Genomic DNA, 280,347 nt, shown 5'->3' with positions numbered 1-280,347 from the left:
ATATACATGGCAGATGAAATTTAACACAGAGAAGTGTAAAATGATACAGTTTGGTAGGAAGAATGAGGAGAGGCAACATAAACTAAATGGTACAATATAAAGGGAGTGCAGGAACAGAGAGATCTGGGGATGTATGTACACAAATCTTTGAAGATAGCAGGACAAGTTGAGAAGGCAGTTATAAAAGCATATGAGATCCTTGGCTTTATTATTAGAGGCATAGAGTACAAAAGCAAGGAAGTTACGCTAAACATTTATAAGACACTGCTTAGGCCTCAGCTGGAGTATTGTGTTCAATTCTGGGCACCACACTTTAGGAAGGTTGTCAAGATCTCAGAGAGGGTGCAGAAGAGAATTATTAGAATGGTACCAGGGACGAGGGACTTCAGTTATGTGGAGAGACTGGAGAATCTGGGGTTGTTCTTCTTAGAGCAGAGGAGGTTAAGAGGAGATGTGATAGAGGTGTTCAAAATCATGAACGGCTTTGATAGAGTAATTAAGGAGAAACTGTTTCTAGTGGCAGAAGGGTCGGTAACCAGAGGACACAGATTTAAGGTAATCGGCAAAAGAGCCGGATGCGACATGAGGAAACATTTTTTTTACACTGCGAGTTGTAATGATCTGGAATGCACTGCCAGAAAGGATGGGTGGAAGCAGATTCAATAGTAACTTTCAAAATGGAATTGGACAAATACTTGAAGGGAACAAATTTTCAGGGCTGTGGAGAAAGAGCAGGGCAATGGAACTAATTGGATAGCTCTTTCAAAGAGCCGGCACAGGCATGATGGGCTGAATGGTCTTCTCCCGTGCTGCACCTACTATGATTCTACGATATTGCTGCTTTAATTTCTGTCTTCTGATAATACTCATGAGATGTCACTCATCTTTCATTTTTGGTGCATTGAAATTGCATTTAAGACCTATCAGTCACTGTACACACTAATTAGATACTAGTCAACCGAGCATTTGTCGATGGTTTCTGATACTGCAAAATGAAATTTTACTGACAGCATAATGTTCTGAAACTACAGTAGTCAGTATCTAGCTTTTTGCAGCTGTTATAATAATCATGCATATTTTAGCAACATGATGCCATTTTTCAGCATTATGGAACAGAAGGAAAATGTAAAATCCCTTTTGTACATGTATTCTGCATCGTAGACACGCTGGGGGAGAAATTGGACACCAACGTATCCATTTCTTGGGCGTAAAATATATGAAACGGGGTCCAAAATCGGGTCATGATCACCCATACCTGATTGACCCTGGAAGTGCATCTCACACAAAATTGAATTGGATGACTTTTAATCGCCCAAATCCCCCGCCTGAAAAACACGGTAAACTGATTTAGTTATTCAAATCGGGGTTCTACGCTGGTTGAAAGATCCTGATATGAATTGGACAGCGGTTAGGTGGGGCGTGCGGCTGTGCAAGCTCGAACTAGTTCTTCCAGCTCTAGAGTGGCGTGACCAACAGTCCTTAAAAGATCCATTGGAGGCCGCTGAAATACAAAGTTTTTTTGTATTTTGTGGAGTTGGAAAGAGCAGGAGTGCTGCTCCTGGCTCCACAAAACAACTGCGGGCCATTACCAGCCAGGGCTCGCTCCCTCTCAGTATCACCTCGCCCTCTTCACAGGACATAGCTGAGAGCTGTTGCGTGTGGTCCAAATTGCTACCATTGGTACCGACAGCCATTTGGTGCCTGCTGCTTGCTGGTTAAATGCAGATGAGGTCCCGTGCCAAATTTGACACGCACCCAGTGCTGGCACAGACTGGCACACGGAGTAATTGCTCTGCTGACTTGCCACCTGTTTCAGGTGCAAGTCCAACGTCTACCACCCTGGTACTGGAACTGTTTCATACTACACATCCATCCACAATATAAAAGACAGCACAATTTCCCTTCTGGATGTCATCAGATGTTCTTAATCTGGGGAATACGGAAGGTGTGGATTTGTTTAATACTTGTTCTTCTTAATGCAACTTGAACAGTGAGGACAAATGTAGTATAATGTTAACATTGGTAATTATTAGTAATTCTGGAAAAATCAAACACAGGTTTCATGGGCTTATTGGATTTAATAAATATTTTCATGTAATGTATTACAATAATACTATAATTGCAATCTCTGTCAGACCCGTCCACTTTAAAATGACTCATGAAACCTTTATTGTTGTACTGTGGGTAGTATCTTTGCTGCTTTGCAAATTCTATTATGTTATGGTGGGCTGAGAGGCAATAAAACAGATCATCAGCTTTGTGACATTGTAAAATGAAAAAAATTGAACAACTGTGTCTGTTTATATTTTAATGTCAGGTATTGTTCAAATTTAAGATATATATAAATTTGACCTACCTGGCAGAATTAAATTATTTCCTGTTTTTCAGTAATGATGGTAGCAATAAAATTAATTTTAACTTCTGTATTTTTATCACATTTACAAAGAACTGTGCACAGTCAGTCTATATTTCAGGCTACACCTATAGCCACACAAGGGTAGGAATTCCTCTGATTGCTGCACGTAGTGGTATTGTAAATACATTTGTGAAGTTTTGCTCTGTTTTGGCATTTCTAGTTCTTTGAGAAAGTTTGTATGACTTTGCTAGAAAAACCAAGCGGAGAAAATTTTCATGAATGCATTTACAATGTTACTTGCATGGAATTCTTAACCATACACTTATGGTGTCACAAGCACCCACTCACGGTCTTTTCAAACATAGACTTGTAAGTACAAATATAGACATTCACACTGAAAATGTAAAAAAGTGCAGAATTAAAAGAAACCTTTTTAGAGATCTATTCAGCTTCATACACAACTCAACTTACACAGATAACATGCTTATGAAAGTGTTCAACTGGCTCTGTTGGTAGCACTTTAACCTCTGAAGTAAAAGACTTGGGTTCAAGCTCCACTCCAGGAATTAGGCTGACAGTCATAGGAACATAGGAACAGGAGTAGGTACTTCCTGATTTTACTCCTAAATGGCCTAGCTCTAATTTTAAGACCATGCCCTCTTGTTCTGGATTACCTCACTAGAGGAAATAGTTTCTCTGTATCTACCCTATCGAATCCCTTAATCATTTACAATATCTCAATTAGATCACCCCTCAACATTCTAAACTCAAGGGAGTGCAAGCCAAGTTTATGCAAATTGTCCTCATAATTTAACCCTGTAATCCCTGGGATGATTCTGGTGAATTTGCACTTTACCTCTTCCAAGGCCAATATATCTTTCCTGAGGTGTGGTGCCCAAAACTGAATGCAGTACTCCAGATGGGGTCTGACCAAGGCTCTGTACATAACTTCCCCTCCTTTGTTTTCCAACCTCCCTGAGATAAAGGCCAACACTCCATTCGCTTTTTTGATTACTTTTTGTACCGTGCACTAGCTTGTAGCAATTTGTGTACATGGACATCTAAATCCCTTTCCTCCTCCACAGTTCGTAGTCCCTCACCATTGTTGGATCTAGGATAATGCTTATCCTTCACTTTAATACAGACTCGTGGATTCAAGAGATAGACGTCTGATTAATAATCGTTATTTATTGATACAATAATACATACGAGCACATGCAGTACTTTTGAGATTGACGGCTATTATATGCACAAGCAATGAACTCATTGGGTCTCGTGAACCCTGTCCACCCACTGCTCACGGTAGTCTCATCAAAACTACTTAAGAGTTCCTAAAGATGTGCTGTACCTTTATATGGTTAATTACGTAAGGTAAATATGGTGTTAGCACATAAGCGTATTCATAGTACGTGTGGTTAGTGCGTAAGCATGTAGGGTTAATATGTAAGTGTGTTAGCGTTCACGCAGACCACTTCCCCTCCCCCCCCCACCCCTTGCGCATACTCATTAGTGATATTATCTGTTTATTGTTCTCTGGACATAAGACCATGTTACTCTGTGTCTAACAGTATTGCACACCCTTAATGCTAGAATATCGACACATAAAACCTATGCAAATATCAGCAAAATAATTTTCCACTGTCGGTGTTTGTCATTGTAATGGGTGGGGCACAAAATCATATGATCTCATGTTGATATACAAAGTGATGCAATACTTACAGCCCTGAATGGTTTTATTACCTTGTGTTTGGGGAATATAAATCACATCCTGCTGTACTTGGGTTTTCTTTACGATCTCATTATCATCTCTCATGGTCCCCTGAAGCTTTGTTTTTTAAAATGTTTCCATCATCAGGTGGTTTTGATTTCTCTTCCAACTTATGTGATGGAAATAAATATGTGCTTTTAACAACTGTCTTTATAGCTGAAATACACAATAAAGCCATAAATACATGCTGGGTGTATAGGTTTTATTACTTCCCACCATGACATTAACCATTTTCTTATGTTTTTATTTCAAGTAGAGCCATAATAGTAAAGAAAACCTAGGGGCCCGATTTTAGCACCCACTATCGGGTGCGTTCCCGGCGGGGGGGCCCCGAAAATCGCGAAAGCCCGGAGCGGGACCGGATCCCGCCTTGATCCCGCCCACTTTCGGGTTCTGCGCTGACGTGCGGGGGTGCGTGCGAAGCCCCCGCTGGTGGGAATCCCGCAGGCAATTAAAGCCAGCGGGATGCCACTTGACAGTATTTATCTAGCTATTTCAGGTCATTAAATGACCTGATTGAGCTGTTTCATTAGGAAGTGTGGGATTTTACCTTCACCTGAGACTGTTTCCCAGACTGGGGGAAACACTCTCACTCCAAACGGACATGTTGCAGCCAGCAGCCTGTGGCAGCTGCCAAGGTGCATTTCACAGGTGGGGGGGGGGGGAGAGACCCTTCACCAACGCAGGAGGACACTCCGTCACATAGGGTAACGACTGCCCTCCACCACCCCCTCCAAGCCAGAAGATTCACCGACGTGGAACCGCAACCCCGGTGCGAGGAAACACCGTCCTACCGTGCAAAACCCCTCAGACCTACACCTGCCAGATGGGGGCCGCCTCGACATCCTCGGAGGACGAACAGCATCACCAGCCCCAGCAGCCTCGCACTCCACGCCGTCCGCCTCAGAGACGTGGAGCCCCACAACACGGTGCTGTGGCACATCCACCTGCACAGCAGGAGGGAGGGCAACCGCAGAGAGAGATGCGTCGCAGGAGGCACTACCCTCCGCACAGGGTCTACAGACCGAGGCTCAGCTTCATGGACCTCTCCGAGGAGCAGTGCATACGGAGGCTCAGAGTCACTCGCCAGGTAGTCGCCGACATCTGCAGCCTCCTTAATGATGAGCTGCTCCCGGATGGACCAAGCAGCATCTTCTTACCCGTCGCCGTCAAAGTCACCACTGCCCTCAACTTCTTCGCCTCCGGATCCTTCCAGGGTGCCAGCGGGGACATCACCGGGGTCTGTCAGTCCTCTGCACACAAGTGCATAAGGCAGGTCATCGATGGGTTGTTCCACAGGGCCTCGCACTACATCAACTTCGCCATGGACGAGCGCAGCCAGATGGAGAGGGCGGTTGGTTTCCATGCCGTGGCTGGCTTCCCACGGGTGCAGGGTGTAATCGACTGCACCCACATAGCAATACGGGCACCTCCACATGAGCCAGGGCTGTTCATCAACAGGAAGGGGTATCACTCCATGAACGCCCAGCTCATCTGTGACCACCGCCAGAGATTCCTACACGTGTGCGCCAGATACTCCGGCAGCTGCCATGATGCCTTCGTCCTCAGGGAGTCCACCGTCCCGCTCCTCTTCCACGCACCCAACACCGGCAACGGCTGGCTCCTCGGCGACAAGGGGTATCCCCTGCACACGTGGCTCATGACACCTCTGAGGAACCCCATCACCGAGCCACAGCGTCGATACAATGATAGCCACATTGCTACCAGGTCTACAATTGAGCAGGCCATAGGGCTGCTCAAGATGCGCTTCACATGCCTTGATCGTTCTGGGGGAGCACTCCAATACACGCCATTCAGAGTGGGACGAATCATAGTTGTCTGCTGTGCCCTGCACAACATGGCCCAACAGAGAGGGGTGCCGCTGGAGGAGGTCGCATCCACACCCGCCACCCACATTGAGGACGACGATGAGGAGGAGGAGGACGTGCGCGAGGATGAGGAACGACCCATGGGCCGAACACCGGCTCACCGGGATGCTCGCCAGGCCAGGGAGGCACTCATATGTCAACGGTTCTCCTAACATCAGACAGTCTGAGGCGTTCACACCTCATCACGTGCACAGACGAGGGGCCATACCAGCCCCCTCCACAGAAGAGTGGTGCCAGTACTCCTGCACCCACTGTAGTGTGCCCAATGGACGGGACCAGGTGTTCGTCGTCATGATGGCCCGCACGGAAGGGACCTATTGCACAAGCCGCAGAAGAATGGACAAGAGGTGGCAGGAGTGTTGAGAATGATTGTGTTTACTATGTACTTAGTGAACAACTATAAACAAAAACATTACAAATTGACAGACACCCTGGTGCATTCCCTTTGTGCTTATAAGACCGTTGGCTTACGTTTACGGGAACCCCTACGTGGTGCTACCCCTGTGGCTCCAGCAGAGGTAGTGGCAGGTTGCTCCTGTTCGTGCCCTGACCGGGTGGACGCTTTGGGCCGACGCCCCCTGGGTTTCGGTGCCCGTGAGGGCCCCTCCACGGACTGCTCCTCCTGCACCTGTGCAGGGACAGACTCGGCCACCTGGAGAGGAGGCACCATTGCGGGTACTGGTTGAGAGGGGGGCAACGGGTGAGACGTGGGGGCACCTTGAGTAGCGTCCCCGCTTCCATGTCCCCGTTCACCATCATCCCTCTCATGGCCTCGGCCCACATCACCCCTTCCACCCTGCTGGACGACAGTTTGGATGGCATGTGTGAGGCCTTGCAAGGCCACCCCTAGTGTATCCGTCCGCCTGTTTATGGCGGCGGAATGTTGCTCACCCTGAATCCGTACAGCCGTTGTCAGGGCATGCATGGTCTCGATGTTGAGCTGTGCGTGACGCTCGAGGGAGGCCAGCCTGTCCTCCACCGCAGACGTTCCCGCATCTACCCGCGACACTATGTCGCCGATACCCTCCTGTACCTGTGCCACCAATGCCCGCATGCAGGAGTTGGACTCCTCCATCACCTGCGCGATTGTGGACAATGCGCGTGACACCTCTCCCAGTACCTCGGCAATGTGCTGGTGCCCCTCGACGACTCTCCTTTTGACTGGTGGCCCCCTGGGTTCAGCATCTGGGTCCGGCTGAGCAGAGCCTGGAGAAGAGTGCTCCCACCGACGCGGACCCTCCGCGGCTGCCCCTGCCACCAGGGTCTGCTCATGCTCACTCGTGCGCAGTGACTCACCATGTGCAACCCCAACTAGTTGGCGAGGGGGACCCACCGAGGTGTGTGTCTCTGCGCTGGTGGATGGTTGGCTCATATGTGACGATGGACCCTCAGAGACCGGCATGTCCTCTGAGGAATCGCCCTCCTCACACACGGCGCTCGCAGACGGCCCTGCAAGAGAACAGAGGGCAATATCAGGCATGTGCACAAACGTTGCGGTGCGGCAGATGCCAGGTGATGCTAAGGTCATTCGCGATCATGAGTGCTGAGTGTCAGCTTTCCCTTACCGGCCGTTTCTGCAGCCCCAGCCTCGCCATCCGCCACGGAGAGGCAATGTTGCGTGCGGCTGATATCCAGCGCCTCCACCTCTGCATCCGTCAGTACCAGCAGGTGTGGCGGGCCCCCTCCGGTGCGTGCCCTTTCCCGAGCGTTCTTGCATCTCTTCTCCTGTCAAGGCAAAACACAGATGCGTGAGTGAGTGCAGATTGCATTGTGAGACGCCTCAAGCATCGGTGTGGGTGGGTTGAGCGTGGGGCAGATGGATGGGAGGATGCGTGTGCCACATGCCCATCCCATTGCATGGGGATTGGGGTGTGTGGTAGTGTTCGAGTGGGGACAGGGACGGTGGGTACGTGCAGGCACGGTGAGGATGGTAGTTGAGTGGCTGTGAGGATTGCTGCGGGAGCGCTGTGGTGGCAGTGCAGAAGGGGTTGTGAGGTGTTTGGCGTGATGTTGGAGACGGGTTGTGGGAGGGTGCGTTAGTGTACTCACTTTGCCGGACCTAGTGAGGTCATTGAATCGCTTTCTACACTGCACCCATGTCCTGGTGGTGTTGGCCCTGCTGCTGACCTCCGCCGCCACCTCCGCCCATGCCTTCCTGGTGGCGGAGCCAGGGCACTTCCGTCCGTCAGTCGGGAACAGCGTGTCCCTCCTCCTCCTCACACCGTCCAGCAGCAGCTGGAGCGCGAGGTCCGAAAACCGTGGTGCAGCCTTACCCCTGGGGTGCTCCATGGTGTGCTGCCTCTTGTTTGAAGCTGGAGGGGCTTTGGTGGACTGCCCCTTTAAATAGAGCTCCACCATCGCGCGAACGTAAATGCGCATGCGCAGGCCGCCGGCACGCAGCTGGGGAGCGGAGAACCCGTAACCACAGCTTAATGGCATCAATTATCCCGCGATTGCGTGGGGGGCGCACTCATTTAGCCGTCCGCGTTTTCCACGCTCCCGATGGACCACCCGCCGGGAACCCGCACGCCTGCTAAAATCGGGCCCTAGCTTTCATATAGTGCTTTATTACATCTCTTACAAACAACCCAGAACGCTTCACATAAAATGAGTTACTTTTTGAAGTGCAGTTAGTGTTATGTAGGCAAAAAAGGCAGCCATTTTGCACATAGCAAGATCCTACAAACACCAATGAGATTTTTGGTGGTGATAGTTGAGGAAAAAATGTTGGCTAATATATTAGGAGAACTCCCCGTTCTTTTTCAAATAGTACTAAGGGATTTTTGATGTCCACCTAAACCACGGGAACAGGCAGCCAAGCCCTTGGTTTAACACCCTCATACAAAGAACAGCACCTTCTATAATTTAGCACTGTCTCATTATTGCAGTTAAGTGTCAGGCTACACTATGCCATTAAGTGCTGGAGTACATACGAACATACAAAATTGATGGGCAGGAAAAGACCAGCTGGTCCATCAAGCCTGTCCCACACCATGATGGCCAGAGCATCATGACTAAACACTTCTTTCCTCCCCCCCATCCCTCTCCCCTTTTTGAACTTGCAAACATCTGACACAGAAGGAAGATTGCAACAATCTGAGGCAGTTCTGGCAAAAAAAATTGTTGCCATAAATTACTTGGAAAATTTTTCTACTTTTGGTGTTAAATAGGTAATCATAATGTTTTCCGACTTCCCACCAGGCCAAACTCCTGGAATGTTTTGGGTTCAGCCCTATCTACCTGTTCATGGCGAACTCTCAGACCTATAATGGACTGCAGCTGGGAGCTTGGCAAAGGGAGGGGGTCAATGGTAAATTATGCACGTCAGTAGCCCTTAAAGGGCTGCCTTTTGGTTTTGGGTCTTTTTACCTTCTTTAGTCCAGATATATTTTTTGTGGCTGGATTTTGGATTATTCCCCTAAATGAATCCTTGCTCCTTACATGCTCAAGAATATTTGCGCTTGCCCTGATACCTAGGTAAGTTTGATAGCACACACAAGCTAACAAACAGATAACTCTTCTTTACATTGCTATAGCTACTGGTCCTATCCAGTGCCTCTACAGATCCACTTTGTCTTCAAGGAGTAACTGAATGACATTGCGGTAAACATTGTTTTAAGCTTTAAGCACCAAATAAATTTAGTGAATTATAAATGCACAAATGTTTTATATATTTATAATTACAGTGGATGTTAGGCTATGTTAACTCCAAGTATTGCCCAAACAGGCTGAGGTTGGCGGAGTGACCGCTTCACTCACCTATTAGTGCCACCATGAGGTCCAAGCCATTTTGAGCCAAGGGCCTAATATGCCGACAGCAAGCTCCTGCTCCTCCCAAGCTATTTTTTGAGCATTCTCGATGGGTCCATTTAAGGACCGCTAATTAGGCCACTCAGTGCCTGGTACAAATGAGTAAAGCTTGTGCTGTGCATGCTCTGCCCATTTGTACCTGAAAATTGCAATCGGGATCCTATAACCAGCATTGGACAGCAATTTGCATATTTAAGCAGCCTCATGCAATGGGCAAGCCCTGAGCATTAATGAGCGACTGAGGTGCCCCTCCCCCAATTTTTAATTGCTGGCTGCCTGTTTTTTAGGTGAGGAACGGTTGGCTGGCCTCCCTATATATCTATAGTATATTAAAATTCTTAATTGGGTAAAGTACTCCATTGAAAACTTCTATGTAAACATTTCCTATAAGAACTTTCAATGTAAAAACATGCATACTTACCTGATACACTCACCTGTTTCATTTCCTGATAACCTCTGCATGTGGTGCTGTAATAGAATTTCCATTGTTAATTTAATCTCTAACCCCATAAATGAGTCAAAATGCTTTCTGCCATTTTTTTCTCAGTAACTGAAGTTTCTAATGTAAAAAATAAGGGTTTGGACAAAATTTTAAAAATAACATAATTAACCTGATTCATAATAATGTAATTAAATTGATCCGATGGAATTGTCTTTTGTGCCTTATAATTGAAGTTTTTAAGCATAAAGCCATCACAAAATAAACTACCTGCATGATGTATGGTAACTTACTGACAGGATAGGCCACAAGATGACCACCTTCAATAACCCCTCAACTTTGGAAATGTAGCCATGGAGTGACATTGAGCAGCCATGTTAAGCTTCTGTTGCTATTCAGTGGGTAAGAAGACAAAAGTGCTGACTGCACTGGCCTCTGCATTAGTTACCTGTCTGATACATGTGTAATTGCTGCACATTAGCTGATACTACAGATGGTCCATATGTTAGTCTGGAGGTGGAGATACAAATGCTGATGGAGGAGATAACCTTGACTGCCACTGGCAGTGATGTCCCTATGGTGCTGTTTGGCTGCAGGTGTCCTTGCAACTGACAGGACAGATCTGCAACTGACTGGTTACTCGAAAGCCAGTTCCCCTCGGTCATTGCCAGATGGATGTGCTAGGGCCTGGAGATGTGGTTGGTGACTTTATGGTGGGTACAGGCAGTCCAACTCTGGTGCTTGCTGCTTTTCCTGGCGTACATTTTTTCTTTCAAAGCAAAATACTGTGGAAACTGGAAATCTGAAATAAAAACAGGAAATGCTGGAAATACTCAGCAAGTCAGGCAGCATCTGTGGAGAAAGAAACAGAGTTAACGTTTCAGGTCGATGACCTTTTGTCAAAACTGGAAGAAGTTGAAGATTTAACAGTTTTATGCAAGTACAGAGCCAGGGAAAAGAGGGGTCTGGGAGGAGGAGTAAGGGGAGGGGAGGAAAGAACAAAAGGGAAGGTCTCTGATTGGGTGGAGGGCAGGAGTGATTAAGTGACAAAAGGGATGATGGCGCAAGGCAAGAAGGGTGGTAATGGGACAAGTAAAGAAACAAAAGACGGGTCCAGAGGAGCTGTGAATGGCAACAGCAGAACCATTATCAGCACCTGCACCTGATGTCTGAAAAAATGGGAGCAGTGGTTATGATCTGAAGTTATTGAAATCAATGTTGAATCCAGAAGGTCAGAGTCACGCTAATCTGCGTTTGGTCTCCCCAGTGTAGAGGAGACCGCATTGTGAGCAGCGAATACAGTATACTAAATTGAAGGAAGTACAATTAAATTGTTGTTGCACCTGGAAGGAGTGTTTGGGGTCCTGGACGGTCGGAAGGAAGAGGTGAAAGGGGCAGGTGTTGCATCTCCTGCATTCGCATGGGAAGGTGCCATGGGGAGGAGAGCGGATGTTGGGGGTGATGGAAGAGTGGACCAGGGCATCACAGAGGGAGCGGTCCCTTCGGAATGCTGAAAGGGGAGGGGAGGGGAAGATGTATTTGGTGGTGGGATCGCGCTGGAGGTGGCGGAAATGGCAAAGGATGATGCGTTGAATGTGGAGGCTGGTGGGGTGGAAGGTGATGATGAGGGGGACCCTATCGTGGTTCTGGGGGGGAGGAGAAGGGTGAGGGCAGAAATGCGGGAAATGGGACGGACAAGATGGACGACCCTGTCAACTACAGTGGAGGGGAGTCCTCGGTTGACAAAAAAGGAAAACATACCTTTTTTCTTCTTGTCCCACTTTAGCCTTGAACTCTGACTGCTACAAAAATCTGCTGGAAGGTTCTTTGCCCCGTGTTCTGCAGCCCTGTCGAGCGTCCGTTTCTTTTTGTCCCTGTATTGAAGTCCACATGAGCTGTTGGGTCCCCGTGATGTTTAGAGGGAACAGACAAATAGCCCTCCATTAAAAAGTTGTCTCACCCTCAAAAATGACTTTACTGCCCAGTGCTTTGCACTTTTCTGGAAAGTTCATTTTGCCCTGCTTGGACTTGTGTTGCTGATTGCCTGACATCATCTTAAATTGAGAAATAAATTAATGATGGCATTCGCACTCATGGGTCCTCGATATTTTCACAAAATAAATTAAAATTATACTTTACCTCCTCCAAATCCACCTAACGATTCATTCCTCCCTGTTCCACCCAAACAACCTGACCATAGACCCATTCTTGTTCCATCCGCAGAAGATTGTTCATCCTGCATCTGGCTCAAATCCCCAGCCCAGAGCGAGGAGAGGCCTGCAGTTTCCCTTTCAGTGAAGTTGCTTACACTGTCATAGTGGCCAGGAAATTCCTTAGTTCTGCTCCTACTTCATTAGCCTTACTTCACCAGAAGTGCAGTGGAAACCCCGTTTTACATACGTAAGCGGGGTCCTGTTGCACTCTCGGCAAAGTAACACCAGCGAAGCGGAAGCAGATCCAAGGAACTTCCCAGCCAATGAGTTCTAAGGATATGGTTGGACTTTACATTGAAACCCAAAAGTGTATTCAGTTAGCACCTTTAACGTAAAAACATCCCAAGGTGATTCGCAGATAAGCATATAGAAAACAGATGTGGAGTCATGAATCTCCAATGGGGAATTCAGCAAAAAGCATTTGGGAACTTCTGCTCTAGTACATTAACTTTTCATCTTGGCATCTAATTGTGTTTTGAATATATTTTCCGCACTGTATCATTGCATCATATGATAAAACAAATTACAGGTACACGGCACACCAAAACTTCAAAATAAATAGACAAAAGGAAACTTCAAAGAAACAAATTCCTTTTTAAGAACAGCAAATGACATTGCTTTTAGTGCCCTCTGCTGGAATCAAAGGGAGCTTTTTCAAAGAGGGAACCCATTGATTAAAATAAATGTTCAATGATTTTTATTCTTAAAAATTCTTTTGTAGATTCTTAGGCTTAGAATATACATCCTCAGGTGTACAATAAAATTAATTGAAATTTCTCAAATATATCTTTCTAAAAATTTGTAATTGTTTTCTCTTTTCTTTGAAGGGTGTGCGGTCTGTTTTTTATGTGGATTGAAATAAGAGAGTAGGCTTAGTTTCTACTAAAGGAGAGGTAGGAGTATCTCTTTGGTGCTGGTCCAGGTTATTGGATGTGCACAGCCACCCTAGACAGATGAAGTTACAAAAGAGCTCAAGAAAGTAAGGAATGAGAAAAGGTTATTCAGCAGATCGAGCCTTCTCTTTCTGTGTGAAAATAGTAAACAATTTTACAACACCAAGTTATAGTCCAACAAATTTATTTTAAATTCCACAAGCTTTCGGAGGCTTCCTCCTTCCTCAGGTGAATCGTGTCGAAATGACATTTTCGAATCCTTCGCATTTGAAAATCACAGAACAATGCCTGGTGATTACTGCCAAGGCAATCACAGTGAGCAGACAGAAAGGTGTCACCTAAAAGGCCACCGAATATACAAACCCCCCAAAAAAAAGAGAGAGAGAGAAGGAAGACAGTCAATGACCCGTTATATTAAAAACAGATAACATTTGTTCGCTGGTGGGGTTACGTGTAGTGTGACATGAACCCAAGATCCCGGTTGAGGCCGTCCTCATGGGTGCGGAACTTGGCTATCAATTTCTGCTCGACGATTTTGCGTTGTCGTGTGTCTCGAAGGCCGCCTTGGAGTATGCTTATCCGAAGGTCGGTGGCTGAATGTCCTTGACTACTGAAGTGTTCCCCGACAGGGAGAGAACCCTCCTGTTTGGCAATTGTTGCGTGGTGTCCGTTCATCTGTTGTCGCAGCGTCTGCATGGTCTCGCCAATGTACCATGCTCTGGGGCATCCTTTCCTGCAACGTATGAGGTAGACAACGTTGGCCGAGTCACAGGAGTATGAACCGTGCACCTGGTGGGTGGTGTCCTCTCGTGTGATGGTGGTATCTGTGTCGATGATCTGGCATGTCTTGCAGAGGTTACCGTGGCAGGGTTGTGTGGTGTCGTGGACGCTGTTCTCCTGAAAGCTGGGTAATTTGCTGCGAACGATGGTTTGTTTGAGGTTGGGTGGCTGTTTAAAGGCGAGTAGTGGAGGTGTGGGGATGGCCATAGCGAGGTGTTCGTCATCATTGATGACATGTTGAAGGCTGCGGAGAACATGGCGTAGTTTCTCCGCTCCGGGGAAGTACTGGACGACGAAGGGTACTCTGTTGGTTGCGTCCCATGTTAGTCTTCTGAGGAGGTCTATGCGATTTTTCGCTGTGGCCCGTCGGAACTGTCGATCGATGAGTCGAGCATCATATCCTGTTCTTACTAGGGCGTCTTTCAGCGTCTGTAGGTGTCCATCGCGTTCCTCCTCGTCTGAGCAGACCCTGTGTATTCGCAGGGCCTGTCCATAGGGGATGGCCTCTTTGACGTGGTTAGGGTGGAAGCTGGAAAAGTGGAGCATCGTGAGGTTGTCCGTGGGCTTGCGGTAGAGTGAGGTGCTGAGGTGCCCGTCTTTGATGGAGATTCGTGTGTCCAAGAAAGAAACTGATTCTCAGGAGTAGTCCATGGTGAGCTTGACTGTCTTCCTTCTCACTTTCTCTCTTTTTGTGGGGGGGTTTGTATATTCGGTGGCCTTTTAGGTGACACCTTTCTGTCTGCTCACTGTGATTGCCTTGGCAACGGGCAGTAATCACCAGGCATTGTTCTGTGATTTTCAAATGCGAAGGATTCGAAAATGTCATTTCGACACGATTCACCTGAGGAAGGAGGAAGCCTCCGAAAGCTTGTGGAATTTAAAATAAATTTGTTGGACTATAACTTGGTGTTGTAAAATTGTTTACAATTGTCAACCCCAGTCCATCACCGGCATCTCCACATCATGTGTGAAAATATGTACTACTACTACTACTACTACTACTACTACAACTACTACTACTACTACAACAACAACAACAACAACAACAGCTTGTATTTAGTTAGCACCTTTAATGTAAAAACATCCCAAGGTGATTTGCAGATAGGCATATAGAAAGCAGATGTAGAGTCAGGAAGTAGAGATTAAGAGGGGTGACTACAAGCTTGGTGGAAAAGATGGCTTTTGAGAAGGGTTTTTAAAAAGAGAGAATAGAGGTGCAGAGGCAAAGAGGTTTAGGGAGGGAAATCTAGAGAGTAGAACACATGTGGCTAAAGAATTTGTCACCAATGGTGGGGCATATGGAGTGGGGACATAAAAGGCCGAAGTCAGAGGACAGAGTATTTGTAGGAGGGGGAATATAGGACTGGAGGAGCTTTTGAAGATGGGATGGGGCAAGACTATGGGAAGGATTTAAAAAGGATGAGAATTTCAAATTGAAGGTGTTTGGGGATGGAGAATCATTGTAGGTCAGTGAGGACAATGGTAATGGGAGAATAGCACTTAGTGTGGGATAGGATACTTGCAGCGGAGTTTTGGACAATTTGGCATTAATGGAGGGGGTTGGGGGAGGGGCATGAAGCCAGCAAGAAGATCACTAGGATAGTCAAATCTGGAAGTCGCAAGGGCATATATAAGAGTTTCAGCAGTGATGGGGCACGACTGAGAGCATGAAGAGAGACCACGCATAGCAGGTCAAGCTGCAAGGAGATGGAGGACGATGAGGCACAGGGCACTGAGCAGGAGGCAGGAGGCCCTACCCAATGAGGGCCTTCCGGGACCAATTCCCTTACCTCAACATGACCAAGGAGGATTGCATCCGACGCCTGAGGTTCACCAAGGAATCCGTGACCGAGATCTGTCAACCGGTGTGGCCACAACTGCAGCCTCAGAGCAGGACGAGGACAGCATTGCCTGTGGCTGTGAAGGTCACCGTGACGCTGAATTTCTACGGCTCAGGAGCATTTCAGGCCTCTGCTAGCGACATGTGCAACATCTCACAGTATGCAGTGCACTGCTGCATAAAGGAGGTCACAGACGCACTGTATGAGCTGAGGAACAGGTTCATCACCTTCCCTCTCCACAGAGACAAGCAGAACGAGCGAGCACGGGGGTTCGCCCGCATTGCTGGCTTCCCCTTGGTGCAGGGTGCCATTGACTGCACACATATTGCCCTGCGTGCCCCGCACATCAACTCTGCTGTCTTCGTCAACTGAAAGGTCTTCCACTCCCTCAACGTGCAGCTGGTGTGCGTCCATTGTTGTACAGTGTGTGTCCTATTATGGAGGTTGATGCCCGCTATCCTGGGAGCAATCACGACACCTTCGTCATGCAGCAGTCCAACTTGCCAGTTATCTTTCATCTGACTCGGCAAGTCAAAGACTGCCTACTGGGCGACAAGGGCTATCCCCTCACGCCGTGGCTCATGATACCGGTCAGGAACCCACGCACACGTGCACAGCAGGCCTATAACGAGAGCCATGCTGCCACACGCAACATTGTGGTGCGTACCATAGGCCTCCTCAAGCAACGCTTCCGCTGCCTGGACTGGTCTGGAGGAGCCCTGCAGTACTCCCCTGAGTGGGTGGGCAGATTCGTGGTGGTCTGCTGCATGCTGCACAACCTCGCCATCATGAGGGACCAGCCTTTGCCACCAATGATTGGAGAAGACCCTGAGCCAGAGGTGGAGGAGGAGGAAGCTGAGGAGGAAGAGGTTGAGGAGCAGGAGGAGGAAGAGGCTGAGGAGGAGGAGGAGGAGGAGGAGGGGATGGAGCCGGAAGAGGAAGAGGAGGAAGACGCAAGGGTGCAACAGGAACCACACGCCTTGTCTGCAAGGGCTCTGCGTGCTCGCCTGCTATCAATAATGTCAACTATATCCCCCGACTCACCAACGGTCCTACACTCCCCACCTTTCCGCTCTCCCACAGGACAATCAAATCACCCTCCATCTCATTACACATTGGTGTCCCTCACAGCTTATTGCATAAATAAAAACCACTACCAAATGCAAAATCAAAATCTCATTTATCAATGAATAAATGAAATTATGCAAACATAACAAAACTATTCACCCTGGTGCATTCCCTTAGTGCCTTTTGTTTGTGTGCCTTTACCTATCCTAGTGCTCCTACGAGTTGCTTCATCAGTGGCTGGAGCATGGGTGGTGGATGGCTGCTGGCCTTCAATGGAGGAGCGTGCAGATGGCTTTGGAGGACGACCTCGAGCAGCTCTGGGCCAGGAGAGACCAGCTTCAGACTGCACCATCTCAGCATGGGCTGCAGCGGTCTGGCCTGGCTGGCCGACAGGCAACAACAGGGGCACTGGCAGAGTGACAGGGGTGGGAGCAGGAAGGCTGTCGTCCTGAGAGAGGACAGCAGGTCCGACTGCCATGGCGCCACTGCCACTCGCACAGGACGGCGCCTCAGCAATCCTGGTGATCAGCTGGAGAACGGATTGCTGGAATGCTGTGACATCCTGGAAGCCCCGTTCCACAGTGATCCCCAGACCTATGATAGCAGCAGTCTGAGCTTCCAAGACAGCAGTCAGACCATTCATCAGACGCTGCATCATGGTGGGTTCCACAGGTGCGCTGATGGAGGTGACCACCCGTTCCATGTTGGAAAGGATGGGCTCCAAGCTCTGCGCAAAGCCCTGTGCCAAGTTGGAGCTGGTCTCCTCCATGCCCCTTCTCATTGTGCGAAGGCTTTCTGGCAGTGCCCCAAGCATGTGGTGGTGTACACCCATCAGCCATCCTCTGTAGCCTGGCATTGAAGTCCTCATCTGACTCCTCTGCAGCAGAACTAGTGAGCGACCTCGCCCTCCGGCGAGCTGGCACCTGTTGTATCCATTCCCCCCGCCCCGGCCCCTGCGCACTTGGGCTCGTTGTCTGACCACGTGCAGATCCGTCCTCTAACCTAGCATCTAAAGGACAGTGTCAGTCTCTGAGCTGGGGTAGCAAGTGTCAGATCAAGTGACGATGTGGCTTCAGTGTCCTCCTCCTCCTCGGACGGTGCCACTACATGTTCTTGGAGTGGGGAGAGGAGCAAGTAAGACATGAGTGCTGACAGCATCTGCAGCATGTGAGTCAGGAGAGATTATGGGAGGAGGGAGATGTGGGAAAGGAAAGGGAGCATTAGATATGCAGAGACCTCCTTCATCGGGACTTCCAGCGTGGCATGTTGTCACGGCTGCAGCAACGGCACTGTCTCCTCTAGGAGGGTGAGGATGTGTAAGCGGGCCGTCCACGCTCAGGTCCTTCCTGCTGCCGACTGTTATGCGTCACCTTCTCCTGCAAGACAGAGGACAGTGAGTATCCTGCAAAGTGTGTGGGTGATGTGCCTGTCATGGTTGAATAGCTGCCAGTTTGTGTGACCTGTGAGTGGAGATTGTGTAACTTGCAAGTGTTTTTTCTATGTGCGGGTGAGATGCAGCATTGCATATGGATGGGCAGTGTTTATTGGTAGGTGGGTGACGGGGACTGTGATGCGTGGAGCAGTGGTGCAGTTGGTCGGATGTGCAACTTGACACTTGAATTCACTCACCTTGACCACTCGTGTCAAATCATTGAACTTCTTTCGGCACTGCACCCACATGCGTGGTGCAATGCTCCTGGCATTGACTTCCTGCGCCACAGCCTGCCAATGCCTGCAGAGCTGCAGTCTGGAGGGTCTCCTGCCACCCTGCGGGTACATGTTGGCCCTCCTTTCATCTATCTCTTCCACCAGGGCCTCGAGTGCATCATCAGAGAAGCGTGGAGCCCTCTCTCATGCCTTTCCTTCTATCCTCGTGGCCTTCTTTCCCTTCTCCTAGTAAGCTGTGTTCCTGCCATTTGAAATGTGCCTGCACCTTTAAGTAGTGCAGGCTGCTGATGACGTGCGCTGTCCACGCCCCATTTCCAACTTCCTCATTCTCCGTGCAGCCTCTCAGCAGCGCGGGTTGTGCTGGCTGCACAAAGATTTCATGGTAAGAAGCAGGCAGCACGAAGTTCACGTGCTGCCGCGTAGGGGCCATTGGGCGTGGGGTACTAGCACATCACGCTACCCCCGCCCGAAAAAAGCCCTTCTCAAATTTATCCTCTCATTAACCTATGTAAGTGGCCTAACGCATGTTTTAGGCAGCTGCCAGGGATGCCTGAAAAATAGACCAACCCAATATCGGGTCGGACGTCTTTCAGGTATCCTTGGGTCGCAGGACGTTGGTCCCCGCAAAACGGGCACAATTTTTACCTCAGCATTTTTAAGAAAATGCAATTATGGAAGGTTTCCAATTTTTAATGTAACCCATACTAATAACAAAAAATTAACAGGAAATACAGTGCAGGTCTCAGTGAGGAGAAATAAAACAAATAAATTGCTTTAAAAATCGCCACTAAACACCAGAAAAATCACTTTGTTTCCTGCCATGCCCAAAATTCTGAGCATAATTTTATACCCATTTTGAACCAGCCTAATCACACGAAATTTGTGTGTCCCACTCTCATGGGGACGGAATCATGATAATAGCTACGATGCATCCTGGCTCAGGACTCAATGAACAGGGGTAACAGATTGAGGAAATTCGGGCCTAGTGCAAGTATGTGTATAACACATTTACACCCAAATTTCCTCGGTCTTTTACGGTGGAAATTGGATTTACACCCCGATTCTTTGAGCGTAAATTTACAGGAAAATCTGGCCCTATTAATCATCTGTATTATACAGAAATACCTTGTTTCTCCACATAGGATTTCATAAGGATTTCCTTATTTGTGCTTGCTCTTAAATGGCATTTTTTAATCTATAAACGTACCTGTAATTAAGTCCAGGTTTGATGCAGAAGAAAACTAGTGACTTAGTAAATCCATTCCTTTGAGGAATTATCTTCCACACAGAGACTGAATTGCGCATTTCCCTTCTTTGCTCGTTGAAATACTTTGCCATTTCTTCTAGTTTGCCAGCTCTTCGAACTGACAATGTCGCACTGACCGTGGTCAGGTTTACATAGGGAAAGTGCTAAGCACACAGGAGGCAGCTATTGACCCATTTGTAAGATTTTGAATCCTCTGGTCCACATTAGGTGCAGGAACTATGGGCTCGATTTTAGGGTCGGGTTACCTGCGGGTTTCCAGCGGGGGGGCCCCGAAAATCCCGATCTCCGGTCACGTGACCGGATCGCGACGAAATCCCGGCCACTTCCGGGTACCGCGCTGACGTGCGGGGCTGCGCGCGCAAGCCCCGCTGGTGGGAATCCCGCAGGCAATTAAAGCCAGCGGGGTTCCACTTGAGAGTACTTACCTTGCTCGTTGTGGTCAGTTAATGAGCTGAAGCAGCTGTCAAAAGAGGAAGTGTGGGATTTTCGGTTCAAGGCAGTGAGTTTCCCACACTGGGGGAAACAGTCTCCATCCAACCAGGCGTGTTGCAGCCAGCAGCCTGTGGCAGGTGCCAAGGTGCGCTCCACGGGGGAGAGCCCTCACTCACGCAGGAGGCCACCGCGTCACATAGGGCAACCCCTGCCCTCCACCAACCCCCGCCAAGCCAGAGGACAGACCGACACGAGACCGCAGCCCCAGTCCGAGGAACCACACACCTACCCTGCACAACCCCTCAGACCAACACCTGCCAGTTGGGTGGTGTGTGGACACCCTCGGAGGACGAAGAGCATGACCAGCACCAGCAGCCTCGCAGTCCACGCCGTCCGCCGCAGAGACGTGGATCCCCCCAACACGGTGTTGTTGCACGCCCACCTGCACAGCAGGAGGGAGGGCTACCGCAGAGAGAGACGCGTCGCAGAGGGCACTACCCTCGCCACAGGGTCCACAGACCGAGGCGCAGCTCCCAGGACCTCTCCGAGCAGCAGTGCACAGGGAGGCGCAGATTCGCTCGACCTGTAGTCGTGGAGATCTGCAGCCTCTTTCATGCCGAGCTGCTCCTGGCTGGCCCCAGCACCAACTGCTTACCTGTCGCTGGCAAAGTCACCACTGCCCTCCACACCTTCTCCTCCGCATCCTTCCAGGGTGCAGCCGGGTACACCGCCGATGTCTCTCAGTCGTCTGCGCGGACGAGCCCTGCAAATACACCTGCACCTACTCTGCAGTAACACGATGGGTGGCATCAGTGGTGGGTCCTCATAGTGATACCCAGGAGCGGGCATTATTGTACACAACGGACAGGATTCGCGGAGACATGGCAGTGGTGGTGTCAATATAATGTGTGCTGTTTGTTGCTCTGAAATTCAATATGGGTAACACCCATGACAAACCCTCAGACACCCTTGTGCACCCCCTTCATGCTGACGAGACGTTTGCCTTACGCTGCCTACTGCACATATGTGATGCATGCCCTGTGGCTGCAGCACAGGTGGTGGCAGGTTGAGTGAGGCTGGCCGTGAGGGAGATGCACGAGAGGGTGAGTATGGGATGGAGCAATGAGATTGTATGAGGAGTGGGTTGCGTGTTAGTGGCAGGGTGAGTACTGGCGAGGTGAGTAGGTGGAGGTAAGATGAGAACGGGGTGTGAGTGGGTATGAAGGGTGATGTGACAGAATAGTGTTGGCGGTGCCGAATGAGATTTGGGGTGGGGGCAGTGTTGTGGCAGACGGAGTGTAGGGGAAAGACTTCGTGTTCTCACTGTGGCGGACCTACTGCGGTCATTGCAGCGTCTCCTGCACTGTATGCAGGTGGGCGATATGTTGGTGGCGCAGGTGACCCCCTCTGCCACCTCGAGCCAGGCCTTCTTGGTGGCAGAGGCAGGCCGCTTCCTCCCGCCCGCCGGGGGGAAGATCTGTGTCCTCCCCCTCCTCCTCACCCCATCTGATGATACCTGGGGTGAGGCATCATTAAACTGGGAGCAGCCTTCCCCCTGGGCTGCTCCATGCTGCAATTTGTCCCATTGGTTGCAGCATCTGTCAGTGGAGGACTGCCCCTTTAACTAGAGAGCCTCCAGCTGACAGATCGTACTGCGCATGCGCAGCCCGACCGACGCGCAGGCCAGCGCCGTGGACCTCGGAGGAGCAGGTAATTGATTCCTATTAGTGGGTTGCCTGCTACGATCGCGCGGGCAACCCACTAATTTCACCGAGCGTGTTGACCACGCTCCCGGAGGACCACCCGCTGGGAACCCGCAGGCCTGCTAAATTCGAGCCCTATGAGTTTCTATGAAAGATCCTCCTTCAGAAAAACAAGATTAACTATATTAAACAACAGTTGCTGGAGTATCCACTAGCAATAATTATAAATTGGCCATCGTTTAAAAATATGAGTATGATCTCAGCATAATATTCATTAACCGGCAAGTGTTTTCTAAAAATGTAATTAAGTTTATGCTCATTCAATTTTTCTGTTTTGCTTTTCCTGTGTCCTCATTTGTTCCTGTTGGTTTACCTAATTTTGTAGTCCATTTGGTCTTTTTCATTTATTGTTTGCATTCAGCTCATTATCTTTTTATTTAAATCTTGCATTAATAATAATGTTTTGATAATTAAAAAAAATAAACCATCCAACCTGGGTGGGAGGAGGCTCGTGTGGAGAATAAACACTGGCATGGACCTGTTGGGCCAAATGGCCTGTTTCTGGGCTGTACATTCTATGTAATTAGATCATTGGAAGCTTTAGCTGATAGTGGCTAAGGTCCATAAAAGGCAGTTGTTTTTGCTTCTTCATCAAACACATAGAGATTGAAATTCCTGTCTGTTAACACTTGGTACGGTTACTATCACTGAGACAGAAGGTTGCAGGTTCAAGTCCCATTCTAGCAGTATTGAAGTAGTGCTGAGTTGTGTGAGGTGCCATCCTGCAGGTAACATGCTAAACCAAAGCCCCATCAGCATGTTCCAGTAGACATTAAAAATCCTATGGCACTATTTGAAGAGCCAAAAGTTCTCCTGGTATCCTGGCCAAAATTCTTCCCTCAGTCAACACCACCAAGAACAAATTAACTGGTAAATCATCTCATTCCTGTTGGTTTGATCTTGCTATTTGCAATTTGGCTGTCACATTTACCCACATCTCAGCACCTGTACAATGTAATTAATTGTATGTGATGCACTTTATGACTTTTCTAAGAGACATAATATGGTGCTATATTAATTCATGTTTCTTTGTTTGTAATACATGTTAACCAGTACACAAAATACAGAACAAAGAATTTTAGCACTATCACATTCACCACAAAAATTTCTTATAATTTGCTGCATGTAAATTGACTGCCACATTTCCCTACATTATAGTAGTGACCACACTTCAAAAATACTTCATTGGCTGTAAAGCGCTTTCGAACTTCCATGGTCATGAAAGGAGCTATATAAATGCTCTTTCTTAAAATCGGCCTTTATATAACTAAACAATATAATATTTGCATACTATTTGCATAAAGGCTGCGATGGTGGTAGAGAACCTATTGTTTTATTAGTCACAGGACAGTATATATGTGTAGACGTTTCTTCTAGTCTCTGTACTTAATCCCGGAGAAAGGTGAATATGCATGGTTTTCAGCTGACCAATTGCCTTTTTTTAGCAGGATACCTACAAACTATTATTGCTGAACCACCATTCAAGGTGATAGTAAAAAAGACTGTACTGCTTCTGTCCTAATGACATTTCTAACATAAGCTTGTATCATTTCTCTGAAAAATACAAGCGAAATAACAGAAGTGTCTCTCTTCCATAGCAGGCAGTTTGTATGTGGGAAAAAAAGATTAAATTCCATTTTATCAGCTATTAGTTATCAAAAAGTCTTCTAGAATTTTAGAAGAATATGTTACTTTCAGACTTAAAGAAAATTGTTTCTTTATGATTGGAAGCCGATGCTAATGAAAGGAGGTTTGATATTCAAATTATTGTTAATCAAACAATCAATTTAAAAATCTGGTGTAAAACTGCAGCAACCAACAGCCAAATCAGAGCATAACCATTGTATAAAATCCTAGAAGTTTCTTTAACAAGAAACAAACATTATTTTCTTGTTTTTTAACATCAGGCCATGTAATTCGGTGAATGCTTTTACAGTTAGAACTTATTTGTATTTTTGCTCCATTATATAACCACTTGGTGGCATGAGAGAGCTCGATATCAGCCTGTACACAATTGATTCTTTTGTTAGAGAGGAGATTGTCAAACACATCTATGATTATGTTTTCAATGTAATTATTCATTTCAGTCACAAACAATTGTTTTATTGCAAATTATTCTGCAAAACATTCTTACGATTTTAATATATAACTTCAGCATAATGCTCCTCTTTAGGTAGTTGGCTCATTATAAATCCTAAACATTAACATTATTGAAATATCTTTTCTGATTTTCATAGAATTGAATGGATAAAAACTTTATGCTATACCTTTATAAATCACTGGTTAGGTCTTATAATGTCCAATTCTGGGCACCACACTTTAGGAAGGATGTCAAGGCCTTGGAGAGGATGCAGTGGAGATTTACTAGAATGATACCAGGGATGAGGGACTTCAGTTATATGGAGAGACTGGAGAAGCTGGGGTTGTTCTCCTTAGAGCAGAGAAGGTTAAGAGGAGATTTAATAGAGGTGTTCAAAATTCTGAAGGATTTTGATAGAGTAAATACCTAGAAATCATTTCCACTGACAAGAGGGCCAAAGATAATTCTGAAAAATATCTCTAGCTCCAGTACTTTTAGGAAATTGCTTTCATGTCTGCCCTCTGGTGGTGCAGCGAGAAATTATGTTTGTCCTTGAGAAACTATGGCTGTTTCCAGTGCAGCCACAGTGTGATGAATATAAATTTGGACTGTCCATTGTTGTACAGTGTGTGTCCTATTATCATTTTTCAAAGAACACAGATTTAAGATAATTGGCAAAAGAACCAGAGGGGAGATGAGGAGACATTTTTTTACGCAGCGAGTTGTTATGATCTGGAATGCGCTGCCTGAAAGGGTGGTGGAATCAGATTCAATCATATCGTTCAAAAGGGAATTAGATAAATACTTGAAAAGAAAAGAATTGCAGGGCTATGGGGAAAGAGCAGGGGAGTGGGATTAATTGGATAGTTCTTTTAAAGAGCGGGCACAGGCACATTGGGCTGAATGGCCTCCTTCTGTGCTGTATGGAAAACATTATCAAAAAGGGCTAAAGATAATTCTGAAAAATATCACTAGCTCCAGTACTTTTAGGAAACTGCTTTCATGTCTGCCCTCTGGTGGTGCAGCGAGAAATGATGTTTGTCCTTGAGAAACTATGGCTGTTTCCAGTGCAGCCACAGTGTGATGAATATAAATTTGAACTGTCCATTGTTGTATAGTGTGTGTCCTATTATCATTTTTCAAAATATTTCATCATCTAACAACGTAGACTGACGATCTGAGTGTGATGCCAATCTGGTTTAAAGTTATGTATAATTTAAGAGTGTCGTCGAGTACCTTGTCGGGTAGAGTCAAGGAAGCAGTGACCTGCATCAAAACCATGCTCAGAGTCCCTAGCATTCTGCGTCACCTCAAAGCAAATTTCTGCACCAAGCTCAACTGAATTCTGTAGCAAGAGAATATAGATTCTGTGGCAGGTCTATCTGGGTTGGGGACATCAAATTTGTTTGTTGTAGTGTTTATTATACTGAGTGGAATATATATAATGCCACGTAGCATAGCAGTGCATTTGGCTTAAGCGCATACTCAACTACAAGCACATAGTATTGTGACGTGTTACACTGCAGTACCACAGAATTATCACAATTAACCTTGAACTAAAAGATGTTTGGTACAAGGTTGAGTTGCATTGTAGCCAACTAAACACTAGTGGCATTACTAGGCTAGAAAGTGACTGGTACCTAAAATGGGAGTAAAGTTGGTGGAGCCATTGCTCCATATGCCAGTCTGTGCTGGCCTTGAAGCCCGAGACAAATCCAGCATCAGGCCTCATTTAAATGCTGCTGGCGAGCTGTGGGTGCTAAACGGGTGCCCTGCTGCAGCTCGCCAGTTGGGGATGACGGAAAATCAGCTGGTTTTCACGCGGAGCCATCCGACAGGTCAGGCCTGGGAGGGGAGGAGACGATCTTGGGGTTTTTTTGTAGGCCCAGGAGGAGCACTCCTCCCTCTCCTGGGCCCATAAAAATAAAAAATAAAAATTTCTTGGGCCTTTTCTAAGTGGCCTCTAGTGGTCATTTAGGGACTGCTAATTGGGCTGCTTAAGACCTAGTAGTAACCAGGCGAAGCATGCATGGCACTAATTCCGCCCAGTTATAATTGAATTTCTTATTCAGGGTCCTAAAACTGGTGTAGGACTCTGGTTTGCATATTTAGGGAGCTGGAAGCAGTCCAAAGGGTGGAGAAGCAGAATAGAAAGGTTGTAGTCATAGGGGATTCGATAATTAGGGGGATAGATAGCGTCCTCTGCAGTTGAAACTGAGGGGTCGATTTTCGGATGGCCGAGCGGGTGAGTTCATGGCGGGGGGCTGCTAAAATTGGGGATTGCCGGGGCGAGTCCGGAGCCTGGCTCCAACCCGCCCACTTCCGGTTTCCCCAATGACGGCAATTAAAGCCGGCGGGATCCCACTTAAGGCAATTAATGTGATAGTTCAGGTCATTAGCAGACCTGATTTGTAAGATATTTTAGGAGGGGTGGGATTTTCATCTCAACTGAGCGTGTTCCCCCTACTGGGGGAAACACTCCCAGTTGAAATGGATGTGTTGCAGCCACCAGCCTGTGGCAGCTGCAAAGGTCCATTTGACAGGTGGGGGGGGGGGGAGACCCTCACTCATTGCAGGAGGCCACTCTGTCACTTTGGACAAAGTTTGCCTCCACCACCCTCCTCTTAACAATAAAATGCACCAACTTGGAACCTCAACCCCGGTGCACAGACACATTTACCTACCTTGCGGACCCCCTCAAACGTACATCTTCTGGATGGGGGCCGCCATAGCTGCAGTCATGACCTCATCGGAGGACGAACAGCATCACCAGCCTCACCGGCCACCTCTGACACATGGAGCTCCACAACACAGTGCTGTGACACATCCACCTGCACAGCAGGAGGGAGGACAACCGCAGAGAGAGATGCATCGCAGAGGGCACTACCCTCACCACAGGGTCTACAGACCGAGGCTCAGCTTCCTGGACCTCTCTGAGGAGCAGTGCACACAGAGGCTCAGAATCACTCAACATGTAGTCGTGGACATCTGCAGCCTCCTTGATGCCAAGCTGCTCCCGGCTGGCCCGAGCACCATCTTCTTACCTGTCGCTGTCAAAGTCACCACTGCCCTCAACAACTTCTCCTCCGCATCCTTCCAGTGTGCCACTGGGGACATCACCGGCATCTCTCAGTCGTCTGCACAAAAGAGCCCTGCAAATACACCTACATCCACTCTGCAGTGACACAATGGGTGGCATCAGGTGTGGGTCTTCATGGTGATCCTCAGGAAAGGGAATTATTGCACAAACCAGATAAGATTTGCAAAGGCGTGGCAGTAGTGGTGATAACAAATTTTAATGTGTTTGGCAAAACAAACAGAACTAAATGAGAAACATGACATTCTGTCATACACCCTTGTACATCCACTTTGTGCATCCACTTTGTGCCTTACGTTTACGGGAATCCCTACGTGGTGCTACCCGTGGCTTCAGCAGAGGTAGTGGCAGGTTGCTCTTGTTCATGCCCTGACCGATGAGATGCTTTGCGCGGACGCCCTCTGGGTTTCAGTGACCGTGAGGGCCCCAACTGTGCAGAGGCAGACTCGGCCACCTGGAGAGGAGGCAGCATTGCGGGTACTGGTTGAGAGGGGGGCAATGGGTGAGACATGGGAGTGCTTTCACCATCATCCCTCTCCTGGGCCAGGCCCACATCACTCCTTCTGCCCTGCTGGATGACAGTTTGGAGGACTTGTGTGAAGCCTTGGAAGGCCAATTGTAATGTATCTGTCAGCCTGTTTAAGGCGGCAGAATGTTGCTCACCCTGAATCCGAATATCCGTTGTCAGGGCCTGAATGGACTCATTGTTGAGCTGTGCTTGAAGCTCGATGGAGGCCAGCCTTTCCTCCATCGCAGACATTCCCAGCTGACCTGTGACACTATCTCAGAGATGCCTTCACGTCCCTGTGATAGTATTTCACTCATGCAGGAGTTGGACTCCTCCATCCTCTGCGCGATTGTGGAGAGTCCGCGTGGCAACTGTTCCAGTACCTCGGCAATGTGCTGCTGGCCCTCGATGACTCTCCTTTTCATGGCTGGCCCCCAGGGTTCAGCATATGGCTCCAGCTGAGCAGAGCCCGGAGAAGAGTGCTCCCACCGACGCGGACTCTCCATGGCTGCCCCTGCCACCAGGGTCTGCTCATGCTCACATGCACGTGGTGACTCACCATGTGCAAACCCAACAAACTGAGGACGGGGACCCACCGAGGTGTGTGTATCTGTACTGGTGGATGGCTGGCTCAGATGTTATGATGCCCCCTCAGAGGCCGGCAGGTCCTCTGGGGATTCACCCTCCACAGTCACAGCGGTCGTAGATGGCCATGCAAGAGAACAGAAAGCAATATTAAGCATGTGGACAGAAGTTGAGGTGCTGCAGATGCCAAGTGATGTTAAGATCATTCGCTATCATGAGTGCTGAGTGTTAGATTTCTGTCACCAGCCGCTTGTGCACTCCCAGTCTCGGCGTCCGCCACAGATAGGCATACCAGCGTGCGGCTTACTTCCAATGCCTGCTGCTCCGCGTCCATTAGGACCATCTGGTGTGGCGGGCCCCCTCTGGTCCGTGCCCTCTCCCGGGCATTCTAGCATCTCTTCTCCTATCAAGGCAAAACACAGAGAGGCATGATTGAGTGATGGTTGCATAGTGACCAGCTGCATGCATTGGTGTGGGTGGGGATGACCGTGAGGGAGATGCATGAGAGGGTGGGTGTGAAACATATCCATGAGATTGTATGAGGATTGGGTTGCGTGGTAGTGTTTGAATGGGAACTGGGGCGGTGAGTAAGTGCAGGCAAGTGAGGATGATGGTTGAGTGGATGTGAGGAGTGATGCGAGAGCCTTGTGATGGCAGTGCAGAAGGAGTTGTGTGGTGGTGGAGGTGATGTGGAAGATGGAGTGTGGGAGAATGCGTAAGTATACTCACTTTGGCTGACCTGGTTAGATCATTAAAGCGCTTCGTGCACTGGACCCAGGTTCGGCCGACATTGCTGCTGCTGCTGACCTCCTCTGCCACCTCGAGCCAGGCCTTCTTGGTGGCAGAGGCAAGCCACCTTCTCCCATCTGATGGGAAAAACGTTTCCCTCCACCTCTTCACCACATCGAGCAGCACCTGGAGTGAGCAGCCTTGCCTCTGGCCTGCTCCATTCTATTATTTTGGTTCTTTGCTGCAGGAGGAGCATTGGAGGACTGCCCCTTTAAATAGGGCTCCTCCTGCTGACAACCTGTGATGCGGGTGAGCAGTGCGCCCGCTGCGCAGGTCTGGAACGGGAAGCCCGGAAGCACGCATAAGTACCTTCAATTAGGCTGCAATCACGTGCTGAGCACCCCGATTTCACTGGGCGCGTTACCCACAACAAAAAATAGCAGGGAATAAGTTCCTTTGTGGTTTCCATGGTTGCAAAATTGCAGAGAACTAATGGCCCTGCCTATGCTGGACATAACCTGGGAGTTCTTCATTTTGACACTGGGTGTCCAAAATGATAAAGTGTTCCTTTCCAATGCTAATATTAGTTACCTTGATAAGCATAAAAGCTTAACAAAAAGAAAAAAATCGTTACCTTAGGCTTTAAACTAATTTGGCAGGGGGATGGACACCAGGATGAAATATTAGAGAGGAGAAACAAGGTGCACAGAGGATGAGGAGCGACAAATAGCACTACAGTAAAGAATAGTTCAGAAATAGGAGGGATCAGGCAGGTGGAAAACGTGAGACAGATTTTGGAGTGCATGTGTGTAAATTCACGTAGCGTGGTAAATAAAGTTGATGAGCTGCAGGCGCAAGACACCACGTGGGTGGAGTCATACCTAGCACAAAGTAAGATGGTAGTGGTTGTTGGAGGCCAATCATCTCAGCCCCAGGACATTGCTGCAAGAGTTCCTCAGGGCAGTGTCCTAGGCCCAACCATCTTCAGCTGCTTCATCAATGACCTTCCCTCCATCATAAGGTCAGAAATGAGGATGTTCGTTGATGATTGTACAGTGTTCAGTTCCATTCGCAACCCCTCAGATAATGAAGCAGTCCGTGCCCGTATGCAGCAAGACCTGGACAACATCCAGGCTTGGGCTGATTAGTGGCAATTAACATTCGCGCCAGACAAGTGCCAGGCAACAACCATCTCCAACAAGAGAGAGTCTAACCACCTCCCCTTAACATTCAACAGCATTAGCATCGCCGAATCCCCCACCATCAACATCCTGGGTGTCACCATTGACCAGAAACTTAACTGGACCAGCCACATAAATACTGTGGCTACAAGAACAGGTCAGAGGTTGGGTATTCTGCAGAGAGTGACTCATCTCCTGACTCCCCAAAGCCTTTCCACCATCTACAAGGCACAAGTCAGGAGTGTGATGGAATACTCTCCACTTGCCTGGATGAGTGTAGCTCCAACAACACTCAAGAAGTTCGACACCATCCAGGGCAAAGCAGCCCGCTTGATTGGTACCCCATCCACCACCCTAAACATTCACTCCCTTCACCACGGGTGCACCATGGCTGCAGTTTGTACCATCTACAGGATGCACTGCAGCAACTCGCCAATGCTTCTGCGACAGCACCTCCCAAACCCGCGACCTCTACCACCTAGAAGGATAAGGGCAGCAGGCACATGGGAACAACACCACCTGCACGTTCCCCTCCAAGTCACACACCATCCCAACTTGGAAATATATCTCCGTTCCTTCATTGTCGCTGGGTCCAAACCATGGAACTCCCTACCTAACACCACTGTGATATAACCTTCACCACACGGACTGCAGTGGTTCAAGAAGGAGGCTCACCAGCACCTTCTCAAGGGCCATTAGGGATGGGCAATAAATGCTGGCGTTGTCAGCGATGCCCACATCCCATGAACAAATAAAAGAAAATGGGACCCTGATGTATGGCAATAACAAAGACATGGCTCAATGAAGGGGAGGATTGGGAACTTAATATTGCTGGTTACAAGATATTCAGGAAAGATAGGGAAGGAAAGAATGGAGGGGGTGGCAGTATTGATCAGGGAAAGGGATGATGTAGTTGAGGGGTCAAAGACAGAATCTATTTGTTTAGAATTAAGGAATAATAGAGGAGCTATTACGCTACTGGATGTACAATATAGGCCACCAAAGAGTGAGAAGGAGATAGAGGAGCAAATTTGCAGGCAAGTTAGAGAAAGATGCAAGAACTATAGTGTACTGATAATGGGAGACTGCAATTATCCCAATGTAGACTGGGATAGTAACAGCGTAATTGGCAAATAGCGGGAGAAATTTTTGAAATGCGTATAAGAGAACTTTCTGGAACAGTGTGTTTCCAGCCCAACAAGGAAGGAAGTTCTAGTTCTGGGGAATGAAATGGGGCAGGTGGAGCATGTTTCAATGGGGGAGCATTTGGGGAACAGTGATCATAATATCGTTAGGTTTAGAATAGTTCTGGAAAAGGACAAGAAACAATCAAATGTGAAAATATTTAACTGGAGGAGGGCTAATTTTAGTGTGTTAAAAAGGGATCTTGCCCAGGTGGATTGGAATGAACAATTGGCAGGTAAAACAGTAATTGAACAATGAGAGGCCTTCAAGGAAGAGTTGGTTCAGGTACAGAGTAGTCACATTCCTAAGAGGGGGAAAGGAAGGGCATTGAAAGCTACAGCTTCATGGATGACTAAAGGTGTAGAGATGAAAAACAGAAAAAGGGAGGCTTATGATGAATGTAAGGTTCATAATACAGTAGAGGACCAGGCTGAATACAGAAAGTACAGTGAAAATCTAAAATAGGAATAAGAGGGGTAAAGAGAGAGTGTGAGAATAGATTAGCGGCTAATATAAAAGGGAACCCTAAAGTCTTTTATAAAGATATTAATAATAAAAGGGTAGTCAAAGGAAGAGTGGGACTGATTAGGGTCAAAAAAGATCTTCTTGTGGAGGCAGAGGGTATGGCTGAGGAACTAAATGAATACTTCGTATCGGTCTTCCCTAGAGAAGAAGATGCTGCCAATGTAGCAGTAAAGGAGGAGGAAATAGCGATATTGAATAGATAAAAATAGATAAAGAGGAGGTACTTAAAAGGTTGGCAGTACTCAAAGTAGAAAAGTCACCCGGTCCAGATGGGATGCATCCTAGGTAACTGAGGGAAGTAAGGGAGAAAATTGTGAAGGCTCTGACCACAATCTTCTAATCCTCCTTAGATATGGGGATGTGCCTGAGGACTGGAGGATTGCAAATGTTATACCCCTGTTGAAAAAAGAGGAGAGGGATAAACCCAAGAATTACATGCCAGACAGCCTAACGTCAGTGGTGGGGAAACCTTTAGAGGCAATAATCTGGGGTAAAATTAATTGGCACATGGAAAAGTATGGGCTAATAAATGAAAGTCAGCATGAATTTGTTAAAGGAAAATTGTGTTTGACTAACTTGATTGAGTTCTTTGATGAAGTAATGGAGAGGGTTGATGAGGGTAGTGCGATTGATGTTGTGTATATGGACTTTCAAAAGGCATTTGATAAAGTACCACATAATAGACTTGTTAGCAAAATTAAAGTCCATGGGATTAAAGGGACAGCAGCAGTGTTGGTACAAAATTAGGAGACAGAAAGCAGAGAGTAATGGTGAAGGTTGTTTCTCAGACTGGAGGGAAGTGTGCAGTGGTGTTCCCCATGGGTCCATATTAGGACCACAGCTCTTTTGATATATATTAATGACCTGGATTTGATTATAGAGGGTATCATTTCAAAGTTTGCAGATGACATGAAACTTGGAAATGTAGTAAACAATGTGAAGGATAGTAACAGACTTCAGGAGGACATAGACAGACTGGTGAAATGGGCAGACACATGGCAGATGAAATTTAACAGAGATGTGTGAAGTGATGCATTTTGGTAGGAAGAATGAGGAGAGGCAATATAAACTAAATGGTACAATTTTAAAGGGGGTGCAGGAACACATCTTTGAAGGCGGCAGGACAAGTTGAGAAGGCTGTTAAAAAAGTATACGGGATCCTGGGCTTTATTAATAGAGGCATAGAGTAAAAAAGCAAGGAAGTTATGCTTAACCTTTATAAAACACTGGTTAGGCCTCCGCTGGAGTATTGTGTTCAATTCTGGGCACCACACTTTAGGAAGGATGCCAAGGCCTTAGCGAGCATGCAGAAGAGATTTACTAGAATGGTACCAGGGATGAGGGACTTCAGTTATATGGAGAGATTGGAGAAGCTGGGGTTGTTCTCCTTAGAACAGAGATGGTTAAGAGGAGATTAGATAGAAGTGTTCAAAATCATGAACGATTTTGATAGAGTAAATAAGGAGAAACTGTTTCCAGTGGCAGAGGGGTTCGTAACCAGAGGACACAGATTTAAGGTGATTGGCAAAAGAGCCAGAGGCGACATGAGGAAACAATTTTTTACGCACCACATTGTAATGATTTGGAATGCACTGCCTGAAAGGGGGGTGGAAGCAGATTCAATAGTAACTTTCAAAAGGGCATTGATAAATACTTGAAGGGAAAAAAATTACAGGTCTGTGGGGAAAGAGCATGGGAATGGGACTAATTGGATAGCTCTTTCAAAGAGCCAGCACAAGCACAATGGGCCGAATGGTCTCCTCCTGTGCTGTACTTACTATGACACTTTCAAATTAAAATAAAATCCAGTTATTAGCTGATTTAAATCCACTGAAAGCTTAGTAACCATCTATTAACATCTTGGGTCAAGGTCTGTCTTTGATGTACTAAAAAAATTGAAGCTTTTATTTTTCCATCAATACTATTCTTTAGTCTTTTATAGTTCAGTTGCTGTATGTTGGATGTCACTTCAAAGACATACTCCAGGATAAGTCTGTATAATTGTCCTATCTTAGAGTTGGCGCAGTGTGGCATTTCTGATTGATCAGAACATATACCGGTAATTAAAGGGGATTTTGTAATAGATGAAAGTCACTTTTTTTTAGTGCATAGCTACAGATTGGATCTGCAACATAAGGATTTCTTAGAAATTATGGGCCTGTTAGGAGCCCTAAGTGAACTGGTTTGTATGTCCTCTCATTGGCTAAAGGATGTTGAGCCCACAGGCAGAGCAACAAGGGGAAGGGCTGGTATTGTTTGGCTAGGCACTGAGATGTCAAACCCCAGCCTGCATAGGATGGCACACAGGAAAAAGGTGGCTCTGAACAGATTGCAAGCCCCAACACGGCTGCATTTCCATTTCAAAGGAAATGTTGAAGTAATTTCTCAAAATCATTTCTAAAATATTGGCAAGATAAAGCAGAGCCTACAATTGTGACTTCAGTTAGTTCAAAGAACTTTCTCCTCAGACAAAATATTCATTAATGAAGTATAACTAGCTGAGTTAGACCTTTCATGAAGGATGTCATCTGTAATAAGTATTTTCAAGAGCAAGGCAAGCTGGTTCTGTCAGCATTTGCCTGAAAAGTTTAGCATCTTTTTCCAATTAAACTTTAGGTCTTGATATTTAGAAAATATACCTGATGCACATAAGACCAAAAGATGTAAAGTGCCATAGAAATTCAGAGAAGAGAGACAATTTTTTGCAGCTGAATTTCCTGGCTTTGACAGACACCCAGGTGACTTTATGGATTTCTTTCTGTAATAACCTCAAAGAGCAATCCTGACTTCAGAGCTCACAGAAGTCATGCGAAGTCTGCATACGTAAAGGTTATAGCAGCATTATACTTTATTGCCCCAGGCTCCTTTCAGATATCTGGGAGGCACATCTGGTATCGGTTAAGCATCCACGTTGTATTGCATGTCTCAGGCAACGACTGCTATTGTTAAGTGAACAAGTAATTATACTGGTTTCCAGTGGTCAGCCCAGCAGAGACAGCAGGTCAAAAAGAAGTTCTAGCAGATGGCAGCCTTTGAGAATTGCCTGTCACCAAATGATGGCATGTTGCTTTGAGACTATCTATCTATATTGATGTCTTTTCAGGACATAGGTCTGTCTTATGAATATGCAGCCTCCACAATATCATCTAATGAAATTCACTAGAATAGAGCCCGTGGCAACTTTACTTTTGCTGTAACATTGCATTCCAGCAATTTGACACAGACCCTCCTGAACATCAAATGGCAGGACAAAGTACCCAATGCTGAGATTCTGGCACAGGCAACTACCATCAGCATTGAGATGACACTAATGAAAGCACAGCTGCACTGGATCGACCTTGCAGTGAGAATGGTTGAGCAACAGCTCCCAAAACAAGTCCTTTGTGGCAGACTCAAGGAGAGTCGGCCAGCATAAATGGTTTAGCAACACGCACAAGCAAAACTTTATTAATTGCGCAGTGAAAGCAAAGGACTGGGTATGTGTTGCCATGAACCAGTCAGGCTGGCATGCTGCAGTTAAAAAACTGCAAAAATCAACGGGTGGTGGCTGTAAAACAGAAAAGAGAAAGGAAGACTTATCTGGAAGTTTAATCTGCCAGTGATGATTACCTGTGCTACAAATGCATCCAAATTTTCCATATAATGAGTCAATCTCACTAGCCATCTACGTGCACACATATGACAGAAGGCAAATATGAACAGGATCTGAAATGTCTATTTAACAATTTTATCAAAATTAACATGAAACTATCATTTCAACAATCTGCTAATTTTTTCAGTACAAAACTGTGTGTCCACATAGCATGATGCAGTCATTCCTTCTAAGCAGCCATGTTGGCCTAGAAGTTACACACAGTGGAGTAGATTTTCATCGTCTTTGCCTGGTGTTAACTGGGTGGTAATGGCTTCAAAATGGGGTCGGTGGCCTTACCGCTCCATTAATACCAGCGCTGTAGCTGGCTCTATTTTGAAAGCAGCCTACCGCTGGATGTCCAAAGTACCCACCTATTTCAAGTAATAGGCCCCTTTTAATATGGTAATAGGGGTTCTATGACATAAATAGGACCCCGATTGCCATTTTGGTCACTATGCAGGCTTCAACCAGTTCCACAGGCAATGGAACTGAAGATACCCGCCAAAGTGTTGAATTATTTTTGCGGGCCCCAGAGGAGCACTCCTGTTCCTCCGGGGCCCACAAAAATAATCCGGGACCCCCACCTTCCGTCATCGCAACCCTGCCGCAACTTAATTTACTGGCGGCCGTCCTGGCCCGATCTTAAGGCCTCAATTCAGCGAGCTGCATCGGGACACCTGTTTGGCGCCCTGCAGCTCGCCTGCCAAATTTAAATGAGGCTGGGGCCTCAAAATCACGGGGGCTTCTTTGCCGCAGAAACAGGCGGCCGTCCAGAGCGCTCCGTCAATCGGTCGCCCAAAAGTCAAAATGGACTGCAGTGAGTTGCACTGCTTTTACGCCAAAGGAGAAAGAATTGCACTGATGGGGCAGCTCATTTGCACATCCATTGGAGTAGTGACTGACATAAAACCTGTGTAAAATGGGAGTAATCGGCTGGGGTGCATGGAAATTAGAGTGCAGCATTTAAAAAGCCCATTTCGGCTGAAGATTGCAGCGGCAGACTGGGGGAGCAGCAGCTAAGTAAGGAGAGGTACTAGTCTCTGGAGGTAGTGTAAAACAGACAATTTCAAATCGGCTGCGCATTGTACACCCAGCCCGATTTTCCTTTACATTGAAGTCGACGTAAAGGAAAATTGGGGGGTTGTATATTGACCTGCTGGTCCAATATTGCTGGTTTTACACCACCATTGAAAGTTAATATTACCCCCTCTCACTTGACTTGTCAGCTAGTTTGACTGGATGTCTCATGACTGTGCCACTTTTCAAGACTATCTAATACAGGACAATTTGGCTGAGGCAGCCAAAGAAGGGACACAGGCATGAAACAGAGGCTGAAAAGATGCCACAATTTCACAGAGTCTGACCTGCAAACCCTTCTGATGAAACAGAGCAGAGGAGGGACAAAGTGCTGGATGTCCATGGCAGGAGGCCTGCCAAAAATGTCATTGTGGAGGGAGTTGGCTCTGGCACTGAGTGCCAACTCCCTCATCCCCAGGACTGCAGACCAGCACCACAATAAGTTCAATGACCTAACCAGGGCAAACAAGGTAACACACTGGTCACCATCACTTTTCTTTCCTGGGCACTCTGGGTAGCAACACACTCTTTACCCTCTAAAACTAACAACTAAGCAACTAACCCTTCACAATGCACTCTGGTTAAGTGGGGGGAGGCACAAATTCAGGATCTTAAAATATGGCTACCCATCTCACCTAACAACAATTACTTGCATGCACATCATAAAACCCCTTCCTCCACTTTAACAGATTGGTACTACCACATCTCTTACTTCAGCTCTCCTTTGCCATTTGGCACACACTCAACTTCTAGCCTTCATCTAGCTTACTCAATCTTGTTGCAGAAGAAAATGATCACAATGCCCACGAGAGGCATCAACCAATCTGAAAAACCTTATGCCCTCGGAGGAGGAAGGCCATAGTGCTCATGGGGAGACATTCTGCTCTTGCCATAGGAGATGGCGAGGTCGGGGCATATTGCCAGGGCCAGGTTAGTGACTGAGCAGCAACACTGTCACTGTGGAATCCCTGTGAAGTGCCACACAGGCAGAAGCTTCCACCTCCTTCTCTGTCTCCTACTTCCCAAGGAGGTAATGCCCACTCAGTTTTACTTTGTATCCTCCCTTCCTGCACATCCACCAAAGCAAGGGGGACACAGGAGAAAGATGATGATGATGATGAGTAGGAGGGGGAACAGAGGCAAAACTACCTCCTTGTGAACTATGATGACAAGGAAGATGAGGAGGAAGATGACAGAGATAAATTTGGACTTAAGCTCACCCATGAGTTCTTGCAGAAACCTCCTACCGTGTAGTCCTCACCCCCTGCATCATTTGCTTCTTCACTCCCATGCCCAAGCTCAGATACTTTCACCCGGGGGAATTAGATAGTGTTAGTGAGGATGTGGCACTAGGTGATTCACAGAGCACAAGGGAACTGGAGGAATGGGAAGTTTATGTGCCATCTTTCCCTTGGAGGCTGAGAAGGCGTTGACATATGACTTTGGGCCATGGGACCCAGAACTCGTGATTACCTGCCTAAAAAGAATGAGGTTGCAGGAATATCGTACATTCATAGTCTCACATTGTCAGAAGCAAGTTCAGAATGAAAAGAAAAAGTAATTGTTTTTCACTCCAGAAATCACTGTTGAACTCTTCACAATCTTCAGGCTCAGAAACTCATCAGATGGGAGGAAATCTAGAAAAAAATAAGTTGAATCTCCTTGATACAACTGTCTTGCTTGTCGGTATTTACCACTGCTGGGTTGTAGAAATAATGCTATTGCAAGTCAAGTAGATGCCAGTATTCGCTGTTTTCTCTCTCGTATGAAAACATCTCTCAAAGAAACTTCAATCACATAAACACACTACAAAGAATCTGTCAAATCAATGCATTTTATCACAGAAAGGTTTACGTCAGTGACATGATCTGGAAATGTATGTTAGAAATTTTGCAAGAAGAAACTGTCCTAATGCAGGACGACTCCAGGTCCCCGTGGGCCTTTTTCAGATGCTTACACACCATTGATTAAATTCTTCTCAGTACATGCTGGAGGAAATTTGTCAGCTCCTATGTTTTTGAACCTCCCAGGCAATGGCTCCTTCTCTTCCACAGTATGTAAGATTGCCGCATTTAATGTGACACCTGTGACGTACAGTTCACAGAAAGACTCTTCCTTTCAGCAATATCTCCTGCTCTGCTGTTCACTAGAACTGCCGGCTCCCTCCATTGCTTTAACATCAGCTTTAAATGGGAGAAATTAGCATAGTGTGGGAATTAAGTAAATTTATGTGTTTCACATTAATTACTGCTTAGTAAACAAAAATAGCATTAACACTGAGTCTGTGCATTAATGTACAATAGAAATATTTACTCCCAGTAGCAAGTCTACCAGTGTGGGAAAGGTTTATGCCCTTTAATTAACAGCAAATCACAAAATTGCAACCCCTTAATGTACAATTAGTGTGTGCAGTAGCTCTACCTCAAGAGCAAATTATCCCCCTAGGAGAAAGCTAACCTTTCTGGCTAATTTCTCTACTTCAACTTGAATCTTGATGAGCATGGTAAAGAATTGTTCTCCATTTTCCATTCTGTTCAACCATTATGACCAACATCAAGTTTTACGCACGCCAGGGGGGTAACTTTAACTTTTGCTGATCGTGTAAAATGGGCGATATCGAATCAGCCGCCCGATTGGAAGAGGTGTATAACGGGCGGTCAATCTGATATCGCTAGTGACAAAAGTTAAAATTACTCCCCAGGTCTGTAGGAGCCCACACTCTTTACACTCCAATAAGACCTCTGGTCCAGATGATGTCCCTCCTATCATCCTTAAGATGTGTACCTCTGAGCTTACCCCTGATCTATCCTGTCATTTCAATTCTTCTTATTTGCAGGCCACCATTCCTTTTCCTTCAACACCTGCTTATTTTCACTCTATCCCTTTCTATCACCTTAATGTTCTTATAATGGTACTTCCTAATATTAACTCTCAAGTTATTCCAATCCATCCAAGATCATCACTGTGGTTTTTAGCTCTGGAACTCTGCTCTTGAACAGTTTGTGAATCATCTGCCATTACCTTGGACATCTCAAGTCTTTGACATGATTTGGCATCATGCACCTCTATATAAGTTAACAATGCACCAAAACTAGGTCCATGAGCATCTAGTTTCCTCTGAACTCACTCTATTGAGTTGTAGTTGAATTAATCACCGACTCAGTTTGTTCTTCGTATCAATGATTTCATCTACTCATCAACCAACTCTATTTATTCTTTTACTGAAGATTCCACTCTACATTCATCAACCTTTTTCAGATCACACACCCTCAATGTTCACAACCTCCAGCTCTCTCTCAGGGCAGTGGTTGAATCACGAGACTTTAATCTACCCCATACCTTTCAATGGGGCAGTGAAAATCTTGTTTCTTTTCATTCTTTACTGACACAGGGGTGGTTTCTCTGCCGCCAGAGCGTTAAACATCAGCTAGGCAGAGTGCAGAAAGGAAAATCTGGTGAGGAGAATAGCACGTCCTTTACAGAACCCACCAGATTTTTCCTTCCATTAATTTTGATCAAAGAAAAAAATCAGGGTATGATCCTCCCCGACAGATTTTCTTTTCGCTGTTTACCCAGGCGTGCTTAAACCCAGACAGTTAATATGAAAATCTATCGCACAGATTGTTCCTGTCTCACAAATCTAACCAATAGTTTTCACCTTTAATTTTTAACGGCTCCACTCTTAATCCTTTTTCATTCATTAACATTCTTAGCCTACTTCTTCCTCTGATCTCAAATGGAATGCCCACATCTACTCCATCACTACAACTGCTTCTACGAAGCTTGGTTTCCTCTTTCATGCCACATCTTTTCCCTTCCATAACTCCTAAAACACTCAATACCATATAAAGCCTAAGTCCATCCAGTCTCTCAGTCTTTCTTTCTGCCTACAATCTTCTGGCTTTTAAACCCCAAGCTTGATGTCACCTAAACACTACTCATCTCTTTTCAAACTTTGTGGTGCCCTGCAGTATGGGCATTGGCCTTTCCCTTTGGTTTCTCAGTTTTTTAAAAAATCCATCAGTTGCTCATATGGCATTGCTTTGCTCTTTTAAAACTGGTTTCAGCTTTTGATTGAAAATTTAATCTTGCATATTTTTCCCCAAAATAAAAAAAGAAAGACATCCAGGAACAGGAGGATTGAGTAAAATTCGATGTACAATTTATTTCACTTGTTTCTACTATATGTCCTTTAGACATATCTACTGATCCCTCCATATTCAACATTTTCTGTGAGCAGAACATGGGTATTTTTAATATTAGAAACGTCTTCATAGTCAAAACAGTTAACAAAGTATGGTTTCATGTGATGCACTTTGACATAAATGCCCTGCATTTATTAAAGAACTTTAAAAGCAAAAGTGCAACAGATAATAAAGTAATAGGAAAAAATCTTGAGGTGAGTTAATACTTGGCTAACAGCCATGACGGAAGTGCCAACAACGCTGTATTTCATAGAAACAAACCAACTGATCAGTCAGTTTCTTTCACCAGTGCTGGTTGCTGAAAGTTTGGAATGCCCAAAGGCTTCCTTGAAATCCAAAGGAATTTTCAGCTATTCCAGGTTGTGACCCAGGTTGTCTTGTGTGTAAGTCATGTTCTCAAATAGAGCCTCAACCTGATATTTCACCTTTTGTAAATCCAGAATCAATTTAGCAATAGGAAGTGATTGTTGTAACCAAACTTTGGTGAGAAACTAGGTAAGAATAAAAATATAATTCAAACATTTTTTCAGTGAACATTTTTATATGAGTGCAGGTCTATTCCTTGGATTACTAGGGATCAAAGGAATATTCCCACTCTTCCAAAAAGCTACGAATTGGATGCATACCTGCTATTGACTGCCTCCTCCACTCTCTGATACATAAGTTAGTGTCAATGCCACCAGTTGTAAAAAGAAATAAGAAGTCCCATTTCTTTGTTGTTATCAGTCTGATAGGAATGTCTGAGCTACCATGACTAAATGGACCATTGTGGATAGATACTGAAATTGTTGTGTAATATATGATCTTGTCAGTCTAAGAATGCATGCTTATAAAAAGGGTAACTTCATCTGAGCACAAAGTGGTTCAGATTGAACCAATTCGATGTGATAGTCAATGGGATAATTCAATTGAGGATTCACAGATGAACCCAAAATGACCCAATTCAAGTTACTTCAGTTTTGCATTTTGGGTCACTACTTACCTGTTTCCTGCTCCAGTGTACGTAATGTCCTAGGTCAATTCAACATAAGTCCAGATAGCAATTTTCCACTTGTGTACCGATGTTTACTACATTTATCAAATGTAACTCTGGCAGCAAATTTTAACTCGATGCTCTGTCCACAAAAGAATGATAACATTTCAATAACATCAATTGGTGGAGCGAACCTTTGGCTTAGTAGTAGCATTGCCTCCTCTGAGTCAGAAGGTACAGAGTTCAAACCCCGTTCTGGACACCCCCAGGGCATGGAGACTGGAATTCCAGCTCTGAATTCTGGGTTGACATCCAGTGGGTAACTGTGTCAAATGGGTGTGGGTGGCTACCCCCAGACCCCCCCCCCCAATCATATGGGTTGTGGGAGCCCAGAAATCACTTCCGCCATACAGGACTATTGCTGCCCTTTGTCCTTCCATCACACAATTAAGATGCAAAGGCATGATGGATATACATACAAATAGACTCACTAATAGTCATTTGCTGGCACAAAATTCTGCTATGCGCTGCTGCATTAAATTGACTAGAATTATCTTTCTCTATTGCTTCAGTAATCTGTAGATTGAACTATGCCAAAGATTCAGTAAAAAAAACTTCATTTGTACACTTGGTGAAATAAGAAAACCTTCATTATTTACAAAATCTCCATTTGAACCACATAAATTTTTTAAAATCCACTTCTAAGCAATCTTGACACTTAAAATACATTACGATGTGCACATAAAAGTATAAATTATATACACAGATAAGTTAACCACAATATTGTGACTGCTCTTATTTAAAAAAAAATCACAAAAAGATAATGGCAGGACAAAATGCCTGCAAAATGTCAGCCTTCATTCAAATGCCTTACAAAGACATGTACAGTATCTTGTCAGCTCCATTAGTGAATCACTGGCATTTCAGCTTTTCTGAACCAGGTTCATTACCTTTTTATAGTCCTGTGATGTCTTTCATGACACATCTGGGTTGAATATTTCTAAGTGCTTACAGCTACAGAAAGCAAGTCAAAGGCGTCTAACAGAGCAAGGTATTGCACAATCCTAATGCTGATGTGACTCACAGAACCGTAAATTTTGTAGGGTGATTGACTACTTACAATTTCGTCAATGAATCCACAAGTGTCCCTGCAGAGCAAGTCCCTGCATTACTGCTGCTGATAAGGTAACTTGTTTTTGAGTCAGTGTTTTAGTGTAAGTGTTTGTAAACTACCAAGCATCTTCTAAAAGCATCAAAAATGCTTTTTAATTCTTACTTACGCCAAAAAAATGCATTCTACCATTTCCATTCTTTAGTGTTACTTTAAATCTCAGTGTGCCAAAACCTATACGGATGCGACTCACACTGCAACATGGAATATTTACAAAGTGTTTTCTGTAAACAATTTGGTCATGGATATAACTAGCTTGCCATATCACACAAATCTATTGTGTTCCAGTACTATAATTGTGTGACCATTGTCATGAACTTCATTATATTAGCAATCTTTTTTCCATAATACTGAGTTGGCTAACCAGCAGCAAACTCAGGATTTAGTTTTAATTTCAATAATCAGTAGACCAGGTGGAGACCAGCACCCAGTTTTGAGGTACTGTCTGAAATAGCAGAGAATTGCCAGTTGCAAATTCTGGGGTTCGGTCCACAACTTGAGAGCTAATACTTAGGTACGCAGCCATAAGCGCACTCTCAAAGCTCAATTCATAATGAATTAGCTAACATCAAGCTGAAAAAAAAATCACACACTCAGATCTGATCTGTGTCTGATGAAATATGGGCATCCAATGTCTGTTTTGCTCTCATTGAGATTCATCCTCCTTAGTGCTGAAACAGGAGTGTTCTAGACCACTGTATGTCCAAGTCCCTTGCTCTCAAAGGCCAGTTATTGTAAAACATCTTACATTTGGGGCCAATTATAGACTGGTTTATGTTCATGCTAATCCCTGGTTAGAAGTGTTGATCTGAAAGAAAAAAAGAGATACATTGTTTTAAGTGCACAATCAAATAGTCAACTAATGAAATAGGCACATGGAGGAGCAATTCCAATTTTAAGTTCTGTAACAAAAAATAATTGTACAGTAATCATGTCACCAGAAGGTTAGTACTGAATATCCATCAGATTTAGAATAAAATATTTCTAATGAGCAGCAAACAAGCCAGGCTAATTTGTGTATTTTCAGACAGTAGATAAATATTGTAATCTTAAAACTTCTGGATGGTATGTCTTAAACCTATGTTTGTAACACTGTTTTAATATAAAAACCACTGCGAAAGGTGAATTTTGGAGTAGGGCTAGGTATAAGGTATGATGTTTACATACCCCTGTTTAAATCTTGGATTTTTCCTCCACCCACTTCTTTTCATTAGTCATTTCATTAATCATAGTTACAGGGTTCCTGACAAAGCTCTGTGTTCACCCATTTTAGAGGAGGACATGCACTGGAATTACATTGGGCAGGCAGAGCCCCTTGCAGAATGTCTGCTCCATCCCACTGCTGATAAAGGGATTAGTGTGCGTACAACCCATTTACAAACCAATTGCTGGATTTCCTTTTGCTTTAGTTTTTTCAATCTCAAGTATTTGCTATGTTTTGGCAAACATTCAGTGGAGATTTAAAATAAAGGCACACAATCACAAAGTAAACAGATCAAAAATATACATCCCATTGATCCTCAAACAAAAATAAGTAAAGGGATTTATATAGGGGTTTAAGTATATGCTTTTCTTTGCATTTACCCAGTACTAAAATTGCTAAAATTGTTTAATAAAATTTGATATCTACCTTAGCATCTTCCACCTCTCCTTTTCAATGTGGTTCTCAGGGCTTTCACTCTCGTAGGAGGCCAAGTAAAGTGCTGAGGAGAAACAGTGCAAAAAATAATATATTATTACTAATGGCATCATTTTAATCTACAACAAAACCTGTTTTATAAAGCTGTTTTAGAAACATAGAAATTACAGTGCAGAAGGAGGCCATTTGGCCCCAGTGCTAGCTCTTCAACTGCAATTCTCTCTTCAATACTGTTTTCCTGCCCCTTCCCTGTATCCTTTTGCCACAGAATCATATGGATGATTTTTTGTGCTCCTTTCAGAATAGCACTTGTAGGGATAGCTTGTCAGGAAATCCCAGGTGCACAGTACCTAATTTTCCAGCCATTCATGGTGGCGTGGGTCGACGGTTGCCTGGCCAGCGCACCCCATGAGCTCCATTCTGCGCCGGGAGCTCATATCATAACAGCCTAAATTGGTCTCAGCAATAAACAAATGCTTCAGATTTGAACGTTCATTAAAAGAGTACAGCCTATGGGTGCAGTTATATTACACTTCCTGTTTAACGCTGGTAAAATTTTTTGTAGACTAGTTCCATTAGCCATACTACCTCCTCATACCTCACTCTCTGTTCAGGCAAAGTAGTAAGCTATGCCATAAATTTCAACACTGCTTTGCTCTCCAGTGTCTTACTGCCAATGACACGTCTAACCTTAGAAAAAAGCCAATGCAAAAGTAGGCTCTTTTTTCAATATTAAAATATGCTTAAGTGCAACGTGGTCAGACCACCTGAGTGCTTGTTAAACTGCAACCAGTGAAAAGCTATGAGACTACCTCCTCCAGGTCCAATGCAAAATATTGGACTGACACCAGCTTAGCTGCAGTTACACTGGCACATGGAAGCTGCTTTGCAGTGACATAAGATATGTAGTAAAACTGCATAATCTAAATATCTCCTGTATTACCAAAGATAATCATTGTGTCAGATCAAAAATTTGTCTCATTTACTGTCATAGAACTTTACATTTTTAAAGATCTTTGGGCCACAGTCATGTGCTTATTCTAAACAGAATTCACATTTAATCCTTCCCGGAATGTAACACTCCTACAAATTGCATGGAGACAGGCTGCTTGCTTTGTTCTGGAATTAATCAATTAAAGTAAATTGCCAGAAAATGAGGGGAAAAAAAATCTTACTGTCCATCCAGGTGTGAGAAAAAAGTTAAATTTGATCATGAATCGGAAACAAAGCGGGTGACATACCAAAGATTTATGGTCATGGCAACAATCATTTCAGGGTAAAGGTGAACTTTAGTTTTGATTCACTGGTCCTGGTTGCTGAAGATTAGCAGAAACCTGTGCTTTAAATCCTATGGATGATTGACAGTTTTATATAACTCGGAAAGATACCTTTTTGATTTCCTTTGCCCCAGTTTGAATTTCAAAGACAGCAGGAGATATGGCTCACCTCAGCCTACAGCAGTTCTTTGGTTTTTCCTGCTCGATAACCCATGTGAAGGTGAGGTTACATTAAACCTAATGTTTGTGGTACAGGTGCCAGTCTAGGTTTTGTATTATTAGGAGAGATAGCAAAGTGTTGTGTCTTATTATTTTTATATCTGAGGAGGTGTAAATTAAATGTTCCGTAATCAAGTGAAATCTGCTGTGTTAATCTTTAGCTACTGTTTCATTTTTATGTTAAACAAAATAGTTTAAGCCTCAGTTGCACAGTCTGTTAAAGTGTTTATTCTTCGGTTATCCAAAGGCTAGAAGAATATTAGAAGGCTTATGTCATCTCCAATGAGAAAATTGCAATAACAAGGGTGGTCTGTTCAACCCTGGGCTACCTTACAAAAGCAGATATTGTGTGTAAGGTCACGTGTAGATTCACAGGGATCAAGGGCTCCCTAATGGGAGCATTGAGTATGAGAGAGATATCTGGTAGGAGCCTGAAAATTGTAACAATCAATACATACAGATATCAGTGTAAGCCAGTTTAAAAGTTTGTTTTTAGATCTTTTGTTCCAAACTGAGGTCAGGATATAACATTTTAAGAGTGGGATAGCATTTGTAAACTAAAATCAAACTACATGTTATACATGAGCATGCAGAGAAATGTGAATATGATTATAAATTGGAAATCCATCGCTGTAAAATGTGCCTCAAGTTCTGTTTTTGTGAATTTTAAGAATGTTTCTCAGCAAGTTTCTGCTGATCCTCAGCAACCAAGATAGTGAATAAAAACAAAAGTTCACCTTTTCCCTGGTTTTGAGATTTTCTGAAGTATCTCAGGGGTCAAGTTAAATTGCTTAAAAATCAAAGTCAGCCTGATCTCTAATATGATTTTGTAAATGATTAGACATCTGTATGGTCACAGTTATAAATCAAGTTACTTTCTCCAGCTACTAAGCAATAGTAACTCCATACCCTTGAAATTACTGATGGAAATATTAGCAGGCAAATGCTTAACATGTTCATATGACATTTCTTTGTTTGCTATTTTAACAATCATGTTAACCCATTTAAAAGGGTTAACAAAGTTGCTGGTATTGCCAGCAGTAATTTTGAGGTTCATATATTCAGCAGACACCAATTTACTGTAGGTGGTGATACATATTTCTGCTTCAGCTTTTCTACTGTATTTTGTACTTTTAAAAGAAAACTTTAATGTTAGGATAAGTACGAGATGTAGTTTGACTTATTCTTTCGTTAATCCTAGGTAATCAGTTTTATCTTCCCCACCATGTAGATTATTTAATAGTTGTAGATACTGGGTTCCAGTGGGAGAAATGCATTCATCCATTTTAAAAGGAGTAATATGTTCATTCTATTTCACCAATGGCAATGGGATTAGTGTGTTTGTTGTGGGTTTAATTTTTAGAAACTGAAAATAATATGGTTAGCCCATTAGCAAAGAGTACACACATTGATCCCATTCCAAAATCATACACTCCAATGAAATTCCCTTAGTTTATATCACTCCGGCAGAATTCTAAAATGCTCCTCTAAAATGTCCCGATGGAGTCCTGCATCTATAATTATTGAATTAATCAATAGAGAGTAAAATAGAAATAACTGCTTAGGATATATAGAGGGATATGTTTATCCCAACACCAAGCCTTGTGTTAAGATTTACACATGGACAACTATACTTGGAAGGTTTTCTTTTAAAACAAGACTAAATCCTGATAATAGAAACTAAAGAAAGAAAGAACTTGCATTTATATAGCACCTTTCATGTCCTCAGTACATCCGGAAGTGCTTCACAGACAATGAATTACTTATGAAATGCAGCCAATGTTATTTTGTTAGCAAACATGGCACCCAATTTTCACACAGCAAGGTCCCACAAAAACAATGAGAGAAATGGCTAGTTAATCTGTCTTTGGTGGTGTTGATTGAGGAAGCAATGTTGGCCAGGGCACCAGCAGAACATCCCAACTGTCCTCAAATATCCCTGCTATGGGATTTTTTACATCCTCCTGAACAGACACACAGATGAACAACGGCATCTCCGACAATGCAGCACTCTCTCAGTACGGCCCTGAAGTGTTTGCCTAGATTATTTGCTCAAGTCTCAGGACTGTAGCTTTAACCTACGACCTTCTGACTCAAAGCAGAGAATGCTGTCACTGAGCTAGATTAACTACTCACCAAGTTGGTGAAAACATGACCAAATATTTTTGAGGAAAAACACATAACAGATGTTCCTCTGAAATTTAAACACTAACAATGATTTGATTTAATCATTGTTCCTGTGCAGATAAAATACAATTAGATTTCAATCAACCTCACATCATAGCCTTGAACAGTGTCTCAGACAATACAGTTAATGACCTGTGCCTGAAACTGATGGTAAGTTCAAAACTTGTGTGGAGATCTAGTGATTTAAAAGAAAAGTAAAAATGAATACAACTAATCAGTATTCTAAAAGGAAGTTTTCTGCATTAAGCAACTATGCTTTTGAGTCTGGAGTTTTCAGTTGGTTTATATTGAAGAGACTATTCAGTAGTCATTATTGTTTTAAGAATTCAAGATCAACGCATGAACAATTCACATCCATTCTTAAAAAAAATCCATTATCTAACTCTGCTGAGAAACACTTGATCAAATTTGATGAAAGTACAATAATCCATTTAAGTCATTATATGCCATTTCATTTTATCACAACCATACTATAGAAATAAGTAAATGTGCAGTTTAGTACAAGTGCCTTGACAAGTCTGATAAATTAGTGTTAACAGATGACTTGCATTTACAGAAGCACTGATGGATACCACACACTTATTTTCAAAAGAAAGCCACAAACTAATGAAAGGAAGTTTGTTATCAAGTCTGGTAACATTCCAATAGAGTTTTTAAGTTCCTGAGAGACACAGCAGTGTTAACAGACACAGAGAAATCCCAGTTGGTCTGTTTTAAGTTTACTGGAAGGGGAAGTCGCTTATGAAATTTGTTCAAAATCTACCTTGTTATTAAAATGGCAAGCTAACACTCTGACATAAGGTAAATAGGAGTGCAATGCCACAATTATATCTTTCATCTATTGAAAGGCTGCTACTATAAAAAGATACTCTGTGAATTCATACATAGATCCAATTTATATTTAACATCAAAAACTACAAGTTATAATATTAATGTGTGCAGATAAATTTACCCTGTTACAAGAAAAAATTCTTCGATTGGACTAGACATTGCAGAAAATTAATTATAATTGATGTCTTGAAGAATCATTGTTTGCTGGAGGTTCTTTTAGCTTCAGTGCGTTCATTAAAATGGATGCATTGCATAATTTTGATAGCACAATTCATTTTCAAATGTATCTAATGACTTACTATCTTCCGAGAAGACGGGAGCTGTGAGAAGATACTGAAGGATTTTACGATCACGCTCGAAGGGGCACTCTACTTGTTTCCAGGTCATAAACTCGCTGACTTGCTTTGCCAGCTCCCAGAATTTCTAAAAGAAGCAGAAGTAATAAATTAAATGGTTTTAAATAATGGTTCAGACTATAATCTTAGAGGGTATTAAATTACATATATTGTTTTCTTAATACACTTGGACCAAGAAGGTCCCAGTCGTCTAAGCAGCAACTAAAAGGAGATTGTGAAAAAGTAACATATAACTGGACATTCAAATTAAGTATTTGAAAAATGTCAGGTTGACAGAAGGAGATTGTAATTTCCAAGCACGTACACCTGTGAGGCAAAATGTGTTTCCTGTAGGAAATGTGGTGGGTTGGGGCATTAGAGAACCAATGCATGATGTCACAACATGGTGGAATTCAGATTCAATTCTCTGTTCTGCTGTGTTTCCAATCTCAGCAATGCTGCTACAGCATGATGCAAAGTGGAGGCCAGATTAGCTGGAGAGTCATTACCCAGGCTGGTCTCATGCGTCCTATATCTGTAATCCAAAACTGGCATTGTCAGTGGCTTGGGGCATTCTTGCAAACAGGGGGGATTAGTAAAAATAAAACTTCAGGCTGCCTTTGAATATAGATCTCAGAGCTTAAAGGGCAGTGTGTTAACCCACTGCATTACCCAATCCCTCAACTTTGTTTATTTTTGGCATTCTTATTGTGTCGTACATTGAGATATTGCATACTGCATCCAGAGAGTTGTTAATGAGCTCAGGATGAACAGAACAGAATTTTGTTCATGATATACACCAAACAAAACACTACTGGGTAGAAACTATTGTTGGCAATGTTATTGTATAAGTTCTTAACACACTTGTACTAAAATGCTTCTTTCCACAATTTTAATGGAGGCAATAACATATTTATTTTGAACCAGTTTAAAATCTTTGCTAAAATGCTGAAGGCAGGAATTTGATCCAAGCATGTTAAGCATTTATATGATAGTATCATTGATAATACTTTCAACCCTTAAATTATTTCTTTAAGAAGTTCAATTCCTACTCGTGAAATACTGTTTGGACCCTTTTATTAGAAAATGCAATTAAAGAGTAGCATGGTGGTGTAGCTCCTTGGAACACACGCACTCAGCACTGCGTGGGAGTGGAACGTGCTGAGTTGCCAAACACGGCCACAATACTGTAAGGATCCACGGAGTGTGGATCACAAGGATAAAAAGGAACAAATCACAGCTAGTATCTTCTTGGAGGCTCTTGCACACCTTTGAGCAGCCAGTTCAGGAGCAGCATTGGCAACATGTTTCTCGCCCAATGGTGCATTATGCAGGAAGACAAAGAGATGAGAAGTGTATTTTAGAAGGAATGACTCTCACCCACAAAAACAAAGTTGACACACAGGGCATGATTTTGACCTTGAGCCAGGAAGGGGGGGATGGGGGGGGGGATGGGGGGGGGATGGTGGGGGCAGATTTTCGGGTACGAAACCCGGAAGGTAAGTTGGCCGAAATTAGGTCAACAAATTTTACTTCTGGGCTTTGCGCCCAGCAGCCAGCCTGATTTACAGGCTAGCTGGCTGTGGGACAGGAAGGCTGGGGATCGGAGAAGAGGGAAGATGGGATTGTGGGCCATGGAGGAAGTTGGGGGGGGGCGGGGTGCGGGGGCTGATGCCAGGCAGAGATCGGGGCGGGGGGGGTGGTGGTGTGCTGATGTTGGACACAAATCGGGGGCCTGATGCCGGGCAGAGATCCGGGGGGGGGGGGGGAGGTGTGGGGGGGTGGGCTGATGCTGGACACAGATCGGGGGCCTGATGCCGGGCAGAGATCCGGGGGGGCGGGGGAGGCTGATGCTGGGCAGAGATCGGGGGGGGGGGGGCCTGGGGGGAGGTGTGGGGGGGGTGCTGATGCTGGACACAGATCGGGGGCCTGATGCCGGGCAGAGATCGGAGATCACTTGAAGAGAGATTGAAAGACGAGATCGGAGGTCGGATGAAGAGTTGGAGGTAGGTGGTGGTGGGGGGGGGGGGCGGCCACCATTGGGAGAAGGGGTGCTTGGATGATTGCCGAGGTCCTGTCGGCCAGGTGAGCTGGTTGGCCCTGGATGAAGCACTCCTGCTCCTCTGGGCCCACAAGCAGTGCAATAAAGGCACTCACCTCATGGATCCAGCACTTCACACCTGCTTTCACCTGATGTGAATCAGAAGTGATGGGAAACCCGAACAGGTACGGTTAAATTCATTTTACTTTTGTAATACACAAAATATAAAGTACCTCAACTATTTCAATAAGTTACACTGCCCCTTTAAGTATCGGCCCGCCAGTTTTAAGTATGGGCGGGACTTCCGGGTGTCTGTTGAGCACAAGCATACAAATCTGCCTGGGTTAAACCCAGAAGTGGGCGTGTTGGAGCTGGGATGCGGTCCCGCTCCAAAATGCTGTTATTTTAACCTCCCACCCACCCCCAACCCCACTTGTTCTGGGGGGTTGAAATTACCCCCACAGTAATTCCTTTTAACTTGTACCTATTGGGAGCCGCGTGAAATTTGCAAATTAAAAGAGGTCTAATAAAACAGGGCTCAACCCAAAATTGTAACAAATGAGGAATTGTGAGCTAGCAATTTGTGTCTTAAACCTCCCCTTTAATTCTTTTAGTGATTAGCTTAAATTTTTGCCTTTTTGTTGCTATCTCACTGACCAGTGGAAATGATGTATCATTATTTATCTTATCATAACCCTTCACCTATTATATATTAAATGTGGTGGATGACACATCTATTTCACTGAAAACTCTCATGTCAACCTTACTCCTATGGGAAAACCCATTGTAATACCTGTTATGCCTGTAGGTGGAGTTTTCAATATTAAGTGTATCACATATGTCACAGATTCACCCATGTATAATGTCACACACAGTATGTGCTATTGTACAGGCTTGCTTTTACTTTTAAAATATTCATTTAAACACATCTTAAAGTTTTGCACCTTCTCTAATATCATTTTAAAATATTTAATGAATTCAACTTTTCATTTTTTAGCCTCCCCACGCTCCCCCCCCCGCCCACAACACCCGAGTGCCACTTCTGGGGAGATTCAATGTTAAAGTTCTAGGGCTCTCTCTAACTACTTTTTAGGTTCAGGACAAGGGATTTCAGTGTTTATTCCATGTTGAAAATGCTGCTGATAACTTCTAATTGCTCTAGTGTGGCACTCTAAGTTTTTCCAAGCACTGATTAGGCCTCTGGACTGTTCCCACCCCAGTCCCAATTGTCACCTCCCATGAGGTCCAAAGTTGGACCTCCAGTGCCCCCTCTTATGTTGAAATACATCGAAGTTACAAGACAGAAATAAGCCATTTGGGCCAACCAGTGTTTGTGTCAACATTTACCCATCCTATTTCTATATCCCTTCAACCCCTTTTCCTTCATCCAACTATCCAATTTAATCTTGAATTTTGACATTGTTTCGGCCTCAACCACTAACCCTGAAAGTGAATTCCACAGCCTCACAACTCTCTTTGTGAAGAACTTTCTGTTTTAAATCTCCTACCTTTAATCTATGCCCCACATTCTTGACCCCTCAACTATTGGAAAAAGTCTGCTTCTATCTACCCTAGGCCTTCATAATTTAAAAAACTTCTAATATATTGCCCATAATCTGAGTTCCTCTAACAAAAAAGATACAACTTTTCAAGCCTTTTCAAGTTCAATGCCTCTTGAGATAAAACCTAGAATTCTCTTAGCTTTTTTACAGCCTTTTCAACTTGAGTTCCTGTCTTTAAAGTTCTGTGAACCTGTATCCCCAAATCCCTCCGTTTTTCCACAGCACCAAACCTACTTCCATTCAGAGTATAATTACTGTTGTTTTTTGTCTACCAAAATGCATCACCTCACACCTACTGCCATTGAATTCTATCTGTTTTGCTTCTGTTTAATTTTTCCGCATTTAGGATGGGTAAATGTTGACACAAACACTGGTTGGCCCAAATGGCTTATTTCTGTATTGTAACTTTGATGTATTTCTATGTAAGAGGGGGCACTGGAGGTCCAACTTTGGACCTCATGGGAGATGACAAGTGGGACTGGGGTGGGAACAGTCCAGGTTTTTGCCCCCTAATAGGTTTCCTATAACTCCAACACCCCCATTTTGCTACTTTAGGCCTTGAGTTCACTCATTTCTCTCCCTCCTCAACATTGCATTTTCAGGCTCCTCTGTCTTAAAATATCTTACAACTTGCAAGTTTTCATTCCTCTATTGTCTTTCTCCCTCTTCCCGTGGACTCCTTTTTAGCTGCATATTTTGAAATATTAACTTTTCATTCCTTGGACTGTTCAAATTCGCCTCTGAGGTTGTTTTTCTTCCTGCCCCTGCCTTTTGGATTCCTGCTCCCAGCAACATAGGAACATAGGAACAGCAGTAGGCCAATTAGCCCCTCGAGCCTGTTCCACCATTCAATGAGATCATGGATGATCTGTGACCTAATTCCATACACCCACCTCAGCCCCATATCCCTTAATACCTATAGTTAACAAAAATCTATCAATCTCAGATTTAAAATTAACAATTGAGCTAGCATCAACTGCCGTTTGAGGAAGAGAGTTCCAAACTTTTACCGCCCTTTGCGTGGAAACGTGTTTCCTATCTTCACTCCTGAAAGTTCTGGCTCTAAATTTTAGGTTATGTCCCCTAGTCCTAGACTCCCCAACCAGCAAAAAGTTTCTTTCTATCCTATCAGTTCCCCTTAATATCTTGAAAACTTTGATCAAATCGCTCCCTAATCTTCTAAATTCCAGGGATTACAACCCTAGTTTATATAATCTCTCCTCGTATTTTAATCCTTGGAGTCCAGGTATCATTCTAGTAAATCTACGCTGCGCTCCCTCCAAGGCCAATACATCCTTCCTAAGGTGCGGTGCCCAGAACTGAACACAGTACCCCAGGTGTGGTCTAACCAGTGCTTTGTATAACTGTAGCATAACTTCTACCCCCTTGTATTCTAATCCTATAGATATAAAGGCCAGCATTCCACTAGCCTTTTTGATTATTTTCTGTACTTGTCCATGACATTTTAATAATCTATGGACCACTAAGTCTCTTTGGACCTCCACTGTTCGGTTTTTCACCATTTAGAAAGTACTCTGATCTTTCCTTTTATGTCCAAAGTGGATGACCTCACACTTTCCTACATTGAAATCCATTTGCCACAGTTTTGCCCATTCACTTAATCTATTAATATCTCCCTGTAATTTTATGCTTCCATCTACACTGCTTACAATACTGCCTATCTTTGTGTTGTTGGCAAACTTGGATATGTGACTTTCTATCCCATCATCTAAATCATTAATAAATAAGTGAATAGTTGATGCACCAACACAGATCCATGTAGGACACCACTAGTCACATCCTGCCAATTTGAGTACCTGCCCATTATCCCTACTCTCTGTCCCCTGCCACTCAGCCAATTTCCTAATCAGGTCAATAATTTGTCCTCAATTCCATGAGCTCCAACTTTAGCTAATAGTCTCTTATGTGGGACTTTATCGAATGCCTTCTGGAAGTCCGTATAAACAACATCCATAAACATTCCCCTGTCCACTACTTTAGTCACCTCTTCCAAAAATTCAATCAGGTTTTTCAGGCATGAGCTACCCTTTACAAATCCATGCTGGCTCTCTCTGATCAGCTGAAAATTTTCAAGGTGTCCAGTCACTCAACCCTTAATTATAGACTCTAATAGGGATCAATTTTAGGATGGCCGAGCGGGTGCGTTTGTGGTGGGGGGTTCCTAAAATTGGGGAATCCCAGAGCGGGTCCAGAGCCCAGCTCCAACCCGCCCACTTCCGGGTTCCCCAATGACACGAATCGGTGCCGTGCAGCCCCCGCATGCGGGACTCCCACCGGCAATTAAAGCCGGAGGGAAGGCAGTTTAGATAGTTAGGGAGGTACTTGAGGTCATTGACAGACCTCATTGGTAAGAGATTTTAGCAGGGATGTGATTTTGGACTCACCTCAGTGTGTTTCCCATGCTGTGGGAAACACTCCCTGTTGTTGCAGACGTGTTTCAGTCAGCAGCTATTGGGAGATGCAGAGGATTCCTTAACAGTTGGAGGGAATACCTCATTCATTGCTGCAGGGCACTCTGTCACCTCAGATAAAGTTTTGCCTGCCACACCGTTGTCTCCACACTCCAAATTATTAAATCATAACCTAAACTCTGCTGTCCAAACACATTTACCTACTTTGTGGACCCCCTCACACTCACGCCGTCAGTATTGGTGGGCGGGTTCCACAGCTGCATTCATCACTCCATTGGAGGACGACCAACATCACCAGCCTCGCCAGGCACGCCGTCCACCTCTGCCACGTGGAGCTACACAACACAGTGCTGCACAACAGGCACCTGCACAAAGTAGTCGTGCAACTACAAATACACCCACTGTAGGGTGACCCAATGGGTGGTATCAAGGGTGTTCATGGAGAACCTCATGAAAGGGCATTATTGCACAAACCGGTCAAGAATGGCCAAGACGTGGCAGTAGCGGTGACAATATAATATGTAATGTGAGTTGATCAGAAATCAAATATAAGTAAAAACCATGACAAACCCTCAAACACCCTTGTGCATCCCCTTCATGCTCACGACACGTTTGCCTTACGCTTCGTACTACACATACATGATGCATGCCCTGTGGCTGCAGCACATGTAGTGGCAGGTTGGGTGAGGCTGACCGTGAAAGAGATGCATGAGAGGGTGAGTATGAGATAGAGTCGTGAGATTGTATGAGGATTGGGTTGAGTGGTAGTGGTGGGATGAGTACTGTGGAGGTGAGGAAGTGCAGGTAAGATGAGGATGAGGGTTCAGTGGGTGTGAGGAGTGATGTGATAGAGTAGTGTTGGCAGTGCAGAAGGAGATGTGAGGTGGGGGCGGTGATGTGGCAGACGGAGTGTAGGGGAATGAGTAAAAGTACTCACTTCAGCTGACCTGGTTAGGTCACTGAAGCGCCTCCTGCACTGTATGCAGGTGCATGATATGTTGGCGGTGCTGGTGACCTCCTCTGCCATCTCGAGCCAGGCCTTCGTGGTGGCAGAGGCAGGCCACTTCCTCCCGTCCACCGGTTGGAATATCTCCCTCCTCCTCCTCCTCCTCCTCCTCCTCCTCACCCCATCCAGTAAGACCTGGAGTGAGGCATCATGAAACCTGGGAGCAGCCTTCCCCCAGGGCTGCTCCATGCTGTAATTTTGCCTATTTTCTGCAGCATCAGTCAGTGGAGGACTGCCCCTTTAAATAGGGCTCCTCCAGCTGACAGCCTATGATGCGGGTGCGCAGTCCGCCCGCAGCGCAGCTTTCCAGCGGGAAACCCAGAAGCCAAGGTAAGTGGCTTCAATTTACTTGCGATCGTGTGGGGAACCCACCGATTTCACTGGGTGCGTCACCCACGCACCCAGTCGACCCCCCGCTGCCAACCCGCCTCCCTCCTAATATCGGACCCTAGTAATTTCCCAACAACAGATGTTAGGCTAACTGATCTATAATTCCCTAGTTTCCCCCTCTCACCTTTCTTAAATAGCAAAGTGATATATACAATTTTCCAAACTAAAGGAAGGGTTCCTGAATCGAGAGAACTTTGTAAGATTATAGTTAGGGCATCTGCAATATTCTCACCTACTTCCTTTAAAGCCCTGTGATCTGGTCCTGGGGATTTGTCACTCTTTAGTGCCATTATTTTCTTCATTACTGTTAATTTGCTTACGTTAATTATGGTGAGTCCCTGTCCCTGATTCAAAATTAGTTTCCTTGGAGAGATCGGCATGTTATCCTCTTCCTCTACTGTAAATACTGACGCAAAGTAATTATTTAACATGTCCACTATTTCCTTATTTTCATCTACAATATCACCATTATCAGTTTTTAATGGGGCCCACATTGCTCTTGACCACCCTCTTTTTCTTAATATAATTCCTAATAGTGGTGTCAACCTACAAAATTCATTGAGGCACTCTCATTGCCGACGATGAGCTGATATTTCAAGTGAGGCTCAAGGTGCATCAAAGGGTTGGAAGTTATGTTGCAGCTGTACAGAGCTCTGGTTAGACTCCATCTGGAGTTCTGCATTCAGTTCAGGGCACTGCATCTCAGGAAGGATATATTCGCCTTGGAGGGGGTGCAACGCAGATTTACCAGAATGATACCGGGGCTAAAAGGATTAAGTTATGAGGATGGGTTGCATAAACTAGGCTTGCATTCCCTTGAATATAGAAGATTAAGGGGTGATCTGATTGAAGTGTTTAAGATGATTAAAGGATTTGATAGGGTAGATAGAGAGAAATTATTTCCTCTGACGGAAGAGTCCCGAACAAGGAGGCCTAACCTTAAAATTAAAGCTAGGCCATTCAGGGATGATGTCAGAAAGCACTTCTTCATGCAAAGGGTAGTGGAAATCTGGAACTCTCTCACCCAAAAAGTTGTTGAGGATAGGTCAATTGAAAATTTCAAAACTGAGATTGATAGGTTTTTGTTAGGCAATGGTATTAAGGGTTACGGAACCAAGGCGGGTAGATGGAGTTAAGATACACATCAGCCATGATCTAATTGAAGGGCAGAACAGGCTTGAGGGGCTGAATGGCCTACTCCTGATCCTATGAATGCACGGGATTAGCAGGCTGTAGGGAAATGGAAGGCAACAGGCGGCATTTAACTGATTCCAGTGCTCCCATTCCCAACATTTCAGTTCAGCTGAAGAAAAAAGGATCTTCGTCAGCAGACCTGCCAAAATAATCAGAGACAAGGAGAGAGATGTGGCCAAAGAGACACAGATAGGGAACAGATCACCAGAGACAGAAGAGGAGAGGTTCAGTAGGAGCAAACAGAGGGGAGACAAGACAGATAAAAAGATGTCAAAAGAGAGAAAGCCACACATGCGGCTAAAAGATCCGGGGAAAGATACATTAAAGAAAGAATTAGATCAGCAGAAGATTTCACAAAGACAGAAATAATGCTAGACAAACAAATGCAGGAATGAAGACAGAAAGAGATACAACACGCACACACCAATATCAGCAATGCAGCAGACAGTAGCAGAGGACCAAAGATTAAAGTAAGAGATCAGGTGGGAAACAAATGGACACAATACATCTCAGAGAGAGCTAAGGAAACAGAGAGTTACAGAGTAATTGTGGTAAATACAAAAAGTGATCAATGAAAAAGAGAGACAGATTGGAGAGGGGAAAGATCAGGATTCACATCAAGGCAGCTGGATGGATTGAAAAATAGTCTTCATAATGCTAACATTGTTATATAGTAGCTGAATTATGTGATTTCTTAATATTAAACTATTTCTTCCTTCAGAAAGTTTGAACTTTTCTACTTTTTACAATGTTTTGCCTCTTACCTCTTTTCAGCAGTATTTCTTTAAAAATGGAGAAAATAACATCAGATTTACTCACCTCAAAATTGACATGTCCATTCAACAAACGATTGGCACAACCCTCGTTTAAAAAGTAAATATCCTTGATCAATAGACTGCAGAAAGGAATTACAATCTGTCAAAAAATACAAATATACACCTTTAATTAAAAACTGGTTATAAGCTGCAGTTAAAGATTACATATTGATGAACCTTACAGGAGTATGTTTTTGGACTGAAGATGCAGCAGGTCACAAAGTGAATGGCTAATAATGTGTTGTTCTAACACTACGTGAATATTAGCTGAAGAGCGCTTAACACATTTGTATGAAATTTCTTTGCCTGCCACATTAATGGAGGCATTATGCTGCTTATTTTAAATGGGTTAACACCTTCACTAAATTCTCAGATAAGGAATTTCGCATGTGTTACATACCTGTACCTTAATATTCACGTAGCCTAATTCCAAGGCCATAGATTTTTAAGGCTTCAATGTTTTTGCATTACATTCCCTTAATGGCCCAGATTTTCATGTCAAAATAACGATGAGGCTAATGGCGCTCACCATTATTTATGCACAAATGCTACAGCAACTTTAGGTGAGCGGCTGATGTGCGGCTAAACTCAAAAATCCAAAAGTTGCTGTCCGAGTTGCATCACTCCGCCATTAGCTTCGCATAAAGGACATCTCACTGTGTGCCTCACCATTGAAATGCATTGAACTGCATGAAGTTGCTGTATTTGCGCAGTAGATACGAACTAAACTAGCCACAGAAAGTTAAGTCTTGTCCATTCCAGTCTAAGTACCCTTTTAATGAAGTGATAACTGTTAATTACTGCCAATCAACCTTTCTGGCACTGAAAATTAATTATTACAAGTGTGCAGTCTCATTTCTTCAGGTTTTAATTGTTGTTGGGGATTTTAAAAATGTCAAATTTAAAATTAAAAATGTTTTTTTTACTTTTCCTTTCTGTCCCTTTTTTCTCTCTCTTAATCCAAGCTTTCTTTCCCTCACTTTGGGCGTGGGTAACGCGCCCAGTGAATTCGGGATGCTTTGCACGCGATCACAACCTAATTGAAGGTACTTACGTGTGCTTCCGGGTTTCCCATTCCAGACCTGCGGAGTGGATGCACTGCACACCCGCATCACAGGCTGTCAGCAGGAGGAGCCCTATTTAAAGGGGCAGTCCTCCAATGCTCCTCCTGCAGCAAAGAACCATTTTAGGAGCATGGAGCAAGCCAGAGGCAAGGCTGCTCCAAGGTTCTCTGACTCCTCGCTCCAGGTGCTACTCAATGGGGTGAGGAGTAGGAGGGAAATTTTTTTCCCATCTCATGGGAGGAGGTGGCCTCCCTCTGCCACCATGAAGGTTTGGCTCGAGATTGCAGAGGAGGTCACCAGCAGCAGCAATGTGTGCCGAACCTGGGTCCAGTGCAGAGAGCGCTTTAATGACCTAACCAGGTCAGCCAAAGTGAGTATACTTACGCATTCTCCCACACTCTGTCTTCCACATCACCTCCACCACCACACAACTTCTTCTGCACTGCCACCACAAGGCTCTCGCATCACTCCTCACATCCACTCAACTATCATCCTCACCTTGCCTGCACTTACTCACCGCCCCAGTTCCCATTTGAACACTACCACGCAACCCAATCCTCATACAATCTCATGGCTATGTCTCAAACGCACCCTCCCATGCATCTGCCTCATGGTCACCCCCACCCACACCAATGCATGCAACGGGTCACTAGGCAACCATCACTCAATCACGCCTCTCTGTGTTTTGCCTTGATAGGAGAAAAGATGCCAGAAGGCCCAGGAGAGGGCAATAGGGGACATGGAAGTGGAGACGCCACTCAAAGCGCTTCCACGTCTGACCCATTGCCCCCCTCCCAACCAGTACCCGCAGTGCTGCCTCCTCTCCAGGTGGCCGAGCCTGCCCCTGCACAGGTGCAGGTGGGGCAGTCTTTGGAGGGGCCCTCACGGGCACCGAAACCCAGAGGGCGTCCGCGCAAAGCATCTCATCGGTCAGGGCATGGACAAGAGCAACCTGCCACTACCTCTGCTGAAGCCACAGGGGTAGCACCACGTAGGGGTTCCGGTAAACGTAAGGCTAAGGTTTTGTGAGCACAAAGGGGGTGCACAAGGGTGTATGACAGAATGTCATGTTTTTGATTTTGTTTTCTTTGCTTTGCAAAGCACATTAAAATTTGTTATCACCGCTACTGCCACATCTTTGCAAACATTGTCTGGTTTGTGCAATAATTCCCTTTCCTGAGGATCACCATGAAGACCCACACCTGATGCCACCCATTGTGTCACTGCAGAGTGGGCGTAGGTGTATTTGCAGGGCTCTTTTGTACAGACGACTGAGAGACGCCAGCCATGTCCCCGGTGGCACCCTGGAAGGATGCGGAGGAGAAGTTGTTGAGGGCAGTGGTGACTTTGACAGCGACAGGTAAGAAGATGGTGCTCGGGCCAGCTGGGAGCAGCTCAGTATCAAGGAGGCTGCAGATGTCCACGACTACATGTCGAGTGACTCTGAGCCTCCGTGTGCAATGCTCCTCATAGAGGTCCAGGAAGCTGAACCTCGGTCTGTAGACCCTGTGGTGAGGGTAGTGCCTTCTGCAACGCATATGTCTCTCTGGTTGCCCTCCCTCCTGCTGTGCAGGTGGATGTGTCACAGCACTGTGTTGTGGAGCTCCATGTGTCAGAGGTGGATGGCGTGGCCGGCGAGGCTGTTCATCCTCTGAGGTCATGACTGCAGTTATGGCGGCCCCCATCTGGAAGATGTACGTTTGAGGGGGTTCGCAAGGTAGGTAAATGTGTCTGGACACCGGGATTGAGGTTGCAAGTTGGTGAATTTTTGTGTTAGGAGGAGGGTGGTGGAGGCAAACTTTGTCCGAAGTGACAGAGTGGCCTCCAACCTGTCAAATGGACCTTTCAGCTCCCACAGGCTGGTGGCTGCAACACATCTATTTCAACTGGGAGTATTTCCCCCAGTACGGGAAACACGCTCTGTTTCGATGAAAATCCCACCCCTCTTAAAATATCCTCCCAATCAGGTCTGCTAACGACCTAGAGTATCAAAATAATTGGGATCCCACCGGCTTTAATTGCCGGTTGGAGTCCCGCACGCGGGGGCTGCGCGCGCATGTCAGCACGTCACTGGGGAACCCGGAAGTGGGCGAGTTGGAGCCGGGCTCTGGACCCGCCCCGGGAATCCCGAATTTTTGGACCCCCCCACCATGAACGCACCCACTCGGCCATCCTAAAATCGACCCCTTTATTTCTCTTTCTATATCTGATTTGACATTGAATTCACCCACTCTAATTTACACTTCCTTCTCAGTCCTTGTGCTGTTCATTTCACAATTCTTTAATCTGATTGGTTAAGGAGATATACAGTTGCTTGCCCTGTTCACTCAGGTCCCAGATGCCCTGTTTCCCTCACTGCGACATTACCAGCTCGCACTTTCAGCAACTTGCCACGCAAAAAATTTAAAAACCTAAACGTGCAAGGGCAAGTCTAGCAAACGCTGTTAGATTCACTCCTACAGCAAAATCTAGCTCATTATCTTTATACCCTGCGAGAGTTTGTTTAGAAGTCTGACAAGCAATACCAGCAATCAAGCTCAAGCTGAGTTGTTTGGCAATTATCTTGCAAAATATATAGCTTAGCATATCATTGTTGACCAGGGCTCCTGCAAGCAACAGCAAAACCATTCTGACTTCAAAACACTAAAGTAAATTAACAGAAGTTACAAATAAAAAATGTGAAGTATCTTACCGGCCTACATTGGAATACAACTATCAAAATCTAAGCTACTTCAGAGGAAGCCTGACTGCAGATTCCTAAGTTGCTTTTACATTACAAGATTGCAATTGATGGCAGCTGTGGGTTTCTACTGTCATCGCTGCATTTATAAATATAAACAGTTAACTGACTCCCCAGTAGCTCAGTGATTTATTTGGCAAACAGCTGAGATGCCAGAAAGCCCCAGATTCCACCCGCAGTCTGTGCTGAGTTATTTCATCTCCCTTATGCATTATCTCCCTATGATTGGCTTCAATACTCTTGGGTTATGGAGGGGAAAATCAACCATTATGTCCACTTCTGATTGCTCTTCAGCAACCCTACTGGAAGTGTGCATAGACAACAGGTAAGAACAAGAATGGATTCAGATGTGGTGCCTTCTAAGGTTGAATAGGCTTCCAAAACTTATTGTCATGGCTCACATTTGAATAATAGCCACTTTGTCAAAGTACTGGAGAGTGGCGAGCGCCAGTGAAAACATAACTCAGTAAGGAGTCAACATATTCAGGAGGGGAACGAAGGGACACAATTGGCAGAGAAAAAAACGACAATAGGTAAAACTTAATTTATACACTATTGTATTTTTAGAGGGTGAAATTCGTATTGGTGGTAGAGCAAAGATAGCGCCTTGGCCACCCGTTTTACACTCTCTCTGATTTTCTTTTCCATTGATTTCAAATTGCAGAGTTTTTGCTGATCTGTTAAAATGTGATGATCTGGAAGTAGAATTTTCTCCATAGATGAACAAAAGCTTTGTGAATAGCTGGTTTCATTGGTACTACAACTACAACAACTTGTCTTTCTAGCGCCTTTAATGTAGAAAAACATTGCAAGGCTTCACAGAGGTGTAATCTGACTTGTTTTCTTCAAGTCCAGGTGTATGCAAATCATCCTAAACTATTGCATTCCACTCTATTTTGCCGAAGGGCCCGAGTCGCCATCTTCCCAGCTGTTTGGCATATGAACACACTTGTTCCAGTCCAGAACCTATTGTCATGGCAACCGAATTCACAAACAGACAGCTCATACAGAAAGTTAAGATCTGATAGGTCATCTGAAAGATTGGGGAATGCATTGTCTGAAATACTCTTCAGTGTTCAGTAATATAAGTACTGGAGTCAATGTTTTATTCAGTGTGCACAGAGCATCAGAAATAATCGCACTGCCCACAATGCAGGCAATTGTATGGGATGGGGTGGCAAGTTTATCAGCTCAACTCATTTGCAAGCTTGAAAACATATCACATGAGCCCATTCAAAATGAGTCTAAACACAGTAAAATTCGACTGCCTTGTGAGAAAATATTTGAAAATGAAAAGCTACACATACAGAGACAGTGCCCGTTGATTCTAATCATACTTTATCTTTAAACTGAATTTGACAGAGAAACCAGAATTAAAATAGAAACCATTAGTATGAATGGGATAAGACCTTGACCATACAATTTGCATCTCAATTGCATAAAAATAATTTTGGTCGGGAATATCCTCGGAGCTGCTGACCACCCCACCGCTGTTACTTTACCGGAAGTGCCACGGAAAACGGGAGCAGCACCAAGGAAATTCACAGCCTTTGACTATTTTGAGACTTGGAAAAAATGATAAACTATTTCTCCAATTGTACTCCAGTGATGATTTTATTTGTTGCAGACACCTTGCAAGACATGGAAGAAACAGGGCCTGTATTTTTTGCAGACAGAATAATGCATCAGTTTAAACAAACGATTGCAAGAATGCTGAGCTGCAAGAAGAAAGTATACAATCAGACATTCAGATTAAAAAATGGGACAGGTCAGAGAGAATAAAAAGTACCCAGTATCTGCTGCTATATGTTCCTAATAAATAAATGATTTAAGAAGCAAGACACTTTGAGCTGAATATGATTACTCTAGACAGCTTTTTCGTTCATCCGCCACTAATGTCCAATTGTAAAGATCCCAGATAAATAATACATTTAAGAAGCCTGTTCTTTTTTTAAACTCTTTTAGTGTTGAGGCTTATCAGAAGCCGCAAGACCCAACACTACAATTACATGTAATAACCTTTTTATTATGTGTATCTGTCTTACCTTTTCCCTGTTACTATGCGCTGTCACTGATCTCTGGGCTGCTCCTCGCAAAGCCGTCCTGTAGTTGTAGAAATTACTAGAAGGATCCATTTGATGCTGAGGATTAAAAACGTGCATTCAGTGATTTTTTAAAGAATGAAAAATTTGTATATCAGAATTAATATTTACAAAGTGGATTCTAATTGATCAACCTGAAAGTAAAATGATCATTGTTCTTACTAATAACCCTCTTATAAAATTTATTTGAATAAAAATTGGATCCTACAGACAACAGAAGAACATTTATTTGAGTTGGGTCAATCTTTAGTGTATAAACGTAGTACAGTGCAGAGTTGCTTTACACAAGTTTATAATCATGATTTTCTGATCTCGATTGGACCATTTGGTGAAGATAAGGTGCATCCCCACAGAGCAGGAGATAAAAATTGGCAAATGAGACAGCACCGCCTGGCAACAAGCTTAAAGAGCAATTTTGGCAAAGGTTGATGGACATGTCCCTGTCCCTGTCCCATTCTCAAACAGGGAATGATGTATGGAACCTAATGATTTAAGAAAATAATGATTGATTTTGTTTTTCAAAAACTAGAATTTATGTGATGTTTTAGCTTGTTCAATGAATGCAGAAAGTTGACCTCCAAAGTTTATAAAACATATGTGGGTCTGGCATGTACTAGTGAGTATTTTTCTACATATGGAATAATTTTGATACTGTTGTGAAATATCAAAATGAGAGCAAAGATTTGTAAAACAGCAGTCCCAGAAGTTTAATCTATTGGTGCCATTTATGAATATTATGCATATTATTTCTATTTTGCACTGAATCTCCCATGGTGTTGCCATGGTGAGTCGGGCGGCCATGGTAGACGTTTATTGGACACGTGATGAGAGACAGGCAAGTAAATGGATAGTGTTAACTTGTTTTGTGATTGGCTCATATTCCCCAGGGACCAATCAGGATTTTTTTGGATGGCCTTTGAGCCAATCAGGGTGTTTTGTTCTGCCTCCCACACCCTATGGATAAGTGCCTCTATTACTTTTACCTTTATAGATGTCTTTTTTTTTGTAATTTATTATTCTCAATGCTCTGGTAGTACTGCACATACCTCTTATTTTTACACTATAAAATTGATATTCTTTGCACCACTATTTTTTTTAAAAGGAACAGAAAACCACATGAAATAAATCAGCTACATCAATTAACAATATATTTTAACCGGAAAAGCAGTATTAGAGCCACTGGAAACATATTTTACAAAATAAAACTCACTATCAAGGATAGATCATATATATTACCTGATGCATCTCCGTGAATTTGAGACAGCAGATGATGGACATAAATTGTAGTGGTGTCTAGTATCTTTATATAACTGAGTTTCCCTAATTATCTTTGTTGTACCATAGTACACAGACTTTTCAAATGATAAATATATGTGGTTAAAGTAACCTGCAGCTACATATTATACTAGTGGTACTTACCTCAAGGATGTCAAACTTGGCTGTTTTGATTTTTGCCCAGGTTTTCTTTAGTCTGGAAACAGGGCTCATGTTCATGCCAGCTGAAAAGCGATAAATTGATGCACTAGTTAATGCGCTGCAGAAGGACAAGCTCCCTCAGTCAGTAATATGTAGCCAAGCTTCTTGCGAGGAGAGAGAGAGATTACAACATGATTCTAGGAATAATTGAGGTATACTTCTCTGATAATGTCTAGTTCAGTGGTGTGAACTAGAATATTGTTGTGTCTACTCACGTTGTGTTTCAATCAAATGTTAGTTACAGATTACCATGTGGCTTTTGATAGGATATACAACTTGATAGCAAGGGATATCAAGTAATTATGCAGGTTTCACACACAGCATGCATCAGGAGTCACTCATGCCTGTCCCTCCAGCTTGTGGCTACTGTGTTACAAATAATTCTTGGTTGGCTAGAGTTATGTGATGATACAATGAACCATCTGAACCATATTGGAGGTTTTAAGGTAATAAATGATCGCAGTTCAGCTACAAATTCACATTCACTCAATAAATGGTACTTTATAATTGACTCCAATCACAGTTCAGGAGAAACGTTCTCCCATATCTACCTAATGAGACTAAGGTTTTCACCAGGCTGGTATTAATCACCTATCATTCTCAATAAACAATAAAAACATAGTATATGCATTGTGCCAATATTTAATATTACCTGACGTATCAAGCCACCCACTGAGTTCAGGTGATCCTGATCCAAATCTATTTTTTTTCTGTGTATCTCCTGTGGCATCGTTCATGGCAAGTCGGATGATCTGACATTTTATAATAACAAGTGGGCTACACCATGTAATGTACAATGTATTATTATGCTGCTAAAATACACCTGTATTTATACTAGCCTGTTCCCCCTTTATGGCCACAAATTCTAATTGCTGCAAATACAATTATTTTGAGATCAGTGAGAAAAGTTGTAGATTTGCAGGAATCTGTAACATGACTGTCTACCTTTCTCTTTTTGTTCATACATTTGATATTTTGAAGTGTGAAACCACAAGTGCTATTTTTATACATGTACTACTGGATCATCCATGGTATTACCCATAAGTACCCTAGGGTCTGTGATTTTTTGGCTACTATCCTTAATTGTCTCTTTAAGGCCATTGCTTAAGTACGCTCTGTCATGAAATGGTATAAACAAGCTCGTGGGGTCAATGACAGGGCAACTGCATGTAAATTTACTGGCTTCAGGTTGGAAGAACATGTTATGAAATGCCTGGTTTTATTTATAATATTTAACCTGGCATAACAACTGGACAACAGTAACAAGGACAGTTATCACACAAATTCCACTCAAATCTTTGGTGGGACTACAGAAACATTTAATATAAGAAATCATGGAACAAGAAAAAGCCATGTGGTTCATCAAAGTCTTTCTTTCCACAGATCTTACAGAAACTGCACATCTAACCCAATCCATTTAATGTCCTGAAGAAAAGTTCTGCAACTTTTCTGCCTGCTACGCTCAGGTAAAATGTAAAAACCTCAAAATATTTATTCACCCCTGACGTTCCTTGGCTTAGCATTTCCACGGTCCCAAAAGTTCAGGAACTATTATGTTCCATAACTTTGTACTTGTAACCATCAATTGCACTTCTAACCAAATATGTCTTTATCCAGCCTTTTTAAAATGATCAAAAATAGAGTTATTTGCTTTAGCTGGTGGTCTAATCGACACACCTTTTATTCTGTTGAAGGAAGAAATTTCTTCTTATTTCAAGTGTTGCTTGAAGCTTGTTAATTTTATATTTATATCCTACAGCTGTGCCTACAATCCAAATTAAATAGGCCACCTGCACCTACATAACCTTTTATTTTCAGTGCTTTGAAACTTAGATTGTGTTTGATCTCAATATTTTTTTCTAATGAAAATATCAGTTCATTGAGTCTGCCTTCATAACTGAGGGCTGTAAGGCTTCCAATCAACCTTGTCACTCATCTCTTGGACCGTTTCCAATGCATCAATGTCATTTTGAAGGTAAGGTACTCACACTTTACAAGTGTTATTTCATATGTGGCCCAACCAATGATCTATAAAATGTTAGAATAATTTGTTTTGACTGATACTCAAATGCCCTTGAGATACAACCCAGTACATGATTAGCTTTGTTGATAACATTGCATTAACTTAGCTCAAAAGACATAAATTGTATGGCAGCATTTTGTTAAAAGTCCCCAGTGTCAAAGTCACTGACAATTTAAATCTAATAAGCTTACATGATGCATCCTTCTGGATTTAATAGGTTGTTGTTTTTTTTCCTTTTGTTTTTTGAATATTAAACCCATAATCAATAGCTTATCTATATCTGGGTGCTCTGATTGTTTGGCATCTTTCTAGATACCAATGCTGCTGACAGTTTAAAATTTAGAAAGAGTATCATGGAGACGTTTTACAAATAATACAGTTGGAATGTAATGAGAATCTACCAACTTGATTGATCTGTCCTGGATGCATTAAACTTCAGTTTATGAGCAATACTCACAAATAATTGCCATCAAGGAATTGAAGTTGCCGATGTTAAAGCACTCCCGAGCTACATCTATGAAATATTCTATTACTCGTGCCCTGTGCTTCTTCTTCACAGGCTGTGAATGACAGGTGAGAAAATTGGACTTCAGATGAAACAATACCTTTCACTAAAGGGAACTGACAGTTGAAATGCATAATAATGAGATAATTATCGTGACAGGCACAAAGAATGGACTGCAATGTCCGAATATGGTAACAGCCAACTCACCATGCAGATCTCTGTTGCTACGAGATAGCTCAGTCTGTTAAACCACTCTACGTATGCTTCCAGGTTGCTTGTTTTTTTAAGATTATTAAAACAGGTCTGAAAAGTAAAAAGTAAAAACAAATAATGGAAAACATAGCATCAGAATACTCCATTACATTTCAAGACTTGTGCTCCAGAACTAGCCACGCCTCTAGCTAAGCTGTTCCAGTACAGCGACAACAATGACATCTACCCTACAATGTGGAAAATTGCCCAGGTATGTCCTGCCCACAAAAAGCAGGACAAATCCAATCGGGCCAATTACCGCCCCATCAGTCTACTCTCAAAAATCAGCAAAGTGGTGGAAGGTGTCATCGACAGTGCTATCAAGCAGCACTTACTCACCAATAACCTGCTCACCGATGTTCAGTTTGGGTTCTGCCAGGACCACTCGGCTCCAGACCTCATTACAGCCTTAGTCCAAACATGGACAACACAGCTGAATTCCAGAGGTGAGATGAGAGTGACTGCCCTTGATATCAAGGCAGCATTTGACCGAGTGTGGCACCAAGGAGCCCTAGTAAAATTGAAGTCAAAGGGAATCAGGGGGAAAACTCTCCAGTGGCTGGAATCATACCTAGCACAAAGGAAGATGGTAGTGATTGTTGGAGGCCAATCATCTCAGCCCCAGGACATTGCTGCAGGAGTTCCTCAGGGCAGTGTCCTAGGCCCAACCATCTTCAGCTGTTTCATCAATGACCTTCCCTCCATCAGAAGGTCAGAAATGGGGATGTTCGCTGATGATTGCACAAAGTTCAGTTGCATTCGCAACCCCTCAGATAATGAAGCAGTCCGTGCCCACGTGCAGCAAGACCTGGACAACATCCAGGCTTGGGCTGATAAGTGGCGAGTAACATTCGTGCCAGGCAATGCCTATCTCCAACAAGAGAGAGTCTAACCACCTCCCCTTAACATTCAATGGCATTACCATCACCGTATCCCCCACCATCAACATCCTGGGGGTCAACAGTGACCAGAAACTTAACTGGACCAGCTACATAAATACTGTGGCTATAAGAGCAGGTCAGAGGCTGGGTATTCTGTGGCGAGTGACTCACCTCCTGACTCCCAAAGCCCTTCCACCATCTACAAGGCACATCAGGAGTGTGTTGGAATATTCTCCACTTGCCTGGATGAGTGCAGCTCCAACATCATTCAAGAAACTCGACACCATCCAGGACAAAGCAGCCCGCTTGATTGGCACCCCATCCACCACCCTAAACATTCACTCCCTTCACCAGTGGCGCACCATGGCTGCAGTGTGTACCATCTACAGGATGCACTGTAGCAACTCGCCAAGGCATCTTCGACAGCACCTTCCAAACCCATGACCTCTACCACCTAGAAGGACAAGGACAGCAGGTACATGGGAACAACACCACCTGCATGTTCCCCTCCAAGTCACACACCATCCCGACTTGGAAATATATTGCCATTCTTTCATCATCGCTGGGTCAAAATCCTGGAACTCCCTACCTAACAGCACTGTGGGAGAACCGTCACCACACGGACTGCAGCGGTTCAAGAAGGCGGCTCACCACCACTTTCTCAAGGGCAATTAGGGATGGGCAATGAATGCTGGCCTTGCCAGTGACGCCCATATCCTATGAACGATTAAAAAAAAACATACCGCGCCAATAGTGTTGCCAGATGAAGGGCATGTCATACACATGTGATATAAGATTGACAATTCACAAGTGGGTTATGGTCTTTTCAGAAATGGAGATGTTTATATCACACTTTGATATGGCATATTTCATTTTAACCTTTGATGTTTATTTTCAATTAAAGGTAAAGACATTCATACACACACACACACACACACACACATTTATTTTTATTATATATATAAAAGAATATATTAAATTTGATTTCATAGCACCAAAATTCATGTGATGGTGCTTTCTGAAAGCACTTTACCATTGAAATATTATGCATGTGTAAATATGACATATGTCCTCTACCATTTCTGCAAAGAACTGTTATGATGAAACATTTTCAAAAAACAGTTGAAATTTGCTGAGATGTACAAATGCAAATAGGGCAGATTAAAAATGTATTTGCTCAAGATTTGCTGATTTGATTTTTTTCTTACTTTGATCTTCAGAATATATAATTTATTTTATATTTTATAACAATGAGTGGTCTTAACATTCTGTTAGAAGGGCATCTGTAGGTGAGCTGGTAGCATAACATTACGTAACCTAATGTTACACGACAGGCCTACAGTATTCAGGAGAAATCAATTAACATGGTACTTGAAAATCCAAAGACCAAAAACTGAAGCAGAAATCCAAAAAATGTTAGAGAACACCTCAATAAAGAAGCCTGTTACTGGAAAGAAATCAGTAACTGTGAACAATAAAAGAATGAAGAACCTTAAAAGACCATTTTGGCACATCCATGAAAAGCACAAATAAAGGAACAAATTCAACAGGACGAGAACAGTAAACCAAGAAGCAGAAGCACCCCAAAAGCACTTGCAGAGGTGCAAACATCCTCTGAAATGCCGTTCACAAGTGCGGCCTTTGAGAAACTCTCAAGATAGCAGGAAAACCCCGAAAGCACAATAGCAGCCAAAGAGAAATGCAAAAATCAGAGGAGTGAAACTGAACAAAAGACTGACACAGAACCCAAACACACACTAAGACCACTGTAACCCTCCCAGATTAGCAAGCTTTTGGCTTCCCCACATCATGGAGCAGGATTTCAGCCGTGACCCCCCTCCCTCACTGAGCAGGATTACAACTCCAACCCACTGCCTCACTAATCAGTAATTTAGACATCCCCCCTCCCAAAAAGCACAGGATTTTAGATCCGGCAACCTCCCCCTTCCCTCGCTGAGTAGGATTTCACACATTCCCATCCATCTCCAACTGAGCAGGATTTAAACCCCCGTGAGCTGGAGTTTGCCCATATTCCCGCGTCCCCCATCTAAGCAACATTTCAACACCCAAGCAGCGTATCCCTACACTGAGCAGGATTTCCCCCCTGCTACCCCCCGCAATTTCGGCCCTGACTCCACCCCCCCCCCCCACCTCACTGAGTTGGATTTCAGCCCTCAATCCCCACCACCACCACCACCACCCCCGCCCCCCCCAACCCAAGCAGGCAAAATCAACCACCAGCACCCCCCCTCCCCTCCCTACTCCTCCCCCTCTCCTCACCACTTCATCCTGACTCCAGTCCGACTTTCCGATTCTCACCCTCATCCCTCCCTCTCGTCTACCCTTCCTTATCGCATTCCACAGCTCCTCTCACCCTCTCCCTCTGTCCTCCCTCCTTCTCTTCCTATTCTCCTCTCCTCCTTCTCCCTCCTTTCCCCCTCCCATTCTCTCCTTTTCCCCCCTCTTCTCCTTCCTCCTCTCCCCTCCTTTCCTCCCCTCTACACCCCTTTTCTCATCTTCCCCTCCCCTCCTCTCCTCTGCTCTGCGTTCCTCTCTGCTCTTCTCCTCCCGCCCGCTGACAGTGACATCATTCACGCCAGCTTTGGGAGTCAGTATTGGAGCATGCTAGTGAGGCCTGGGAGTTTAAATCTCCAGGGCCTCGTGTTCCAGACAAATCACCGCCCACTTCAGCCCACGTGCCCCCAATTCCCAGCCCAAGTTAAAATCGGGGCTTTAATGTTCACAAGCACAGTTCCCAGGATATTGATCTTCAAAAGTGTCCAATGAAAAAAAGTTACCAATGAAGTCTGATTTAATTCCATCTTTATACTACAACTACTGGTATATAGCCGACATTATTTGTGTAGCCACACCAACAGAGAATTCAAATGCACTTTGTGCTAAGGGCTCTATTGAATAGGGCGAAAGACCCTGTGTATGTTTATTGAAACAGAGCAATCAGTTTCACTCAGAAGATATAAAATTGCGGTAATGGAGGATGCTCAAGTTTTAAGTAAACCATGAGCTTTGTGTCACCTGCAGTTATGCTGCAGCCTGTGTATAAACAAAGCAATGCAAGACCTCCTGTTGGAGGTAGCCTCAAGCAGGCACTGCCAACAGTTTTTACACTGGCACAATAAAAATATTGTCCCGATGGCTAAGTTGGTTAAGGCAATGAGTAGCTAAACAATACAGACCAGAGAGGTCACAGGTTTGATTCCCAGACCATGTGAGGTTGGCTGATCTTAGGCAGGGCAGCAGTCGTGGTACTGGAATTGGCCTCAGACCCGGTGGGTGCAAAGTTGGCCAAGGTTCCCGTCCTTGATCATTATCCAGTGATCCATGCTGGAAGTGCGCATGTGGACATCAGATGAGAACAGGATTTAGTTTAGCTATTATAGTTCCCGCTGTTAAATAGCCTACTCTTGTACTGTCCAGGCTCACATAGATCAGGTGGTGGAGCCTCACTGGTGCTCCTGAAACTTTACCACAGCAACGAATGAGTCGATGCCCTCATGAGAGGAGAAAGTTGGTAGAAAAAAGAAGTATTTCTTTAAAAGTACTAGCACCAAAAGTGCAGCTTAACTTTATTGCCTTCACTGCCTTAAAACATAGGAATATTTTGAAGTTAAGAAAGAGGGTTTTTAAAATGGTATTGCACAAGTGTTCAGAAACATGGCTGAAATGCAAGGCAAAGCTCTCTCAGCTCTACCCCAACAATGCCCTTTAACCCCAGTTTCAAAGACACAGCCCTTACTTTTCTTCATTAGGAAAACTGGGCAAAGAATAAGACCCAGTGCAACAAGGTCAAAAAGAGTTGGAGAGAAGATGAAATAAGTCAAAAATAAATGATTAGGTGGTGCCAAACTGGGGTTTTAAAAGCCTGCAGAATGTAGAAGGAATGGAAGATTGAAGCAGGTAAGGAGTTACATAATTTTGAGGTCCTGGAAAAGATTGAGTTTGAGCAGAAAATCGTCCAACGGATCTTGATTTCAGCACTGTTTTTACAGTAACCGACAAAAGCTGGACCACCCACTGATTCCATTCTTACTATCGTAAACAAGGCATAAAACATAATGGGCTCGATTTTCCCAGGAAATTCCGGGTGCATTGGAGGCGGGGGGGAGCTCCGAAAATCAGGGAAATCCCATTCGGGTTCAGAGCCCGGCTCCAGCCTGCCGACTTCCGAGTTCCCCATGGACGCACCTGTGTGTGCGCGGGCGTCCCGAATCCGGAAGTCCCGTCGGCTTTAATGATAGTTGAAGAGCCTAATGTACCTCATTGAGGTACTTAAGGCACTTTACTTGTGTCAGATAAAGTGATTAGAACGATTTTTAACTTGCCTGGGTGGCTTTCTCATGGCTTCTGATTCACGCCTGGTGAAACTAGGCGTGAAGGGCCGGATCAGGCAAAAGGAAACAAAATAAATTAAATAAAAAACCACTGCATGAAATTAAAACACAAAATCAATCTACCTTTCCACCCCGCTCCAATGTCCGATATCTCCCTCTCCGATCTCCCCTTCTTCACCCCCCACCCCCCGCTTTCCCCATCTTCAGCCCCCGATGCCCCCCCGATCTCCCCTTCTCCACCCACCCCAATCTCCCCCCCAATTTCCCCTTCTTCACCCCCCCGATCTCCCCTTCTTCACCCCCCCCCGATCTTCCGTTCCAGGATGACGTCTCGCTCTCTCTTTTTCTCGCCCTCGCCCCCGCCCCCCCCCCCCCCCAATTGCAGCTCCTGACGGCAGCCAATCTGTCAGTCAGTCAGTCTGCCGGGCCAAAACCCGGAGAGCACATTAATCACCATCAATTACGATGTGATCGTGTTGGAAATGGTAAGTTTTGTTTATTCAAATTTGCCATGTGCACTTTCACTCCCCCACTGCCAACCCACCACCATTTCAAAATTGAGCCCAATTTGTTGCATTAGCAGTACAGCTTCCTCCATAATTCCTGTAATGTAAGTTCAAGCAGATTTTGAATGATGTCCAGAAATTTCTAAAATGAATGAATGTCGTACATCACCAGTCACATCCACTGAAACTGTTATTGCGCTCTGACTAGTTTTGCGCTTGACAAAAGATGACAACCTTAGTTGCGATACAAAGTTCACCAGAGCTGTCCATTAGATATCACATTCCCTCTGTAAAAGAGGCTGACAGTAGCTTCATTGTTTTCATTTTGTCAGATACAGCTAGAAATACTGCTATCATACTGCATTGGTGGAACCACTTACTGACCTGGATTTAACTCATTCTATAAATTGCATTTGACTTGTTCTGCATTTTTTTTTACAATGGCCAGACTAATGCTATTTTTAAGTGCACTACAGCTCACCAAACAATTTTCATTCTCTTTAATCATAGCCAAGGAGCAGTGGAGTGAACAGTAAGGTTTGGCACAGCACATAATGTGAGGTATCTTCAGGCCGAGCCTACGTAATCTGTAATTTTCTGCTGCTAACCACAATTAGAATAAACACAGCTATTTACTATAATACAGTGTGCTGTGATGCCTACTTTTTCTGATTCAGGTGCACCTATTAAAATTCACCCAGAAGAATTCAATAAAATGATTTGTGTTGCGGTGTGTGGTTCCACAGGTGGTCAGCTCACCAAAGTGGCCATTCTTGAGGTTTGAGCCTCAGTAGTGAGTGCCTCCGACTGTTTATCCACAGGAGGCCTACAGCCTGGCCGGATCTATCCGCACCCGTATTCCACCCGCATGCACCTTCAGGAACGGTCACTGGATAACAAGCAGGAGCAGGAATCGGGGCTGATTTCTTTTGCTCCATACCTTAAGGATACTTAGAAAAATTGTATCCCCTCATTACCACTGCCCCAGCCGAGATCAAGTAACAACACTCATTGGGCCCTTTCTGGTCTCCTTGGCTGAATGTCACACTGAGCTCTGCCTTTATCTAAGCCTTTGTGGGAGCTTGTGTCGTTTTTTTTAATCCGTATAGGTGTGATCTATCAGAATGATAGAAAATATAGCAAAAAAGATCATTTGGCACTTTGGGCTTGCCTGACGCTCGATCTTTAAGAGGAGTCATTTACCCTAATCCTATTTCATAGAATCATAGAATGGTTACGGCACAGAAGGAAGCCTCTTGAAGTCTATCACTATCCTCCTCACTGTTCACTACGCTTCCAAGTTTTGTATCATCTGCAAATTTTGAAATTGTGCCCTGTACACCCAAGTCCAAGTCACTAATGTATATTAAGAAAAGCAGTGGTCCCAGTACCAACCCCTGAGCAACACCGCTGTACACCTTCCTCCAGTCTGAAAAAACAGCCATTCACCACTACCTTCTGTTTCCTATTACTTAGCCAATTTCATATCAATGTTGCCACTGCCCCTTTTATTCCGTGGGCTTCAATTTTATTGACAAGCCTATTTTGTTGCACTTTATTAAATGCCTTTTGGAAGTCCATATACACAACATCAACCACATTGCCCTCACTGACCCTCTCTGTTACCTCATCAAAAAACTCAATCAAGTTAGTCAAACACGATTTTCCTTTAACAAATACGTGCTGGCTTTTCTTTATTAATCCACACTTGTCCAAGTGACTATTAATTTTGTCCCGGATTATTGTTTCTAAAAGTTTTCCCATCACTGAGGTTAAACCGACTAGCTAGTAGTTGCTGGGTTTATCCTTACACCCTTTTTCGAACAAGGGTGTAACATTTGCAATTCTCCAGTCCTCCGGCACCACCCCTGTGTCTAAGGAGGATGTGTCTGGGTGGATTTCCCTGCTCTTTCCCCAAATCTTTTTCTAATCTTTCTTTTCAAATCCTGATTCAATTCCCTTTTAAGGCAGTTTATAATCTTTCTGCCTCTACTTTATTCCAAAATAGAAACAAACTCTTATTTTCTCTTTATTACTCTTTTTTGTTTGTAATGTAAAAAAACTTACAATATACTAGAACGCTTTTTGTGGCATTGTCTGACAAAAAGGGGGATTTTAGCATTATAGCTCATGTAATTTAGGATACACGGGGTAAATGTGATTAAAAAGTTGGCTTCAGATAGCTGTGTCACTGAGAAAAGCTCATCATTTGTGTGGCAGTGATGATCAACATTTCTGACCTAATGGACAATCAGACTGTAATAATGGGAGATGTCTGTCCTGGGTGGATTTTCCTTGTTTTTGTCAACACCGCTGTTCAGAGATTAATAAGATCAAAAGTTGCTTGGCTAGGACTGGCTGTTTGAAATGTTAATGTATGTAGATCAAAAAAATTGCAGAAATATTCAGATTAAAAAGAAACATTAAAAACAGACTGTAAGTACAGCTGGAAAGTAAGTACGTGAGCTGAATAGGACAGTGAGGACAGTATTCATTTGTAACTGTATAGACAAATTGTACCTTGTTATTGTCTAAAGGGTCTTTGTGTGCAAAGGCTTGGACAAATTCCTCAGGTCCGATATGACTGAGTCGTTCCTACAGAAATAAACAAAGCATCAATGACAAGCCAAACTTAATTTATTAACAGGTTCATATTTTATGCACCATACATACAAAGGCTTTCTCATTTTCAGGGTTTATTTTTTCCTGAATTTGAGTCAAAAAATTGGGTGAAATCACCTATGAGCAAATACGTGCTTTTTTGAGTCAAAAATAACAATCTTCAAAATCAGAAAAATTTAGATTTAATCAGTAAATAACTGTAGAAGGAACAATTAAAATACTTTAAATGATAAACATTTGTCACTGTCTTCACAAAGTATAATGCTAAAAGCCGTTCAACCGCATCCTCAGTGTCTCTTTCCCCATTTAACTTTTATCAGCTATCTCCATATAATGCAACCAACTGAAGATTGCTATTGGTACAAGAGAGAAGATTAAATGCTCTCTGTATAATAGGAAAGGTGGCTTCATACATCATGCCAGGCTTGCAGGATGTTGATGTCGATGTTGCCAGGTCCAAGTTTTGAAATTCATCTCTTAAGGAGTTATCAGGTTTAATTAGGCTTAACCCTAACTTCAGACCATACACATGAACATGGTGTCCATAGTATCATGATGTCCTCACTCAACTTATTTAGTATACTAGCACTGAATTATGTTTAATGTTGTGTCTCTGTGTGACATACCTCCAACTGGTACCACCACCAGTGACAGTTCTAAAGGCATCAGTACTTCACCTTAAGGTTACACAGTTGTAAATACCCTCTTCAGACACAATCCAATTTTGGAAGGACAGCTTCTATAATAGTACTGAAGGTTTTTTTTTAATAATTCAGTGGACTTATTACCTGAAATTGTGAGACTGCTCCTGATGTGGAGACTCATTTGACCAGTGTGCAGTTTGGAGAAGTTTGGGTGCAGAGATAAACTCACCCAATTTATGATGCTCATGACTTTTAAGTCATTGCTTTTAATGGTGCATGGACGTCGATACCCAATTCTCCAATCTGCACTCCTGTCAAGCAAGATTCCTTGCTGGGATTGTAGTTTTGCAATTTCTGAGCTAATATGAAACCAACAAGGAGGAAGTCAGAGCGAGAGAAAAAATTAAATCCAAGGGAGATGGGAGCGATCAAGGGAGAAAGTGGTAGGTTTCATGAACAAGGTGAGTGTTGAGCGGTAAGATAAGAAAGAACATGAATTTATACAGTGCCTTTCACGACCTCAGGACATCCCAAAATGCTTTACAGTCAATGACGTACTTTTGAAGTGTAGTCACTGCTGTAATGTAAGAAAACATAGCAGCCAATTTGCGCACAGCAAGATCCTACAAACATCAATGAGATAATGACCAAATAATCTGTTTTAGTAATGTTGGTTGAGGGATACATTTTGGCCAGGATACCAGGAAGAACTCCTGTTCTTTTCAAACAGTGCCATGGGATCTTTTATGTGCATCTGAGAGGGCAGATGGTTTAACGTCTCATCTGAAAGATGGCACCTCTGACAGTGCAACACTCCTTCAGTACTGCACTGAGGTGTCACTGGATTATGTGGTCAAATCTCTGGAGTTGGTCTTGAACCCACAACTTTCTGGCTCAGAGGTGAGATTGCTACCACTAAGCCAAGACTGACACAAGAAGGTGATGAGGAAAAATGGCAGAGAACAGGATACATGAGGTTCTCAGTTGGGAGAAAGTATTAGGGAGAACTGAGAGTTATATCAAATGGGTCCAGGAAAATAGTATATAAAGCAGCTTAATCAGAGCATCTTAAGCATTTATATGCTAGCATAATTTCAAGGTCTTGGTGTCTACAAGGGAAGCATGATGGTAATCTGGGAACACTGTAATCTATAACACAAGCTCTTGCTCAGCACTGTCAGAAGTTATGTTCTTCCTGTTCATGACTTGCTTTATCCTTGATTCATGTAGGACCACAGGGAAAATGAAATGGATTTATTCAGATATCCATATCACATTGGGTATCCCAAGAGATGCTAGACTCTCTCGTCAAGTTGGTATGTCTAATTTTGTGCGGCAGGACACTAATAACAGCCTTCACTTGATTAATAGTTGTGTGCAGTGACTGCTCATTCATTTTTGAAATTAATCATTAATTTTTAATTCATACCTAGTAATGGTTCCCATGCTGGATGAAGGACAAGATTTTGGAGTAAATCCAGCCACCACCTGCCATGCTATTTCCAAAGCCAATTCCTAATCATTAGATGCTCAAAACTAAACTTTCTAAAAGTTGTCAGCTACCAGTGACTGCCATCTCAGCCAATCAGTACAGAGTGCTACAGAGTGCCAAGGTGTATATAAAAATGGATAAATGAACCAGTTCAACTCTACAACAGCCAACAGAAGCCTTAGTGAGCTTGTTGCTGGTTAATTCAAGTTCATTCGGAGAGGCACTGTTGCTACTGTATTCAACACCACATGCAGGAGGAAGTAGCCGCTGGTACTAATTTTGCCTGGGGTAAAAATGTAGTGCTGCCCAATTTATGGTTTGAGCACTCTCCACATAATTTTTTGTTTGTGCTCAATACAAGTATCAGCTTCCGTGGGTAAGCACACACTTCGTACAAACTGAAACTTAACCTTGTACATAAAGTATCTAGACTAATGTGTCACCAGGTGAGAAATGAACCCTTTTACAGTTGGGGAATGTACTGGAACTAGTATAGGATTCCACTGTATACACCTGATCTCCCTGACTAATGGAAAATACCACAAAGACAGACCCTTAGTCCTGACTAAAACTGATTTGTGTTTATTAAGAAGATAAAGTCACCAGATTAGATAGGTTACAATACTTCACACAAGGATCAGATGGCTTAATGGAAGCACTTTCTCCTCTGATTCAGAACTTTGTGGATTCTAGGATTTAAGCACGTAGATTAGGCAGACGTTTCAGTACTGTACTGAGGGAGTGCTACATTGTCAGAGGTGCTGTCTTTCAGGTGAGACATTAAACCAAAAGTCTGCCAGTTCAGCATGAAAAAGATCCCATGGCACTATTCAAAGACAAGCAAGGGAGCTCTCCTGAGGTCCTGGCAACATTCAACCCTCAACCAACACCATGGGGTGGAGTTTTGTCTTCAACACCTGGGTGGTAATCTGGTGGAGCGCATCTCGGCCTGTTCTAGAAGCCACTTATTTTAGAATGGGCTCGGCTGGCAGGTCGCGAGCAGAACTGCTCCCCATCCGATTTTCCTCCACCACTAACTCAGTCTATGATGAAATTTGAAGCTGGTAAATAAACAGGAGGATACTGAGCTCCGAATGACAAAATTTGGGTTTACTATTTCAGAAATTGGCAATATACCAGGCAATTGCACCACAGTCGGAGCCATTCTATTAAATAAGATTTTCCCACCTTACTATGGATCCACAAACTTTTCCACAAAACCTCAGTAAACATAAACCTCCAAAGCTTAGGGAATAGAAGCTTACGTGCTAGAAAGAATGAGTCAGAAATACCTCCATCATAACAAAATAGAAAAAAGAACAAAACAAAAAAGCCTTGATGCACTATAAAATATAACCCAGTGATATTATTATAATATATAAATGACTAACCAGTTCTATGTGTGTTAGCTGTTGAGCTAAGGTGTACGGGTCACTGCAGATGGCCACTATGTCTTTCTGAATGGATTGTGGTTTGGTCTTTAGCACAGTCAATCTGTCTGTGACAGATGCATTTAATTTTGAGAGAACTTCTTCGTACTGGTTAAGGGTAGCAAGTTTTCGGATCAAATTCTGAGTCATCTGGTGCATGGTTTTCCGATGTAACTGCCAGAAGAAAGAAAAACACATAAGTAAAAATAAGTATCCAGATAAATCTGGTCCAGTGTCTCATTGATTGATGTAAACTAAATATTTCCTTCATCATTTATTACTGAAAGACATCAGATTAATGCAAAGAACTCCTGGTGACTATTTGGCGACCCTTAGTCGAAAATGGACAGACTTGAGTTAGTGAGGTTTTCAACCCCAGCCACCCTACCCATATTTGAATAGCCTGCCAATGGTCATTGTATATGCCTACATATGAGGATGGCTTCTTGATACTGGAAAGCTGCCAGGAACCATGAAATCACACCATAGCATGAATCAATACCTACCAGATAGGAGGGGTTAAAAGGGGAGACACTCGGCGGAAAAAAATTTAAGGTCATAAAAAGAACTGAGATCAGTGGAGCTGGAGCTCCCCGGATGACTAAAGATACAGAGATTAAAATGAAACAGAAAGAGGAAGCTTATGATAAATGTCAGATTCATAATTCAGTAGGGAACCAAGCGGAATACAAAAAGTACAAAAGAAAACTGAAAAAGGAACTAAGAGAAGCAAAGAGAGCATATGAGAATAGATTAGCGGGTAATGCAAAAGGGAATCCAAAAGTCTTTTATGAACATATAAATAGTAAATGGGTAGTCAAAGGAAGGGTGGGACTGATTGGGAACCAAAAAGGAGATCTTCTTGTGGAGGCAGAGGGCATGGCTGAGGTATTAAATTAGTACTTTGCATCTGCCTTCACAAAAGAAGAGGATGCTGCCAGAGGTCTGAGGATGTAGAATCAGTATGAGTGGAGCTAAGAAATAACAAAGGGAAGAAAACACTGGTGGGAGTAGTTTATAGGCCCCCTAACAATAGTTATAGTGTTGGACAGAATATAAATCAGGAAAGTAGAGGAGCATATAACAAGGGTGAGGCAATAATCGTGGGGGACTTTAATCTTTATATATACTGGGCAAATCAAATTGGCAAAAGTAGTTTGGTGGACGAGTCCATGGAATGCATTCGAGACAGTTTTCTGAACAATATGTCGAGGAACCAACTAGGGAACAGGCTATTTTAGATCTAGTATTGTGTAATGAGGCAGGGTTAATTAGTAATCTTATAGTTAAGGATCCTCTGGGGGAGAGTGATCAAGATATGATAGAATTTCATATTGCGTTTGAGAGTGATTGTAGTTAAGTCCGAAACTAGGGTCTTAAATTTAAACAAAACCAATTACATAGGTATGAGGGGCGAGTTGGCTAAGGTAGATTGGGAAATGAGATTAAAAGATATGATGGTAGATAAGCAATGGTGAACATTTAAAGAAATAATTCATAATTCTCAACGAATATACATTCCCTTGAGGAATAAAAACTCCATGGGAAATGCAATCCAACTGTGGCTAACTAGAGAAGTTAAGGTTAGTATTAGATTAAAAGAAGAGGCTTACAATGTTGCCAAAAAGAGTAGAAAACCTGAGGATTGGGAGGGTTTTAGAAATCAGCAAAGGGTGACCAAAAAATTGGTAAAGAGGGAGAAAATTGAACATGAGAGCAAACTAGCAAGAAATAAAAAAAGATTGTAAGAGCTTCTACAAGTATGTAAAAAGGAAGAGATTAGCGATAGTAAACGTGGATCCCTTAGAAGCAGAGACAGGAGAAACTATAATGGGGAATAAGGAAATGGCAGAGACATTAAACAAATATTTTGTATCTGACTTCACAGTAGAAGACACAAAAAACATATTGGAAATAGTGGGGAACCAAGGGTCTATTGAGAGTGAGGAACTTAAAGCAATTAAGATTAATAAAGAAAAAGTACTGGAGAAATTAATGGGGCTAAAAGCCAACAAGTCCCCTGGACCAGATGGCCTACATCCTAGGGTTTTAAAAGAGGTGGCTGCAGAGATAATGGATGCATTGGTTTTGAACTTCCAGAAATCCCTAGATTCTAGAACAGTCCCCGTAAATGCGATTCAAGAAAGGCGGGGGAGAGAAAACACAAAACTATAGGCAAGTTAGCCTGACATCAATAGTAGAGAAAATGCTAGAATCTATTATTAAGGATGTAGTAACAAGGCACTTAGAAAATCATAATATGATTACGCAGAGTCAACACTGTTTTATGAAAGGGAAATCGTGTTTGACAAATCTATTAGAGTTTTTTGAGGGTGTAACTAGCAAGGTAGATAAAGGGAAACCAGTGGAGGTAGTATATTTGGATTTTCAAAAGGTATTCGATAAGGCGCCACACAAAAGGTTGTTACATAAGATTAGGGCTCATGGGATTGGGGGTAATATATTAGCATGGATTGAGGATTGGTTAACAGACAGAAAACAAAGAGTAGGAATAAACGGGCAATTTTCAGGTTGGCAGGTTGTAACTAGTGGGGTGCCGCAAGGATCAGTGCTTGGGCCTCCGCTGTTTACAATATATATCAATGACAGAGATGAGGGGACCGAGTGTAATGTATCCAAGTTTGCTGACGATACAAAGCTAGGTGGGAAATTAAGCTGTGACGAGGACGCAAAGAGGCTGCAAAGGGATATAGATAGGTTAAGTGAGTGGGCGAGAAGGTGGCAGATGGAGTATAATGTGGGGAAATGTGAAATAATCCACTTTGGTAGGAAGAATAGAAAAGTAGAATATTTTTTAAAAGGTGAGAGATTAAGAAATGTTAGTAGTCAGAGAGATTTGGGTGTCCTTGTACACAGAAAGTTAACATGCAGCTACAGCAAGCAATTAGGAAGGCAAATGGTATGTTCGTCTTTATTGCAAGGGGTTAGAATATAAGAATAAGGAGGTCTTGCTGCAATTATATAGGGCTCTGGTGAGATCACACATGGAGTACTGTCTAATAAGTTTTGGTCCCCTCACCTAAGGAAGGATATATTTGCCATAGAGGGGGTACAACAAAGGTTCACTAGATTGATTCCTGGGATGAGAGGGTTGTCCTATGAGGAGAGATTGAGTAGAATCAGCCTATATTCTCTGGAGTTTAGAAGAATGAGTGGTGATCTCATTGAAATGTATAAAATTCTTACAGGGCATGACAGCGTAAATGCTGAAATGCTGTTTCCCCTGGCTGGAGAATCTAGAACTAGGGGTCATAGTCTCAAGATAAGGGGTCGGTCATTTAGGACTGAGATGAGGAAAAACTTCTTCAGTCAGAGAGTTGTGAATCTTTGAAATTCTCTATCCCATAGGGCTGTGGATGCTCAGACATTGAGTATATTCAAGATTGAGATCGAATGACTTTTGGACACTAAGGGAATCAAGGGATATGGGGATTGGGCGGGAAAGTGAAGTTGAGGTAGAAAATCAGCCATGATCTTATTGAATGGCAGAACAGGCTCGAGGGGCCGTATGGCCTACTCCTGCTCCTATTTCTTATGTTCTTATGTTTATGTGCACTTGGACAAAGCATCCTCTTTTCCAGGGCACATTCAAACATTTTAAATGAGATAGGTGAGACCAAAAGAATGAAGTGGGGGGGAACTCAGTCACAAGTCCATCGGCGCATTATATAGGCATTTACCTAACTTAGCAATGACGTGAACCCTACTGAAAGTTAGGTCTCACATACGCTGCCAATGACATTGCAGGGGCTAATTTTAACTTTTGCCGATAGAGTAAATGGGTGATATCAGATCGGCTGCCCATTATACACCTCGTCCAATTTTCGTTTCCATTGGAGTCAAGTTTGAGATAGGTGGCCATTGGGTCAGATTACTGATTTTGCCCCAAGCTTAAAAACGGAGCATAACTAAAATGTACTTAGTATACTATATCCTAAAAATCTGGGGTAAGAATTCCACTGCCCCTACATTTAGCAACATTTGCGGATATTTCCTATGTTTGGTGCTTCTAGTGAAATTGTAAACACATTCAAAAAGAACATATTTACATTGGAAATAAGTAACAGCAAATCTTCACAAACTCATGTGATGTCACTAAACACAGTAACCAAAGGAATTCCTGCCCCTGTTGATTTTCCAACAAGTTTCAGTTCCATCAGGAAGAAGAAATGGTTAGCGTTATTAAAATTGTAACAAAGCTGATATTCTTAGAGAAATACAGAGATGCCACCGGTCAATCACCATTCATTAACACACTCTTGGCTTGTTTTCCCTATCTTTCCCTTCATTACTTTGTCTAATGCCCAGCTATCTGCTTGCTCTCACCAGTGGGCCAGCTGACAACTAGTAAAGCTTATCATAGCCTACAGTGAGCAGGTTGGACTGCTGACCTCTACCAGGTTCAAACATTTACAACTGCAAGTGATCTAAAGTTATAATGCTGGTATACTTGAGGAAATCACTGGTCTTGCACTACAAATTAAATACCCAGGGGATGAAATTGGGCCAAATAGCGCCCGTTTTTTTAGGCGCTGCGCAGACACTTAAGTCCCGAAAATGGGGTTCGAGATGTGCGTGCACACTTTCGATGGGAAGTGCGTAGGACACCATCTTGGTAAAGGGATTTGCGCGCGCACCTAGTGGTCACCATGCAGAGTAGGGAGATTATGACAATGATCAGTGTGCAACGCTGATTTGAAGGCAATGTGGTATTTTGGAATTCCACACTCCAGCCAACACCATGTCTTAACCTTGTACAGATGAACAGGATTTAAAGGTTATGAAGGACCCCCCCCTCACCCCCCCACAACGAGTGCTATTTAAAGGGATCATGAAATACTTACAGGTTAGTTGCTGGATTATTTCTTCTGGCTGCTGGTGCAATTGTACATGTTTTTGGATGTTTCCTCTACTGGGATTAAGTTTCAATATTCTACAGGGAGTGTGGTCTGGCTGGTTTTGCTGTACTCTTTGTATCATTTAAAATATTGTGCCAAATAAGTTGCTCCCAGACATGAATGGCCTAGTAGGGCTTCCTCTGGGAATTGAACATGACTGGGCGATTAAGAGAAGCTACGCAGAGCAGGACAAGCTGCTGGAAGAGGGAGGAGGAGGAGAAGCAGAGCACTCAGCAGGAGGCCATATCCACGGAGGGTCTTCAGGGACAATTCTCTTACCTCAACTTCAGCGATGACCAGTGCATTAGACGTCTTCGGTTCACAAAGGAGGTTGTGACTGAAATTTGTCAACTGCTGCAGCCACAACTGCAGCCTCAAAGCAAAGCAAGGACAGCATTGCCTGTGGCTGTCAAGGTTAACAGTGGCTCTTAACTTTTATGGCTCTGGCTCCTTTCAGGCTGCTGCTGGAGATATAAGCAACATCTCGCAGTTTGCAATGCACTATAAGGGAATCTGAGGCTCTCTATACAATGAGAAACACATTCATCTCATTCCGTCTTGCCAGAGACCAGCAGGAAGAGCGAGCACAAGGGTTTGCTTGCATTTCAAGCTTCCCCATGGTCAGGATGCCACTGACTGCACACATATCGCCATGCATGCTCCACATCTGAACTCGGCCATATTCATAAATAAAAAGGGATTCCACTCCCTCAAATTGCAGCTGGTGTGCGACCACACGCAACGCATCATGCAGGTCAGTGCCCGCTATCCCGGCAGCAGTCATGATTTGTTCATTCTGCGGCAGTCCTCTGTTCTAACTGTATTTGAACCAGCACGCAAGTCAAAGGCTGGCTATTGGGCAAAAAGGGTTATTCCCTAATGAAATGGCTCATGACTCCGATCAGGAACCCACACACACGTGCACAGCAAGCATACAATGAGAGCCATGCTGCCACAAGGAGCATCATAGGGCACACCATAGGCATCCTTAAGCAATGCTTCCGCTGCTTGGACCACTCTGGAGAAGCCCTGCAGTATTTAGCTGAGCAGGTATCAAGATTTGTTGTTGTATGCTGCATACTGCACAACCTCGCCATTATGAGGGAACAGCCCTTGCCACTGCCTATCAGGAGAGAACCTGAGGAGCAAGAAGAGGAGGAGGAAGTGAAGGAGGAAGTGCAAAGGAAGTGGAGGAAGAGGAAGGAAGGCTACAACGTAGACAGGCTCTTTCTCCCAGGCCTCTACATGATCAGATTATTAATGAACGATACCAGTAACCTCAATGACACCGCCCCATTCACCAATTGTCCCACACTCCTTACCTTTCCTGTCTCACATGATCATCAAATTGTCCTCCTTATGATTACACATTGCTTCCTCCCTCAGCTCACCACAGAAATAAAAACTACCAAATGCAAAATTCAATCCACATTTATAAATTAGCACATGAAATTATGCAAACAGTGAGACTATTCACCTTTGTGTATGCCGTTAGTGCCTTCTTTCGTGTGCCGTTACCTTTCCTAGTTTTGCTACGAGGTGCTTCCCCAATGGCTGGAGCATGGGAGGTAGAAGGCTGCTGACCTTCGATTGAGGAGTGTGCAGATGGACGACCTCGAGCAGCTCTGGGCCTAAAGGGCCCGGCTTCAGACTGCACCATCTTAGCCTGGACTGCAGCAATCTGGGCCTGCTGGCTGACCGGCAACAGCATGGGCACTGGCGGAGTGGCAGGTGTGGGAACAAGAATACTGACATCCTGAGCGAGGACAGCAGGTTCATCTTCCATAGACTCACTGCCACTTTCCCAGGACAGCGCCTCGGCAATTCCGGTGAACTGTTGGAGAACAGATTGCTGGACAGCTGTGACACCCTGGAAGCCTGTTCAATAGCAGTACCCAGAGCCATGATAGCAGTCAGACCTTTGATGAAAGCTGTCACATCGTTCATCAGTCGCTGCATCATGGTGGATTCCACAGGTGTGCTGATGGAGTTGACCACCCATTCCATGCGGGAAAGGATGGGCTCCAAGTTCTGCACAAAGCCCCGTGCCAAGTTGGAGCTGGACTCCTCCATGATCCTTGATATTGTGAGCAGACTTTTTGGCAGGCTTTCCAGTGCCCCAAGCATTTGTTTGTGTACGCCCATCAGCCTTCTTCTGTAGCCTGGCCCATCGAAGTCTTCATCTGAATCCTCTGCAGCAGAACTAGTGTGTGGCCTCACCCTCCGGCGAGCTGGCACCTATGGTATCCTTTCCCCCTGCCCTGGCTCCTGTGCACTTGTGCCAGTGTCTCACCACATGCAGATCCTTCCTCTAGTCTAGTCTCTAAACTACGTGCAGTGTTAGTCTATGAGCTGGCGGCTGTGAATATAAGATCGAGTGATGGTGTGTCTTCATCATCACTGCCTTCTTCCTCTGCCTCCTCCGACTGGGAAGGTTCCATTTCTTGGGTATCTGAAATGACAAAGGGACATGGGTTGGTTTGTGGTGAGGGGAGAGGAGAAAGTAAGACGTGCGTGCTTGCACCATCTGCAGCACGTGAATCAGAAAAGTTTGTGGGATGAGGGAGAAGCGGGAAGAGAGAAGGAGGATTAGGTATGCAGAGACCCTCATCATCAATCCCTCCAGCGCCGCCAATGCCCCACAGCCTCAGCGATGCCCCTTCCCATCACGGCCAGCACTGTCTCCTCCAGGGGGGTTAGGACGTGTAGGTGCACTTGTCCTCCTCCAGTTGTTTCTTGCTGCCTCCTGTTATGTGCCACCTTCTCCTGCAAGAAAGAGGTAATTGTGTCAGTGAGTGTCCTGCAAGATGTTTGGGTGATGTGGCTATCATGGTTGAATAGCTGCCAGAGTGTGTGAACTGTGAGTTGTGGGTTTGAGGCTTGCAACAGTGCTAAGTGTGTGAGGTTGAGATAAAGCATATGATTTGAACGGTTGAGTACTGATTGAAAGAGATTGTTGGTAGGTGGGTGATGGGGGTGCAGCGTATTGAGCAGAAGTTGATGCTAGTCGTGCAGTTGGTATGATATGCCACTTGAAACTTGAACTCACTCACCTTGACAACTCGTGTTAAATCATTGACCTTCTCTTGCACTGCATCCATATTCTTGGAGCTATGCTCTTGACATTTACCTCCTCCGCTACTTCCTCCCACTGCTTCTTGAGCATATGTCTGGAGGGCCTACTGCCCCCCCCACCCCCTGCAGATACAGAATGTCTCTCCTTCTCTCCACCTCTTGCACCAAGGCCTCCACTGCATTATCAGAGAACCTTGGTGCATGTTCTCTTGCAGGCACAGCCATTCTTCAAAGTATTCCAGTACTAAATCACTTCACAAACAATTCCCACCACTTCTTGCAGCCACAATGCACCTCCCCTTTAAGACAGTAGACATTACTAAGGTAATGTGCTGCCTGCATCATTGTGAACGGTCATGGGTTAATTGCGTACCACACTCCCCTTGCCCATTTTCAGGGGTTATGCAATTTAACCCCCTCAGTATCACAGACTTACTTGCACTGGAGCCAATATAAAATTCCATATGATTTCAAGAGTTTTCTCATTCATGCAAGCCTTTCAAGCTATCTAAGTCTTGATGTTGATACTTATAGGCATTGCAGCAATGGCTATATAAACAGCTCATTTAAATGATCCATAGACCCTGTATACTTTTGCTTAATGGCAAGCATAAGCTTTAAATGTGTTGCTTTCATAATGACAGCGTAATAAAATAACAGGGCTGTAAGCAACTCTGTAGAAATACGAACTGGGTAAACAGATGTGAACTTCTATTTCTGGTTTATTTTCCATGCTCACCACTTGCAGCTTAAAAGAGGTCAACACAGATAATCTTGTGCTGCACAAGATGTAGTGAGATAAATCTCCCTGGGAAACAAAGGCCAATGTTACAATCTGCAGGGTACACATCAAACAGCTAATGAGAGTTGCTTTTGTTGACAGTTAAGTGCAAGGACCAGGATGCAACCAGTCAGTCACCATTCATTAACATACTTTGCAGCGCGAAAGAAAATATTTGGAGGAATATAATTCAGTTAACCACTAGATAAAATGACAAGATAACAACCAAAAATCTCAAACTTGTGGAAAGATAATAATATTGCTAGTCAAGAGATCAAAATGAATATTAAACAACATAACTCCTAAGGTTCAAGTACTACCATTTCGTAAATAGCTTTTCTATCATATGTCTTCTGTAGAAATGGTGCAGTTTATTTTTAAAGCTGAATATTTTAAAGAAGAATTAGAGAAAACCATGCAGTGTGATTGAGCATTGGAGGACTAAGCATCAATGCCATAGCTTTGGAAGTTTGGTTCCCCCACTCTGTTCAATTACTGATCTAAGCCGTGCTGAGCGTAGGAACATGGGAACAGGAATAGGTCATTCAGCACATCAAGCCTGTTCCGCCATTCAATTAGATCATGGCTGATTTATCCCGCAACTCCATTTACCTGTCTTTGTTCCTTTGATATCCTTCACTAACAAAAATCTATCGATCTCAGCCTTGAAAATTTCAATTGACCCAGCATCCATATCCTTTCAGGGGAGAGACTTGCAGATTTCCACTACCCTTTGTGTGAAAAAGTGCTTCCTGATTTCACACCTAAATAGTTTCTCTGTATCTACCCTATCGAATCCTTTATCATTTTTTAAACACCTCGACTAGAACACCCCTCAACCTTCTAAACTGAAAAGAATACAAGCTAAGTTTATGCAACCTGTCCTCATAATTTAATCCTTTATGTCCTGCTTTCATTCTGATGATACTCCTTCTCTTAAATAATGGAATGACATTTGCAATTTTCCACTCCAAGGGCACAATTCCTGAATCTAAAGAGCTTTGGAAAATTATGACTAATACACCTGCAATCTCCTCACCTATTTCTTTTAATGCCTTGGGGTGGAAACCATCTGGTCTTGGAGATTTGTCTACCTTAAGTCCCATTACTTTCTCCATTACCATTTTTTAAACTTATATTATATCCACAGAGTTACTCCCCTTGATTTATTTTGAGATTCCCTTGTACCACAAAAATTTTGTCCTCTTCCTCCACTTGAAAACAAATACAAAGTACTTATTTAACAAGTTTGCCATTTCCTTATTATCCATTTCCTTATTATCCAGTATAGTCTCATCTGCATCTGTCTTTAATGGCCCCCATTTTCCCTTTTACCACTCTTCTTCTTTTAATATATTTATAAAAACTTTTGCTGTTAGCTTTGATAACCCTTGCAAGTTTTTTTCATATTCCCTTTTTGCCCCTCATTAATTTCTTTGTATCCCTTTATTGCTTTTTAGAGCTCTCCCAGTCTGTTGGGTTTCCATTGCATTTGTGTAAGCCTTTTCTTTAGCTTGATACTGTCTTTTACCTCATTTGTTGACCAAGGTTGCTAACTACACAAGCGGAGCCTTTACCTTTTAGAGGTATGTACTGGTTTTGTATCATACCAAAATACTTATTTGAATACTCCTCACTGTCTGTCTATAGGTTTACCCGTTGACAGTTCAGCCCAGTCTACTATGGTCAATTTATCTCTCATTCCTTCAAAATATGCCATACTTAAATTTAAAACCTTGGTTTATAAGCAGGGAAAGAATGAATGGAGGCTGCCAGGGCAAGGGAAAAATCAGACAGGCAATCCAGTTTAGATGATAATTCTTGTGTGCTGCTAGCTGGCTAAGAGGGGCATTGGTGAATATCTGCAAGCAGACCATCCATCTTCAAGACAAGAGGCATAAATCTCAGTTAACCTAATTATTTTGAAAAATTATACTCATAAAATCATAAATTAATTAGAGCCGTGAAAAGATCAACACGATTATTTAGAATGTGTAGTCTTCCCCAAACAAACAAATAATTAAAGCTTTGTTTTCTATTTGTCCTGATTCAATATGTTGCACAGTCATTGAATGATATAAGTTTCTTAAAACTCGACTTCACCTTTGCTGCAAATTCTACCTCAAGTTCGTCACTCCCCCTGCTTTAATCAGAAGGCTGTGATGATTCAGCTTCATATTTTGTTTGGTACTGTCCAATTCTTTTCCTGGCTACATTTGAATGAATTAGGAAGGGACCCTGACGGCTTGCCCAACTCTGCCAGAAAACACGTAGAAACCATGGAAGTCACTTGGGACTGGAATCAAAGTCAAACCTCCACTTGGCAGTTCGGCATTCTAGATGAGTGCTGTAGTCATTTATCTAATAGTTTGGGGCTACTATGGGATCTGAATTGGTCAACATAGAGATTTGATTGTCAGTCTGTGATGAATTAGTTAACCTTATCTAGGGTGGCAGTAGTGGTGGTACAATTGAGAGATGAAATCAGCCAGAGTTCTTGTTTCTGATCAGATATCCAGTGACACTTGCTGGAAAATGTGTGGACGTGTGAAGGATCAGACTTAGGTGTGTTGTCTACCACAGTCAAATTGCCTACCACCACTCATTGAAGAACAGTTAGTTTGGAGTCTAACTCTTGCTCCACCGAACTGTTCCCCAACAAGAGTCAATGCATTAGGAGAAGAGGAGGGAAGAAGCCTTGTCAGAAAAATGCTGGTCCAGTGCTGGATTCACTCATGAAGTTGCACACCATTGATGAATGCCCGTCCTAAATAACCTCATAATCCACAATGAATGAACTGAGAATGAAGCAATAAATTCTCAGCATGCTATGTGCATAAAACAAAAATATAAAATAAACTACATAAACTAAAATATATGAAGATCGATCGGCAATTGCTTCCTCAAAGGACACCTTTTTGTGGTTTAATTTAGTAAGAATTGAACATTACCAGAAATCACCAATGGTTAATTTATAATATAAACACAACTGATTGTTGACCACAAGAAACCGAATCCTGAGAGCATTCCAACTCTTGCCAGTGAGGATGGCCCTCTAGTGGCAGCACAAGCAACTGGAATATACAATCGGCGGAACTGTCAACTTTGGCAGGGTCCCCTTATGCACCCTTCTCGATTTTCCTTCATATTGATGGAAAGGAAAATCGGGTGGAGTGTTAAATGGGCAGCCGATCCAATATCATCCATTTTAAGACCCCATCGAAGTTAAATGTTCCACCCAATAAGTGAATTTAAAAACACAGATAGAAAATTGCATAATAATGATGAGTGAGAGATTTTGTAGCAACATTACTGTTAATACCTAGGAATATAGTAGTACAGCAGCTACAACACTATATCACTGGGCCTCCCTACTAAGGAATCAGTTTTGACTGAATCTACATTTTGGCCTCCTCTACAGGTTGCATTTAACATTTGAGCCTAGCAATTTGGGAACAAGAAGGAAAATAGACCAAGCGGATACAATGGATAAGGGAATTTATTTGGTGCGAGGAAGAGAATTTCAGTGGATGGTAAGGTTACCGATTTTATGTTTACTACCAGTCTATTTTCTTTCGAGTATTTTTAATAGTCTGATTTTTGGAAATGGCTGTTTGAAAAAATATATGATGTGGAGATGCCGGTGATGGACTGGGGTTGACAATTGTAAACAATTTTACAACACCAAGTTATAGTCCAGCAATTTTATTTTAAATTCACAAGCTTTCGGAGGCTTCCTCCTTGACGAAGGAGGAAGCCTCCGAAAGCTTGTGAATTTAAAATAAAATTGCTGGACTATAACTTGGTGTTGTAAAATTGTTTACAATTGAAAAAATATATTACAGGGTAGATTTCACGAATTTGTGCTCCTGGCACAGAATTTTGCACAGTGGGAGTGCATATTGGGAATTCAGGCACAGAGAACAGTACAACCCCATAAGATTTTCTATCCAATAAAATTAATAAAAATTTCTGGGGTTTTAGCCCCGAAGCCTTTTTAACCCATTTATTTGAAACTGGTAAACAACTTTGTTGCAACACTGCACACAGGAAAATAACATAAATAAGCCTGAAAAACATTGCATGGAGGAGTTTCAAACCCCAGAATTGAATCCTTATCCTGCCTTCTATTCAGTTTGGACTTAGCAATTGTGGCATTGTGTCAGCAGACTACAAAGCCTGAGGATTCTCAACCATGTCTGCTTTATGCCGGTCCACATAGCATCACAGTAGTCAGCTGAGAAAGAGCTAAAAACAACATTTGTAAACACTTAAGGGCCGAGGGGGGGGGAAATAGTTTGTGGAGCCATTCCCCCATCCAGTGCCACGTCCATGATTCCCCGCTGGAAATGATGTCAAGTGCACCATGGGCTAAATTTTCAAATTAAAAAATGGATGGGTTGGGGGCGGGGGGGCATTGAAAATTGCCACCATTTCAGACCTGCCCCCAACCCACCCATTTCCGGTTTCCACCAGAGTGCAATGGTAACTCACCTCCTGACTCCCCAAAGCCTTTCCACCATCTACAAGGCACAAGTTAGGAATGTGATGGAATACCCTCAGATAATGATGCAGTCCATGTCCGCATGCAGCAAGACCTGGACGACATCCAGCCTTGCACTGATAAGTGGCAAGTAACATTTGTGCATCCTGTGGATGGTACACACTGCAGCAGTTTTAATAAGCCATAGTCAGAATTAAGAAAAACATGGTTCCAAATCTAGATTACGATTCAATCAATCGTCCTCATCTCTAGTATAAATCACACCAATCCATAAGCATCAGTTTTTAATACTAATCTTCCACTGCAAAATATGTGAAGTGTCATGTTTCTCAGAAGTGTTCCTTTGTTTAATTCAATGGCAGTTAATTTCTGAGAGATAATGGCTCAATGTACACTTTAAACTAATCCACATGTATCTAAATAAATTAATGACTAAAGCTATACAGCAAAAAGAGATTATGTAAACCTGAGCCCAGGCTTACTTCAGAAGTAAGGTAAGAACATTATTCCTGGAAAAAATTATTATCTGGGCAAATTTGTTTTGTTTGGTTTAATCATGAGGCACCCAATGCTCCTTGCACAACACAGCTCATGGAGAGTGCAATGGTAACTCACCTCCTGACTCCCCAAAGCCTTTCCACCATCTACAAGGCACAAGTTAGGAATGTGATGGAATACCCTCAGATAATGATGCAGTCCATGTCCGCATGCAGCAAGACCTGGACGACATCCAGCCTTGCACTGATAAGTGGCAAGTAACATTTGTGCCAGACAAGTGCTAGGCAATGACCATCTCCAACAAGAGGGAGTCTAACCACCTCCCCTTGACATTCAACAGCGTTACCATCGCCAAATTCCCCACCATCAAAATCCTGGGGGTGAACATTGACCAGAAACTTAACTGGACCAGCCACATAAATAATGTGGCTACAAGAGCAGGTCAGAGGCTGGGTATTCTGTGGCGAGTGACTCACCTCCTGACTCCCCAAAGCCTTTCCACCATCTACAAGGCACAACTCAGGAGTGTGATGGAATACTTTCCACTTGCCTGGATGAGTGCAGCTCCAACAAGCTCGACCCCATCCAGGACAAGGCGGCCCGCTTGATTGGCACCTCATCCACCACCCTAAACATTCACTCCCTTCACCACCGGTGCACTGTGGCTGCAGTGTGTACCATCCACAGGATGCACTGCAGCAACTCGCCAAGGCTTCTTCGACAGCACCTCCCAAACCCGCGACCTCTACCACCTAAAAGGACAAGAGCAGCAGGCACATGGGAACAACACCACCTGCACGTTCCCCTCCAAGTCACATATCATCCCGACTTGGAAATATATCACCGTTCCTTCATCGTCGCTGGGTCAAAATTTCGGAACTCCCTTCCTAACAGCACTGTGGGAGAACCTTCACCACACGGACTGCAGCGGTTCAAGAAGGCGGCTCACCACCACCTTCTCAAGGGCAATTAGGGATGGGCAATAAATGCTGGCCTTGCCAGAGACGCCCACATCCCATGAACGAATAAAATAAAATCTGGGCTGGTAATAGAATTAGTTCTGCATTATATGAGCTTCTGAGAAATGGTATTGCATCAATACATATTTGTGAAGAATGAGCCCTCAAAGGGTCTATGATAATAATAAAAAAGTAATGCTTTACACGTTGTACACTTTTGTTCTTTGTAAGAGTCAACATCATAAGTATTAAAATTGCAAAAAGATGGCTATGCATAACTGACAGAATTAGCAATAAACTATGTGGATATGAGTTACAAATCGCTGCCCTTTCTGGATTCAATTTCCATTTCTTTCAGTTGTTTTTTTTATTTGCTCAGGTGGGTGCTTTTTTTTTACTCCTCACTGGAAACATTATGCAATCTCCATTAACCAGTCCTAATAATTCAAACATAAATAAGTTGCTGTTTTCAAATAACGAACCTCATCCAAAGTAGCTATCTTGTGTGTCATGTCCTTTAGGTTTCTCATCATCCTCTCATCTCGAAAATCATAGGGAAATGTTTCAGTCCATTCAGCCAACAGCTGCACTATTTTTGGTGCAAATTTTCTTATTTTGGCCTAGAATCAGTCAGAAAATTGTATTTAATTATAGTACTTACAGTGATGATAGATTTAAATACAAGATGTAATAATATTTATTTAATCTCGAGGACAACATTGGCACAGTCTAATTGTGAGGCTTGACACATTCGGTAGACATTTAACACCCCTTCTTTCATTAAAAATTAACAGAAAAAAGCACATAAATGGAACTCTTGTTGCATTAATCATGAGAGGAAAGAGTCACAAAAAATTGTTCTTTTATTGACACTTGCAAAATCAGCAGTCTCTGTCAAACAGAAAGTCTCCCTTGACAATCTCACCTTATCTAAAATGGCCTCATTCAGTCTCTGTTGTTCAACGCACATGAGGCAAACCTTTGCTAGGAGCTCATAAGGCCGAATGAAAAGACGTGAGCTGAGCAGAAAGGTAAATATGTATGTTCTCTAAGAGAAAGGCGAGAAAAATCACAAAGAATTAGTCTGATTTGCTTTTAACTATTCTCATCTATAACTGGTCTCATTTGGAAACAATGGGGTCAATATTAACCACTCCACGAAAAGGTGGGAGAGGGTCGGGGGGGGTTTGAAAATTAAAGATCATGGGAACTCGCCCCCATCCCGCCGCGTACGGGCCTGTCGCCATTTTTACGGTGGCCGGGTTGTGTGGCGTTTGTGTGTCCCGTCTTGGAGAGGCTGGACATTTGATTGTAATATTTAATCCAGGCTCCCACAGTGCTTGATTTAAATTTAACTGCTGCCGCATGGGTTTCCCAGGGCTCAGGAAACTCAGCAGCGAAATGGAGGCCGGAGTAGCCGGCTCCGGAGGCAAGTGCTTTTTAGAACATTCCTTGTGAGGCAGGAGGAGCAGGAATGCTCCCCCCGGGCCCTCAAGCAAACCTTCAGCCTCTCTCTGCCAATCACGGCCTCTCCTCGCTGCCGCGAATAGCGACATCCCCCCCTCACCACCCCCCCCCCCACAAACCCCTGATCTTTCCCTCCTTCCGTCGCCATTGCCAGGCTCTGACACCCCCCACCAAGCCCCCCCACCAACCATGTCCCGATGCTGAGCCCCAATCTTTCCCTCCCTCCCTCCCGATTCCTGGGCTCTGCCATCCTCCCACACCAAGCCCCAATCTCTCCCGATTGCCGGGGACCATTTCCAACGGTCCCCGGCTGCACCCTCCTGCCGCTGGTTTTCCCGCCTGGCAGACGGTCAGCCTTCAATAATAATGAGGTCCTGCCGTTAAATTCAGTAAGACTTCCACGTCCCCGGCCTTGCTGGGGTTTAGACGCACTATCGTACTCCCCCGCACCCTCCCCGTAAATATCGAGGCCAATGATACACAAAGGGTGCTGCACTCAATATTCTTTAACAGAAATGATACTAAGTGTTAAGCCAAAATATTAAAAACATACCTTTGAAGCAGTTAGAATATCCTGCATTTTTTTTTAAGGCTGCGTTTCCTTTTAAAGTGTTTTATCACCATCTCCTTCCTTGGTCTATTCACCATACCCAACCAAGAGGGTGGGGGTGCCTGCTCCCAGGGCTTCCCCCATTCTTACCCTCTTTATAATTTTCTGTCATTCTCTGTTGGGAAGCATCTAGCATCAGCTTGTCACAATGGCATGGTAGAGTTTGGTAACTCATTGCACGTAGAATAGCGGGTGCAAACCTGTTGTCCAGTGCTCAGTGGCACAGAGCATTGGGGCTCCAGAATGTGCAATACCACTGAATCACCTCTAGAATCTCAGATTTAACAATAACAACATAAACCACAAAGTCAAATAAAAGACTTTTAGAGTGCAATGAATCAAATCAACAACAAAAATCAGAAATGATCAAGATCTTAAATTGTAATAATTCTTCACAGTTTCTCAGTAGCTATTTCTCATCTCTCTCCTCATTATATCTATCCTTGTACTGTATAATACTACCGTGTAACATTATATGATCTTATGATTTCTGAAAATTTAATTTTGTGAGATTTGTTGTTGAACAATGCAGTTAAAGTCTCCCTTTAAGATTAGTAACAACAAAATCTGAATCACAAATCTAACACAGAAATTTGCATTTGCAAAGCTGGCATTAAACATTTATGTTTAATGGGCTGGAATTTGGTGGAGTGGGCATCTCACGGTATGCCCAGTCAGTTAGACTCTTTCCTTCACCCTTCAGCTCAATATTTTTTTTGCCCTGTAAGTTGCTGGAAGTGCGAGCTGATAGCAGGGGGACAATGAGGCATCTGGGACCTTAACCAATGAGATTTAAGGATTGAGAAATAAACAGGGGAAGGACTGAGAAGGAGGGGAATTAGAGGGGGTGAATTCAATGTCAAATCGGGTACAGAAAGAGAAATAAAGAGAGAGAAAGAAAGATTGGAGAAAAAAAAGATAGAAAGGAAAAATAAGAAAAAAAATTACAAATTTAAAATTTGACATTTTTAAAATCTCCAACAACAATGCAGAACCTGAAGGAATGAGACTCCATACTTTTAATTGTTCACTTTCTGGGCCAGAGAGGTTGATTGGCAGTCATCAACAATTATCATGTCATTAAAAGGGTACTGACACTGTTAATTACTAGATTTAACTTTCTGTGGTGAGTTTAATGGGCAATTAATGTGCAAATCGTCCAGCAACTTGTGGCGATTCGCAATTCATGGGGTATCTCTTCCTCATCACAAGTTTCTGGCCGATTTGCACATAATGGTGTGCGTCGTTCATACGCCGCTATTTTTTCAGCAAATTATGGCCCATAATGTACTAATAATACAGCCATGCTGATTCAAGACCTTTGCTCTGTGCCAGTGACCATTTTGGCCTCTGCAAAACAATAGATAACTCCCGAATTACCTTTAGCCGATTGTAAATTTGGAGGATAAAAACAAAAGGGAAGTTTTGACAGAACACAAAGCTCTCCTGCCTCTCTACAGTTTCAACCAGATTTTTTAATCATCTTGTTCGGGTTTTCTACACCATCCTATTATTTTTTTTCCCAGCATAGCCCAAGTGTTCCAAATGCATGAAAAACAGTGGGCTCAATTTTAAAATCAAATTGCGGGTGCGTTGGGGGTAGGGGGGCTGCGAAAATGGTGAAAATCCCGAGCGGGTTCGGAAGCCGGCTCCAACACACCGACCTCCATGTTCCCCACAGACACGCCTGTTTACGTACATGCTTCACGAATCCGGAAGTCCCGCTGGCAATTAAAGCTGAGGGTGGGGGGGGGATAATAGTTAAAGAACCAAAATGTACCTCATTGAGATACTTAAGGTACTTTATTTCTGACGTAGTAGATAGTTAAAACAATTTTAAACTTACCTGGGCAGCTTTCCCACGGCTTCTGATTCACGCCTGGTAAAACCAGGCATGTAGGGCCGGATCAGGCAAAAATAAACAAAATAAATTGAATAAAAAACCATTGCATGAAGTTAAAAAACAAAATAAACCTACCTTTCCACCCTGCTCCAATATCTGATATCTCCCTCTCCAATGTTCCTCTCAGCCCCAGATGTCTCCCTCTCCCCCCACCGCGATGTCCCTCTCCAATCTCCCCCCTCCCCCCCACCAATGTCCCTCTCCAATGTCCCTCTCTACCCCACTTGCTCTCTGTGTGTCTCCTCCCCCCCTCGGTGTTGCAGCTCCTGTCGGCAGCCAGTCTGTCAATCAGGCTGGCTGCAGGGTGCGAAACCCGGAAACAACTTTAATCACCATCAATTATATTGCGATCGCGTCGGAAAAGGTAAGTATTTAAAATTTGGGTTTGCCAAGCGCACCTTCACCTCCCCCCCCTACCCCGCCCACCATCCCGCCACCACTTCAAAATTGAGCCCAGTGTCTTCTTAAAAAGTGCTGAGTAAATAATGCTCAGAAAACAAAACTGCTTCTCATTTCCAAATGACATATGTGCACAGCTGGCCAGAAATAGCAACCAACAGGTAGAAAAGTCTAATATTTGCCCTGAAGCGATATTCATAATTTTCCATCACAATAAGCCTTTCTGCATTGTAGGAAGGTTTAAAAATGTACAACGGCACAGTGTTGGATTCCCTGAGCTGGTGACAGGAGGAGATTTTACTTCTTCTATCCATTTTTACTTTAAGCTACAATATGCTAGTATGCTTTACACTGAGGCCTGGGCTTGAAATCAGAGCATTTTTTTTGGACAGGAAAACCAGAGTCTCCATCACTAAGGGAGTTACGTGCCATTTTCTCTAATGCTGCTAGCAGGGAGAGCAAAACAATCTGGACACATTAGCTGTTGCACATCTTCTGCTTTGATCAATGCTAGGGGCCAAATTACTTCTGCGTCATTGTGTCATCGTGAAGATTTAGCACAATCAATTTTTCTGTAATTTATAATAGACGTACTTTCTTTATGCAAAACAATTCTGATATGAAACATATTCAGGCACAGTTGACAGTTGAATTGTACATACATCAGGATAGTAGTCCGCTGTAGGCACAAGGTGCTGGATTAGTGCCTCCAGAGACCCCGACACAAGGTTGTTGTCATGGTAAAATAGGCCTCCACAATTCTCCTCTCTGGATGAGTATAGATGTCGGCTGTAACCGCTGCTGTTAAACATTGCTGCAAAGGTTGGTGTTTGCGGCATACTTTCCTGCATTTAAAAAACAATAAAACAGAGAGAGACAATGTTTATTACGTGTCTATAAAATTAGAGCAACAAGAGGTTATATTCTTTATTAGTGATTTTGCAGTCAGTCTGGACTGCCTGTGAAAATGAAGCCTGGTTCACATTTCCAGGCAGTTAACATCATGGCCGGGATTCTCCTTCGCAGTCCCACTTACAGCTGCCTCACCTCTCCAAACGGGACTTACTTCTTCTGCCCCAGTCAGGACCACCACTGGTTGCCCCATTCCCGACCACCACATGCAAACTGTAGGGGTGGGGGGGGGGGGGGTAGTGCTGGGCCCAAAGCGGATCTTCCTCTTATTCACCCCTGTTACCATTGCTTCCTGGGGCTGCAATGGAGGAGGAGGCAGTAGGCCCAGAAAGTGACAGTAACAACCCTGAGGACCGCGCCCCCCCGCCCCGGATGGATAGGGCCTTGTAGCATCCTTCTCTCGCTCCAATCTTAGCCCCACTTACCTTCCTGTATAGGCCTCAGTCTCTGCCGATGCCCACCAGGGTGCCAAGCTGTATAGCTTTTGGGCTCGTCTACTCTTTTACTGCCTGACAACCACTGCAGCACCGCCGGGATTGTAGGCCTGGACAATGACAGGTTCTGTCTTGGCAGCAGGAATCCTGCTGGGAAACCGTAGCACATGCGGTATGAACCCTGAACCAGGAAGCTGGATCAGAGTTCCAGTAGTGATGGAGGGTCAGGCAGAAGTCCCACCCTGCGAGAACACCACCACTAGGAGAGCAATCCCGTCCATTGACTCAGGCTTCTCTCTGAGTGAAACAGCTTTGAAATAGCAGAAACTTTCCACCTGTACTTAATTTCATTCAAGTCCAGTATGTACAGTGTGAGGATTAGGAACAAGTAGGCAGTCTCCAACCCAACAACACTCCCGCCTCAATTTTTACTCCTTTCTTTGCTTAACGCTCCCATCCTCTGCCTTTCCCCCCATAAAAAAAATCAGGCCTTCTGTAAGTAAAACTCTGAGAATACCTTAACATGGTTAAATATAAAGAAATAACACTGTTTGGCCTTTCACAGTAGAAATCTGAATGACTGATTACCAATAATAAATACTAGCTGATCATCACTTGCCAAATGCATGTATAATATATTTGCATATTGTGGTCAGGCTACAATCTAACTACCGTTTTTATGACTAATTTGAATTCTGTACAGTGTGAAATTCCCACCCTCAGGTTAGGTGTGTTCATCTTTCACTATGAGATTTAGTATAGTTAGAATGTGATATATTTCTATGAAATCCACTTTTATTAAACATCAAGCCTTATATGATGCATTGTAAACCCTGTAGGCTTTTTAAATGTCATTTCAGACCTGTCAACAAAAGTCAAATGATAATGGGTGAGTTGAGCAAGCTATTGGAAATCTTGCAATGGAAAATGGTCTTAAACGCTGTGTTCCTATTGTATTCCAATTACAGTTTTAAATTTAGCTTTATTCTGAACTTATCCCTATAATTTCTTCTCTTCCAGTGCATTGTCACACCAACAGATCACCATAGAGTAATTATATACAGGTAAAATCCCCGGCTCCAATGAGTTTCTGATCTCAGCTATGTCACTGAAGAGTGGAAACAAGCAGAAGCCAGATGTTTCTTCATAAGGGGGAGTCAGAGTTATGAGGAAAGACCAGGGAAACTTGCAATTTTTAGCCTTGAAAGGAAAGCTGATCTTATAGAGCTTGTTAAGATAGTAAACAATATAAAAAAGCAAATCTGGAAAATTGCTTTAAAGTAAATCGTAAGAGTAGAGAAACAGAACACAGGTTCAAACTGGTGAAAGGCAAATTTAGGACTGTTATCAGGAGGTTCTTTTTCACACAAAGGGGATCAATACATGGAATAGACTCTACGGGCTCAATTTTCAAAGTAAAAAACGGGTGGGTTGGGGGCGGGACTCTATGGTGATCTAATATATTGCTTCCTAATCTGCATTGTTCTAATGAAAAATGTCTCAATTCTTCAAGTCTTTCTTCATATTTGTATTTCCTGATACCGCACAGAATCCTAGCGAACCTGTATTAGAAAGATGAGGAGCTCCTTTCTAATGCCTCAATATCCTTCCCATAATGTGGAGCCCAAAGCTGCATACAGTACTCCAACTGAGATTTTATTAAGGTTTTATATAGGTCCATCATTACCTCTTGGCTTTTATATTCTATACTGCTTGTGATAAAACCTAGAATTCCATTAGCTTATTTTATGGTCTTATCAACCTGAGGTGCTGCCTTTAATGTCCTGTCAACCTATACCCTCAAATCTCTCTGCTCTTCCACACCACTGATCCCTTCCATTTAGAGCATAATTACTGTTTTTTTTCAACAAATACATTACCTCACATTTACTGACACTCAATTCCATCTGCCAATTTTTAGCTAATTGCCCCATCTTATCAATATCCCTTTTCAGCTTCCTTTGGTCTTCTGAAGAATTAACTATACCTCCTTTTTTAGTGTCATCTGAATACTTCAACATCACTTGTTCTAGACCTATATCCAAATCATTGATATACAGTAAGCAACAATGGTCCCGAACTGAACTCTGTGGGACAACACTGCTCACTTCCAACCATTCTGAAAAACTGCCCTTAACTCCTACTCTCTGTTTTCTCCCTTCTAAGCAATTTTTAACCCAGTTTACTATTCTCACCCCAATTCTTTACCTGTTAATCTTCTCTAGTAATCTCCCATGTGGTACCTTGTCAATGGCTTTCCTAAAGTCCATGCACACTACATCCACTGCACTTCCCCCATCTATCACATCAGTTACATCCTCAAAAAATGATATGAGATTTGTCAAGCATGATCATCGATTTTGAAATCCACGCTGGCTCCTCCTAACTTTTCTCTTTATCTAAAGTGATAATTTCATCCTTATTAAGAGACTCTATTTTCCCAAACACAGATGTTAAACTAACTGGACTATAATTACCCGGATTAGCCATGCCTCATTTTTTTAAATGGGTACTACATTGGCCACTCTCTCGTCCTCTGGGACACGTACACACTCAATAGAGCCCGACATATAATTTCTAGGGCCTCAGCAATTTCCTCCCTCATCTCCCTCAGGATCCGAGGATGTATCCTGTCGTGCTTTGTCTTTCTTAAGCCTAACTATTTTATTTAAAATGTTCCTTTTATCCATCATAATATCGGCCATTTGATCTCAACCACTTCAGAATTCACCTCCTCTCCAACATTCTTTATCTTTAGTGAAGATCGATATGAAGTGCTTACTAAATACCTCTGCCATTTTTTGATCATCATCTACAAATTGACAATCCTCTCCTCTCGGGGTCCTACCTTGCTTTTAACAATTCTTTTTTTAATTGACATACTTGTAAAATACTTTGCAATTTCTTTTGATGTTTTTTGAAGTGTTTTCCTCTTACTCCCTCTTGGCTTTCCTTATTCCGCTCTTAACCTCTTTTCTTATTTTCTCATATTCTCCTTTATTTTTTTTCAATAATATTATGATCCTTATAATCCTCTTAAGCTCTCTTCTTCAATTTTAATTGTTTTTTAACCTCTATTTATCCATGGCATCATAAACTACTAACAGTTTCCTTCTTTTTTAGTGGAATATACTTATTCTGTACCTTTGCAATCTCTTTATTAAAAACATCCCACTGTTTTCTCTGCAGTCCTGTGTTTCAATTTCTCCTTTGATCTCATGTCAGCCAGCTCGCTCTTTATCTTTCTAAAATCTGCCCTAATCCAAACTAGTGTTCTAGTTTTTGTACTTTTTCCCTTTCTAGTTGGATCTTAAACCTTATCATATTGTGGTCACTACTCCCAAGCTGTTCATCCACAATCAACTCATCTACCTCATTGCTCATAGCTAGATCTAGCAATGCAAGTCCCTGTCCATGTCAGCCTACTAACATACTGTTTGAGGAAGGGGACCTGTATACATTTTAGGAATTCCATTTCCTTTTCTCCATTTACTCCCTCTCAGTAAGTGGATTGCTATCGACTCCTGTCAGCTTCCTGCCAGGAGTTAAAATCATCCCTTATATTCCTCTTGATAAATTGTTTTCTGCATGACTAGCATCCTCATCTAATTCTCCCTTCACTATTGGCTAATCCTGGTTGTTTTTATTTTCCCAGAGCTCTCCCCCACTTCCTAGTTTAAATACTTCATCACTTCTCTATTTCACCGTTTTGCCTCCTTGTGAAATAGCTCCCGTCTGGCCGAGAACTAATGCCAATGCCCAACAAAGTGGAATACGCCTTCCTGGCACTACACATTTAGTCACTTTTGATTTCTCTAATCTTCCTGTCTTTCCCTATTCTGGTGCATGGCTGGAGAAATATTCCTGAGATTACCAGCTGCGAAATTCTGCTTGATTCCTAATCTCCTTTATTCATTTTGTAGGACTTCAGACTTTCTTTATCTATATCATTGGATCCCACATGGACCACGATGACTGGTTGATCTCTCTCCTTGTAAAATCTATTTAAGTCTATGCAATATCTCCTTTGTCCAGCACCTGGGAGACAACAAAGCATCAGGGATTCTTGGTCCAGACTGCAAAGATCATGTCAGCCACTGTAATTATTAATTTCCCTATCACTAATGCATTTCTGGCTGTGTTGCTAATCTCTACCACCCCCCAACCCCACCCACCCCGATATTTGTGATGGTCCTGCCCAATGCGAGAGTAAAATTGGTCTGGGCATTCCTGTTCTAATCTTTTCTTCACATATTTCCCCATCCCTCCCATAGTCACCCATCGTTTTTCCTCCACTGCATACTCCCTATCGCTCATCGGTGTGACTACCCTCCCAAACTCTCGCTCCAAAAACTGCTGCTCCTCCTGATGCATTGGATTGTCATCATCTCCGCCTCAAGTTCTGAAATTTTGACCTTGAGCAATGTGAGTCAATGACACTTCCCACGGACGTGTTTCACCAAGAGTGCTTGAAACTCCCACATCTTGCAGGAATTACACATCACTGTCCGTTTTTAAAAAGCCATTTTTAGGTTTAGTTAGTTTGTTCTACTTTAAAGTTTCGATTATTCACGTATATTATCAGCTACTCTACTTAGCACCTCCTTCCTCCTTGCACCTAATTCCCACTCTTGCCAAATTCCCATTTTAGAAGTCCTTACTCTCAGTCTGTTCCCACCTCGGCTTATTACCAGATCATTCCATCATGTGCTCTTGGCTTGAGCTGGAACTCTCTATGGATAGCTTTCAAACAAAAAAAACTGTTTCAATCAGCTCCCAACGACCATTTGGTTTTGAAATCTAATTAACACTACCCTACCAATTGAGCCAAGCTAACACAAATCTTACTGTAAATGGGGTCCTGCATTTCCATGGGATTTCTCCATAACTTTTATGGAAGATCTGTTTACAATGTTTCTCTGAGGGTGGCACAAGTTACAGCAGGAGTTCTGGAGAAGCCCTGCAGAATTCAAGGCCAGTGTTTGGTTATGCTACTAACGTGATTCTGATTGAAAAAAGAAAGTTATGAATATATCTGATATTCTCTTTTTTCTTTCAGGATATCATTACTTCTAAATTACCAAAACAAGGCATGGATTGCTGGGATAAGAATTGTTTCAATACAGTAGTGTACATAGAAATGCATAATCAAATCTTATCTACATGGTTATAAATAGAAGCTAGCTCTGATTAATTGTACAGTCAATGATGGTACTGTCATGCACACAGTACATGGCACAAACCTACACAGATAATGCTGAGAGTTCAACTATTCGTTGTTTCTAACTTTGGTTCATCCCAGTATCAGCAACGGTGCACAACCTAAGCTATGCTTTTACAGTAGTTCATTGAAAAGAAATCTTTCAACTGGCACTTGAACCACATGACTTAAATAATGACTACCAGTGTATTAGTGTCAATATCATCAATAGTAACTGGCTCCTAAAAGGGGCTTTTATAGTCTCCGTTCAGTTTATAAGCTTTTAGATGGATTCTTCAGGAGACTGTGCTCTGATACATCTTGCAATCTGCCCACACAACGATTGTATTCGGGACAGTACAAGGCAGAGAGATATAGAAATAAATGATAATAGCAGAAAATTACATCTCTACTGTGAGACAGAAATAGAGAGGTAAAAGAGAGTGCATTTCAATCTCCTGCAGACCCAATTAATCTCTCTTTCATAATGCCATTAAAATTTACATCAAAGTGAAGGATGTGTCTGCTGATGTAAAGTCACACTGCCACCATTCACATCTGTTCCACCTAGTGTTGAACTCCATCTATCAAATAGACCCAGAGTACAAAAATAATAACTGTCATAATAAAATAACATCATGTAGCATAAAAACAAATTGGTGGTCCAAAATAATATTCAAATACACAGGGATTTCAAAAGCATATTGGATTTTGCAATACAAGTTTGGCAGGGAGCTTAAAACAAATGACTTTGTGTCTTAAAAGGGCTAAAAGATTATTGCATGCAAATATATAAAAGTATTACAAGCGCGCACAAATCAAAAGGTAGTCTGTTGGACCTTACTATTCCACCCATGCTTGTTTAGGATAACGGTTATGGTATTCCTTGATTTATTACCCCAAGAAATCTCTTTCAGCTCATTACATATGAGTAACTCATGTCCATATTGTTACCTCCCTTTATTCCCTTTGTGTAAGTTTTGCGTCTGAGCTGTTATGGTCTTCCAGAGAGGAGAACGCTTAAGTTAAACAAGAAGTCTGAGGATAATACAGTTCCACAAATCAACAGGCAGTTGTTTCTCATCTTTCAGATGAACTGGACTCCCAAAAATATCCAGTTTCATTTTTGAGGCATTTCTATACCACATGTGAAGCTTGGGCAACAGCAAACTCAACAGACCTGCACAAAGGTACATGTCAAAACCATCCTCAGCTCCATGAAACAGTTTTTGTGCCTCTTCTTCCTAGTTTAGAATCCTAAGGCACTTTTATATTCAGGGTCCTGAGGTAGAAGTGCACAAATAAAGATCGTGACCTTCATACATTTCTCTTCCCTTCTTTACCTGTGTTACTGCTGCCACTCCTAATTAAGGTCCACTCACTTGCAGATAAATGGAAAGCAAGCAGCAATTGGTGGAACCCCTGTAAATGTGGGTCTCCAAAGCTACCCAATGTATGCGTACACTGAGTATGGTCAATAGCAGGTGAACCACATGTCTGTCAACTATGGTACTTTATCAACATAAATGTACCTCTAGATTGAGTTAGAACTAAAGAGTTTGGAATCTATGCTAACTTTGCCCCATAATGAAGTATTCAACATAAATGAGACATAAATTTTTAAACAAATCTATGAAAAATAGTAAAAGTATCAAAAGTAGCTTATCCATTTTTTGTTCAATTTGTATTCCAGCATCGTAAAGCAGGAGGTAAGTCTTATTTAATTAACAACGTCTAACCTCGTTTGCAGCAAAACATGACTACATAGAGCTAATTAACACTCCTTTTGGAAACCAAAGAAATCTATTACAAAAATGAGCTCACCCATCTGTAATCATGAAAGATGATCAATTGGGATTCAATCATTCATGTCATCCTTACAGAAGGCATTAGTGGGTAGCAAAATGAAACTGAAAACACACAAATATAATTAGAAATCTCAAATAAAACAGAGTAGCTATATAGGACTGCCTTGAAGATGAAGAGTGTGATGTTTTAAATTATTGGTATGAGGATGGGAGGGACCACAACAAATATTTTTTTACTGCACAGTTTTCTTCAGAAAAACGTGGTGTCCCATCTGTGTTATTTTTAAGTATTACTCTCGTTAGGTCTATAAGCCGCTTGCCAGGATCTAGCAATTTGGGTGCAGCCAAGAGCATTTTATGTCTGTGTAGCCCAGTAAACCAACAGCTTGTTATTTGTTCTGTTCCCATGAACGCATTATTTTGGGGTAAGCAGGAGTCTGTGATGTATCTGTAGCCAAGATGCTGTTACCTGGGATTTGTTTTTTGTTTGGATTTATACTGATTGCAAACAATATTGAATGAAAAAAAATCTCACACCATTTATGCACAGACTTGGTAATCCTATTTTATTAGTTTCTTAGACATAATTTTAAGACTGAGCATTGTATCTGTCTCTTGGACGAGTACCAGCATCAGCACACTCCATTGGTTGAGCCAGAATCCTGCTTCCAAGTTTTGTCTCTGAATGCAAGCAGCACGTGAAAAACAATAGATCAGGTCACCAGTCAAAGTCTGACAAAGTGACCATGGACCATCCTAAATTAACAGCTGTGCAATAAAGTTGCCATCACTCTGCTATAAGGCAGCAGCTCTCGTGGCCCATTACCATAAGATAAGGGTGCTTATCCATTCATGCAGAGAAACAAGAATGCACCAAAAAGAGTAGAGCTACTGGCCTACCACCATCTTTAATTATCAACTTCTACAAGTGCTGTACGTCTTGAATTAATGAGAAAATCATGTTTTGTAAAATGTAGACACCTCCCACTAGCCAAACTAAATATACATCAAGAACAGCAGGTTAAGTATGGCTAAACATCATGTTGACTAAACATTATGAATATTAAAAGATAAAAATCTTTGAGATCAATAGCAAATTTTGTGATTGGATCTTACAGTTAATCCCTAGTACATTCACTGAGAATGTTGAGCTTGTTAATCACATGTCCTGTACCTTGCTGCATAAAGATTCTATCTACAGCTGGTGTGGCCGACTATCATTCTCAGTTTAAATTCAGTTTTGAATTGGTCATTGTAATTGATTCTGACCAAAATACAATTGTCATAATAATAATTAAAAAGGTTTATGTATATTTGAGTTTTATTCTGTATTGGTGGTTCTTTTAATACTAAAGTTTGCCTTGTAGCAAAATAATTACTGGAATGGTAACCTTTCCTTAACAACTCCCCTTCTATATACAAGTGCCATCCTGTTCATTATTGCCGAATTATACGTTAACAGAACTACAGCTGAGGTCCCATTTCACAATGCAAAACTACCTATTGTATAATGAAACGGAAACCTATGCATTGCGTCAGGCGATATTACTCACTAACTTTTTGTCAAGGGCTAAAATTCCATGTTGGGTGTGAGCTTGCAATTTCCCCACAGAGTGAGCTCCTGACTTCAGTCATGTCGCTGTGGTCAGTGGACAAGAGGAGGCAAGTTTTTCAAGAACAAAAAGAAAGGAAAAACTATAGGGCCAACAGTATCAGTAATTAGTTTTATTTTGATAGGGCCCTTTGATTTGCTCTGGGGAAGTTAGGATAGCCTTGCCTCCAATAGCACTTCCTTGCATTCTTTGGCAGGAGAACAAGAAAGGGTTCGGATCACATACTGAATGCCAGCTTGATTATGGAAGTGTAGGACATGTGCTTTTGCCCTTCATTCCCAACAAAGTAACTTCACCAGTCTCGGCCATGTTATTACTGAGCTTTTTGTCATGGAGAGAGGGAACATTGGAGTCATCCAGGCTATTCTAACACACTTTTGAGCAGCAAATTACACAATGGCATTAGCTAAGATCTGATATAGGTTGAAGCTTTCGGTTATCCAAGGAAGGGTGCATACACGAGGAAATTTTTTTTTAATAAATGGGAGGCAAACCAACGAGAAATCAAAAGTAATATGTGTAACAACAACATCAACTACTTGCACTTGTATAGTGCCTTTAACGTAGTCAAACGTCCCAAGGTGCTTCACAGGAGCTATCTCCAAACAAAATTTGGCACTGAGCCACATATGGAGATATTAGGACAGGTGACCAAAAACTTGGTCAAAGAGGTAGGTTTTAAGGAGCGTCTTAAAGGAGAAGAGAGAGGTAGAGAGGCGGAGAGGTTTAGGGAGGGAATTCCAGAGCTTAGGGCCTAGGCAGCTAAAGGCATGGCTGCCAATGATGCACAAGAGGCAAGAATTGGAGGAGCGCAGAGCTCTCTGAGGGTTGTAGGGCTGGAGGAGGTTACAGAGATAGGGAGGGGCGAGGCCATAGAGGGATTTGAAAACAAGGATGAGAATTTTAAAATCGAGGCATTCTCAGACCGAGAGCCAATGAAGGTCAGCGAGCACAGGGGTGGTGAGTGATTGGGACTTGGTGCGAGTTAGGAGACAGGCAGCAGAGTTTTGGATGAGCTCAAATTTATGGAGGCGCAAGGTGCAAGGCTGGTTAGGAGAGCATTGGAATAGTCAAGTCTAGAGATAATAAAGGCATGGATGAGGGTTTCAGCAGCAGAAGAGCTGAGGCAGAGGCGGCCACGAGTGATATTATGGAGGTGGAAGTAGGCGGTCTTGGTGATGGAGCAGATATGTGGTCGGAAGTTCAGCTCAGGGCCAAATAGGACGGCAAGGTTGCGAACAGTCTGGTTCAACCTCAGTCAGTGGCCAGGGAGAGGGATGGAGTTGGTGGCTGAGGAATGGAGTTTGTGGTGGGGACCGAAGACAGTGGCTTTGGTCTATCCAATATTTAGTTGGAGGAAATTTCTGCTCATTCAGCACTGGATGCCGGTCAAGCAGCATGACAAATCAGAGCAGGTGGAGGGGTTGAGAGAAGTGGTGATGAGGTAGAGCTGTATAAGTCCATAAGAGATAGGAGCAGGAGTAGGCCATTCGGCCCCTCGAGTCTGTTCCGCCATTTAATGAGATCAGGGCTGATCTGATTTTTTACCTCAACTCCACTTTCCCGCTCTTTCCCCGCATCCTTCAACTCCCCTGCTGATCAAAAATTTGTCCAACTCAGCCTTAAATGTATTCAATGACTCAGCCTCCACAGCTTTTTGAGGGAAATAATTCCAAAGATTCTCGACCCTCTGGGAGAAGAAATTCCTCCTCATTTCCGTCTTAAACGGGCGACCCCTTATTCTGAGACTATGCCCCCGAGTTTTACATTCCCCCATGAGGGGCAACATCCTCTCAGCATCTACCCTATCGAGTCCCCTCAGAATCTTGTATGTTTCAATAAGATCTCCTCTCATTCTTTTAAACTCCAATGAGTATAGACCCAACCTGTTCAATCTTTCCTCATAAGACAACCCTTCCCTACCCGGAATCAACCTAATGAACTGAACTGAACAGCCTCCAATGCAAGTATGTCCTTCCTTAAATAAGGGCACCAGAACTGTACGCAGTACTCCAGGTGTGGTCTCACCAGCACCCTGTACAGTTGTAGCATGACTTCCCTGCTTTTATACTCCATCCCCCTAGAAATAAAGGCCAATATTCTGTTTGCCTTCCAGATTACCTGCTGCACCTGTATGTTGACTTTTTGTGTTTCAGGTACGAGGACACCCAGATCCCTCTGTACCGCAGCATTTTGTTGTATTTCTCCATTCAAATAATATTTTGCTTTTTTATTTTTCCTCCCAACGTGGATGACTTCACATTTTCCCACATTATATTCCATCTGCCAAATTTTTGCCCATTCGCTTAACCTGTCAGTATCCCTTTGCAGACACTTTGGGGTAAATTTTCGCACCCGCGATCAGGTGTGTTCCTGGCGGGGGGCCACGAAAATCGGCGATTTCCGGGGTGGGTCAGGAGCCTGGCTCCAACCCGCCCACTTCCAGGTTTCCCACAGACGCGCTGACGTGTGCGCGCAGCCCCCGCATGTGGGACACCCGCCGGCAATTAAAACTGGCGGGGTGCCACTTAAAGTATTTATTTTGGTATTTCAGGTCATTTACAGACCTGATTAACGACATATTTTAGGAGGGTTGGGATTTTACAAACAACTGGGACTGTTTCCCGTACTGGGGGAAACACTCCCAGTTCAAATGGACGTGTTGCAGCCATCAGCCTGTGGCAGCTGCAAAGGTCCATTTGACAGGTGGTGGGGGGGGAGACCCTCACTCATTACAGGAGGCCACTCTGTCACTTTGGACAAAGTTTGACCTCCACCACCCTCCTCCTAACAATAAAATTCCCCAACTTGCACACTTACCCCGGGGTCCAGACACATGTACCTACCTTTCGGACCCCCTCAGATGTACATCTTCCCGATGGGGGCCGCCGTAGCTGCAGTTATGACCTCCTCGGAGGGCGAACAGCATCACCAGCCTCGCCGGCCACGCCGGCCACCTCTGACACGTGGAGCTCCACAACACAGTGCTGTGACACATCCACCTGCACAGCAGGAGGGAGGGCAACTGCAGAGAGAGATGCGTCGCAGAGGGCACTACCCTCGCCACAGGGTCCACAGACCGAGGCTCAGCTTCCTGGACCTCTCTGAGCAGCAGTGCACACGGAGACTCAGAGTCACTCGACATGTAGTCGTGGACATCTGCAGCCTCCTTCATGCCAAGCTGCTCCTGGCTGGCCCGAGCACCATCTTCTTACCTGTCGCTGTCAAAGTCACCACTGCCCTCAACAACTTCTCCTCCGCATCCTTCCAGGGTGCAACCGGGGACATCGCCGACGTCTCTCAGTCGTCTGCACAAAAGAGCCCTGCAAATACACCTACACTCACTCTGCAGTGACACAATGGGTGGCATCAGTTGTGGGTCTTCATTGTGATCCTCAGGAAAGGACATTATTGCACAAACCAGACAAGATTCGCAAAGACGTGACAGTAGTGATGCCAATATAATATGTAATGTGAGTTGGTCAGAAATTCAATATAAGTAAAAATCATGACAAACCCTCAAACACCCTTGTGCATCCCTTTCATGCTCACGACACGTTTGCCTTACGCTGCCTACTGCACATATGTGATGCATGCCCTGTGGATGCAGCACAGGTAGTGGCAGGTTGAGTGAGGCTGATTGTGAAAGAGATGCATGAGAGGGTGAGTATGAGATAGAGCCATGAGATTGTATGAGGATTGGGTTGAGTGGTAGTGGCGGGATGAGTACTGGCGAGGTGAGTAAGTGCAGGTAAGATGAGGATGAGGTTTGAGTGGGTGTGAGGGGTGATGTGACAGAGTAGTGTTGGCAGTGCAGAAGGAGATGTGGGGTGGGGGCAGTGATGTGGCAGACGGAGTGTAGGGGAATGAGTAAGTGTACTCACTTTGGCTGATCTACTTAGGTCATTGGAGCGCCTCCTGCACTGTATGCAGGTGGACGATATGTTGGTGGTGCAGGTGACCTCCTCTGCCACCTCGAGCCAGGCCTTCTTGGCGGCAGAGGCTGGCCGCTTCCTCCCGCCCGCCGGGGGGAAGATATCTGTCCTCCCCCTCCTCCTCACCCCATCCAATGATACCTGGAGTGAGGCATCATTAAACTGGGAGCAGCCTTCCCCCTGGGCTGCTCCATGCTGTAATTTTTCCTATTTCTTGCAGCATCAGTCAGTGGAGGACTGCCCCTTTAAATAGAGCTCCTCCAGCTGACAGACCTTACTGCGCATACGCAGTCCGCCCGACACGCAGCTCAGCAGCGGGGAACCCGGAACAAGAGGTCAGTCGATCCAATTAGCCTGCAATTGCGTTCGAGGCACGCTGATTTCACCGGGCGCATTACCCACACGTCCAATCGACCCCCGCCGCGAACCCTTCGCCCTGGTAATATCGGGCCCTTTGTGTCGTCATCGCAACTTGCTTTTTCACCTATCTTTGTATCATCAGCAACTTTGGCCACAAGACACTCTGTTCCTTCATCCAAGTCATTGATATATATTGTAAATAATTGAGGCCCCAGCACTGATCGCTGCGGCACCCCACTACTTACAGATTGCCATTTTGAAGATGACCCTTTTATCCCGAATCTTTGTTTTCTGTTCGTTAGCCAATCCTCCATCCATGCCAGTATATTACCCCCAACACCATGAGCTCTTATCTTGTGCAGTAATCTTTTAAATGGCACCTTATCGAATGCCTTTTGGAAATCCAAACATACTGCACCCATTGGTTCCCCTTTATCCACCCTGCCCGTTACTTCCTCAAAGAACTCTAATAAATTTGTCAGACATGATTTCCCCTCCATAAAACCATGTTAACTCTCCTTGATTGTATTATGAGTCTCCAAATGTCCTGCTACTACTTCCTTAATAATGGATTCTAGCGTATTCCCAATTGCAGATGTTAGGCTAACTGGTCTATACTTAACTGCTTTCTGTCTCACTCCCTTCTTGAATAGAGGTGTTACGTTTGCGGTTTTCCAATCTGCTGGGACCTTTCCAGAATCTAGTGAATTCTGGAAGATTACAACCAATGCATCCACTATCTCTGTAGCCACTTCCTTTAAGACCTTTGGATGCAAGCCATCAGGACCAGGGGACTTGTCAGCCTTTAGACCCATTAGTTTACCTAGTACTTTTTCTCTAGTGATAGTGATTGTTTTTAGTTCCTCCCTCCCCTTTGCCCTTTGATGTTGTCAGCATACATGTGGAACCTGACGTGTTTTCAGACGATGTTGCCAAGGGGCAGCATGTAGATGAGAAATAGGAGGGGGCGCAAGGATAGATCCTTGGGGGACTCCAGAGGTAACGGTGCTGGAATGGGAAGAGAAGCCATTGCAGGTGATTCTCTGGCTATGACTAGATAGATTAGAATGGAACCAGGCGAGCGCAGTCCCACTCAGCTGGGCAACGGAGGAGAGGCGTTGGAGGAGGATGGTGTGGTTAACTGTGTCAAAGGCTGCAGGCAGGTCGAGAAGGATGAGGAAGGATGGTTCACCATAGTCACAGTCACATAGGATGTCATTTGTGACTTTGAGAAGGGCTGTTTCAGTACTGTGGCAGGGACGGAAACTTGATTGGAGGAATTCAAACGTGAAGTTGCAGGAAATGTGGACACAGATTTGGGAGGCGACAACACGTTCAAGGACTTTGGAGAGGAAAGGGAGGTTCAAGATGAGGCGGTAGTTTGCGAGGACGGAGGGGTCAAGGGTGGTTTTTTTGAGGAGGGAGGTGATGACAGCAGATTTGTTGGGGAGGGGGTCAATACCGGTGGAGAGGGAATCGTTAACAATATCAGCTAACATAGGGGCCAGGAAGGAAGTTGGGTGGTCAGCAGTTTGGTGGAATTAAGATCAAGGGAGCAGGAGGTGGGTCTCATGGTCAAGATGAGCTCAGAGAGGGCATGATGGGAGATAGGAGAGAAACTAGAGAAAATGCGAATTCAGGGCTAGGGGAGGGGGGAGCCTTAGGTGAAGTTTGGCTTGGTGGCCTAGGGGAAGGGAGGGAAGTAGCAGAGGCAGCTGAATGAATGGTCTCAATCTTAGTGACAAAGAAATCCATGAGCTCCTCGCACTTGTTGGAGGTGAGGGTGGAGGAGGCAGGGGAGAAGGGTTTAAGAAGACGGTTTGTAGTGGAAAAGAGAAGCCAGGGGTTATCTTTGCATTCCAGAATGATCCTGGAATAGTGAGCAGTTTTGACGGAGGAGAGCAGGTCCCGATAGGGCTTTATATAGTCCAGCCAAATTTGGCGATGAATGGGTAAACCAGTTGTCCGCCATAAATTTTCAAGTCTGCATCCCTTGGACTTAAGGGAGTGGAGATGAGGGCCGTACTGGGGGGATGACCAGGGTGAGAGAGAATAATGGTTTTATTGGGGACAAGGTCATCAAAGGTGGAAATTAGGGTGTGATTGAGCAGATCGGTAGCTGCAGAAATGTTATGGTGAGTGGAGGGCCAAAGGCTAGACAGTTGGGAATTTGAAACTGCTGTTGTAAGTGACTTGGGGGAGAATTTTTTCCAGGTGCAAACACAGAAGGAAGTGGGGTTGGGAGGACAAAGGGGGATGTGTTTGGAGATGGATACAAGGAAGTGATCAGAGATAGCCTTATCCATGATGAGTTGAGATGAAGGTTGAAATGTCAATAGCCTGGTAACTCACTGTAAAAATAACTGGCTCCTGATATCATCTGCAATGGATCTCTCTACAAGAACCTGTATTCTCTGTGCATACCAAAGGAATCTGGATAGGTTGGGAAGGTAGGTCGATGAAGGGCAAATAGCATTTAATGCATACAAAGCTAGTTAATGAGACTAGGGGATGGAAGTAAACAGTGGGAATATAAACTAAATGGTTTTAACCTACAGGACCCAAGGAATTAGGTGTTGGGGAGGTACTGGTAAGATAACTCATTGAAATCAACAGTGCAGTGTGCAGCATCAGTGAAGGAAGCTAATCTGTTCTTGGTATGTATAGCCAAAGGGATATAACGCAAATCCCAGAGGTGACAATGAGTCTGTACAAGGTACTGGTATGGTTGCAGCTGGAATACTGTGTACAGTCCTGGACACTGTACTACAGCAAGGATATTCATATATTGCTGGCAGTACAGAAAAGTGCAACCCCATTAATAACTAGTCTAAGGCATCTGATCTATGATGAGAGGTTGAAGAGGCTGGGATTGTTTACTACGGAGAAAAGAAAGCTCTGGGGAGATATTATTCAAGTAGCCAAGGCACTTAAAGGAGTAGATAAATTGAACCCGTATTCAAGATTGCCACAAACTCTAGAACCAGGATCAAACTTAGCAGAAGGAAGACGCACAGACAGTTTAGATTTAACTACTTTCCACAAAGGATGGTGAACGTGCTGAATAGACTGCCCAAGGAGGCAGTAACGGCCATTTATAGGAAAATTGGATAGATACTTGAGGTATTTTTCTTAGACCAGCGAGATGGACTGCAGAGTATTTTCCAATGCTGTACTTTCCTGTGTGATCGATTAGTTTTACCTGTCTCTGTGATTGATTAGTTTTCCTTGGAATAAAACCAGGATTTTTTTTAACCCTGTGGTCTGCCACCAGAAACCTGTGTGCAGAGTGAATCAGAAAACCTTCCACCTTCCACTAGCCTTGGGATCTGCAATCAGCATTTTTTTAAAATCCCTTTTAATATGCATTCACTGATGTCATATATTATAGCATACACATCAAAATTTATTTGATTCACGGTCTCTGAGACTATTAACAACAAGTTGCATTTATATAGCTCCTTTAACTTAGGAAAACATCCCAAGGTGCTTCATATTATTAAATCATAAGGATCTTTATATTATCACAAATATAAATGACAGTCATTTGGTTTAAATATATGCAAAAGAGAGTTAAAGGAAGGAACATCATGGAAAGATACAGATGACTTACAACTTCTTACAATTTATAATATTATTCAAATCTCAAATATGTTATTGCATTTCACTCTTTTCCAGTTGTCTATTACATAATGCTTAAATATAATTGAATTCAATGATATTGGTAAACAGAAAATAAAAAGGTGCATGGGAGTACCAGAAACTACAGATACAAAACTCAAGCAGTCTATACAATTAGTAGAACCCTGGAGTATGTAACAGCCCATGGCATGCTCCCAGCCTTCTTTAATTATATGTCAAATATACACAGACTTTAACTTCCACTCGTAACCTTTAGTATTCAAATTTACAGTTTAAATGAAGTTTTTATTACCAATAAGAAATTTTGTTGTTCCAGTTCATATCTTGAGTTAATTTCCGCTATGCGTGGTTTACATTGTATCTCCTGGGTTAGGCCATACATATTTGTAATGGCAAGAAGGATGGGTATTATTGACAAACTAATGCACAAGACGTAATATACCTGTTGATTGTAATACACCAGAGTGGTGGGAAATTCCTGCCACATTGCTTTACCACTGTATTCATTACTCATAATGTTTATTAACTCTTAAAATACTGGCCTCAGCATTTGTTGTATTTTGTTCATTCAACAGAAGGAATATTTGCATTTATTTAGCATCTTATCATATTACTCAGTCACATTCCAAAATGCTTCACATACAATGAATTACTTTGAAAGAGTACAGTTGCTGTTGTTATGTGGCCAAATGTGGCAAATATTTTACACACAGCAAGATCCTAGAAAGAAATGAGATGAATGAACAGTTAATTTGTTTTTGGGTGGTGGTTAAGTAAGAAATGTTGGGCAGTACACCAGGAAAACTTCCTGCTCTTCTTCAAATAGTGCAGTAGGTTCTTTAATATCCACCAAACAGGCAGGGTTTCAGTTTCACGCCTGATCCAAAGGATAGCACCTCTGACAATGCAACACTCCCTTAGTACTGCATTGGAGCGGCAGCCTAGAATAAGTGCTCATTTGAACCCACAGCCCTCTGAATTAGAGGCAAAAGTGCTATCAACTGAACCAAGCTGACGCAGAAGAGCAGAGAAATAAATATGTTATGCAGAAAATCATAAACCACACCTGCAATTTGTACTATAGTGTTTGCAATCCATAATTAATCAAGACCTGGCATCTGTTGTGTTTTTGAATTGATTTTGATTATTTTCTGTTACGATATTTATGTTAAGTGCATGCAGTTTAGATTTTTTTCCCCCTACGATATTTATGTTAAGTGCATGCAGTTTAGATTTTTTTCTCCCACTACTTGTCCTGAACTCATTCTGCTGCCTTTTAAACAAACACATATCTTGAAGTTGTATAACTTGTTATTATGTCACTCCAAAACAAAACAGTAAATATTACACATCGGGAGGAGACACATATTGACTCTTTTCTGGTCTGCGCATTAAAAGATACAACTGTTGCTGGGCAATCTGTCTTGGCGAGTGCCCTTGTGTCTGATCTGCTATAATGCAAGCATCGGACAAGAAGCTCCCGGTAAGCTTGTAATCAATTTTATGTGCATCCTGCCCTTGTTGCTAAGCTTTCCTTTCAATACACACTAATTGCACACAGCTAAGTGATCATTTTAATCATCAACCAGGTCCACTCCTCAGCTTTACTGCACACAAAATAAAACAGAAAAATCAGCCTAACAGAGATTACTTGGAACCTATTTCATTGAGTCCTAGAAAGAAAAAGAAACATACCTTCAGGAAATGTACAACTATGATCAACGAAGAATGTCACAGAAAGCAAATTTCAAGACTCCAAGTAAAGGGGGCAGGAAACCAATGTTTTATTTCGTGCAGGCAGAGCCCGTTCCACTACTGTCATTGATTATCTCCCGACTTCTTGTAATTCAGAGCACCAGTTCACAGCAGAACTTTCACTTTCAGCTTCACAAATAGCCACAACCAGCCTTCACTGAGCACAGCACACTGCGACTCCTGTTGTTTTTGTTCAATGCACATATGCCTGCTCCAGGCTTCCACCCACTTGAATGACACACAAGCGTTCAAATGAAGTGAGTGGCCCTGGAGTATGCAGAAGCCAGCCTCCTAAAGGATGTAAGCATTTTTGCAAAGTAGGAGCACAACTGCTCCTGCACTCAATGGTTCCCGAAGGTTATTATATTTATACAGCTGTAATCCTTTTGAGGGCTGCTGTAGCTTGTTTGTACTAAAATAATCTTTTTTTAAAAATTAGTCCAAAGAATATTGAGAATTAAGCATTGTTCAGTGACTGTATTTTTCTTGATGTGGAGATGCCGGTGATGGACTGGGGTTGACAATTGTAAACAATTTTACAACACCAAGTTATAGTCCAGCAATTTTATTTTAAATTCACAAGCTTTCGGAGGCTTCCTCCTTCGTCAGGTGAACGATGTGATTTTTTCACATCGTTCACCCGACGAAGGAGGAAGCCTCCGAAAGCTTGTGAATTTAAAATAAAATTGCTGGACTATAACTTGGTGTTGTAAAATTGTTTACAATTGTATTTTTCTTACTTTGCACAGAATGGGTTTTCTATATAGAACTTGGCATTTCTATAGCACCTTAAATGTAGAAAACACCCCAAGGCGGTTCACAGAGGGAGGACAAAAATATAAATAAAATAGATAAAGGGAGTGGACATTTAGTAAAAGGAGAGTTAGGAGAGGTGGTCAAAAAGGTAGGATTTGACAAGGTTTATAAAGATGGAGAGAAATGCCTAGAGATAGAGGGGTTTAGGGAGAGAGTTCCAGAGAGTAGAACTGAGGCAGCTGAGGGCTTTGCCACCAATAATGGGGTGAAGTGAGGGGGGTGTACAAAAGTCAGGTGATCAAAGGGTCTGGAATGAGATACAAGGCTGGAGGAGTTTGCAGAGATATGGTGGGGTGAGGCCATGGAGGGGTTTGAAGATAAGGGCGAGAATTTTTAGGGATCCAGTGTAGCTCAGTGAGGGCAGGGATAATGAGTCAGACTGCAGGACAGCATTAAGGCAGCTGAGTTTTGGGCGAATTGCAGTTTATCGGAGCAGGAGGATGGGATGCCAGCAAGAAAGATCAGGCCTAATTTTCATGAAGGGATATATTTTCATCTTCATTTCATTTCAGGCCAGGAGAGCAATATTGATTACTATGTGTAATGCAACCTATAAACACTATACATAGTAATTCTTAATTACTATGTATAATTTCTACAGGTGCCTTTACACCATAGGAGTGCAACTGACTGCAGACGTTCAAGACTCCCTCCGTAGGCTGCCCTCCATAGTGTAAACATGTCCAGGTCTGAGGAATCAGTGGCATCGTGCACCCACCAAAACATGGATACAAAAGCTGAGCTCAGAGCCCCTATAGAGACCGACTCCCCCAAAGCAGGAGAGTGGCTCATGAGCATTGCTGTACTGAAACTGTTTGAAGTATAAACGCAAATCCAAAAACACTTTATGATTGTGAGCTCAGAGGAGAAGATCTCCACAGTTTCTCCCCCTCCAGCACTGGCCCTGCTTTTACTGATGTAATATGGCCCCTCAAACGCTACATTGTAATAATACTATATTCCTTGAGAATAATGCTCAGCTAATCTGCCCAGCATGAATTTGAAATAAAGCAACAACAGTACTTTTTCAAGAAACCTAAGTAAACTGCAAATAAGCAATAACATTTCTGTGTGACTACAAAGTTTTTTGTGCTGGAGTTGCTGTTCCCCCCTTTTTGTTAGGCAAACTGCGTGACATGCGTACAAATCCCACCTGACAGACCGTGAAAATCACCCTGTGAAAGGCAGTAATTTAGCTATTGACAGACTCCCATTTACTCTGACATCTGCCAGTTCTCTTCAACACTTGAATAAGCATTAAGACATTAAGCTGCACGTACACATGCTCACTTTCAAGTTAGACAGTGACTTTCCTTGACAAACCTTCAAAGTTCAGTCCATAAACCATGTTTTACTAGTATCGCCATCTAAAGCATCCATCTTTTTTCTAATGTATATCATTTCTGAAGTCTCCAGGAATTATTTTATTGTTTGCAACAAAACTCAAAACTATTTCAGGCCATTAACATTCCCCTTTCAAATAAACAGCTGGGAACTCAGGATTTCAGCATGGTTATAACAAAAGAAATGCAAATATGGGATTTTAAAGCACTGTTCCCTCACAAAGAAACAGCATAGGATTTTGGACCTTTCCTGCAGGATTCTATTCGAGACATAAGGGACCAGCCAATCATTATTAACCTGGCAGGTGGGGGTTGGCATTTTGATGGGGCGAGTAGAAAAAGTAGAGATGGTGGGGTAAGGGTTCAAAAGAGTTTTAAAGGAAAGTTGGGGTGAAAGAAAGTTTAAGTGGGTGATTTTTTGCTTAGTGAAAGGTCCAAAATTCCCTCTAGGTTAATAATGACTGCTGTCTATTAAAGATCTTAAAGGATCCTAAAGCAGGAAATACCTTGTAAAAGGCTTTCAAATGTGTTTCTGGATGTTTCATTCAAAATATAGCATTAAACAAAAACTGACTAAAGGGCATTCAGACAAGACATATTACCTCAATACAATACCCTAGGAGCCCTGATCTCAGTTTACTGAGTATTAGATCCAAGTTAGCTTCAAGAAAATTTATGATTGTACACACATAGATACTACTTTAAGTTTCTCTTATGTTTTAGTAGTTCAATTGCTTGTATCACATTACCCGTTACATCCCTCCCCACCCCCACCACCACAACCTAGTGAGGTCCAGAGTTCTGTGTGAAAGAAACTCTTCCTCATATTTCAGGCAGAGAAGTCGAAGGTTGACCTTGTATCTTGCTGACCTACTCAGCATGGGTTTGATGCCTAGCACTTCAGAAGGAGTCAGTTCATAACTGATTTATGTCAGCATTTCAGTACACCAGAGCAAGCTTTGCTAGGTAACTTGAAGCCACCATGAAAGTCCAAAGTCAAAACATTCAAAGAGATTTCAAAGCTTGCAGGGAAATCAGATGCCAGTTAACTCCGGACTTCACTCATCTCTTTTGTTACTTTTATGGTGTTGCAAAACAGACTCGTCCTCAATTTTAAACACACGGCAGTATGGGGGGTAAGATCATCCTGAGGTTTTCCCGCTCGTCCTCCATAACTTGGGCGGAAGAACCGCAAAAATCCTATTAAAAACAGTTATGGTGGACATGTGGGAGAACCCCTAACTAAATTAAAAAAGGAAAAAATAAGCAAGAACAAATTAATGAAAAAGCTTGTATTTGAAATGTAGTCACTGTTGTTTTGTAGGTAACCGCAGCAGTTAATTTGCACACAGCAAGGTCCCACATACAGCAAATGAGATAAATGGCCAGTTAATCTGTTTTTTGGTGGCATTTGTTGAGGGAGGAATGTTGGTCAGGACACCGGGAGATAGCCCTGTTCTTCTTCAAATAGTGCCATGGGATTTCTTGCATATACCTAAACAGGTAGACTAAGCCTCAGATTAGCATCTCATCAAAAAGACTGCGCCTCTGCCAATGCAGCACTCCCTCAGTACTGCAACGTCAGCCTGGATTATGTGTTCAAGTCCAGGAGCGCAGCTTGAAGCCATGACCTTCTGGCTACTCGTGTTATGGATATTAGACTTAAATTATTTTTGAAAAATGGAACTCTGCTTTCCTCCATGAATATGCAAGTACTCTCTCAAATGTCTTATATGTAAGTTCATAATTAAATGGTGGTTCATTGTCCATCTGTGCCAACCATCAGCATTTGATAATGACTGGTGGCTCTGTTTGTGTGTCAGTGTGTGATGGCAAATATTACCCCAGACTAGTCCACTCTTTCTGCACCGTTACTCCTGCCAAAATCCCGTTGCTAATTGAAGTGATCTTGACTGCTGTACGAGCGAATTCTTATGAGAACAGGAAACAGCACCCACGATGTGCAGCAGCCAGAACCATTTGCATTAGCAACAGCAATCAAATGGAAGTGGCGATGAGAGAGAGGGAAGGGGGGAAATGAATGGCAATGAATAGAGGCATAGGATTGTAGTGAAGGTGAGGGTGAAGGGAGAAATTAAGGGGCCAAGGAGGGCCTTCGACTTCTCTGCCTGAAATATGACGAAGAGTTTCTTTCACACAGAACTCTGGACCTCACTAGATTGTGGCGGTGGGGAGGGGAGGGATATAATGGGTAATGTGATGGAACAGAAGAGGGAAAAGAGTAAATGAAGAGAAGAGAGAAGATAGCTAAAACTTGGAGTGGCACTTTGGCATGAGGAGAAATAAGAGTGCCAGCATTCACTAACAGGGAGTAGAGAGGAAGACTGCCATCTGGAACTGAAGGGTGGGAGGAGCATCAGTTTGAACTGAGTGTCACCTTGGAAGCTGGGATTGTTCTTTGAGCAGAAAAGGTTAAGGGGAGATTTAATAGAAATGTTCAAAATTATGAAGGGTTTTGATAGAGTAAATAAGGAGAAACTGTTTCCATTGGCTGGAGGGTCAGTAACCAGAAGACACAAATTTAAGATAATTGGCAAAAGAACCAGTGGGGAGATGAGGAGAATTATGTTTGCATAGCGAGTTGTTATGATCTGGAATTCAGTGCCTGAAAGGACGGTGGAAACTGATTCAAAAGTAACTTTCAAAAGGGAATTGGATATATACTTGAAAAGGAGGCATTTGTAGGGCTATGGGGAAAGAGCAGGGAATTGAGACTAAAAGGATAGCTCTTTCAAAGAACTAGCATGGACACGAAGGGGCAAATGGCCTCCTTCTGTGATGTACAATTGTATGAATCTATGACCTGAGTTGGAAGAGGAGAAGAAATCCAGTTTGAATTGAAGAGGGAAGGGGAGAAGCATGCTAGAATAAACAGGAAGGATTGGAGGAGCAGAAATTGGCTCTGTAAAAGGGTGTGGAGTTTGATGGGGTACAGTTGTCTCTTTGAATTGGGTCTGGAGAAGATAGTCACCAGATAGCCTTTGTGAACTGGATATGGGAGAGTGACTGTTGAGGTAACTCTTGGGAAGTGATGATTTAGTTCGTCTGTTGAAAATCCAAACAACACTTTTTTTCCCCCCTTTTTTTAGATTAAGACTCTATCAACTGTGATAGACCTCCCCCCAACCCTCCGAGAAGCACCACCAATTTTATGCCTTCAACATTTGTATGTTTTTGTAATTTTTTTCCTCCATTACAAGTGATGGAATTTTGTTATATGCACAGCAATGCCCATGTAAAATATTTGCTTTAACTGCCAAAGGCTTATAATCAGGACTGTTCTTGAGTTGTCAGTGTTTTGGGGGTTGTGTCAGCTTTTGTGAAGCTGTTGGTCAACTTTTGTTAGTTTTCTAGGTTGTCTTGTAGCCACTTTATATCACATCGCTTTTGCTGAGAACGGCCTTGACTTGAATGCGAAGAGTAAGGAAGAGCAGCACTGGATGTTGACATTAAGGAAAGTCCATTGGAAGAAACTTAAAGGTCCATGCAATTTATAAGTAAAAATACATTATAAAATCTTGCCACAAGGTGGCTGGCGAACCTGATTGGGCCTATCATCATCACCGCATTTGCAAGGCTGGGTGCACAACCATTAAATTTGTCCATTTATATCACCTGTTAATCATTACCTCCAGTTAAGGAGTAAGGGGTACTGAGAACACAGCTGGAGCATAGAAACATGCCTCCATTCTCACCTTTAGAATTGCAAAAAGAATGGCAGGTCTAATCAGAAGGCCAGCGAGGATTTAAAAGAATACATTGGAAATACACTTTTGATTTTAAGTTATGCAACAATGTATATAATCAGACAAATGCTTGAGAGCAAGACCATTGGAGAGCCTTATCCTGGAGTATTTCTTTAATTTGACTCTGTCTGCTTGCAATGGAGGAAAATGATCAAACTAACTCAGTACCAATAGACCAAATTAACTCTGAGACTGTGTTCAGATGGAGTCTTACAGAAACATGCCTATAGGCAGTTTAATAGAATTACTTGATGGAAATAAAATCACAAAGATTTACATCCTCATCTCGTAACAGCACAGCACAACAGGCACATTGATTAAGAAATACAGAATATTCAACGTGATAATGGGGGGCAGCAAAATAAACTTATTAAAATAAACAAAAAATGTTACAGTTTGAGTTAGGCCACATTATAAAATGGTGCAGAATAAGTTAGACAAGTACAAAGCACACAGATTGGCATCTGTACATAGCCGCTATTTAGCGTGTGCAAAATAATTCTACAATGGTGCGACTAGAGCCAAAAATTCTAAACATTGATCAAAAACTCCCATTCTCGGAAAGGATAGGATGTGAGAAATGAGTAGAAGCTGAGACTGTCCTTTGTCATTCCTTTGGGTGTTGAATATACTGCATTACCCTTTCAACTGAATTAGGTCACTGATGGGTCAGTGCAAAGCTAAGGTACTTTCTAACATTTCTCAATAGCCTACTTCCCTGAGGAGCCCTATAAAGTCATTAGTATGTGTTAGTCTCCATTGTGAATATACTTCTCACCCACCCCAGTAGAAGAAATATGGGGAACTACTGCAAAATGTGGCATACAGGCACAAAACATCTGCACAGGAAAAAAGAAATAAAGAAACACAGTATTGTATCTCCTGTGCAGAATAAAGATGATTCTGTCTACCTTGCCTGCTGGCACTCTCGAACCTAGCTTGTTTCTGGAGCACCAATAGCAATGGACAAACTATTGTGTCCATGTGATCTTGTCACCCACAATCTTTAGGATTACAATTTTTGTTTTCTAATGACCTCCCCAGAGAGAGGATATAAAGACCTATAGAAATAAGATAAGTACAACTCGCATACAATATTATATATTGTATGTGAGTATATGGAGTAAATGCCATTTGTACAGGAATCAGTAACAGGAAACATCCCCCACCCATCCAATCATCTTCGTCTTCGTTGCTGTTGAGGAATTTGAACTTCAACAAGTAGGCATTTATAAATTCAAATTTATTGATTGATTCACTGATTATTGAATGTTAAGTCATGGTACATACAAAATTGATGGGCCATCAAGCCTGCCCCACACCACAGTGGCCGGACCATCACAGCTAAACACTTCTTCCCACCTCCACACCCCCCATCTCCCATCCACCCATGCAGCCATGTAATCTCCTGGGAGAGGCAAACAAAACAGATTGGGACATACATGGCTTCATTCTGGTGGCCATCTTACTTATATTTCTTACAGGTCTTCTAAGTGAACCAAAAAGGCACATTAATGTCTTACTAACCAAACATTACACATGTGCATGAGGGAGAAATAGGCCCGAAAAATGTGTAGGCTACGTTCCTGGCAGTTACGCCGGTATCATACCCACTGGTGCCCTCTAGCAGTGGCCCCGCTAGAGGGCATCAGTGGGAGGACATTCATTTGCATTAGGCTGGTGGCACCTGCAGCACCATGGGTGCATCACAGCCACCCACCTATTTATCCCATGCTGCCGGCCACCATCGAGGACCAAAGGAAGATGGAAGAGATATTGCTAAGATGGTGGAATGGGCAGAAAAGTGGTATCTGTCATTCCCTTGGTATAACTCCAATTTTCACTTCATCCAGTCAAGCAGTGTATATTTCAGTATATCTGGCTCCCAACTCAATTGGCCAACCATCACCAGATCTGGATGGACCATATCAACCTCTCCTCTGCCAAAACTGTCCACTATTCTAGGATTGTCCTAGAGAACAGAGATAGTCTACAACTTCTTTCCTCCACTACCATCCATCTCCTTAAAGCCGTCTCACCTGTCTCCTCCACCCTCACCTCCAACAAGTGCAAGAAGCTCACAGACGTCTTTGTCACCAAGATAAAGACCATCTGCACAGCTGCCTCTACTGCTTTCTCCCTAGTTCCCTAATCCACCAGGCCCAACTTCTACTCAGACCACCTCTGATCTAGCCCTGAACACCTGTCTCTCACTTGTTTTTCTCCCAACTCCCCCATGCTGTTTTCAAGCTCATCTTGTCCGTGAAACCCACCTTCTGCTCCATTGACCCCATGTCCACTAAACTGCTGACCACCCAATTCCCTTCCTGACCCCCATGCTGGCTGACATTGTAAATGGTTCCCTCCCTCAGGCAATGTCCCTCTCCCTTTCAAAACCACTAACCTCCTCAAATAATCACCTTCAACCCCTCTATAATTGCAAACTACTGTACTATTTCCAACCTCCCTTTCCCCACCAAAGTTATTGAACATTTTGTTGTCTCCCAGATCTGTGCCCATCTCTCTCGCAGCTCCCTGACTGACCCTCTCTAATCTGGTTTCCGCCCCTCCCACAGAATCATAATGGCCCTAACCAAAGTCACTGTGATCATGGTGCATTAGCCCACCTCAACTTTTATGCAGCATTTGAAACACTCAACCACATCATGCTGCACCAATGCCTTTCTCCACTGTCCAGCTCAGTGAGGCTGGCCTCACATGGTTACATTCTTTCTTATCTAATCATAGCCAAAGCATCTCCAGCAATGGCCTCTCTTCCTGCCCCCACACCCGTACCTCCCAAGTCCCCTGAGGATTGATCCTTGGCCACCTCCTTTTTCTCATCTATATGGTGACATCATCCTCAAACATGGGGTCAACTACTACATGGATGCTGATGACATCTAGCTCTACCTCTCCATCACTTCTCTCGGTTCCTCCACTGACCAATTTTTCCTTCCTTAATCCAGATGTACTGAGGACAATAATAGAGCCCATTCTGCCGCCCCAGCTGAGATCAGCGGACTCAGCACAGACCGAGAAACAAACCTGGGATGTTGCTGGTCTGTACAGCAAAGCTAATCACTGCCTTGAGCTGTGGAGCTATCAGGGTAGTTTATTTTTATTTAGTAAAAACAGTGTAAGTACCAACACAAGAAACAAAATTAAAGTATGAATTTGTTTGGATATTATTTTCAATCCAACTTGCCATGTTCCTGAGCTCTGGGCAAATGAATTTTCTTCCAACACTGTTGAAAGACAGCCAAGGATTCCTAGGGAATGCATTCCACTGAATCATAAATTTATCTGGCACTGCAAAGATTTCACAGAACAGCTATGTTCCCACAATATATAATATGGTGGAATGAAGTGCCCTAATTTAGCATGGAAGGCACTCAGAAGCAAGAGGAAAGTAACCTGTTGTTTCATTAAGCATTTAATTTTCCAAGTGACTATCTGTCACTTGGTTCAAACTGCATCACTCATCCAGTTAAACCTGTCAAAAGGCCACACCAGTTCATGCAGTGATTAACCCTTTAAGTACTAAAGAAGAGCATTCAAATGATCCCAAATCAAGATCCTCTGAATTTAAAATCCAATGTAAAGACGCTGAGGGGTACGGAGGGCAGAGAGACTTAGCAGTTGAAATACAATCTCCCTTGGCAACAACAACAACTTGCATTTGTATAGCGCCTTTATTGTAGTAAAACGTCCCAAGTTGCTTCACAGGAGCATTATTAAACAAAATTTGACACTGAGCCACATAAGAGGTTAGAAGGACAGGTGACCAAAAGCTTGGTCAAAGAGGTAGGTTTAATGGAGCGTCTTAAAGGAGAAGAGAGAGTTGGAGAGGTGAAGAGGTTTAGGGAGGGAATTCCAGAGCTTAGGGCCTAGGTTGCTGAAGGCACAGCCGCCAATAGTGGAGCAATTAAAATTGGCGATGCGCAAGAGGCAAGAATTGGAGGAGCGCAGAGATCTCGGAGGGTTGTAGGACTGGAGGAGGTTACAGAGATAGGGAGGGGCAAGGCCTTTGAGAAATTTGGAAACAAGGATGAGAATTTTAAAATCGAGGCGTTCCTGGACTGGGAGCCAATGTAGCTCAGAGAGCACAGGAGTGATGGGAGAAAGGGACTTGGTGCGAGTTAGGATACAGGCAGCAGGGTTTTGGATGATTTCAAGTTTATGGAGGGTGGTGATGAGAGGCCGGCCAGGAGAGCAGTGGAATAGTTGAGTCTAGAGGTAACAAAGGCATGGATGAGGGTTTCAGAAGCAGTTGAGCTGAGGCGGGCCGAGATGGGTGATGCTACGAAGTAAAAGTAGGTGGTTTTGGTGATGGAGCGGATATGTGGCTGGAAGTTAACAGTATCAGCTAACATGGGGGCCAGTGAGGGAAATTGGGTGGTCAGCAGTTTGGTGGGAATAGGGTCAAGGGATCAGGAGGTGGGACTCATGGTCAAGATGAGCTTGGAGAGAGCATGAGGGGAGAAAGGAGAGAACCTAGAGAAAAATGCAAGTTCAGGGCTAGGGCAGGGGGGAACCTTAGGGGAAGTTTGACTTGGTGGGCAAGGGGAAGGGAGGGAAGCAGCAGAGGCAGTGGTCTCAATCTTAGTGACAAAGAAGTCCATGAGCTCCTCGCACTTTTCGTTGGAGCTGAGGTTGGAGGGGGCAGGGAGAGGGGTTTAAGACGACGATTTTTGGTGGAGAAGAGAAACCAGGAGTTATCTTTTGCATTCCAGGATTATTTAGGAATAGTGAGCAGTTTTAGCAGAGGAGAGCACAACCTGATAGTGCTTTATATGATCCAGCCAGATTTGGCGATGAATGGATAAACCAGTTGTCCGCCATGAATGTTGAAGTCTGCGTCCCTTGGACTTAAGGAAGCAGACATGAGGGCCATACCAGGGAGAATGACCAGGGTGAGAGTCTAATGGTTTTAATAGGGACAAGGGCACCAAAGGTGGAGGTGAGGATATGATTGAGCAGATCGGTAGCTGCAGAAATGTCGTGGTGAATGGAGGGCCAAAGGTTAGACAGTTGAGAATTTGAAAGTGCCATTGTAAGTAACTTGGGGGAAAAATTCTTTCCAGGGATGGACACAGAAGGAATTGGTATTGGGAGGTGGAAGGGGGCTGTGGGTGGAGAGGGATAGAGGGAAATGACCAGAAATGGCCTTATCCGTGATTGACATAATGGGAGTAGAGAGGCCACGTGAGATAGCAAGGTCGAGGGAATGGCCATGAATATGGGTAGGGCAGTTTATATGGAGGGACAGATTAAGGGAGGATAGGAGGGCAGTGAACTCAGAGGAGAAAGAGCACGATGAGTTGAGATGGAGGTTGAAATTACCAAGGATAAGAAGTCGCTCGGCGCAGAGGCTGAGGGAGGAAAGCAGTGAAGATATCTCGGTGAGAAACTTGGTGTGGTACTTGGGTGGGCAGTAGAGGACGAGGATGTTAAAGGAGAGGTGAGAGGGTGAAATATGATGAGATGCTCAAAGGAAGAGAGGTTGCCAGAGGAGTAGGGGGACAGACCAAAGTCTGATTTGGTGATAAGGGCCACACCGCCATCGCGGCGGTCTGGGCGGGGCAAGTGGTGGAAGATATTGCCAGGTGGGGGGGCTTCATTAAGGGGGAAGGTGTCATCACCCGTCAGCCATGTTTCCGTCAAGGCCATGATGTCAATGCAATCATCCACAATAAGCTCATGGATGGCAAGGGCTTTGTTCACAAGTGATCGGACATTCTGGAGGGAGATGCGGAGAGGGGCAGTGATGGCTGATCCGCTGGCAGTGTCCTCGGAGTCAGCACTAGAAGGAGTGAGTGGGACAGGATGGAGATTGGCAAGATTAGTCCCTAGCGGGCTTGCTGGGTGTGGAAGTCGGTGAGAGAGTAGGATGGGGCAGTTGGGGTTGCTGCTCGTAAAGGAGGCAGCGATGAGTGCCTCACTGGGCACTTCGGAGGATGCCAAGAGAGGCACAGAGAGAAGCTGTAAGCTTATCTAAGAGGAAGGTCAAGGAGTGCTCAAGAGTTGGGGTAGGGATTTGGGGGGGCAGAGTACCCGAAAAGGGAGAAATGAAAGGATGCATGATGATAGGAAAGAGGAGCCTAGGAGGGGTAAAGAGGGGTAAGAAAAAAAGGTGAATAAAGGGTAAATAGAAGTGATGGGCTCAGGACCGGAGCACCAGCCAAAATGCGCACGCGAATGGACACAGGGAAACTCAAGTTACGTAGGCATGGTTACATAGCAAGATTGGGCTAGAAACGTCCTGGTAATAAATAGGAAAGAGATAGGAGACAGCCAAAGGTGAGGTGCCTGAAGATTGGAGGGTAGCAAATGTTGTGCCTTTGTTTAAGAAGGGCGGCAGGGAAAAGCCTGGGAACTACAGACCGGTGAGCCTAACATCTGTAGTGGGTAAGTTGTTCGAGGGTATTCTGAGAGATAGGATCTACAGGCATTTGGAGAGGCAGGGACTGATTAGGAACAGTCAGCATGGTTTTGTGAGAGGAAAATCATGTCTCACGAATTTGATTGAGTTTTTTGAAGGGGTAACCAAGAAGATAGATGAGGGCTGTGCAGTAGACGTGGTCTACATGGACTTTAGCAAAGCCTTTGACAAGGTACCGCATAGTAGGTTGTTACATAAGGTTAAACCTCACGGGATCCAAGGTGAGGTAGCCAATTGGATACAAAATTGGATTGACGGCAGAAGACAGAGGGTGGTTTTAGAGGGTTGCTTTTCAAACTGGAGGCCTGTGACCAGCGGTGTGCCTCAGGGATCGGTGCTGGGTCCGCTGTTATTTGTTATTTATATTAATGATTTGGATGAGAATTTAGGAGGCATGGTTAGTAAGTTTGCAGATGACACCAAGATTGGTGGCATTGTGGACAGTGAAGAAGGTTATCTAGGATTGCAACGGGATCTTGATAAACTGGGCCAGTGGGCCGATGAATGGCAGATGGAGTTTAATTTAGATAAATGTGAGGTGATGCATTTTGGTAGATCGAATCGGGCCAGGACCTACTCCGTTAATGGTAGGGCGTTGGGGAGAGTTATAGAACAAAGAGATCTGGGAGTACAGGTTCATAGCTCCTTGAAAGTGGAGTCACAGGTGGATAGGGTGGTGAAGAAGGCATTCAGCATGCTTGGTTTCATTGGTCAGAACATTGAATACAGGAGTTGGGATGTCTTGTTGAAGTTGTACAAGACATTAGTACGGCCACACTTGGAATACTGTGTACAGTGTCTGGTCACCCTATTATAGAAAGGATATTATTAAACTAGAAAGAGTGCAGAAAAGATTTACTAGGATGCTACCGGGACTTGATGGTTTGACTTATAGGGAGAGGTTGGATAGACTGAGACTTTTTTCCCTGGAGAGTAGGAGGTTGAGGGGTGATCTTATAGAAGTCTATAAAATAATGAGGGGCATAGATAAGGTAGATGGTCAAAATCTTTTCCCAAAGGTAGGGGAGTCTATAACGAGGGGGCATAGATTTAAGATGAGAGGGGAGAGATACAAAAGGGTCCAGAGGGGCAATTTTTTCACTCAAAGGGTGGTGAGTGTCTGGAACGAGCTGCCAGAGGCAGTAGTAGAGGCGGGTACAATTTTGTCTTTTAAAAAGCATTTGGACAGTTACATGGGTAAGATGGGTATAGAGGGATATGGGCCAAGTGCAGGCAATTGGGACTAGCTTAGTGGTATAAACTGGGCGACATGGACATGTTGGGCCGAAGGGCCTGTTTCCATGTTGTAAACTTCTATGATTCTATGATTATATGATTCTAGAAGGGAGTCCAAGGTTAAAGTCAGAGGTCCAGAAGGGAGATAAAGTTGACAAAGATAAGGTGGAGTCAGCTTGGTGCATCAACGAACTGATGTCCAGGTTCGGAGACAGGTGCGGAGGTGAGTGAGTCCAGAAGCTATCTAAAGGGTAGAATAATCGGAGGATGCACTGCAAGAGGTATTTCCATGGGAATGTGCCAGGAGGTATGCAGAATCAATCACTGGGCAGAAAAATGGTGGTGAAGTTGGAGGTCACTGTAAGATCCAGAAGTGGCGGAGAAATGCACTACGGCCCAGCAGAGTGAATTCCTGGCCAGGAACCACACTGTGGCAAAATAAAGCTGAAAAAGCAATAGGTCTATCACTATCCTCCTCACTGTTCATTACACTTCCCAGTTCTGTGTTATCTGCTGATTTGGAAATTGTGCCCTGTACACCCAAGTCCAAATCATTAACATATATCAAGAAAAGCAATGGTCATTGTACCGATCCCTGGGGAACACCACTGTATACCTTCTTCCAGTCTGAAAAACAACCGTTCACCACTACTCTCTGCTTCCTGTTACTTAGCCAACTTTGTATCCATGCTGCTCCTGCCTCCTTTATTCCACAGGCTTCAATCTTGATGACAAACCTATTATGCGGCACTTTATCAAACACCTTTTGAAAGTCCATATACACCATATCAACTGCATTGCCCTCATCTACCCTCTCTGTTACCTCACCAAAAAAATATTTTCAAGTTAGTTAAACATGATTTGCCTTTAACAAATCCATGCTGGCTTTCCCTAATCAATCCACACTTTTCCAAGTGACTGTTAATTCTGTTCCGGATTATCGTTTCTAAAAGTTTCCCCATCACCGAGGTTAAACTGACTGGCCTATAGTTGCTGGATTTATCCTTACACCCTTTTTTGAACAAGGGTGTAACATTTGCAATTCTCCAGTCCTCTGGCACCACCCCCATATCGAAGGATGTTTGGAAGATAATGGCCAGCACCTCCCCAATTTCCACCCTTTCTTCCCCAGAGAAGTCCAAGAGGAAATTTAATAGTAGGTTTTAAAATTATTAGGGGCTTTCATAAGGTGAATAGGGAAAGACCATCGGGGGAATGTTAACTCCTTTCTGCTCAGCAGAAACTGGGCAGGTGGGGGCGGCAGGCAGTTAAAAAGGAGCAGGTCAATCACCCGTTCTGTGGCGATTTTAACACTGCTATTTTTGGCGATGGATGAAGCGGCCACCTAAATCAGGCTGGAGCTGCATCCATGTATGTAAATCTGGCTCCCATTCTGTCATTAGGAGCCCGATGGCTTTTTAACCACAGGCTGAGCTAGGCACCCACCACGGCCACCTCACTCAGTGAAAACTGCTCTGTAGAGGCCACGAAAGGTAAGCGTTAAACTTTTCTTTGTGGGATCAGGAGCCCCCCACCCCCTCTTCTTCCCACTCACGAGACCCTGCTGAAAGCCCCTCCCCACCACTTGCATTCCAGCAAGCAGGAGTGATTTTTTTTTAAGCCGGCTGCCAACAGCTGTCTCTTTCTGCTTGTTTCGGGCAGGCAGTTGGCCAGTGGAATGTATATGAGGCCTGGGAGTTAAAATAGCTCGGGCCTCAAACTGATGCCATTGACTCTCACCCCATTCCTCAACAACCCGAAACACGCTCCCAGTTAATTCCCGCCCCCCCCCCCCCCCATTTCTTCTAGTTGGGAAGTAGGTAACAAAGGAACAGCAATTTAAAATTGCTATTAGGGGCGTGAGGAATGAATTTTGGAAAAATATTTTTTACACAGAGTTATTAGAGCCTAGAATACTTTGTTACAGGGAGTAAATGAGGCAGAGACCATTGAATCTTTTTAAGAGAACAGAGATAAATATTTAAAGCAGAGGAAGATACATGGTTATGGGGAACAAGTACAGTAGTGGGATTCATTTTGGAATGCTTTAGCCAAGAGTCAGCATGGACCTAATGTGCTGCAAACTTCTATAGCTCGACATTAAGAATGTACTGGCCTATCAAGAAATAGCTATCCCTGTCCTAGCAGGGTCTGTTACAGTCCCCACAACTTACATCGTCCACAATTATCCCGGACAGCTGTTTATATCGGAAAAATGGTGCTAACCACGTTATTACCACAGGAATCAATTACAAAGGCGCCACTTAAAACATATTAAGCACGCTGGCTATTTCGTACAGTTCAATAAATACTTACCTGTATTTACTGATTTAAAAGCTCTGCTGATTTCAACCAAAATCAGGGCTTCGGGCAGTTTCAGTCAGCTGTTTGCATTGTTAGCAATTATGGGAGCCAGTCGGAAAGTGAAGACTTCAGGCAGCTTCAGAGTTATTTTGTTGCATTGCTTTTACGGTGCACCACTTATAGAAGGCAAATCGTATTGGTACAAACGCTCCCGCTATATGCAGTGGGGACTGTACTCAGACACGTGGTCAGATGAAAGCTCAAAAGGCAGTTTCACCTTTTTTTTAAATTCGCTCATGGGATGTGGGTGTCGCTGGCAAGGCCAGCATTTATTGCCCATCCCTAATTGCCCTGGAGAAGGTGGTGGTGAGCCACCTTCTTGAACTGCTGCAGTCCGTGTGGTGAAGGTTCTTTCTCAATGCTGTTAGGAAGGGAGTTCCAGGATTTTGACCCAGTGACGATGAAGGAACGGTGATATATTTCCAAGTCGGGATGGTGTGTGACTTGGAGGGGAACGTGCAGGTGGTGTTGTCCCCATGTGCCTGCTGCCCTTGTCCTTCTAGGTGGTAGAGGTCGCGGGTTTGGGGGGTGCTGTCGAAGAAGCCTTGATGAGTTGCAGCAGTGCATCCTGTGGATGGTGCACACTGCAGCCACAGTGTGCCGGTGGTGAAGGGAGTGAATGTTTAGGTTGGTGGATGGGGTACCAATCAAGTGGGCTGCTTTGTCCTGGATGGTGTCAAGCTTCTTGAGTGTTGTTGGAGCTTCAATTATCCAGGCAAGTGGACAGTATTCCATCACACTCCTGACTTGTGCCGTGTAGATGGTGCAAAGGCTTTGGGGAGTCAGGAGGTGAGTCACTCGCGGCAGAATACCCAGCCCCTGACCTGCTCTTGTAGCCACGGTATTTATGTGGCTGGTCCAGTTAAGTTTCTGATCAATGGTGACCCCCAGGATGTTGATGGTGGGGGTTTCAGCGATGGTAATGCCGTTGAATGTCAAGGGGAGGTGGTTAGACTCTCTCTTGTTGGAGATGGTAATTGCCTGGCATTTGTCTGGCACGAATGTTAATTGCCACTTATCAGCCCAAGCCTGGATGTTGTCCAGGTCTTGCTGCATGCGGGCACGGACTGCTTCATTATCTGAGGGGTTGCGAATGGAACTGAACACTGTGCAATCATCAGTGAACATCCCCATTTCTGACCTTATGTCGGAGGGAAGGTCATTGATAAAGCAGCTGAAGATGGTTGGGCCTAGGATACTGCCTTGAGGAACTCCTGCAGCAATGTCCTGGGGCTGAGATGATTGGCCTCCAACAATCACTACCATCTTCCTTTGTGCTAGGTATGACTCCAGCCACTGGAGAGCTTCACCTAACGAGCATGGGTAAGAATTACGATTTTGATTTCCAAAGAATACGCTGTATTAGTGTAAATAAATCTGCTTTATAATGTATCTATGGTTGCCAACTCTGGATGGGCGTATTCCTGGTGATTTCATCGCATAACCTCCCGCCTCCAGTCAAAACAGCCTTTTTCCCACTTCCAATATTTTTATGACTAATAAACAAAAGCAGTCAAAGAAAATTTAAAAAACACTCAATTTATTTAATGTCCCTGTGATTGTTCTCCCAGGTTGCTCGCAGCAGTGTCCAGACCATTAATCTTTAATTCCTGAAAACTCCAGGACAATCCTGGAAGGTTGGCAACCCACTGCATACTGCCAGTCCAGCAGTCGAGCATTGCTTCAAAATCTGAATCCTTATACCCCCATGTAAAGTAACAATTACCTCAGATTGCAGTAGGTAAGCTAATTCTCACCCATTTTTAATGAATCTCACTATTTTTGGCTGTTTTCAAATTTTACTTTGTTGTAAATACTAAAAAAAAGGATGAAAGTGGAAACTGCTCAAGTCACTCTCAAAACATATAAAGAAGAGATTTTACCGTCTAACGTCATACATTAATCTGGGGCAAGAATGAGGTTGAGTTTGGTTTAATGGCTCACGTGCCCAATAATTCACTAAAATCCATTTTTGAAACTGGCTAACCTCAGTTGCAGCAGGACATCAAATCAAATCGTCTCCTTCCCTGGACAGGTCAAGGACAAAGCACCCTGTACAGAGCACTTACAATTGGCAAAATGTAAAATACCTCCTATGCCTGTGATCAATTTTAAAGGTAATCTACTTTTGGGACCACAAGCTGAAAAGTGAAAATACTTTTAACATTCCAGGATGCAAAATCTAGCAATTAAATTGATTATTTTAATACAATGTATCCCTAAATTGAGTGCTGGGGATTATCATTAATTAATTCCTAAAACCTGTAGGCTGCGGAATAAGAAATAATGGATCTTTGGTATTTGAATTAATCTTTCGTCAATATAGATGTGAGTTCCTTTGATCTCATGATAGATTTGCTTAATCAGAATTAATTAAATTAAATTCTTTTACACTATAGAAGGCTACATGATTATGCAAATAGTCAGTTAATAATCCATGTATTAAAGGAGAAGCATTAGTGTAATGCTAAGGCACGTCATTACTACTCGTCCAATCTATGTGTTCAGAAAGAAACAAAATACAAGGAACACAAATATTTCCAAAAAAGGAAGCACTATTGATTTGTTATTTTACATAAGGTATTGTATACTGCAGAAAGTAACTCTGATTCCTACATACTACTGCTGATAGCCACGAGCCCAGGGCCAATGACTCACTAATTCATTGGGGTTAATTTTGACTTCGGGCTATAGTGTATAACAGATGAAATTGGATCAGCCACCCTTTATACATCTCTCCTAATTTTCATTTCCATTGAACTCAGGAGCCTCATTATTACGTGCAAATTTGCTTTTCTTCCCGCTCCCGCACCGTTACCTCTGGAGTCCCCCAGGGATCTATCCTTGCCCCCTCCTATTTCTCATCTACACGCTGCCCCTCGGTGACAACATTTGAAAACACATTGTCAGGTTCCACATGTACGCTGACGACACCCAGCTCTACCTCATCACCACCTCTCTTGACCCCTCCACTGCCTCTGATTTGTCACATTCCAGTACTGGATGAGCAAAAATTTCCTCCAACTAAATATTGGGAAGACCGAAGCCATTGTTTTCGGTCCTATCGCAAACTCCATTCCCTAGCCATCGACTCCATCCCTCTCCCTGGCCACTGCCTGAGGCTGAATCAGACCATTCACAACCTTGGTGTCCTATTTGACCCTGAGATGAGCTTCTGACTTCATACCCGCTTCGTCACCACATCCACCTACTTCCACCTTTTTTTTTATTTGTTCATGGGATGTGGGCATCGCTGGCAAGGCTGGCATTTATTGCCATCTCTAATTGCCCTTGAGAAGGTGGTGGTGAGCCGCCTTCTTGAACTGCTGCAGTCCGTGTGGTGAAGGTTCTCCCACAATGCTGTTAGGAAGGGAGTTCCAGGATTTTGACCCAGTGACGATGAAGGAACGGCGATATATTTCCAAGCCTACTTCCACCTCCGTAACATCGCCCGTCTCCGCCCTTGCCTCAGCTCATCTGCTGCTGAAGCCCTTATCTATGCCTTTTTTACCTCTAGAGTCGACTATTCCAATGCCTTCCTGGCCAGCATTGCACCTTGCACCTTCCACAAACTTGAGTTCATCCAAAACTCTGCTGCCTGTATCCTAACTCGCACCAAGTCCCATTCACCCATCACCCCTGTGCTCACTGACCTACATTTGTTGCCAGGCTCGCAACAACTCAATTTTAAAATTCTCATTCTTGTTTTCAAATCCCTCCATGGCCTCGTCTCTCCCTATCTCTGTAACCTCCTCCAGCCCTACAACCCTTCGAGATCTCTGCGCTCCTCCAATTCCTGCCTCTTGCGCATCCCCGATTTTAATCACTCCACCATTGGTGGCCGTGCTTTCAGCTACCTAGGCCCTAAGCTCTGGAATTCCCTCCGTAAACCTCTCTACCTCTCTCTCCTCCTTTAAGACGCTCCTTAAAACCTACCTCTTTGACCAAGCTTTTGCTCACCTGTCCTAATATCTCCTTATGTGGCTCAGTTTTGTTTGATCAAATTTTGTTTGATAATGCTCCTGTGAAGCACTGTGGGATGTTTTGCCACTTTAAAGGTGCTATATAAATGCAAGTTGTTGTTGTTGTATGGTGTCATTAGAACCCCAGTGGCATTTTAACTATGCTCATTTAAGCCTGTCAGAGAGGAAGCAGGCGCGCTCCTCCGGGCCCCACAGGGAAAGTTTGGGCCTCTGCTGCTCCAAGCACCTCCCCCCCGCTTCCCACCTGCATATCCCTGCTGAACCCAACCACCCTGTTACTTACCTGAGTGCCGGAGAACAGCCTAGAGGCTGCCCAATATTCGGCTACCATCAACCAGCCAGCTGCCTCTTTACACCCGTTTCGAGCGGATAACTGGCTGTATGTAAATGTGATCTGGGAGTCAAATTGATGACGTGGAGTGGGGGTTGACGTTCACCTCACTCCCTGCCCATCTGAAACCTGCCCCCAGTTAAAATCGTCCCCGGATGTCTCAAATAGAAAAATGTTTCATTTACCAGTGTCAATGAGCCTCACCTTGATCAACACAAAAAAAATCACCAAGTTTGTTTTAAAACTGCAGTACAGGATATTCCCGTCACATGCCACTGTACAGGGCTTAGTGCCAGGTAAAAGTTCACAAATGCAATGTTTCAAGTGTCACTCAAATAGTTTTTAAAATGCAGCCTTTGAATTCTCTTTGGTCAAGGATACTGATGATGGCATTTTGTCTCGGCAGCCCAAAGTACATTGACATTACACTACCAATCTCACACTAGCTTGAGAAAGTGTTGAATAAATTCTGCATCATCTCTGGATTGAGTGGAATGGCCACTTTAACACTTACTGTTAGTTACAGCTGCTTCCCTTTTATCTGTCTGCACACAAACCCATACCTCTTACAGCACAATGAATTTCCTTACTTAGTACCGTTATCCAGTGTGGTTGTGGAATAAATGTAACTATATGTAACACCCATGAGTATGCTTGCAGATTGACCTGCACATTATCACGGCATATAGTCAAGTCCCCCAGCTCTGAAAAGCTGAACATGATTTATGTAGGAACACATTAAATGCTGCATTTATCTTGCATAAGCCGAGCTATAACTGCATGTTAACAGGACTATTTCCAAGCATGTCCTGAATTTATTGCAAGTCTGACAACATCATCTGAATAAGGCCTGTGAGCATGACACATGTGTACATGATGAAGGGACTTCTATTAGCAAAGGTGGAAAAGGATTGATTATTGATCAGTCACTGAATGTTTCCAAGCGATGAGAAGCTGCTATCAACAAGGCTAATTAACTACAGGGATGCATCTCAAGGGTATTTGCTTATGGGATAAATTTTCATAGTTAACTCTTTCAGCACAGTGCTTTTGCACACTGTAAGAGCATGTCGTGAATTTAGGCTTGTGAAGTTTTGTACCTGGAATGCTAAAGACAAAGGATGGAAAATTCTGGGCCTGTAAATCAGTTGCGCCCCAGAATTCCTAATCCGCACTCATGGCACACAAAGTTCTGCACTAGTAGCGTTAAAGGCAAATATTCACCCCTATAATTCAAAACAAGTTATTTTAGCCTTGTATGGATCACTGGTGAGACCATATTTAGAATACTGTTTGACATTTTGGACATCCTACCTTCAAAAGGACATTGGTATGTTGGAGAGGTTTCACTGAAAAGTCTTACAGGTGATTTTGGACCTAGGGTTCTAAGGCATAGGAAGTGAATTTATGTGAGGGCTCTCCCATTTGTCCACTGTAACTTTGGTGTAAGAGCTGCGGAAAACCTGGAAAAACAGCGTAAACATCATTTGCACCGTTTTTCCAAGGCTCTCCCACTGCATATGACAGACAAGTGGGATAATCCCCACAGAAACTCACCCCCATGAACAGAAACTCGCAAAACTGAACTGATTCCCATTGGAATAAAAAATAATGGAGGGAATACATAATCCAGGTTTTTTAAAATGCCAAGCGGCATAAACGATGCAGATGCAAGCAGGTTATTTCATTTGAGCTGTGAGCACAAAACCAACAAGGCTGAAGCAAGACTAGAAATTAAAATATTTTCCCTCCCCTGCAGACTACTGGATGTGTGACAAAAATTCCCAGTAACAGCAGTTGACATAGTGTCATTTAGCTCCTTCAAAAAAAAAGCTTGATAAATATCTGGTTGGAAATGAGATTGAAGGTTTTAGCGATAATTCTAGGCTGAAGTAATCATATACATTATGGTTCCTGTGCTGCTGGGACCAGTGGGATGTTATCTGTGGGGGACAGGCAGCCAGGGTTGAATAAGAGATGTTCTGGAGTCAGGAGGTATTCAGACAGAATTGTCTTTCAGGGGATTAAATGGGTGGGGTCGAGTCTATAATAGTGTTGATTATACATGGCCTATGGAAGGAGCTGGATGATGGGCCAAATGGCCTCTTCTCATTGCATGCATTATTTTCTGGTAATACATAGTTCTTGTAGAGCATCAGCTGTGGCTCAGTTGGTAGCATTCTCACCTCTGAGTCAAAAGATTGTGAGTCCACAGTCCCTCTCCAGACACTTGAGCACAAAATCTAGGCTGACACTCCTGTGCAGTGCTGAGGGAGTGCTGCACTGTTGGAGGTCTTTCAGATGAGACGTTAAACCAAGGCCATCTCAGGTGAATGCAAAAAATCCCATAGCACTATTCATAAAAGAGCAAGAGAGTTCTCCATGGTGTCCTGGTCAATATTTAACCCAGTAAAAGAGATTATCTCAGTGCTGTTTGTGGGACCTTGCTTTGTGCAAATTGGCTGCAACGTTTCCTACATTACAACAGTGATTAAACTTCAAAATGTACTATATAAATGCAAGTGTTCTTTCCTTTTTACCATAATTTGTAAACATTATTTAAGTAAGCTCTTACATTTTGCACTATGCTGGATGAAAATTTGGCGTGAGTTATTCTTTTAAGTTTTTGTATCACAGATTCACTTCAAACACGTTTTGTATGTACTCATCCACTCTTTGCCCAATGCTCAGTTCCCAGGAGTAACAAAGAGGAATTGGGACTGCTTAAAGTCTCTGAACCCACAATGCTGCCCTGGGATTTCCTGGGCTTACATCACTTGGCTGGTGCCTGGGAGTAGGTGCAAGCACAGCTTAAGTACTGCAATGAGGTGGAAAGGGATGTTCCTCACCTCCCATCTCAGTTTTTTCTGCATCAGCTCATTGGGTCACCAAGCGCAGGGTTGTCTGAAGAAACCTGGCACTGTGGCTTACGCTGGGTCCCCTACAGACCAGAGGATCTGAAGGGATGCTGGAGGGCAGCCCGAAGATGGCTCCACAAAAATGTTAGTTTCATTTTTACAAGATTGCAGCACCCCCCATCCCTCAACCAATGATCAGCTGGTCCCAATGCCAGTGTCCAGGAGCACAGTTGTAGGCTTTTCAACCCTTCCTCTCCCCGATCCCAGCAGAAGACCTTGCCCGTCGGTCACCCAGTTGGGGCCCAAGGAAGAAAATCTACCCTCTTCTCTCCAGTCAAAAAGCCAGAAGAGGTAAGAGTAGGGCCCCGATTTTAACTCCAGGCAGGTTCTGGTCTGGTGGGTGCCCAGGTGAGTTGGAAACTCACCTACTGCCGGGGAAATCAGACCCAGGCTATTTTAACTTCGGAGCCTCATTAACATGCCAGCGTAACCAGGTCTCTGACGTTTCACTGATTCTATAAATCTCCAGTGGAATCCCCAATGAATTTCAAGGCCATATAGTGGAATTTTGCTCAACTCTCTTTGGCGATCAATCAGCATCTGTTGAGAACTTTCCCTCAAAAGATTAAATAGGCAGGATGCAGTCCATGGAAAGGTAAACTAGACATAGTCTGTGAAGAGAATGGACTCACAGAGCCATCTTTCAAGCTCTCTTATATTCTTACATAAACAGGAGAAAAATGTCATAATGGAACATTTGTATTGGGGCAGTACAATTTACAATTTATTGTGTAATACGATACACCAGTACCTTTTGTGTTCTGATTTCCACCCCTCCATCACTGTTTTAGTAGTATTTTAAACAAGAATAAAATGTTGATATTGCTGAAATCTAGAAGGAATCAATGTCCATTACCATTTATAGAATCAAGATTTTGCAAGCCTTCTTGTTAATGCCAATACTTCCAATGACTTTTGACTTAATTCTTCCTGCACAAAACACATTGGACAATAGGTTTTCACCAAACACAGGTTGGAGTGGCCACAGAATTCTCCACTTATTTCCTTCTTAGTAGATGTCAGCTATACTCAGGCAGGAAATAAATATGTTTCAAAACTCAGCAGTTTCCTTATCTCTTGACAACCACAACATTTGGCATAATAACTATCATTGCAATCATTTGGGATTCTTACCGTTCTGGAAACCATCTGTTTGTTATCTTTGTAAACCCAGCACATAATCAGATGCGAAGTTTCTCCTGCCACTGTCAGTAAACATGTTTTCGGCAGTGGAACTTGCACAACTTTTACTTTATAAGTTAGCTGACAGGGAAAGAACAAAAAGGTCAACACTTTTTCATCCGTGTCAATGTCTAAACTCAAGCTAAATGGATGGCGAATCACTTTAACCCCTGATGTACCACGTTTATCAAATGAGTGGAGGTAATGAGATAACTCTGAGGTGAATCACTGTTTAAAATGGGTAATAACCAAGGAAAGCGAGTTTGGTGACAAACAAACTGCATAGATGTGATGAACCATGGATTGCTAAAATACATGAAAGTCCCTGTGATTCTCTAAGTAGTGAATTCCCGATCTCAAGTTATCTCAGGTGCTTCATATAACAATAACAACAACAACTTGCATTTATATAGCATCTTTAACGTAGTAAAACTTCCCAAGGCGCTTCACAGGAGCATTATCAAACAATGGTGGAGCAAAGAAAATCCAAAAGATTTTCAAAAGAGAATTGGAGGAACACAGAGATACAGATCCTCCCTTAATGTACATCTGGTAGCATTAACCCTCATGGACCAAGAAATTCCTGGTCCATACTGAGATTATATAAACTGAGTGGTACGGAAGTGGTGAGGTTACATAATTTGCCACAATGCCCCAAAGTTAAGAAAGAGTAAAAAAAAAATCAATCAGGGTTCCAGTTTTTGGTCACTGTTCAGCTGGAAGAGCACATTTGCAGATGCCAGATGAAGACAGAATTGGAGTCTACTACAATGATTCCCCTATGTTCACTGTCCCAGCTTACAATTAAAGAATGGCTACTTGCGAAAGATACCAGAGGGTGTACCCCAACGTGAGGTACCAAAGGGACTGTCCCCGGCAATCGGGAAAGGTCGCAGGTTTGGTGGGGGAGGGGGGGGCAGTGGGAGGGGGGGAATCAACAAAGATCGCAGGACACAAGGTGGGGGGGTTACGGTGGTTGGACCAGCTATCAGGAGTGAAAGATCGTGGGGCATACGGCTTGGGATCATGGATTTGGAGTGGAGATGATCAGCCGATCGCGGCAGAAGGTTTGTTTGAGGGGATCCTCCTGGCTCACAAGCAGTGCTATAAAAACCACTTACCTACTTGATATGGCTGTTCCCGTCTCCATTTAGCTGCCAGGTTTCCTGAGCCCTGCAGGAGCCTGTTTTAAACATTATAATGAAGTGTCCTGCCTCTTGAGAGCAGGCAGAGACACGATTTGCAACCCACTGCTGTAAAAATGGCGACAAGCACCTACATGACGGGTTGGGGTTGTGTTGCGTGATTTTTAATTTTTAACCCCCCCACCGACCCTCTCCCGCCTGTCCTGGGGGGGTTAAAATTGCCCCCACTGTTATTAAAAGCACAGAAATTTACAGTACAAATGAAGGCCATTCAGTCCATCTAGTCTGCACCAGCTCTCTGAAAGACCTATCCACTCAGTCCCATTCCCCTGTCCTTACCCCATGCCCTTTTAAATGTTTCTTTTAAAAATATTTATCCACATCCCCTTTAAAAGATTTCATGGATTCTGCTTCTATTTCTGTTTGTTGGAGGACATTCCACATCCTAAGACCCTTTGAGTAAAAATACAAATTTTCCAACCTCTTCCTTCATTCTTTGGTTGATAATCTTAAATTTATGCCCTCTGGTTACCAACCAGTGGAAATAGTTTTTTTTCCCCTATTTAACGTATCAAAACCCCTCAGCATTCTGAATGCCTCTATCAGGTCTCCTCTTAAGCTTCTCCGTTATAATGAAAAGATCTCAATTTCTCTAGTCTCTTCTTGTAAAGCTTCCCATCTCGGGTATTATCCTAGTACATTCTGTATCCTCTGCACGGTCACTTTCCCCCAAGCCGAAGCCAGGCAAACAAAATAAGCTGAGATTAATCTTCTCGAACCAGGGTGTGTAACAACTATCGTAAAATAACAGAATTCAGGCCAGTATTTTTTAATTAACACTGAAATGGTAGGTCACGGGTTCATGCCCATAATTCCATCATGATTACTTCCTAATCTCAGCCATGCTCTGTTGGTGAAGAACTGAACAGATGGTAGGTGTGCTTCCCCCAGAAAGGTAGTGATAAAGGCAGAGACATTATCCCCAGGGTGCTGCTGCCCACCTTCTGGCAGCTGGTTATAGAATCGCATTGGCAGAGGTCTGGGAGGTTGCTCATCCTCTCAGCTGATAATGATACATAACTCAGGTAGATTAAAGATAGAATGGGTGAAAACCAAATACCTTTTTAAAAACTGAAACGACAATGTTGTAAGACCATAAATTTGTTAGGCTTGATTAAGTCAAACAAACATTAGTAAAGTTCAAGTACTTGGGTGGAGTAGAGGATCAGCACATTATCCTTTCACTGCTGGGGTCAGGGTTTGATTCCAGCTCAGACTGAGGGGGTTAGAAATCTCTCTTTGTACTCCCATTAATGTGATGTTAACATTTCCCTTGATTGTCTTTCAGTTTTGAAAGGAAATCAGAATGATTGATTCGTTTATGACTGGCTTGTGTAGGCAAGCTCAAACCAGCTCTGACTTCTGCTGCCACTGTACTTGCTGCATAAGCCCAGTGAAACTCAATCTTTTGTGGCTGATTGCATTCTATAATGTGACTTCTTTCCTGTGACCAGCAGTGAACAGGAAATCAAATCCAAAACAGAGTACGTTAAATCACTCCAAGTGTAGCTCCATCATAATGAAAGGTGGTTTCACTACAATACATTATTTCTTTCTAACGTATTTCAGTTAAAAGTAACCTGTTGCACTTTTCTTGCTTCAGTTTCTATTGTCCATCCCTAGGTCCTATATGTGTCCTAATTGGTCTCTCCCCCATATTACAAACCTTCGAATACTTGAGCAATAATTTCAATGCACAAATACTGTATATGCATATAGATGTAATGATATTCTATATACAAAATAAAATCCTCATATACATTACTGCTAAAGGATACGCTATGAAAATCTGTCTGATATATATATATCTCCCCAAAATTGTTCATGAAAAATCCTATGTGGACCAATGACCTCCGCAACCAAATTTCCCGATATAGGCTCCTAGCAGGCAAATTTCCATGCCTGAAGTTTAAATTCATACAGTTTACCCTATAGTCATTTAATGTATTTTGGTTAATACAGCCATACAGTGTAATTTAGCCTAAAATTAGAAGCATATCAAAAGCAGATGCCTCACGTGTGAATACTACGCCACAGTCAGCCATTCAATGCATGAAATACTTCAGCCCCAGAATAAGATGACATGTGCATGCATGGAGACATATTCGACTGCACATGCAGTCAGTGATTATGGGTCCAATCGCTCACAATGAGGATCTCTATGGAATTAAATCAGAATGGGAACCAATGGCAAGGAAGTACAGCTACAAAAAATAGACATAAAAATAAGGGTGATAATGAAAGGGGGAGAGATCATTAGAAAGACTGATGCATGCAGCAGAGGAACAAGCCATGAAAATATAAAATAATAAATCCAATAAGGAATTCATGAGAAACTTCTTTACCCATGGAGTAGTTAGAATATAGAACTCGCTACCACAAGGAATAGTTGTGGCGAATAGCATTGATGCATTTAGAAACATAGAAAATAGGTTATAGTCCAACAGCTTTATTCACTCACCTGACGAAGGAGCAAAGCTCCGAAAGCTTGTGATTTCAAATAAAGCTGTTGGACTATAACCTGGTGTTGTACGACTCCGTACATTTGTCCACCCCAGTCCATCACCGGCATCTCCACATCATAGAAAATAGGAGCAGGAGTAGGCCATTCATACCTTCGAGCCTGCTCTGCCATTCAATATGATCATGGCTGATCCTCTATCTCAATACCATATTCCTGCTCTCTCCCCATACCCCTTGATGCCTTTTGTGTCTAGAAATCTATTTAGCTCCTTCTTAAATATATTCAGTGACATGGCCTCCACAGCCTTCTGTGGTAGAGAATTCCACAGGTTCACCAGCCTCTGAGTGAAGAAATTCCTCTTCATCTTAGTCCTAAATGCCCTACCCCATATCCTGAGACTGTGACCCCTCGTTCTGGACCCCCCCCCCCACCAGCCAGGGGAAACATCCTCCCTGCATCCAGTCTGTCTAGCCTTGTCAGAATTTTATGTTTCAATGAGATCCCCTCTCATTCTTCTAAACTCGAGTGAATACAGGCCAAGTCGACCCAACCTCTCCTCATAAGACAGTCTGCCATCCCAGGAATCAGTCTGGTGAACCTTTGCTGCACTCCCTCTATGGCAAGTATATCCTTTCTTAGGTAAGGAGACCAAAATTGCACACAATACTCCAGGTGTGGTCTCACCAAGGCCTTGTATAACTGCAGTAAGACATCCTTGCTCCTGTACACAAATCCTCTTGCAATGAAGGCCAACATACCATTTGCCTTCCTAACTGCTTGCTGCACCTACATGTTTGCTTTCAGTGACTGGAGTACATGAACACCCAGGTCCCTTTGTACATCAACATTTCCCAATCTATCACCATTTAAATAAAACTCTGCTTTTCTGTTTTTCTCTCGAAGTGGATAACCTCACATTTATCCATGTTATACTGCATTTGCCATGTTTTTGCCCACTCATTCAACTTGTCTAAATCCCCTTGAAGCCGCTTTGCATCCTCCTCACAACCTCAGTTTTGTGTCGTCAGGAAACTTGGAAATATTACATTTGGTTCCCTCATCCAAATCATTGATATATATTGTGAATAGCTGGGGGCCAAGCACTGATCCCTGCGGTACCCCACTAGTCATTGCCTGCCACCCCGAAAAAGACCCACTTATTCCTACTCTCTGTTTCCTGTCTGTTAACCAATTTTCAATCCATGCCAGTATATTACCCCCAATCCCATGTGCTTTAATTTTGCACACTAACCTCTTTTGTGAGACTTTATCAAAGGCCTTCTGAAAATCCAAATAAACCACATCCACTGGTTTTCCCTTATCTAGTCTACCAGTTACATCCTCAAAAAACTCCAGTAGGTTTGTCAAACATGATTTCCCTTTCATAAATCCATGTTGACTTTGTCTAATCCCGTTGATATATTCTAAGTGTCCTGTTATCACATCCTTTATAATAGACTCTAGCATTTTCCCTACTACTGATGTTAGGCTAACCGATCTGTAGTTCCATGTTTTCTCTTTCCTTCCTTTTTTAATTAGTGGGGTAACATTTGCCACCCTGCAATCTGCAGGAACTGTTCCATAATCTATCAAATTTTGGAAGATGACAACTAATGCATCCACTATTTCCATGGCTACTTCTTTTAGTACTTTGGGATGCAGATTATCAGGCCCTGGGGATTTATCGGCTTTCAGTCCCATTAATTTCTCCAGCACTATTTTTTTTACTAATACTAATTTCTTTTAATTCCTCCTTCTCACTAGTCCCTTGGTTCCCTAGCATTTCTGGGAAGTTATTTGTGTCCTCTTCCGTGAAGACAGAACCAAAGTATTTGTTTAATTGCTCTGTCATTTCCTTGTTCCCCATTATAAATTCTCCCGTTTCTGACAGTGAGGGACCTACATTTGTCTTCATTTAAGGGGAACACACATAAACACATGAGGGAGAAAGGAATAGAAAATCATGCTGATAGAATTAGATGAAGAGAGGTGCGAGGAGGCTCGTGTGGAACATAAACACCGGCATGGACTTGTTGGGCCAAATTGCCTGTTTCTGTGCTGTACATTCTATGTAATTCTATGTAATATATGTAACAGATTGGGTGGGGACGGCATTGAGTAGCTGTCAGAGGCAGACTCAGCAGAAGGAGCTTGGAACATTCACAGCGGCATTGCAAAATTATTCCAGTATTAACAGGCATGATCCAGAAAATCAGAGAGCATAAACTGCTGCTGTAAACCCCACATTAGAGTAGGGCAATTCTGATCAGTCAAGTCACTGATTCTGCCTGAAAACTCTCTAAGGACCCACTTAAAGGAATGCTGAACTATAATGCCCTACATGACCTTATCCTCAAGAACTTAGTTAAAAACATATTTCTGCATGTAACTTGAATTGTTTGTTTTTTTGGAAAACTTACCAAAAGATTGCTCACTTCCTGTACATGATCATTGACATTGCCACATTTGTGAAACCAAACAAAAACACATTTTATCTCTTAGTCTTAGGTTCTGACAGCCTGTATTGCTACACTGAAAGCAACAATCAATGAGAAAAGAGGTGCCGGAAGTCAAGGTTATATTATATTTCTGTCTCTAACTTCAAAAAAGCATGGGAACTGTTAGCCATAGATGTCCAATTCCCATCTGGTGCATTTTTAAAATATATATTTTTATTTATAATTTGTTTTTACATTTCATGGTCCCAACATTCCAGCCTCAAATACAACACAGGCCAGAGGGCAGAAAACTGAGGAAGATGCAGGAATTAGGGCCCAAATAGGCACTGAATGTTTGCCTGATGAGGGAGCTGTAAAATAGCTGGAAGAGAGACAGAGACCCTGGCGCAGGAGCAGAATATAAAACCTGCTGTAGCTTAAAGAGGTAGTGGTAAACATTAGAGGAAGCAGGCAAGAAGGATGGCAGTAAAGTCCAAAAGAAAAACAGCTAATATCAGGGCGCCAAACTTGGATGTCCTCTTAATGAAGATGTAGAGCAGGAGCGACATGCTGTTTGGGATCAGCGACTGGAGACCTACCAACAATGCGGTGTGTACTTTGCAGAGGGATGTGGCAATGAGTGCCCCCTCCCCAGGACTCCTCAGCACTGCAGGAAGATGGTTAACAACCTCACCAGAGCAGCTAAGGTGAGCGACTTGCTTCTCTTGACCCTTCCTTGCAGTCTCTTTATATGTGATGTGGAGATGCCGGTGATGGGGTGGACAAATGTAAGGACTTGCACAACACCAGGTTATAGTCCAACAGTTTTATTTTAAATCACAAGCTTTCGGAGCTTTCCTCCTTCGTCAGGTACGTGAAGGGTTCTAAAAACCCTTCACTCACCTGACGAAGGAGGAAAGCTCCGAAAGCTTGTGATTTAAAATAAAACTGTTGGACTATAACCTGGTGTTGTGCAAGTCTTTATATGTGTGTCACTCATTTCCCGGTGCTAGAGGAGTCAGAGTTCAAAATGGTAGACCATGGGGGTGAAAGCTCTGCATGGAGTGGGGACCCAGGTCATGTCTGGGTCTGTTGTAGATGAATTGATAGAGATTGATTGCTACAATTAGTCAACAACTCCATTATCGTTGTATCATGCGACTACCAGGATGGTGGAAGGCGAATTACATGGAGCCTGGTCTTTTTTCAACTAGCAATTTCTGTCTATGCTGAAGTCAACGGCTGGCTCCCGAGTTCCTGAGTTATTGTGTTTGAGGGGATGTTCGGAGGGCAGTTTATAATAGGACACAGCTCCTTCTACACCTCCTCACTGAACCATTGACTACATAAGCACTCCTCTTCAGAGAAGTCATCGAAGGAATGGCATGGTCTGTAGGCACTGGTAGAAGGTTACCCCTCAGTTGGTCTTCTTTAATTAGCCCTATCCTGCATGCCTCTGTCATTTCCTCTTCCTCCTGCTCCTATTATACCTCCATCATGAGGACATGTATGGGAATGCCCACGGTGAGCTCCATGGTAAGGGCTCCATGACAGAGGCTGGGAAACAAAAGATTTCCCTGCCTGAAACTGCTGAAAGGTAGTGTGTAGAATCCTATCATAACAGCACAGCTGAGAAAATATTTTTCTAATCACTCCAGTCAAAGCTAATATTTCAAACGAAGATTTCGAACATTTGAAGTCTGTGAACTCAAGATCTTCCTGGTTTAATAAGTTATGCAGGTAACACACCTCTCTTTTTTACAGGATTAATTCAAATCAGGCTCAATTCTGGTGTAAATGGCAGTATTTCTGGTCAGCAGCTTTTGTCCTTATTATTCTGTTATTTGGATACATGGACTAATTTGGAGGGCGGGCGTATCTTCTGCCAGCAACCAGTTTCACCAGAACTTAGCTAAAAAGCAAAAACTTCAGATGCTGAAAACCTGAAACAAAAGCCCCGATTTTAATCTAACCCATCAGGCTAGAACGGGCCAGGTTTGGGTCAGACGCCCGTTTTACACCACGGCCTGCCAACCTGAACTCGCCCCAGACCCACTGGGCGGGTTAGGTTAAAATCGGGGCTAAAAATTTGGTTCTTGTTGCACTGGAAATGAGTGTTTATTTTAGACTATCTTGGGTATCTGACTTAAATGCCAAATTCAACTCCCCCTCCACCAGCACTACATCCCTTTTGCCCTAAAAAAGTCAGGTAATTTCAAACCCCATGTATTTTTCTGACAAGTACTTTAAAATGAATCCATTGTGTCATCTTTCCCTTGAGTGTTCCTTTAATTGAATTCTTGAACAAGAAGGGAACTCTTAGAAAGAAATAACTATCATTTAAATAGTACCTTTCACATCCTCAGGATATCCCAAAGCACTTCACAGTCAATGAGTTGCTTTTGAAATGTAGTCACGGTTGTTATGTAGGTAAGCGTGACCCCCAATCTGCGCACAGCAAGGTCAAACAGCGATGAGATAAATGGCCAGTTAATCTGTTTTGATGGGTGTTGGTCGAGGTTAAATATTGTTATCTCTTAATATTGTAATCTAAAGAAACACACAGGGCTAAATTTGTATTTTTTTATGGAAAGCAGTTTCTTTCCTTCCTGTTAGATGTAACCTTTTTCACACTAGTGTTCCAGTACATAGTAAGGTACGACAATGCAGAATGCAGCCAAATTCTTAATTTTGAGATTTTAAGCAACTGCTACAATAAAGTCCAAGCATCCGGATGAGATGCATTCTAGTATTGCTGAGGGAAGTAAGGGTGGAAATTGCAGAGGTTGCTGGCCATAATCTTCCAATCATCCTTAGATATAGGGGTGGTGCCAGAGGACTGGAGAATTGCAAATGTTACACACTTGTTCAAAAAAGGGTGTAAGGATAAACCCGGCAACTACAGGCCAGTCAGTTTAACCTCGGTGGTGGGGAAACTTTTAGAAATGATAATCCGGGACAAAATTAACAGTCACTTGAACAAAGTGTGGATTAATAAAGGAAAGCCAGCACGGATTTGTTAAAAGCAAATCGTGTTTAACTAACTTGATTGAGTTTTTCGATGAGATAACAGAGAGGGTTGATGAGGGCAATGCAGTTGATGTTGTGTTTGTGGACTTTAAAAAGGCGTTTGCTAAAGTGCCACATAATAGGCTTGTCAGCAAAATTGAAGCCCATGGAATAAAAGGGGCAGTGGCAGCATTGATACAAAATTGGCTAAGTGACAGGAAACAGAGAGTAGTGGTGAAGAGTTGATTTTTGGTCCAGAGGAAGGTATACAGTGGTGTTCCCCAGGGGTAGGTACTAGGACCACTGCTTTTCTTGATATATATTAATGACTTGGGCTTGGGTGTACACGGCACAAAATTACTGAGGGAGATAGTGAATGGATGACCAACAGACAGAGGAAGAGTAGGAAGGCAGTGCAGGGGTCCCCTGCAGTCGTCTCCCTCCAAAACAGGTATACCGTTTTGGATACTGTTGGGGGAGATGGCTCACCAGGGGAAGGTGACAGTGGCCAGGTTCATGGCACCGTGGCTGGCTCTGCTGCACAGGAGGGCAGGAAAAAGAGTGGCAGAGCTATAGTGATAGGGGACTCGATTGTAAGGGGAATAGACAGGCGTTTCTGCGGACGCGACTGAGACTCCAGGATGGTATGTTGCCTCCCTGGTGCAAGGGTCAGGGATGTCTCGGAGCGGCTGCAGGACATTCTGGAGGGGGAGGGTGAACAGCCAGTTGTCGTGGTGCATATAGGTACCAATGATATAGGTAAATAACGGGATGAGGTCCTACAAGCTGAATTTAGGGAGTTAGGAGTTAAACTAAAAAGTAGGACCTCAAAGGTAGTAATCTCAGGATTGCTACCAGTGCCACGGGCTAGTCAGAGTAGGAATGACAGGATAGCTAGGATGAATACGTGGCTTGAGAGATGGTGCAAGAGGGAGGGATTCAAATTCCTGGGCCATTGGAACCGGTTCTGGGGGAGGTGGGACCAGTACAAATTGGACGGTCTGCATCTAGGCAGGACTGGAACCAATGTCCTAGGGAGAGTGTTTGCTAGTGCTGTTGGGGAGGGTTTAAACTAATGTGGCAGGGGGATGGGAACCGATGCAGGAAGTCAGTGGGAAGTAAAGTGGTGACAGAAACAAAAGGCAGTAAGGGAGAGTGTACAAAACATGACCGGACAGATGGTCTGAGAAAGCAGGGCAAAGACCAAGGGAAGTCTAGATTAAACTGCATTTATTTCAATGCAAGAAGTCTGATGGGCAAGGCAGATGAACTCAGGGCATGGATGGGTACATGGGACTGGGATGTTATAGCTATTACTGAAACATGGCTAAGGGAGGGGCAGGACTGGCAGCTCAATGTTCCAGGGTACAGATGCTATAGGAAAGATAGAGCAGGAGGTAAGAGAGGAGGGCGAGTTGCGTTCTTGATTAGGGAGAACATCACGGCAGTAGTGAGAGGGGATATATCCGAGGGTTCGCCCACTGAGTCTATATGGGTAGAACTGAAAAATAAGAAGGGAGAGATCACTTTGATAGGATTGTACTACAGACCCCCAAATAGTCAACGGGAAATTGAGGAGCAAATATGTAAGGAGATTACAGACAGCTGCAAGAAAAATAGGGTGGTAATAGTAGGGGACTTTAACTTTCCCAACATTGACTGGGACAGTCATAGCATTAGGGGCTTGGATGGAGAGAAATTTGTTGAGTGTATTCAGGAGGAATTTCTCATTCAGTATGTGGATGGCCCGACTAGAGAGGGGGCAAAACTTGACCTCCTCTTGGGAAATAAGGAAGGGCAGGTGACAGAAGTGTTAGTGAGGGATCACTTTGCGACCAGTGATCATAATTCCATTGGTTTAAAGATAGCTATGGAGAATGATAGGTCTGGCCCAAAAGATAAAATTCTAAATTGGGGAAAGGCCAATTTTGATGGTATTAGACAGGAACTTTCAGAAGTTGATTGGGAGATTCTGTTGGCAGGCAAAGGGACGTCTGGTAAGTGGGAGGCTTTCAAAAGTATGTTAACCAGGGTTCAGGGTAAGCACATTCCTTATAAAGTGAAGGGCAAGGCTGGTAGAAGTAGGGAACCTTGGATGACTCGGGAGATTGAGGCCCGAGTCAAAAAAAAAGGAGGCATATGACATGCATAGGCAGCTGGGATCAAGTGGATCCCTTGAAGAGTATAGTGATTGCCGGAGTAGAGTTAAGAGAGAAATCAGGAGGGCAAAAAGGGGACATGAGATTGCTTTGGCAGATAAGGCAAAGGAGAATCCAAAGAGCTTCTACAAATACATAAAGGGCAAAAGAGTAACTAGGGAGAGAGTAGGGCCTCTTAAGGATCAACAAGGTCATCTATGTGCGGAACCACAAGAGATGGGTGAGATCCTAAATGAATATTTCACATCGGTATTTACGGTTGAGAAAGGCATGGATGTTAGGGAACTTGGGGAAATAAATAGTGATGTCTTGAGGAGTGTACATATTACAGAGAGGGGGGTGCTGGAAGTCTTAACGCGCATCAAGGTAGATAAATCTCCGGGACCTGATGAAATGTATCCCAGGACGTTATGGGAGGTTAGGGAGGAAATTGCGGGTCCCCTAGCAGAGATATTTCAATCATCGACAGCTACAGGTGAGGTGCCTGAAGATTGGAGGATAGCAAATGTTATGCCTTTGTTTAAGAAGGGCGGCAGGGAAAAGCCTGGGAACTACAGACCGGTGAGCCTGACATCTGTAGTGGGTAAGTTGTTCGAGGGTATTCTGAGAGACAGGATCTACAGGCATTTGGAGAGGCAGGGACTGATTAGGAACAGTCAGCATGGTTTTGTGAGAGGAAAATCATGTCTCACGAATTTGATTGAGTTTTTTGAAGGGGTAACCAAGAAGATAGATGAGGGCTGTGCAGTAGACGTGGTCTACATGGACTTTAGCAAAGCCTTTGACAAGGTACCGCATGGTAGGTTGTTACATAAGGTTCAATCTCATAGGATCCAAGGTGAGGTAGCCAATTGGATACAAAATTGGATTGACGGCAGAAGACAGAGGGTGGTTGTAGAGGGTTGTTTTTCAAACTGGAGGCCTGTGACCAGTGGTGTGCCTCAGGGATCGGTGCTGGGTCCGCTGTTATTTGTTATTTATATTAATGATTTGGATGAGAATTTAGGAGGCATGGTTAGTAAGTTTGCAGATGACACCAAGATTGGTGACATTGTGGACAGTGAAGAAGGTTATCTAGGATTGCAACAGGATCTTGATAAATTGGGCCAGTGGGCCGATGAATGGCAGATGGAGTTTAATTTAGATAAATGTGAGGTGATGCATTTTGGTAGATCGAATCGGGCCAGGACCTACTCCGTTAATGGTAGGGCGTTGGGGAGAGTTATAGAACAAAGAGATCTAGGAGTACAGGTTCATAGCTCCTTGAAAGTGGAGTCACAGGTGGATAGGGTGGTGAAGAAGGCATTCAGCATGCTTGGTTTCATTGGTCAGGACATTGAATACAGGAGTTGGGATGTCTTGTTGAAGTTGTACAAGACATTAGTAAGGCCACACTTGGAATACTGTGTACAGTTCTGGTCACCCTATTATAGAAAGGATATTATTAAACTAGAAAGAGTGCAGAAAAGATTTACTAGGATACTACCAGGACTTGATGGTTTGACTTATAGGGAGAGGTTGGATAGACTGAGACTTTTTTCCCTGGAGAGTAGGAGGTTTAGGGGTGATCTTATAGAAGTCTATTAAATAATGAGGGGCATAGATAAGATAGATAGTCAAAATCTTTTCCCAAAGGTAGGGGAGTTCATAACGAGGGGGCATAGATTTAAGGTGAGAGGGGAGAGATACAAAAGGGTCCAGAGGGGCAATTTTTTCACTCAAAGGGTGGTGAGTGTCTGGAACGAGCTGCCAGAGGCAGTAGTAGAGGCGGGTACAATTTTGTCCTTTAAAAAGCATTTGGACAGTTACATGGGTAAGATGGGTATAGAGGGATATGGGTCAAGTGCAGGCAATTGGGACTAGTTTAGTGGTATAAACTGGGCAACATGGACATGTTGGGCCGAAGGGCCTGTTTCCATGTTGTAAACTTCTATGATTCTATGAAAACTTGGAAGTGTGGTAAACAGTGAGGAGGAAAGTGATAAACTTCAAGAGGACATCGTCAAGCTGGTCATAGGCAGACACAAGGCAGATGAAATTTAACACAGAGAAGTACGAAGTGATATATTTTGGTAGGAAGAACGAGAAGAGGCAATATAAACTAAATGGTTCAATCCTAAAGGGGGTGCAGGAACAGAGAGATCTGGGGTTATATGTGTACAAATCTTTGAAGGTGGCAGGCTCGAGGGGCCGTATGGCCTACTCCTGCTCTTATTTCTATTTCTTAGGAAAGATTGAGAAAGCGGTTAAAAAAGCATACGGGATCCTGGACTTTATAAGCAGAGGCATAGAGTACAAAAACAAGGAAGTTATGTTGAACCTTTATAAAACACTGGTTCAGCCACAACTGGAGTATTGTGTCCAATTCTGGGCACTGCACTTTAAGAGGGATGTGAGGGCCTTAGAGCGAGGCAGAAAAGATTGACTAGAATGGTTCCAGGGATGAGGGACTTCAGTTATGTGGAGAGACTGGAGAAGCTGGGGTTGTTCTCCTTAGAGCAGAGAAGGTGAAGCGGAGATTTGATAGAAGTGTTCAAAATCATGAAGGATTTAAATAAATAAAGTAAATTGAGAAGCTGTTCCCATTGACGGAAGGGTCGAGAAGAGGACACAGATTTATGGTGATTGGCAAAAGAACCAAAGGCGACACGAGGAAAAACCTTTTTACGCAGCGAGTAGTTATGATCTGGAATGCGCTGCCTGAAAGGGTGGTGGAAGCAGATTCATTCGTGGCTTTCAAAAAGGAATTGGATAAATACTTGAAGGGAAAAAATGTGCAGGGCTATGGGGAAAGAGCAAGGGAACTGGATTGCTCAAATGGGCCGAATGGCCTCCTTCTATGCTATAACCATTCTATGGTTCTAGGATTTAAAACCACAGTTTTGTAATTGCAGAACTCCTGTTACACCAAAAAGATTTATCTTTTAAATATTAAGAACAATTTTGACAAATAAAGCAATGACCTAATGTATCAGGGTCATGTGCAACTATTCCTCCCATTTAGTGCACTGGAATCTGGACCTTCACCTTATCTCAATGTTAAAATACTGAAGTTGCGCCACTGCCATATGTCCATGCAATGTAAACAACTTTGCACCATCACACAAAGTATTGCCAATGCTTCTGAAAGTGGAGCCTCACAGCCTTTTAAGTTCTCCATAACTTGCACTGTTGTAACATTTGTTCTTTGATCATTTGCATCACAGTTTGATGCTGATTACAAGAAAAAGCAGTGCAATCATTTCAGGACAAAACGGGTACTCAGAAAGAGGTTTGCCACAAAAGCCAATTATATTCGATATTTCCATGCCTCCTACAGAAAGGGAAAGCTCTGTCGCTTTGAAAGACAATTTTCATGGCTCATAAATCCCTCCTGGGTTAGCCTTTGGCTGCCAAAGCTGCAGCAGCTGTTATTTTGTTCACATATGTGGTGTGTAGGTGTACTGGCTTTGGAACAAAACATAAAAAGGGAACCAGACAGAGGAACAGGAAAGTGAAATCTGCCCACATGTGTTAAAGCTTCTATAGAAAAGAGCAAAACATTCATCACATTTACAAGACTAATTAGTGCTATTTAACCCCTCCACCAGGCCACTTTGTTTATTGTAATGGCCTTCCTACCAACACAATGCTCTGACAGCTGCGAAGTTACATTTGAAGGTCATTTATGTTGGAAAAGGTATATATAGTTATTTAGTTGAGTGCTTTCTACAGTCACTTTGTTTGAAGTATACTTTTCTCATTGATGGTTACATATCTGTAAAATGTCATTGACTGAAATTCTTCAGTACTCCAATTTTCTGCGACCAGCAGCAAGCCTTGTCCACTGGGAGCGCAGATCAGGAATTTGGGTGAGTACTGGGCATGATTTTCCACGTGTTTAACAAATTTCTGGATTCGCCTGACCATTTTTCCACAGTAAGTAGACGGAAAAAGAGTTACTTCTTAATGGTAGGTTTTTAAAGTAACGAGACGAATCTTGCTGGAAAAATAAAAACTCTGTACCCGATTTGACATTGAATTCACCCACTCTAATTCACACTTCCTTCTCCGCCGTCCCTCTGTTTCTTTCTCAATCCTCAAAGCTCATTGGTTAAGGAGATAGAGTGTTGGTTCCACCGTTCCCAGATACCCCGTTGCCCTCACCGCACCGTTACCAGTTCCCAGATACCCCGTTGCCCTCACCGCGTCGTTACCAGTTCCCAGATACCCCGTTGCCCTCACCGCGTCGTTACCAGTTCCCAGATACCCCGTTGCCCTCACCGCGTCGTTACCAGTTCCCAGATACCCCGTTGCCCTCACCGCACCATTACCAGTTCCCAGATACCCCGTTGCCCTCACCGCACCATTACCAGTTCCCAGATACCCCGTTGCCCTCACCGCACCGTTACCAGTTCCCAGATACCCCGTTGCCCTCACCGCACCGTTACCAGTTCCCAGATACCCCGTTGCCCTCACCGCGCTGTTACCAGTTCCCAGATACCCCGTTGCCCTCACCGCGTCGTTACCAGTTCCCAGATACCCCGTTGCCCTCACCGCGTCGTTACCAGTTCCCAGATACCCCGTTGCCCTCACCGCGCTGTTACCAGTTCCCAGATACCCCGTTGCCCTCACCGCGTCGTTACCAGTTCCCAGATACCCCGTTGCCCTCACCGCGTCGTTACCAGTTCCCAGATACCCCGTTGCCCTCACCGCGTCGTTACCAGTTCCCAGATACCCCGTTGCCCTCACCGCACCATTACCAGTTCCCAGATACCCCGTTGCCCTCGCCGCACCATTACCAGTTCCCAGATACCCCGTTGCCCTCACCGCACCATTACCAGTTCCCAGATACCCCGTTGCCCTCGCCGCACCATTACCAGTTCCCAGATACCCCGTTGCCCTCACCGCACCGTTACCAGTTCCCAGATACCCCGTTGCCCTCACCGCACCGTTACCAGTTCCCAGATACCCCGTTGCCCTCACCGCACCGTTACCAGTTCCCAGATATCCCGTTGCCCTCGCCGCACCGTTACCAGTTCCCAGATACCCCGTTGCCCTCACCCCGCCATTACCAGTTCCCAGATACCCCGTTGCCCTCACCCCGCCATTACCAGTTCCCAGATACCCCGTTGCCCTCACCGTGCCGTTTTCAGTTCGCACTTCCAGCAAGTTACAGCGCAAAGGTTTTTCGAGCTGAAGGTTGCAGAAAAATATCTATCAAATGGCGCACACCGCAAGATGCCCCATTCTAGCAAGATCCGGCCTATTGTGTGTTCTTATTAGTTTAAAAAGAGACACCAAGATGATAGGTAGTTAATATGTTAATCGGAGGTTGGTTCTCCCAGGGATCAAACAATAAGCGATTCATTCGTTTCTCTGGATATTCAGAAGGATACCTCTCACCACTGTGTGTTGGAAAACTCTTTGATTTCTGTCAGTCTGTGAGAGAGACAGGATTTTTGGTACAGACTGAGAGGCTATTACGGACAGATCTTAGATAAATCAATAGTGGCAGTCTAGTTTTTGGGAACAGAATGCTGCACAGGCAGTCAGGCAGCAAAAGACTGCAGGGAGAGAGGATTCTCCCCCGAGGGCTATGGAACGAAATGCAGGGGTGTCATTCTGTTTAATATAATTAAGACGACCCATCAATGTGCTCATTATTTTTATATGATTATATGAGGCCAAGTGTCGATTGAACTAAGCACCTCCAATCTGTTATCATACTGAGGAATAAAGCAGTTTATGATTTCAATCAAACTCCACCTCATCTAGCGTTAACTTGGTCCATCTTCAGAGAGGTTGAAGAGATGCATATGCAAAAGATACAAATACCCAGTCCAGATCAGAAGGGGATGTTATTGATGCATCCCAAGGTTATTTAAGCGTACAAGTAGATATAGGGCAATCCAGGTCCCATAAGAACAAAAGGCTCAAACGATTTAAGGGAGTAATTGAAGCCACTGAACCCGAGAAAAGCTTCTGACTGCCGAACCTCACCACTGGTAGCGCTGTGTTGGAAAATTACTGCTATAGGGTTTCACTTTTAAGGATAAATTAATAAAAGCCTTACACCTGACAAGGACTGCTCTGATCAGGAATTCATATTTTCACAATTAACATATACTTGGAATTTCCACAGGAGTTCTCCAGCAGAAGATCGGCAGAAGCCCCGAAAAATGGTGTGAATGGTTACAAATGGCAATTTACACCATTTTTCCAGGGTTTCCTTGGCCATCCACCCCAATTTAAACAGGTAGAGTGACATACATGGCAACTGAATAGTTTGTAAACAGAAATGCGCAAAGATGTGACTGGTGGGAGAATAAAGTCCTGACAAAGCTAAAACTTCAGTGCTCTCTTTCCTTGTATTTTTCTTTCATATGTCACATTTATGTCACCTGCTATGGACATTAAAAAAACGATTAATTTTTTTTCCTTGGAACCAGCTACTTCCAGCACATCATGTATAATCTGCAGTGTCACAGACCCCCTTCCTAATTTAAGTAATTCATAAGAAGGTGAATAAACATCGGTAATACTTTTGAGAGGGGGAAAAAATGAGCCTAGAAGTTCCAGAAGCCAGAGGTGTAGGGTGAGGGGACTCCACCTACCCATCTGTCCTTGCCCTGACCACAGCCAAGTACTGGGGAAGGGGTCATATGAATAATAGGGACAGGTGCACACAACATTAACAGTACTACATGGTCCCTGAAGAGGCAGCAGGATTTCAGAGTGGCATCTTGCAGCTCTGTTGGCAAAGTTGTGGGTAGATTTGGCCTTACTCTCCAAAGGAAAGTTTTTTACTTGCAGGCTCTTCCATCCTTCTTCTTCCACTCACCTAATGGCAGTGGATCTCTCTGAAATCAATTGCTAGGCATACTTACCACTAGCCATATGTTGGCTGGAACTGGCGGCATTTCCAGGAAGCCAAGCATCCCACCAGTCCCGCTTCCAAATATGACATCACGGCAAGTGGGGGAGAGGGGAGAACGGTTAAAGTACCCTTCCAGTTGGGATTCAGCAACTAGGCCCGGAAGGGGTGGAAACCTGGCGGAAATGAGTACCATCCCAGATTCCTTCTCCCCACCCTTTTTGCTCAAATTCCACAGCTTAAACAGACCAAAATTTCTTGATTTTTCTCCCCTTTGTTGATAAATGCTAATTAAAATTATTAGCATTTGCAATAATCATTTATGACTGGTTGCACCGCGTGGATGATATTTTCATGGCTCCAACAAGAAGCCATAGTTTCCATGGAGTATTTCATTGTCCATGTCTAAACTTACCCAATGACCATGAATTGCTTTCATAGAATCATAGAAATTTACAGCACAGGAGGAGGCCATTCAGTCCATCATGTCTGTGCCAGCCGAAAAAGAGCCACCCAGCCAAATCCCACTTTCCAGCTCTTGGTCCATAACCTTGTAGGTTACAGCACTTCAAGTGCACATCCTAGCACCTTTTAAATGCGATGAGGGTTTCTGCCTCTACCATCCTTCTGGACAGTGAGTTCCAGACCCCTACCACCCTCTGGATGAAAATATTTTTCCTCAGCTCCCCTCTAATCCTTCTACCAATTACTTTAAATCTATGCCCCTGGTTATTAACCCCTCTGCTAAAGGAAATAGGTCCTTCCTATCCACTCTATCTAGGCTCATCATAATTTTATACACCTCAATTAAATCTCCTCTCAGCCTCCTCTGTTCCAAAGAAAACAACCCCAGCCTATCCAATCTTTCCTCATAGCTAAAATTCTGCAGTCCTGGCAACATCCTCGTAAATCTCCTCTGTACCCTCTCTAGTGCAATCATATCTTTCCTGTATTGTGGTGACCAGAACTATATGTAGTACTCAAGCTGTGGCCTAACTTGTGTTTTTTACAGTTCTAGCATAACCTCCCTGCTCTTATATTCTATGCCTCGGCTAATAAAGGAAAGTATCCCGTAAGCCTTTTTAACCACCTTATCTACCCGTCCTGCTACCTTCAGTGTTCTGTGGACATGCACTCAAAGGTCCCTCTCTTCCTCTACACCTCACAGTATCCTCCCATTTATTGTGTATTCCCTTGCCTTGTTTGTCCTCCCCAAATGCATTACCTCACACTTCTCTGGATTGAATTCCATTTGCCACTTTTCAGCCTAATCCATTGAAATCTTCCTGCAGTCTACAACTTTCCTCCTCACTATCAACCACATGGCCAATTTTTGTATCATTTTCAAACTTCTTAATCATGCCCCCTATATTTAAGTCTAAATCATTGATATATAGCACAAAAAGCAAGGGACCTAGTACTGAGTCCTGGTGAACCCCACTGGAAACAGCCTTCCAGTCACAAAAAAACCCATCAACCATTACCCTTTGCTTCCTGTCACAGAGTCAATTTTGGATCCAACTTGCTACTTTCCCCTGGATCCCATGGGATTTTACTTTTGTGACCAGTCTGACATGTGGGACCTTGTCAAAAAACCTTGCTAAAAGCAATGTAGGCTACCCTCATTGACCCTCCTTGTTACCTCTTCAAAAAATTCAATCAAGTTAGTCAGACACGACCTTCCCTTAATAAATCCATGCTGACTGTCCTCCCGGCTCCATATTAACAGAGATAATCACAAAATCATTAATTGTCTTTGATGGGAATCTATCCCACACTTCCACTACTCTGTGGGGGAAAAAATTAAAATACGAAGCCTTCTTTGACATTCATCATTTTGTAATGATATCCTCCAACTTTCAACAACAACAAGCATTTATATAGCACCTTTAAAGTAGTAAAAAATTCCCAATGAGCGTAAACAGACAAAAATTTACACTGAGCCAAAGTAGGAGATATTAGGACAGGTGACCAAAAGCTTAGTCAAAGCAGTAGTTTTTATGGAGCATCTTAAAGGAGGAGAGAGAGGTGGAGCGGTTTAGGGAGGAAATTCCAGAGCTTAGGACCGAGACAGCTGAAGGCACTGCCACCAACTGAGAGGCGAAGAAAATTGAGGATGCACAAGAGGCCAGAATTGGAGGAACACAGAGTTCTCGGAAGATTGTACAGCTGGAGGAGGTTACAGAGATAAGGAGGGGCAATGCCATGGAGGGATTTGAACACAAGGACGAGAATTTTAAATTTGAGGCATTGCTGGACCGGGAGGCAATGTAGGTCAGCGAGCACAGAAGTGATGGGTGAACAGGACTTCATGCGAGTCAGGATACGAGCAGCAGAGCTTTGGAGGAGCTGAAGTTTACAGAGGGTGGAAGATCGGAGACCAAGAGGGCATTGGAATAGTTGAGTCTGGAGGTAGCAAAAGCATGGATGAGGGTTTCAGAAGCAGATGGGCAGAGACAGGCGATATTAGAGAGTTTCTTAAATAACTTACATTTATCCATATTATCCATCACTTTTAACGGTTTAATGATGGATATCGTATCTGCCTACAATCTGATTTTCTCTAATGAGAATAAGTCCAATTCTGCGGACCCATTATTTAGAGTTTGATGCTTAAAGGGTAATTTTCCAACTTGATGTTACTGGTGGGGCACCTTGCCCGCCAGCTGTGCATATTGGAAATTTGGTTGGATGCTGTACATTAATTTTAACAGAAAATTAATTTCAGAACTGCCCAAATTTCTGATACGTTTCCAGCAGGTGAGATTCCCACTGGCAGCACGAAGTCAGAAAATTAACCCTGCAGGGTCACCTTGGTCACTTGTCCTTGAATCCTTATCAATACCCTATTGAATATTAGTGTTGATTTTCTGGTCAGGCTGGTGGCTGCGGGTCAGCTGGCAGGAGGGGAAATCAAGTAATTTTGAGTCTTTCATCCGTTCTTCACCCGATGAATGGAAAGTGCGATTTTTCCAACCCAGCAGTTTTCCTACACCAAATGCGCTAGAGATTCATTAAAGGGCAGAAAAGTACGCAATTAATTTAAGTACTGCTCTATGCGATGTCTTAGCCCACATCAGATGGATAATTCACCCTCGTTGATAGCAATCTCACATTGATTGAGTACTTTCAGTAAATAGTTGGTAATCACACACTAATTTTTTTTTCTTTTTCACTTCTATTAACACACATATTTTTGAGTGCATATTTTATATTGTTCCCTAATGCAATAATTTACATTTACTGTAATTAAGTCCATCAGACATTTTACAGCCAGTGTACATAATTTGCTCAGACCCCTTTCCACTGCGCTGATCATCTGGCCACTAGTTATATATGAACAGTGTAAACAACAGATGACCCAGAAGAAGCTGCTGCAGAATTCCATTAGTTACATCTCCCCACATAGAGTCTCTTCCACATTTCATCGCCTTCTGCATTCCAGTGCAAGCCAGTTTTCAATCCAGCTAACTAACCCTTTAAACACAAGTAAAACAAAAGTATGTTGTTTACTAGATATAATAAGGCTGATTCTGTGATCAAGCAATCTCAGTGCAGAGCAGTACTCTCAGGAAGCACTGACTGGGATATCATGAGCCCATAGTGCCTGATATTTTGTTCATCAATATAAATGGATGGAAAATCCATCCCCATTTCCTGACCAGCATTCCCTGTGAGCGCATTCCACAATGGGTGTACCCAACTGCAAGATCAGCCCTAATAAGTATTACTAAGAGAAAAGATGGAAGCTGCTTGAAGTTACTATAACCTTTGTCTTTTTTTGTTCCCATGAAAGGGATATTAGGGCTGTGAGACATTTTGCATTATCAGCCACTCCCAGGTCATATGCAGCATGGTTAGATACAGAGTAAGGTTCTCTCAATTCTGGACATCAATGAATTTTAGATGCAACCTCAGAAGAGAACCCGCTACTACACCAATGTGATAATTCTCCATTTACTACACCAATCATTCTGTGGCCTTTGAGTGAGGTGCCAATTACGTGCCAACTAATGTAGAATTACAGACAGATGTGTGTTGATCGTTTGGTTTCACCAGGGACTGGATCAGTCCTTTTCTTTGAAACATCCAAAATATATTTTCTAAACCAATATTAAATAACAAAAAAAATGAAAAAGATTTTCTTTTAAATAGTTGCAAATGTTTCTATAAGGTAACCTGAAAGATTATTTTTAAGGGAAAAGAGGAAACCCTGATGACAGAAGACTTCAATTGCAGGTTCTATGCATAACCAGGATTGAAGTGAGAGATGACATCCCACTTGGGGCTTTCCGGTCTGTATGGCTTCGGACGACACCAGCAATGCATTTACCACTAGGGCATCAAGGCATTTTCTCTCTGATATCTTACTCCAAAACTCTATTATCCTTCCACCTGCCTTTACTCTTTGCTCCTAACTTCTTAATTTATAACATGTACCTTGGTATTTGAATCCTTTGCAATGGTGAACAATTGATCAGTTTTGTTAATTTCCTTCAAAATCTTGAAAACTTCAAATAGGTCACCTGCTGAATCTTGGACTGATACTTAGATATTTAAATTAAAAGGAAGTTTTTGAAGAGAAAAATCAACCCTTTGTCCTGCAGGAAAATATCAAATTCAAATGGATGCCACCTTTGTGAAGAATATATCCTGTGAGAACACACAGAATTAAGCCTTGGCTGCGTGTACAACCTGCTGAAGGAACACACGCACGTTAAGTATAGTTTAAATCCACTGGTAACATTTGAAGCTAAAAGTGCTTAATAGCAATGTGAACTGAATACATGCAAGATTACAGCATGGTTCAACTATTTCCCAAATCATCTGCTGTCTCAAAAGGCAAACAATAACTCTTTGCTGAATGTGACCTCATCACCCCCCCCCCCCACCCCCATACACTGGCAATCTGTCCTCTGGTTGCATGTATTACTCCTTGCCAACATCTGACTGTTTACAAAGTCCTCAGATAACCAAAGATCACTCCGTACTGGTGACCTCAACCTAATATGTCTTTCCAGTTTATACTGACATTTTTTATTACCCTCAGGGTAATGCATGGAATTTTGAAATAAGCAACAAACCAATAGTTCTGTTTATTATTAACTCATCTTTGCTCTTGTTGAAAAATAGCTTTGTATTAGAATGTAAAAAGGCATGAGAAACGTAGGGCAGTAGAACAGCGATTAAGCCAATTGTGTTACACCAGTATAGTCATGGGTTTTCATTCCCAACAGTGCCTGCCACTTGAACTTGACAAATGTGCTTCTGATTCTTTCATCAATTCCTAGCCAATATAATGGCAGGGAATGGCACACTCTGGTTTGTAGAGAATGAGGGATCACTTACAGAATTGGTCTGAGAAGCTGATGCCAAGAAAGATATCTGGAGTAAAACAAAACATAACACAGATCACATGAACTAGGATGACATCAAGAATATCAATTGTTTGTCTAAGAAATATATAAATGAGATGCACGATCGCCCTTGCCACCCGAGGATGGCAAAACAAGAATCTAATAAAGCATAAGAAACAGAAAACCATGGTACTTGACCCCAACAAGGAGTCAGGAGTTCTGCTACCTGTGCTACTGTGTTGTGAGAACATAAAGAGGGAGAAATTGGTCCCCATTGTGCCCATTTTTGGGTGCAAAATTCAGAATGTGGGGACCAATTTCCAGGCGCAATCTAACACCTGTTTTAGGACCCCACTGCCAAATTTAGCAGAAACTGAACAGATCATGTGGATGTTCCGCTCATTTTTCCAGTTGTGCCATAGCATAACCAGCGGTACTTAAAGGGACTACTGGATGCTGCCAAAGAACAGGTGAGTTTCTTAGGTTTTATTTACCTCAATGTGGAGCCACGAGAAGCACAATTGCTCCTCCTGGATCCACAGTAATACAGCGAGCTACTGTAGGCCCATGCTTGCCCCCCAACCCTTTTGTCTCACCCCCCCCCATAGGATTTACCTGTGGGTCGGCTCAGTGTCCGAGCCGGCCAATTTTCAGAAGGCCCTGACCAGCGAGCTTCGACAGAATGCCCGATTGGTGTCCACAGCGCACTGGTTTTATGGAAATGAGGCCCCAGGCTGAATTTGGAATGAGATCGGATCTCTATCTTCGAGTGCATGTTCCAGAAGCATCACCCACTTTGTGCCAGCTCCTGACACGAAACCAATCTCTCAGCTAAATTCTTTATTAATTCACAATATTCCCTCACTTATTTGAAAATAATCTCTTTTGTTTCCCAATTATTATTTTTCTTAAGAAGATAAGTATTATACTGAAAAGACTGAAGTACAATAGTTCAAAGTAACACAAGCTTTGGCATTAATAAGAATATTCAACAGGTTAAACACAAAAGTTCATATTACAGCCCAATGATACTAATCTGGTAGAAATGTGCAGCTTATTTTGCTTTTAATTTATGTTCAGCCTCTGCATGCAGGTGTGTTTTTTTTCCTTTTACAGCTGGCCAAAGATACTTCCTCAGGCACTAAGCCAAATCAAACTAATTCTGTCAGTATCTAAACACATGCTCTCTGATTTCCACACCAACCCTACAAGGTTATACAGAAGCTTTGACACAATGGCATTGCAAAATCTTGATTGATACTGACATTCAAGTGCTAATGAATGCTAGATGCTAAAAAACATCTTTAGAGGGGTTGAACATAAAGCCAGGAATACTGCACTGTGTGCAGAAGTACTCTTGCATTAGTCGCGAGCTGATTCTTTGTCAGTTATCATATCGTGACCTGACCCTTTACTGTGAAACTGTTGTCAATACCAAAGCAAGAGTCATCTGGTAAAATAGAGCTCAGAGATGGCTGAGTCAACAATCACTCTCATGAGACATCTGTACAGTTGAATGGCTGCTTTTAATGTTTAATCTTCTTGTGAAAACATTCCCATGAATGACTATGCATCTGGTCTGCTTGGATTGTCATCCAGTTCCTGAACTTTTTGTCTAGAGTTTTACCATAAATTAAATTAATTGACTCCCTGTCATAATGGTAATTGTAAAATTAAGGATATCTCAGCATTGTTTTTGATTCAATTATTGGGACAAAAATATTGTTTGAATTCTAAATAATTAAAAGAGATTTGTCAAGCATTGTGTCTCAAGTGTCCTGCAAGATACTTTTCTAGGCTTTAAAATAAAGGTGTATAGAAAGACATGCTGGCATACTGGAATCAATTCTTTCGGCATGACAATTTTATAAACACTAGTGGATTTTCCATGGTATTGCTTTTGGTAAGCCAACAACTTGTTTTTATATAGCACCTTTTAGTGTAGAAAAATGTCTCAAGGCATTTCACAGGGGCATAAGGAAAAATGGACGATGAAGGATAAATTAGGAGGGGTGACCAAAAGAGATAGGTTTTTAAGGTGGGTCTTAAAAGGAGAGAGGAAGGTGGAGAGGTTTAGGAGGGAATTCCAGAGCATGGGGCCTAGGTGGCTGAAGGCATAGCTGCCGATGGTTGGGTGAATGAAAGGGGAATATTTACAAGAGACTGGAATCAAAGTAATGGAGAGTTTGGAGGGGGCGAGGTCATGGATGGATTTAAAAACAAGGATGAAAATGTTTAGTTGGAAGCACTGAGGTACCAGGAGCTGATGTAAGTCAGTGAAGACCAGGGTGATGGGTGAGCAAAACTTGATGTTGGATAGGATACGGGCAGCAGAGTGTTGGATGAGCTGAAGTTTATGGAGGTCGGAGGATGAGACACCAACCATTGGAGCAGTCAAGGCATGAATGAGGTTTTCAGTTGCAGATGGATAGGAGGTAGGGGAGCAGGTGGTCGTGTACTGTAGGTGGAAGTAGGCACTCTTGAGTGATGTAGATATATAGCTGGATGTCATCAGCACACTTGTGTAAGCTGACTCCCATGTTTGTGGATGATGTCACCCAAGGGCAGCATGTAGATGAAGAAATGATGTCGGAGGATATATTATCTTGCAAGGATAGGAGGACTTTACCATGTAATGCACAATGTATTATTTTTCTATGAAGGCAGAGCTTCATCTGTCTCTTTAAGGTCACAAGATCTAATTACAGTAAATAGGCCCATCTTGATGTCAGTTAGAAGGTAATCGCTCTAAGCCATGTCTTGAGGTTAGTTAAAGGGGTCTATAGAGATTAGCAGCTGCTTAGAAACCCCTAACTCCTTCCCAAAGTCAGAAAGCCAGCAGAAAATGGTTGGCTTTTTGTGTCTTTTGTGTGCTTCAATTCAATTGTTTTACATGTGCAACACTTTGAAGAGTGATGGGCTTATGCTAGACATAAAACTTACATATATGTGTGCACATACATGTGTATCCCTATATTTAAAGGAGCATATAATCATTAATTTTTTTAGGAGCATGTATTGTATGCAAATTTTTCTAGAGGCTACATTTGTAAAAAAAAATGGTTTCTAATTCTTAATTATACTAACGCACCCCTAACCCAATTGGTCCCGCTTTGCTCCAGATGAGATGGAGTTACAGATGTAACTGTGGAGTTACTGCACCTGTCTTTGTTCAACATGCTGCCTGTAGAATGAGCTTTAGATTCTAGGTGAGCTGTAAGCTTCAACTATGTGCTTCTCAACATCTCTGAATTCAAAATTAGTCCTTCAAAAAACAGCAGGGGTTCTGTCCTCCACTGAAAACGAATTACATTATTTTTTCAATTATGGAGATTTAATTTGAAGAATTACAAAATTAGCAATGCTACCACCAATAATGTCAGGTAAGCCACACCACTACTGCAAAATGAGAAATAACCATGCTGGAAAGTGAGACATTTTGATGCTTTCTATTCACTAAACATGTTAATTGCTTTTAGCTCAGATATTACTCAGGTCATTGACACAACTCTGTACTTTGCTTATGTAAAAATACATAATTAACCACCAACTACAGTTCTGCAGGATGATGTTTTCAGATTTTGCTGTCATAATCTTTACTTGACTAGGCTCATCAACATTTTGTCAAATGAGAAATATTTTATGCTGTGGACTGAGGAGGAACTCAATAATGCACAGCAGTCAACAATTACAATTTTTTGTACATAATCTTCAAATATCTTCAACTACTTCATCAAAGACCTTCTCTCCGTGATAAGGTCAGAAGTGGGGCTGTTCTCTGATGATTGCACAGTGTTCAGCTCTATTTGCAATTCCTCAGATAATAAAGCAGTCCATGCCCACATACAGCAAGACTTGGACAACATCCAGGTTTGGGCTGATAAGTGGCAAGTAATCTTTGTGCCATACAAGTGCCAGGCAATGACCATCTCCAACAAGAGAGAGCATAACCACTTCTACTTGACATTCATTGACATTACCATCTCTGAGTCTCCCATCATCAATATCCCAGGGATCACCATTGACCAGAAACTGAACTGGATTAGCACATAAATGCCATGGCTACTAGGGCAGATCAGATGCATACTGTGGCAAGTGGCTCATCTCTTGACTCCCCAAAGCCTCTCTACCACCTACAAGGCACAAGTCAGGAATGAGATGGAATATTCTCCACTTACCTGGCTGGTTGCAGCTCCAACCTGGATGGTTGCAGCTCCAATAACACTCAAGAAGCTTAACACTATCCAGGGCAAAGCAGTCCACTTGATTGGCACCCCATCCACTGGCTTAAACATCCACTCCCTCCACCATCACCGTACTATGGCTGCAGTATGTATTATCTACAGGATGCACTGCAGCAACTCGCCAAGGCTTCTTCAGCAACATCTCCTAAACCTGCAACCTCCGCCACTTAGAAGGACAAGTGCAGCAGGTGCATGGGATCATCATCACTGCCAAGTTCCCCTCCAAGTCACACATCACCCTGCCTTGGAAATATATCACCATTCCTTCATTGTCCCTGGTCAAAATCCTAGAACCCCCCCACCTAATTGTGGGAGCACCTTCACCACATGGACAGCTCACACCATCTTCTCAAGGGCAAATAGGGATGGGTAATAAATGCTGGCCAGTGATGCCCACATCCCAAGAATATTTTTTTTTTTTAAAAATTCAGAAACAGAAGTATATCTTAACTAAGATCCCAAAAATAAAAATTCATCAATATGATAGTGTTATAAAAATATTAATAGGCCAAACCAAGGATGACAACTGGTCTCTTAGAAAATCCAGGTAATACAATAATGCACATTGGAGTTACATCAAGTTTACCTAAATTTTAAAAAAGATTATTCAGACACCTATTTGTTCTCCCTGCACGCCTGTAGTTTATATGCATCATTTTTTAAAAAATTCGTTCACGGGATGTGGGCGTCGCTGGCAAGGCCGGCATTTATTGCCCATCCCTAATTGCCCTTGAGAAGGTGGTGGTGAGCCGCCTTCTTGAACTGCTGCAGTCCGTGTGGTGAAGGTTCTCCCACAGTGCTGTTAGGAAGGGAGTTCCAGGATTTTGACCCAGCGACAATGAAGGAACGGCGATATATTTCCAAGTCGGGATGGTGTGTGACTTGGAGGGGAACGTGCAGGTGGTGTTGTTCCCATGCGCCTGCTGCCCTTGTCCTTCTAGGTGGTAGAGTGAATAATGCATATCTGTTAAACGTTGCCTATTAAAAATTGAATAGATTTTCCTGCCACTGTTCAGTTATAACCATATTTTACCAGTTATTAGGCTGTTAAAAACTTTTATTCTTTAAAAGCCTTTGTACTGCAACCCAATACCCCACCCAAATATATGTGAAAACCCACAGCCAGGAAAAATGTTAGATGGAAGCATCCAATGTTGCTAGTGGTGCCAATTTATATTTGCAGCTGTACCTCTGGTGATGTCAATATAAAAAACACCTGAGCTTGTACTCTGTGCCACTGGAGACATGAGTGTCTTATCCAAAGATAGCACCTTGACAATGCAGTACATCCCCAATACTGCACAGGAGTGTCAGCCTAGACTATGTGCTCAAGTCCCAGTCTTCTGACTTAGGCAAATGTGTTACCATTTACATTACAGCAATATCACGGAAATCAGGACGGCCTCTGGCAGTAGTGCTGTAAATAGCAATGCAGTGTCAGTCTTTTTCGGTACCTGTCTAACCAATGGGAGGCACCTGTGAAACAATAATAGATGCACGTCTGTACACAACCACTCTGTGCTTGTGATGTCCATATCAAAGATCACAAGATCTGTCTGGATGAGGAAGGCCACTCGGCCCATCTTAATTCCATCCAGAAAGACCCTATAATCTTCTCATTTCAGCATCATCTAATTGTTTCTTCAAATATTCCAGGGTTTTCTCCTGCAGGAAGTTGATTCCAAATGTTAATTACTCTTTGTGTGAAGAAGTACTTCCTGAAATTAGTCTTAAATTTACCTTTTACTAGTTTGAACCTGCGTCACATTATCCCACTCTCACAATTTAATCTGAAGTAATATTTCAGATGTACCTTTCGCAGTCCCTTAACCTCTGAAAGATCACCTCTCAGTCGCCTCCTTTCCAGGCTGAAAAGTTCAAGTTTCTTCAGACTTTCCTCAGAAGTCAGACCTCTAACACTTGGAAACAGCCTTGTGGCTCTTCTTTATACTTCCAGATTCCCGACTAACAGTCCTTCTTCAACCAATGCCACTAAAAACAGCTGTAAACAATTTTACAACACCAAGTTATAGTCCAGCAATTTTATTTTAAATTCACAAGCTTTCGGAGGCTTCCCCCTTCCTCAGGTGAACGATGTGAGGAAGGGGGAAGCCTCCGAAAGCTTGTGAATTTAAAATAAAATTGCTGGACTATAACTTGGTGTTGTAAAATTGTTTACAATTGTCAACCCCAGTCCATCACCGGCATCTCCACATCATGACTAAAAACAGCAGTATTCATATCATTGCTGCTTGTGCAGCCTGGCTGTTGCATTTCCATATGTAGCATCAGTAGCTGCACTCAAAGTAATTTATTGTATGTGAAGAGCTTTGGATGCTATATAAATGCAAATATTCTTATTTTTCCAATGTACTAAATATTGGGAAGAATATCAATACAACTGGGAACAGTAACAATAATTCAATCTTGTACACTAATATCACTGGCAATAATAAATATAGATACTTATTAGCAAGACATATTGCTAGTGTTAGTACTAAGACTCTGTACTGCTAAAATATTCTACTAAACAAATGAATCAAATCACTGAACAAAGTAACAAAAAGTTACAAGGACACATGAGAAGGAAGATACCCTGAAATACTCCACCTTGTTATTGAAATGTCATTCTTATGATTCATTCACTTATTTTATTGGGTTAAATTATGTAATTTATGTGTTGTGATTGACTGATTGGTACATCACAGACTCAATATGGTATTCAAAATCAACAACAAGGTCACTAATCAATGCTAAAATGTATTTATATCACATTCTACTATGCATTTTGTTAGCTTTATTGAATTTGACTAGGGTTTCCTTTGCTTATTACTAGAGGTAAATAATCAACAATTTACAGCGGTGAAACAAACACAGCAGCCAGTGTGAGACCCAACCATTTATAGGGGATTGAAAATGGTTAATCTGAAATTTACTGATCAGACATGAAGCCTTGGTATTCAATAAATTTTCACTGGATGGTGAATGTATTATAATGACCTTAATTACCTAACGCAATTGGTATTGTGCACATTACTCAGCATCGCTAATCTGTAACAACATATCACCACTTACAATAACAAAAATAGAAAGCTCTGATAACTAGTTTAGATTCCATTCTCAAGCAGTATTATTACTGATACTACAGTAAATCCAACAAATCTCACAAAATTGAAACTAAATAAGGGGTAATTCAATATTTCTGGTATTACGCATGACACCAAACTTCTGGAATTAGATATCAGCCTATCCTTAGATAAAATGAAACACCACTTTCATAAATATCAGCTGGAAATCTACAGCATTATTTCCAGTGACTGGCAGCTTGTGGAGTCTGGATTTATTACTGTCAGATGTGTGAGCACCTTCAGGCAAACTTGAGTTACTCCTTAGTCAATAAATTCACACAAAGGATGGTTGGTTATAGATAGTTTCTGCACACAGCCCATGCGTACTCTGCATCATTGTCAATCATCTTGATTTAGGCTGAATACCATTGCTCCCATCTCCTGAATAATTTTTGTTGCCTCTTGCTGTTTACCTTCTGTTCTTTTATTTATGCAGTGAGCTACATTTATGCAAGAGTTCGTATCGTGCTAGTATGAGCCAAGTTTGCGATTTATTTTTTCACCTCAGCAGGAGTGACTGCAGGGGGAAAAGTGAGGTACTGCACTGTTCATAGTAATTTCCTGATACACAATCACCAACTCTGATAAAGAATAGATAAGTGACAGAAAGTTAAACTACCACATAGGCTGGTCTGTAAGAAACAATTAATAAAAAGTACGATAAATTCTTTCTAATCCCAATATTCAACTGAAAATGATCTTTCTCCCTTAACCAACCACCCTTCCCAGACCAATGCTGAGATATAATTCAACAGATGGCAAGAGCCCTTGAGTACCTTGTCCAAGTGGCCATGATTCATGTGCGAGTCAGGGCAGTGAATGTCAGCAGACTATTCAACCATGGGAACGCCTCACAACTGAATCCAATCCTGTTCTCACCTGATAGCCACACAAGCACACCTCCAGCTGGGGTCACTTAATATAATCAGGAGTCAACTTCTCTGGCTTGGGACACAGAGTCTAATTGTAGCACCTTCTTAATATCCCAGCTGAGATTGGCTAACTCAACATGGATCAAGGATCAAACCAGTAACTCTCCTGGCCTGTATATCTCAGTATCACACCATATGGCATATTTACCCAATTAGCCATCAGAGGAGTAAAACTTATGTTTTGATAAAAGTTCTGTAATCATATCATAATCACCAGTGTATCAGTGTGAATGTCATTGTATATTAACAACATGACGCATCGGCAATCATTGTTTCCACTGGCATCCGCTGTTGGCTTTTTATTGAGTTAAAAGTTTATATGCTTTTTTAGATTACGGTCATTACAGTTTACATTCATTGTACAAATGCTAGTTATAATCACTTGAGTTTTGTTCTCACTGCTAACGATATAGTCTGATGATCTCCATTCAATTACTGCCTTGCAATTATTCCCAAATATCCCTAATTGTTTAATTATATTATTAGTTGATCTGTGACTGTATGAGGTGCTCACAGATTATCGCACCATAATGAATTGGGATTGACACAGATCATAATTTAGGACCAAGTATAGTGAGAACCTTCTTTGGTCCTAAAATAATGTGGACTGCAGTCATATTTTTGCAACACATACTATCTATCTTTTAAACAGAACAGTTTTATCTGTAAGCTGAAGTGGTGGTGGGGTTTTGCATTGAGATTTCTTATCCTATTCAAAACAATGGGAGCTCTTGTGTACAGATGAACCTTATCCTCTCTGGGCCAGCCTACAATTTTCTTACTGACTTGCATTCCCTTCATTTATCAATGGGAACAGGTGTGGGGGTATGACTAATCTTTTTTCAAATCATTGGATATTTGTATCCTTTAATTAAACTCTATACTCATTTTTCAAAGGTACAGGCTCAAGGCAAAATTAAAATTAGATTGGTCCAGAAATTGCTTAAAAAAGGTGAGCTCAACAGCGCTCTCCGTTGTTAGTGATGTAATCGAGGAGCAAGTATCGGCGTTCACACAGGCGCAATGAAATACAGAAATCCGGAACTTGCTCCTCCTGGTGCGCGGTGATATGACAGCTTCGAATTAAAGGGATAGCACCGGCCTCAATCAACAGAATCAATGGACCAGCGCCAACTTTTTCTTCTGCCCAACTGGAAGTAACTAATATCACCACAAAACTGATACGCTTAAAAATATCAGGTCTAAACTAGGTTTTAACAGCGCAGTAAGTCTTAGTGACTGCCAAACAACTAAAAATTAACTTCTAAAAATGTGGAAACTCATTACTCCTTATTTTAACAGCTTTGGTCATTAAAAAAATTAAAATTAAAAAATTACATTTTTTTTACTTTTCCTTCCTATCTCTTTTATTTAATTTGATTATTTCTTACCCTCTTTTTTTTCGCTCTCTATAACTGTTTTACAAATGAGTTTAATGTTGTACCTTTCACTTCCTGGATTTTACCTTCCAGCTTGCAGAAGCTGTTCCCAGCTTGTCAAAAATGCTGCAATTTGATTGGTCGAGGGGAAAGATTGATCCTCTCGCTTCTCCCATGGGTCCGAGCTTCACTGGAGCTAACGCTGTGCTCTTCTCCACTTCCTATTAGAGGAAGTGCACCCAGTAAAGAGTAAGTTAGTGAGTTAGTATAAATCTATGGAGTGGCGAGCACTGCTGGTTCGCCGCTTGGAGCAATTTCTGGGCCATTATGTGAGAAAACAGGTATTTCTGTGCAGCATATTTTTGTTATAAACTAAAATGCTGAAGAAGGTGTTGCCCATTCCTAGCCACACCTGGATGCTGTTACCGGGAGAGTCTTGTTTCCTGCACGTTGGTCAAAATAACTCCCCCACCCTCTAATAGGAACACAGGAACAGGAGTAGGCCATTCAGCCCCTCGTGCCTTCTCCGCCATTTGATAAGATCATGGCTGATCTGTGATCTAACTCCATATACCTGCCTTTAGCCCATATCCCTTAATACCTTTGGTTGCCAAAAAGCTATCTATCTCAGATTTAAATTTAGCAATTGAGCTAGTATCAATTGCCGTTCGCAGAAGAGAGTTCCAAACTTCTACCACCCTTTGTGTGTAGAAATGTTTTCTAATCTCACTCCTGAAAGGTCTGGCTCTAATTTTTAGACTGTGCCCCCTACTCCAAGAATCCCCAACCAGCGGAAATAGTTTCTCTCTATCCACCCTATCTGTTCCCCTTAATATCTTATAAACTTCGATCAGATCACCCCTTAACCTTCTAAACTCTAGAGAATACAACCCCAATTTGTGTCATCTCTCCTCGTAACATAACCCTTGAAGTCCGGGTATCATTCTAGTAAAACCTACGCTGCACTCCCTCCAAGGCCAATTTGTCCTTCCGAAGGTGCGGTGTCCAGAACTGCTCACAGTACTCCAGGTGCGGTCTAACCAGGGTTTTGTATAGCTGCAGCATAACTTCTGCCCCCTTGTACTCTAGTCCTCCAGATCTAAAGGCCAGCATTCCATTAGCCTTATTGATTATTTTCTGCACCTGTTCATGACACTTCAATGATCTGTGTACCTGAACCCCTAGGTCCCTTTGGACATCCACTGTTTTTAACTTTTTACCATTTAGAAAGTACCCTGTTCTATCCTTTTTTGATCCAAAGTGGATGACCTCACATTTGTCTACATTGAATTCCATTTGCCACAGTTTTGCCCATTCACCTAATCTATCGATATCGCTTTGTAATTTTATGTTTTCATCTACACTGCTTACAATGCCACCAATCTTTGTGTCATCGGCAAACTTAGATATGAGACCTTCTATGCCTTCATCTAAGTCGTTAATAAATATGTGAATAATTGAGGCCCCAAGACAGATCCCTGCGGGACTCCACTAGTCACATCCTGCCAATGTAAGTACTTACCCATTATCCCTACTCTCTGTCGCCTTTCGCTCAGCCAATTTCCTAACCAAGACCGTACTTTTCCCTCGATTCCATGGGCTTCTCTCTTAGCTAACAGTCTCTTATCAAATGCCTTCTGGAAGTCCATATAAATAACATCCATTGACATTCCCCTGTCCACTACTTTAATCACCTCTTCAAAAAATTCAATCACGTTTGTCAGGCACGATCTACCTTTCACAAATCCATGCTGGCTCTCTCTGATTAACTGAAAATTCTCGAGGTGTTTAGTCACCCTATCCTTAATTATAGACTCCAGCATTTTCCCCACAACAGATGTTAGGCTAGCTGGTCTATAATTCCCTGGTTTCTCTCTCTCTCCTTTCTTAAAAAGCGGAGTGACATGTGCAATTTTCCAATCTAGAGGGACAGTTCCTGAATCTAGAGAACTTCGAAAGATTATAGTTAGGGCATCTGCAATGTGCTCACCTTCTTCCTTTAAAACCCTTGGATGGAAACCATCTGGTCCTGGGGATTTGTCACTCTTTAGTGCTATTATTTTCTTAATTACTGTTGCTTTACTTATGTTAATTTTATTGAGTCCCTGTCCCCATTTCAATATTAGTTTTCTTGGGATTTCCTGCTATAAATACTAACGCAAAGCAATTTTTCAACATGTCCGCCATTTCCCCATTGTCAATGACAATATCCCCACTTTCAGTTTTTAAGGGGCCAACACTGCTCCTGACCACCCTCTTTTTCCTAATGTAACTATAAAAGTTCTTTGTATTGGTTTTGATATCCCTTGCAAGTTTCTTTTCATACTCTCTTTTTGTACCTCTTACTATCTGTTTTGTGACCCTTTGTTGATCTGTGTATCTTTCCCATTCGTCAGGATCTGTGCCATTTTTTGCCTTTTTGTATGCCCTTTCCTTTTGTATGTCCTTTCCTTATGTCTTATACTATAGAAAGTAGAAATTCCTAGTTCTTCAGATTACAATCACATGTAATAATGTATTTCTTCATTTCTAATTTATTACAAATCAGACTACTGACCAAAGAGAATGTGTTCTCTCTGAATGAACATCCACTGGCTATAGAGATTAATATGCTTGCCTCTACAAATAAGACTGAACAAGATTCCAACTTATTAACTGTACACAACTTAAAATTACTGCCCTTGTTACTCTTAGGAAGCAAGTGAAGTCCATTAAACAATGTTTCCTCACTCATTTATACACACCACAGATAATGTTCTTTTGAATCTCAGAACACCACTGCACATGCAGTGATCTGTACATAGAATTTACACCACAGAATCAGGCCATTCGGCCCAACTGGTCTATGCCGGTGTTTATGCTTCACATGAGCCTTCTCCCACCCTACTTCAAATAACACAATCAGCATATCCTTCTATTCCTTTCTCCCTCGTGTGTTTATCTAGCTTACCCTTAAATGCATCTATGCTATTCGCCTTAACTACTCCATATGTTAGCAAGTTCCACATTCTAACCACTCTCCAGGTAAAGAAGTTTCTCATGAATTCCTTAGTGGATTTATTAGTACTATCATATTTATGTCCCCAATTTTGGACTCTCCCACAAGTGGAAACATCACTTGTATTATGTGTATCAAATGGCTCCTGCACATACCTAGGACCATTCCAATTTGCAAAGGAAGCTGGGGTATCGATTGTGTATGAGCTCTTTCCCTTTGGCTGTAACTCTACCAGCTCAGGAGGAGTATGGCTTGCACCAAACAGGTATCCTGTTTGACCCTGAACTGAACTTCAAACTCCACTTCATGGCTTTCACCAAGACCACCTGTTTCCATCTTCATTAAACTGTTCACCTCTTCTACTTCTACCCTATCATTGAGGGAACTCTCATCTACACCTCTGCGCTAAACTTCTCCAATGTTCCCCTCCCAAGGTCCACCCTACACAAACTCCAACTCTTCCAGATCTCCACTGCCCACATCAAATACTAAGTCCCATTCACTTACCACCCTTAAACTTCCCAATCTCCATTGGCTCCCCATCCCCCAAACAAAGTCCTCAGTTACAAATCCTTCCATGGCTTTGCCTATCCTACCAATAAAAACTCCTCCAACCATATGTTTCAGCTTGCATCCTTTGCACATCCAACCCTGGAATATTGTGTCTTTCCCCTACCAGTACTGCAACATTGGTGGCAGATCCTTCAGCTATCATGCCCCTGAACTCTAGAATTAGCTTCCTAAATCCTTCCATCCTGCTACACTTCCTCCCACCTTGAAAAGCCTTCTCAAATTCTTCCTTAACTCTTCTCCCAACTTCTGCTCAATATTCATTGGTACCCCAATCATGAAGTACCTTGAGACGTTTCAATGTTTTAAAGACACTGCAGCCAAAAACCCATGGATCTTTAATCCCAGCATTTATGCCGGGATCCATCTGCCAGTGTCTTCTGGCGCTGCCTCTACCAAAGTTCACAGGGTGAGGGGGAAATCACTTTATTTAAATAATGACAGTGGATCGACACACTACCGGGGTGCTCTTGGGCACCCATCTATCTCCCTGTACAGTAGTCAAGTGGTTATGAGACTGGACTAGCAACCCAGAGGTTGTGATTGAAATGGCATGTTGTGAAATTTGAATTCAATAAAAATGATAATTTGTAGGCTAGCACCAGAAGAATAATCATGAAAGCTTCCAGATTGAAGTAAAAACATGTTTCACTAATGTCTTTCAGTAAAGGGAGCCTGCCACCCCCACATTGTCCGCCTACATGAGATTATGTAATGTGACGCTAAATGGGACAGAATAAGGAACAATCTAATGGACCAAAGCAAGGTATAAATGAGGCACTTGTGGCTATCAGCAGCAGTAGAATTGTATACCACCATAACCTGTAACCTAATGGCCTGGCACATCTCTCACTCCTTGATTAGTACCAGGCATATGTCAGAATGAGGCACCAACCTAGTGAAGCTACAACACAGGGCTACCTGCATAGTAAACTCAAAAAGCAGCAGGCTACTGATAAAAGAAAAAAAGAATTGCATTTATGTACTGTGTTTCATGACCTCAAGACGTCCCAAAGCGCTTTCCACCCAATGAAGTACAACTTGAAGTGTAGTCACTGTTGTAATGTACGGAATGGATGATACTGGTACTGGTCCTGACTCTGAATCCAGTCAGCCATACAGTCGAAATGTCAGTACATCTTAATTATGTTACTTAGCGTAGGTGAAACCACTCTGTATGATTATAGAGGGAGAACACCAAATAATTCTGGGATTAGAATACATATCAATTCAAAATTAGGTTCACTTTGAGGGAAGTGAAGGAATATAGCTGAATATTTGAGGAGTGTCAACTGAAATTGTGAAATTTACAGCAGAACACAACACAGAGGAATGGCAATGAATTAAACAATGGATAGACAAAACAATATGTTTTCTCCTGCCTTAATCAATAAATTGTTCAACATGAGAAAAATCGTAAAGAAATTAGACATCTCGGGGACAGTGAATAATGACTTACAAAGAATAAGACTCAATCAGGTAATGAGCGTCTCTATTTGTTGATTCAAGCATACTCTATAATGCTTTGTAAGTTTGTTACAATGTAAATTATGTGTCACAACGTGACAATATTCTTACAAAATAATCTTGGATGATTTAGACAAGAAGGTTCCAATAATGAGTAGGGACATTTTCATCGTGATAAAATGTTTCACAAGGCAGTTTATAAAGACAATAACAACCCCCTACACAACAGGGTACGTACCATGTGGTGATGTAATTGCCTCACAAATTAGATTTACTAGACTTAATCTACTTACCCATTTTATTAAAAACTTTGAATTCAGGACCTCTTCCACCATCTGTTTAGGGTAGATGTTGTGAATTAGCAGTCCTGGTGCAAAGCCTAGCGTGACTGGAGTGCTAATGGGAATCTAGGCACAGAAGTAAGAGCACCCTGCATGTGAATTTATCCATTAAAATGAATGGATGGAAAACCATATGGCACACAATGACTTCTGCATCCAAATTTTCGATTTGCACTCCTATTGTGCGCGGGAGCACTACTTCATAAAACCTACTACATTGAGGCTTTGTTGACTTGTCGTGATCTGAATGATCTGTGAGAATCACAAGGCCCGTGCACCGTTACTCTTCCAGCAATTTGATTAGCCCATGATAACCATGTGACCTATGCCCCATTACCCCATGTGACCTCCAAGGGCGAAAGTCGCTGGATTTCTTTTCTTTCTCTTATATCCCACTTCCTCTCACCACTAATTAAATCTCACAAGCCTGGGGTCATAGGTATCACACTCAGGGTCCTCAGAAGAGGTAAGGGTGAGGCGGGAAGTTCTATTTCCAGCCAGTGGGAAGTACACATGTGCACTCTGTAGCACCAGCGTTCTGGCCATTTTTATGAATCATATTTTAAATCCAATACCCCCAGGAAAGAACTGTACTGTTTGGCAAGCTTGTGGGAGTGGCTTAGGGAATAGGATTGACTGGCAGGAGTTTCGAGCCAGGCTAACCTGACTAAGGTGCATTCATATGCAAACGGACATTTCACACTGACAGGCTGGATGGAAGGGAACCCAGGCCGATTGACGTCATCACCATTTAACATGATTATTGGGAACAATACCCCGAGAGGTAACTCAGAGACACTCAGCCCCAACCGAAACTGGTGGAAGGCAGGAGATGGCCAGGCCATTGTCTCCCAGGGGAGAAGCCAGTTAAGCAAGATCGGTTTGAGATCAAAACCCATTACCTGCTAATGGGGGCCATCAACTCAGGAAATGACAGACACCCAGTAATCAGCTCTCAGTGTCTCTCCAGGTGCAAGGCCTGGGAGCGGGAAAATGAAATAGCATTTTTCACAAAGATTTCAAAGGTTATGAGTCACTCCAGGCCATGGGAGTGGGGGGGGGGGGGGTGGGGGTCCAGACAGATCACCTGAGTCAACACATCGATCAGTATTGGCGGGAGAAAAGGTGATGGGTTTTGGGGATATAAGGAGCCATTTGGCAACAGTTCCTGGCTCGGCTCTGCTCCCTGCTCTGCGCTCGTCTCTCTTCTCCTCGGCATCAATCCCGAGTAGGGCTCGGCTCGATTCAATGGAACACCGCCAGAAGCTGAACGCTGCTCTTCATCCCTCACCAACGGACCTCGACTCAAACTGGATCTTGGATACTGCGTCAGCGGTACGGAACCAGGAGCGAGACATGCAGGAAGGAACTGCAAGCAACAACGGGCAATCAGGGTGAGCATATTGCCTACGCCTACACATCCACAAGACTGCTTAGCTGTGTGAGGGGGTGATCGTAAGTCCCAACCAAACCTTAGAGGGTTTTAGTGCTGGGGGGGTTGTCCTGCGTTAGTTTATTTCACTGGAGGATTCTCTTATTAGGCCGTGGTAATTTAGCATGGTAGGTCTTATTGGGCAAGCCAGGGTTGGACTGTTTGTACTGTTTACTAGTGTTATTGTTAATCTTATTAAACACAAAACGGGTTGAGCCCGAAAACATGTCTGATCTGTCCTTATAATCCCTATCGTTCCAGAACTTATAGTAAGAGGTGTGTTTTCGGTACCCTCGAGAAAATCACTTACAACTCTCCTTTGTAATAGCCACTCACTAACTCTCGACCTCTCTTTATGAAGGAGAGGAGTAATACCAGGAGAGGACTAGTTAACATCATGGACCTCTTTGATCTGGAACAGCAAGCACTGGAAATCAGTGACTCTCCCCTCCCACCCCCACCCCCAAAACCTCATGAGATTTTACGGCCGGGTCTTATCTGAACAGAACCTCAGACTTGTATCCCTCATGAACGTCAATCAGGCAGCTTGACTGCATCAAGCTGCATTGTGATGCCCGTCACATGCTACTGTCCAGCCTCTTAGTGCCATGCAAACTCTTGTCCCTTTTCTCTTTCCTCTAGGTTCTTCTCAACAACCACAGCTGGCTGAAGACCCCTCCAAGAAGGAGAATCCTTCTGGGCAAGTGCCATCATGTGCTGTATAGCTCCCATGCAAAATTACAAAGATTGGCACCCCGACTGGATTAGACAGTGAGGTAGAAGGGTCTACATGTGGTAAAGTACCCAGCGCTAGTGAGCAGCAGCAGGTACTGGAAGCAGGAACAGTGTAGGAGACAGTTCACAGGAAGGAAAGGTCCTCTCCCAGCTCTGCTGAGGAGGACAGAGATGAGGACTTCAGAGGCTCTGCTATGAGAAGTAATTTTTTGGACCCACACAAGCAGTTGTACCGGGTATTGGAAAGCCTACCAAGGAGTTTTAGCACTATGGCTGAAAGTATGGAGGAGTCTGCTTCCAGGCTGTGTGGCATCATCTCGCATGGCATCAGCAATCTGCAGTCTACCTGGAGAACTTGGTCATCTCCAGGGATGCTGCAGGCGGGCCCGCACAACAGGAGTCAACGTCACAGCCATTGCAGCTTTGGTGGAAGCTCAAACGGCTGCCATGCAGGCACTTGGAGAGACAGGTGTCCACCTTGGAGAGATTGGTGGACCACAAAGATAGGGGCTTTCAAGTAGTCACTCATTTTCTGCAGTCTGCTCTCCCGCAGATCAGTGAAAGTGATGAGGCCCAGTCACATAGCAATGGCAGTGGCACAGTGGGAGCAGCATGCTTTGCCCTCTCTCAGGACTTCAGCATGCCTGCTCCCTTGCCACCCACTCAACCAATACCAACTATTGTGCCAGAAAGCCAACCAGGCCAGGCCGCCCTGGCAGCAATTGAAGTGCTACAGTCTCCAGCTGGGCCCTCTCAGGCTCGAGCTCCGGGATCACCAGTCACAAGCATCTCAATGTGGAACAGCAGCCTTCCACAAACTCTTCTGAAGCCACTACGGAGCATCTTGTATGAGCAGTCAAGTTAGTAAACCTTCTTTTAAAAAAGGCACTCTGGATTGATCACTTTGGTGATAAAAGAATTCAGTACAATATTGTGTTCAGAATTAAAATCACCACCTCTATCACATTTGGCACTTCGGTCTATAGTTTTTTTTCATTGCAGTTTGTAAGTCTGCATTGTCAGGATGTCATTGATATAGAGGTTGGATGAATGGTTTCAATGTTCTTTAATGCAGAATCAAGGAAGTGGTGAAGTGGGTAACAAGGATTGTAATGCAGAGGAGCTTTTTGTCACTTTTCAGGTAAAGGGATTAAGCAGGTCACCAAAAGCGCTACTCTATCAACTCCCTGGCCTCTAGCTGCAGTGCATTGTGCTTCTCCCTCATTGTCGCTCCCAACTTCTAGCCGATACTGCTGCTGCTCTAGGAAATGGAACTCTGCTGCATGCTGCAGAGGGAATTCTTCAACTTGCAAAACTATTTGAGAATTCTTGTCTACACTTTTGCAGCTGAGTTTCAAACCCTAGACAGCAGGATGCGGTAGGAGCCTTGAGCAGTGCTGAGAGGAGGAGCTCGGAGTGGTACTGAGAAGTGGAGCTGAGAACATTGCTGATTTGCATCTGCAAGTGAGGGCAATAAGACAACTATTCTAACATATTGACTGTCTACATGAAACTCTGAAAGGTTAACATGTATGGAAAAATGTACTCCAAATTCTTAAATAGTTAACATAAAAGAGCAGAATAAAAAAATAACATGCTTGAAACACATTCCTACCTGTCAAAAGAAAGAAAATATTTACTGGGAAAAAAAACATAAATATAATTGTTCATGAGGCACATATTAAGAACTGCAATGAATAATCCAATGGGCTGTATTCTGGAATAGGAAACCAGGAACTAATTAAATACTCACCTTGTGCTTAAATTACTTCTTTATCCCTAATTAAGTGAAAACCTATTGCATCATTTACAATGGACTTTCTATCTTGTTTCTGGGTTGGAAACTCATTTTTTTATTTTACTTAGCCTTGAATTACTCCACTAATTGGGATCCATCTGCGATTGGAAAATCTGCAGAGGTTCCTGGAGATGAGTCATGTCTGTCTACTACAAAGGTTATTGCTGCAATGGTTTTCTAATAAAACTAATATGACTGCATTGCCTAACCTCAGTGATCTCACAGCAAGCCAATTTGTAGAAATACTCTGGGCAATGTAAAATGAGTAATGTCATCTGGTGGTTCCTTGCAAATGGGGGTTTAATCTGCAAATTGCTGTTTAATGTATTTAAAATTACACATTTTGGATTGAAGATATGGTTTCATGCAAATTAATTCTAGTGGGCAATGGGTAAAATGGATGATGTCAGAGAACTAAAGGCTTCTTTGACATCATTAAGAGAAGACTCATTTGCCTACATGTACCACTTTTTGAAAAAAGCACTAATATTTGAAATACAAACACAAACAGATTTTTACTCCTAATCCTATTATGTCGGTTCAAGACAATCAAGCAATTATGATATGTCTGTAGTCACACAGACAGTTGAAGAACATGATCATGTCAAATTGGCACCATTTTCAACTGTAAAAACAAACCCACCTTTACAAGTTTAAACTATGAGTTCCAATTTATCTGCATGAATCACCTCGCAAACCCCAATCACATGACCTGATACTTCTTCCCTTTGACCATTCCCCTTGATAAAAGCCATAGAAACCAATGGTTAACAGATCAATGTTCAGGGACAAAACAAAACCATGTGCCTTTTTTAATTCACATGGATGCAATAGTATCAAAAATCCTTACTTTTACTGAGCTAGAAAAAAACAAGAGCTATCTTCCACATCCACACAGAAAGTCCCCATCTCATACAATGAAAAACAAAAGACGACAAAATAATGATTACAATGAAGAAATCTTTTCTGAGTGTTAACACCATACTTTAAATATCTAATGTATCCCACTCAGAAACATATATCAATTTTTACATTTGTTTTGTTCATTTTCACTGGTTCATCACTTTTTTGGAATATTTTAATATGGAAAAGAATCATTTTGAATAGATATTATGCAGAAGACTGCAAAGTAATATGATGCAAATGCTGGAAACAAAGAACATGTTAAATGAATACCAGTGCCACAATAAAAGAATCTTCTGAAAAATTCAGAAAATATTTTGCATGGAAAAGACCTGAATGAAGTAACTCATGAATGAAATATTTTCTGCAAAAACCTTACATATCACAGGAATCCCTGTGTGTAGAATTTAATACCATTTTGAATTTAATTTGCACAACAACAGCTGCCCCACCAGTGTTCTCAGTGGATATTCCTGAGAACGTGAGTAAATGGACAATAAATGCCGGCCTTGTCAGGGCAGTGAATAAATAAAAAGAATAGAATGGCTTTTCTCAGTGTAAATTAACTTTCAATAATAATTTACTATATAAAAAAACAGCATTTAGTTTAGCCAAATAGTACTACCACTACAAGTGCTAGTCCTTATTTTTTGGGTGCTGTTTCAAATAGTACACAAGAAGACATTTGAAGCCACACGGGAGCATGTAAGATAACAATTAGTCTAAATATTCTGTTTCTACACTGTAACCAGCAATGGTCACAGTCCAATCTTTGATGGTCACATTGACAAGCAGCCAAAATACTGCTGTAAATTTGCACAGTAGCTTCAGGTCCCGCTTATGGGGCTATAAATCCAAATGGATTCAGTTGCCAGCTTTAAAAATAGATAACTCATGGCCACCTGAACAGTACCAGGAACTACATGGCTTGAACTGCAGTTCAACCAACCAACAATCCGTAATCAAGTGAGTTGAGACAAACGAATCACAAGGTAAATATAACCTGTTGCTGCCACTTCTTTTCATAGTGAAGCAGACATATCTGCAGCTGTGTCCACATGAATTGTGTACACTTTCCTTAATCTGTTTAAAGAAAAGGGAAACTGAAATAAAGGGAACTATTTTATATCAGCCTGGCTCAAACATTTTCCTGTAAATCACTGTAAAAGGTTTTTTGCAGGGGGATGAAAATTGAAAAATCAAACTTGTATTTATTCAAGTTGTTAAAAAAATCATTTTACACTAAACTACCAGAATAGAAACCTGAACGGTGAATAGTATCTGCACCATTGTGTTTAATTCATGCAGTCAATTCTCAAAGATTACTAGGAGCATATTATTTGCAACAGCGTTATTTTGATATCACAGTCTTTCTCCAGCTCGCAGAGCAATGGTTACCAATGATGTTGTCAAGTATTTAATTGACATCTGAAGGTACTGAAGATCTACGTGACTTTTCCTGGTGCAAAGAATGCTTGATGCTTACACATTTATAGCATGCATATACAGATGAAAATGTTCCAAGGCAGCTTTAAGTTGTAGGAAATATTTTGGCTGGCCCACAGGGATCCAAGCAAGATTCTTTATGCCTTTGCCAATTACATTTCTGGAGACCCATAACTGCTGTTATTAAAGCTGGTGGTTTTATTGCTGAAACAATGGCGTTTACAAGCCTATACCATGTTGTCTCCAATTGAATCTGACTGGCCAATAGTAATTTCTATAATAGATTCTTTAAAGTTCACTTTCTGGTGGCATGAATGATTGCAACAGTGAGTCACCAAACAAAAAGGGTAGTATTGATTTAAAAATAATCAGATGAGCTCTGGAAGTGCACAGAACAGACAGGACTTGGAGTTGAAATCAAGAAGGCATGCTCTTGTTACTGCAAAATAAGAGAAATTAATTAAGGTTTCCATTAACATGCCACCAAATAATGAATTGCTACTGTTCAGGATATGGCTGCAGCAGGCTCCAGTACCACTAAAGATCAAGGCTCAAATAGTGCTCTGTTACACCGCCCCAAATTAGGGGAGGGTATAGCAGCAGAAACAGTGGGAAAATTAGTTGGAGAGGCCTGGTGCTACAGCTCCACCCCAAACTAAATTCCTCCCCTCCACCCACCCCAGCAGGTAAGGTCCACTGGTTGCCCCTTCACTGCCACATGTAAATTCTGTCAGGAAGCCAGGACCCAACAAACACACCCAATTTCTCTCGTCTCGTGCTGCAGTGGGTATACCATTGCAGCACTGGGCACATTTCCCTCGTCACAGTGGCAAGCTCCCTCTTGGTGGCAGAAGCTCCAATCAGAGCCTGCCTTGCATGGGTAAACAGGCCCCAGGAAGGAAAGTGGTCTGGGGTCATGGTGGAGTTGGGATGGTGGGCAGAATTCCCGCCCCGATCCTCTACGGGAAGCTTGAGGGAAATCCAGCCCAAAGTCTCACTGCTAGTATCTTTATTTTACTCCCGGTAACTGGTGGAAGAGCTTCACCCAGATCTCTCCCAATGTTGCTCTTAACCAACCACATGAGAGTGATCTGGTCTTGCTCGCCCTCTGATTCTTCCTCCATCCCACAAGGGAAGTCATAGGGGTCAATTTTCGGATGGCCGAAATCGATGAGCGCGCAGCCCCCGCATGCGGGACTCCCACTGGCAATCAAAGCCGGCGGGATCCCACTTAAGACCATTATCTGGGTACTTGAGGTCGTTTACAGACCTCATTAGTTGGAGATTTTAGGACGATTCGGATTTTGGACTACCCAGAGCGTGTTTCCCCTGCTGGGAGAAACACTCCCTGTTTAAACAGACGTGTTGCAGCCAACAGTCAGTGGCAGCTGCAAAGGTCCATTTAACAGGTGCAGGGTAAACCCTCATTGATTGCAGCAGGGCACTCTGTCATCTCAGACAAAGTTTTGCCTGCCACACCGTTGTCTTCACACTCCAAATTATTAAATCATACCCTAAACTCTGCTGTCCAAACACATTTACCTACTTTGTGGACCCCCTCACACTCATACCATCAGGATGGGGGTGGTGGGGGAGGGGGGGTCCATAGCTGCATTCATCACTCCATTGAAGAACGAGCAACATCACCAGCCTCGCCAGGCACGCCGTCCACCTCCGCCACATGGAGCTACACAACACAGTGCTGCTCAACAGGCACCTGCACAAAGTAGTCATGCAACTACACATACACCCACTGTAGGGTGACCCAATGGGTGGCATCAAGGGTGTTCATGGAGAACCTCATGAAAGGGCATTATTGCACAAGCCAGTCAAGAATGGCCAAGACGTGGCAGTAGTGGTGACAATATAATATGTAATGTGAGTTGATCAGAAATCAAATATATGTAAAGACCATGACAAACCCTCAAACACCCTTGTGCATCTCCTTCATGCTCACGACACATTTGCCTTACGCTTCCTACTACACATATGTGATGCATGCTCAGTGGCTGCAGCACAGGTAGTGACAGTTGGGTGAGGGTGACCGTGAAAGAGATGCATCAGAGGGTGAGTATGAGATAGAGCCATGAGATTGTATGAGGATTGGGTTGAGTGGTAGTGGTGAGATGAGTACTGGCGAGGTGAGTAAGTGCAGGTAAGATGAGGATGAACTTTGAGTGGGTGTGAGAAGTGATGTGACAGAGTAGTGTTGGCAGTGCAGAAGGAGGTGTGGGGTCGGGGCGGTGATGTGGCAGATGGAATGTGGGGGAATGAGTAAGTGTACTCACTTCGGCTGACCTACTTAGGTCATTGAAGCGCCTCCTGCACAGTAAGTAGGTGCGTGATATGTCGGTGGTGCTGGTGACCTCCTCTGCCACCTCAAGCCAGGCATTCGTGGTGGCAGAGTCAGGCTACTTCCTCTCGTCCACCAGGGAGAAGATCTGTCCTCCCCCAACCCAGTAGGACCTGGAGTGTGGCATCATTAAATCTGGGAGCAGCCTTCCCCCTGGGCTGCTCCATGCTGTAATTTTGGCTCCTTTCTGCAGCATCAGTCAGTGGAGGACTGCCCCTTTAAATAGGGCTCCACCCGCTGAGCAGCTTTCTAGCGTGATACCCGGAAGACAAGGTAAGTGGCTTCAATTTACTTACAATCGCGTGGGGAACCCACCGATTTTACTGGGCGGGTCACCCACGTGCCCAGTTGACCCCCTGCTGGCAACCCGCCTCCTCCTAATATCAGGTCCATAGTCTCTGCTTAGTGCTTCCTCACAGCAATGTGTGCAAGCTCAGGAACTCGGAGTTTTGTACAAACACACCCAGTCACTCTGGGACATCTCTTCTTAATAAAAAAAAAGTTATAATGAATTATGATTGAGCATCCCACCTCCCACAGATGGTAAATGTATCCTGCAGCGTGATGATAGGGGAAATTTTCCTGGGTCTGCATACATGTGCACTGAGGGGCAGGGAGGGTCTCAGGTTCAATTTCTGATCTGTGCATCTGAGTTAATTGATCTCAGCCAGAATTGTTTCCCAACTTACAAGGGAATTTATGGCACAATTGAGCTTGTGCTTAATCAAAAGATTGCATACTGCAACAGTTCCTTTAGCCTTGATTAACCTTTTCACAACCTGTTTTCCTGTGGTTTCCCCAGTAACAATATCTTTGTTCCCAACCATTCTCTCAGACTAGCTTTTAATTGAAAACTAATTGTGGAGATGTTATTTTATTAATTTTATTTGTGCTAGCAGTATTAGCATCCTCTGTGGACAATTGCAAGGTGTAAAAGGGCAAAAATGAATGCTTACTTTCTTTCCAGACACCACGTACAAAAGGCAGCATATACTTGCCACTACCATAGTTTTGGGACTTTGGGACTGGAGAACAACAATAATTTGCATTTATATAGTACCTTTAACGTAGTAAAACACCCCAAGGCGCATCACAGGAGCGATTATCAAACAAAATTTGACACCAAGCCACATAAGGAGATATTAGGACAGGTGACCAAAAGCTTGGTCAAAGAGGTAGGTTTTAAGAAGCATCTTAAAGGAGGAGAGAGAGTAGAGAGGCGGAGAGGTTTAGGGAGGGAATTCCAGAGCTTAGGGCCTGGGCAGCTGAAGGCATGGCCGCCAATGATGGAGCGATTAAAATCGGGGATGCGCAAGAGGCCAGAATTGGAGGAGTGCAGAGATCTTGGAGGGTTGCAGGGCTGGAAGAGGTTATAGAGATAGGGATGGGCAAGGCCATGGAAGGATTTGAAAACAAGGATGAGAATTTTTAAATCAAGCCATTGCCAGACTGGGTGCCAATGTAGGTCAGCGAGCACAGGGTGAATGGGACTTGCTGCGAGTCAGGAGACGGGCAGCAGAGCTTTGGATGAGCACAAGTTTATAGAATATGTGAGGTTGGACAGGAAAGCATTGGAATAGTCAAGTCTAGAGGTAACAAAGGCATAGATGAGGGTTTCAGCAGCAGATGAGCTTAGGCATGGGCAGAGACGGGCGATGTTACGGAGGTGGAAGTAGGCGGTCTTGGTGATGGAGCGGATATGGGGTCAGAAGCTCATCTCAGGGTCAATTAGAACGCCAAGGTTGTGAACAGTCTGGTTCAGCCTCAGACAGTGGCCAGGGAGAGGGATGGAGTCGATGGCTATGCAATGGATTTTGCGGTGGGACCAAAGACAATGGCTTTGGTCTTCCCAATATTTAGTTGGAGGAAATTTCTGCTCCTCCAGTACTGGATGTCGGACAAGTAGTGTGACAAATCAGAGGCGGGGGAGGGGTCGAGAGAGGTGGTGGTGAGGTAGAGCTGGGTGTCGTCAGCGTACATGTGGAACCTGACATGTTTTCAGATGATGTCGCCGAGGGGCAGCATGTAGATGAGAAATAGGAGGGGGCCAATAACAGATCCTTGGGGGACTCAAGAGGTAACGGTGTGGGAGGGGGAAAAGAAGCCATTGCAAGTGATTCTCTGGCTATGAAGGACTAAAGAAGTGGCTCTGAAAATGATATAAAAGCCAGACCCCACTGTGCAATACTACCACTGCAATTTCATCTCAAGCCAGAACAGTGGAAACAGACACTGAGGCGTTAATATCTAAACAAAAAAAACACATCTGCAATGTAGCTGCAAGGCAATTTTGGTCCTGGAATGTGCAGTACAGAGTGCAGTAATACGACATGACATGTTATCACATCATACTATCACAGCTCATCTCTGCATACAAAGTAACAAAAAAGGTATTAATAGTCCAAATTTGTGAAATATGCATTTCTGGAAAATGCAACAGCTGCAGAATCGGAAACTCAGCCTCAGAACCCAGGGATTCTATTGGCCACTGCACCTCTATACAGCTGACAATATTGCACTTGCATTATCTGCAGTCAGCACAAATGGTATTGGAGTATTATTGGTATACACTGCAGGCACAGTAAGGGTAATTCTCTTCTTCACTGCTTGAGCAGTAAACTGGCAGAGCAGATGGAAATGAAAATCAGGCAGATTCTATAACAGAAGGGTGATCCGCTCCACCTGTTTATCCCCCAAATGGTGAAGGTGAAATTACCCCCAGTAAAAAGAATCATTAAATGCAGATTGCAGATGAAAACTCAATCTCAATGCGACCAGTTCTGAAACGACATCAGTACATTTATCAAAGTTAAAAGAGGGCCCTATGGGTCACCATATGATGAAACCGCTTCAGGATTTCCTTCTCTCTCATGTTTTCTTATGTTGCAGTAAGTGTATTACAAATACTAAAACAGTGGCAATTCTTTTTACAAAAATAATGTTTCTTATTTTTTTTGAAAGAATGCTAATGATTTCTTGAGAAGTGGCACTGGTTTTCTACATTAAAGGTGCTGTATAAATGTAAGTTGTTGATTCAGTCTACGAATGCCCTTCTGGCATAACTCAATACGTTTCATAAATATACTTACATTGGGATAGAAACTCCTCTGTGTACTACTTTGAAAAATGTCGATATCCTTTTTATTTATATGCCAACATGAACAGCATTTCGAACATTTCAAAATCTTCTCTCCGGGTGTGTCAGTTGGTTAGTGCAGTGCCTGGTGAGACACATATGACCAGGAAGCTTTTACGTTCAGTCAGTCCATTCTAATTGGGCTGAACTTGCCCCAGGGCAGAGGTAAGGATGCTCCAATTAATTTTCATGTCTCAGAGCTATTGAGAGGAAAAAAATCAGGCAGGGTTTCTGCTCCTGCCTCTGCTGGAAAGTGCGTGTATGCGGGCATGCTTGTATGTCCACACACGTCGAGTGTATGGATGTTTGGACAAAAACGGGATTGAACTTGGCTGCTTTATTGAATGGGAGGTAAAGAAAATGTAAAAAAAAATTGCTGCAGCTGAAAATGGTTATATGGATACGAAAAATGTTTTTGTGTCGATGCAAAATATATAAAATCAGCCTCTGGAGTCTGAAACAAAACTGCCACATTTTCTTACAGTCAATATCAACATTATGGTCTAAATCATGAAGGTGAAAGCAGAACTTGCAGTTTCATACACATTAACCTTGAAATCCAGCAGGAATTGGAAATAAAATTGTATTTTATTGCTTCAGTGGGCAACTTGATCTTAGTGTCACAAACTACTCTCAGAAAATAACAGAAAGCACATCTGAGGGATTTCAGCATACCACATTGTTCTAAAAAAAAACTTAATTCCTAGATAAGGTAAGGTTAGAACAGAAAAAAATAAGAATTATAGATTTCCAGAACATTGCTGTAGAACAGTGAAAGGTGCCAAAAAGCAGTATGATTTGGCAAAAGTGTTCCCTCGCACAAGTGTAGAACTGAATGAAAAAAACTGATATGATCTTGAAATTATAACGTAGAATCTGAGACGGGGGAGGGAAAAAACTGACAAGATTTACAATTTGTTCGAAAGGATGCTCGGGGGCGGGGGTGGGGGCAGTGGCTGCTTGTTAAGAAATCTACAGGATTTTACAGCATCTTTTGGTAAAACAAACATTTTTCCAATCTCTTTTGAAAGATTGCAGTTTCTAATTTGGAAATTAGAGTGCCCTCTGGCTAAGATTAATCACAATAGCTGACTCAAGCCTTCACTATCATCATAAGTAATTATAAAACAAAAATAACTAATCCTTATTACCTCTAGAGACACAAGTCAAAGCTTTGCATTCATCTTTTGGTGCATGAAATAACTTGTATGTAAAACCCAGGCACATTATCAAACCTCCATTGAAGTGTACTAAAAGGACAGCACTGATGCTAAAGGTTATGTGAAAAATATCTTCTATTTTTCTCACATATATATTCAGGTGTGATAGAGTGACCTGAAGAACATTTAAAAGGATTTTCAATGCAACATTCCAAGTAAGCTACAGAGTTAGGAAGCCTTCAATAGATCAATAGATTATTTGTCAAATCAAACATCAAGTAGGTGGTGAGTCACCATTCCTTAGTTATGAGTACTGTATATATTAGAATGAAAGCTCCAGATTCAATAGTGAGATTAACTGCAAGGTTAAGAACACAATAATTTCAGTCTTCATTGATAGACCACATCAATGATCAGCATAATGTCGGCCATAAATGACCCTTTATCTTACAGAACTGTTTGTAACTTAATTTGTGATCACTAGACCTTCCCAATGCTTGAACTATTGAACTTGCAGCTTTCACTCCAATGTGCTACACTGTACTTGTAACTAGGTAATCGTGACCTATCAACCACCTGATACTTTGACAGTCTAGATCTACTGAAGGATTCCCAATTCTCCAGCTAACCTAGAGTGTCACAAAACTGCACACCCAGCATCATTTTAAATGTTCTTCCGAGCACTTCAATCAGGAAAACCACACTGCTAGCCTTTGCTGCGGATTTAGAACTCAGCCCTGCCCATGGCAGAAGAAAGACTACAACCATTTATATTTGCTGCTGGTGATTTTGCTGCCTCAAGAGGAATAGGTCAACACCGGTTCTTGAGATGGTTCTCTGCTATCCTGGCGAATGCACAGTGCTACTGTAATAGGAGGGGTTATAAAAGTGCTTTCAACTCCTGAAATCTCATTAGCATGATCAGAGAAACAGAATACACATAATACTACTTGAAGTCATACAGAAAACTGAACTTCTATATCCCACAAAGTACAGTATCGCAAGCATTACACTCCAGATTGGTACATATTCTTTCAACTGGAAGCACAGTTCGCAGTGTATCCATTTACATTTGCATTTCCATCAGACAGGTAGACACATGTGTATTGTAATCTTTGCTTCATGATTAGAATGCTTATTCTGTTCCAGGGTAAGCTCAGAAATCCCAGGACATCACAATGTGGATGAATGCCTGGCATCACAGTTCTCTGCTTCCTTTTGCCTCTCCTTTGTGCCCTAGGTGCATAGCAGTGAAAAATCAGTCCTATTGAGGTGTCAAATGCATGGATAAAGGTTTTGGTAGTGGGAGGTCATAGGTACAGGTGGAGATGGGAAATTTTGCTGACCTAGAATTAAGCAGGCTTGGTGATGGAGGAGATGTGAGGTAAAAGGCTCAGCTTGAAGTTGAACATAACACGAGGTTGTGCGTGGTTTTGTTCAGCCTACGCAAGTGGCCAGGGATGGGGATGGCATCAGAGCAAGGGAGCTGAGTTCATGTCAGCCACCAAAAACAATGGCTTCGGTCTTCCCTATGTTCAGCTGAAGGCTGTCTGACACCCCAGAAGTAGTTGTGAGGTTGACAGAGGTGGTGGAGAGATAGAGCTGGGTGTCATCAGCATCCATATGAAAGCTGGTCAAGTACCTGTAGATGATGGGGTGAAATTGGGCCATGTAGCGCCTGTTTTTAGGCGCTATGTAGCCAACTAAGACTCGAAAATGGGGTCTGAGATGCATGTGCACACTTCCGACAGGAAGTCTGCAGGATGCCATCTTGGTAAAGGGGTTTGCGCACGTGCGCCTAATGACTGCAGGCAGCAAGTAGAGTAGAAAGATTATGGTGTGAGTCAGTGTGCAATGCTGATTTGAAGGCACACTGCTATTTTGCAACTCCATCCACAGCCATGTCTTAACCTCACACAGCTGAACACAACGTTAAACGGCATGAAGGATTCTCCCATCAGTGCTATTTAAAGGGATCGTGAAATACTTACAGGTTAGTTGCCCGATTATTTCTTCTGGCTGCTGATACAATTGTACGAGATTTTGGAGGTTACCTATATTTGGCTAAAGATTCAATACTCTACAGGGAGTGGTCTAGCTGGTCTTGCAGTACGTTTAGTGGCATTTAAAATATTGTGCTGAAAAAAGTTGCTCCCAGATGTGGGTGGCCTGCTCGGACTTCCTCTGGGAATTAAACATGACTGGGAGAATAAAGAAAGGCCACACTGAGCAGGACAAGCTGCTAGAAGAGGGAGGAACATAAGAACATAAGAGATAGGAGCAGGAGTAGCCATTTGGCCCTTTGAGCCTGCTCCGCCATTCAATGAGATCATGGCTGATCTGATTCTGGCCTCAACTCCACTTTCCCGCCAGTTCTCCATATCCTTTGACTCCCTTGATGATAAAAAATTTGTCGAACTCAGCCTTGAATATATTTAATGACTCAGCCTCCACCGTTCTTTGGGGCAAAGAATTCCAAAGGCTCACAATCCTCTGAGAGAAGAAATTTCTCATCTCCATCTTAAATGGGTGACCCCTTATTCTGAGACTATGCCCCCTAGTTCTAGATTCCCCTCAGCATTTACCCTGTCAAGCCCCCTCAGAACCTTATATGTTTCAATAAGATCTCCTCTCATTCTTCTAAATTCCAGTGAGTATAGACCCAACCTGTTAAATCTTTCCTTGTAAGAAACCCTTCCGTACCCGGAATCAACCTAGTGAACCTTCTCTGAACTGCCTCCAATGCAAGTATGTCCTTCCTGAATTAAGGGCAACAAAACTTTATGTAGTACTCTAGGTGTAGTCTCACCAGCACCCTGTACAGTTGTAGCAAGACTTCCCTGCTTCTATATTTTATCTCCCTTAAAATAAAGACCAATTTTCCATTTGCCTTCCCAAGTACCTGCTGCACCTGTATGCTAACTTTTTGTGTTTCATGTATGAGGACACCCAAATCCCTCTGTACCGCAGCATTCTGAAATCTTTCTCCATTTATATAATATTTTGCTTTTTTATTCCACATTTTCCCACATTATACTCCATCTGCCAAATGTTTGCCCACTCGCTTAACCTATCTATATCCCTTTGCAGACACTTTGGGCCTGATATTAGGAGGGAGGCGGGTTGCCAGCGGGGGGGTCAACAGGGCGCATGGGTAAAATCGGTGGGTTCCCCACGCGATCGTAAGTAAATTGAAGCCACTTATCTTGGCTTCCGGGTTTTGCGATGGAAAGCTGCGCAGCGGGCGGACTGCGCACCCGCATCATAGGCTGTCAGCTGGAGGAGCCCTATTGAAAGGGGCAGTCTTCCACTGACTGATGCTGCAGAAAGGAGCCAAAATTACAGCATGGAGCAGCCCAGGGGAAGGTTGCTCCCAAGTTTAATGATGCCTCACTCCAGGTATCATTAGATGGGGTGAGAAGGAGGGAGAGGACAAAGATCTTCTCCCCGGTGGACGGGAGGAAGTGGCCTGCCTCTGCCACCACGAAGGCTTGGCTCGAGGTGGCAGAGGAGGTTACCTGCACCACCAACATATCGCGCACCTGCATACAGTGCAGGAGGCGCTTCAATGACCTAAGTAGGTCAGCCGAAGTGAGTACACTTACTCATTCCCCTACACTCCATCTGCCACGTCACCGCCCCCACCCCACATCTCCTTCTGCACTGCCAACACTACTCTATCACATCACTCCTCACACCCACTCAAAGCTCATCCTCATCTTACCTGCACTTACTCACCTCACCAGTACTCATCCCACCACTACCACTCAACCCAATCCTCATACAATCTCATTGCTCTGTCTCATACTCACCCTCTGATGCATCTCTTTCATGGTCAGCCTCACCTAACCTGCCACTACCTGTGCTGCAGCCAGGGAGCATGCATCACATATGTGTAGTAGGAAGCGTAAGGCAAACGTATCGCGAGCATGAAGGGGATGCACAAGGGTGTTTGAGGGTTTGTCACGGTTTTTACTTATATTTGATTTCTGATCAACTCACATTACATAATATATTGTCACCACTAGTGCCACGTCTTGGCCATTCTTGAATGGTTTGTGCAATAATGCCCTTTCATGAGGTTCTCCATGAACACCCTTGATGCCACCCATTGGGTCACCCTACAGTGGGTGAATGTGTAGTTGCACGACTACTTTGTGCAGGTGCCTGTTGCGCAGCACTGTGTTGTGTAGCTCCATGTAGCAGAGGTGGACGGCGTGCCTGGCGAGGCTGGTGAGGTTGCTCGTCCTCCAATGGAGTGATGAATGCAGCTATGGACCCCCCCCCACCCCCATCCTGACGGTGTGAGTGTGAGGGGGTCCACAAAGTAGGTAAATGTGTTTGGACAGCAGAGTTTAGGGTATGATTTAATAATTTGGAGTGTGGAGACAACGGTGTGGCAGGTAAAACTTTGTCTGAGGTGACAGAGTGCCCTGCTGCAATGACTGAGGGTTTATCCCGTACCAGTTAAATGGACCTTTGCAGCTGCCACTGGCTGCTGGCTGCAACACGTCTGTTTAAACAGGGAGTGTTTCTCCCAGCAGGGGAAACACGCTCTGGGTAGTCCAAAATCCGAATCGTCCTAAAATCTCCAACTAATGAGGTCTGTAAACAACCTCAAGTACCCAGATAATGGTCTTAAGTGGGATCCCGTCGGCTTTGATTGCCGGTGGGAGTCCCATATGCGGGGGCTGCGCGCGCACCGATTCACATCATTGGGGAACCCAGAAGTGGACGGGTTGGAGCCGGGCTCCGGACCCGCTCCGGGAATCCCCAATTTTCGAAGCCCCCCCCTCGCCACGAATGCACCCACTCAGCCATCTGAAAATTGACCCCTTTGTGTCTTCCTCACAACTTGCTTTTCCACCTATCTTTGTATCATCAGCAAATTTGGCCACAGTACACTTGCTTCCTTCATCCAAGTCATTGATATAGATTGTAAATAGTTGAGGCCCTAGCACTGAGCCCTGGGGCACCCCACTAGTTACAGATTGCCATCCTGGAAATGACCCCTTTATCCCGACCCTTTGTTTTCTGTTAGTCAGCCAATCCTCTATCCATGCTAATATATTACTCCCAACACCAAGAGCTCTTACCTTGTGCAGTAACCTTTTATGTGGCATCTTATCGAATGCCTTTTGGAAATCCAAATACACTACATCTACTGGTTCCCCTTTATCCACCCTGCTTGTTACATCCTCAAAGAACTCTTAATAAATTTGTCAAACACGGTTTCCCTTTCATAAAACCATGTTGACTCTCCCTGATTTTATTTTGAATCTCTAAATGTCCTACTACTACTTCCTTAATAATCGATTTTAGCATTTTCCCAATGACAGATTTTAGGCTAATTGGCCTATAGTTACCTGCTTTCTGTCTCCCTCCTTTCTTGAGTAGGGGAGTTACATTTGCGATTTTCCGCTGGGACCTTTCCAGAATCTAGTGAATTACGGACGATTACAACCAATGCATCCACTATCACTGTAGCCACTTCTTTTAAGACCCTCGGATGCAAGCCATCGGGTCCAGGGGACTTGTCAGCCTGCAGACCCATTAGTTTGCCTAGTACTTTTTCTCGAGTGATAGTGATTGTTTTTAGATCCTCCCTCCCCTTTGCCCCTTGATTTTCTACTATTATTGGTATATTATTAATGTCTTCTACTGTGAAGACAGATACAAAATATCTGTTCAATTCCTCTGCCATTTCCTTGTTTTCCATTATTATTTCCCCAGTCTTTGGGTTCCGGGGGGAGTATGGTTGCAAAGCTGAAACTTAAAGGAATACTTACTTTAGCTACTCTCGTCCTTTTTATTTACTTGTAAAAGCTCTTACTGTCAGTTTTTATATTTCTTGCTAGTTTACTCTCATAATCTATTTTCTCCCTCTTTATTATTTGTTTAGTACTCCTTTGCTGGTTTCTAAAGTTTTCCCAGTCTTCGGGCTCACCGCTAATCTTTGCCACGTTGTATGCCTTTTCTTTTAACTTGATACCATCCTTAACTTCCTTAGTTAGCTATGGTTGGTACACCCTTCTCGTGGTGTCTTTCCTCCTTACTGGGATATATTTTTATTGAGAGTCATAAAATATCTTTTTAAATGTCTGCTACTGCTTATCCACCGTCATACCTTCTAATCTGTTTTCCCAGTCCACTTTAGCTAACTCTGTCCTCATGCCATTGTAAAAATTGCATTTATTTAGATTTAATACAATAGTTTCAGATCGAAGATCCTCACTCTCAAACTGGGTGTGAAATTTGATCATATTATGATCACTGTTTCCTAAGGGATCCTTTACTTTGAGGTCATTAATTAATCCTATCTCATTACCCATTACCAGATCTAAAATGGCCTGTTCCCTGGTTGGTTCCACAACAAATTATTCCAAGAAACAATCCCGAATATATTCTATGAACTCATCCTCAGGGCTACTTTTGCCAATTTGATTTGTCCAATCTATATGAAAGTTAAAATCGCCCATGATTATTGCATTACCTTTTTTACAAGCCCCCATTATTTCTTGCTTTATATTTTGCCCTACAGTGTAGCTACCGTTAGGGGCCTATAGACTACTCCCACCAGTGATTTCTTACCCTTGGTATATCTTACCTCCACCCAAATTGATTCTACATCTTGATCTTCTAAGCCAAGATCATTTCTCACTATTGTACTAATTTAACCCTTTATTAACAGAGCTACCCCACCACCTTTTCCTTTCTTACGATCCTTCCAAAATGTCAGATACCCCTGAATATTCAGTTCCCAACCTTGGTCACCTTGCAACCACGTATCTGTAATGGCAACAAGATCATAGCCATTTGTTTCTATTTGTGCCTTGAATTCATCTATCTTATTACGAATGTTGCGCACATTCAGATAAAGAACCTTTAATTTTGTCTGTGAGGAGGAGGAGCAGTGCACTCAGCAGGAGGCCATATCCGCAGAGAGTCTTCAGGGAGCAATTCTCTTACCTCAACTTCAGCGACAACCAGTGCATCAGAAGCCTTCGGTTCACAAAAGAGGTTGTGACTGAAATCTGTCAACTGCTACATCCACAACTGCAGCCTCAAAGCAGGACAAGGACACCATTGCCTGTGGCTGTCAAGATGACTGTAGCTCCTAATTGTTATGCCTCTGGCTCCTTTCAGGCTGCTGCTGGAGATATAAGCAACATCTCGCAGTTTGCAGTGCACTGTAGTGTAAGGGAGGTCACTGAGGCTCTCTATACAATGAGAAATACATTCATCTCATTCCCTCTTGCCAGAGACAAGCAGGACGGGCAAGCATGAGGTTTTGTATGGAATGCAGGCTTCCCCATGGTGCAGGGTGCTATTGAATGTATGCACATTGCCTTACGTGCTCCTTTTCTGAACTCGAGCATATTCATCCACAGAAAGGGATTCTACTCCCTTAGTGTGCAGCTGATGTGTGACCACAGGCGGCGCATCATGCAAGTGAATGCCCACTATCCTGGCAGCAGTCTTAATTCATTCTGTGGCAGTCCTCTATTCCACCTGTATTCGAACCAGCATGGCAAGTTAAAGGCTGACTACTGGGCAACAAAGGTTATCCCCTCATGATTCCGGTCAGGAACTCACGCACACTTGCACAGCAGGCCTGCAAGGGCATTGGCTGAGTGGCAGGGGTGGGAGCAGGAATGCTGTCATTCTGAGTGAGGACAGCAGGTTCCTGTTCCATTGAGCCACTGCCACTCTCCTGGGGCAGTGCCTCAGCAATCCTGGTGATCTGTTGGATAACAGATTGCTGGACTGCTGTGATGCCCTGGAAGCCCCTTTCAACAGTGGTACCCAGAGACACGATGGTAGCAGTCTGAGCTTCCAAGGCAGCAATCAGATCTTTGATGGAATCTGTGACATCAGTCATCAGACGCTGCATCATGGTGGGTTCCACAGATGTGCTGATGGAGGTGACACCCGTTCCATGTTGGAAAGGATGGGCTCCAAGCTCTGCGCAAAGCCCTGTGCCAAATTGGAGCTGGACTCCTCCATGCTCCTTGACATTATATGCAGGCTTTCTGGCAGGCTTTCCACTGCACCAAGCATTTGGTTATGTATGCCCATCAGCCTTCTTCTGTAGCCTGGCCCATTGAAGTCCTCAGCTGACTCCTCTGCAGCGGAACTAGTGTGCGACCTCACCCTCTGGCGGTATCCATCCCCCCGCCTCAGCTCCTGTGCACTTGTGCCCGGTGTCTCACCACGTACAGATCCCTCCTCTATCCTAGCCTCTAAATCAAGCGCAGTGCCAGTCTCTTAAGCTGGTGGCTGTGAATGTAAGATCGAGTGAGGGTATTTCTTCATCATCACTGTCTTTTTCCTCTTCCTCCTCTGACTGGGAAGGTTCCAGTTCTTGGGTATCTGAAATGAAAAAGGGACACGGGTTGAGCTGTGGTGAAAGGAGAGGAGAAAGTAAGAAGTGCGTGCTTACACCATCTGCAGCTTGTGAGTCAGAAAAGTTTGTGGGATGAGGCTGAAGTGGAAAGAGAGAAGGAGGATGAGACATGCAGAGACCCTCATGATCGATCCCTCGAGCGCCGCTAGTGCTCACGGCCTCAATGGTGGCCCTTCCCATGATGACCAGCACTGTCTCCTCCATGGGAGTTAAAAAGTGTAGGTGCGCTTGTCCTCCTCCAGCTGTTTGTTGCTGCCTTCTGTTATACACCACCTTCTCCTGCAAGAAAGAGGGAAGTATGGCTGTCATGGTTGAATAGCTGCCAGTGTGTGAGCTGTGAATTGTGGGTGTGAGGCTTGCAACAGTGCTAAGTGTGTGAGGGTGAGGTAAACCAGATGAATTGAAGGGTTGAGTTCTGACTGATAAAGAATGTTGGTAGGTGGGTAATGGGGGTGTAGTGAATTGAACAATGGATGAGGCTAGTGGTGCAGTTGGTAGGATATGCCATTTGAAGATTGAACTCACTCACCTTGACAACTCATGTCAGATCATTGAACTTCTTCCTGCAATGTATCCATGTTCTTGGAGCTATACTCCTGGCTTCGACCTCTGCCACTATTTCCTCCCACTGCCTCCTGAACATATGTCTGGAAGGCCTCCTGCCCCCCACTGTGGATACAGGATGTCCCTCCTTCTCTCCACCTCTTGTACCAAGGCCTCCAGTGCATTATCAGAAAATCTTGGTGCACTCTCTCTCTCACTGGTTGAGACATCTTCACAAAACGTCTTCTAAATCGATCCACTTCCTGACACCAATTCCATCAGCCACAGTGCACCTCCCCTTTAAGAGGTGCAGGCTGCCTTTAAGTAGTGCTAGCCACTCGTGATATCGGGCCCCCTGATTATGTGTGCAGCCAACGAACAGCACAGGGAGCACTGGCTGCATGTAAAAATCATTTAAATCAGTAGGCAGCACAAATTTAACGTGCTGCCCGCATTGCTATGAACAGGCACGGGTTAATCACGTACTGCAACCCCACGCCCAACTTCAGGGGTCATCCAATTTAACCCCCGCGATGTCTCTAAGGGACAGCATATAGATAAGGAAGAGGAAGGGGCCAAGGATGGATCCTTGTCAGACTGAAAACATGACGATGCAGGGGAGGCAAGAAAAGCCATTTCTGGAGATGCATTGGCTTTATCTGAATACATAGGAATGGAACCAAACAAGGGCAGTCCCACAGCTCTACATCTTTTCAGGTTGAACTCTTCACCACTCCATCCTTCCTTCTTTACATAGGAACAGGAGCAGGCCATTAAGCCCCGCGAGCCTGTTCCGCCATTCAATGAGATCATGGCTGATCTGTGACCTAAATCCATATACCTGCCTTAGCCCCATATCGCTTAATGCCTTTGGTTAACAAAAATCTATCAATCTCAGATTTAAAATTAACAATTGAGCTAGCATCAACTGCCATTTGCAGAGGAGAGTTCCAAACTTCTACCACCCTTTGCGTGTAGAAGTGTTTCCGAACTTCACTCCTGAAAGTCCTGGCTCTAATTTTTAGACCATGTCCCCTAGTCCTAGACTCCCCAACCATGGAAATAGTTTATCTCTATCTACTCTATCAATTCCCTTTAATATCTTGAAAACTTCGATCAAATCACCCCTTAATCTTCTAAATTCCAGGGAATACAACTCTAGTTAGTGTAATCTCTCCTCATAATTTAACCTTTGGAGTCCAGGTATCATTCTAGTAAACTTTCGCTGCACTATCTCCAAGGCCAATATATCCTTCCTAAGGTGCGGTGCCCAGAATTGAACACAGTGCTCCAGGTGTGGTCTAACCAGGGCTTTGTATAGCTGTAGCATAACTTCTGCCCCCTTGTATTCTAGTCCTCTAGATAAAAAGGCCAGCATTCGATTAGCCGTTTGATTATTTTTTGTTCCTGTCCATGACATTTTAATGATCTATGTACATGAACTCCTAAGTCTCTTTGGACTTCCACTGTTTCAAGCTTTTCACTATTTAGAAAGTACTCTGATCTACCCTTTTTAGGTCCAAAGTGGATGACCTCATACTTGCCTACACTGAAATCCATTTGCCACAGTTTTTCCCATTAATCTATTAATATCTCTCTGTAATTTTATACTTCCATCTACACTGCTTACAACGCTGCCTATCTTTGTGTCATCGGCAAACTTGAATATGTGGCCCTCTATTCCATCATCTAAGTCATTAATAAGTACAGTGAATAGTTGAGGTCCCAACACAGATCCCTGTGGAACACCACTAGTCACATCCTGCCAATTTGAGTATATGCCCATTATCCCTACTCTCTGTCTCCTGCCGCTCAGCCAATTTCCTAACCAGGTCAATAATTTGCCCTCAATTCCATGAACTTCAACTTTAGCTAATATTCTCTTATGTGGGTTTTATTGAATGTCCTCTGGAAGTCCATATAAACAACATCCATAGACATTCCCCTCCCACTACTTTAGTCACCTCTTTGAAAAATTCAATCAGGTTTGTCAGGCATGACCTACCTTTCACAAATCCATTCTAGTTCTCTCTCTGATCAGCTGAAAATTTTCAAGGTGTTAAGTCACTCTATCCTTAATTATAGACTCTAGTAATTTCCCAACAATAGATATTAGGCTAACTGGTTTATAATTCCCTGGTTTCCCTCTCTCACATTTCTTGAATAGCAGAGTGACATGTGCAATTTTCCAAACAGAAGGAACGGTTCCTGAATTGAGAGAACTTTGGAAGATTATAGTTAGGGCATCTGCACCTACTTCCTTTAAAACCCTGTGATGGAAACCATCTGGTCCTGGGGATTTGTCACTCTTTAGTGCCATTATTTTCTTCATTACTGTTAATTTGCTTATTTACATTAATTATGGTGGGTTCCCTTCCCTGATTCAAAATTAGTTTCCTTGGGGTACTTTTCCTCCACTATAAATACTGACGCAAAGTACTTATTTAACATTTCCACCATTTCCTTATTTTCATTTACTGTATCTCCATTATCAGTTTTTAAGGGGCCCACATTGCTCTTGACCACCCTCTTTTTCCTAATCTAATTGTAAACATTTTTGTGTTGATTTTGATATCCCTTGCAAGTTTCTTTTCGTACTCCCTTTTTATAGCTCTGACTATTTGTTTTGTCACCCTTTGCTGTTCTTTGTATCTCTCTCAGTTGCCAGGATCTATGCTATATTTCGCATTTCTGTATGCTTTTTCTTTTAGTTTTATGTTGTCCCTTACCTCTTTTGTCATCCATGGCCGTTTTTTTTGCAAGTAGAGCTCTTGCCCCTTGGGGGTACAAACTGATTCTATATCACATTAAATTCTTTTTAAACACCTCCCACTGATCTTCTGTCATTTTACCCAGCAACAGATTTGCAAAGTTTACTGTGAACAGTCTCTGTCTCATCCCGTTGAAGTTGGCCTTACCTAAATTTAGAATCTTAGTAGCTGTTACGGGTTTCTCCCTTTCAAACACACCGTTAGTCTGTTAACTAAATCTGGCTCATTATTCATTATTAAATCTAATATGGCCTGCCCCCTTGTTGCTTCTAGGACATATTGTTGTAGAAAGCTGTCCTGAACACACTCAAGAAATTTGTTACCTTTCTGACATAATCTCAATCTATATGAAAGATAAAATCCCTCATTAACACCACCCTGCCTTTGCTACAAGTTTGTCTAATCTCTGCATTTATACATTCTGCCACTTCACAGCTGCTACCAGGAGGCCCGTACACAACTCCCACTACAGTCTTAAATCCTTTTCAATTTTTAATTCTACCCATAAAGTCTCCACTGCCTACTTACCTCTCATTATATACTTCCTTATCATTGAAGTAATTTCATCTTTAATCACTAAGGCCACCCCTCCCCCTTTACCAGTTTTCCTATCCTTCCTATAGACTCTATAACCTGGAATATTCAGTTCCCAGTCCTGACCGTTTTGCAGCCATGTTTCAGTAATGACTACCATGTCGTACCCTCTAAGTTGAATTTGCGCCTGCAGTTCATTCAATTTGTTCCTTGTACTCCGTGCGTTTGTATAAAGAACGTTTATTTGAGCCATAGACCCTAACCTGTCCTTTTGCTCCAATGTTGTTTCTCTCTCACATTTCTTATTTCTCTCTCCTGATTTAATTACTTTATATCTTTTAGTTTTCCCTTTACCTGTAGAGCCTAAAACATAATTTCTGACCATTACTCTACTCTTCTCCTTTTCATTTGTTTTAGAATTATTATTTATACTACCTTTTCCACCTGAGCCCTCTCACCCCTCCCCCATTTACTAGTTTAAAGTCCTTGTTTATCCTTTCCGCTAGGATCCTGCTCCCACCCCAGTTCAGGTGGAGCACGTCCCAACGGTACAGTTCCTTCCTGTCCCAGTACTGATGCCAATGTCCCATGAAATGGAACCCCTCTTTCCCACACCAGTGTTCACCTCCCTAATTTGCTTATCCCTACACCAATTTGCACGTAGCTTGGGTAATAATCTAGAGATTATAACCCTTAAGGTTCTGTTTTTTAATTTAGCTCCTAGATCCTGGTAGTCTCTGAACAGGATCTCTTGCCTACTCTTTTCTATGTTGTTGGTCTCACACTGACTGGATCCTCCCCCTCCAATATTTTTTCAAGCCGGTTCGAGATGTCCCTCACCCTGGCACGAGGTAGGCAACATACCATGTGGGACTCTCGATCCTGCTTACAAAGGATGCCATCTGTCCCCCTAATTATTGATTTATCTACAACTACCACATCTCGCTTCTCCTCCTCCTCCCTTTGGACAGCCTCCTGTTCCAGGGTGCCATGGTCAGCATTCTGGCTGTCCTTCTGACAGTCTTCATCCTTATCCTCACAGGTAGCAAGTACATTGTACCTGTTGGATAGGATCAGTTTCTGCAGATCCTCAATCTCTATCTCACCTGGGTTCCCCTTACTCTCTACACTATCAGTCACACCAACCCCGTTCTGATCCTGTACCTCTCTACAAGGTGTGACCGAGGTCTGAAGCAAACTGTCCAGATACTCCTCCCCCTCCCTTATGTGTCGGAGTATCTCCAACTCTCACTGACTCTGAGCGGAGACATCTACTGCAGATGTGTTCGCTCGGGACATTCTCGCTGTCCACAAACTCCCACATACTGCAGTCCAGACACACAACCTGCTCTGCCATATCTTAGTCTATATTTATTGATAGACAATTAATTTTTAGTTTGTTTTGCTTTTTTAAAAAAAATATTTTTAAATTTAGCACCTCCTCCCCCTCTGCACCTAATTCCCACTTTCACCAAATTCTCAAGTTCCCGCTCGGTTCACTATGCCTCTGCGCTTTACCACCTGCCTGGACTTTTTCAGACTTCTTTTCCTGCATGCCCCATTCTCTTTCTTATTATTATTCATCTCTTTCTGTTTCAGTGTTGGTTTTATTCTCTCACTGTGCGTACTTTCCTTCTTTCTGCTTACTCAGCTGCAGGCAATTATCTTTGCTTCCGGATTTCACGTCTTCGAGCTGCGAAGTGGGCGTACTACGCACCCAAATGACGCGATCCTAACTACATTATTTAAAGGGCCAGTTCAAACATGGATTTTGGAGGGGAAAGGAGAAATGGAGTCCAGGAGAACAATGCCAGCACCTAGATTTACTGATGCCTCCCTGGATGTACCACCTGCTGAAGTGAGAGTCAGAACGGAGGTTCTTTATCCAAGTGATGGCAGGAAGAAACCTTGTTCTGTCACCAAAAAGGCTTGACTGGAGGTAGCACAAGAGGTGACAAGCAGAAGCACGGTGCCCAGGTCTTGGCTGCAGTGCAGGAAGTGATTCAATGACCTGACCAGGTCTCGAAAAGTGAGTACATTTGCTGATTCACTCACATCCTGTTATGTACAACACGCCAATCCCCTCCCCCCCATCTTCATCACTCTGTTTTAGCAAGCCTACTCCATCGCAATACTCCTCACACCAATTCTGATGCAATGTGATGTATCTGTCTAATAGTCATCCTCACCCAATGCACTGCATCCATTGGGTGAATACGGAACCTTCAATCACTCACAGGTCTATGCTGTCATTCCTTGTAGGAGAAGAGAGTGCAAGACGCAAGAGAGAGTATGAGGATTGGAGGTGGACCTCCACAGATTGTGGAATTAACTGAAGCGGAGGAGAAGTTAATGGAAGTAATTGGACATCTGCGGTCCTCTCAATTGGAGATGGAGAGACTGGAAGCCCAGATATGGCTGGTGACACAATTTAAAACATCTTTCACAAAGATAACTTTATAGAATCAATGCCTCAAGTATGTGAAGCCCGAATATGGAGATTCGCATGATTGTCATTGTGCCAAGACTAAGTCGTTTTGTTTTCTTTTATCTTCTAGGGCCTTCATGCCTACAAGAAGAATGTGCGGAGATGCCTGACATCGATTCCTCAGAGAATCTCATTCCTTCTGAGGGTAACCATCACAGGACATATAGCCATGCATCAGCACATATACTCACACTTCGGTGGGCCCTCTTATACAGATAGTTGGGTTGTCACCTGGTGATTCACAAGTCACAAGTGAGCACAAGCAGACACTGGTGGCAGGGGCGGCTGCGGAGAGTCTGTGTCGGAGGGCGCACTCCTCTCCAAGCTCTGCTCAACTGGACATAGATTATGAATCCCGGGGGCAATCCTTGAGAAGGTGAATGATTGAGGTACAGGAGCACCTTTGCGAGGTACTGGAAAATGTGCCATGCAAACTCTCCATAATAGCTGAGAGGATGGAGGAGTCCAACTCCAGCCTTAGTGGAGTGAAATTGCAGGTGAGTGCGAGAATGTCTGCAGACTTTGGAAGCCAGCATGTCTGCCACCTTAAACAGGATGACAGATAAGTTATCAGTGGCCTATGAGGCTCCTCACTGACCCTCACCAAACTGCTCTCCAGCAGAGTGGTGGGAGTGATGTGGTGCTGGCCCAGGAGAGGGATGATCGTGAAAGGGGACATGGAAGTGGGAACTCCACTCATAGCACTCCCACGTCTAACCCGTTGACCCCACCCCCCTCAACCAGTACCCAAAATTGTGCATCCTTTCCCAATAGTTGACTCTGCCCCTGCACAGATGCAGGTGGAGCTGTCTTTTGTGGGGCCCTCACGAGCTCCAAAACCCAGAGGTCGTAGGCCAATAGCATCTCAGCAGTCAGGGCAGGGATCTGAGCAGCCTCCCTCTACCTCTGCTGAAGCCACAGGGGATGCACCACTGTTGGCAAATAAAATTTATTCATTATCAACACCCCCAAGTCTTGGCCATTATTGCTTCCAGACTTTGAAGTGGACTTTTCATTTGATTCATGATCAATGCCAATACATGACGACACTGTGGCTGTGTAATTGGTAAATGCATCGCTGAAGGACTGTTTTGTGCAAAGGGAGTGGGGAGGGGGGGGGGTTTGGTGGACGTGGCGGTGATTGTGCCAGGTGGCATGAGTCTCTCATATATCTTTATTTTTGGACTGTCAATATGTGAGAGATAAGGGCATCCTGGGCAGCAATGTGCACGGCTAGTCTAACGATAGGTGGAACATTGTCCTACTCCTCCTCCTCGACCTCCTCCTCCTTCTGCTCCTCATCCCCTTCCTCAATGTTGTTGCCAACAGAGGATGATTGACGAGCGCCTTCTTCCTCCTCCACCTCTAAATGTCCCTGCTGCACCATGTTGTGCCGGATGCAGCATATCACGATAATCCTGGAGACTCTCGCTGGTGAGTACTGAAAGGCTCCCCCAAACCTTTTGAGGTATCTGAAGCATATCTTCAACATGACTATGACTTGCTCAATAACACACCTTGTGGTCATGTGGCTCTGGTTGTATCGTACTTGTGCCTTATTGCTGGGGTTCCTCACAGGTGTTATGATCCACGTTTGCAGGAGGTATCCCTTGTCCCCAAGGAGCCAGCCCTTAAGTCTGTCTCCTATCTGATGAGGTCTGGAATGTGTGACTGGCGCAAAATGAAGGCATCAAGACAGCTGCCAGGGAATCTGACGCACACCTGCAGAAATCTCTTGTAGTCGCTCACTAGCTGCACATGGTGGAGTGATATCCCATTCAGTTAATGAATAGTCCTGGCTCATGTGGTGGTCCTTGGATTGCCACGCGTGTGCAATCGATTGCGCCCTGCTCCTGTAGGAATCCAGCCAGAGAGGCAAAACCCACTGCCTGCTCATTCTCGCTGATGTCGTCGTGGGGGAAGTTAACCTAATCAGACGCCCTGGCAGACAACCCATCTGTCACCTTGCTGAAACACTTATGTGCAAACGATTGAAACAGCCTGCAGATGTCACTGGTGGCGCCTTGGAAGGAGCCAGAGGCGAAGAAATTGAGGGCAGTGGTTACTTTTACTGCCACGGGCAATGCGTGCCCACCAGGTCCAGTAGGGAGCACCTCTTCCTCAAGGACGCTGCAGATGTCAGTGACCACCTGCCACCTCAATCTGAGCCTGCATAGGCATTGTTCCTCAGAGAAGTCCAGGAGGATCAGCCTCTGCCTGCATACTCTCTCACGTGGGTTGTGCCTGCTGCGACCTCGGCCCCTCCGTTGGTCTCCTCTCTGCTGTTCTTCAGATCCTTGTTAAGCACCTCCGACCTGTGCACCTGCAGATCCCAGAAATGCACGATATGCCTGCCCAGGATGGTGATTTTCCTCCTCCTCAGACATACTGTGGAATAGATCCATCGAGCCCCGTATCCTGATCTTGTCAGTTTGAGAGGCTCCAAGATGTTGGTAAATTTGTCTGAACCTAAGAATGCTCAGTCTCAACAAAGAAATCTCAGTCTAAACACAAAGAACTCCCAATCAAAGGTTTGCCTGAGAGAACTGAGTGACCAGTTGCAATGCCTGACCTTTTATTGAGATGTGTCAATCACAGGTTTAAAGGGCCAAATGAGCTTTGGGTACTTCTCGCCTCCGTTTCAATGGCGTATTTCAGAAGCCTTTGGAAACACGTTCAGGAGAAAAAAAATCCGTTTCTGTTGCAGAATCCATAAAAAAGTAAGTAGCTGAACTGTTTAAATTACCTACATTGCCCCTTTAACAAGCTGGCCGGCAGCATTAAGTGGGGACGGGACTTCCAGGTTTCGGTAGCCTGCGTGCATCCTAACACGCCTGGGTTAAACCCAGAAGTGGGTGCATTGAAGTCGGGATGCAGTTCCGCTTCAAATATCTATTATTTTTACCTCCTACCCGACCACAACCCATCCATTCTTTGGGGTTAAAATTCACCCCAGAGAAACTGAACCCTTGGACAAGTGTGAGATGATCAAAGAGAGTTAGCAAGGATTTGTGAAGGGTAGGTCATGTCTGACTAATTTAGTTGAATTTCTTCAGGAGGTCACTATCATGGTGGATAGGGAAGTGTCTATGGACTTCCAGAGGGCATTTGATAAGGCTCCACACAAGAGATTATTAGCAATAATGAAAGAGCATGGAATTGGAGGTAACCTTGTGACATGGGTTGGTAATTAGTTGGGAGGTAGGAGACAGAGTGTAGGGATAAAGGAAACATTCTCTGATTGGTGGGGTGTGACAAGTGGTGTTCCTCAAGGATCTGTACTGGGGCCTCAGCTTTTCACCATATATTAATGACTTGGATAAGGAATAGAGAATCATATATCCAAGTTTGCAGATGACACTTACTTAGGAGGCACAGTATGTTGTGTAGGATATTACAAAGGGACATAGGCAGACTAAGTAAGTGGGCAAAACTATGGCAGATGGAGTTCAATTTGGGGAATTGTGGGGTTGTCCACTTTGGATCCGAGAAAGACAAATTGGGATATGTTCTTAATGGTGAGAACTTAGGAACTGTGGAGGAGCAAAGTGATTTAGGTGCCCGTATACTACATCACTAAAAGCTAGTGCACAGGTACAAAAAGTAATCAAAAAGACTAATAGAATGTTGGTCTTTAGATCAAGCGGGTTAGAATACAAAAGTGTGGAAGTGAGGGAATAAAGGGTTAAATTATGAGGGCAGGTTGCATGAACTTGGTTTGTATTCCCTTGAGTTTAGCACATTGAGAGGTGATCTAATCGAGGTCTTTAAAATGATAGAAGTATTTGATAGGGTAGATACAGAGAAACCTTTTCTCCCGATGGGAGAATTCAGAACAAAGGGGCATAATGTTAAAATTAGAGCTAATTCATTTAGCTGTGAAATCAGCAAGCACTTTTTCACAAAAAAGGGGAGTTGGAATGTGGAACTCTCCCCCAAATTGCTGTTGATTCTGCGTCAACTGAAATTTTCAAGACTGAGATTGTTAGTTTTTTTTAGCTAAGGGTATCAAGAGATATGAAGCAAAGGAGGGTAAATGGAGTTAAGGTGCAAATCAGCCATGATCAAATTGATCAAGGGACAGGCTTATGGGGCTAAAAGACCTATTCCTGTTTCTATGAAATTCACCCCCATTCTTTTGGTTCAGATAAACCCATTGTGAAGTATTATAGTGTCATGAGAAGGTTATTTCCTGCTTGTGATAAAGTCTCACAGTGGCAAATTCAAAATAATCATATTAGCTTTTGACAGTAACCATTCTGTAAAATGACAGTGATTCATGATTTAATGCGCATACTTATAGATCTCAAAGAATCATTGCTCTCAGTAGTGTGTTATGTAGGCCTTCCTCAACATTGCTGACACATCATTCCATCATGTGTGTCAAGCTTCCAATGATGGATGGGAAATTCATTCTCTGACACTCAGTTCCAGTATCTAGTTCGCAAGCCATCACCCTTGATGCTGTATAAATCTCCTGGGATAGTCTGACTTCAAACAGAAGAGAATACAGCAACACAAATTTGGTCAGTGCCATGACTAATGTGTGATGACAACATTCAACAGCAAATATGAGCAATGACTCCTGCATCTACTGAGTGAATCCATTACTTGCAGCACTTGATTTTATGTCCCACATACTTATACATTTTAACAGAGGTGTTCCACCTCAAAGATTTGGGGAAGGATGCATAATGTAACACCTGGTAACACCACCACAATGTGTCTGTCATAATTTATATGAGCCTCATAGTTAAACCTAATATCCAAGAAATTTCAACATAAACATTTTAGCCCCAACAAGCTTGCACTATTTTGATAGATCTATCCACTTTCTCACCACCTCCGTCAATTCTTTTTATCTCAAGAAATACAATTGTGTCTTGAATTCATTTATACAATCTGTTTCAGTGGCCTTTCCACCTAACTATTCCACAACTCTCATACTCTTTAGGGAGTTGAAATTCTGCTGAGTGCTATTTTTAGCACACTAGTTTATTTGCTTGTGTAAAATTCCTTTGTGCATAATTCTAACAAAGGAATTTTAAATGAGTACATTAGCCAGTGTGCTAAAAATGCCAATCAATTAAATTTCAACCCTTTTATGAAAAACTTCCACCTGCCTTCCCTTTTTACTCCTAACTTCTTAATTTTTACCTTTTTTCCTGGTTTCATCATCAAAGTCATGAAAAGGAAATAATGTACTAGGTTGCATTCCTGTTTAACAAAAAAAAGTCCAATTTCCTTAACCTTTTCCGATAACTTGTATTCCTGATGTTGACAAGCATTTTTTTTTATTCGTTCATGGGATGTGGGCGTCGCGGGTGAGGTCAGCATTTATTGCCCATCTCTAATTGCCCTTCAGAAGGTGGTGGTGAGCCGCCTTCTTGAGCCGCTGCAGTCCGTGTGGTGAAGGTTCTCCCGCAGTGCTGTTAGGTAGGGAGTTCCAGGATTTTGACCCAGTGACAATGAAGGAACGGCGATATATTTCCAAGCCGGGATGGTGTGTGACTTGGAGGGGAACGTGCAGGTGGTGTTGTTCCCATGTGTCTGCTGCCCTTGTCCTTTTAGGTGGTAGAGGTCACGGGTTTGGGAGGTGCTGTCGAAGAAGCCTTGGCGAGTTGCTGCAGTGCATCCTGTGGATGGTACATACTGCAGCTGCGCTGTGATGGTGGTGAAGGGAGTGAATGTTTAAGGTGGTGGATGGGGTGCCAATCAAGCAGGCTGCTTTGTCCTAAATGGTGTCGAGCTTCTTGAGTGTTGTTGGAGCTGCACTCATCCAGATAAGTGGAGAGTATTCCATCACACTCCTGACTTGTGCCTTGTAGATGGTGGAAAGGCTTTGGGGAACCAGGAGGTGAGTCACTCGTCGCGAAATACCCAGCCTCTGACCTGCTCTTGTAGCCATAGTATTTATGTGGCTGGTCCAGTTAAGTTTCTGGTCAATGGTGACCCCCAGGATGTTGATGGTGGGGGATTCGGCGATGGTAATGTCAAGGTCATTGCCTGGCACTTGACTGGCATGAATGTTACTTGCCACTTATCAGCACAAGCCTGGATGTTGTCCAGGTCTTACTGCATGTGGGCACGGATTGCTTCATTATCTGAGGGGTTGCGAATGGAACTGAACACTGCAATCATCAGCGAACATCCCCATTTCTGACCTTTTATGACGGAGGGAAGGTCATTGATGAAGCAGCTGAAGATGGTTGGGCCTAGAACACTGCCCTGAGGATCTCCTGCAGCAATGTCCTGGGGCTGAGATGATTGGCCTCCAACAACCAGTACTATCTTCCTTTGTGCTAGGTATGACTCCAGCCACTGGAGAGCTTTCCCCCTGATTCCCACTGACTTCAATTTTACTAGGGCTCCTTGGTGCCACACTTGGTCAAATGCTTCCTTGATGTCAAGGGCAGTCACTCTCACCTCACCTCTGGAATTCAGCTCTTTTGTCCATGTTTGAACGAGGCTGTAATGAGGTCTGGAGCCAAGTGGTCCTGGCGGAACCCAAACTGAGCATCGGTGAGCAGGTTATTGGTGAGTGAGTGCTGCTTGATAGCACTGTCGACGACACCTTCCATCACTTTGCTGATGATTGAGAGTAGACGGATGGGGTGGTAATTGGCCGGATTGGATTTGTCCTGCTTTTTGTGGACACCCGACATACCGGGGCAATTTTCCACATTGTCGGGTAGATATCAGTGTTGTAGCTGTACTGGAACAGTTTGGCCCACAAGTTCTGGAGCACAAGTCTTCAGCACTACAGCCGGGATGTTGTCGGGGCCCATAGCCTTTACTGTATCCAGTGCACTCAGCCGTTTCTTGATATCACATGGAGTGAATCGAATTGGCTGAAGACTGGTTTCTGTGATGGTGGGGATATCGGGAGGAGGCTGAGATGGATCATCCACTCGGCACTTCTGGCTGAAGATGGTTGCAAACGCTTCAGCCTTGTCTTTTGCACTCACATGCTGGACTCTGCCATCATTGAGGATGGGGATGTTCACAGACCCTCCTCCTCCCATTAGTTGTTTTATTGTCCACCACCATTCACGACTGGATGTGGCAGGACTGCAGAGCTTTGATATGATCCGTTAGTTGTGGAATCGCTTAGCTCTGTCTATAGCATGTTGCTTCCGCTGTTTAGCATGTATGTAGTCCTGAGTTGTAGCTTCACCAGGTTGGCACCGCATTTTTAGGTACGCCTGGTGCTGCTCCTGGCATGTTCTTCTACACTTCTCATTGAACCAGGGTTGATCCCCTGGTTTGTTGGTAATGGTAGAGTGAGGAATATGCCGGGCTATGACGTTGCAGATTGTGCTGGAATATAATTCTGCTGCTACTGATGGCCCACAGCGCCTCATGGATACCCAGTTTGAGCTGCTAGATCTGTTCTGAATCTATCCCACTTAGCACGGTGGTAATGTCATACAACACGTTGGATGGTGTCCTCAGTGCGAAGACAGGACTTCGTCTCCGCAAGGACTGTGCGGTGGTCACTCCTACCAATACTGTCATGGACAGATGCAACTGCTACAGGTAGATTGGTGAGGACGAGGTCAAGTAGGTTTTTCCCTCATGTTGGTTCGTTCACCACCTGCCGCAGGCCCAGTCTGGAACACAGGAACATCCTTCAGGACTCGGTCAGTAGTGGTGCTACCTGGTGATGGACATTGAAGTCCCCCACCCAGAGTACATTCTGGGCCCTTGCTACTCTCAGTGCTTCCTCCAAGTGGTGCACAACATGGAGGAGGAAAGATTCATCAGCTGAGAGAGGGCGGTAGGTGGTAATCAGCAGGAGGTTTCCTTGCCCCATATTTGACCTGATGCCATCAGATTTCATGGGGTCCAGAGTCAATGTTGAGGACTCCCAGGGCCACTCCCTCCTGACTGTATATTACTGTACCGCCACCTCTGGTGGGTCTGTCCTGCCGCTGGGACAGGACATACCCAGGGATGGTGATGTAAGATTCTGGGATGTTGGCTGAAAGGTATAAGTCTGTGAGTATGGCTATGTCAGGCTGTTGCTTGACTAGTCTGTGGGACAGCTGTCCCAACTTTGGCACAAGTCCCCAGATGTTAGTGAGGAGATCTTTGCAGGGTCGATTGGGCTTGGTTTGCCATTGTCATGTCCAGTGCCTAGTGGTCCATCCAGTTTTATTCTTATTGTGACTTTTTGTAGCGAGATTGTACAACTGAGTGACTTCAGAGGGTGATTAAGAATCAACCACATTGCTGTGGGTCTGGAGTCACATATAGGCCAGACTGGGTAAGGACGGCAGGTTTTACATAAGAACATAAGAACATAAGAAATTGGAGCAGGAGTAGGCCAATCGGCCCCTCGAGCCTGCTCCGCCATTCAATAAGATCATGGCTGATCTGATCCCAACCACAAATCTAAAGAACACAAGAAGTCGGAGCAGGACCCTAAAGAACATTTTATGACAATCCAATAGTTTCATGGCCACCATTATTGAAACTAGTTTTTTTTAAATTCCAGATTTTATTTAATTAATTAAATTTAAATTCCCCAGCTGCCGTGGCAGGATTTGAACTCATGACTCCGGATTATTAGTCCGGGCCTCTGTAACATAACCACTATGCTACCATACCGTGTTACTCACTGTACCCTGTTGCTCACCTCTATATTTACTTAAGGACAATAATATTTGTCTTATGAATTACATAATAAAGTAGCCATTTGTAGTAAAGTCTACAGTTTAAAATAGTACAAGTGTCTGCAGTAGATATCCTCTCAGGCTCAGCATCACTGGTCATCCTGTAAGTGGATCTCACGTCTTACATGATACAATGGGGTTCATTAGTGACTGATCCTGGATATTTCTGGTCATTATTATGGAATGTTCACATTCGTTTTGCCCTGCCGGGTGCTTAACTGAACAAGCAATACAGTTGCTATGAGCTTCTACAGCAAGGGGCAACTTTTCATTTAAAGTGATAACTTTGATTGGCAGCTTGGTGGACCAATTCTCATTGTAATGAGTTGAGGGAGGTGTCAAAAAACAGCCTTTTTTCTCTAATTCTCTTTGTGTGTGTGTCTCTCTCTCTCTCGCTCTCTCTGGGGATGGAAATTTGAGGCAATAAGAAACATGGAGAGATCTTTCTTGAGTCTGTCAGGCGTAAATATGAACACATACAGCCGTAGACATAGGTTCTCAGGTGACGAGTAGATCAGATGCAGCTACCTTGTAAGTGTGCTGAGCCTATAATAGTGGCAGGAATGTATGATTTATTATTTTATGGTGTGAGGAGTAGTAGCTCACTGAAAAATTATATTCTGTTCATTCATTTATTCTATCTAAAATAAACCAGCTCCTTTATCCTGACATCATTGTAATTCTGCCATTGGAATAGGAGGGCCAATTTTAGTTATGTAAACATAGAGAGCTGGTCCACGTATTTGCTGTCTGTGGGTCTCCATATAAAAGTGGCGCTTAGCATCTCTATGGACATTAGATTCCCAGTTCAATTGTAAAAGTGGAAGAGCAGCACATAGATACAATGTCATACTTCTCTCTAACTCCGACTTCTCATTTTCTTTTGTTCATTGCATTCCTTATTATTTTGCAATCTTTAACTCTCACTCCACTTATCCTTGCATTGAGAGTTTAAAATTACCTCTCATTTCTTCCCGTCTTCCTCATCTATCCTTTGGATCCTACTATCTCTCATTCTCTCCTACCTGCCCATCCCTCACATTTCTACCATTTCTCACACTCTTCCCACTAGACTCTGACACTCTTGCTCATCTGGCACCCATGCTATCTGCTGAATATTGCTCTCTCCCCACTTGTCCCTGCTATTCACTTTTTCCTCTTCTTTTTCTGCACGTCCCAGCTTTCATGTGTTGTCTCTTTTGAGAGGATTATCATTCCATCTTTAATAAGTAGCAAACAGGGTTCTAATGTTTAACATACAGTATCAATACTGAGTCCACTTTAAAATGAGTTATTAATATTAAGTTTTTTAGTGAGTTGTTATACTCACCAAGATGTTAGTGCTGAGAAATGAAACACTTTCCTATTCCTGGCACCCACTACCCAACGTCAAACACACATCAAGCAAAAAGCATGGTTAGATGCAGAGCAAAGTTTGCTCTAGCCTTCCCAAATAATATGCTTTAGCTTCAATCTCAGAAGAGCACCACCTGCCGCATCATTTCTCGTGCCAGTCATCCGGTTGCCTTTCTGAATTGCCAATTCAGTGTCAATTAGCATCAAAATAGGGATTCGTTTGTGCTGTTGGCCCACTCCCACTGCAAACTGGGCTGTAAAAGTTAAAACTCATTTTTACATTGGACCCTTGGAACCAACAAACAGGAGAAGCTTTTTTGCCCTTCAGTCTCTGGTGGATTTGAACTCAAGTCCCAGATTCTACTGTGCCGACCCACTATGATATTGTTAAATAGATTCAAGTATTCTAAAAATATATACATTTAATTTGGTAAAATATGATAGGGCATGTTTTCCTGTGCTGTTACACCCGCTTCCTGGAATAATTGCAGCAGGTTGCCTGCCACGCAGCACCACATCCACAATTCTCTGACGGAACTGACATTAGGCATATTATAATGAGACACAAATGGCAGGAATACATCCTACGACATAATCCCCATCATAATTGCGCCACAGCAGTAATGGGCGCTAGGAATTGTGGTGTATTTCTGAATCCAGGATTGTTAAGGCTGCAGAGGAGAATTTAAACTTTGTGTCATGCCCAGCACAAAAGCAATCGATTGCAATAGGCAAGGCAGGAGATTTAAATTTAATTTTTCATTCTTCTGCTGGGATCACTGTCTATGCTACGCTGTGGTAGGAATCACAGCCATTTCGCTCCCCCCCCCAGCCGAAGTGGATAACCTAACGGATGTGAAAACACCGTCAGTACCCCGCCAAAATGATGTTAATGATCCTGACCCTAGGGCCAGGGGTGCATGTTTATCACAATTGTGCATAAAGATACCATTTTCATTGGTTATCTTATAAGAGCGTAAACAAATTTAGGAACAAGAAAAGGTCATTAGGCCAGTTGAACCCATCCTTTCTTAATGGATCTCACCAGCCCCGCCTACCACCCACCCCACCATTTCTCTCATTTGACAAGGGCATTCTACAGTCAGTTTAGTTTAATTGGTTGCACTTTCACCTCTGAGTCAGGACAATTTGGGTTCAAACCCTACTCTAGGATTTGAGCATATAATCCAGGCTGACACTCCAGTGCAGTATTGAGGAAATGCTACTTTGTCAGAGATGCTGTCTTTTAGATCAGGCGTTAAATGAGGCCCCATTTGCCTGTTCTAGCAGTTCAGATGGAGATTAAAAACTTCATAGCATTTTTTGAAAAAGAGCAGTGAATTCTCTTGGTGTGCTGGTCAATATTCCTCTCTCAACCAAAACAGATTAGCTAATCAATCATCTCATTGGTGTTTGTGGGATGTAGCTGTGAGCAAAATAGCAGCTGTGTTTAGCTACATAACAGTCCATCTACTTCAAAGTAATTAATTGTGTGTAAAGTACTCTGAGGCATTTTTGAGAGACATAATTAAGATGCTATATAAATGCAAGACCTTTTTTAAACACCAGGGGACACAAGTTAAAATTAGGAAGTTATGAATGAGTGGGAGAGGGAGGTGGAAATTTTAGTGGTTGGGCAATTGAAGTGATCAGTATAGAGAAGAATTTGAACATCTAATTGCCATTTGAACACATTTATGAGTGCAGATGTTCCAGTTATTGTGCTTAGGCATATTGGATTGTCTGGGTGCAGCACATAGAGGAAAATTGGGTGGGGTGCGTTGCATACTCCTAATGGAGCTTGCCAGCTTTCTATCCATTTTAATTTAAAGGAACAGAAAATCAGGCGGGTACCATTACTCATGTGTGATCCCTCCCACCCAATTTGTCCCCTATGTACCATGTCCACGTGATCCAATATATCCATGTGCAAGAACAGGAAATTCTTCTCTATACTGATCACTTCAATTGCCCAACCACTAAAATTTCCACCTCCCTCTCCCACTCATTCATAACTTCCTAATTTTAACTTGTGTCCCCTGGTGTTTGAATCTTTCATCACAGTTTACAATTTCTCTTTACCAACATTGCAAAACACCCTTCATAATATAGAAAACTTCAATTAAGTCACTTCAATGTCTTCTCTTTCCCAAAGAGAATAAACCCAAATCCTTTAACCTTTCTTAGTAACTTAAGTTCCTGATATCCCACATTATTTTATTTCATTACCTGTGGTACCTCTGAAGATAGTAATATCCAAATGCAATCTGGCAAATGCCTTATGGCAACAATATAACCTCTTTTGATCTGTTGATGTATCCCAGCACGATGCTTGCCTTTTTTTTGCTTCCAACACTGGCCTACATCTTTTCAGTATTGCAGATGCTCCATCAGCCAGCTAGCCAACCTGCCCCTACCCTCTGGAACTTCCCCCTTCACCTTCTTCATCTTGCCACCTCCCTTCTTACCTTCAAAAAAGACTGCAATCCCGTCCTCTTTGACCATGCTCTCACCCTCTTTTGATTCTCTTCCTATTTTGCCTGCCCTCCCAGTATCCAATTGCTATCCACTTTACAAATCTGGGACCTTCTCGATGGTGTGGTTCAATTCCACAGCAGCGCCTTTACCCACTCAGAACAACTGCTAAGACATAAATAATTGCATGACTAACTGCAGCGAGGTATAATGGTAAATTATCCAGGTGGCAGTAAAATGTTCCAAGACACCTTTTTGTTTGTCATTGGTTGTAAAACGCTTTGTGACGTCCTGAGGTCGTGAAAGGCACCAAGTTTTTCTTTTCGTAATGAGGGCTTTGAAATGTAACTTCTTTTTTCTACCGCAGTCAAGCACTGTGTTGATGGTTTCATAGATTTATCCATTATTTTTCTTTTTCAGTATGCTGTATGATTGTGGCTTGAACTCATTATTTTACACTGATCCATATTGAATGCATCTAACATCTAATGGTACAGTCACTTAACAGATTCAAAGCCATCTAAATCTGGTTGCATTATTCCTCATTGTTGGCTTGACATGCTAATTGTGCAAACTAGTTAGGCCAATAGCAAGTGTCCAAGACCATCCCGGGGTAACTTCAAGCAACTTCATTCCAGCTTCAAAAGTTCTCATTTCTGGTTTTCCTTTGATTCCCATTTTAACACAATTGTCTTCCATGTGTCATACTTTATGCCCTGTTCTGTGACTCCTTACCTTAGGCATTAATTGCCAGTGGGAAACCTGGTCAAAATCTTTACAAAAATTAAAGTATGTTATTTCAACTGCATTGTCCCAACATGTCAGTAGATCCGCCTGTTCATTAGTGACAGTGTGATTGTGTAGGCAGCACTCGTTTCACACATGATGTTTGGAGTACACGGATGAAACAAAAACAGCTGAGGTTAAAGATTTGATTCATTCTCTTATGCTCATAAAAATTAGGTACATTAAGGACACTTTTAATTATCATTTTTCACTCTGACCTATGCTGGTTGTACTTTGTTGAGATATAGGGGGCAATATCTGAGTACATGCTGTCAGTGGACAGCCTTGCCTTCCACCAGCACATACTGGGAAAATCTGCCACAATATGAACACACTGGGGGTCATTTTGACTTTCGACGATAGTGTAAAACGGGGGATATTGGCTCAACAGCCCGTTAAACACCTCTCCTGATTGATTTTAATGGAAACGAAAATCAGGAGATGTGTTTCATGGGTGGCTGAATCTATATTGCCTGTTTTACACTATCGTCTAAAGTTAACATTACCCCCATTCAGTGCTGGTTAAAATGATTTTAGACCTACTTTCAAGAAACATTACTCAGATGGATTATTGACTGGAAAATAATGTAAGACATTCACAGTAACCTTCTAGCCATTACTTTTCTGATTCAGCTGTTGAATTTTGGGTGTGTAGTAGTTAAATTCAAGTTGAACAGGAATGGATTTTTCTGATGTGGCTGGAAAATTAGGATCACAATCTGTTCATTGTTCCCCAGTCATTATTTTGCCCTAACAATGTTTTATTTTCCAGTAACATTTTGAAAATAGGAACTTGGAATAAATATTGCATTGTAACTGGTAATTAATACTGATTCTCTGCGGTCTGAAAGACTTTACAGCTGTATGTAAACCTGGCCTACTGTCTAAATATATATCTTGGAAATATTGTTTGACATGTCATTGTGTTCATGGATTATTCGGGATGGTAAAATTCACTAATACTACAACATAGATCAATGTTTCCACAACATACTCCAAGTCAAATACATCTGCCGTCTGCTGATGTGTAAATAGCCCCAGCGTTTCCTCGTGATCCCACTATGCAATGTATGAGATAGTATCATTACATGAATCCATTTATTTTCAACCATCACATTCATCTTTGTCGCTCTTGACTCTCATTCTGTGTGCTGTTTCTTGAATGCCAAAGAGAGAAGGATTTTTGCAGATCTTTAAGAATGCTGTCTAGTTATTTTGCTGGTTCTTCCGATAGTCTAATAAATTACAAGCATTGGTTCTCTCATTACCTACTCTAACTATTCTTGCAAATCTAATCTTTAATCTGATCTAATTTAATGAGTATTTTAAGGAAGTTCTACACACCAACTACTGTGTCACTTTATTATACCAGAACTATACCCCCGTCAAAATAGTTAATGATGTTACTAGTGTTCCTTAATAGTAACTGCCATTTTGCTGGCAGTTTGGACATTATGCTTTCCCCATTCTCACTGGGCCATGTACTCCCTGTGGCCCTGCCAGGAATTTTCCCATGTTTCTCTGCTTCCATAGCTTAAGCTTAAAAGGATCCCTGCTGTCAGTGTATGTTCTCATTAAACCGTTGCTAACAAACGACCATTGGTGTCAGTCCTTCTTCTCCAGGTTACAATTTCCCTGGATTGCTTGGCAAGTTATTTCAGTCAGCTAGATTGATTTCCCCAATTGATTAGTCCTCAGATGCCTCTGTCGATTGGCTATGTGTAAGAAACAGCCACACACAATTTGTTCTGTAATAAACACAAAATGAAATCCACGCGTGCGGGATGCCAAACAGTCCCATGGGCTGCTGTCCCTGCCTTGCACTCGCTCCAACTTATTGCTAAACCCACTGCAAACTTAATTTAATTTTTCCTCCAACAAAGAGAGAGAGGAAATAAATACCTCCAACAGCATTTCATTAACCTTTTGTGTATACTAGCATTTCAAAGACAAGTCAGATTCAGATTTATTCAGCAGTAGTATTACAAGCATAGAGGACTGAATTCCTTATTTCATTACCCTTTATAACACTTAGCATTCTGGCTTTTAAATATTATTTTTGTAGATGTCAGTTAATGTGATAATGCGATACTAATTATGTGTTTTATTCACAAGCCTCGAACACCCATGAGCCTTTGATCCCAGTGGAAGCCCTGGGGGTCCGTTTGCTGGGAACCTCCACCACTGACCCCACTGGAATATAGAGTCAGGGAGAATTTCTCGTATCATAAAATTGCTGGGAGCCCACACTACCACAGGGGCATCTTAGGTGCCCGCCAGAGTGTGGGGGGGGGAGTTGGGGGGAAACGGGAGAAGCAGTAGAAGCTAGCCACTTTAAAATACGCCAGCAGCTCTGGCCCTAGAAGCTTTTCAGTAGAGGCCTATCATGTTTTTAAATATTGGCAGCTTAAGTCTTTGGGGGTCCAAGCCAAGATCCAGTTTAGACTCTCAGGTGGGCGCCACTTTTGCTCAAGCTGGAGATAAGGAAACTCCCAACGTTGGAGAGCTCTACCCCCGTCATGTCATTTCTGACATGGGTGACGTTGTTTGGGGTAAGTGGAGGCTCCACCCCATACAAGGCCATGAGGATGCTGACATCGCAGACTGGGACCCAGCATTTCCGGGTTCCAGCCTAATTCGCAGGCCTTCAGCCACACTCTCATCTGATTTATAGAGGGAGTGCACCTGAAGGCCCTTTTGGCCTGAAGGCAATTTGTGACACCTGTATTTAATATGTTTTCAGTCATGTGTTGAAAGTGTTTTTGAAATGAGTGATAAGTCCCTAGGAGGGATTACAAGGCAATAATCCAATCCAAAGCTTCAAATGACTTCGTACATCATAAAAGCAAAGCTTGTATCATCTGAACCCCTCAGTGAGATTACAGTCTTGAATTTATTTCTTCTCAGCTATTTCTTCCCCTTCCTATTCTGAAGGTTGCTGGACTACAGTCCTTGCTGGAGTACAGTCCTTGCTGGAGTACAGTTCAGTGGGCATTGATGAGTGTCAACAGACGCTTTGACTGTGGGGAGAATAACAGCCAATTCGGCTGATCCTGGCCTCACCTGGTGTCCGTACCCATGCGCTTCCAGATGAAACCTAGCTGATCTTCCATTCCCTAATCCAGGGAAGCCCAGACCAGCTATATTGCACTTGATTCCCGCTCAGCTGAGATCAGCTCGGGCCGTACAGACTAGCTATCAAATATGGGACCTTCCTGGTTCACACTCAAGAATTAATGGTCGTGACATAATTATTGGAAGTTTAGCGAGAAGCAATTTGCTGTTGATTATTGGGAAATAATATGGTTATATTAATATCATATTAATTTGGCATACTGAACTTTTCTTTATTTTGCATTATACAGTGAAACCTGTAAATTAGGGAAACCTAAGGGGATTGCATCAGGTGTTCTTTATTTGCAGGTGTCCTTATTTTCATAGAAACATAGAAAATAGGAGCAAGAATAGGCCATTCAGCCTTTCGGGCCTACTCCGCCATTCAAAATTATCATGGCTGATCGTCTAACTCAGTACCCTGTTCCTGCTTTTTCCCATATCCCTTGATCCCTTTAGCATTAAGAAATATATCTATCTCCTTCTTGAATACATCTAATGACTTGGCCTCCACTGCCTTCTGTGGTAGAGAATTCCACAGGTTCACCACCCTCTGAGTGAAGAAATTTCTCCTCATCTCGGTTCTAAATGGCATACCCTGTATCCTGGTTCTGGGCTCCCCAGCCATCGGGAACATCCTCCCTGCAATAGTCTGTCTGGTCCTGTTAGAATTTTATATGTTTCGATGAGATCACCTTTCTTTCTTCTAAACTCTAGTGAATATAGGCCTAGTCGACCCAATCTCTCCTCAAACGTCAGTCCTGCCATCCCAGGAATCAGTCTGCTAAACCTTCGCTGCACTCCCTCCATGGCAAGGACATCCTTCCTCAGATAAGGAGACCAAAACTGCACACAATACTCCACATGTGGTCTCACCAAGGTCCTGTATAACTGCAGTAAGACATCACTGCTCCTGTACTCAAATCCTCTTGCAATGAAGGCCAACATACCATTCACCTTTCTAACTGCTTGCTGCACCTGAATGCTCGCTTTCAGCGACTGGTGTACAACGACACCCAGGTCTCGTTGCACCTCCCCTTTTCCCAATCTATCACCATTCAGATAATCTGCCTTTCTGTTTTTACAACCAAAGTGGATAACCTCACATTTATCCACGTTATACTGCATCTGCCATGTTCTTACCCACTCACCCAACTTGTCGAAATCACATTGGAGCCTCTTTGCATCCTCCTCACAGCTCACATTCCACCCCAGCTTTGTGTCATCTGCAAACTTGGAAATGTTACATTTAGTTCCCTCATCCAAATCATTGATATATAATGGTCATTGTATGTACAGTAAACCAGATGAGCCAAATATCCCAGGATTGGCTGTATCTCCTGCAGCGCTCCTTTTTTTCGCCTTCACCTGGGATCGTGCCTAATTCTGGAGCCCTGCCAGCAGGATGTGATTCCAGTTCATTTTCTGTTCATTGTGTTTCCCAGTTTATTGCCATCCCTGAGGTCCTTTTCCATGAGGGAGGGATGTCCTCATCCTGGGATCTGCTACGTTGGCAGCCTGCACAGGGTGAGGTGGCTGCTGCAGGGCCAGAGTGCCTGGGAGATCCCAGCCAAATTGGGGGGGATTAATGTCCTGCAGACCCTTATCAGGGACCCCTTCCCTCCATGTGCTGCAGCTAGTAATCTTTGAAGTGCTTGGGGTGGGTAGGGGGCTGTTAGCAGCTCATCAGAAGCTGGAGTACGGTTGGCAACTCTGGTTGGAGGCATTCCTGGATGTTCTGACCATGTGATGTTCTGACCACATGATGTCCGATTACGTGATGCCTACAAATGTTATTTGATTTACCTTATAGCGGTTTGGGTCCCCTGCAGTTGAGATTCTTTATTTGTGGTTTCACACCAGCAGCTGTTGTGTGAGAAGTTCCAAGAACCAGGAGGCTACCCGTGAGCAGGCAAAGAGGGGAAGAGAGGGTGGGGAAAAGGGGAAACCATTCTCTACATCTCTCCCCCCAAGTTCCCAGTCTCCAGTCTCCATCTGTCCCTCCCAGCCCCCATTCCCCAATCTCCCTCTCCCCCCAACTCTTGAGCCCAGTCCCCACGATTTCAGGGCCCCTACTGCGATTTCAGGGTACCTCCCCCTGCAATTTCAGGGAGCACCCCCCCCGCCCCCCCCCCGTGATTTCACTCACCCACCGGGATTTCAGGGCACTCCCCTCCCCCACCCCGCAATTTCAGGGCCCCTGATTCCCAACCCACACCAGCTGGTGGTTCCTGACGTTTGGGGAGTTCTTTATTCAGCATCCATAGCGGCAGAGAAACAGCTCTCTCCCTGGGATAGAGCCCGGCAAGCAATCAATCCGAGAGATAGGGCGGGTTCTCTGCAGCTATGGATGCTGGGTAAAGAGATCTGCAGTCCAAAAAAAACATTTCTTTCACCCCCTGCCGCCTCGTACTTACCTGTGGGTCCTATGTTTCAAGTTGTAAACGGACTTGGTGTATTGAAGGCTGTCCATAGTTCGTAATTTGCGAGTGTCCGTGATTTCAAGGTACAGCTTCTATCTATTACAATGTAAGTTATTTGGGATTGTCACTAAGTGTCCGTTTATTGGGGATGTTTGTTTGTACAGGTTTCATTGTATTAGGCTTCTCTGTTAAACGAAAGACTATAATCAACAATCAGTTCCAATGGACAATTTTTAACCCACTTATTCAGTAAAGAATATATTACTCCTGCTGTGCATTTTCATCAACTTACAATGAGTACAACTATGTTCTGGTTATAGATGTTAAAAAATGGCATGTATTATTCTATGAAACATGATTGAATACAAGGTATCATTGGAGATTAAGGAGAATTCATATCATGCACATTTCTCAAAACCAAAATCTCAGTACAGTTCAAGGAAACCACAGAGACCCTACACATTGCACCTATAATTTATCAACGATTGCTGCACTTTAAGGATTTTGTAGTACCTCTGGTGTTCATTTATTACCAATTAATTATGCAATACCTTGATCAATTTATATGAAGTACATATTGCATAAGGAGTTAATCTGTAATAAAACAATGGACACCTCACAGCATCTCAGATTCTATAACAAAAACTCTTGTTTCCACTGTGGCAGAAAAAGATAAGAGGAGATTTAACAGAGGTTTCCAAAATTATGAAGGGTTTGGACAGGGTGAAAAGTCAAAGACGATTTTCTCTGTAGTCAGTGAAGCGATAACAATTTAAAATTGTCACTAAGAGAGTGAGGAGAGAGATTAGGAGAAATTTCTTTACACAGTGCTGTTGGAGCATGGAATTCTTTGCCTCAAGGAATATAGAATCGTAGAATCGTACAGCACAGAAGGAGATTCCGCCCATCATGCCCGTTCCAACTCTTTGAAAGAGCTATCCATTTAGTTCCACTCCCCTGCTCTTTCCCCGTAGCCCTGCACATGTTTCCTTCTCAAGTATACATCCAATTCCCCTTTGAAAGTTACTATTGAATCTGCTTCCAAAACCCTTTCAGGCAATGCATTCCAGATCAACTCGCTGCGTAAAAAAATTCTCCTCATCTCCCCTCTGGTTCTTTTGACAATTACCTTAAATCTTGTGTCCCTTGGTTACCGACCCTCCTGCCAGTGGAAACAGTTTCTCCCTATCTACTCTGTCAAAACCCCTCATAATTTTGAACACCTCTATTAAATCTCCCCTTAACTTTCTCTGTCTAAGGAGAACAATCCCAACTTCTCGAGTCTCTCCACAAAATGGAATGGAAGATCGGGGGCGGAGGGGAGAGTGGAAGATCAGGGGGGATACTGGAAGATCAGGGAGGAGAGGGAAAGATTGGGGTGAAGAGGTGGAGATCGGAGAGGGAGACATCGGACATCGGATCAGCGTACAAAGGTGGGTTCATTTTGTATTTTAACTTCCTTCTATGGTTTTTTATTTAACTTATTTAGTTTCTTATTCCCTGATCTGGCCCTTCACGCCCGGTTTCACCTGGCGTGAATCAGAAGCAGTGGGCAAGCCGCCCAGGTAAGTTAAAAATCATTACAATCACTTCCTCTGTCACAGGTAAAGTGCCTTAAGTACCTCAATGAGGTACATTTGGCTCTTTAACTGTCATCCCGCTGGCTTTAATTGCTGGCGGGACTTCCGGTTTCAGGTCGCCCGCGCGCACACAGGTGGGTCCCTGGGAAACTCAGAAGCCGGCGGGTTGGAGCCAGCTTCCGAACCCGAACAGGATTTCCATGATTTTCGGAGCCCCCTGCCCCCAATGCATCTGCAATTACCCCCTAAAATCACCCCCATTGTCTCCATATTGTCACCACCGACGTTAGGCCGACTGGCCTGTAGTTTATCCCTCGCCCCTTTTTTGAACAGGTGTGTAACTTTGCAACCCTCTAGTCCTCTGGCAACACTACCATACCCAAGAAGGATTGAAAGATTGTGATAGAGCCTCCATTATTTCCACCCTTACTTCCCTCAGCAACCTAAGATGCATCCCCATCCTAGGTTGAGACAGAGTAGTTGACACAGAGACAATTGTCTCCTTTTAGGGAAAAGTGTGTAAACATTTGAAGCAGAGGAAGATATAGGGCTATGGGGAGAGAACAATGCAGCAAGGTTAGTTTTGAATTGCTCCACCAAAGATCAGTAATATAATGATGTCCATGTCGACCACTGGATAGGAGTCCAATGGTGACGCAGGTGACATCAATCCTCCCCTGTACTTTAAGAAAACAACCAGTCTCGTGAAATTGGGCAGTCTTTTCATGTCAGTGTTGCTTCTTAGTGGGACAGAAAATGAAGGTATTGACCCTTCCAAAAAAAAAGGAAGCATGGGAGCTAGTAGTCATCCCGAAAGGAAAACAGGTCTATTTCTGGATGCCCCCAAATATTGAAATTGTCTGAACAATCTCCAGGCTGGCCTTTTACTCATGTTGATAAGTTGTGAGACCAGATTGCTGGTGTTATGTTGTCTACCTAGGTTAATTGCTAAGCCAAAAGAATAAACGTGTGACTCAGACACCAATGTACTGGTAGGATCACATCTTCATAGATGGAGAAGGACCAAGTGCCCCCTCCTTGTTAATCCAGAGGATCACCATAGTATTGCCTAAACACACACATGCCACTTATCCTTTACTATGGTCTGAAAATATTCCGAGGTCAGCCTTACTGCCCTTGGCTCTAATCAATTGGTATGCTAGGTGGACTGCTCTATTGTCCACTTCTCTGAGCCCAGTTCTCTTGCAGATGGACATTCCTTCCTGTGAGCTGTCGCAGGGGACTGCCTATAGTAACTTGAGAGATCATGGCAGCTGGGAGAGAACAACTTTGTTAAGAGATCATGAGTTGAGCATGTTCAGCTGAACCAGTCATTTAACACTGGAAACTACAAACTGTCATCAGACCAAAATTTTTGAACAGATTTTTGAGAGATTGAAGACACTTCCTGCAAAAGGCATTTCAGTTCCCTGCGGAATATACTTTCAGATAGTATAGTGGAGGCAAAAGCCCTCGAATCACTTAAGAAACTGCTATATTCTGTAATGTGAGTGATGGATGACCTACGATGGGATGAATGGCCTTTCTGCTCCGTATCTGCCTCGTGATTGTGTGAGTGGTAAGCCCATATGCATTCTTGTGCGTCAGATGAAGAGTTTCGCTGAGGGACATGTTGGCTGCTGGATTTTTCTTGTCAGCCGTGCTGCCTTACTTATGTTATGTGGCGTACACCACCATTTGAGCAATGATTGCTACAGTAGGTCGGTAATCTGCCTTTATCCCACAGTAGATTAAAGAGGCCAAAAACAGTTAATAAAGGCAGCATTTGTCATGGGTATTTTTCACCAGTAATATATACGAACAGAAGATACTAAGATTATTAGCTTATTCCATGTGGAATGAATTTGAAGAAAGTCTTACTGCTGCCCCTTTTTACACAATAAAGTTAATGGACAGTGACAGTTCTACTAACACAAGGCAGAAGCTGCAAAACAGCTAGGCTAAGATAATAAAATCAAATGGAAGAGCAAATGGTCCAAATCGAATAAAACTGAAAAAGCTAAAAGATGTTTGTTGAAGAGTACGTTCCTATTAGTAGGGCCGAAAAATGTCCTGCAGCTGGTGATTAGATTATTGTATATTCTAAAAGAGTCCCAAGATCAAAAAGAATGTCTTTTCAAATTGTTTCATGTCAGTGGGCCTAAGCCTTTAAACGCTCAATGATCTCAGTGTTACTCAATTTGGGGATGAAATTGATGCTCGCCAGCATAACTCCAGTGGGCATGAAAGGAAAATCCGGTGGGAAGCAATTCTGCTGCGTAGCCACCATCTGACACCAGTTCCAGATATCCCACCAGAAGTGACATCGGGAACACTATACAGACACACTATTACAGGCAGCCATACGGAAATGAATTGTAAATGAGGAGAATATATTATACAAATACATCATTTTCACTATAGTAATGCTGGGCACTAAGAACACTGGTGCATTCCTGGTGTCCATGATTTTTAAGGCTGTGCAGAGGGGGGATCGAGTTAACTCCTCAGTCTCGTGATTTCAAATTTTAAAAAAACCTTTCCCCTCTTCAGCTGCCCACAGGCCTGTGACCACTCAGCGTGACGGTAGGTGCCTGAGGCCTGCTGCTGCAATTCTCCGACCCTCACCGAGGTGAGATCCCTGACAGGCAAGAATCCCGGTAGGAGGCCACCAACAATGTTCAAACCACACTGATCCTAGAAATCGACTGAGGTCACGAGCGCAGGCAGGGGTAGGTGCAAGGCTGTCCGGCTAAAGTTGTGCTGTTGTAGGGGCTGAGAGGAATTTCAGCTCTGTTATTACTTTTTATTGATTTTTGAAATTTTTCCCAAGTACAAAATTTTCTGTAAAACAAGCGATATCAATTCGGCCGGTCGTTAAACATCTCTCCCAATTTTAATTTCCATTATTTCTGCTCTTTCACTCGGAATTTTCACTGCCATAACTTTGGTGGAAATTTGGTATCAAGCCCATTTGCGTGCATTAATGGGGTTTGCACTGAAAATACGGCAGTGGAGTGGGAGAAGCCCTGAGGAGACTCCTTTCATTTATCCTTTGTACTTCACAGCTAGAAAACGGGATCAAAGACTTTCCAATACAATGGGAGTGAAATGTTTTCCGATTGCTGGGAAAGTTTAACAAATTGCTTTTTTATCTACAGTTTATGAGGAAACAATATTAAAGCTAGCTTTCTGTGATAAAATGATCAAAAGATTGCAAAAAATGCCATGTGAAACATGACATTAAGAAGCAGCTGAGTGCACTGAACTTAGTGAATGTTATGGGCTCTGATAACATCCTCGTTGTAGCGTTGAAGATTTGCTCTACCACCCCCCACAACCTCAGCCCAGCTATTCCAGTGCAGCTATGACTCTGACAGCTATCTGACAATATGGAAAATTGCCCATCCCCATATCCTATCTACAAAATGCAGGACAAATCTAGCCAATCACCACCCTATTAGTCTCCTCCCTATCAACAGCAAGTGATAGAAGGGGCCGTCAATAGTACCATCAGGTGATAACTACTCACTGGTAACCTGCTCCCCAATGCTCAGTTCAGGTTCAGCCAGAATCATTCAGCTCCAGACTTTATCGCAGCTTCGATCCACGAGTGGACACACAAGCTGAATTCCAGAGAAGCAAGAGTAATTGCCCTCATCATCAAAGAAGCATTTGACTGAGCATGGCACCAAGGAACCTAAACTAAAGTGAAGTTAATGGGAGGTAAAAAGGAAAAGTTGAGTAGAATGGGCCTATACTCTCTGGAGTTTAGAAGAATGAGAGGTGATCTTATTGAAACATATAAGATTCTGAGGGGGCTTGACAGGGTAGATGCTGAGGGACAGTTTCCCCTGGCCACAGAATCTAGAACTGGGGGCATAGTCGCAGGATAAGGGGTCGGCCATTTAAGACTGAGATGAGGAGGAATTTCTTCACGCAAAGGGTTGTGAATCTTTGGAATTCCCTACCCCAGAGGACTGTGGATGCTGAGTCGTTGAATACATTCAAGGTTGAGATGGATAGATTTTTGGACTCTAGGGGAATCAAGGGATATGGGGATCAGGCGGGAAAGTAGAGTTGAGGTCAAAGATCAGCCATGATCTGATTGAATTGTGGAGCAGGCTCGAGGGGCCGTATGGCCTGCTCCTGCTCCTATTTCTTATGTTCTTATCTTCTTAAAACGCTTCCTGTGGCTGGACACACGAAGGAAGATGGTTGGATTGTCGGAGGCCAATCATCGCAACGCTAAGACACTGCTGCTGGAGTTCCTCAAAGTAACATCCTTGGCCTAATCATCTTCAGCTGCTTCATCAATGACCTTTCTTCTATCATAAGAGTGGGCAGTACACTGACAATTCAATGGAGCTCAGCTCTAATTGCAACTCCTCCGATAATGAAGAACCCATACCAGCCTACGGCAGGACCTGGACATCATCCAGGCTTGGACTGACAAGTGGCATGTAACAGTTGTGCCATATAAATGTTAGGCAATGACCACCTTCCCTAACAATCAATGGCAATATCACCACCGAGTCCCCCACCCCAATATCTTGGGGCTCACCACTGACCAGAAGTTTAACTGAATTCGCCATATCAACAATGTGGCTACAAGAACAGGGCAGAGGCTGGGTAGTCTGTGACAAGTGGCTCACCTAATCCCTCAAAGCCTTTCCGACATCTACATGAGTCAAGTCAGGAGTATGATAGAAACTCACCACTCGCCTGGATGAGTGGCAGCTGCAACAACATCAAGACGCATGACATGAGCACTTGAAATGCCATAGCATACAAGGTTACGGACCAAATGCTGGAATATGGGATTAGAGTAGACAGGGCTGATGGCCGGCGTGGACACGATGGGCCGAAGGGCCTCTATCCGTGCTGTATGACTCTATGACTCTATGACTCTCTATGACTCTATGACATCATCCAGGATAACGCAGTCTGCTTGAACATGCCCCTGCCACTGGACTGACTATTAATCCTCTCTACCACCGGTGCACTGTGGCTGTAGTAAGTCCTATCTATGGGCACAGTGCAGCAATGCACCAAGTTTATTTTGACAGGTCCACGACCTCTACCACCAAGAAGGGCAAGAGCAGCAAGATCATACAATATCATCACCTCCAAGTTGTCTTCCAAGTCACAGACCATTCTGACTTGGACATACAAGTTTCATTATCATCACAGGGTCAAAATCCAGGAATTCACTAGGGAGCACAATCAAGGACTACAGCTGTTCAAGGAAAAGGCCCACATCCACCTTCTCAGGATAACTTGGGATGGGCAACAAATGAGGCTTTGCCAGTGTTGCCCACATCCCAAGAACAAAGTAAAAAATATATTTTTTGGTATATTTATAGATTTTAGTACCAACACTATAAAAATGACTGGAACATTTGAACTGAAGGAAATTTGTTTAAGGAAAACAGAATTTAATATAACAAGCAAACATTAACACCAATAAACATGAGATCCATCATAATAACAAACCACTTGCTATTTTTACCATTCATTTCACCTTGAAAGTGTGATTCTGTTTTCAGAGCTGCCAACTTCTAGAAATGAATTTCTGTGAGATTAAAGGTACAGTGTACCAGTTTTCAATGCCTTTGTCCCCAAACCTCCTACTCCCTCTCCCACCCCCTCCCACACTCACATACATTCAATTGCTGTTCACATAACTTAAATTATGGAACTTTAATTGTGGCAATTTTTGCTGCAAAACTGCAATTTAATATGCAATGTATTAGTAGAGGAAACACAAAGTTAGGGCATGAGCACAAAAGGTTCAAATCATACATTCGGGTACAGAATGGAACAGAATTTACTGATTCAAAAATAAAATGGTGGGTATTTTTGGTGAGACTGAGTGTAGAGTCTAGTTTGTGAGGTTGTTGCTTGGGTCATCTGGACCATTATCCTTCACCCTGCATTTCACAACTTGCACAACATCAGGAAACAGTTGAAAAGGTAAGTATGATCTATCCTTTACATTTCAATGGACCCTGTTGATTAAAGGATTATTCAGTAATTTTATTCGAAAACAGCTCTAGCACCTGAATGAAGCTATTGCTGATAAACAGCAAACATCCTTCCAATTTTCATACATTTACAATCCATTGTGGTCTAGTTTTCTATCAGAGAAAGCAAAAATCAAGTTCAAAAATAAAAATCTTCAGGTTGGATGTTCAGTAACAAAAGCTGAGCTCTGTTTCTAGAATGTGTTTTTCTTTCAAAATGTGCACATGTTAATTAATAGTCATTACACAAGTGAGTGTGCATCACAATGTCTGGTTGTCATGGTTTATATTCTCTCCTATTCTCTGGGGTCAATGAAGGACTGCAAGTAACTGACAAGATAATAATGAGAAACGAAATAACTCCCCGAGAAGAATTTATTTTTAACCTGGCTTTAGTCTTTGCATCTCTCATTAAAAATATGGGCAGAGAGCTTCTACCTTGCTGGATAGCTTACCACAATTGAAAGGCCATGTCTGTACAGAGCACAACACCAATGGATTACAGGAGTGATGGGAATATACAGGACAATGCAAAAAATGAATGGCCTCTTATTATTGTTTACTGATAAATGAACAACCTATTGTCCATTGAACAATAAATTCATGGTTCATTACAGTTTGAATGAGCCATGCAAGGGTCGGCAGACAGCTATTCTCTGGCAGTGGGGGTCTGGTTTCCCCAATTACACACGACAAACACACCAGACAAAATGTTTCTTTTCGTTACGCATCTTGTGTAATCATATTAAGTATAACATGCAGCAATGAAAAAGCACATTTGTGCAGAAATTAACTTATTAAACAGGTCAAAGGTTAAGTAACCTTTAAGTTAAAAATTCTGCAATTGAAGAGGGAGAACTGAGGCATAATTGGGATGGGAGGCACAACTTGAGGTGGAATCTGAATCCACCGGGCTTCTGCCCCTCTCAACTTCCGAACATATGAATTAAGAGCAGGAGTAGGCCATTCCCTGACAAATTGTGCTTGGGGTGGGGGAGGGTGTGAGTACTTCTCATACCAATGCCCCATTACGGTGCATAGCTACTGTGGAGCATGTTCCTGGGCAACCCTGGAAATTCTGCCCAGCCCTCCACCCCCACCCGCCCCCCAATAGGCCCAGTGGATCAATGCTTGCTGGTGTGGGTCACATTCTGGGCCTTAAGAAGGTCCCCTCAAATCCAAAAACAAAGGTAATGGATCCCAGAAGGATTGATTTCCGTTACAAAGTTAGAATCACAGAATCGTAGAATGGTTACAGCACAGAAGGAGGCCATTCGGCACATCGAGCCCATGCTAGCTCTTTGTAAGAGCAATCCAGTTAGTCCCATTCCCCGCTCTTTCCCTGTTGACCCTGTCCCAAGGATTTGAGGATGGGGTCAGCAGCAGAGCAAGGTGGTGGACAGAAGTCCCACTCCCATGCACTTCCACCCCCTCAAAAGGGTCCATATCATTTCAAGCCATTTTTCTCTGCATATTTTTTCCCTTCAAGTACTTATCCAATTCCTTTTTGAAAGCCGTGATTAAATCTGCTTCCACCACCCTTTCAGGCAGTGCATTCCAGATCATAACTACTCACTGCGTAAAAAGTTTTTCCTCATGTCGCCTTTGGTTCTTTTGCTAATCACCTTAAATCTGTGTCCTCTGGTTCTCGACCCTTCAGCCAATGGGAACAGTTTCTCTTTATTTACTTTATCTAAAACCTTCATGATTTTGAATACTACCAAATCTCCTCTCAACCTTCTCTGTTCCAAGGAGAACAATCCCAGCTTCTCCAGTCTATCCACATAATTGAAGTCCCTCATCCCTGGAACCATTCTAGTAAATCTTTTCTGCACCTTCTCTAAGGCCTTCACATCCTTCCAAAAGTGCGGTGCCCAGAATTGGACACAATACTCCAGTTGTGCCCAAACCAGTGTTTTATAAAGGTTCATCGTAACTTCTTTGCTTTTGTACTCCATACCTCTCTTTATAAATGATGTGGAGATGCCGGTGATGCACTGGGGTGGACAAATGTAACGAGACGCACAACACCCGGTTGTAGTCCAACAGCTTTATTTTAAATCACAAGCTTTCGGAGCTTTGCTCGTTCGTCAGGTGAAGTGAAGAGATGCATATAGGCACAGCATATATAGTCAGAGAACAATGCCTGATGATTACAGATAATCTTTCTAACTGCCCTTTATCACACCTCGGCAGAGAGATAATCACAGCAATCAAAGGAGTGTTCAAACAGGTTAGTCAGGGAAACATTACATCCAAGAATACTGAGGTGGGGTCACAAGGGGTCAAATGTAGCAGATTCTGGGGTTTGTATTAAAAACAGATAACTTTTTTTTGCTGGGAATCGCAGCAGGTCCGGCCGCATCTGTGTATGGAGAACAAGCCAACTACGACTTGAATCTGGATGACTCTACGTCAGGTGGGGTTACATGTAACGTGACATGAACCCAAGATCCCGGTTGAGGCCGTCCTCATGGGTGCGGAACTTGGCTATCAATTTCTGCTCGACGATTTTGCGTTGTCGTTTGTCTCGAAGGCCGCCTTGGAGAACGCTTACCCGAAGATCGGAGGCTGAATGTCCTGGACTGCTGAAGTATTCCCCGACTGGGAGGGAACCCACCTGCCTGGCGATTGTTGTGCGGTGTCCGTTCATCCGTTGTCGCAGTGTCTGCATGGTCTTGCCGATGTACCATGCTCTGGGGCATCCTTTCCTGCAACGTATGAGGTAGACAACGTTGGCCGAGTCACAGGAGTATGAACCATGTACCTGGTGGGTGGTGTCCTCTCGTGTGATGGTGGTATCTGTGTCGATGATCTGGCATGTCTTGCAGAGGTTGCCGTGGCAGGGTTGTGTGGTGTCGTGGACGCTGTTCTCCTGAAAGCTGGGTAATTTGCTGCGAACGATGGTTTGTTTGAGGTTGGGTGGCTGTGTGAAGGCGAGTAGTGGAGGCGTGGGGATGGCCTTAGCGAGGTGTTCGTCGTCATCGATGACATGTTAAAGGCTGCGAAGAACCTGGCGTAGTTTCTCCGCTCCGGGGAAGTACTGGACGACGAAGGGTACTCTGTTGGTTGTGTCCCGTGTTTGTCTTCTGAGGAGGTCTATGCAATTTTTCGCTGTGGCCCATCGGAACTGTCGATCGGCGAGTCGAGGGTCATATCCCGTTTCTTACGAGGGCGTCTTTCAGCGTCTGTAGGTGTCCATCGCGTTCCTCCTCGTCTGAGCAGATCCTGTGTATTCGCAGGGCCTGTCCATAGGGGATGGCCTCTTTGACGTGGTTAGGGTGGAAGCTGGAGAAGTGGAGCATCGTGAGGTTGTCCGTGGACCTGCGGTAGAGTGAAGTGCTGAGGTGCCCGTCTTTGATGGAGATACGTGTGTCCAAGAATGAAACCGATTCTGAGGAGTAGTCCATGGTGAGCTTGATGGTGGGATGGAACTTGTTGATGTTATCGTGTAGTCTCTTCAGTGATTCTTCGCCATGGGTCCATAGGAAGAAAATGTCGTCGATGTATCTGGTGTATAACGTTGGTTGGAGGTCCTGTGCAGTGAAGAAGTCGTGCTCGAACTTGTGGATGAAAATGTTGATGCATTGGGGCACGAATTTGGTCCCCATGGCTGTTCCGTGTGTTTGGGTAAAGAATTGGTTGTCGAAGGTGAAGACATTGTGATCCAGGATGAAGCGGATGAGTTGTAGGATGGCGTCCTACAACTCATCTGCTTCATCCTGGATCACAATGTCTTCACCTTCGACAACCAGTTCTTTACCCAAACACACGGAACAGCCATGGGGACCAAATTCGCACCCCAATACGCCAACATTTTCATGCACAAGTTCGAGCACGACTTCTTCACTGAACAGGACCTCCAACCAACGCTATACACCAGATACATCGACGACATTTTCTTTCTATGGACCCACGGCAAAGAATCACTGAAGAGACTACACGATAACATCAACAAGTTCCATCCCACCATCAAACTCACCATGGACTACTCCTCAGAATCGGTTTCATTCTTGGACACACGTATCTCCATCAAAGACGGGCACCTCAGCACTTCACTCTACCGCAGGTCCACGGACAACCTCACGATGCTCCACTTCTCCAGCTTCCACCCGAACCACGTCAAAGAAGCCATCCCCTATGGACAGGCCCTGCGAATACACAGGATCTGCTCAAACGAGGAAGAACGCGATGGACACCTACAGACACTGAAAGATGCCCTCGTAAGAACGGGATATGACCCTCGACTCGGCGATCGACAGTTCCGACGGGCCACAGCGAAAAATCGCATAGACCTCCTCAGAAGACAAACACGGGACACAACCAACAGAGTACCCTTCGTCGTCCAGTACTTCCCCGGAGCGGAGAAACTACACCATGTTCTTCGCAGCCTTCAACATGTCATCGATGACGACGAATACCTCGCTAAGGCCATCCCCACGCCTCCACTACTCGCCTTTAAACAGCCACCTAACCTCAAACAGACCATTGTTCGCAGCAAATTGCCCAGCTTTCAGGAGAACAGCGTCCACGGCACCACACAACCCTGCCACGGCAACCTCTGCAAGACATGCCAGAACATCGACACAGATACCACCATCACACGAGAGGACACCACCCACCAGGTACATGGTTCATACTCCTGTGACTCGGCCAACGTTGTCTACCTCATACTTTGCAGAAAAGGATGCCCCGGAGCATGGTACATCGGCAAGACCATGCAGACACTGCGACAACGGATGAACGGACACCGCACAACAATCGCCAGGCAGGAGGGTTCCCTCCCAGTCGGGGAACACTTCAGCAGTCCAGGACATTCAGCCTCCGATCTTCGGGTAAGCGTTCTCCAAGGCGGCCTTCGAGACAAACAACAACGCAAAATCGTCGAGCAGAAATTGATAGCCAAGTTCCACACCCATGAGGATGGCCTCAACCGGGATCTTGGGTTCATGTCACGCTACATGTAACCCCACCTGACGTAGAGTCATCCAGACTCAAGTCGTAGTTGGCTTGTTCTCCATACACAGATGCGGCCGGACCTGCTGCGATTCCCAGCAAAAAAAAGTTATCTGTTTTTAATACAAACCCCAGAATCTGCTACATTTGAACCCTTGTGACCCCCACCTCAGTATTCTTGGATGTAATGTTTCCCTGACTAACCTGTTTGAACACCATTCACTCCTTTGATTGCTGTGATTATCTCTCTGCCGAGGTGTGATAAAGGGCAGTTAGAAAGATTATCTGTAATCACCAGGCATTGTTCTCTGACTATATATGCTGTGCCTGTATGCATCTCTTCACTTCACCTGACAAAGGAGCAAAGCTCCGAAAGCTTGTGATTTAAAATAAAGCTGTTGGACTATAACCGGGTGTTGTGCGTCTCCTTCTATTTATAAATCCCAGGATCCCATATACTTTTTTAACCGCTTTCTCAACCTGTCCTACCACCTTCAAAGATTTGTGCACATATACCCCTAGGTCTCTCTGTTCCTCCACCCTCTTTAGAATTGTACAATTTAGTTTATATTGCCTCTCCTCCTTCTTCCTGCCAAAATATATCACTTTGCACTGCTCTGCATTAAATTTCACCTGCCACGTGTCCACCCATTCCATCAGTCTGTCTATGTCCTCTTGAAGTCTATTATTATCCTCTTCACTGTTTACTACACTTCCAAGTTTTGTGTCATCTGCAAATTTTGAAATTGTGCCCTGTACACCCAAGTCCTTCTGTTCTTGGAGGGAAAGCAAAAAATTGGTGGCCACTTTTCTTTGGCCTGATTTAGGCATTCCCCTGCTCCAATTTCCATCTCCTTACTGGGGTGGGTGTCCCTGTTATACTACTATCGCCACAGGCACTGATCCAAAACATTTAATTGACCCTGTCCCCAGGATTTAGGGATGGGGTCAGAGGCAGAGCAAAGCAGTGGACAGAAGTACCACTCCCACCCACTCCCACCCCCTCAAAAGGGTCCACATCATTTCAAGCCATTTTTCTCTCTGCTTCTTGGTCAGTTGTGGCTTTACTGTTCAACAAATGATAAATCATAATTTCAGGTTAACAAAACATCTACTTCTAAATTTAAGCAGTTTACTTTTAATTAGGTATTTCTTATTTGATTCACAAAGCCTAATTAATCTATACTGACAATACTTTAACTCACACTTTTACTCATCCGCTGTTGTCAGGCTCCAGGGCCTCTGATGAGTATAGTTGATGTCAAGGTCTCTTTCACACCTTCTTACTCAAAACTCAGACTTGGTGGCAGTGACCAGATCAGTCTTCCAAGTCCGAGCTTTCAACTGGCTGAACAAATGCTCATTAAAGCTGGTTTCCAGCTAATGAAAACTCAGTTTTTCTAAATTTGGTCTCACCTACAAAACAGATGGTGGAAGCCATGAGGAAGAAGATAATTAAAATATTTTAAATGTAATTTTATTTTAGGAAGAAAAGATATAAAAGTTGGGTTGAATAGAAAAAATAAAATTGAAGTTAATCAAAAATAGCACAGAGATAAAATGGGAAAGAATGAAAATGGGAAATCAGGGATGACATTCAAGCAGAATTAAATGTTCAAAATGTTTACTTCTAACCAAAATTATGTGTGTTGGGGCGGGTGGGGGGTTCCCTCTCCCTTTTGGTGTAAATTTTCTTCCTCCTCTCCTTATATCCTTCTCTCCTTGCTGGGATGCAGCTCCCAGAGCAGTTTCCAGTAACTCACCCAAGTGACCACTGACAATGAGTGCTGACAGGCTAATCAACTGCAGGAGCATCACAACCAAGCTTTATTCTGTCCTTATCCATTTTCCACATATGCATACTTTCTAGCAAGGGTCAGTAGAAAGTGACCAGAAACCTGACTGATTCTCTACTCCGTTACCTGGGATGCAAAAGCCAATTGTAATGCTCCTGCTGCTACTTTGGCTAAAATCAGTTAACAGCACAGATAGGAGATTACACCTGGGACCCTCCTAGTTGAGCTACACACTGTATTAAGCAGTAGAGAAACTAAAGCTGTGCTTTAATTGTTTGTGTCGGTTCTATAAGGGCAATATTAGAGTAATAAAGCAACTCCTAACACTGGAAAATGTACTCCTGGTATTGCAAAATTGATTGGCAGCAGCTCAGGATTAAACCTTTCTAGTTATCTAGAATTTTTTTTGCATAATTTAAACCCACAATATTAATTTGTTTTTAAATTTGGCTATCAATCACAAGCTCCACAGTAATATTTTGTCACAATTTAAAGGAACAGTGTTGCTTAATTGGAGCTCTGAATTGTCATTGTCGGTGATAAAATCACTAAAATGTGACACTCCCACGAACCATACAACAATTAAAATGCATAATTTAAATAAAAATGAACTGCAAATAGGATTGAACTCCAGGGTCAACCGCTGGGAATTTCCTTGCGGGACCTCTTTGGACGGAAGCATGATGGAATCCGCAGATACACCGTGCAAACATGGTTTCTGCTAAAGTTACAGTGGCCAATCGGGGGAATCCATGAGGAAATTGTAGGCGAACATCTTCGGTTAAGGTGAATTGAGAAGACTGCAACTGCACACCCACCCACCACATCCCCCCCTCCACCCCACCCCCCATCCCCCCAACCCCCCCACCACACTCCCACCTCCACCCCCTCACTCCACACCCTCCACCCCCCCCACACCCGCCTCCAGCTCCCCCCCTCCAGACCCCTCCATCTCCCACCCCACCATCCTCCACCACCACCCCCACTCCACTCCCCCCCGAACTTACAGCCAGATTCGCAATTTACTGGCTGGCTATTGGATATTGGCAGCCTTGATAGGCTCACCATCATGCCAATCACTCCAGTTTATCTGAAAAGGGGCAAGACAATCTTTTAGAAAGAAACTTTTAAAATTATTCTAATAAAGAATGTAATATGCATTTAAGGCAGAAAATACACATAAAACGAATGATGCCCTTCTGCAACTAATTAGACTCTGAAGTAAAGGCCAGCTGTTTCACTTGTTTTTTTGTGCTTCTGGGAGCCAGCTGTTTTGTCCAGACTATTGCTGTTAGGGATGCGTATTGGATCTGCCAATTGTTCCTTTTATTTTTCAATATGGTTGTAAAATATCAAGTGGGCAATTGAGATCCAATTAGTAAAACTGATAACCAAAAAAGAAAGCACTGCACTGAAAAGTACATGATCATAACTAATACACATACATTTACTGACATACACATTTTCAAAATAAATCTATATGAGGAACACAACTAACGCACACGTGTTAAGTCTGGAAACATTCTTCCATAAGGCGTGATCCAAACCACAGTTCACATCACCTCTTCAAACCAGATGTACTGTAGTCATTTGCTCCTTTAACTACTACAGTAATCCTGGTCTCAGGTTTTGCTTATTCCTTCAAACTTACTTTCCTCCACCCCCTCAAAAGAAATGTAATTACCATTCCGCTGATCCTCCTTACACATTCAAAATAACTTAACTATCAAGCAGCACATTAATAATTCTTTCACCGCACAAGTGAAACTAGGATTTTCTATCCAGCAGGCCGTTTTGCTACCTCAGAGGTCCACGATGGGTATAACATGCTCCTTTTTAACAGTACTTTATTCCACTGAAACTATGTAATTTATGGCTGCTTCTGTCCCAGTGTAAAACATTGAGCAGCCGTATCGGTATCCACTGTCTCCAGTTCAAGTGTGATTTTCTAACATTTCACTCCCAGCAGTAATGCATATCGGAAATTCAGGTGTGAACGATTTTCTTGCTATTATTTAAATGATCAGAAAATAATGCAAAGCCAGGCTTGAATCTCTTATAGACAATCCTAACAAGCAAGTTTCCCTTGAAAATTACCCTTATATTGAACATTTGTGGTTTAGTGTGTAAAGAATAGTACTAAAAAGCATCACTATGCAACAACGGATCTTAGGCGAGGCAACATCAGTCCTTCTATGGGTTTCAATTCCCTCTGTGCGCTATTTTTAGTGCACTGGTTAATGCTTTGTGTTCACTTCATGGAAGGGGGTGGTGCAGTGGGTTGGACACTAATCTTTTACTTCTAGGACTTAGGTTCACATTTTTTGCTCTCTAAGCTAGGGCAGTGTTTTAAACTAAGAGCTGGGAAACTATAACTTGCTATTACGTGATTAAATAAATAATTTAAACTAGATAAACTAATTAGTTAATAAAACTAAAAATAATCAAGTGAATAAAAACTTTAACTAATTAAATAAATAAAGCATGGTTAGATAGAGATGGCAGGGCAGGTAGTGTGTCGTAACTGGAGCATGTGGGAGTTGATGAAGACCAGCAAGATCCTGAGCAACCACATCTGCTGTAAGCGTCTGCAGCTCGAGGAACTTCGGCTCAGAGTTGTTGAGCTGCAGTCTGAGCTGAAGACACTGCAATGAATCCAGGAGGGGAAGAGTTACCTGGATACTTTGATCCAGGAATCAGTCACACCCTTAGATTAGGTAGTAGTTTAGAGTTGGTCAGTGGTCAAGGACAGGAGGATGTGACTGCGAGTCAAGTAGGTATGAGGACCAAGGATGCAGTGATGGAGGAGACTCAGCCTTTGACCTTGTCCAACAGATACAAGGTACTTACTACCTGTATGGATGAGAACAAGGGCTATAGGGAGGATGGGCAAACTGACCCCGACACTGTGGTACAGGAGGCCGTTCAAGTAGGGGCAGTTAAAAGGAATGTGGTAGTGGTAGGGGATAGTATAGTCAGGGGGATATTGTTCTCAGCAGCTGTGACCGGGAGACCGGGAGTTGCCTGCCCGGTGCCAGGGTTAAGGACATCTCCTCACAGCTGGAAAAGAACTAGGAGCATGAGAGGTCAGATCCAGTTGTCGTGGTCCATGTAGGAACCAACGACATAGTTAGAACTAGAAATGAGGTTCCACTGAGGGAGTTTGAGGAGCTAGGGACTAAATTAAAAAGCAGAACCTCAAAGGTAATAATCTCTGGATTACTCTCTGAGCCACGCGCAAATTGGCATAGGGACAAACAGATCAGAGAGTTAAATGTGTGGCTCAAAGAACATAGGAACATAGGAATATAGGAACAGGAGTAGGCCATTCAGCCCCTCGAGCCTGCTCCGCCATTTAATAAGATCATGGCTGATCTGTGATCCAACTCCATATACCTGCCTTTGGCCCTTAATACCTTTGGTTGCCAAAAAGCTACCTATCTCAAATTTAAATTTAGCAATTGAGCTAGTATCAATTGCCGCTTGCAGAAGAGAGTTCCAGACTTCTACCACCCTTTGTGTGTAGAAATGTTTTCTAATCTCACTCCCGAAAGGTCTCGCTCTAATTTTCAGACTGTGCCCCTTACTCCAAGAATCCCCAACCAGCAGAAATAGTTTCTCTCTATCCACCCTATCTGTTCCCATTAATATCTTATAAACTTCAATCAGATCACCCCTTAACCTTCTAAACTCTAGAGAATACAACCCCAATTCGTGTCATCTCTCCTCATAACTTAACCCTTGAAGTCCGGGTATCATTCCAGTAAACCTACGCTGCACTCCCTCCAAGGCCAATATGTCCTTCCGAAGGTGCGGTGCCCAGAACTGCTCACAGTACTCCAGGTGCGGTCTAACCAGGGTTTTGTATAGCTGCAGCATAACTTCTGCCCCCTTGTACTCTCGTCCTCTAGATACAAAGGCCAGCATTCCATTAGCCTTATTGATTATTTTCTGCACCTGTTCATGACACTTCAATGATCTATGTACCAGAACCCTTAAGTCCCTTTGGACATCCACTGTTTTTAACTTTTTACCATTTAGAAAGTACCCTGTTCTATTCTTTTTTGATCCAAAGTGGATGACCTCATGTTTGCCTACATTGAATTCCATTTGCCACAGTTTTGCCCATTCACCTAATCTATCAATATCCCTTTGTAATTTTATGTTTTCATCTACACTGCTTACAATGCCACCAATCTTTGTGTCATCGGCAAACTTAGATATGAGACTTTCTATGCCTTCATCTAAGTCGTTAATAAATATTGTGAATAATTGAGGCCCCAAGACAGATCCCTGCAGGACTCCACTAGTCACATCCTGCCAATGTGAGTACCTACCCATTATCCCTACTCTCTGTCGCCTTTCACTCAGCCAACTTCCTAACCAAGTCCATACTTTTCCCTCGATTCCATGGGCTTCTATCTTAGCTAACATTCTCTTATTTGGGACTTTATCAAATGCCTTCTGGAAGTCCAAATAAATAACATCCATTGACATTCCCCTGTCCACTAGTCACCTCTTCAAAAAATTCAATCAGGTTTGTCAGGCACGACCTACCTTACACAAATCCATGCTGGCTCTCCCTGATTAACTGAAAATTCTCGAGGTGTTCAGTCACCCTATCCTTAATTATAGACTCCAGCATTTTCCCCACAACAGATGTTAGGCTAGCTGGTCTATAATTCCCTGGTTTCTCTCTCTCTCCTTTCTTAAAAAGCGGAGTGACATGTGCAATTTTCCAATCTAGAGGGACAGTTCCTGAATCTAGAGAACTTTGAAAGATTATAGTTAGGGCATCTGCAATGTGCTCACCTACTTCCTTTAAAACCCTGGGATGGAAACCATCTGGTTCTGGGGATATGTCACTCTTTAGTACTATTATTTTCTTCATTACTGTTGTTTTACTTATGTTAATTTTATCGAGTCCCTGTCCCCGATTTAATATTAGTTTTCTTGGGATTTCCGGCATGCTATCCTCTTTTTCTACTGTAAATACTGACACAAAGCAATTATTCAACATGTCCGTCATTTCCCCATTGTCAATGACAATATCCCCACTTTCAGTTTTTAAGGGGCCAACACTGCTCCTGACCACCCTCTTTTTCCTAATATAACTATAAAAGTTCTTCGTATTTGTTTTGATATCCCTTGCAAGTTTCTTTTCACACTCTCTTTTTGTAGCTCTTACTATCTGTTTCGTGACCCTTTGTTGATCTTTGTATCTTTCCCATTCGCCAGGATCTGTGCCATTTTTTGTCTTTTTGTATGCCCTTTCCTTATGTCTTATCCTGTCCCTTACCTCTTTAGTTGTCCATGACTGTTTTTTTTGGCAAGTAGAGTTCTTGCCCCTCAGGGGTATAAACCGATTCTGTATCATGTTAAATGTTTCTTTAAACTACTTAACTAGAGTAATATAACCAAAAATAGCCGAATTGGAGGCTTAATTAGTTTTTTGCTTGGTTTAAGTTAATCTAATAAATTAAGGCATGGCAGGGCAGCTCAGACCCGTGGAATGCATGACCTGTACCATGTGGGAACTCCAGGACGCTTCCCGTGTCCTGGACAACCACATGTGCAGTAAGTGTCATCAGCTGGTGGAGCTCGAGCTCCGGGTATTGGACCTTGAGCAGCAGCTGGCGTTACTGCAGTACATCCGCGAGGCTGAGAGTTTCGTGGACAGCACATTTCAGGATGTGGTCACCCCGCAGATTAAGAGAGTGCAGGCAGAGAGGGACTGGGTGACCGCCAGACAGGCAAGGACGACCAGGCAGGTAGTGCAGGAGTCCCCTGAGGGCATCTCACTCTCCAACCAGTATTCAGTTCTGGGTACTGGTGGGGGAGAGGGTTCTTCTGGGGTGTGCAGCCAGAGCCAAGTCCAAAGCACCATGGGTGGCTCTGCTGTACAGGGGGGAAAGAGAAATGTCGAGCGAGCAATAGTGATCGGGGATTCTATAGTTAGGGGAGCAGACAGGCGTTTCTGCGGCCGCAAACATGATTCCAGGATGGTATGTTGCCTCCCTGGTGCAGGACGTTCTGAAGGGGGACGGTGAACAGCCAGAGGTCGTGATCCATATCGGTACCAACGACGTAGGTAAAAAGAGGGATGAGGTCCTGCAAGCAGAATATAAGGAGTTAGGAAATAAGTTAAAAAGCAGGACCTCAAGGGTAGTAATCTCAGGATTACTCCCAGTGCCACGTGCTAGTGAATATAGGAATAGGAGAATAGATCAGATGAATGCGTGGCTGGAGAGTTGGTGCAGGAGGGAGGGATTTAGATTCCTGAGGAATTGGGACCGATTCTGGGGAAGGTGGGACCGGAACAAGCCGGACGGGTTGCACCTCAACAGATCCGGGACTAATATCCTTGTAGGGGAGTTTGCTACTGCTGTTGGGGAGGGTTTAAACTAGAGTGGTGGGGGGATGGGAACCTGAGCGGGGAGTCAGAAGAGAGTAAAGTTGAGAGCAGCAAGAGAGGGGAGGACCCAGGGGAAATTTACAATACAAATAGTACAAATAGTTGTTCAAGAACAAGTGAAAGGGAAAAGCATAGGGCAGCAGAAAGAAAGTGTATTTTAGGCACTACAGATAAAGTGAAAACTAGAAGGCGTAAGGCGATTAACCCAGCATCAAAGCTGAAGGTCAGGCTATGGTCTGTTGCCCAACTAAGAGTTCTATATACAAATGCACGGAGTATAAGGAATAAATTAAATGAACTACAGGCTCAAATTCAAATTGGAGGGTATGACATGATAGCTATTACTGAGATATGGCTGCAGGATGATCAGGATTGGGAACTAAATATACCGGGTTATAAGGTCTACAGGAGAGACAGGGAAAATGGAAGAGGGGAAGGAGTAGCATTAGTGATTATAGATGAAATCACTTCAATGATAAAGGAGGATATAATGAGGGGTAAGCAGCCAACAGAGACCTTATGGGTTGAATTGAGAAATTTGAAAGGATCTAAGACTATAGTGGGAGTTGTGTATAGGATACCTGGCAGCAGCTCTGCAGTGCTAGATTGTATAAATGCAGAGATTAGATAAGCATGTAAGAAAGACATAGTGGTCTTAATGGGGGACTTTAACCTTCACATAGATTGGGAAAAGCAGACTAGCAACTGTCAGAAAGGTAGTGAATTTCTTGAGTGTGTCCGGGATAGTTTTCTACAGCAGTATGTCCGAGAGGCAACAAGGGGGCAAGCCATACTAGATTTAGTAATGAATAATGAACCAGATTTAGTTAACAGCTTAACTGTGTGTGAACATCTATCCAATAGCGATCATAACATGATCGCTATTGGATAGAGTTCAAGGTAGTGTTTGAAAGGGAAAAAAGTGAATCAGCTGCTAAGATTCTAGACTTGGGTAAGGCCGACTTCAATGGGATGAAACAGAGACTGTCCACCGTAAACTGGGCAAATCTGTTAATGGGTAAAACGACTGATGATCCAGTGGGAAATGTTTAAAGAAACATTTAACGTGATACAGAATCGGTTTATACCCCTGAGTGGTGTGGAGGACAGGGGTTTCGATTCATGGGGCACTGGCATCAGTACTGGGCAAAGAGGGAACTGTTCCATTGGGACGAGCTCCATTTAAACCGAGCTGGGACCAGTATCTTAGCGAATTGAATAACTAGGGCTGTAGATGGGGCTTTAAACTAAAAGAAGTGGGGGGGGGGGGGTTCAGGTGAGAGGAAATTTAGAAATCTAAAGAGAAAAGTCAAGGTATTAGAGCAGTGTAGCAATTCAGGTAAAGATAAGCAGTGTATGACAGGAAGGGACAGAGAGTTTAACGATAATAGTGCATCAGCGAATAAGGCCAAAGCAGGGAAAAATGGTAAAAAGTTAAAATTAAAGGTGCTTTATTTCAATGCATAAAGCATTCGTAACAAGATAGATGAATTAATGGCACAAATAGAGATAAATGGGTTTGACCGAATAGCCATTACAGAGACATGGTTGCAACCAGACCAAGTTTGGGAACTAAATATTCCAGGGTACTTGACATTTGGAAAAGACTGACAAAATGGAAAAGGAGGGGTTGTAGCCCTGATAATAAAGGATGACATAAGGACAGTGGTGAGAAAGGATCTTGGCTCGGAAGATCAGTAAGTAGAATCAGTATGGGTGGAGATAAGAAATAACAAGAGGCAGAAAACACTGGTGGAAATAGTTTATAGGCCCCCTAACAGTAGCTATACTGTTGGACAGAGTATTAATCAAGAAATAATAGGAGCTTGTATCAAAGGTAATGCAATAATCGTGGGGGACTTTAATCTTCATATAGGCTGGACAAATCAAATTGATAAAGGTAGTTTGGAGGACGAGTTTATAGAATGCATTCAAGACAATTTCCTAGAACAATAAGTTGTGGAACTAACTGGGGAACAGGTTATTTTAGAGCTTGTCTTGTGTAATAAGACAGGGTTGATTAGTACTCTCATAGTAAGGGATCATCTGCGGAAGAGTGATCATAATATGATAGAATTTCACATTGAGTTCGAGAGTGACGTACTTAAATCAGAACTTAGAGTCTTAACCTTAAATAAAGCCAATTACATAGGTATGAGGGATTAGTTGGCTGAGGTAGATTTGGAAATTAGATTAAAAGGTGCAACAGTAGATAAGCAATAGCAAACATTTAAAAAAATATTTCATAATTCTCAACGAACATACATTCTATTGAGAAATAAATACTCCAGGGGAAAAGTGATCCATCTATGGCTAACTAAAGAAGTTAAGGATAGTATTAGATTAAAGCAAGAGGCTTATAATGTTGCCAAGAAGAGTAGTAAGCCTAAGGATTGGGAGAGTTTTAGAAACTAGCAAAGGATGACCAAAAAATTGATAAAGAGGGAGAAAATAAAATATAAGAGTAAACTAACAAGAAATATAAAAACAGATTGTAAGAGCTTCTACAACTATGTAAAAAGGAAGAGATTAGCGAAAGTAAACGTGGGTCCCTTAAAGGCAGAGAAAGGAGAAATAATAATGGGGAATAAGGAAATGGCAGAGACGTTAAACAAATATTTGTATCTGTCTTCACAGTAGAAGACACAAAAAGAATACCTGAAATAGTGGGTCTAATGAGAGTGAGGAACTTAATGTAATTAATATTAGTAAAAAAAAAGTACTGCAGAAATTAATGGGATTAAAAGCCGACAAATCCCCTGGATATGATGGGCTACATCCTAGGCTGCAGAGATAGTGGACGCAATGGTTATGATCTTCCAAAATTCCCTAGATGCTAGAACGGTTCCAGTGGATTGGAAAGTAGCAAATGTAATACTGCTATTCAAGAAAGGAGTGAGAGAATAAACAGGGAATTACAGGCCAGTTAGCCTGACATCAGTTGTCAGGAAAACGCTGGAATCCATTATTGAGGAAGTGGTAACAGGACATTTAGAAAATCATAATATGATTAGGCAGAGTCAACATGGTTTTATGAAAGGGAAATCATGTTTGACAAATCTATTAGAGTTTTTTGAGGATCTAACTAGCAGGGTAGATAAAGGGGAACCATTGGGTATAATATATTTGGATTTTCAAAAGGCATTTGATAAGGTGTCACACAAAAGATTGTTACACAAGATAAGGGATCATGGGGTTGGGGGTAATATATTAGCATGGATTGAGGATTGGTTAATGGCCAGAAAACAGAGTAGGAATAAATGGGTCATTCTCAGGTTGGCAGGCTGTAAGTAGTAGGGTGCCGCAAGGATCAGTGCTTGGGCCTCAGCTATTTACAATCTATATTAATGACTTAGATGAAGGGACCGAGTGTAATGTTTCCAAGTTTGCTGAGGATTCAAAGCTGGGTAGGAAAGTAAGCTGTGAGGAGGACACAAAGAGTCTGCAAAGGGATATAGACAGGTTAAGTGAGTGGGCAAGAAGGTGGCAGATGGAGTATAATGTGGGGAAATGTGAGGTTATTCACTTTGGTAGGATGAATAGAAAAACAGAATATTTTTTAAATGGTGAGAAACTATTAAATGTTGGTGTTCAGAGGGAGTTGGGTGTCCTTGTCCATGAATCACAGAAAGTTAACATGCAGGTACAGCAAACAATTAGGAAGTCAAATGGCATGTTGGCCTTTATTGCAAAGCGATTGGAGTACAAAAGTAAGGAAGTCTTGCTACAAATGTACAGGGCTGTGGTGAGACCACACCTGGAGTACTGTGTACAGTTTTGGTCTCCTTACCCAAGGAAGGATATACTTGCTTTAGAGGCGGTGCAACAAAGGTTCACTAGATTGATTCCTGGGATGAGAGGGTTGTCCTATGAGGGGAGATGGAGTAGAATGGGCCTATATTCACGAGAGTTTAGAAGAATGAGAGGTGATCTCATTGAAACATACAAAATTTTTAGAGGTCTTGACAGGCTAGATGCGGAGAGGCTTTTTCCCTGGCTGAAGAATCTAGATCTAGGGGGCACAGTCTCAGGATAAGGGGTGGGCAATTTAGGACTGAGATGAGGAGGAATTTCTTCACTCAGAGGGTGGTCAATCTTTGGAATTCTCTACCCCAGAGGGCTGTGGATACTCAGTCATTGAGTATATTCAAGACTGAGATCGATAGATTTTTGGACTCTAAGGGAATCAAGGAATAGGGCGGGAAAGTGGAGTTGAGGTCGAAGAACAGCCATGATCTGATTGAATGGCGGAGCAGGCTCGAGTGGCTGTATGGTCTACTCCTACTTCTATTTCTTATGTTCTTATGTTCTTAAATCTAGCCTAGGCTAATGGTGTGAAAGTGGGCACAGTAGAAGGAGCATCTTGTTATGCTGTACTTGAATGCTTGATGCTGACTGCAGGGGGTTACGGCTCGTTTTGGGGCACATAACCAACTGCATGCACACAGCATGCATCCCAACCGGAAGGCCCGAGGCCCACCTGAAAATGGGCCTCAGGCCTCATTTCAGTAATTTGGGCGAGCTGCTGGTGCCTGTCGCAGCTCGCCCATTTCCATAGAATGAGTTTCAGGCCGTCTGCCTCACGGATTGCCTGGCTCCTCTTTGCAGGTGGGAAACTAGCTTTTTTCTTTTTAAAGTGCTCATGGCACTGTATTATATCGGTTATATAATAATTACTCGGCAGGTACATCACAAGTGCTATGAGGGGGTACTGTTTTAAAGGGCTATGAAAAGGGAAGGCTGAAGGGAAGGAGGAAAGAGAGGGGAAAGAGCAATAAGGGAGAAAGGGTAAGAAAGGTGAGCAGCAGCAGTTGAAGAGAGAGGGAAGGACGGGGTAAATGATGAGGGAAGGAAGGGGCAATGGTGAGGGAGGTAAAGAGCAACACTGAAAGAATGGGTAAAGGCAGGGTGAAATGGCGAAACAGGTAAGGGATAAAAATGAGGGGAAGGGGAGAAGGGAGGGAAAGGGTGAGGAGAGGCAAGGAGCAAGGGTGAAGGGAAAAGGGTGAGAAGAAGCAATGAAGGGGAAAGAGAACAGGATGAGAAGTGGAAAGCAAGAGATGAAAGGCTGACGAGGACACAAGAAGTGGAGCAGCATGTGCTAAACTGAATAGTCAACGGGCGAAGGATAGAATACTAGAGCTTAGTCTTCAGTTGCTTCAAGCCTTTATTCACAGAGATCTACATTACCACTACCACCCCCTAGATCAGCTCTCTTATAAATGGATACAAGAGAGTTCCCAATTGATACCCACCACCTGAATACAATTAACACTAATTGATATAAATTACATGGATACAATTAACAGCATGGGGAATGCCGATGGTCAGACACATAATAATAAATGAATAGCAGAATCAAAAATAGTAACAGAAAAGATGGGACAGAGTGACAGGTGAGGCGGTAGTACTGACAGCCGACGTGCCGCAGACAATGGAGATAGGAGCACATGGGGTAAGGAAATAAGGAGAACAAGAAGAGGAGACAGAAGCACTCAACAACACAAAGACGGCCCAAGCAGGTGAAATTTAAGACTTTTCAAGACTTACCGTGAGCAACACCACAAAGAGACATACTAGTTTTTAAGAAATGTTGATCTTCTGCATTTTTTGGTGGCCAAGCACAGGGAGGGAGAGAAGTTCAGAAAAGGAAGGGGGAGAGACACATTCAGACGAGGGAAGGAGGGAGCAAGAGGAGTTTAGAGGTGGGGAAGGAAAGACAAGGAGGAGAGAAAAACAAACTCAGACATGGGGTGGGGGAGAAAGAAGTTTAGAGAGAGAGGAAAAATGTTCAGCTACACAGGAAAAGAGAGGTAGCAGTTCAGACACCTATGATTACTGTAGTTTGTAGCTCAGAAGGAGGGCACAGCAAGATGCATGCATCAGCCCTTTGCTAAAGCAATCCAAAACAATGTCTCGCTCTCTCCCTATAATTCTGTATCTTTCTCTGCTTCAAATTTGCAACCATTTTCTCTTAAAAGACAAAATGGTCTGTGCGTATACTACTCCCTGTGCCAAAGAATTTGTGCTCCATTAACTGTCTGTGTAAAGAAATTTCTCCTAACCTTTCTCCTCACTCTGTTAATGACAATTTTAAATTGATAATCCCTCATCGCTGACTCCACAACCAAGGGAAGTGGTATTTCCCCGGTCAGACTATCAAAACCCCACATAATTTTTTAAAAATCCTTTAAATATCCTCAGCCTTCTCTGCTGCAGCAGAAATACTGTCAGTATCTCAAAATCTCTCCTCAGAACTATGGGATTGAATTTCCATGGGGGTTCTCCCAATTGACTGCTGCAACTTGGCAGAAGATTTGCGTAAACTCCAGAGAGACAGTGTAAATAACGTTTATTCCATTTCTCTGGGGTTTCTACTGATCTTACACTGAAGTTACGGCAGACAATCAGGAGAACATCCCTGGAAATTCAAGCCCTATATGAGAGAGAAAAGTTCAGACACATCAGGCATGACTGTAAATCGGAAAAACGGGTGGTTTGGGGGCTGGGGGTGGGGGGCAGTAAAATTTTTAAAATCTAAAACCCACCCCCAACCTGCCCATTTCCGGTTTTAACGGAGGCGGGACGAGAGGCAGGCAACCAACCCACTCTCAGGAGGCGGGTTGGTCACTAAATGCTTTGAAGGAGGCTGTGGGCCTCCATTTTAACAGATGTTTTGTTTTTAACCCCTGGGGGCCGGGATTTCTGGGCCTTCTACTTCACGCCATAGGAGAGGAGGCGAGAAGGCCCAAAACAGTAGGTGTGCCTGTGCCTTTATAGCACAGCTTGTGGGCCCAGAGGAGCAGGAGTGCTTCCCCCAGGCCCAACAAGCCTACTTGCAGCGACCACCCCCATAATCTCCAATCTCCCACCATGATCTCCGACCCCCTGGTGACTGACCCCCTCCGATTACCCCCGATGACTGAGCCCCCCGATGACTGAGCCCTCCTAATAAATGACCCCTCCCACGATGACCGAGCCCCCCACAATGGCAGAGCCTCCCTGATGACTGACCCCCCCCCCCCCGATGACCCACGATGACTGACCCCCTCCCAAATGACTCCCCCCCCCCCATCTAAGACTTACCTGTTCGCATCCTCTTCCTTCCTCTTCTCCCGTCCGACTGAGGCCAACCTGTCAATCAGGCCGGCTTTGGGGTGGGAAACCGTCAAAAAAAAAAGATGTCTTTACGTCAAAATCGTAAGGACGCCCGGGAAACGTGTACTTCCGGGTTTCCTGTCATGAATTCCACTCCGTCCCCTGTCCCCCGTCCCCTTCCCTCCCTGATAAAATCATGGTCATAAAAGAGAGAGGAAAAGAAAGGGAAAGAGAAACACATGCAGGATTAAAGAACAAAGAACTACAAAGACACAAGGATATATTTGTACAGAGAGAGAAAAAAGAAACGAAGCACAAGGACAAAGATTAGTTTTGGTTATTTACGGCCACGGATGAACTTATCACGTGAATGGAGTTACCTATGAGGGCATGCTTACAAAACATGAAAATAAAATAATTTTGCTCCAGGGCTTCACGATTTCCCTCCAACAACATTAGGTGTGTCCACCCTACCATTTATTGTAACAAGAAATTAATGCAAATATATTAATTTCTTTATCTGGAAAAAAACAACCTGAATGGTGTGAATCATGTTCTATATACATATTTATATCTCCTTCTTTTTGTACAACATTGCTACTACTATCTGCCTTTTAGGTTTATTTGACCCCTTTTATGATGGATAAGCTTTACATAAAACTTTGTATAAAATGTCAAGTGAAACAATTCTTATTTTACGGGGAATTATTTTCAGTAATTTACAGGTTAAAACTTTTACAAATAGTCTGTTGTTAAAAAAATATATGGCTTGAGGCTGACTGAGGTTCTTTTATCTTATTTTGCAGCTATTTATACAATGAATTGGATGAATTACATAGAGTAGTAGAGAATTATAGGTTGGAAGCATATATATTGTGAGAACTACTTAAAATTCTTTGCCAGCAAGATTTTTTTCCAGACTATTCTTCAAACTTCTTGACCAACAGCAATAAATGAAAAAAAAATCTTTACTCTGTTATTTTAACCCCAAGGACCATACAATTAACTGAAGGAAATGTTTTTACTTTGGGAAGGAACAGCATTTTAAAGTTCCTCTCAGGTCATTTTTACCAGAAGGTACTGCTCCTAGCACATTGTTCAAAAAAATCATTTTATCAAGGAAATCAAGTGAAACATTAGGGGCTTCTCCGGGAGCTGAATAATTCACAGTCCATTGCCCCATGCTTTGGGCAGTGGAAACAACAATTCTCAAAGGTTAAGCGAATCTCAGATAAACACCACTGTTGTGGCAGCTGGGATCAGAGGGAGCAGTATTACACGCAGCAGGGTTAGTCGCTGCTGGGATCTCAGTACTATCTGAGGTGTGTGTAAATGTATTACTAATCATTAATTATCTCTATGTTCAAGAATTTGATGTGTGCTGTTCCAATAGTAGATGAAACCCTTATTACCAGAAACTGTTTATTTGGTATCTGATGCCGTTTCGAATGGAATGGTATGAATTCTCAATGAGGGAGACACGTTAAGGACACATCCTGACAGCAGGTGCAACATACTGCGAATAGTGAAAAATGAAGGGAGGGCAACGTGTAACTGTAACATCAAGGGCAGCCAAAAGCAATGCTACTCAAGATAAGCACAGATGAGGGGTGCCATTCAGCCCATCTTGGCTCAACCTTCTAGAAATTTTTTTTACTGTGCTCCCATTAAATCGTCTAACGAGATCTTTGGGGCGATCTTCCACTTCCACCCAAAACAAGGTCGGAAGAGCAGCGCGCTGTCCGTCTAAAGTTGGCCTCGGGGGATCTGAACCCTTTTCAGTTCAGGCCTCATTAAAATGCTGCTGACAAGCTGCAGGCACCAAATGCTGCAGCTCACCAGCTGTGGGAGGGGCAGGCCATGCTGAGCCGGCCAGCAGGTCAGGCCTGAATAGGGAGGGGAGGCAATCTGGGGGTTTGGGGGGGGACGAACAGGACACAGTGGGCCCAGGAAGAGTAATTTCAAGTAAGAAACGGGTGGCTGGCAGTTGAAAATCATCCCCCACCTTCGGCCCCTCAGGTCAATCAAAAGTTTTTGTCTCCACAATCCTACTATTAATCACATTACATGAAGAATTTCCTGACACTAGCACAATTTTACCTCTTACCAGTTTTAGCCTATTCTCCCCACCTCATTCTACTGTCTTGGCTTACCTTGAAATATTTTCCAGATATTAATTCCAGACCTTATCTATGTACATTAAATATGCTACTGGTTGATTTCCATGGCATTGCACAAGAGAATATGATTACTTTCTTATTTGTCTTCATGTTGCTAAGTGAATCTGTTCTCTGTTCCTCTTTTCTTCTGTTTCTCTCTCCTGAACTCTCTTTACTTTTCTCTTTGTCATCTTCTGCTTCACTGTCTTTTTCTTTTTTCCCTTTGGGTGTGGGTGGTAGGTGGCATAGCATGTTATGGTGGAGAAGTAGCCACTAATGACTGCATTTGAGGTGAGAGTTGTGGGGAAAATGTGGCCCTCAGGGCCGCCCTTCCCATCCTCTCCCCCAATCACTAGTTCTTCCCTCCTACCTACTCCCTTACCTTCCCACTGCCCATTCCACCACTCCCCTATTCCATCATCACCCATATCTCTTCCCCTTTGAACTACCTGCTCAATCCCTGTATCCTCCTCTGCCCCTTATTCTGCTGTGATTCACTTCACCCTTAACCCTCCTTCCACTTTCTCCCACTCGCTTCAACCAAGAGTAGGTGGTGAGAGGCCAGAATCCCCCTCGCCCTCAACCAGTTTCCCATCTCCCCTTCTTCTACCTTCCTTTTCTTTGCTTTCAAAATCAAATCAAATTAGAATGAGGAAAGAAACTGTCTGTCCACCTTTCTTTCTATTTGTGTCTTTCTCTCTTCATCTGTTTCATATGTATTAGAAAATTGGAACCTTTATCTCATAGGTATAAGCGATTAGAATTGGCCTTCTTTTTCAACAAAGCACAGATGAGCTAAGTAGCTGCCTTCAACATTTAACTGGTGCTTTTGAACTAACACTATCCTAAAAACTCTCTCTCTCTATCCCTCAGCTTAATATACTTTCTTAAGTTTACAGAACACAAAAGCTACAACAGATGTGTAATCAGAACACTGTCACTTTCTCTCTCTCTCTTACACACACGCACAGCTTCACTAGTTTTTTTTAAAAAGCACTCAATGTAAATTTTGGCTCAAAGCTTTTGAAATTTGCCTTTGGTTTTCAAAATTATTTGAATAAAAGCTACTTGTTGTAAAGTACTAGAAGGTAAAGAAAAATATTTCATCTGTGCAGCTGATTGAATGGCACTGATGCATCCTGGGAAATTAGACTCACTGCACATGCTCAGACTGCACAATCCAAATCCACAGTCACAGCTCTGGGCAAAAATATCAAGTCCAAGCCCAGGCTTTTGAGAAAAGCAGCGGCCTTTAAGTAAAAACTGTAATAAAGGCTTTAAAAGATATAAAAGACAATGCAGTGGATAAATTTAATTGTGTTATTGTGAAATTTGTATTTCTTTTGAATATTTTATTATGTTTAAACTCTTATTTTGGATATTTAAAAATTTCAGTTACTGAAAAAGGAAGTGGCACATGAAAAACCTTTGCTGAAATCATTTTGAGCGAATCGTGAGAACCTGGCGTCAAAACTGCACAGAGTGATATACTCTCACTATAAAATATCAGCTATCGTGTGACACCTGTAACATTAAAGAGGCCCATCACAATGTCACCTACAGGAGTAAAAAGTACCGCAAGTTTTTGTGGCAATAAATCGTGTGCCCCACATATTGAATTTAATATTTAATAGGCAGCATAGATATCACTATAAAGTCTTCACTTAGTCACTTCCTTTCAAGGCTAAAGAGCCCCAGTTTCTCCAGCCTTTCCTCAGGTACCAGGGATCGGCTTCATGGCTCTTCACCATCTCCATGGCCTATGAATTTCCCTTGTGTCTCGGTGACCAAAACTGAACAAAGTACTAAGATGCAGTCCAATCAGAGCACTGTACAATTTTAGCGTTATATCATTGGACTTATTCTCTACTGATTAGGTAATATAGTGCAACATTTTACTTGCCTTGTTTATTGCTACTCCATACTGTGATTAGACATGTTATATGCCAAGTGTACTATCACCCCGTATTCCTTACAACTTCATGTTAGCTGATTCTACACCATCTGTATATGTATGTATGATGCCTAATTTTCCTTCCAATGTACAGTACCGTACACTTGTCTGTATTTTGCCAGTTTACAATTTTATCATTTTATAGGTCTCTATTTGCTTCCTCAGACTTAATTTCCCCCTCCCCCTCACCGTTTAGCAACATCTGCAAATTTAACCAGTCTGTATTGAGTCTCTGAATTCCTATCAGATTAGAAACAGTAGAAGCCTCAGGCAGATCAGATCTCTGGGACAATCCACTCTATGATGATAACTCGATCGCCCAATGATCAGTCTTCCAATTGTTTTCTACCTCCAAGTGCCAGTGGTGGAGATGTGCCATCAAGGCACAATAATATTACATACTCATAACAATATTTTACATTCTTTGTGTAGCAGAAGCTAAGAAGAGACAAGTAGAACTTGGTATAGCCCTCACTATTCCTGAATAATTACATATAAAAATGTAAAATATTTTAACTGATGTGTTCAACCCCTCATTGAACCAGTTATCAACTCTAGTATCACAGTGGATATATTTAGATCTGTTTTTGATATTTGTTACCAATTTTTTTTCTTGTTTTTTTTAATCCTTCTTCTCTTTAGGATTCCCCTGAACCATATACCTTTCCCCAGTTATGAGTATGTGTCATCTGATTCCGGGTCTCTATCACTCTGTACACAGTCACTAAGAGATACAGTTAACTCACACTTCCCCTCCTCCACTTGGGAAAGTCAGTGATCAGATGCAAATGAAAATAATTCAATCCCTTGCCAGACAGCTAAATGCCTTTTCATTCAAACTGTGTAGTCATGTTGTGTTTATAGTTTGAGTACAGTAACTCTTTATGAAGAAAGTTTTGCTGTTGCCTCATTTTATTGTGCCGCATCACAAACAAATCAACAAAGTAGCTCCTTCATTGCTTCAAATGGATAACAACTGTCACTATAAGGTCTACTTTGTGGCTCGCAACCAGAACTGGGCACAGTACTCTTAAGTGTGGTCATAGAAACATAGAAAATAGGAGCAGGAGTAGGCCATTCGGCCCTTCGAGCCCGCTCCTCCATTCACTATGATCATGGCTGATCCTCTATATCAAACCATATTCCCGCTCTCTCCCCATACCTCTTGATGCCTGTTGTGTCGAGAAATCTATCTACTCCTTCTTAAATATATTCAGTGACATGGCCTCCACAGCCTTCTGTGGGAGAAAATTCCACAGGTTCACCACCCTCTGAGTGAAGAAATTTCTCCTCATCTCAGTCCTAAATGTCCTACCCCGTATCCTGAGACTGTGACCCCTCGTTCTGGACCCCCCAGCCAGGGGAAGCATCCTCCCTGCATCCAGTCTGTCTAGCCCTGTCAGAATTTTATATGTTTCAATGAGATCCCCTCTCATTCTACTAAACTCGAGTGAATACAGGCCGAGTCGACCCAATCTCTCCTCATACGACAGTCCTGCCATCCCAGGAATCAGTCTGGTGAGCCTTCGCTGCACTCCCTCTATGGCAAGTATATCCTTTCTTAGGTAAGGAGACTAAAACTGCACACAATACTCCAGGTGTGGTCTCACCAAGGCCCTGTATAACTGCAGTAAGACATCCTTGCTCCTATACTCAAATCCTCTTGCAATGAAGGCCAACATACCATTTGCCTTCCTAACTGCTTGCTGCACCTGCATGTTTGCTTTCAGTGATTGGTGTACAAGGACACCCAGGTCCCTTTGTACATCAACATTTCTCAATCTATCACCATTTAAATAATACTCTGCCTTTCTGTTTTTCCTTCCGAAGTGGATAACTTCACATTTAGCCACATTATACTGCATCTGCCATGTATTTGCCCACTCACTCAACTTGTCTAAATCGCCTTGAAGCCTCTTTGCATCCTCCTCACAACTCACAATCCCACATAGTTTTGTGTTGTCAGCAATCTGGGAAATATTACATTTGGTTCCCTCATCCAAATCAGTGATATATATTTTGACTAGCTGGGGCCCAAGCACTGATCCCTGCGGTACCCCACTAGTCACTGCCTGCCACACCGAAAAAGACCCATTGATTCTTACTCTCTGTTTCCTGTCTGTTAACCAATTTTCAATCCATGCCAATATATTACCACCAATCCAATGTGCTTTAATTTTGCACACTAACCTCTTATGTGGGACTTTATCAGACTGATTCCTGGGATGGCAGGACTGTCATATGAGGAGAGATTGGGTCGATTCGGCCTGTATTCACTCAAGTTTAGAAGAATGAGAGGGGATCTCATTGTGGTCTGACCAGTGTACTATACACTTTGGTCACATCTTCCTCTGACTTGTATTCTACTGTTTTGATGATGTAGTTTAACATTCTATTGGCTTTTTGTTGATTGCTACTCTACCCTAATTATACACATTGAACATTGAGTGTACTAAGACTCCTAGGTCGCTTTCAGCTTCATCCTTCATAATTTCAAATCCATTCATGGAGTATGTTTGTTGTTTACTTTTCCTTCTTATATGTAGCACATAACATTTGTCTGCATTAAATTTCATATGCCACTGCTCTGTCCATTTATATTTTATCCAATTTCTGAACTGATTTCACTGCCCCTCCTAGCTTGATATCATCAGTACATTTGACCACTTTTGCATTAAGTATCTAAATGCATGTCATTTATGTAAATTAGGAACAGCAAAGGTGCCAGTACTGAGCCTTGGGACACCCCACTCAGAAATTTCCCTCACCCCAACATAATTCTTTTAACCAGTGTTTGTTGTTTTTTTATCCTTCAGTCAATTTCTTGTTCATTCACTAGGATTTACCCTGAATTCCTACAGCTTTATGTTTAACTAATTTGTCAAATGTCTTTTGGAAGTCAAGGTACACTTGGGTTGTCATTTCCTTGGCTGAGTTGAAGAGATTCGTCAGGCAGGATTTATGTTTACTGCTGTAAGACTAATAGGTCTGCAGTTGTCTGTGTCTGTTTTGTCCCCCTATTTGAACATGGGCACCAGGTTAGCCTGATTCCAATCCATTGGTAACTCACCAATGTACAATAACCCCCTCATAATGATTGTCAGTGCCTCACAATTGTCCTCCCTAGTCTCTCTCAGCATTCTGGGATAAATATCATCTATCCATGGGAGCTTATTTAATTTATATAGCATCATATCAAATTGTATAAACATCTCAAAACATTTTACATAATATTTAGAGTACATTGACTGAAGGCAAATGCATCAGTTATTCTGGATCAGCAATGTCCCCACAAAGGGAAATTAGATGAATAACCAGATAATCTTATGGTACCACTCATAATCATTAGCAAAAGACTGAAACATGGCTTATGAGTATGTTCCCGATGCATGCACCCAGATTAGCTCCCTGTGTTACAATACGTAAGTTGCTTGTTTCTAAATTTTAAAATTTACCACTGTCATTTTTTATCACTTTTTGAATAGTATCAGTCTTGTTGAGTTCTGTGGGTTAGCTACTCCCACAACCAGTGCCGGCTTGGATCGTGCGGCTTTGCTGCTCCTATTCCTGCCAGTTTGTGTCCTATGGTCTTGGCAATACAAACCGATCTTGGGTGATGGGAGAAAATAGGCATACATAGAGCCGAAATGAATAATGAAATGTACCAAAAATTGATATTTTTAATTATTTCTCATTATTTTCAATAAAAACAAAACACAAACGAATCTGTATATTTGTAATTGTATGGCATTATAATATTTTCAGTAGTTTTAAATTCCATTTTGCATCAACATCCATGAGTCAGTGCACTGACAGTTACTTACTACAGTACCAGTCACTGCAAGCAGAAAAACAGACCAAAAATGTCACAAAACTCACTTAAAAACTGAACCAGTTTATACTGTATCCAGTAACAGACAGAAGAAAGCGACTTCATAGTCTCACTCTTGTTTCAGATTACAGATGATGCTTACAAATTGGAACAGAAATGTCACTATTAGGTAACTGCCTTGTGATCACTCCCACATAATTGTAATTCAATTCAATTCAATACTGCTCTTAACATTATTTGACTCTCGCCCTCTTTATTTTGTACTCTGATTGAAGATTTTCTTTTCAATTTTTCAGGTATTTATTATTTCTTACACTTTCCATTCTGTGGTCTTCCTGAACCATAAATCATCCTCAGTCAGGAAAGTGAACAGGTGACCCATTCCTAGGCCTCTGCCATTATTACCCTATGAGTGGCCGACAGGAGGTGTATGTGAGTCAGCTCCCTATCTCGACGGTGCTTTCAAAGGGAAGCACCGAGTGGGTACCAGCTACTTCCTGGTGCGTCACTCTGAACTGTTCCTACTCATCTCGTACTGACATGCTACAGAGCAGCTTTGACAGAGGCCTGGGAGCAGGTCTCCTGCTCGCCCTCATTGCCCAGGATATAGTGGGAGCAAAGGGAGTCCTAAAGAAGGAACAGGAGAAAATACAAAATAAACTGTAGAATATTTATAGACAAGAAGTGCCTGAGATGACCTAACTGGGCCAAATTGTACCTTCAATTCTCATCCAGCTAACTCACTACAGATATGGGGGACAGACTCTTTAGCGTCTGGGCAGAATGTACAAAGGAAAATTGGGCAGGGAGGAGTGCATGCCTTTAACAGAGACTGCCCAATGTTCAATCCTTCTTGTTAAAAAAAGTTGTATCTCTGAATGGCAAATTGCACCTGTTTTTGTCTCCTCGTACCACTTTCAGTAACAGTGGGATATGTTTTCCTCCATTCACTAATTTTGCCAGAGAAGTAGATGTGAATTCAAAACAGTATTCATATATTAGCACCCGCTATCGGGTGCGTTCCTGGCGGGGGGCTCCGAAAATCGGGGAATCCCAGAGCGGGTCGGGAGCCCGGCTCCAACCCGCCCACTTCCGGGTTCCCCACAAACACGCTGACGTGTGGGACTCCCGCAGGCAATTAAAGCCGGCAGGGTGCCACTTAACAGTATTTATTCTGGTATTTCAGGTCGTTAACAGACCTGATTAAGGAGATATTTCAGGAGGAGTGGGATTTTACAAACAACTGGGACTGTTTCCCATACTGTTGCAGCCATCAGCCTGTGGGAGCTGCAGAGGTCCATTTGACAGGTAGGGAGGGGAGACCCTCACTTATTGCAGGAGGCCACTCTGTCACTTGGGACAAAGTTTGGCCTCCACCACCCTCCTCCTAACAATTAATTTATTAAGTCAACAAATTGCACACTTACCCCGGGGTCCAGAGACATGTACCTACCTTGCGGATCCCCTCAGATGTACATCTTCCGGATGGGGGCCGCCGTAGCTGCAGTCATAACCTCCTCGGAGGGCGAACAGCATCACCAGCCTCGCCGGCCACCTCTGACACGTGGAGCTCCACAACACAGTGCTGTGACACATCCACCTGCACAGCAGGAGGGAGGGCAAAGGCAGAGAGAGATGTGTCGCAGAGGGCACTACCCTCGCCACAGGGTCCACAGACCGAGGCTCAGCTTCCTGGACCTCTCTGAGCAGCAGTGCACACGGAGGCTCAGAGTCACTCGACATGTAGTCGTGGACATCTGCAGCCTCCTTCATGCCAAGCTGCTCCCGGCTGGCCCGAGCACCATCTTCTTACCTGTCGCTGTCAAAGTCACCACTGCCCTCAACAACTTCTCCTCCGCATCCTTCCAGGGTGCCACCGGGGACATCGCCGACGTCTCTCAGTCGTCTGCACAAAGGAGCCCTGCAAATACACCTACACCCAGTCTGCAGTGACACAATGGGTGGCATCAGTTGTGGGTCTTCATTGTGATCCTCAGGAAAGGGCATTATTGCACAAACCAGACAAGATTCGCAAAGACGTGGCAGTAGTGGTGCCAATATAATATGTGATGTTAGTTGATCAGAAATTAAATATAAGTAAAAACCATGACAAACCCTCAAACACCCTTGTGCATCCCCTTCATGCTCACGACACATTTGCCTTACGCTGCCTACTGCACATATGTGATGCATGCCCTGTGGCTGCAGCACAGGTAGTGGAAGGTTGAGTGAGGCTGACCGTGAAAGAGATGCATGAGAGGGTGAGTATGAGATAGAGCCATGAGATTGTATGAGGATTGGGTTGAGTGGTAGTGGCGGGATGAGTACTGGCGAGGTGAGTAAGTGCAGGTAAGTTGAGGATGAGGTTTGAGTGGGTGTGAGGGGTGATGTGACAGAGTAGTGTTGGCAGTGCAGAAGGAGGTGTGGGGTGGGGGCAGTGATGTGGCAGACGGAGTGTAGGGGAATGAGTAAGTGTACTCACTTTGGCTGACCTACTTAGGTCATTGCAGCGCCTCCTGCACTGTATGCAGGTGCGCGATATGTTGGTGGTGCAGGTGACCTCCTCTGCCACCTCGAGCCAGGCCTTCTTGGTGGCAGAGGCAGGCCGCTTCCTCCCGCCTGCCGGGGGGAAGATCTCTGTCCTCCCCCTCCTCCTCACCCCATCCAATGATACCTGGAGTGAGGCATCATTAAAGCTGGGAGCAGCCTTCCCCCTGGGCTGCTCCATGCTGTATTTTTTCCTATTTGTTGCAGCATCAGTCAGTGGAGGACGGCCCCTTTAAATAGAGCTCCTTCAGCTGACAGACCTTACTGTGCATGCGCAGTCCGCCCGACGCGCAGCTCAGCAGCGGGAAACCCGGAAGACCAGGTAAGTGGATCCAATTAGGCTGCGATCGTGCGCGGGGCAGACTGATTTCACCGGGCGCGTTACCCACGCGCCCAATCACCCCGAATATACCGCGAACCCGCCGCCCTCCTAATATCGAGCCCCTGTATCAGCTTGACTCAGTTGGCAGAACTGTTGCCTCTGATTCAGAAGGTGGTACATTCAAGCCCCACTCCTGAACTTAAATACATAACCTGGGCTGACTCTCCATTGCAGTACTGAGGGAGCGTTGCACTGTTAGATAAAATGTTAAACTGAGGAACTGTCTGCCTGGTCTAATAGTTTGGGTGGGATGTTAAAGATCCCATGATTCTACTTGAATATTATTCCAAGTGTTCTGACCAATATTCTTCCCTCAATCAATAACACCAAAAACAGATTAACTGGCCATTCATCTAATTGCTGTTTGTATTGGATTGTGGTGTTATAAATACGCAATAGGGATCACTTTTCGAGTTTACCCTCTTGGTACAGAGCTTTGTCCATCGGGAATGCAAATCAGGAATTTAGACACCCAATCTTCACAATTTTTGTTGATTCATTTGAATGGATGTAAAATAGCGCACTTGCCAAAATTGCAGATAAGCGGGAACGCAATTCCCATTTATACTGGGAATTTTGCAACAACTTGTCACAAATATTGGCAAAGATATAGTAAAAAGACAGCTTTAATCTTGTTTTGATACTCTTACATGGCACACTAAAAGTTATTATGCAACATATTATTCTCTATATATTATTAATATTCCCTACTTCAGGTTATAATATTGGCAATGGCATAATTTGTGAAATTGATTAAATCGGATGCAACTTCTCAAGAGTTGATGTTACTGAATGTAATAAAGAAAAATAAAGATGCTGTGATTTGACCTTTTGAAAACTATTTTCCACCAAAACAATTTTTATTTTACAAAGCATTTATTCCCCCACCCCTCGCATTCAGAGAATAGTAGAATAAAAAGTTTTGCCATTTTAAGCTTAGCTCAAGCTTAAATCTAAAAATCTGGGGGCATGGTATATGAATATCCAAACACATGAGCCCTGAAATTCTGCAATAGTTCTAATGGTCCCCAAACCATAACTCCAGCAGCCGTGTATGCTGTTTTCCTGAAGATTCCACCGTTCTCCCACTGGAGTTATGGTGACTGGCAGAACCGCTGCAGAATTTCAGAACCTTGATCTCTCTTAGCAGAGTTCATGTAATAAATTAATTTAACATGGTTAAAATTTACATGATTTTTAAAAATTCTGAAAATTAAGAGTTGACTCACCCTTTTGTGGTCTGACGAAGGTTTCTCTTTCGTCAATGTACCAAAGATTGTCGGCTAAAAATCAAACAAAAAACAGGCGTACTTATTTTAGAATAGTGCTTGTAGTATTGTTTCATTAAATATATTTTTAAAGATCCCATTACATGAATTGAAAAAAAAAGCCAGGAGTCCTCCTGATGTCCCGGTCAAAGTTTACCACAAAAAATTAACTGATCATTCATTTCATTCTGCTTGTGGAATCTTGCTATCTGTAAAATGGCTGCTATGTTTACTTACATAACAATAACTGAACTTCAAAGCAATTCATTGCATGTGTAGCACTTTGAGATGTTTCTGAGAGATGTGATAAGATGCTATACATAAACATTCTTCCTTTCTTATTTGTTAAATTTCTGTCTGTGCTAAATTTCTTCAGGGGTTTTAACATTTTAATAACTATAAACTAACCTGAAGATGAGTCAGAGGTGCATAGCTACAGATAGACAGATTAATTAACCATTAGTAAGTTCTGGATCCCATTGAGTTTACTGATTCATCAGCAGCCCCTTCCTGTTTGGTATGGAAAAAGCATCAAAAATTGATATGATCATATCTATGATTATGACAAAACCATGTCAATCTTCAGTTCTTTGCCATTTGATTGGCTGGACACATTCTTTCCTCTGGAGGTGACCATGATCATTAAAAGTGCTTGTGTATGTCCTCCAGCCAATAACATTTTTTTTTAAAATTCGTTTATGGGATGTGGGCATCGCTGGCAAGGCGATTGCCCTTGAGAAAGTGGTGGTGAGCCACCTTCTTGAATCGCTACAGTCCGTGTGGTGAAGGTTCTCCCACGGTGCTGTTAGGAAGGGAGTTCCAGGATCTTGACCCAGCGACGATGAAGGAACGGCGATATATTTCCAAGTCGGGATGGTGTGTGACTTCAAGGGGAACGTGCAGGTGGTGTTGTTCCCATGTGCCTGCTATATTTAACTAAAATATAAATGCTTCTGGTCCAAGCACCAGAGGGAAAAGTAGACCTGGAGCCCTGCATGTGTAATTGTGGTGATACTGAAACACACCACATAGTTTGGTTGTTGCCATTATAAGTTCTGGTTAGTTAGCCAGAAAGTTTGCTGTTATTGTCTCTCTTCCTCCATACAGTCATAACTATATTCTTTAACTATAATAAAACTGTGCAATGGATCAGAGAAGTAGCTGTGGGAAGTTAGAACTACATAAGAATGTCTTAAAATAAAGCAACATGCACTTATATAAATAAATGTAATACAGCCCTGAATTTCCTTGATGTCCATAGCATTGTTATAATGCCAGAAAACAACTCAATTAATCAGCAAGGGGAGTAACATGGAAATTTCCTGGGTAAGTCATTTGCATACAAAGTGGCGTTAGTTGTGTTGTATTAGCATTGCAAAGGCACTGTGAGCAGCATAGGCCCCAGAAAATTTCAATACAGAAGCAGCGTAGCCCCTGTCATTGACTGCATTCTCCATCAGAGCACTTGAGAACAGCAAGGGGAAACTGCAAAGATTCTTTCCTCAACCCCTTTGCATCTCCCACCTTCATCTGAAGTGCCTCCTGCCAGAACCATGATCAGTCACAGTCCAGCTAAGGGCACCATGACAGGTCAGCAAGTCACCAAAGGACTGTGCATTTTTCACAAGAAGGTCTACAAGCTCTCCTGGAAGATGTGGCTGCATCTCTGAAGGGAGTTCCTGAGCAGCCTGGTCGCTCCTGCCACCATCCGCAGGCATTGTGCTCTGAGGGAGACTGGTGTGGACATTTATACTCTGGTGATGAATATTGATGCAGTCCTGCTGTGGCATCGAGGGCTGCTCAGTAGTCATGTGCTAAGGTTAGTAGTGGTTTCAAGGAAGATCACTTTCTTGGCAACTGGCACAGACGGCAGTGATGGTGCAGTATGCCACTGTAGCTGACTAATGGTTGAAAACATCCTGCACAATCTGATTTCGGTGGCCCTTGCAGCAGGTAGGGGTAGGTTGAGACTGTAGGGTTAGGGTTAGAGTTAGGGTTAGGTGGTGGTGATGGGGGAGGCATGGGGGAAGAGAGTGCTCTTAAAGTCCAACTAATGCTTGTAAAAGGTGACTGGAGGAACAGCTACGCCTGGTTTATATCGGTCTAATTTATCCAGAGTGCAATAGTGCGTTAAAGCAGAAGTTTCTCATGCACAGTGCCACCGGGTGATTGGTGCTCCTATGCATATGGGTTGGACAGTCAGATTCTCAAAGCTGGCAAAAAGATCAAGAAAATTTACATTTAATGCAATAGCCTCACACAAGCGGTATAATGGGCTGAAACCCAAATTACCTCGATCCATTCAGCAGTGCTATAATGCCGTAACTATGACATTACTGCCAAAGATCGCAAGGAATTTCACCCCAATATTCATGGCTGGTGCTATCATAAAATAAATAGGATGTGCAGCCAAACTCATTTATATGCAAATCTGATGATATAGAAAAGATTCTTCTCTACTCAATTTGTGCCTGTTTAGATCCCACTTCTCAAAAATTCCAGGAAAATAAAACATTTGTGGATCTGCAATATTGTATGAAGAGAGTGAAATGTTTGTGCACATTATTATTCAGCAGCTTCTTTTGGATCCACAAAGCCTGTGTGAGTACAAACCCAAGCAGCGCTGATGTTGACATTCCTGCTGGCTGCTTAACAGATTATAAGCAATATTTTTTGCCTCTCCTGATGTATTATATATAAAACAGCATTCCATTGAATTGGCTACTCTTACTACAATGAGGCTACAGGAGCCTGGCTTTTCATTCAGTAACATTAATCTTTTATTGTGGAATAAAAGGTTGTGTGATACACTTCAATGATTATATGGTGCAATCTGACAATCATTTCAAATTTGCATTGTATTTTGGTCATATCATTCTGGATGGAGAAGAATCTTTGAAGGAAGGGAAGAAGAAAATAAATCTTAATAACACTTCTGAGATTTGCATTAACATTGTAGTTTTAAGGACACACATTTTTTTTTAAATATTAAATTAAGTTCTTTATTTAGTGAATAGAACATTTGAAGAAATGTGTTGTGATTGCTAGAGACAATGGGAAAGCCCAATCTGAAGTAACATGGTCCAAAATTAATCTTTTGATGAAAACAAGAGAATGAATACCCCTGTTTATCTCTGTAAATAATGGTTTGATAACAAAATTATATTCTCATATCACGTTTCAAAGGTACACATTTCTGTAATTTAATAAACGTTATTCGTAGAGAAAAACAAATAGTCCCCTACATTGCATTGAGAGGAATTTTGGGCTACAGTTGAAGCTGAAAAAAACCTGAAATTCAGTTGTTTTTTGTGGAAAAAAATGGGATAGGAAAGAAGCTCACATTTGCAAAAAATATCCAAAGGCTGCCCTTGCACATCCCCTTGGGCACCTCAAAAATCCAGGAAGGCTGATGTGCTGAAGTATACAGTTTACCATTGATTTACAGTGTGCTGTGAAATTCTATTTTTTTATTTTCACAATGGTGCTAGTGTGTTTGTAATGTTTGAAGGTGCCACTAAAGTTCAGGTAAAAATATAAAACTAACAAAATATATTTACAGTCTTGGAACATAATTTATAACATCGAGCTCAACTGCAAACAACATAAGAGCTAAATTGGGTCACGTAGCATCTAATCTGTAGGCGCAACGCGGACACCTGAGCCCCGAAAATGGCGTCCAAGATGCACAGGCACACTTCCAGCATGACATGCACAGAACGCCATCTTGGTAAAGGGGATTGCACCTAACAAATGCCGGCAGCATGTAAAGTAGGGAGATTATGATGTAAATCAGTGCGCAACGCTGATTTAAAGGGACCGCTGCTATTTTGGAACTCCACGCTCCAGCCAACACACTGGGCTCGAAGTTAGCAGGCCTGCGGGTTCCCAGCGGGTGGTCCTCCGGGAGCGTGGTCAACACGCTCGGCGAAATTAGTGGGTTGCCCACGCGATCGTAGCAGGCAACCCACTAATAGGAATCAATTACCTGCTCCTCCGGGGTCCACGGCGCTGGCCTGCGCGTCGGTCGGGCTGCGCATGCGCAGTACGATCTGTCAGCTGGAGGCTCTCTAGTTAAAGGGGCAGTCCTCCACTGACAGATGCTGCAACCAATGGAACAAATTGCAGCATGGAGCAGCCCAGGGGGAAGGCTGCTCCCAGTTTAATGATGCCTCACCCCAGGTATCATCAGATGGGGTGAGGAGGAGGGGGAGGACACAGATCTTCCACCCGGTGGGCGGGAGGAAGCGGCCTGCCTCTGCCACCAAGAAGGCCTGGCTCGAGGTGGCAGAGGGGGTCACCTGCGCCACCAACATATGGCCCACCTGCTTACAGTGCAGGAGGCGCTGCAATGACCGCAGTAGGTCAGCCGCAGTGAGAACACGAAGTCTTTCCCCTACACTCCGTCTGCCACAACACTGCCCCCACCCCACATCTCCTTCGGCACCGCCAACACTATTCTGTAATATCACCCTTCATACCCACTCAAACCCCATCCTCATCTTACCTCCACCTACTCACCTCGCCAGTACTCATCCTGCCACTAACACGCAACCCAATCCTCATACAATCTCATTGCTCCATCCCATACTCACCCTCTCGTGCATCTCCCTCACGGCCAGCCTCACTCAACCTGCCACCACCTGTGCTGCAGCCACAGGGCATGCATCACATATGTGCAGTAGGCAGCGTAAGGCAAACGTGTCGTGAGCATGAAGGGGGTGCACAAGGGTGTCTGAGGGTTTGTCCTGGGTGTTACCTATATTGAATTTCAGAGCAACAAACAGCACACATTATATTGACACCACCACTGCCATGTCTCCGCGAATCCTGTCCGTTGTGTCCAATCATGCCCGCTCCTGGGTATCACTATGAGGACCCACCACTGATGCCACCCATCGTGTTACTGCAGAGTAGGTGCAGGTGTATTTGCAGGGCTCGTCCGCGCAGACGACTGAGAGACATCAGCGGTGTAGCCGGCTGCACCCTGGAAGGATGCGGAGGAGAAGGTGTGGAGGGCAGTGGTGACTTTGACAGCGACAGGTAAGCAGTTGGTGCTGGGGCCATCCAGGAGCAGCTCGGCATGAAAGAGCCTGCAGATCTCCACGACTACATGTCGAGCGAATCTGCGCCTCCCTGTGCACTGCTGCTCAGAGAGGTCCGGGGAGCTGCGCCTCGGTCTGTGGACCCTGTGGCGAGGGTAGTGCCCTCTGCGATGCGTCTCTCTCTGCGGTAGCCCTCCCTCCTGCTGTGCAGGTGGGCGTGCAACAACACCGTGTTGGGGGGATCCACGTCTCTGCGGCGGACGGCGTGGACTGCGAGGCTGCTGGGGCTGGTCATGCTCTTCGTCCTCCGAGGGTGTCCACACACCACCCATCTGGCAGGTGTTGGTCTGAGGGGTTGTGCAGGGTAGGTGGGTGGTTCCTCGGACTGGGGCTGCGGTTTTGTGTCGGTCTGTCCTCTGGCTTGGCGGGGGGTGGTGGGGGGCAGGGGTTGCCCTATGTGACGTGGTGGCCTCCTACGTGGGTGAGGGCTGTCCCCCGTGGAGTGCACCTTGGCACCTGCCACAGGCTGCTGGCTGCAACACGCCTGGTTGGAGAGAGACTGTTTCCCCCAGTGTGTGAAGCTCACTGCCTTGAACCTAAAATCCCACACTTCCTCTTATGACAGCTGATTCAGCTCATTAACTGACCTCAACAAGCAAGGTAAGTACACTCAAGTGGAACCCCGCTGGCTTTAATTGCCTGCGGGATTCCCACCAGCGGGGCTTGCGCGCGCAGCCCCGCACGTCAGCGCGGTACCCGGAAGTGGCCGGGATTTCGTCGCAATCCGGTCACGTGACCGGATATCGGGATTTTCCGGGCCCCCCCGCTGGAAACCCGCCGGAAACCCGACGCCAAAATCGAGCCCACTGTCTTAACCGTGCACAGCTGAACAGGTCATAAATGGCATGGAGGACCCCCCACTAGCACAATTTAAAGGGATCATGCAGGAGTTGCAGACTAGTTGCTGGATTATTGCTTCTGGCTGCTGATGCATTTGTACCTGTTTTTGGAGGTCTCCTATACTTGAATACTAGGACAAGAGGACATAGCCTAAAAATTTGAAGCAGGACTTTCAGGAGTGAAATTAGGAAACACCTCTACACGCAAAGGGTGGTAGAAGTTTGGAACTCTCTTCTGCAAACGGCAGTTGATAATAACTCAATTGTTAATTTTAGATCTGAGATTGATAGATTTTTGTTAACCAAAGATATTAAGGAATATGTGGCTAAGACGGGAATATGGAGTTAGGTCACAGATCAGCCATGATTTCATTGAATGGCTGAACAAGCTCAGGAGGCTAAATGGCCTACTTATGTTCCTATAATAAACTTTCAATATTCCACAGGGAGTGGGCTGGTTAGCCGACAGGCAACAACAAGGGCACTGGAGGAGTGGCAGGGGTGGGATATAAATGCTGTCATCCTGAGAGGACAGCAGGTTCATGTTGCATGGAGCCACTGCCACTTGCTGCCTCCTGTTATGTGCCACCTTCTCCTGCAAGAAAGCAGGAATTATGCCAGTGAGTGTCCTGCAGGATGTTTGGGTGAAGTGGCTGTCATGGTCGAATAGCTGCCAGTGTGTGTGACCTGTGAGTTATGGGTGTGCGGCTTGCAACAGTGGTAATGTGTGAGGGTGAGAGGAAGCATCTGATTGGAAGAGTTGAGTACTGATTGAAAGAGTTTGTTGGTATGTGGGTGATAGGGCTGTAGTGCATGGAGCAGTGGATGCGGCTAGTGATACAGTTGGCAGGAGATCCAACTTGACAGTTGGCCTCACTCAACATGACCACTTGTGTCAAAGCATTGAACTTCTTCCTGCACTGCATCCACGTTCGTGGTGCTATGCACCTGGCATTGACCTCGTCTCCTACTGTCTCCCACTAACTCGGGAGCATATGTCTGGAGGATCTCTTGCCCCCCCTGCGGATATAGGATGCCCCTCCTTCGGTCTACCTCTTACACCAAGGCTTCTAGTGTATCATCAGAGAATCTTGGTGCACACTGTCTCGCAGGCCCGATACAAACTCAGATTGGCAGATTGGTGGGATCTAGCGTGCAGATTGGAGGATGTGGGATGTAGTTTTGAGCAACCTTTATTCAATATTTTATAATGAAACAACAGTTTTTAAACATAACGACAAGACCTACATCTGTGTTTTACGTGTGCGATTTCTGATCTCTGTTCAGACCCGTATCTTATATTTTGAAAATATAAGAGTCCCCCAAACTTTGAGCAGCCAAATTGTTGCTCATTAAAAGTTCCAGAGTTCCCATCATCATCATGCTTCACTATGTTGCCAATTGACTTCCACCATTTCCTGCAGCCACAGTGGACCTCCCCTTTAAGAGGTGCAGGCTGCCTTTAAGTGGCGCTAGCCACTCCCGATATCGGGAGCCCCTGCTGATGTGTGCAGCCACTCAAAAGCACAAGTAGCGCTGGCTGCACACAGCAATCATTGAAAATACCAGGCAGCACGAATATTACGTGCTGCCTGCATCGCAACAACCGGGCAAGGGTTAATTGCGCACCGCAATCCCAATGCCCGTTTTCAGGGGTTAACTAATTTAACCACCCCCTCCATGTCTTTGCAAGGCAATGTGATTTATCGTACGGGTGGGCTTGTGTAATAATAAAGCCAGATTTGCACATAGTGATCATAGAATCATAGAATCTTACAGCACAGAAGGAGGCCATTCAGCCCATCATGTCTGTGCCGGCTCTTGGAAAGAGTTATCCAATTAGTCCAACACCTCTGTTCTTTCCCTGCAAATTTTTCATTTTCAAGTATATATCCAATTCTCTTTTGAAAGTTACGATTGAATCTGCTTCCACCACCCTTTTAGGCAATGCATTCCAGATCATAACTCATTGCATAAAATAATTTCTGCTCATCTTTCCCCTGGTTCTTTTGTGAATTATCTTAAATCTGTGTCCTCTGGTTATCAACCCTCCTGTTAGTGGAAACAATTTCTCCTTTATCAAGACACTTCATATTTTTGAACACCTCTATTAAATCTCCTCTTAACCGTCTCTGCTCTAAGGAGAAGAATCCCAGCTTCTCCAATCTTTCCACATACCTGACGTCCCTCTTCCCTGGTACCATTCTAATAAATCTCCTCTGCAACCTCTGATTAAAAACAGTTTATAAAATCTGACAGTAAACAAAACTAGTCCACACTGCTTTAAGCCACTTTCACAGCAAGTCAGTACTAATTCAATTTTAATTGTACATAATTAATTGTCTAGCTTTTCAACATGCCAAGAGGTGCAAACAAAACTTCTCCCTTTTTAATGTCTGTTAGTATATCCTATGGAAAGTTTCTTTTATATACATAACACAAAAATCATGTATTGTTTAAATACACAAGCAACTACCACATTGCCCAAAATGAGCCTGAATAAAATGCAAACTTTGTACAGTCCTTTCTTTCACTACAGAACAACTTAATTAACCATTTGTGCAACCTTCCTTACAGCAATGATATATCCTGTCCAGCGAGTATTGCAAAAGTGTTTTTCTTTTCTATTGATAGATATCTAACTCACAATATCTTTCAGTTATGCTCCTTCTAATTGTTCTCACTATCCTTTAACATTGTAGGTTAAAATGAATAAATGTCGGGTCCTCTGTTATTGCCATCCTGACACTTTCTCTCCTATTATTGTGGTTTCATATCCCTTTTGGTCAAGCAGATAGTTTTGCAAACAAGGAAGATGCTTTGTCCTACAGTTATGCTTTGAAAGCTCCTACGCATCACAGTCCCATTCAGGAGAGGCCAGAATGTCCATCTGAGCAGTTGGGATGGATGTAGCAAGCAGGCAAAAGCCCTGAGCTGTTGATGACAGGACTCCAGCTAGATGGACCATTCCAGTTGGCTCCACCCCACTCCCCACTGCCCAGAGGTGTATCCGTGTCACCGCCTAATTCCCAGACCTTCTTTGGTGGACTTAACACTAGGAGGGCTCCAGAAAGGCATGCAGAAATTTGGGGCCCTTACAAAACTTTCCTGTGTGGAAATATTTTTTAAATTCTGTAGTTCAGAATGTACAAATGGAACAAATTTAAGGGACATTAGCCCTGTAACAAAAGTAATCCCATTGCCACAAAAGCTTTGTACCTCAAATTAATGGCTGTTACTTGAATTGTATTTAATGAATGAAGTGTTAGGGCATTCTGTCTTTCGGATGAGATGTTAAACCGAGGCTCTATCTGTCCTCACAGGTGCATGTGAAAGATCCCATGGCACTATTTGAAGAGGACCAGGGGAGATATCCCCAGTGTCCTGCCCATTATTTATCCCTCAATCGCCACCACCAAAAACAAATTATTTTGTCATTTATCTCATTGCTGTTTGTGAGATCTTGCTATGCGCAAATTGGCTACCGTGTTTCCTACATTATAACAGTGACTAGACTTCAAAAGTACTTCATTGGCTGTACAGCACTTTGAGATGTCCTGAGGTCATGAAAAGCGCTATATAAATTCAAGTTCTTTCTTTTTTCTTGTTAAATAAGGTGTTAATCAGACACGAAAATGAAAGTATTCCCTTTTGTAACCTAGACAGCTCTTCTATGGGTAGATTCTCTCAGATGGACGTGGAGGCAACAGGAACATAGCAGTGTGGACATTGCACAAGATGTGCATAGTTGATTGCACGCTAACTTCTAGGTTCCTCTAATTATAATAGAGTGCCCAAGCTCCCTGTCTGATACACACATAGCAGATGGAGCCTACACGGTTAGGGAGATGGAATTTTGTGCAGTGCTACAAAAGCAATTTACAGGTAATTGGCCTATTATGGAGAGCAGAAGATTTTTGGCTGATGAAACAGGATGGAAACAAGTTGTGGCTGTTAAAAACAGTGGATAGCAACAGAAATATGGAGGCAGGAAATGGTTTTCTTGGCAAGCGATGGGGCGAGGTAGGAAACCCATCTGTTTCAAGGTTAGTAAAGTAGAGGTGCTGCTCCCTGAGGTGGGTGTGAAGAGGATTGGCCTGTTTGACACTCCAGGACACCCTCCCGAGAAGAAAGTTAAATGCAGAATGTTTGGCAGGAGTGGCCACCAGAATTGACCATGTTTATAATAGTCGTAGAGCCTGGAGACAGATGCAACAGAAGACAAACTGTAAGAAAGTTGGCAAGGTATCATATACCAAGTAGATTGCCTGAATATTCACACCACAAAATTTATAGTGGTTACTTCTTACACAACTACTGATAGCGCATGAAAAGCCTTCAGATATCCTTACAATTTTTTAATTGCTTACTATGCATGGTCATGTTCCAGCAGGGCACACATCCAAACTGCAACTTACAAATGGCACCCTCAGTGGACTGATATCTTTAAAGGGCTTCATGCAGCAAGACAATGTAACACAATCAATAATGCAGGGTCACTTACTGACACACAGGTTAGACTGAAGGTTGGGGACATGTCTGACACTATATGCACTCCTTCAACTTAAAACATCTCAATACAACTCTTCTTGCATGATACGATAGTACATAATTGAAGGAACAGACCAAAGTAGAGGAGAACCATTAGATTACTAGCCCCTGACACCCTTTGAGGAGGCCACACCACACATTCTTGTCCATAAGAGAAAACCAGGATGAAGCTGCACACCCCCCTCAAGCTCAGAGTCAGTACCATCCTGCTGCTGTTATATTTTGTCCCACTTAGAACATAAGAACATAAGAAATAGGAGCAGGAGTAGGCCAATCGGCCCCTCGAGCCTGCTCCGCCATTCAACAAGATTATGGCTGATCTGATCCTAACCTCAAATTTAAATTCATGTCCAATTCCCTGCCCGCTCCCCGTAATCCCTAATTCCCTTCACTTCTGACTGACTGGCATACATCAGCTCACATAACCAGAAAAATATCTCA

General features: G+C 43.5%; 1 protein-coding gene across 4 annotated transcripts; it reads right to left on the bottom strand.

Annotated features, from left to right (window-relative positions):
* Positions 1-38,643: 38,643 nt before the first annotated feature.
* rasgef1ba (RasGEF domain family, member 1Ba) lies at positions 38,644-269,401 on the bottom strand. Of its 4 annotated transcripts, XR_010963882.1 has the most exons (15): positions 144,266-144,324; positions 100,932-101,114; positions 96,816-96,938; positions 96,373-96,510; positions 81,116-81,328; positions 77,487-77,561; positions 69,183-69,278; positions 68,928-69,030; positions 66,391-66,470; positions 64,915-65,010; positions 59,070-59,165; positions 49,590-49,713; positions 44,768-44,840; positions 41,976-43,945; positions 38,644-38,971 (listed from the first exon to the last, which is right to left on the bottom strand). XR_010963882.1 is itself a non-coding variant. In XM_067990601.1 (14 exons), the coding sequence occupies exons 2-14, from the start codon at positions 101,106-101,108 to the stop codon at positions 43,921-43,923; spliced, it is 1,419 nt and encodes a 472-aa protein (XP_067846702.1). In that variant the 5' UTR covers positions 101,109-101,114; positions 269,373-269,401; the 3' UTR covers positions 40,946-43,920. The 4 variants fall into 4 exon arrangements, 3 of the variants coding, with proteins under 3 accessions (XP_067846702.1, XP_067846681.1, XP_067846694.1); XM_067990601.1 differs by lacking the exons at positions 38,644-38,971; positions 144,266-144,324 and adding an exon at positions 269,373-269,401 and having other exon boundaries at positions 40,946-43,945; XM_067990580.1 differs by lacking the exon at positions 38,644-38,971 and having other exon boundaries at positions 40,946-43,945.
* Positions 269,402-280,347: the final 10,946 nt, after the last annotated feature.

The sequence above is a fragment of the Heptranchias perlo genome, chromosome 1 (genome assembly GCF_035084215.1).
Source record: "Heptranchias perlo isolate sHepPer1 chromosome 1, sHepPer1.hap1, whole genome shotgun sequence".
NCBI classification, from domain to species: Eukaryota; Metazoa; Chordata; class Chondrichthyes; order Hexanchiformes; family Hexanchidae; genus Heptranchias; species Heptranchias perlo.
The sequence above is the reverse complement of the archived record's forward strand: the minus strand, read 5'-3'. Positions and strand labels throughout refer to the sequence as shown.

What these genes read in the sequence shown, in the direction of transcription:
- rasgef1ba (XM_067990580.1), bottom strand. Translation starts at nt 144,310, where the DNA reads ATGTGCTGGGTTTACAAAGATAACAAACAGATGGTTTCCAGAACG. An exon ending in ATGAGGCCATTTTAGATAAG is followed by an intron (nt 96,511 to 96,815) that starts GTGAGATTGTCA and finishes GACTGATTCTAG; the next exon opens with GCCAAAATAAGAAAATTTGC. An exon ending in TAGCAACAGAGATCTGCATG is followed by an intron (nt 69,031 to 69,182) that starts GTGAGTTGGCTG and finishes TGTCATTCACAG; the next exon opens with CCTGTGAAGAAGAAGCACAG.